General features: G+C 37.6%; 1 long non-coding RNA gene across 1 annotated transcript; it reads left to right on the top strand.

Annotated features, from left to right (window-relative positions):
• The first annotated feature begins 67,392 nt into the window (after positions 1–67,392).
• LOC119534876 lies at positions 67,393–258,202 on the top strand. The gene is made up of 4 exons (XR_005217125.1): positions 67,393–67,480; positions 72,828–72,963; positions 256,756–256,801; positions 257,907–258,202. It is a non-coding gene; the product is annotated as an uncharacterized LOC119534876 (long non-coding RNA).
• The last annotated feature ends 30,156 nt before the right edge of the window (positions 258,203–288,358 follow it).

Here is a 288,358-nt window from a genome sequence, read left to right as displayed (position 1 = left end):
ATCAAGCATTTGATTTCAGTATTTTTTTCTCTGTTTCATTTTAAATAGTTTTTATTGCCCTCTCTTCAAGTTCACTGATTTTTCTTTTGCAGTGTCTAATCTTCAAATTCCATCCAATATATATTTTATTTCAGATATTGTGTTTTTCATCTCCAGAAATTTCTTTTGGTCTTTTTTGGTATCTTTAATTTATACCCTTGTCGTATTTATGTTTTTCAATACATCATTGATATATTTACAAGGTCTACAATATTTTAAAGTCTTTTTGTTTTGTTTTGTTTTCCTACTTCCATCTTCTGTGTATTTCTGGGCCTATTTCTATTGATTGGCTTCCCCCCTAAATTTAGATAATAATTTCTTACTTTTTTGCTGCCTGGCAATTTTGAGTAGATGCTCTATATTGTGAATTTTACATTATTGGGTTGAAGATTTTGTTGTATTTCTTTAAAGAGCGTTGAATTTCATTCTGGTGTGCAGTTAAGTGATTCACAGATTGTGCCTTTCGAGGCTTGCTTTTTAAGCTTTGTTAAGGAAGGTTCAGAGCAACTTTTATTCTGTGATTAATTTAGCCCACCTACTAAGACATAATCTTTCCTAGACCTCTACCCAGTGCCCCATATATTAACATTTTTTTTGGTGGATTACAAATCATTCTCATTTCTCTACCTATCTATCTATCTATCTATCTATCTATCTATCTATCTATCTATCTATCATCTCCCTCCTGTGTGATTCTCTGTCCTGCAAATTTTAGCCACCTTGGTCTCCCTAGGTTCTATCACATAAGTACATAAGATAATCTCATCCTGGGATCAATTCTATGATGGAAATAATAATATGATAGAGAATGACTGTCATATCACAGTGACTATTTTTGATTGGGTGGTCTAGGAATAATAAAAACAGAGTAAGAGATACTTTGAATAAGTATGACTCATGAAATAATTGAAATGCAAATTTTCTTTTTTCATTTGCTATCCTTAAAAAATTGTATTTTGTGAGTAGTCTTTCCTTGACTTTGTATAAAATCTTGGGCAGATTGTGTGGCTTTTCTCTCTCTCTGAGGTAATGTGACAAACAGTTTCAATTCAGTAACTGCAATGTCCATTTCTAAATATTAATATCTTTAAATCTTTTAAAGCTAACTCTTTTTTTTCCCTCTTCTGCATGCCAAGGCCTTTGCAGAAGCAGAATAGTGATGGTGATTGGCTTTTTCTCTTCTTTTCCACTTATGTACTTCACCATTTGTAGCTATTGTTTTGTTCTCAGTATGGGTCAAAGGAGGTGGGGGTTGGGATGAAGTTTTGAGAAGAGATATTAAGATGGGACAATTCTTACTTGGCTTTCTGGCTTTTTGTCTGTTGGTGCAGGTAGATGATTAAAGCTGACTCTCTGCTGTTACTTTCATGATTCTCAAGAAGTTTCTTACTGGGTGCCTCTGACACAGTTTCTTGCTGGGTACCTCCGGTGACATGAGTGATGCTTATTTGCCTTTGACTAAAGCTCTCCATCTCTAATATGCTGGTTCTGTCTTCTCAACTGGAGTCAGTAACACCTCCTTAAATGAGCAACCAGAAATATTAAGGGACATTTAGGTTATCACTATGCCTGGGAAAAGTACTAGTATTTTGTTGCTGGAGTCAAGGATGATAAATGTTCTGAAATGCTACCATCCAACACAATGAGAAATTGTCCTACCTCATTACTCCTATGAAATGCTCCTACTGAGAAACACCATCATAGAGGCAGCTGACAACAGTGAAGTCAATGTGCTGAGGTCATCTTCTTTCACCTGCACAGAAGTAATCTTTTATTTCCTTACCTCATCAGTAATAGAAATGTCACTCATCCATCTATTTGGAAACAATTAGTGTGTTGGCAGCTGGAGTAAATAAATGATTTGCCTTTAAAAATAATTGACTCACCTTTTCCATTTCAATCAGAAGTGAATTGTGCAAATTCACATTCAATCATGATTTTGTCAAAAGAGATGCTGGTCAGGGTTGTAGGTGAAGGGCGCTATTCCTAATACCATGGATCTGGGACCAGATAAACAGGATAAGGAACTTAAGCCACAGTTTCCCAGACCTTTTTCCAAGGTCTCCCTCTGATGTGTGCAACAGGTTGCAGAGCTAAGCACAATACCATTTTAGGAAGGTTTTGGACCAGAACTTTCTCAGGTGCCCATGGGGACAGTACATTTCTTGGAAGTAAGCAAGAACTAGCTTCTTATTTTAAATGTGTGCTGTCTCAAGTGAGTGAATAGTTAAGTTAAATTTCTTGACATGGGTTTGCAAGGAAGGAAGCTTATTTTTCTGCTTGTCTCTGACATCAAATGATGTGCTAAAGAAAAAATCACATTAGTTTGAGACTTAGGGTTTGTTTATCATGCAATCTTATATAGATTGGCAGCAACTTAATAACTATATTTAATCTGTCCTACTAATACTCTTCCCTTCCTCTCTCCTCCAAAATGGCCCTGGAATTTATATGCAATAGATAATGGCTTGTCACTTTTGATTTCCCCTTTAATTTTAGAAAAAGCCTCTCTGATAATATCTGGAAGGCCAGGGTGATATAACTTCAGTCAACACTTTATCACTGAAAGTCATTATAAGCTAACATTTACCCACTTTTATAAACATGTAAGAAACAGCATCTCCTCACCTTCATAGTTCCAAGTATATTTCTATCCATTTTCCATTCCTCTTAGAATACTTTTACGCTCTCTGTCTCTGTTTTTTGCCATGTTCAGTAACCACTGAATAGGACCTTTAGTTTCACCAGTGAATCATAATTTTTATGTCCTAAAACTCCCCCCTGGCTTGAGTTGCTCATAGGGACTAATAAAGGGTAATCTGAATTCTCTGAATAACTCACAGTGCCTTGATTCTCTTAGAGACCTGCTGACTTGACATTAGGCTTAAGTCTGGTGCATTTGATGTGCTTTAGGTGAATGAAAATCACTTGGTCTATCTTATTGTTGTCTTGTGAAAAGAATAGCATGGAGGATCTGTGATGAAGAGACAGATGAAATATTGTGGTTCTTGCTCGTATGGCTCTGCCTGTTCAGCTCTTGAACTGGTGTCATAACAGGAGTGAGCACTGGCTGGAAGCATTTGGGAAGCTTAATGGAGGGGGTTAGTGAGGAAGGTAGGCTGTGGAGAGAACTAACCACAAAGGGTGGGCCTGGAAAGGGAAGCCATTCTGTCCTGTTCTGTGGGCAAAAGGACGCAAGCTAAGGCTGGTTGAGGCAGTCATGGCTTTTAGGAGGACTAAACCAGGAAGTCCAGGAATAATAGAGAGGAGAACCAGGAGGTGGTCAGTGTCAGGTGATGACTCATTTACTGTCATCTGTGGGGGTGGTGGGTGGGAGATAGCGAGTGCAGGAGCATTTTTTAAAAGGGAAGAAAGGCTTATAGGAGCCAAGCAGGGTAGCAGGGTTTAGGTTCTCGGACAGGGATGTCACAACTGGCATATTAGGTAGCAAACTGGAGAGATTATGGAATGGGGAATGAAGATGGAAGCCTAGCTTTTAAATCCAGATAAACAGTATGGGAGAAAGGATTATGGCAAATCTAGGGATACACACATACCAAGGAATCCTACGCACGGTGATAAACGAGAATCAGATCCAAGCCCTACATACCAGCTCTCAAGGTTTTTAAAACACTTTTATTCGTTTTTTCTTTCTGATTTTACAAATAATATAAAGATTTCTTAGATAACTTAGAAAACCCCAAAATTATGATGGGAACCCAAAACAACCCATAACCTCACACCAAGGAATAGCTGCTCTGAGCAATTTATACTGCTTGCCCATTTATTAGTCTATGAGTCTTTTCACATATCATTAATCAGATTTAGACAGGACTTTTTAAGCTATTTTAAGTTGGGCGTTTCTCTTGTCATTATATATTCTCTAAACACAGACTTCAAGAGTTTGCTAATATTTCATTATAGAGCTACAAATTGGTTTATCTCCTTAATGTTGCACACTTAATCATTTATTCAAAAATATTTATTGAATGTCTACTTTTGCCAGGCACGGTTCTTGGCAAACTGTTCCTGTCCTCATGGAGCTCACATTCAAGTTACTTTACGTTCCAATTGTATCCATTTTATTGTTGCTGTTATAAATAATGTCATACCCAGATAATCCTTGTACATCAATCTTTGATCCCATCTCTGATTATTTCTTTAGGAAATAATTTTTCAACCACATTTTCAAATTTTTCCCAACTTTTTGTATTATGAACACCTAACCATACAAAAATATAAAGTGAGTAATATATATATATATATTTGTATGAACATATATGTATGCACACACATAAACATACACACAAGGAAATTGCAGTGTTACGCCACTTCATCTCAAAATACTTCAGCATGTATTTTCTAAGAATAGAGACTTTCTCCTACATAACCACAACACCATCATTACCTAGAATAATTAATAGTAATTTCTCACTATCATTTAACATCTGTCTATAATTCAAATTTTCCAATTGTTCCAAAGCTTCTTTTATAGCATAAAAAAAGGAATACAAACAAGGTTATGTGTTGTAATTTGTTGTTGCATCTCTTTAGTCTCCCTGTCTCTCAGACTCTGTCTCTCACTGTCTCTTATTGAAGTGGTGATAGATTAACATGCAGTTATGATATTGTACAGAGAGACACTTTATATGCTTTACCCAGTTTCTGTCAGTGGTAACATTTTGCAAAACCATAATTTAATATCAAAACCAGAGGGCTGACATTGATATAAGCCATCAATCTTAATCGGATTTCCCCAGTCTTACTTGTACTCATCTGTATGTGTATGTGTAGGTTCTACATAATTTTTGTCACCTGGGTAGGTTTGTGTATCCACTACTGTAGTCAAGATACTGAATGAGGATCTCTTTTGTTGTTCTTTGATAACCACACCCACCTCCTTTCTTCTCTTTGCTCTCCTACCCACCCCCATCCCTAACTCTTGGAAATCACTAGCCCATCCACAATTCCTAAAATTTCATCATTTCAAAAGTGTTTTATAAATGGGCCCAGACAGCATATCATCTTTTGCAATTGCCCTTTTTTCACTCAGAATTACCTGGAGGTTCATCCAAGTTTTTGCATTTATCAATAGTTTGTTCCTTTTCCTTGCTGAGTAGTATTCCATGGTCTGTACATACCATAATTGCTTAAGCATGGAACTTTTGAGGAACATCAGAGCTGATTCCAATTTTGAGCTATTAGAAATAAAGCTGCTATGAATATTTGGTACTGGTTTTTGTGCGAACATAAGTTTTTCTTATGTTTCTTTTTCATTCTGGGATAAATGCCCAGGGTTGCAGTTGCTGGTCATATGGCAGGTGTGTATTTAGTTTTGTGAAAAATTGCCAAAATGTTTTCCAAAGTGACCATTCTATTTGAAATTTTCATGAACAATGTATGAATGATCCAATTTCTCTACATCATCACCAGGATTTGGTATTGTCATTATTTGTTTTATTTTGGCTATTTTGGTAGGGGCTTAGTGATAACTCATTGTGGTTTTAATTCTGCATTTCCCTGATTGCTAATGATGTTGAACATCCATGTGCTTATTTGCCATCTGGTATATCTTCTTTGGTGAAATGTCTGTTCTTGTCCTTTGCCCATTTTCTAATTGGGTTGTTCTTTATGAGTTTTTGAGAGTTCTTTGTACATTCTAGATGCTTTTCCTTTGTTGGATATGTGGTTTGCAAATATTTTTTCCCAGCTCTGGCTTTTCTTTTCATCCTCTCCACATGGGCTTTTGCAGAGCAAAAGTTTTAATTTTGATGAAGTCAATTTTATCAATTTTTCCTTTCATGGATTATCCTTTAGGTGTCAAGTCTAAGAACTCTTTGCTTAATTTTAGATCCCTAAAATTTTCTCCTATTTTTTTAAAAGCTTTATAGCCTTATTCTTTACATTTAAGTCCATGATCCATTTGGAATTACTTTTTATATAAAGTGTGAGATTTAGTATGAGGTTCCTTTTTTTTTTTTTTGGCTATATATGTACTTTTGCCCCAGCACCATTTGTTGAAGAAAGCTCTCCTTCCTCCATTGAAATGGTTTGTATCTTTGTCAAAAATCAATGGAGCATATTTGCGTGGATCTTTTTCTGGGTCTTCTGTTTTGTTCCTTTAACCCATGTCTCTATCCCATTGCCAGGACCTCACAGTCTGGATTTCTGTGGCCGTATAATGTCTTGAAATTGGTTAGATTCATTCCTTCCAATTTATTCTTCTTTTCAAAATTGTTTTAACTGTTATAGGGCTTTTGCTTTTCCATATAAATTTAGAAAAGCTTGTTTGTGTTTATAAAATCTTTGTTAGGATATTGAAGGTATTACATGAAACCTACTGATCAGCTGGGGAGAAAAGATATCTTTACTATTTTGAGTCTTCCAACCTGTGAACACAGTATGTCTTTCCATTTATTTAGGTTCTCCTTGATTTCTTTTATCAACATTTGGTGATTTTCAACGTAAAGATCCTTTAGTTGCTTTATTCAGTGTATACCTAAATATTTCATTTTCTTGGGATCAATTGTAAATTTATATTCTTTTCAATTTCTCCATGTTCATTGTTATTATAAAGAACTGTGATTTATTTTTATCTGTTGGTTTTGTAGCTTGCAAACTTGCTGAACTCACTATTAGAGGATTTTTGGGGTATATTCCTTGGAATTTTCTATGTAGACAATCATGCCATTTACAAATAGAGATAATTTTATTTCTTCCTTTTCAATCTGCATACCTTCCTTGGTATCTTTTAATCTAGACAAGTTTATCACATGGTTTTTTTAATATTGATTTTTTGAAGATACCATTGCAATTATCTTGGAGAAATACTACAGTCAGGCTTTGTTCATAGTTTCCTATGGTGTCATTTTAGTTGTTTTTCCAATCTGCATTTCCGGCACACTAGATGTTAAGTCTAGAGGTTTGATTATATTTAGATTAAAATGTATTTGGCAAGAATATTTTTTATATGATACTATGTCCCTCATGCTGAATAACATTAGGAAACATATAAATTCAGGTTATCCCACTGTTAGTGATGCTAAGTTTGACCATTTGTTTAAGGTGTTGACTGCCAGATCTCTGCTTTGTAAAATGCATTATTCTTTTAGTTAGGCAAGATCCTTTGGTGCTGTGAGAGTAGCCTATTCCTCAATAACTGACCCTTTACATAATGGTTGGCCTTCTTTTATGATCTTTGTCTGATTCAAATATTTTAATAAGGTTTGTAAAATGGTTGCTTTAAATTCTTTCACTCCTTTTTCATTTGTTAGGTGGCATCATTTGGAGGAAAACATTTCCCTTATTAATTAGAAATGAAATGTAGTTGTTCCTAAAAAGTTAGGGGTAAATGCTTAATTTATTCTTTTTTATCGTGAATTTTCAGTAGCAGTATATAATTGTCACCTCCATAGTTTTAGTTTCATCTGTTTCTTTCTCATATCTCATTTTCTTGCCCTTCCTCCCTCCCTCCCTCTTTCCCTCCCTCCCTCCCTTCCTTCCATTCTTAATGACTTGTAAAATCTTACTATTTCAATGCTTCTTGATTAGTTATGGTCCATATTCTTTCCAGTGCTCAAATCTCCGAAATCTGACCAGTGGAAGCCCCTTTAAATTGGCTCTGGTGTTCTTTTAACATGAATTCATTATTCTCTGAGCACTTGCTTGCTTTCCGGCACAAGATGTCCCAGGTTCTCCATGTACACTCTGCCAAACCTGAAACTAGTTCCTGTATTTTTGCTATTGATTTCTGTTCCTGCTATCTTTGATTTTGCTGTCATAATCTCTAAAGAAGACAACCTCCTCAGAACACTATGCAATGTTTCCAGGGACCCTATTATCTTCTCTCTTCCTGTAAAATAGAAACATTATAATTAATGGCGAGGTCACCATTTCTAATCTTTGGTTTCTGGTCTAGGCCTAAACCATATATTTTGTAGAAATTCAGACATGTTCAGGAATATCTACAGCCTTGACAGTGGACACTTTCTGTGTTTCTATTTGCTTAAACTTAAGACTATGATGGGAATAAAGAATAACAAGCCCAATAGAGGTTGTCTCTGGCCTCTGACCTAGATTTGCTGGGAAAAAGAATTATGCCTCACACCCCAAGGATGACTGCTGATTTAAGCCATAGCTCACTCGAATGAGAGGTCAGGATGTGCAAGCTTGCTGTCAGAAGGACACTGGGGGATGTGAAAAAGAGAATATTTTATTCACCTGACATTTGACTGTCCTTTTTCCATCTCTCAGGAAATTTCATTGACCCAATAAACATTTATTGAGAGTCAATCATATACATCTGACAGGGTCCTAGAGATATGAAATCAAAAGCATATTTTCTGTTCTCTATTGGCTCACCATCTATGGGAGAGACAGACAGGTAACCCCTGGTAACTAGAGGTGTTGACGGGAGACTCTGGGCCATGGAAGGGGCATCTGGTTTAGACTGTGTGAGTAGAGGAGTATACGTGAGTGTGTGCATGTGCTGACATATTTATGTACTTGTCAGAGAAGATATTCCAGAGGCTTTTAGCCATGCCCGTTGAATTTTTAAGGGTAATAGAGGGTTTTTGTGAGGCAGAACATCCTTGGTTTAGTCTGTGAGTCCTTTGGATGCATGTTGGGAGGAGGGTCACACTCACTGGACCGGTCTTTCCATGTCCTCAGAGAGGAATATGAGGGCCCCCTCCTTCCTCCGCATCAGGGAGCAGGTCCCAATATTTCATTTTGTTAGTAGAAAGCTGAGCAAGACGATACCAGCATCAGCCCAGCAGAGATCTGCCCACTTAGTTTATGGTTCTTTATAAAGCAACGCCTGTCTCGCTCACCTCTGCACTTCTGTCTATAGCCTGGCCTGTCGGCTGCAGTGACTTCTAGCTGACAGGGCCCCTTGCTTTTCATGGAAGTTACACTATCCTCAGTTCTTCCCATCTACCCCCACTTCAGTCCTATTTGAGGTCAACTTTTACAGGCTGGTGATAAATCCCATTGACATTCAGCATCACATCTCCTGGTACTTGGTTATTGCTTGAAGTTCCATCACTAAATGGTGATTTCCCAAACCCACTCTGTTCTCTCTCTTTAATGTGCCCAGGCCCAGCATGCTTCAGGAACATCTTTCCCACAGTGATTCTCACAAGTGGCAGGGAGGAGACATGGAATGTGAGGGAGGCATGGGATTGATAAACTTCCTTCCCCTTCCCCACCTTGGCTTATACACACAGTGGAATCTGTGCACTAAATCACCTAATTTTTTTTTTTTTTTTACAACATAAACCTGCAATGTTTGTTTCAATTAAATTCAACCAAAATTTCTAGAGTACTTACTACAAGAATGACACTTACAGGTAAGGATGGCTGAAAAGAAAATAAGATATGGTATCTGGCCTCAGGAAGCTTCTGATTTGGAGGGCCCCAGATAAATGCATAATTTTACTGCATGGCAAGAAATTGTAATCATTTTAGTTAAAGGTTAACTTTGGACATGGAGGCAGGCAAGTCCACAGAGCACAGGAAATGTGGTGCTAATTATCCAGGAGGGAGGGAGGGATTCTGTACATTGTTCTGGGATCCTAGCAGAGGCGAGTAGCAGAGGCCTAGACCAGGAAAGACAAGAAGTCACTACAGGGATGCTGAGGCCACAGGAGCTGTGATCAAGTAAGCAAGAAGGATCTTATGACACTAAAAGCAAGGATCAATGCAAGGAAATGCTCCCTGCATGGTTATTAGAGGTCAATAGAAAACAGTGGGTCAGGACTCCGGCAGAGACTGACAGACAGACTGCCAGGAGAGGCTGTATGATGACAGGGAAGATAGCTTTGAGGTGGAGCCAATGTTCAGATTCAGCCAGGAGATTTCTATTTGCTTCAATTTTTGTACGATTGCAAGGAATGGAAAGCTTAATGCTACAGGCAAGATAGTGGCATGACTATATTTTACCAACAAGGTTTAGAATAAGGCAGCAGGAGCTGTCAGTGGATTCTAGTCTCTCTGTGCTCTTCTGTATAGCACAGAGAACAGGGCAACCAATGGATAAGGGCTTAGTTCAGTAGTAGCCTGAGAAAAATGGCCTCGTAGGCATCATCTTTATTCTATTAGGGGAGGAAACAAATCCACCTGTCATGGCTGGCTGCTGTGAATCTTTGTTAAGGTCTGGGAGGGGAGGCTCAGTGTCATTGAATGTCAATACAATTATTTTAAAGTATTGGCTAGAGTTTACCACAAATTACATTTTCTTTAGATTATATAGGCTTAGAGAACTGAGGTAATAGATACTGAACACTGGAAAGATCCTTGTCCTGGTGAAGATGTGCTGATGTAGGTTGTATTTTTCTAAAAGCTCACAGAGCCTTTTTTCCTCCTTGGAATCGTATGAGTGTTAACAATTCATTTGTTTTGTCCTTTGTTTCTTATTTCTCTGAGACTTGTATAGTCCTAGTAAGGGATATGCACAGAGCATAATCCAGAGCCCCTGCCTCTTTGGGCTGTTGAGAAGGACATTCCAGCAATCGGGCAAGCATTGCAGTGGTACAGAATGGCCAAGTTGAGCATGTCTACACTGAGCTCTTCCTTTCACCATACCTGGGCAAACTTATGTCCAGGAAAAGGAGAGACAAAGGTTTAGCTAAAGCTACTGATGCATTTATTATGGGAGAGAGGAATGTTAATGCTTGGAGTGCAAATAAGTATGAGCATGTCATTTTTTCTTATTCAATTTTATTGGGATATATTCACATACCATACAGTCATCCAAAGTGTACAGTCAGTTGTTCACAGTACCATCATATAGCTGTGCATTCATCACCCCAATCTATTTTTTGAACATTTTCCTTGTACCAGAAAAAGTGAAAATAAGAACAAAAAATAAGAATAAAAAAGAACACCCAAATCATCCCTCCCCATCCCACCCTATTTTTCATTTCATTTCTGTCCCCATTTTTCTACTCATCCATTCATACACTGGATAAAGGGAATGTGATCCACAAGATTTTCACAATCACGCTGTCACCCCTTGTAAGCTGCATTACTGTACAATCCTCTTCAAGAGTCAAGGCTACTGGGTTGTAGTTTGATAGTTTCAGGTATTTATTTCTAGCTATTCCAATGCATTAAAACTGAAAAGGGGTTATCTATACTGTGCATAAGAATGCCCATCAGAGTGACCTCTCTATTCCATTTGTAATCTCTCAGCCACTGAAACTTGGTTTAGTTTCATTTTACACCCCCCTTTTGGTCAAGAATATGTTCTCAGTCCCATGTTGTCAGGTCCAGATTCATCTCCAGGAGTCATATTCCGTGTTGCCAGGGAGATTTATACCCCTGGGAGTCAGACCCCATATAGGGGAGCGGGCAGTGAGTTCACCCACCAAATTGGTTTAGCTAGAGAGAGATGGCCACATCTGAGAATCAAAGAGGTACTCAGGGGGACATGCTTAGGCACAGTTATAAGCAGGTTTACCCTCTCCTTTGCAGTAATGAGCCTCATAAGGGCAAGTCCCATGATAGAGGGCTGGGCACATCAAACTGTCAGTCCTCAATGTTTGTGAGGACATTAGCAACAATCCAGGTGAGGAAGCCCAACACCTCTGCATTTTCCCTCAGCTCCTGCATGTATATTTTTATTCTCTGCCCAAATTACTTTGGGATGTGTCACTGTTTCACACTAACCTATGCAAACCTACTAGGTCTCACTTCCTATTAAAAGTTCCATGTAATTATGGTATTTGAACAAACTGTATTTATTAAATTGTTTAGGAAATATAGATCTTGCACCAACCAAATGCAGTCAGTATTGTCCTTTACCCTTTGGCCTGATTTGCCCTAGTCCTAACCACATCTGCCTCATTCATATCTCTAGTTGAAGTCTGGACTCTTTTTCAGCTTTTTTAACAGTTGCTATATGTTCTAATTCTGACATTCATATTTGCTGAGATCTAGCATTGAGTTTCAGGTGTCACACAGATACCCAAAGTTCCAGGGTTTGATCAGGTTATACACCAAGGAATCAGCATTTTGGAATCTGGAGATAGCCATTATAGTTCAGGAATAGATGTGGCTGCTGTAAGAGCTTACAATCTAGGGACTGTTACAATAAGCGTTCCCCTGATAAGCTGTGCTACAAGGTTCAATTCTGAGTTTACACATTGTGGTTAGTCCATAATGGTGAGGCATTATAGTGTTTGCCTTTGTTGCTGGTGTAGTTCACTCAAAATGCTGTCTACAAGTTCCATTCACCTCATTGTGTGTCTCACAGCTTCACTCCTTCTCGCAGTTGCTCAATATTCCATTGTATGCACACACAACAGTTCACCATTCTGTTCCTCAGTTGATGTACCCTTAGGCCACCTCCACGTATTGCAAATCATGCATACCCTCTCCATAAACATCAGTGTGCAAATGTCCATTCCTGTCCTTGCTCTCAGATCTTCCAAGGATATGCCTCCTAATAAGGTTGCAGGACCTTATGGCACACACATACTTAGCTTCGTGTGGAACCACCCCACTGTCCTCCAGAAAGGCTAGACCATTCTACCTCTTAACTGACAGTAAATATGTACATCCTTCTTTCCATGTTTTCACCATCACTTTTATCCCTGTTTGTATTTTTCCATACAATTTTATAGAGCTATATTCACAAACCATATAATTATCCATAGTGTACAATCAGTTGTTCATGGTATCATCATAAAATTGTGCATTTATCACCACAGTCAGCACTTGCACATATTGATTAAAAAAATAATAAAAAAAGATAATAAAAAGAAAATTAAATATCATACAGTACAATATAATAGTAGGGTCAGACAATAACACCACTACCAAGAATCCCATACCCCTCTCTTATATCCCCTTCTCATACACATTTAGCTTTGGTATATTGCCTTTGTTACATTTAATGGAAGCATATTACAATGTTACTGTTGACCACAGATTCCAGTTTGCTTTGATTATATTTTTCCCCAGTACCGTCCCCTTTCCAACACTCTGCATGGTTGACATTCATTTGTTCTCCCACATACAAGAACAGTTTTATATTTGTACATTTAGTCACAAGTGTTGACCATTCCAGCTTTTGCTAAGTTAAACAGCCCAGTCTTTATATTCTATCTTTACTTCAGGTGTCATTTATGCCCCTAGCCCACCTCTTTCAGCTTTAATCATGGGCGTCTTTGTTCAGTATAGTTACAATGTTTTGTTACCATCACAGAATATTATGCTATTTATTTCTGGATCTATACAATCAATCATGCTGAACATTCTGTAGTTCTTCAGCATCAAATGCCTGATCTCTACCTTCTTTCTATCTCCTGGTATTCTGTGTTATCAGCCTTTTACTCTCAAAGTTTGCTTATTAATGTTAGTTCATATTAGTGAGACCATACAGTAGGTGTCTTTTTGTTTCTGACTAACTTTGCTCAACATAATGTCCTCAAGTTTCATCCATGTTATCATATGTTCCGTGTCTTTGTTCTGTCTTACAGCTGCATAATATTTCATCATGTGTATGTACCATAGTTTGTTTATCCACTCGTCCATTAATGGACATTTGGGCTATTTCCATCACTTGGCTATTGTGAATAATGCTGTGATAAGCATTGGTTTGCAAATGTCTGTTTGTGTCTTAACTTTCAGTTCCTTTTAGCATATACCTAGTTATGGAATAGCTGGGGCATATGGCAAATCTCTACTTCGTTTCATGAGGAACTGCCACAGTGTGTTTGAGTGGTTGCACCATTCTACATTCCTACCAACAGTGAATAAGTGTGCCTCTTTCTCCACATCCTTTCCAGCACTTGTAATTTTCTGTTTTTTGGATAACGGTCATTCTGGTAGGTGTGAGATGATATCTCATTGCAGTTTTGGTTTGCATTTCCTTAATAACCAGTGAAGTTGAGCATTTTTTCATATACTTTTGAGCCATTCATATTTCCTCTTCAGAAAAGTGTCTGTCCATGTCTTTTGCCCATTTTTTAATTGGGTTGTTTGTCTTTCTGTTGTTGAGTTGTAGGATTGGTTTATATATTCGAGATATTAAACCCTTATCTGATATGTGGTTTCCAAATATTGTCTCCCATTGTGTAGGCTGCTTTTTTACATCTCTAACAAAGTCCTTTGAAGTACAAAAGTATTTGATTTTGAGGAGATCCCATTTGTCTACTTGTTCTTTGCTTGCTCACGCCTTGGGTGTGAGGTCTAGGAAACCTCTCCTATCACAAGATCTTTAAGAAATTGCCCTACATTTTCTTCTAAGAGTCTTATGGTCTTAGCACTAATGTTTAGGTCTTTCATCCATTACAAGTTAATTTTTGTGTAAAGTGTGAGATAGGAGTCTTCTTTCATTCTTTCGGAAATGGATATCCAGTTCTCCAAACACCATTTATTGAAGAGGCTGCTGTGTCCCAGTTGCTTTGGCTTGACTGCCTCATCAAAGATCAATTATCTGTAGATCTGAGAGTCTATTTCTGAACACAGTTTTATCCCATTGGTTGGTATGTCTATCCTTATGCCAGAACCATGCTGTTTTGAGCATTGTAATATTGAGCTTTGTAATATGCTTTAAAGTCAAGTAGTGTTAGAACTTCCACTTTGTTCCTCTTTCTCAAGAAATTTTTGGCTCTTTGGGGCACCTTGCCCTTCCAAATAAATTTGGTTATTGGTTTTTTTATTTCTGCAAAATAAGTTGTTGGGATTTTAATTGGTATTGCATGAGTCTATAAATCAGTTTAGGCAGAATTGACATCTTAATTATATTTAGTCTTCCAATCCCTGAACATGGTATGTTCTTCCATTTTTTTAGGTCCTGTTCAATTTCTTTTAGCAGTTTCTTGTTTTCTTTGTGTAGGTCTTTTTTGGCCTTTGTTAAGTTTATTCCTAAATACTTGATTCTTTGATTGCTATTGGAAATGGAATTGTTTATTTTTATTTCCTCCTCTTTTTGCACATTACTTGTGTATAAGAACACTACAGATTTTTGTGTGTTGAGCTTGTAGCCTGCCACTTTGCTGTATTCATTGATTAGTTCTAATAGCTTTGTAGTAGATTTTTATGGATTTTCTACATATTAGACTTCAGAAGTAAAACAACTGAAAGAGACAAAGAAGGCCACTATGTATTAATAAAAGGGACAATTCATCAAGAAAACATAACAATTATAAATGACTTTTGCAGATGTTGTCTGCAGAGTGCAAGTTTTACTTCTTCCTCTTCAATTTGGATGCTTTTATTTCTTTTTCTTGCCTAATTGCTCTAGCTAGAACTTCCAGCACAATGTTGAATGACAATGGTGACAGTGGACATCCCTGTCTCGTTCCTGATCTTAGAGGGAAAGCATTCAGTGTTTCCCCGTTGAGTATGATGTTAGCTGTGGGGTTTTTTTTGTATATTACCTTTATCATATTGAGAAAATTCCCTTCTGTTCCTAACCTTTGAAGTGTTTTCATCAAGAAAGGATGTTGAATTATGTCAAATGCCTTTTCTGCATCAATTGAGATGATCGTGTGGTTCTTCTGCTTTGATTACTGATGTGGTGTATTACATTATTTGATTTTCTTGTGTTGAACCAGCCTTGCATACTTGGAATAAACCCCCCTGTTCATGGTGTATAATTCTTTTAATATGCTGCTGGATTTGGTTTGTGAGTATTTTGTTGAGGATTTTTGCATCTATATTCATGAAAGAGATTGGTCTATAATTTTCTTTCTTTGTGGTATCTTTGTCTGATTTTGTATTAGGGTGATGTTGGCTTCATAGAATGAGTTGGGTAGTTTCCCTCCTATTCAATTTTTTTGAAGAGTTTGAACAGGATTGGTACTAATTCTTTCCTGAATGCTTGGTAGAATTCATATGTGAAGCCATCTATTTCTGAGCTTTTCTGATGACTGACTCAATCTCTTTACTTGTGATTGGTTTGTTGAGGTCGTCTAATTCTTCCTGAGTCAATGTTGGTTTTTTATGCTTTACTAGGAAGTTGTTCATTTCGTCTAAGTTGTCAAGTTTATTAGCATATAGTTGCTCATAGTATCTTCTCAGTATCTCCTTTGTTTCTGCAGCACCAGTAGTTATGTTCCCTTTTCTGTTTCTGATTGCTTTTATTTGTGAATTTTACAGTCTTCTGCCTGTTATTTATTTCCAACTTCATTCCATTATGATCTGAGAAAGTGTTTTTTATAATATCAGTATTTTAAAATTTGTTGAGACTTGCTTTGTGACCCAACATGTGGTCTATCCTAGAGAATGTTCCATGAGCACTTGTGAAAAATGTGTATCTTGCTGTTGTGGGGTGTAGTGGTCTATAAATGTCTGTCAAGTCTAGTTATTTATTGTACAATTTAACATCTCCATTTCCTTATTGATCCTCTGTCTAGATGTTCTATCCATTGATGATAACCATGTATTGAAGTCTCCAACTATTATTTTAGAGGTATCTACTTCTCCTTTCAGTGTTCTCAGTGTTTGCCTCATGAATTTTGGGGCACTCTGGCTTGGTGCATAAATATTTATGATTGTTATGTTTTCTTGATGAATTGACCCTTTTATTAATATATAGTGTCCTTCTTTTCTCTTTTGTTTTACTTTTGAAGTCTAATTTGTCATTATTAATATATCTACTTCCACTTTTTTCTGGTTGCTGTTTGCATGAAATATCTTTTCCCCACCTATCACTTTCAGCCAATTTTTGTCCCTGTGTCTAAAGTGCATTTCTTGTAGACAGCATATAGATGGATCCTGTTTTATAATCCATTCTGTCAGTCTGTGTCTTTTTATTGGGGAGTTTAATCCATTAACATTTAGTGTTATTACTGTAAGGGTGGTACTTTCTTCTACCATTTTGACTTTTGGATTTTATATGTCATGTCTTATTTTTTCCTTTCTCTCCTTTTACCCTTCCTGATAATCTTCATTTCTACACTCTTCTCCAAACCTCTCTCTCCTGTCTTTTCCTATTATCCTGTAGCACTCCCTTTAGTATTTCTTGTAGTGCTGGTCTCTTAGTCACAAACTCCCTCAATGTCTGTTTGTCTTAAAATATTTTAATCTCTCCCTCATTTTTGAAGGACAGTTTTGCTGGATATAGAATTCTTGGTGGGCAGTTCTTCTCTTTCAGTATCTTAAATATATTATACCACTGTCTTCTCACTGCCATGGTTTCTGTGGAGAAATCTGTACATAGTCTTATTGAGCTTCCCTTGTATGTGATGTGTTGCTTTTCTCTTGTTGCTTTCAGAACTCTCTCTTTATCTTTGACATTGGACAATCTGATCAGTAAGTGTCTTGGAGTAAGTCTATTGGGATCTATTGTGTTTGGGGTATGCTGTACATCTTGAACCTGTAATTTTCTGTCTTTCATAAGAGTTGGGAAATTTTCAGTATTTCCTCTATTATTCTTTCTGCCCCCTTTCCCCTGTCTTCTACAACATGTATATTCATGCTCTTCATGTTGTCACTCAGCTTCCTAAGACCCTGCTCATATTTTTCCATTCTTTTCACCATCTGTTCTTTTGTGTGTGTGAATTCAAATTTCATTTTTCAATTCACTGATCCTTTCTTCTGCATGTTCAAATCTACTGTTGTGTCCCTCCATTGTCTTTTTCATCTTCTCCATTATGCCCTTCACTCCCATCAGTTCTGCCATTTGTTTTTTCAAGTTTATGAATTCTTTTTTATGGTCATCCAGTGTTCTCCTCATATCCTTCATCTCTTTTGCTATGTCTTCCCTCAGTTCATTGCCTTGATTTTTGAATTGATTTAGATTTGTTTGACCATCTTTAATTAGCTCTTCCTTCAGTTAATTGGATTGATTTAGCATTAGTTGCCTCAACTCCTGTATCTCGGTTGAACTATTAGTTTGTTCCTTTGACTGGTCCATATTTTTGTGTTTCCTAGTATGGCTCATTATCTTAAGCTGTCTAGGCATCTGAATTTCTTGATTAGTTTATTCTGGAGCTTGTTTTCACTCTTTTACCTAGGATTTTCTTGTTGGTTGGCTTTTTTTTCTAATCTTTGGTGTTTAGTTCAGCTTATTCTAGAACTTTAACTTAGATTCTGTTTAGTTGAATTTTCCACCTCTTGTTTTTCTGTTTCTTGCCCTGCCTCTATGTAGCCTTTTTGTGTAGGTCTCCTCAGATATGGTCAACAACAGTCAGGTTTTCCCAGTCCAGAGATGCCTAGTTTTCAGGAGGAGGGTATGGAGTTTCCTTGAGAATGAGACCCTCCTGTGAGACCTTTAGATTCCATACTTTTCCTGTCCTGTCCAGCAGGTGGCACTTGCCAGCCTGCAGCTCCCCCACCAGTGTAAGGAGGTATGGAGACTTTAGTTCTCCTTGTGACTCTGACCCTGTTGGGGGCATGGCTGACTGAAGTTGGTTTCTGAATTCCAGCCCCTGGGGTCTGAGTTCCCTGAAGGAAGGCTGCCACTGGAGCTGGGCCACACTCCCCTTTTCTTGGGGAAGTTATGGTCTTTAGCAAATTTTCTCCCCCGCTAGGGCTTATTGCTTTATGTCTCAGAGCTACCTTAGCTCTGCTCTTGCTGGGGCCCAAATTGCAAGTCTTTGAGGTTTTCTGTAGTGGGCTGCTTAGAATAGTTATTTAAAAAAGAGAGACAGAGAAAGATAAAATAAGAAAAAAAGGCCCAGTATAGATTATTTAAAGAAAAGCCCCTTAATTCCATTCTTGCAGTTCTGATGGACTACTGAAATGCAAAAAGACAAGGCAATTGAGTAGCAAACATGAACCAAGAAAAACCAGCTTTTCAGAGAATGGCCCTGGCCCCCTGGGTTTGCATATTTGCCTGATTCTGTTTGAGCCCAGCCCTTTGCCATATTATGTTCACCCCAACTCCAAAGGTCTCTGTTTTTGTTTTTGTTTTTTCTTCTGTTTTTGCTTGCTCTATCTCTTCTCCACTGGGCTAACCACTCTCAGATTCTACAGTGTCCGGTCTCAGTTTATCTATGGTTGGAGCTTTGGTTCAGCAGTCTGAGTTTGTTAATCAGTGCTGCAACTGCAGTTCTCCCTCCTGGTACCCAGCACTGATGGCCCCCCTCCCTCAGGAGATTAGCCAGAAAACAGTCTGTTGTGCCTGGCAGGAAGGGGCATGGGCCTCCTGGCCACGAGAGCTTACAGATTTCACTGATCTCAGCTGGTCCACACACTGGAAACTGTTGTATGATGTGTGTCCAAACTCATATTCCTCTGCAGCATTCATTCCACACAGTTCCCGGCTATCTACCAGCTGCCTCAGAGGAGTAACTAAAACACACACCTCACCACTCCACCATCTTGCCCCAGTTAGGGCATGTCTTTTTAAATCCTTTTCACTTAATGTGGCAAATAGGATTCTCTCTAATCCTGGTTAAGGAGTGAGGCAATTCTGGGAGTGGTTTTCAGACAGTGAATATATTGGATGCCACTCCAATGTAGCCAATCAATATTGTCTCCACTGTATTTTTATTGTAAACAACAGTATTTTGAAGAAAGTACCATAGACAGGCTAATTCATTCATTGTTTTGTGTGTGTGTTTTTTTAGTACAGTTTTTGGAATTTATAGGAGGTCAGTGGGATTGTATTTCCCTACTCTCCATTTTCTTGATGACTTTCTCAGACTGTGAATAGACAACCCAGGAAAACCAATTGAAATATATAGGATTCAAGTAATTAGCTGTTTTGCTTATTAATGTTCCCTTCTCTTGCCCCCAATTAAAGAGGCAAATGGAAGGAAAAAAATCCTTAAGCTAACCATATTATTCTCAGAAGCAACTGTTTCCTCCCACTGAGTGATCAAGGCTTACTGACCTACACTGCTTGGGCATTCTTGACAAAGCTACCTTCCTGCAAGCCTGGTTCAAAAATGTGAGTACAGGTGAGGATAGTTCACAGGTAATTGCATATTGGGGTCAAGCTAAGGATGTTACCAGGCTAGAAACCCAAGTGAATGCCTCATCACCACCTTGGGAAACAAAAAGCAGGTCATAAAATGAGGAATGAAGTAGACGAGCCACTAATGGCTTTATGGGTCATTATATTTCATTGATATGGCAGAATTCAGCCCTAGAAAAGAGAGAAATGTGGTGGGCTGAAGGAACTGAGAAGGGGAAGAGAGCCCTGGAACTCTGTCTTCAAATACGTAGTCCACAGGATGGCAGTGAGGATCTACGTGCTGTTTCTGATGTTTTGAAAAATCTGTAGAGAAATTATACATTTATCCATGTAGCATTGAGCAGACTAATTAAAATGTCAAGTCTCTTTGCTTTTGACTGGAATTATATAAATTCATTATTGTAATGCATTTGTGTGAATCTATCCAGAATTCTGATCGGCAGCTCTATTTGTTAGATTAGTGAAAAGAGAATATAAATTATTACTTTATATGTGCATCTTTGAGACAAAAATATTTCAAATCAAGGGGTCTCTGGGAGGGAATTGTAGTGAAACATTTGAGAATTACCTCCCTAGAGAAGAGAGGCCCAACCTGGTGGATCTGATATGCTTCTGCTATAGATGGGACTCATTGATTGTATAATCTTTATTCTAGTTACCAGACAAGTATCTTAGGCTTTCTGTGTGGAGAGACACAGCTGAACTAAGCAAATATGAAAAAAAGTTGGCTTAATAGTGAGTCAGGGTAAGTGATATTTGCCATCTTCAATAAAATTAATTTTACAAGAGGAACTCTTCTTATGTCTTTAGTTACTTCTTACTATTGGGGATACAAGATGAATGATTAGACAACTGCCTCTACTCTTAGGGAATGCATTGGTTGGGAAACAGGACTTTAGGAGTCCCAGTTGGGCTATTAGCCAGTTTCATCTTTCCAGGAGAGCAAGGTGTCACTTGGAGAAGTGTCCATTCTATCTTCTTACTCAGGATAAAATTCAGTATTAGAAAATAACAATATGATTTTAAGGAAAACCCACCCAAGGCTTGCAATGTATATGTATGTATATACTTAACATATAAACAACTTGTTAAAATATAAATGCATAGAAGAGTTCACCCAGTATGTTAATTTCATACTATAATAAGATCACTCAAGAGTTATAGCTGTCCAGTTCTTTCTAAATTTGATTGTAGAGAAGATGAGCAGGACTTTCATTGGATAGTCCAAAAAACTTAAGAAGGGAAGGGAAGGAACCCAAAAGAGGAAACCTGAAAACTGATGATCTCATGATTTGCTGAGATTGCCCTGTGTGTTTTTCACTGTTTGATGGAATGAATGGAAGCTTGTGAGAAAGCAACTGCCACCATGGGGAGAGGGGTGTGTGTGCAGGGCGTGAGGGTGCAGCTTAGAAAATCATGTTCCTTATAAGGCCAACATATGAAGCTTTATTTTTTTCTTAGTGAAAAAGCAAACAACAAACAAACAAACAACAGTCAACTTTCTCCAAAGTCACATTTGTCTCTTAACAACTCTAACTTCCACTCAGGAAAATATTTGATGTATCAAAGCAGTTCTCAGTCTGTCTTCTCCTCAGAAGCTCTGAGCATTTGTGGGTCTTCTTTGCATGACACAGCCGCAGAGCACCTAATTTCTAAATGTTGCAATTTGAGAGCCCGCTTTATTAATTGTTTCTAGTAGTTTCTTTTTCTTTTAAGGGCCAAATGCTTATTTTTTTTTAAGTTCAGAAGTATTCAAATATTGCAGAGAAATCTTTAAAAACAGTTGTGAGGTGTTTTCTTCACTAGGACAGTTTTATCTTCCTAAGATAAGGGAAACCTGCCACATATGAGATAATTCTGACATCCCTTGACTGCATTAAAGAGATGCAGGAAAACATGATTTACTGTATCACTGAAGGGTGTATTAGATGCAATGACATTCAGTTACAAGGAAAAAAATATATAGATTAGGCATTATGTAGAAGCCATGGATTAAAAGAAAAGGTTTTGGAAGAAACAAATATTTAATGAGAAATATGTGTGCTAGAAGCACAGAGGAGAATATATAAGAAGAGTTTTTTGTTTGTTTATTTATTTATATTTATTTATTTATTTGTTTATTTATTTGTTTATTTTATTTTGGCCCTAGGTAAAAGATTGAGACAAGAAACAGATTTCAGATTTTATAAAAACTCTACTCTTCATTCTCCCTCCACCTCCCATCCCTCCAAATGAGATCAGCCTTTGAGAGAAAACTTTAAGCTTGTTCTGAGAAACATCCGAGTTTCTTTGTTCCATTTTCTTTTAGTGGGTATTTTGGGAGCAGAGTTATTGAGTACTTTCTATTCCTTTTGTCATCTAACTATACCTGAAGGAGAAATGTCTCAGAGTGGATTCATCTACTCAGAGTCCCCCTTTAGCTGATGGCTGTTCACCCTTGCCCGGGGATCCTGACCTCAGAGATGAGGTAACAATGCTAAGTGCCACTGCCCACATGGCTTACCCTGGATAACTCTCACCTCCAAAGGTAGTTACTGTCAACCAGCATTCAATATTTTTAGCTCCAATTCTTTTACTCTGTAAACAACTCAGTGTTTATTTTTAAGGAACAGTAAAAATGCGGGGTTATTACAAAGATCCCAGATTTAAAACAAGAATTTAATTTTAGCACTTAATCTTATGGACTTGTACTATCTTAAGCATGTGAAGAATCTGAGGGAAGAATTAAAAAAGACATTCTTAAGCATTTTCTATCTTTCTGTACATAGGTAATTTAGTAGACAATTAGTCAAAATTCAAGCTTCATGTGGAGTAAAACCTCAGGGTTAAATAATTGTTTTGCTATGTTTAGATGGGGAAGAGGAAGAATTCAGGTTGAATGATACGTAAGTTGATTTTACAAGGTAATAAAATAATTTCCATCATTATCATCTCTTCTAAAAAAGATGTAACAAAACAGGAGGTCCAGGAAAGAATGAAAACAATGAACCATGAGGTAGACAATGACACTGGGGGAAAAAAATGGAAATAATAGCTTTAGGAAGATATGGTTAAAAATAACTCCTGATTAGAAAGGGTTTTAGTTAGAGAAAACTGAATGACTTTTCCCTCAGTCAAAGACAGAAGAAGATGGAATATGCTTACACTAAAGGCAGGAGAGGAGAAATTCCAGTTGGGTGCAATGAAGATCTTCAGGACTGTAAAGGCATCAATACTGTAATGGAATGTTCAGGGAAGCTGCTTATTTTCCTTCTCCAGTGACTTTAAAGAAGAAAAGAGACAGTTATTTGTATAGAATTGTATATCTACATAAGGGCAGAGACACGGACAGATGATTTCTGGAAGTCTTTTGTATTTTTCCTTTGAGTTACACTGTTACAGAAATTAGCATTTGCTATATTGACCAGTAAGATTCCCATCCTCAAAGTCCTCTGTCTTATAAATCTCAAAGTTAATCTTTCACACCTCCTTCTCCCTTACACTCCTACATCCAGTACTCTAGTGATACACTACAATTGGCGACACACCTGGGCTATGTACTACGCCAGGTGCTGCTTTTCACAGTTAAAATATAATCCTCACACCAAGCATCTGAGAGAGTCATTATCAATCCTACCCTTGATTATGGTACAAATGAAGAAACGAGGACAAAGAAACTTGCTTAAATTAAAGAGGAAAAGCAAAACTTTAAACTCTTGTCTTCCTAATCTAAATTCTGTATTCTTTGAACAAGTCGCCCAGTGAGAAACAATTAGAAGCCATGGTTTATCTTAACTCCTCCTAAAGTGTGCAACTTTGGGAAAGTTACTTAGCCTTTCTGATCTCAATGCCCTTTTCACTCTGGGACCCAGTTCCTTTTTTAATAGCCTATGCAGGAGGTGCATATAGAACTAGAGTGATAGTTTAGCTTTATATCATATGGTATCTAGCCTGTTCTTAAGTTAACACTCCTTTCTGTGTGTACCTCACACTCTTTATTTCCCAGGGAGAAGATCCAATTCCCAGGAAGAAGTCTCAGAGGTGGCAGGCTTTTCTTGCGCCCAGCCTGTCCATAAGTACTTTTTTTTTTCTGTTAATTCAAAAACTCTTTGGCTGCATTCTACTCATGTATTTTTTAAATTTAATTTTATTGAGATTGTTCACATACCATGCAATTATCCAAAGATCCAAAGTGCACAATCATTTACCCATGGTACCATCATACAGCTGTGCATACATCACCACAATTAGTTTTTTTTTCAATTTTTAGAAAATTTTCATTACTTCAGAAAAGAAATAAAGATAAAAAAGGAAACTCAAATCCTCCCATACCCCTAACCACCCCCTCTCCATTATTGACTAAGTATTGGTGTAGTACATTTGTTAACATTGACGAAAGAATATTAAAATACTAACTGTAGTATATAGTTTGCAATAGATATTTTTTCCTATATGCCCATCTGTTCTGATTTGTAATGCTGCCAGAATGCAAAACACCAGAAATTGATTGGCTTTTAGAAAAGGGGGTTTATTTGGTTACACAGTTACAGTTTTAAAGCTATAAAGTTTCCAAGGTAACGCATCGTCAATCGGGTACCTTCACTGGAGGATGGCTGATGACATCTGGAAAACCTCTGTTAGATGTGGCTGGTGTCTGCTTGCTCCCAGGTTGCGTTTCAAAATGGCATTCTCCAAAATGTCTGCATCAGCTTCCAATGGCTATCTTCAAAATATCTGTCTCAGCTACAGCTAGCTATGAGCTCCTTCTGTCTGAGCTTTTATAAGGCCCATGCTGAATGGGCAGGGCCACACCTCCATGGAAATTATCCAATCAGAGCTAACACCACAGTTGGATGGGTCACATCTCCATGGTAACAATCCAATCCAAAGTTTCCAACCTAATCAACACCAATACGCTTGCCCCCACAAGATTGCATCCATGAACATGGCTTTTTCTGAGGGACACAATATACACAAAGCAGCAGATTCCACCCCCTGGGCCCAAGAAAAACATATTCTTTCCAAATAAAAAATAGATTCATCCCATCACAATATCACAAAAACTTAAATCATTTCACTAACAATAGGTAAGTACAAGATCCCATCAAAAACAGTTATAGGTGTGGTCTGTCCAAAAGCAAAACTCTCCTCTATCTCTGTACACGTGAAACTTAGAACAAGTTATCTGCTTCCAATATGCAAAGGAGGGACAGTCATAGGAAAAACATTCCCATTGCCATAAGGAGAAACAGTAAGGAAAACAGAGTGTAAGGAACCAAAACAATTCCTATAACCCACAGGGCAAACTCCATTAGATTTCAAAGTCTGAGATTCATTAACAGAATAATGTTGTATCCTCGGGGCTTGAGACAGTGGGAGTCCAACACTTTCCAAAGGCTTTTGTGGCAGCCCTTTTCTCTCCAAACACTGGGGTGAGTGCTCCAACATTTCCACACATTGAAGAGACCGCCTTTTCAGCTCCACCCTCCTCAAACATTGGGGTGCCACCCAGACTCTGCTGCTCTGGGGAAAGGCTCTACACTCTCTGAATAGTGGGATGGTGGCCAGGCTTTCCCCAATCCCCTGGGAATGTGCTCCATCCTCTCTGAGGCCTGGGTTGGCAACACTTTTCCTAAGCATGGAGTTGGAATGCCTGCCCTCGACCTCTGGGGCAAACTCACCCTTTCCATGTGTGTGGGCTGCTCCTCTCTCCCTGCCTGAGACTTCTTCACTCCAGACCTTAATCTCCATGGCTCTGTCTTTGAAGAAATATTTCCTTCAATTTGTCCCTTGTCCAGTCCAGACTGGCAGTGTCTCCATCTAAATAGATCTCACAAAAATCTTGTTGGTTTGGCATAAAGTACATAGGGGTCAAAACCATCAGACAACAGGAGTTGCCACAAATCCTTTCTGGATAACTCCAACTTCAATCTTGGCTTGTACTGAAATGGCAGCCAAGTTCCATGTTTGGTTAAATCCTCATGTGGAACTATAACTTCTGGGGTTCCATCCCCTGGAAGCCTGGAATTTTTCAAACCATCAGTTTCTGGTTTCTTTGAACCCAAGGGTTCAGTTCTAAGTTTGACTCCCTCCATTTGCATTCTACTATAAGCTGCAAGGAGAAACCATTCTATATCCACAACTTTTAGATTCAAAATCTCATCCACCAAGTATCCCAGTTTGTTGCTCTCAAATTCTTCCTTCCATCCAACACCAGGACTCAGTTTTACCAAATTCTCTACCACTTTAAAACAAAGATTGCCTTTCTTCCAGTTCACAGCAACACATTCATCATTTCTGCTCAAGGCCTCAACAAAAGTATCTTTAAAGTCCATATTTCCACAAACAGTCTCTTCAGAGCAGTTTAGGCCTTTTCTATCAAGCTCCTAACAATTCTTCCAGAATCTTCCCCTTATCCATTTAAAAAGCCATTCCAGGACTACTGGAAGATGGTAGTTAGGAGAGACAGGGCAAAAAAAAACCTCCAGGAAAAATACTAGATAAAAGCCAGAAAGTGACCCAGAATACCAGTTCTAGCAATGAACCAGCTGGACAAGGTCTGCTAAATCCATAGGGACTGTGCGCTTGGTGAAACCAGGAGTTACATTCTGAAATGAGTGAGTAAGCCTGCTGAATATCCAGAAGCCACACTGCGGTGGGGGGAAACCATGGGTTGGCATTTGGAGGTGGACTATTTCTTTTTTAAAAAACCCCACAAGCAGCTGCAGATACAGCAGTGAGAACTGCTCACTGAAGTGTGGCAGGAATGGGTGGTGGGTACGCATCAATATCTGGCATGGACAATAGCCTTTTGCACACCCGCTGCTGATTGTCTCAGAGTGAGGCAGGCAGAGGTTAGCCAAAAGGGGAAAATAACCATGCCCCTTGCAGTCAACCTCCTGACGGGCTGGAAATGCTTCTTCCGGGCACTGACACCACAGCCTAGAGCTGCGCCAAAAAACCCAGTGTGATGGGAAGTGTTTCCAGCATCATGCACACATGCCACAATATCAGCTGTGGACAATAGCCTTTTGCACACCCACAGCTAATTGTCCCAGAGCTAGGAAGGCAGAGTGGTGTGAAAAGGTGGAAATTAACATGTCCCATACAGCCATCCTTTCAGCAGACTGGGAACGCCCCTACATAGCCCAGTGGCCCAGAACTTCCCTTGAGGGATGGTGTGCACTTGTGACGTAGCACAGCCATCCCTCAGCAGAGGCCCTGGGAAGGCATGGCTTGAAAGAGGGACCCACTTGGAAATCCCAGGGACCATATGCCGATACCAAGAACTTGTGGGTCAGCAGCAGAGACAATCTGTGACAAGACTGAACTGAAGGTTTAGACTCTTGTAACAGCCTTAAATCTTCAGGAACACCTGGGAGTTTTGATTTCTAAGGCCATCCTCCCTCCCTAACTGCTCAGACACATGACCCACATTCAGGGTGGACAGCACCAACACCACACCCAAACTTGGTGCACCAATTGGACCCCACAAGTGTCAGACCCCCACACACCACAAAGACAAAGTTGGGGAGAACTGGCTTGAGGGGAATAGGTGATTCGCAGATACCACATGCCGGTTAGTTAGAATGTATGCCACCAAGCTGTAGATCTGACAATTTAGAGATTAGACTTTGAATTAGCCTACATATCCTAAAAGAATGCTATCAAGTTAAGCAAATGCCAAGAGGCCAAAAACAACAGAAAATTTTAAAGCATATGAAAAAACCAGATGATATGGGATAACCCAAACCCAAATGCCAAAATCAAAACATCAGAGGAGACACAGTACTTGGAGCAATTAATCAAAGAACTAAAGACAAACAATGAGAGGATGGCACAGGATATAAAGGACATGAAGAAGACCCTAGAAGAGCATAGAGAAGAAATTGCAAGAGTAAATAAAAAAATAGATGATCTTATGGAAATAAAAGAACTGTTGACCAAATTAAAAAGATTCTGGATACTCACAGTACAAGACAAGAGGAAGCTTGTATTAGTTAGGGTTCTCCTTGGAAACAGAATCAATGAGAGATGTCTCTTATTATCAAATTGTAAAAGTGACTCATGCAACTGCGGGAGCGCACGAGTCCAAATTCTGCAGAGACGTCAACAAGCTGTCAACTCCAAGGAAGACGTCCGATGAACTCCTCGGGAAACGAACTGACAACTTTGACGAACTCCTCAGGAAACGAACTGGCAACTTCGACGAGCTCCCCAGGAAAAGCTTCACTGAGCAGCTGAAGAAGAAGTGAAGGTTCTCCAACCGTCCGGCTTATAAGCCTCCAACTGATCACCCGGACCAAATCCAGCCAATTGCATTCTCTCACTGTGGAAGCACGCCCCTTGATGAGTCATCAGTCAGCTGCAGTCAATTGACTGATGATCCGACAAACCAACCAGCCTCAAATAGCCTCACAGCAATCGTCAGGCCAGTGCCCGCTTGACCAGACAGCTAGGCCACCTAGCCAAGTTGACACATGAACCCAACCATCACAGTCCACCCCTTGTCAACTTGGCAGTCATACACATCACCTAAAATCATATCTTCAAAATGAACGTTACAGCTTATGCCATATGATAAGGGGATAAGACAGAGAAGAAAGCAAAAATATTTTCTTCACAGACAAATACAAACATAATCATCACAAAATGAGGAGGAAATATTCATATCATCATAGTCCTCGTTTCTGTAACTGGTCACGTGGCCGTAGTTCATATTTATCACGACCTTCTTCCACTACCCATTCCATGTTCCCTTTACCCTCAGCAAGCACTTCAGCTGGCCGTGGTTCTTTGCCTGGTGGGGTGACCCAAACCTTCATTCCTGAAGTTTCTTGGCCATTGGTAGTCCTGCCTGGATTGGGTTGTTGCAGTTTTCCATTGACTTGAATCACGGGGCATGGTAGTACTAAGAGACGCCCCAGGGGATCTCCTGTATGCCAGGAAAACTCTTCTTTACTTCCATTGTGTAGTTGCAGTGCTATTTCCCCTTGATAGTCAGGATCAATCACCCCAGCCAGTACAGTAATCCCCTTACTTGACTGTTGATTCAGAGGCATAAGAAGCCCAAAGTGGCCAGGTGGCAGCCTTAACTTCCAGTTCAATGGGATTACTGTTGTGTTTCCTGGTGGAAGCACTCCTCCTTTTGGAACCAAGACTTGTAGACCAGCAGAGCTTAAACCTGCAGGGACAGGAAGCAAAAATTTCCCTAGTGGATCACTAGGAGTGATAGTGAGTGGTGCTACTCCTGTTTCCACCCATTGATTCCTGGACCCATGAATCCTGACTATGGGAGAAACAGCACCATAGAGTGGACGCTGATTCAGAGCATACACAGCCTCCTGGAGAACACTGTCCCAGCCCTGCAAGGTATTGCCACCTAGTTGGCGCCGTAATTGAGTCTTCAATAGGCCATTCCACCGTTCTATCAACCCAGCTGCTTCTGGATGATGGGGAACATGGTAAGACCACAGAATTCCATGAGCATGTGCCCATCCCCTCACTTCATTTGCTGTGAAGTGGGTTCCTTGGTCCGAAGCAATGCTGTGTGGAATACCATGACGGTGGATGAGGCATTCTGTAAGTCCACGTATCGTAGTTTTGGCAGAAGCATGTCGTGCAGGGAAAGCGAACCCATATCCAGAGTATGTGTCTATTCCAGTAAGAACAAATCGCTGCCCTTTCCATGATGGAAGTGGTCTGATGTAATCAACCTACCACCAGGTAGCAGGCTGATCATCCCGAGGAATGGTGCCATATCGGGGACTGAGTGTGGGTCTCTGCTGCTGGCAAATTGGACACTCAGCAGTGGCTGTGGCCAGGTCAGCCTTGGTGAGTGGAAGTCCATGTTGCTGAGTCCATGCATAACCTCCATCCCTACCACCATGACCACTTTGTTCATGAGCCCATTGGGCAATGACAGGAGTTGCTGGGGAAAGAGGCTGATTGGTATCCACCAAACGGGTCATTTTATCCACTTGGTTATTAAAACCTTCTTCTGCTGAAGTCACCCTCTGGTGAGCATTCACATGGGACACAAATATCTTCATGTTGTTTGCCCACTCAGAAAGGTCTATCCACATACCCCTTCCCCAGACTTCTTTGTCACCAATCTTCCAATCATGTTCCTTCCAAGTCCCTGACCATCCAGCCAAACCATTACCAACAGCCCAGGAATCAGTATACAGACGCACCTCTGGCCAGTTCTCCTTCCAAGCAAAGTGAACAACCAGGTGCACTGCTCGAAGTTCTGCCCACTGGGAGGATTTCCCCTCACCACTGTCCTTCAGGGATATCCCAGAAAGGGGCTGCAGTGCTGCTGCTGTCCACTTTCGGGTGGTTCCTGCATATCGTGCAGAACCATCTGTAAACCAGGCCCGAGTCTTCTCTTCCTCAGTCAACTGACTGTAAGGAACTCCCCAAGATGCCATAGCTGTGGGCTGGGAAAGAGAAGGTAAGGTGGAAGGAGTGGGAGCCATGGGCATTTGGGCCACTTCCTCATGTAACTTACTTGTACCTTCAGGACCTGCTCGAGCTCTATCTCGTATATACCATTTCCATTTTATGATGGAGTGCTGCTGTGCACACCCAACTTTATGGCTTGGTGGGTCAGATAACACCCAGCTCATGATAGGTAACTCAGGTCTCATGGTAACTTGGTGGCCCATGATTAAGCGTTCTGTCTCTACTAAGGCCCAGTAGCAGGCCAACAGTTGTTTCTCAGATGGAGAGTAGTTAACTGCAGAAGATAGTAAAGCTTTACTCCAAAATCCTAAGGGCCTGCATTGTGATTCTCCTATAGGAGCCTGCCAAAGGCTCCAAACAGCATCTCTATTTGCCACTGACACTTCCAGCACCATTGGATCAGCTGGATCATATGGTCCAAGTGGCAGAGCAGCTTGCACAGCAGCCTGGACCTGTTGCAGAGCCTCATCTTGCTCCGGTCCCCACTCAAAACTAGAAGCTTTTCTAGTCACTCGGTAAATGGGCCGGAGTAGCACAGCTAAATGAGGAATATGTTGTCTCCAAAACCCAAAGAGGCCAACTAAGCGTTGTGCCTCTTTTTTGGTTGTAGGAGGGGCCAGATGCAGCAGCTTATCCTTCACCTTAGAAGGAATATCTCAACAGGCCCCACACCACTGAACACCTAGAAATTTTACTGAGGTGGAAGGCCCCTGTATTTTTGTTGGATTTATCTCCCATCCTCTGCCACGCAAATACCTTACCAACAAATCTAGAGTAGTTGCTACTTCTTGCTCACTAGGTCCAATCAACATGATATCATCAATATAATGGACCAGTGTGATGTCTTGTGGGAGGGAGAAATGATCAATATCCCTGTGGACAATATTATGACATAGGGCTGGAGAGTTGATATAACCCTGAGGTAGCATGGTGAATGTAAACTGCTGGCCTTGCCAGCTAAATGCAAACTGTTTCTGGTGGTCCTTGCTGACAGCAATTGAGAAAAAAGCATTTGCCAGATCAATAGCTGCATACCAGGTACCAGGGGATGTGTTGATTTGCTCAAGCAATGATACCACATCTGGGACAGCAGCTGCAATTGGAGTCACCACCTGATTAAGCTTACGATAATCCACAGTCATCCTCCAAGACCCATCTGTTTTCTGCACAGGCCAAATAGGAGAGTTGAATGGGGATGTGGTGGGAATCACCACCCCTGCATCCTTCAAGTCCTTAAGAGTGTCATTAATCTCTGCAATCCCTCCAGGAATCCGGTATTGCTTCTGGTTCACTACTTTGCTAGGCAGAGGCAGCTCTAGTGGCTTCCACTTGGCCTTTCCCACCATAATAGCCCTCACTCCAGGAGTCAGGGAACCAATGTGAGGATTCTGCCAGTTGCTGAGTATGTCTATTCCAATTATGCATTCCGGCACTGGGGAAATAACCACAGAATGGGTCCGGGGACCCACTGGACCCACTGTGAGATGGACCTGGGCTAAAACTCCATCAATCATTTGACCTCCATAAGCCCCAACTCTGACTGGTGGACCAGAGTGACGTTTTGGGTCTCCGGGAATTAATGTCACTTCTGACCCAGTGTCTAATAATCCATGAAATATCTGATCATTTCCTTTTCCCCAATGCACAGTCACCCTGGTAAAAGGCTGTAGGTCCTGCTGGGGAAGGCTGGGAGGAAGATTAACAGTGTAAATTTTTGGCAGTGTGACAGGGTCCTTCTCCAAGGGTACCCGGCCTTCCCTTCATTCAAGAGGCTCTGGATCTGTAAACTGTCTCAAGTCTGGGAATTGATTAAGGGGCCGTGACTCTCTGTTTTTGAAATTCAAGGGAGATTTTTGTTCACATGGCCTAGAATTCTTCTGCATATATAGTTCAAACAAGAATTTAGTCGATTGCCCATCTGTTTTACTACTTGGTACTCCATGATCCACTAGCCAACGCCATAAGTCTCTGTGAGTCATATTATTTTGATTGCTGCTTTGAGCCTGTTTTCCATTATGGTAGCCCTGTCCACCTTGTCTGTGGCGATTAACTGCAGCCACTTGGCTTCTGCTGACTCGGGACCCGATTATCCCCATTGTGTTTAAGGATTCCAGTTCAGTGACAGCAGTTCCTACAGTAATATCTGACCTACAGAGAAGGGCGACCCAGAGCTCTTCAGGGATGATGGAGCTAGTTTCACAAATTTATTCCTTACAGTCCTGGTAAAAGGTGTGTCCTCTGGACATTCCATGGCTGTGTGAGCAGGTTTTCCATGATAAATCCACTCTAACATTCCAATCTCTCTAAGCCTTTGAATCCCCTCCTCCACATTATACCAGGGCAGTTCTGGCATTTCAACTTCTGGTAATGCCGGCCACCTTTTGATCCATGTTTCAGCCAGCCACCCAAACAAACTGTTAACACCCTTTCTAACCCCTCAAGCTACAACATTGAATGCAGAATCTCTGCTTAGTGGGCCCATATCAGTAAATTCAGCCTGATCCAACCTTATATTCCTTCCACCATTATCCCAAACTCTCAATATCCATTCCCACACATATTCCCCTGGTTTCTGTCTGTATAAGTTGGAAAACTCATACAGTTCTTTTGGAGTATAGCATACTTCCTCATGGGTCACACTTTGTACCTCACCCTTTGGGGCTTGTTGGGACTTGAGCCTAGTAATAGGTCTTGAAGCAAAAACTGGTGGTGGGGGTGGGTCATGAAAAGAGTTAGAATCATCTCTCAAGCCATTCACCTCAGGGCACTCTGTTGCATTTTCATCTCTTAAAACAGGATTAATCTCTCCAGACAAAAGAGTGAGGGCTGCTTCCTCAGGGGAGGTGATTACAAGATTAGCAGGCATTGAAGGGTTAATCTCCTTAGGTGGGAGTTGCGTGGCAGGCTCCTTAGGGCAGACTGGAGGCAGAGAAGCTGTTTCCCCAGGACAGCCCTCTACAGGTAAATCTAACAATGACCCAGCAGAATCCAGGGTTCCAATGTCCTCACTGTCATTATCAATCCATATGTCCCCATCCCAAGTTTCCGGGTCCCATTCTTTTCCAATCAATGCCTTTACTTTAACAGCAGACACACTGAGAGGTTGAGATTTTAGTTTATGCTGTAAATGTGCTACTCGCACAATAAGAGACTGCGTCTGATTTTCAGAAACCTCCAGTCTGCGGGCACAGGAAATAAGATTTTCTTTCATGGCACAGATGGAACCCTTTACATCTGTCATACGGCATTCAAGTTTTGAATTTGAAGCCTTTAGCTCATCCCTTTCTCTTACAACTGTATCCAAAGTATCTAAGAGCAGCCAGCCAACATCATTATACCTCTTAATACCACAAAACTCCGTGAAAGTGTCGAAAACGCTGTCACCCAGAGCCTCGCTTCGTACTAGAGCACAATTAGGAGAATCAAATGGTGCTATTTTGCGTATTTCCTTTGCCAACTCCTGCCATGGACTATTAGTACCCTCTTGATTATTGGAAATAGAGTCATTAGTGCCTCTGAATCTAATCAGAGTAGAAAACAAGTTGTAAAAGCCAATTTTAAGATTCCGTTTCTCAAGAACCATTCTCGGTACCAAGTTGTATTAGTTAGGGTTCTCCTTGGAAACAGAATCAATGAGAGATGTCTCTTATTATCATATTGTAAAAGTGACTCATGCAACTGCGGGAGTGCACGAGTCCAAATTCTGCAGAGCCGTCAACAAGCTGTCAACTCCAAGGAAGACGTCCAACGAACTCCTCGGGAAATGAACCGACAACTTTGACGAACTCCTCAGGAAATGAACCGGCAACTTTGAAGAACTCCTCAGAAAATGAACCGACAACTTTGATGAACTCCTCAGGAAACGAACTGGCAACTTCGACGAGCTCCCCAGGAAAAGCTTCACTGAGCAGCTGAAGAAGAAGTGAAGGTTCTCTAACCGTCCAGCTTATAAGCCTCCAACTGATCACCTGGACCAAATCCAGCCAACTGCATTCTCTCATTGTGGAAGCACGCCCCTTGATGAGTCATCAGTCAGCTGCAGTCAATTGACTGATGATCCGACAAACCAACCAGCCTCAAATAGCCTCACAGCAATCGTCAGGCCAGTGCCCACTTGACCAGACAGCTAGGCCACCTAGGCAAGTTGACACATGAACCCAACCATCACAAAGCTGAACAGCGAATCAGTGACATGTAGGATGACAAAATGGAAAATGAAAGAACAAAAGAAAGAAAGGGGGAAAAATTGAAAAAATCAGAATGGACCTTAGGGATATGATAGATAAAATAAAACAACCAAATATAAGACTCATTGGTGTCCAAGAAGGGGAAGAGAAGGGTAAAGGTCTAGAAAGAGTATTCAAAGAAATTGTTGGGGAAAACTTCCCAAACCTTCTACACAACAAAAAGGCACAGAGCATAAATGCACTGTGAGCTCCAAGTAGAACAAATCCAAATAAACACACTCCAAGATATATTCTGATCAGTCTGTCAAATAATGAGGAGAAGGAGCAAGTTCTGAAAGGAGCAAGAGAGAAGCAATTCACCATATACAAAGGAAACAATTTAAGACTAAGTAGTGACTACTCAGCAGCCACCATGGAGGTGAGAAGGCAGTGGCATGACATATTTAAAATTCTGAGAGAGAAAAATTTCCAACCAAGAATACTTTATCCAGCAAAACTCTCCTTCAAATTTGAGGGAGAGCTTAAATTTTTCACAGACAAACAAATGCTGAGAGATTTTGCTAAAAAAAGATCTGCCCAACTTCAGATACTAAAGGAAGCCCTACTGACAGAGAAACAAAGAATGGAGAGAGAGAGATGGAGAAAGGTTCAGTACTAAAGAGATTCCATATTGGTTCATTAAAGGACAATAAGAGAGAGAGGGAAAAAATATATCTGACAAACATAAACCTAATGATAGGATGGCTGATTCAAGAAATGCCTTCACAGTAATAACGTTGAATGTAAATGGATTAAACTCCCCAATTAAAACATATAGATTTGCAGAATGGATCAAAAAAAAAAAAATGAACCATCAATATGTTGCATACAAGAGACTCATCTTAGACATAGGGACACAAAGAAATTGAAAGTGAAAGGATGGAAAAAATATTTCATGCAAGCTACAGCCAAAAGAAAGCAGGAGTAGCAATATTGATCTCAGATAAAATAGACTTTAAATGCAAGGATGTTATGCAAGACAAAGAAGGCCACTACATGCTAATAAAAGGGGAAATTCAACAAGAAGAAATAACAGTTATAAATGTTTATGCACCCAATCGTGGTGCCACGAAATACATGAGACAGACACTGGCAAAACTAACAGAAGCAATGGATGTTTCCACAATAATTGTGGGAGATTTCAAAACATCACTAAAAATAGATCAACCAGACAGAAGACCAATAAGGAAATTGGAAACCTAAACAATTGGATAAATGAATTTGATTTAACAGATATTTATAAAGCATTAAATCCCAAATCACCAGGGTACACATTCTTCTCTAGTGATCATGGAACTTTCTCCAGAATAGACCATATGCTGGGACATAAAACAAGCCTCAATAAATTTAGAAAACATGAAAATATTCAAAGCACATTCTCCAACCACAATGGAATACAATTAGAAGTCAATAACCATCAGCGACTTAGAAAATTCACAAATACCCGGAGGTTAAACAACACACTCCTAAACAATCAGTGGGTTAAAGAAGACATAGCAAGAGAAATTGCTGAATATAGAGAAATGAATGAAAATGAGAACACAACATATCGAAACCTATGGGATGCCACAAAAGCAATACAGAGGGGGAAGTTTATAGCACTAAACACATACATCAAAAGGAAGAAAGAGCTAAAATCACAGAACTAATGGAGCAACTGAAGAAGCTAGAAAATGAACAGCAAACTAATCCTAAGCCAAGTAGAAGAAAAGAAATGATAAGGATTAAAGCAGAAATAAATGACATAGAGAACAAACAAACAAAAAACACACAAAAAAAACAAACAATAGAATAAATAACACCAAGAGTTGGTTCTTTGAGAAGATCAACAAGATTGACAAGCCCCCAGCTAGACTGACACCAGCAAAAAGAAAGAAGACCCATATAAACAAAATAATGAGTGAGAAAGGTGACATTACTGTGGATCCCAAAGAAATTAAAGAAATTATAAGTGGATACTATGAACAACTGTATGCCAACAAACTGGATAATGCAGAAGAAATGGGCAATTTCTTGGAAACGTGAACAATCTAGATTGACCAGAGAAGAAATAGAAGACCTCAACCAACCAATCACAAGCAAAGAGATCCAATCAGTCATCAAAAAGCTTCCCACAAATAAATGCCCAAGGCCTGATGGCTTCACAGGGAAATTCTACTGAACTTTCCAAAAAGAACAGACACCAATCTTACTTAAACTCTTTCAAAACATTGAAGAAAATGGAACACTACCTAACTCATTTTATGAAGCTAACAGCAATCTAATACCAAATCCACATAAAGATGCCAGATAAAAGGAAAACTACAGGCCAATCTCCCTAATGAATATAGATGCAAAAATTAGCATCAAAATACTTGCAAATTGAATCCAAAGACACATTAAAAAAATCATACACCATGACCAAGTGGGGTTCATTCCAGGCATGCAAGGATGGTTCAACATAAGGAAATCAATCAATGTAATACAACACATTAACAAATCAAAAGAGAAAAATCAAATGATCATCTCAATAGATGCTGAAAAAGCATTCAACAAAATCCAACATCCTTTTTTGATAAAAACACTTCAAAAGGTAGGAATTGAAGGAAACTTTCTAAATACAATAAAGAGCATACATGAAAAACCCACAGCCAACATAGTACTCAATGGTGAGAGACTGAAAGCCTTCCCTCTAAGAACAGGTATGAGACAAGAATGCCCACTGTCACCACTGTTATTCAACATTGTGCTGGAAGTGCTAGTGAGGGCAATCTGGCAAGGCAAAGAAATAAAAGGCATCCAAATTGGAAAGGAAGAAGTAAAACTGTCATTATTTGCAGATGATATTATCTTATATCTGGAAAACCCTGAGAAACTGATGATACAGTTACTGGAGCTAATAAACAAATTTAGCAAAGTAGCAGGATACAAGATTAATGCACATAAGTCAGTAATGTTTCTATACACTAGAAATGAAAGAAGTGAAGAGACACTCAAGAAAAAGATACCATTTTCAATAGCAACTAAAAAAAATCAAGTACCTAGGAATAAACTTAACCAAAGATGTAAAAAACCTATACAAAGAAAACTACATTACTCTACTGAGAAATAGAAACATCTGAAAAGATGGAAAAAGATTCCATGTTCAAGGATAGGAAGACTAAATGTCATTAAGATGTCAATGCTACCCAAACTCATCTGTAGATTCAATGCAATCCCAATCAAAATTCCAACAACCTACTTTGCAGACTTGGGAAAACTATTTATCAAATTTATTTGGAAAGAGAAGATGCCTCAAATTGCTAAAAAACACTCTAAAAAAGAAAAACAAAGTGAGAGGACTTACACTCCATAACTTTGAAGCTTACTGTAAAGCCACAGTAGTCAAATCAGCATGGTACTGGCACAAAGACAGATATATTGATCAATGGAATCAAATTGAGAATTTGGAGATAGACCCCCATATCTACAGCCAACTGATCTTTGATAAGTCCCCCAAAGCCACTGAACTGGGACATAACAGTCTTTTCAACAAATGGGGCTGGGAGAGTTGGATATCCATATCCAAAAGAATGAAAGAGGACCCCTACCTCACCCCCTACACAAAAATTAACTCAAAGTGGATCAAAGACCTCAATATAAAAGACAGTACCATAAAACTCCTAGAAGATAATGTAGGGAGACATCTTCAAGACCTTGTATTAGGAGGTCACTTCCTAGACCTTACACCAAAAGCACAAGCAACAAAGGAAAAAAATAGATAAATGGGAACTCCTCAAGCTTAGAAGTTTCTCTACCTCAAAGCAATTTGTCAAAAAGGTGAAGAGGCAGCCAACTCAATGGGAAAAAATTTTTGGAAACCATGTATCTGACCAAAGACTGATATCTTGCATATAAAAAGAAATCCTACAACTCAATGACAATAGTACAGACAGCCCAATTATAAAATGGGCAAAAGATATGAAGAGACAGTTCTCTGAGGGGGAAATACAAATGGCCAAAAAACCACATGAAAAAATGTTCAGCTTCACTAGCTATTGGAGAGATGCAAATTAAGACCACAACGAGTTACCATCTCACACCAATTAGAATTGCTGCCTTTAAGCAAACAGGAAACTGCAAATGCTGGAGAGGGTGTGGAGAAATTGGAGATTTTATTCATTCTTGGTGGGACTATATAATGGTTCAGCCACTCTGGAAGACAGTCTGGCAGTTCCTTAGGAAACTAGATACAGAGTTACCCTTTGATGCAGCAATTGCACTTCTTGGTATATACCTGGAAGATCTGAAAGCAGTGACATCAATAGATTTCTGCACACCAATATTCATAGCAGCTTTATTCACAATTGCCAAGAGATGGAAACAACCCAAATGTCCTTCAACAGATGAATGGATAAATAAAATGTGGTATATACACACAATGGAATACTATGCAGCAGTAAGAGGGAACAATGTCGTGAAACATATGACAATGTGGATGAACCTTTAAGACATAATGCCAAGCAAAATAAGCCAGGCACAAAAAGAGAAATATTATATGCTACCACAAATGTGAACATTGCTGGGGGAGAATGCATGGGGTTTTGGGCTTCCCCACCTCGATGGTTGCTGATGTGCTCACAGATATTGGGGACTGGTGGTTTGATGTGCTAAGCCCTCAATCATGGGACTTGCCCTTGGGAAGACAGTTACTGCAAAGGAGAGGCTTGGTCTGCTTATAACTGTGCCTAAGTGTCTCTTCCTGAATGCCTCTTTGTTGCTCAGATGTGGCCCTCTCTCTAGCTATGCCAACTTGGCAGATGAAATCACTGCCCTCCCCTCTACATGGGATCTGACACCCAGGGTTCTAAATACCCCTGGCAACATGGAATATGACTCCCAGGGAGGAATCTGGACCCAGAATCTTGGGATGGATAACATCTTCTTGACTAAAAGGGGGATGTGAAATGAAATGAAATAAGCTTCAGTGGCAGAGAGATTCCAAAAGGAGCCAAGAGGTCACTCTGGTGGGCACTCTTACACACAATATAGACAACACATTATATGTTCTAATGAATTGGAATAGCTAGCAGTAAATACCTGAAACTATCAAACTACAACCGAGAACCCCTGAATCTTGAAGACAATTGTATAAAAATGTAGCTTATGAGAATTGACAATGTGATTGGGAAAGCCATGTGGATCACAATCCCCTTTGTCCAGTGTATGGATGGATGAGTAGAAAAATGGGGACAGGAAAAACAAGCAAACAAAAAAAGCACCCAGTGATCTTTTTTACTTAAATTGTTCTTTTTCACTTTATTTTTTATTCTTATTACTTTTGTGTGTGTGGTAATGAAAATGTTCAAAAATTAAAAAAAAAAAAAAAAAAAAGCCATTCCAACATGTTTGGTATTTGCAATCTCAGCAGCATCCCACTTCTCTGGTACCAAAATCTGTTCTGGTTTGCTAATGCTGCCAGAATTCAAAACACCAGAAATGGATTGGCTTTTATGAAAGGGGGGTTATTTGGTTACAAAGTTAGTCTTAAGGCTATAAAATGTCTGGGTACCTTATAAAGTGTCTGGGTACCTTCACTGGAGGATGGCCAATGGTGTCTGAAAAACCTCTGTTAGCTGGGAAGGTACATAGCTGGTGTCTGCTTGCTTCTAGGTTGCATTTCAAAAGGGCATTCTCCAAAGTGTCTGCATCAGCTTCTAACAGCCGTCTTCAAAATGTCTGTCTCAGCTACAGCTAGCTATGAGCTCCTTCTGTCTGAGCTTTTGTAAGACCCATGCTGAATGGGCAGGGCCACACCTCCTTGGAAATTATCCAATCAGAGCTATCACCCACAGTTGGGCAGGTCACATCTCCATGGTAATAACCCAACCCAAGGTTTCCAACTTAATCATCACCAATACATTCGCCCCCACAAGATTGTGTCCATGAACATGGCTTTTCCTGGGGGACACAAAATACAAAAACCAGCACATCCTCTATTACTGACTTCTGGTTATAGTGTCATGTATTTGTTCTAGTTCATGAAAAAGATTTCTAATATTTGTGCAGTTTATCATGGACATTGCCCACCACAAGATTCACTGTTTTATACATTCCCATCTTTTAACCTCCAGCTTTCCTTCTGGTGACATACATGACTCCGAGCTTACCCTTTCCACCCCATTCACACACCATTCAGCACTGTTAGTTATTCTCATGATGTGCTACCATCACCTCTGTCCATTTCCAAACATTTAACCTAGTTGAACATTCTGCTCATAATAAACAACCACTCCCTATTCCTTAGCCTCATTCTATATCCTGGTAACTTATATTTCATGTCTATAAGTTTACATATTATAATTAGTTCATATCAGTGAGACCCTGCAATATTTGTCCTTATGTGTCTGACTTATTTCGCTCAATGTAGTGCCTTAAGGTTTCTTCATCAACCCTTTTTTTAAGATGATTTTGTTTACACACCATACATTCCATCCTAAGTAAACAATCAATGGTTCCCTGTATAGTCATGTATTTATGTATTCACCACCATCACCACTATCTATATAAGGACAACTCCATTTCTCCCACAAAGAAGGAAGAAGAGTCAAAGAAGGTAGAGAGACGAAAGAAAAAGAAAAAAGAAAATAAAACACAAAAAAACCACACATGACAGCTAGGAAGCAACAAAAGGAAAGATAGAATTAAACCAAAGTAGAATAAAGAGTCAGGCAACTTCACCAATGCCAAGAGTCCCATATCCCTCCCTTACATCCCCCTCTTATATATTTTTAGCTTTGGTATATTGCCTTTATTACATTAAAGGAAGCATAATACAATGTTTCTGTTAACTATAGTCTCTAGTTTGAATTGTTTGTATTTTTCACCCACTACCACCCTATTTTTAACACTTTTCAGTGTAGACATTTATTTGTTCTCCCACATATAAAAACATATTTGTAAATTTTATCACAATTGTTGAGCACTGTAGGTTTCACTGAGCTACACAGTTCCAGTCTTTATCTTTCCTCTTTCCTTCTGGTGTCCCACATGCTCCTAACCTTCCTCTTTCAACCATGCTCACAGTCGTCTTTGTTCAGTGTACTTACATTGCTGTGTTACCATCACCCAAAATTGTGTGTCAAGCCTCTCACTCCTGTCTTTTCCTATCTGTCGGTAGTGCTCCCTTTAGTATTTCCTGTAGAGTAGGTATCTTGTTCACAAACACTGTCATTGTCTGTTGTCAGAGAATATTTTAAACTCTCCCTCATATCTGAAGGACAGTTTTGCCGGATATAAGATTCTTGGTTGGCAGTGTTTCTCTTCTAGTATCTTAAATATATCACACCACTTCCTTCTTGCCTCCGTGGTTTCTACTGAGAAATCTGCACATTGTCTTATCACGTTTCCTTTGTATGGGATGGATTGCTTTTCTCTTGCTGCTTTCAGGATTCTCTCTTTGTCTCTGACATTTGATAATCTGATTATTAAGTGTCTTGGCGTAGGCCTATTTAGATCTATTCTGTTTGGGGTATGTTGTGCTTCTTTGATCTATAATTTTATGTCTTCCATAAGAGATGGGAAAGTTTCGTTGATTTTTTCCTCTATTATTGCTTCTGCCCCTTTTCCCTTCTGGGACACCCATAACATGAACATTCATGTATTTCATTTTGTCATTCAATTCCCTGGGACATTGCTCATATTTTTTTCATTCTTTCCCCTATTTGTTCTTTTGTGTGTAGGATTTCAGGTGTTTTGTTCTCCAGCTCTTGAGTATTTTCTTCTTCCTCTTGAGATCTGCTGTTGTATGTTTACATTGTGTCTTTTGTCTCTTGTGTTGTGCCTTTCGTTTCCATAGATTCTAGCAGTTGTTTTTTCAAACTTTTGATTTCTACCTTATGTTCACCCTTAGTTTCATTATGCCCTTCATCCCTTTTGCCATATCTTCCAGTCAGAAGCCAATGTTTATTAGTTGTTCCAGGGGAGTAACTAACTTCCACTTCTCTTATACCACCATCTTGCCCTGGCAATAAGTAGTTTTGATTTATGCAGTCCATCCTGACTCTCAACTGTGGCCAGCTGACAGATTGGCTTCACTCCCTGCACATGTCATGAACTACAGAAAGTCTGTGTAAAGAATATAGCTTGAATTGGCTTTTTTTAGAAGAGGTGTGTATTTGTGACTCCTGTCCAGTAGAGCACCTGTAAAACTTAAAGCTTGCAGAACATATGGAGATCATTTAGTCCAGGAATGGCAAATGTAACATATTCTGACCCCAGCTGAATGGATTTGGTTTCTTGGAAAACAGTTTGGAGAAGGGTTTTGACACTAAGTCTAGGCTCACATCTGCCATGGTCGTAGGGGTTGGGGGAGCATTTACATCTCATAATTGTCATTCCTAATGTACTCAAGTTTTCACTGTATAGAAGAGAACTACAATCTAGATAGGTTACTGTCTTGGCCAAAATAGGGTCCAGGGAGATCAACCACAGTAAACTCTGCCAAAATGTTACAAACAAGTTGCAAAAATTTTCAATTGCATAAAATGCAGAGCCCCATTATTGTAAAGTGAATGGGAAACAATGCTTTCCAGTCATTCTTCTAGTTGCTATGCAGACATAGAATGATTATTGCAAAGTATATATTGAATATTTGTTTCTTCTTCTCTCCTTACTGCAGAAGATAAGAATATTCCCCTGCCTTTTAAGAGAATGGGTTGGGAGCCAATTGTCAATCATTTTATATTCTGATTAGCATCATCATGGGGCATGTTATCATCAGGTTTTACTGTAATTTAGTGCTTTTCAATGAAAAGGACCCCAAATGGTGGTGAAGAGCACATGTGTACCTTTGGGATCATGCAAGTATTGGCCATAGTGGCCCTCTACAGGTATAAAATCCCTGTAAAGCCTAATATTTTATCTTAAAATTTACTGTAACTTTAGATTAATGCAATAACTTATCCAATTTTGTTTTAATATAAAAATGTTTAAAACTAGCACTAAATGAAATTGATGCTCCAGAAATAGTAATAGTATTATTAGCTAACATTTATTTATCCTGTGGCTTTATGTACACACTGGCACATGACTGTATACCCAGTTATGTGTATCTCAGATTGAGTACTGGAAATAATACATAAACTCACCTAGTAAATATTTAAAACATTTAAGCTAATGAAGGTCTGAAAGAGATTGGATATTGTATAATACTTGCCCTGGTTCCCTCTGTGTCTTCTATAGGCTCATGTATTTTTTTTTTTTTTTTTTTTTTTTTAATTTTTGTGTAGGGGGTGAGGTAGGGGTCCTCTTTCATTCTTTTGGATATGGATATCCAACTCTCCCAGCCCCATTTGTTGAAAAGACCATTATGACTCAGTTCAGTGACTTTGGGGGCCTTATCAAAGATCAGTCGGCCATAGATCTGAGGGTCTATCTCTGAATTCTCAATTCGATTCCATTGATCTATATGTCTATCTTTGTGCCAGTACCATGCTGTTTTGGCAACTGTGGCTTTATAATAAGCTTCAAAGTCAGGGAGTGTAAGTCCTCCCACTTCGTTTTTCTTTTTTAGAGTGTCTTTAGCAATTCGAGGCATCTTCCCTTTCCAAATAAATTTGATAACTAGCTTTTCCAAGTCTGCAAAGTAGGTTGTTGGAATTTTGATTGGGATTGCATTGAATCTGTAGATGAGTTTGGGTAGAATTGACATCTTAATGACATTTAGTCTTCCTATCCATGAACAGGGAATATTTTTCCATCTTTTAAGGTCCCCTTCTATTTCTTTTAGTAGAGTTATGTAGTTTTCTTTGTATAGGTCTTTTACATCTTTGGTTAAGTTTATTCCTAGGTACTTGATTTTTTTAGTTGCTATTGAAAATGGTATCTTTTTCTTGAGTGTCTCTTCAGTTTGTTCATTTCTAGCATATAGAAACATTACTGACTTATGTGCATTAATCTTGTATCCCGCTACTTTGCTAAATTTGTTTATTAGCTCTAGTAGCTGTATCGTTGATTTCTCAGGGTTTTCTAGATATAAGATCATATCTTCTGCAAACAATGACAGTTTTACTTCTTCTTTTCCAATTTGGATGCCTTTTATTTCTTTGTCTTGCCGGATTGCCCTGGCTAGCACTTCCAGCACAATGTTGAATAACAGTGGTGATAGCGGGCATCCTTGTCTTGTTCCTGATCTTAGAGGGAAGGCTTTCAGTCTCTCACCATTGAGTACTATGCTGGCTGTGGGTTTTTCATATATGCTCTTTATCATGTTGAGGAAGTTTCCTTCAATTCCTACCTTTTGAAGTGTTTTTATCAAAAAGGGATGTTGGATTTTGTCAAATGCTTTTTCAGCATCTATTGAGATGATCAATTGATTTTTCCCTTTCGAGTTTTTAATGTGTTGTAATACATTGATTGTTTTTCTTATGTTGAACGATCCTTGCATGCCTGGAATGAACCCCACTTGGTCATGGTGTATGATTTTTTTAATGTGTCTTTGGATTCGATTTGCAAGTATTTTGTTGAGGATTTTTGCATCTATATTCATTAGGGAGATTGGCCGGTAGTTTTCCTTTTCGGTAGCATCTTTGCCTGGTTTTGGTATTAGATTGATGTTAGCTTCATAAAATGAGTTAGGCAGTGTTCCATTTTCTTCAATGTTTTGAAAGAGTTTGAGTAAGATTGGTGTCAGTTCTTTCTGGAAAGTTTGGTAGAATTCCCCTGTGAAGCCATCTGGCCCTGGGCATTTATTTGTGGGAAGATTTTTGATGACTGATTGGGTCTCTTTGCTTGTGATGGGTTGGTTGAGGTCTTCTATTTCTTCTCTGGTCAGTCTAGGTTGTTCATATGTTTCCAGGAAATTGTCCATTTCTTCTACATTGTCCAGTTTGTTGCCATACAGTTGTTCATAATATCCTCTTATAATTTTTTTAATTTCTTCAGGATCTGCAGTTATGTCACCTTTTTCATTCATTATTTTGTTTATATGGGTCTTCTCTCTTTTTGATTTTGTCAGTCTAGCTAGGGGCTTGTCAATCTTGTTGATCTTCTCAAAGAACCAACTTTTGGTGATATTTATCCTCTCTATTGTTTTTTTGTTCTCTATGTCATTTATTTCTGCTTTAATCCTTGTTATTTCTTTTCTTCTACTTGGTTTAGGATTGGTTTGCTGTTCATTTTCTAGCTTCTTCAGTTGATCCATTAGTTCTTTGATTTTGGCTCTTTCTTCCTTTTTAATATATGCGTTTAGTGCTATAAATTTCCCCCTTAGCACTGCTTTTGCTGCATCCCATAGGTTTTGGTATGTTGTGTTCTCATTTTCATTCGTCTCTATATATTTAGCAATTTCTCTTGCTATTTCTTCTTTAACCCACTGATTGTTTAGGAGTGTGTTGTTTAGCCTCCAGGTATTTGTGAATTTTCTAAGTCTCTGATGGTTATTGACTTCTAATTGTATTCCATTGTGGTCAGAGAATGTGCTTTGAATAATTTCAATCTTTTTAAATTTATTGAGGCTTGTTTTATGTCCCAGCATATGATCTATTCTGGAGAAAGTTCCGTGAGCACTAGAAAAGTATGTGTATCCTGGTGATTTGGGATGTAATGTCCTGTATATGTCTGTTAAATCTAATTCATTTATCAGATTGTTTAGGTTTTCAATTTCCTTATTGGTCTTCTGTCTGGTTGATCTATCTATAGGAGAGAGTGATGTGTTGAAGTCTCCCACAATTATTGTGGGAACATCAATTGCTTCCTTTAGTTTTGTCAGTGTTTCTCTCATGTATTTTGTGGCACCTTGATTGGGTGCATAGACATTTACAATTGTTACTTCTTCTTGCTGAATTGCCCCTTTTATTAGTATGTAGTGGCCTTCTTTGTCTCTCAAAACATCCCTGCATTTGAAGTCTATTTTATCTGAGATTAATATTGCTACACCTGCTTTCTTTTGGCTGTAGCTTGCATGAAATATTTTTTTCCATCCTTTCACTTTCAGTTTCTTAGTGTCCCTGTGTCTAAGATGAGTCTCTTGTATGCAACATCTTGATGGTTCATTTTTTTTGATCCATTCTGCGAATCTATATCTTTTAATTGGGGAGTTTAATCCATTTACATTCAACGTTATAACCGTGAAGGCATTTCTTGAATCGGCCATCTTATCCTTTGGTTTATGTTTGCCATATTTTTCCCCTCTGTCTATTAATATCCTTTATTGTACCCATACCGAACCTCTTTAGTACTGAACCTTTCTCCAAGTCTCTCTGTCCTGTCTTTGTTTCTCTGTCTGTAGGGCTCCCTTTAGTATCTCCAGTAGGGCAGGTCTCTTGTTAGCAAATTCTCTCAGCATTTGTTTGTCTGTGAAAAATTTAAGCTCTCCCTCAAATTTGAAGGAGAGCTTTGCTGGATAAAGTATTCTTGGCTGGAAATTTTTCTCACTCAGAATTTTAAATATATCGTGCCACTGCCTTCTTGCCTCCATGGTGGCTGCTGCGTAGTCACTACTTAGTCTTATGCTGTTTCCTTTGTATGTGGTGAATTGCTTTTCTCTTGCTGCTTTCAGAACTTGCTCCTTCTCTTCTGTGTTTGACAGTGTGATCAGTATATGTCTCGGAGTGGGTTTATTTGGATTTATTCTATTTGGAGTTCGCTGAGCATTTATGATTTGTGTATTTATGTTGTTTAGAAGATTTGGGAAGTTTTCCCCAACAATTTCTTTGAATACTCTTCCTAGACCTTTACCCTTTTCTTCCCCTTCTTGGACACCAATGAGTCTTATATTGGGACGTTTCATATTATCTATCATATCCCTGAGGTCCATTTCAAGTTTTTCAATTTTTTTCCCCATTCTTTCTTTTATGCTTTCATTTTCCATTCTGTCATCTTCCAGGTCACTGATTCGTTGTTCAACTTCCTCTAGTCTTGTACTATGAGTGTCCAGAACCTTTTTAATTTGGTCAACAGTTTCTTTAATTTCCATAAGATCATCCATTTTTTTATTTAGTCTTGCTATGTCTTCTTTATGCTCTTCTAGAGTCTTCTTGATTTCCTTCATATCCCGTACTATGGTCTCATTGTTCATCTTTAGTTCTTTGAGTAGCTGCTCTAGGTGCTGTGTCTCTTCTGGTCTTTTGATTTGGGTGCTTGGGCTTGGGTTATCCATATCGTCTGTTTTTTTCATATGCTTTATAATTTTCTGTTGTTTTTGGCCTCGTGGCATTTGCTGAACTTGATAGGGTTCTTTTAGGGTTTGTAGACCTATTGAAGTCCTTATCTCTAATTTATCAGATCTACAGCTTCGTGGAGTACACTTTCTCTAACTAACCAGCAGGTGGCGTCCACGAGCCACCTGTTCTCCAGAAGCCAGTTCTCCCCTGCTTAGCCTTTTTTTTGAGTGGGGGAGTGAGTCTTGTGGGGCCCAATTGGTGTACCAAGCTTGCGTGTGTAGTTGGTGTTGCCTGCCCTGTATGTGGGGCGTGTTTCTGGGCAGTCGGGGAGAGGGGGTGGTGCTAACAATCAAATCTCCCTGGTGATCCTAGAGTTTTAAAGCTGCTGCAATAGTCTAATCCTTCAGTTCAGTCCTGCCACAGTTTGTCTCTGCCACTGACCCACAAGTCCTTGGTATTGGCGTATGGCTCCTGAGACTTGCAAGTGGGCCCCTCTTCCAGGTTGTGCACCCCGGGTCCTCTGTTGAGGGATGACTGTGCTATGTCACAGGTGAGTGCCGTCCCCCCAGCGCAGTTCTGGGCTGCTGGGCTGTGTAGGGAGGCTCCCAGTCTGCTGAACTGATGGCTGAATGGGGCTTTGTTAATTCACACTGCTCCACCTTCCCAACTCTGGGACAATCAGCTGAGGTTGCAGGGAAGGCTAATGTCCACGCCCAGTTTTGTGGTGTGTGCCTGTTATTTGAAGCCCTTCCGTCACACTGGGTTGTCTGGGGCAGCTCTGGGCTATGGGGCTGGCGATGGGCAGGAGTGTTTCCTGTCCACCAGGATGGTGGCTGTGAGCGGACACCCCCCTTTTCTTGGGAAGTTGTGGTGTTTAGTGAATTTTCTCAGCCACTGGATTATTGCCTTTTGTCTCAGAGCTCTCTTAGTTCTGCTCTTGACTTGACGTGCCCAAATTGAAAGTCTCTGAAGCTTTCTGTATTGGGCTTCTTAGAGTAATTGTTTTAGAAAAAGAAAAAAGGATTAAAAAAAAAAAAAAAAAAAAAAAAGGGCCCTCCTCAGAGATCTAATGGGTTATTGAAATGCTAAGAGACAAAGCAACCAGGGCCATTAAGGAAAGGTCCACAGGGCAGAGAGATCGGCTTTTCTTCGGGATTTGCATATGCGCCTTAGGGCCTGAGCTCCGCCCTTCCCCTTTCTGTGTTCACCAGAACTCCAAAAATCCTCTGCTTTTATTTCGGAGTTTTTCGTGTTGTTTTTTTTTTTCTATGCCTGTCTCCTCTCTGCTGGGCTGGCTGCTCTCAGATTCTCTGGTCTGGTCTCAGTCTATCTATGGTTGGAGTCTGGATCAGTAGAATGACTTTCCGATAAGAGCAGCCACTGCAGTTCTCCCTTCTTCTTCCCGGAGCTGACAGCCCCTCCTCCCACGGGACTGAGCCTGGCAGGGAGGGGCGCGGGTCCCCTGGCCGCAACAACTTACAGATTTCGCTGATCTCAGCAGTTTGACGTTTTCATGAGTGTTGTATGAAGTATGCCCAAAGTCAGATTGCTCTGTGGTGTCCAGTCCACGCAGTTCCTGGCTTTCTACCTACTTTCCTGGAGGAGTAACTAAAACATACAGCTCACCAGTCTGCCATCTTTCCCCGCCTCCTGGGAACTCCTCATGTATTTTTGCTGAACCTTTCCACTTCTCTATTTCTCCTATCATCATTTATTAAATTCCCTCCCATCCTAGGAAATTGTCACCTGACCATCTAAGACTTGAATGCTATTCCCTTAAAACCTGCCTTGGTTCAAAGAAGAAATCCATTTTCAAGCAAAATATTATGTTGAATTCCAATGCATAAAACTGAAATGTGGGATGAAGTGAAGGAAGCAGAGGGAGCCCTAACCACTCAGCCTCTCTACCTCCCTTACCTGCAGTGGTCTCTTCCTTACTTCCTCAGAAATCAATGACTCTAATCCTCACAGTTTGAAAACTGCTTTCTTAAGGAATCTAGTTAGTTATTAAAACATATGCTTCATTTTATTTATTATCTACAGAAAGATAAAACTCAACACTTCCAACCTTCAAAAATTTGGAGATATAGATTATCTTTAGTGTGATTTGGAGTTATGCAACCCAGAAATCCTGTTCTTAAACTTAATAAATTCCTGTGGGTGTAAAATCATTGTAAATAAGATCTCTTCAAGATGTTACTTCAGTTAAGGTGTGACCCAAATGAATCAGGTTAGGCTTTAATCCAGATTACTGGAGTCCTTAATAAGCAGAGTGAAAGTCAGACACAAAAGTCACAGAAGGAGCAGTCAGAAGCCAAAGGAACCTAGAAGAGAAGAGAGAAGCCAGAAAAGGCTGCTATGTGCTTTGCCATGTGACAGAAAAGCTAAGTACCGGGGATCACTGGATAGCCAGCCCCTGAACCCCAGTCTTCGGGAAGAAAACATCATCTTGATGATGCCTTGATTTGGACTTCTGGCCTGAAAATCATTAGCCAATAAATTTCCATTGGTAAGCAATTGCATGATATTTGCTTTAGCAACTGAAACAGATTTTGGTACCAGGAGAGTAGGGTGCTGCTATTGCAAATACCCAAAATGTGGAAATGGCTTTGGAATTGAGAAATAGGTAGATGCTGAAAGAATTGTATGATGCTTCAAAGAAAAAGCCTAAATTGCTTTGAAGAGACTGTTGGCAGAAATATGGATGCTAAAGCTATTTCTGATGTGACCTTAGAAGGAAATGATGAATGTGTTATTAGGAATTGGAGGAAAGGCAATCCTTGTTTTAAAGTGGCAGAGATTTTTGTGAAATTGATTTCTGATGTCAGGTGGAAAGCAGCATTTGAAAGTGATGATCTTGGATATTTAGCTGAGAAGATTTCCAAGCTAAGTTTGGAAGTGCAGCCTGTTTTCTCCTTGCAGCTTATAGCAAAATACACGGGGTAAGGGATAAACTGAAAACTGGATTCCTAAGCACAAAGAAACCAGAAATTGATGGTTTGGAAAATTCTGAGCCTATCCAGATAGTGAACTCTGAGAGAAGGGCCAGAAGCTGCTGTATCAGGCAATTCCCTCAGCTTCTGGAAAGTGGGTCTTCAGAGAATAGGGCTCCAGAGGGTTTAACTGAACATGGATCAGTCAGCCATTTCAATGGAAGTCAGGCTTGGATATACAGTTATGCAGGAAGGATCTGTGGAAGGTTCTGTTGTCTGATGGTTTGGACCACTGTGAACTGCATGAAAAGCTGACAAGGTTTTTGCCAAATTTGTATGAAGAAAACCACTGCCATCTTGGACTGAAATGGACAGAGAAGGAATGAATAGCAGAAAGAATGACTTCAAGGGCTGAACACGGAAGATGAGATCTGGGCAGAAGAGATCTCCTCAAGCTGAGAAAGTGCACTCCTGACCCACATGTGTGGAAAGTGTGGGTCTACCTCTGTGCTTGAAAGGAGCGGATCATCTGCCCCCCATGCTTGGAGAGGGTGAGGACTGTGCCCCAGGCATTTCTGGAGAGCTTGGCCACCAATCTGATGCTTGGAGAGGGTGGAGCCTTCACCCCAGTGTTCTGGAAGAACCTGGCGTCTCTCTGTGCAGGCTTCTGGAAGGGGAGAGGCTGCTGCTCCATCAGGCCCAGAGGACAAAACATCTATCTGTAGATGACTCTCAGAACTTGATATCTGATGGAGTTTACCTTGCTGGGTTTTGGAATTGTTTGGGACCATGACTTCTGTTTTCCTGCCAATTTAACCCCTCTGCAATGGGAATGGCTATCCTATGGCTGTCCCTTCATTGTATATTGGGAGCAGAGAACTTACTCAGTATTCCACAGGTTCACAAAGGGAAACTGTGTCCCAGGGCAGACCACACCCTTAACCAATTGTGGTGAGACTTTGTATTTAGCATTGTTACTGAAAGGACTTAAGGCTTTTGGGAGGTAGTGATGGAACAACTGTATCTGGGTATGGGAACAACATGTCTTTTGGGGGTCCAGAGGACAGACTGAGGAGAGGCCGCCATGAACATTGCAATGTGACAGAAAAGCAAAAGATCAAGGATCTCAGCAGCTAGGCTTTTGGGAGGTAGTGATGGAACAACTGTATCTGGGTATGGGAACAACATGTCTTTTGGGGGTCCAGAGGACAGACTGAGGAGAGGCCGCCATGAACATTGCAATGTGACAGAAAAGCAAAAGATCAAGGATCTCAGCAGCTGGCCCTGGAATGCCAGTCTTCAGAAACAAAGCATCTCATTGTTAATGCCTTGATTTGGACTTCTCGCTGCAAAACCATGAGCCAATAAATTCCCATTGTATGCCAGCCCATTGTACATAGTTGCTTTAGCAACTAGGAAATGAAAACCTTAAGGTATTTAAGATTCTTTAAAAGGTGCCCTAGTCATATGCCATCATCTAAATAATGAATAGAAATGTCGATTAATAAGTATGCCTATTTTAAAGCATAGTGCTGTATTATATTTTTAAAACACACTTTGTGGAGAGTAAAATAACACCCAGCTAACCACGCCAGGAGGAGGTCTAGCAGTTTAGACAACGAGGCTGTCATTGGGGCACAGCCATCCTCTTGGAAACAGCTTCTTTTAATTTTTTTTCAAATAGTGAAGAATATGTAATGGACTTTCTGAGAATTGATCTCAAAAACTTAAAATGCTATTGGAAATAGCACAAAAACTGCTTTAGAGCGTTTCTAAGATATTTACTTAATTTTCTTTTTCACTTCAAAACATCTCTGCCTTTCCATTTCTGCTATTTTGTTTCTTAATTATTATTTTTACTATCTGCTTAGCAGGTTAAGCACCTTATAAGTAACTGTAGTAAGAATATGTTAATTGATTTAGGGCTTCTCAAAAATATTTCTTAAATATCTCTTTATTGTTTGTTTCTCTTAAACAGAAATTCAGCCTATGAAGCAAATTGCGTCTGAGGTGGCGAAATGTATATATGTAACATATCTATATATTTAGATTGAATCACTATCAAAATACATTAAATGCTTTAAAAAAATACAGAAATCAGATGTTTTCAGAATGAAGTATCATATTGAATATTTCTTTTTCTGTCTGTTATAGAATAGAAAAACAAAACTATTACTTATAAAGTTGCTTTAAATATTTTTCTTTAGCTTCAAAAAATTTATATTTCTTACCATCTTTTAAAAAATTTATTCTGGTAATATATAACAACCTAAAATTTCCCTTTTTAACCACAGTTGAATTTATAATTCAGTGCTATTAATTATATTCACCATGTGTGCTTTAGGGTTCTTTTTACAAACTATATACCTTTTCCTTTGACACTAAGATTAAATATTTATATTTATGGCTTAATTTCTACTGCTCTAGGGTAGAATTTTAAGGTGCTCAAGCCAGATACTGGGTAGAGTTCCTTATCTTTGCCAGCACATAGTTAATTACTTGGTTCTTTCCATATGGCAGTGTGGGCTACCCTCCTAGATGAATGGAATCTGCTGAGGGGGTATGGAAATGTTTATAACTCTCTGAGTCGACTAATAGCCCTCCTGCAACAGGCTACGGGGATGTTAGGATTTCGTGAGAGAAAGGAAAGCCACTAGGCTGTGCATGCAGCTACAGAAAAGGCCTTATCGGCTGATGCAGCAGTCTGCCGCTTAGAAGAAGAACTGAAGTTAGAAAGGGATATGCAATTGGCCCAAGCAGAATTGAAAGACACTCTGAATGAAAGTTTAGAAATACTGGCATGCCAGTATACTAGAGGAAGAGGGCATAAACTGCCCAAAGGGTAAGTTAGGCATATTCTAGCGTCCCCTAACTGGGACCCTAAAGTGTGGGACACTGTTGATTCTGCTTCAAAAGATGATAAGCCCCAGTCTGACTGGGAAATTAAACCTGAAGAAAGTAAGCATGTCCATCCTCTGGTCCAACAAAGGGTTAAGACAGAACAAATCCAACATCCTGATCCCCCAAGGAGGGAAAATGGCACAGCAGCTAGCAGCAGCTCCTGATCAAAAGGTGCCTTCCCCAGACCTACTGTGGCAATATATCAGTATAAACTGCCAGGGGCCATCAAGCAACAACTGTCACCATCCAAGAATTAGAATGGGCATTATAATCCCCACTCACAGTCCATTTAGTAGCCCTATCTGGCCAGTGAAAAAACCTAATGGTACCTGGCAAATTACTACAAATTATAAAGAACATAGTAACTCCACCTTTGTTTGCAGCTGTGCCAAATATAGCTACCTCATTGCAAGATATATGTACTCCATTAAGCTAGTCTCACTTTGTATTAAACCCTGATAAGACTCTATTTAGTATTTCTTTAGAACCCTCCAGCCAGTCTGCATCCACCTTTACATGGGAAAAACAATGGACATTTGCTATGCTTCCACAAGGATACCTTCATAGTCCCATTATTTGCCATGGCTTAGTAGCTCAAGATTTTAAAATGTGGGTACTTCCAGCAGGGCCTGAATACTCTATCAAGTTCTTGGGTATTGTCTGGATGAGTAAAACTAAAGCTATTCCTTTAGCTGTTGTTGATAAAATACGAAGTTATCCCATACTGCATACTCCTAAACAATTAATAGCTTTTCTTGGTTTATTTGGTTATTGGAAACTGTTTATACTCTATTCAGCACAAATTCTAAAACCTTTGTACACCTAATTAAAAAAGGAAAAAGCATGGAAATGGGATTTTCCATGGCAAGCTGTGTTTAAAAAACTAAGTGAACTATCGTGCAAGCACAGGCTTAAGGGGGGTGGTGGTGGACCCCGATATACCCTGTGAATTGGATGTGGCCAGTGATGATATTGGCTTTGGGTGGGGTTTGTGGCAAAGGCAACAGGCTAAATGTGTCCCTATTGGATTCTGGTCCCAACTATGGAATGGCACAGAACTCAGATATAGCCTTTTGGAAAAGCAATTGTGTGCAGCTTATAATGCTCTGTTACAAGTCAAAGGGCTAACTCAAAGGTGCCCAGTGACCTTGCAGACAGCCATACCCATACAGAGGTGGATATGTGACACTTTAAACAAGCCACATTTGGGGAGTTCTCAGCTGAGTACGCTGACAAAGTGGAAAGCCTACCTCCTATAACACAGCATTTTTAATAACAGCCCTTTAAGTGCAGAAATGCCTGAAATTTTAGGACCAGTCTCCTATGTGAAAGAGCAGCATATGCCACTTCCTGTTGATCCTCTAAAGGTTGGCTCCTCCCATGCTCACCGTTGACAGGCAAGGAAGTATACCTGACTCTGCATGGTATACTGACAGATTGGTACACAACCAACCTGCTACCTGGATGGCTGTGGCTGTCCAGACTAGTACTGACACCATCTTGTGGAAGACTGAACTTTGCAAAGCAGCCAGAGGGCTGAGCTATGGGCTGTATGGATGGTCATTGTTCATGAGCCAGGGGATGCTTTGACTGTACAGACAGCTGGGCCATGTACCAGGGCTTAACCATATGGATGGCCACCTGGAAGCAAGAACAATGGACAGTAGTCAACCGTCCCCTGTGGGGAAAAGAAATGTAAGAAAACATCTGGACTGCCTGCCACAAATGGAAGGTAACTGCTGGCCCATGCAAGCTTTGCAAATTCAAGTAAAGGGACCAGCAACCTTACAACTACAGCAAGGTAGTGATAACAATTTACTCTTGCCTGTGCCATAAGCACTAGAAATTGGGAAAAACAAGGTCAACTGGCTTTGGTTCTGGCCCATGCAGCCATGCTGGTTGAAAATCCTAAGCTCATGGGTTATTAGTTACATAAAATGCCAAAAGTTATTTGTATTACCAATCTGAGACCCCTATCCTTCAAGGAACTGTATGCATAACTTTTTAAACACTCATTTTGCCCCAAACTGACTGTAAATCTAACCCCAAAGGACTCCCTGCAACTGCAGGAGGAGAAAATATAATATTTAAAACCCCTTCACCTGGAACTCTTCTTTATACTAATGCAACTTAGCTTATAAATTGTTAAACTACCCAGCCATCCAGTTTGATGCCTACATGTGCAATTAATTCTTGTTAAAAATTTGTATATTGCTATTTTAATAATTCATTAACTAAAGTGTTTTAAGTATTTAGCATTATTCTAACAAGTTTTAATTTTAATGATAATTGTATGTTATAGAATTTTTGCTTAAATAGTTTCCAAAATTATTTTGGTAACTTAAGTATAAAAGGTATAAAGGATGTTTTTACTAAAAAAATTCTTTATTAAAAGGATAAAAGGATGTTTTGTCATAAATGACTGTTGTTTAAGAATGAAAAAAAAGTAGGACAAAACCTGAATGGATACAGAAAGTTGCAGAAAGTTTGCAGAAAAGGAAATTTATTTCTGTGGTCAAAGTTGGGAAATAGTAAAAACTAGCTTTATCACTGCTTAATAATAAAACTACACAGCTTAAAAAAGTAGTCTTACAAAATAGAATGGCTCTGAATATTTTAACTGCTGCCCAAGGCAATACCTGTGCTTTAATTAATATTCAATATTCTGTATATATACTTGATAATTCACAAAATATAACACAAACTCTTAATCACATGAAAAGTCATATACAAAATATTGAACATTTATCTGATGATCTTTTGTCTTTAACTTGGCCATGGAACCACTTATTAATAGGATTACTATCCATATGTACTGGCTTACTTGTACTCTGCTGTATTACTTGTACTGTGTTGTATTGTTGTTGATTATGAATACAATATCTCTCCTATGGGCAATGCAAATTACAGTGTGGGGTGAATTGTGGGAGCTCTGGGCCTAGGGCCTTCATTAAGGGCCTTGGAGACTGTGTATATAACAGCTTGTGTGACCTAGGTCAGTTAAGGGTTAACCTACCTTCCTTGTAAAACCAGGCCTCCTGCATCAAATGTTAACCTATAGCTTACCTCCTTCCTGAGTGTCTATAATTCTCTTCTCTTTCCTGTACGATGTAATTGATTACCCTTATGTCACAAGACCCCCATTTCCATCCTTATCCTCTCATAGCCATTGGAATGTCTTTGTCTCAAGCCCCTATAACTGGCTTGACCAGTGTCCCCGGAAGTGCAGAGTATTCTCACACTAAGCCCTGAATCAGCCGCCATTCAGAGCAGCTCCTGACTTCATTCAGAGCAGCATGGCTGACTTCCATTACCCCTGTAAGTAAGCCCCAAATAAAAGCTCATGCCTCAGAATGTGTCTAGTGCTTTCTTTAGTCCTTCAGCTACAAATGCCCCCTTGGGTCATGATAGGCAATGAGCTTTATAAGATGTGTGTTTCAGGCAAAAGTGTTTTTCAATAAATTTTTTTTTATTTTGAACTTAAAACTATATTAAATACTAATCAGATACTACCTCTACTGGTTTCTCAACCTTCTGCTGGTGAGATTTCTTTCAATGTTTGAACAGGGGCAAATCCTCTGCTCTTTGCCCACATAGCAAGGAAGTCTCTCATGATCCAGCCATTCGCATTTGTCTTAACCACATTTTCCTATGGCCAGGGGTCACCTTTTGCTCTTTTTCAAAACAGAGATGACTGGCCATTATAATATTTACAATTTTTCCTTTCTCCTTCAGTGTACTGAAAGGCAAGCTTTCTGTATCTTGTAATGGAAATATTCCAAATTAGTGGCATTCATAGTTGATCAGGACAAGAGCAATAATTAAGAATATTATAGAACATTTCATGAGTTTATTCCCTCCCCTTGTGATAACTTGTATGTATTATATTAAGTTTTGCAATGAAGTGGCCAAGGCCTTATGTTAACGTGGAATAGGATGACTTTTGACAGTTTATCAAGCCCATTTTTTCCTAGATGCAGGAAGTTTTGTCACATGGTCAATGGCCAAGAGAAAGCCTTCAGGATTTTTAAGGTTCTTTTTGTATAACTGACCTGGCAGATAGTAAATTGTTGTAAATTTCATGAGACAAATTAGAGGATTGGAGAGAATACATACCAAATGAGATTCCCACAACATTTTTGCAAGGATAATGTCAACAAGGATAAACAAATTAAGTTCCTTAAGTAAAACCATACAAGGAAACAGGAAGTAGCTTCAGATTGGCACCCAGGAGCTCACACCCAGATATGTTGCCTTGTGTAAAAGTCACAATATAGTGTAAATGTGGGTATAATTATTACTACTATTTTAAGGGAATTGCTGTTAGAAATCATTATAGAGGGGCAGGAAGTTTCTTCTAGAAACAATACAAAGCTTGGGAAAATGCAATGTGATTAAATAGATATTCAAAAGCCTGTTGATACTTTTCTAATAAAAGAATTTAAAAAAATTGAAATCACCAAGCTTAAAAAAAAGCCCATTGCTTATCAATGAAAATGCAGTTGGCTAGTGGAGGATGTGAGTAACTGAAAAGAACAACTTAAACATACGTAATTAATCATCCTAATGATAGGAAGAAAAACATGCTATTTATTGTTTTCTTATAAAGATGTTGCAAGTAGCCCATAGCATGAGAAGTTGTGTGAGAGAAGGAGGTAAGGTCCAGCAGTTAAAACAAAAAGTCATGGGAAGGAAATTTTACAGAGCGTGTTATGTTAGGAGTAGGTTGCTTTTTAGGAATGAAAAAAGAGGTAAATTATGTACTCAGGTGCTGAAAATTTTACTCTTGTTCTGGTGGGAAAATATGGCATAACACTCTGGCACTACACAGAGAAATTGTGTGATGGCACAACTTTCTGGAATGAGGTTGAAGCGGGAATCTTGTAAAGTAAATATTCCAAATTAGTGGCATTCATAGTTGATCAGGACAAGAGCAATAATTGAGAATATTATAGAGCATTTCATGAGTTTATTCCCTCCCCTTGTGGTAACTTGTATGTATTGTATTAAGTTTTGCAATGAAGTGGCCAAGGGTTCACCTGGGGAGACTTCAATCTAAAAAATAAATCATTGTAAAATAAATGTTTTATGTAAAATTGTGTTAAGATCTTTTTCTTAAAACTGCAAAAAATTATATAGCGCTATAGTATTTTACTACTTGGTTGGTATCATTTTCATCATGTGGTAATGTACGGAAGACTTGACTCATGTTAGGAGTTAAAGAAAATGAGTCCTTTCATTTTGATTATAAAATATTTTTTACACCAAATCTGTTTAAGTAGATAATGTTAAAAAAATTCAATATAGCTTATTCTTTAGTCTCTCTCATCAAACCAAATTGTTTCTTGTACAATGTTCTTGCCAATGGAAATACAAAGCCAATGTACTTGAAGAAGGATATTGATTGTGTGGGTCCATACCGAAAATGTGAAAATGATGTTGGATTGTATGATTCTTTTTTTTTTTTCAATTTTGTGAGAGTAAGTTTCAATTTGTAAAGAATAAAACTTTTACTAACTGTGCCAGTTTGAAACTCTAATGTATCCCAGGAAAGACTATGTTCTTTAATGCAGTCTTCTGGGGGCAGGCTTATTATGGGTGAGATCTTTTGATTAGGTTGTTTCCATGGAGATGTGACCCATCCAACTATGGGTGAGACCATATGATTAGATTATTTTCATGGAGATATGACCCCACCCATTCAAGGTGGGTCTTGATAAGTTTATTGGAGTCCTTAAGAGAGCTCAGGGGCCGACCCAGAGCCAGACACTTGGAGATGCAGACCAAAAGATGTTTGGACATGCTAAGCTAAGAAATGAAGCCCAAATTCTCAGGAGCTGAGAGAGAAAAGCTAAGAGAGACAGAAACCAAAAAGACATTTTGGAGAAAGCAATTTTGAAACCAGAACCCAGGAGCTATTCCAGCAGACACCAGCTACGCGCCTTCCCAGGTGACAAAGGTGTTCTGGATGCCATTGGCCTTTCTTCAGTGATGGTATCCTCTTTTTGATGTCTTAGTTTGGACATTTTTATGGCCTTAGAACTATAAATTTGTAACCTAATAAATCCCCTTTATAAAAGCCAATCCATTTCAGGTATTTTGCATAATGGCAGCTTTAGCAAACTGGAACACTAACAGATTTGCCTCATCTGAAAGTTTTATATTATCAAGCAAGAAGATAGCTTGGTGACATAATATGCCACGGAAATGATTCATTCTTGTTTTAGCTTCTAATAGAGGAAGAAAATGGAAGTAGGGCTTTTGTCAAATGACGGCATCCAACAGATGATGATAGGTCTCTTATCTACTTATTGGCTGCCTATTGCACATAGAAAAAAATCCAAACTTACATTACTTACATGGGTCTATTGTTAGATGTATTTATTATATTTTCCATAGCTCTTCATGTTTGATTTTGGGGGGAGAGAGTAGAGACAGCAGCCCATGGCTGTTGTCAGTAAATGGAAGCCCAGCTAAAGATTGTTTACTCAAATATATGAAGAAAAAAATTTTGAATATATTATAAGGAAAAGTTTGTAAGATTTTTTTGTATATGGTATGTGCACTTTTGTGGTGACAATCCCATAACTTTCATTAGATTTTCAAAGAGAGCCAGAGCTTCAAACAGCTGATTTCTTATGATTGAAGGAGATACAAGGTGATGCCATCCCATTTCCTATACAAGGATTACTTGAAAGCTGTAAAAGATTTGACTAAAATTAAGAACAATCAGGGCATTTTCTATGCATTAGAAAATTCCTTATAAAAAACTTAAGTGGTTCATGTTATTAGGATAAAATCAAATGTTAATCTGTAAATGACTTCTTTTCAGTATTAAAATAAATCCTTTCATCCAGAAAAAGCAGAATCTGTTAAAAAAAAGTAATTACTGTTGAAGCCTCTCTGTCCCATGAGATAGCTGGAGTCAATAACAGAGTTGCTGAGCTCTGATACAACAAACGTTTATTTTACTGCCTAAGGAAGGGAAATCTGGTAATATAAATAAAAACATATTATTGTTAAAAGGGAGACTAATTACATTTGTAAACAGTACTACCTTAATACTTTTCTGTTTAACTTGAAAATTTGGTAAATATCTTATGCATCAGACCTCAACAGCGTTAGATTCACACTGGAGAAAGAGTTATGGGGCAGAAGTATCTGGTCATAACATAATTGAATTGAAGTGATTTAAATTTTAAGAGTTTTAAATGTTTTGGTCATCTGCAGCTTTTCTCAATTTTTTTTGAGAAATGCTTAAGTTTTGTTTTGAAAGAGCAGTTTCAAAACTGAAGGATCTTAGAGCCAGCAGGAATCTGCGGGACAAGAAGTCCTTGCAGCCACTCAGTATAGTGAGAACACCTTGGATTTTGGAGTCTGGGGATCTAGGTTTGCATGCTGGGCTTGCCAATCATTGTTTTCAACTTTCTTTTATGTTTCTAACTATTGGTCCAAAGTCAGTATTTAGCATTATTTAAAATACACTTCCTGCTTTGGTTTATTCCCAACTACCCAATTTTGGGTTAAGACTGCTACAGAAGAACCAGGGCCTGTCACTGTCTGCTACCTCTCAGCTATTTAGTAACCTCTCAAATTTTGCCTTCAGAATTTCTCTTCTGACTTTCCTTATGGTTCTTGTGCCATTATTTATGAGTCATATGACCTTGGCTAGGTTACTTAACTTCTGAATCTCAGTTTTCTACCTGAGAAGTGGAAATAATATCTGCCTTCAAAGATCTTCTTTCCAAATATGATCACATTCACGAGACCAGGGTTTAGGACTTGAACATATCTTTTGGGGGAACATGAACTATTCATTGTAAGTGATTGGAATATCACTTTCTCTTTTCAGTGAGGTATCTAAAACAGGGTACAGCATTCTTAAAGTAATATGAATGGAACAGATATTCTGTCATTGGCAAACTCAGCTTTCTTATTTATAAAAGGAGGGAATTTAGGATTCCTTCTTGCTCTGAAATCATATGTCAACAATTCTCCATAGGCATAGATTTTATATTTCTTAGATATTAGGGTTAATAATGTTTATTTTTAATTGGGCATTTGTTTTGCACTAGATATAGTGAGCTATACAAAAAAAGCACAAAAATAGCCCTCCTCAAGGAGCTTACTATCCTAGTGATAAGACATGAAACAATTTTTTAAGCGGGAGGATGAAATAAGTGTCTTGTCTTTCGTTATCCTGCTTCCACTCAGAGCATAATTTATATCCTTAACAAAAGTTTGTCAATAGCAATACTTTATCCATTTACTGACATTGGAAACTGAAATGTTTTATAAAAATATATTTGAGGCTGTTATCTCTAGAGATAGTGGAAAAGCCCTGACTATTCATTAGTATGTATTTCAGAGCACTAGTTAGCAGAGTTAGAATTAAGCATCACATTGCACAGTCTTTATATTATTTACTTGAGTCTGAGAACCAGTCTCCTTTCTGAGACAGTATCAATACCAGTTCAAGGAAACAGAGTTCTCTGAAATCTGTAGGATTTAACACATAGGTATTATCTGATAAACCTATCTCTGTGGCTGGGGTGAATGGGAAATGTTTGTAAACTGAGGCTCTGCACTGCTGTGCTTGTTTCCTCTTTCCCACCTCCTATTGTTTTAGCTCTAATGCTGTCATAGCTATTAATAGGCAGAGATGGTAGAGGGGAAATCATGTTTCGACAGCAAATCTGACCAATAAAAAATATTTTTGAACAACAGAAAGAAACCAGTGGCCCTTAGTGTTTTCTTTTAAAGAAATGAAAGCTGTCTTTGCTTTGACATGAAACGTATTCAAAGATGTTTCTCTTCCTTAGGCTATTCCTTCCCTCCAGGACCTTAGCAGATTCCTGCTTGGAGGTAAAGAACCAAAGAGAATGCAAGGAGAGCAGAGCTGTCTTTTGTAAAGAGACCACAAGGCTGCTCTGTGCCTGAGTAGATTCTTAAACACCCCCTGCCTGAGGCTGTTGCTTGAACAAGAGGGGCTGTAAATATTTGTCCCCCACAAAGGGGACCAGGGCAGGGTCCGGGCAATTTTGATGATGAACACATTCTGTAGTCAGGAAATTTCTTTTTCCTAGGCTTGTTTCATCTTGAGCTCGTCATGTTCTAATTTATTCTGGGCTGTATGATTCTGCATCTGTCCAGTCAGATAAGAGGGGTGTGTGTGTGTGTATGTGTGTGTGTGTGTGTGTGTGTGTGTGTGTGTGTGTGTGTTGTTTGTCTTTTTCTCATTTGTGTGGCTGATTAAAACCTACAGATAAATAGGCTATTCCACATCAATGGAGGATAATCACAGATAACATATGGTGACCTCAGAAGGTTTAATTCTGCCTTTTGTTTGAAAGGCAGACAGCTTGAAAGGGTAAGTGTTTCTCAGCACAGACTGAGAGGATCACAGTTCACACTGGGAACAGTTCTTTCTCTGCAGGGAGATTTATGAGCCTTACAGTGCTTGCTGTTTTGAGGATGAGCCTTCAAAGTTGTCCCTCTCTTTTCTATCAGTTTATTTGAGGCTGTTGTCCTCCCAATGGCATCCTCACACAAGCAGTTACACCTGCTTAAACTCACTTCACTGTGCCTGCAGACATTTTACTGGTCTATAATTAAGAAGCTTGATTTTGGATGGGTCCTATAAGAACTATTTGTCAACTCGGCAAATAAACACTGCTACCCTGGAGGTATCCCAGTGACAGGAACTGTATGTCATCACCTCCAGATAAATGGCTAAAATCACTTGGTTTTAGTTTTCTGCCTGCTTTACTACCCAGCTTTACCATTATCATCACTTATGATTCATGGTGTATCAACTATGTGCGAGGCTTGAACAAAATTGAAATTGGCCACATTCCCATCTGGTTTAAAATAATGAACCCTAAGTTGAAGCCAAAAGGAAGTTTTGCTTTAGAAAAGTAGTCTCACTTGTGTATTGTTTGCTCTGAATGACACAGATTAGCTTTGTGAAATAAATTTACTGGATAGTTGATCAATGCCTCAATTTGCTTGGCACAGAGAGTTAGGCTAGATATTACGGAAGAGCTTATAGTTTCATGCTGAGACATAGGAGTTATGTGGCATATACTAAAACAAGCTATGAAATCCAGAGCTCGCAGTCCAGATAAGTGGGGGGCATCTTGGCTGTGACAAAATGTCAAGTTGAAGGAAGGGATCTCATGTAGGGAGGAACGATCAGTTCTAGGCAGGTGGGTTCCTCGGTCTGGGAAGTTTGGCTCTACGGAGGAGGCAGGTGAGTGACCAAGTTTGAATTGGGATCCAGAGGCAAAGACTGCTTATCTCTTGTTCGGTCTGAAAAGTAGCCTGTGGGTACAAGTATGTTATTGTCAGAAGAAAAATCGGAGGTAATTTGTCCCTAAACAGTAAGTGAAAGGAATACTTTAATATGAGGATGACTTCATAATTGGGAACCCAAAGTAGAAAGTCTTCAGTGACTATGATCACTAAGTTTTCCATCCACTGGAGACCCTGGCTCTTGTCTATTTTGGGGCTAAACCCTCTACTTATGATCTTAATCCTACTCCTGCCTGCTTCCTCCAGCAGTTTGCACCTTTACATATCCAACATTCTATCTCGTCTCTGAAATATCCGCTTCACTATAGACAAGTTTAGAACTCCCCTATTTCATAAATAAAACTTTCCCTTGATTATACTTTCACATAAAGAAATCATTCGAAATCTCTTTCACTCTGGCTATATAGCATCAGACTTCCCCCAAAGTTTGGTTTATGCTAATTGCTTACTGTTCATTACTAAGCATATACTCAGTTCTGGGCAGTCAAACTTCCGATAACACCCTCCTCTGCTAGAACTTTCCCCGTGGTCACCAATCCCTCATAATCACCAAATCCAAATATTGTTTCCTTGTTCCCAATTTGTCCTACCCTTCCTGATTTTCTTTTGACACTGTTAGGTGATGCATTCCTATTTAAAACTGCGTTCCCCCAGCAGCTTCAGTGACTCTGGACAATGTCCTCATCTTCCCTCTCTGGCTGTATCTTTTCTGCCCCCTTCCTTGTATTCTTTTCTAGCCCAATAGTGGGTCATTCTAAGACTCAACCTGTGGCTTTCTTTCAGCACTTGGTGACTTCTCTTGTCTTTATGTCATGAACTCTCAAACTTCTCAATCCCTATTTCAAATCTTTCTTGTTAGCTCTAGTTCTCATATCTCACTGCCTACAAAACAAATTTGTATAAATGTTCTGCTTGCTGCTCAAACTTAGTATGTTTAAAACAAATACCTCTTCCTCCCCTCTCTGTCGCCCCAGTTATCCTTTCTGATGTTTATATTGTGTTCAAGGTGAGAATGGTTCCCTAGGTACCAAGGGTCCAAGCCTTGGAATCATCTTTTATTTATTCTTCTTTCCTGCTCCCCACATCTAATCATTCAGCATATTCTGTCACCTCTTCTTTCACAGCTCACCTCATATCCTTTGCTTTATATTTCTTCTGCTATGAAACCCAGTTCAGTGACTATCAGTTATGCAGTATTTTTCTGACTAATCTGCTGCCACTCTCCCTACCTGTAGTAGCCCCCAAAGCTGTCCCAAGGCCTGGAACCATGAATGTTACCTGCTACAGCAACAAGTACTTAGCAGGGTTGATTTAATTAAGAATCTTGAAATGGGAAGCTACCCTGGATTATCTGGGTGAGCTCTAAATGTCATCACAAGGGTCTTTATAAGTGGAAGGCGGAGGGAGATGTTACTACATGCAGAAGAGAGAAAGCCAGATGATGACGTTAGCAGAGAGGGAGGTTTGAAGATGCTTCCCTGTGGACTCTGAAGATAGAGGAAAGGGGCCAGGAACCATGGAACGTAACGAATGCAGCTCTAGAAGCCGGAAAAGGCAAGGAAACAGAATATTCCTAGAACTTACTCCGGAGGCAATATGGCCTTGCTGACAACCTAGATTCAGCTGGGTGAAGCTGATTTTTGGTATTCTGGCCTCCAGAATTGTAAGAGATAAGTTTGTGTTGTTTTAAGCCCCCTAGTTTGTGGTAATTTGTTGTAGTGGCAATAGGAATCTAATATACCATCTCTGATTCATCCTACACATTTGGGTCAAATTAATTTTCCTATAACACAGCTTTGTTAACACCCCTTTATTACTAAGTTTAACAGTTCAAGTTTGCTCAATACATATTATTGAATATCTCCTAAGTGTAAAGTTCTGTGTTAGTTCTGAGTATACAGCCATCACGAAGACTTAGATCCTGTCTTCAAGTGGCTTATATTCTGTTGAAGATACAAAAACTAGCAACAATTTAAATAAAAATCAGTCAGGGCCATTTTATAAGCATGCCCAGAACCTTTTTGGAGCACAGGGCAGAACTGAAGCAACTAGTTTGGTATTCTGGAATACAACGTCTAAGGATTGGACTGTGTGCTAGCGATGAGAGAGAAATTGGAGGAAAAGGTTTGCTTCTCGTTAGAAGGAAATATGGTCAGAAATATGACTTCACCCTTTAAGAATGGAAATTAGCTTTTTATCAGTAAAGTACTTTTTTGCTAGATTGAAGACTTCTGTCAAGCTTTTGATAGGCAAGGAGAAGATAAGAATCCTCCTGGTGCTAATAAACTTTTTAATTACTTTCTTGTTACACACATTAAGATGCTTTCTAAGATTGCCTAGGCCCAAATGCATGTGAAGCATTGTTTTAATAAATTACATAAGTCATAAAACAATGGTTATTGTGAAAATTAGTGATGGTTCAAAAATTGCTTCAGTTGATGTAAACAGTAATTTTACTAAGTGTTTCTTAAAGGAGCATTGTATTCAAAGATTATAAAAACCCCAGTCTGTGATTTTCTTATTGCAAGAGTTATCTGAATTTTTATTTCCCCACTGCAGAATACATTTAAACATAAAATGATTCTTGATGGTTTTTTCCCTGGAATTCAAACATAACCTAATGCTTTCAGTTATGCTTCCTTTTTCTTCCACAATAGGAAGGAGTCAGACCATGGAGAGCTTTGTATGTCCTGCTACAGGTTTTAAAATTCACCCTGTGGGTGCCAACTTGTGAAAGAGATTTTAAACAAGCGCATGATGTGGTCAGATTTAGGTTTTGGAGAGGTCACAGTGATAGCTAATGGAAGATGGATCATAGAGGGGCTGGACCAATTGCAGGGCAACCAGTTAGGGGCCAATGTGACTTCTTTATTGATGCTCCATTACTTTCAAAAAAAAGCCCCTGCACTGACACTCAATACCATTCACTTGCTGGTCACAGTCTTCTTTCCAAATTTCAATCTTTTTATGTCTTTCATGAATTCTATGCCCACTTTGAGCTGGGGCTGGAATATATATCTGATTAGCATTTCTATCTCACCGCTTTGTGCATTTTTTTTTAATTGGAAATGTACTTTTTTCTCCTTTTTCCCACTGAGTATGTCTTTCCTTTAAGACACCTCTTAGTTTCTCTCCTCCTCAAATATTAATCTGATTGTCTTGGTTTGGTGGGTTGTCTGTCTGCCTTTCTCTCTCTCTTTCTCTTGTGGATATTTGTGACATTCATTTGTCATTAATCATGTGTTATCTGTATTACTATGAGTTATGTGTGTGAATGGAATGATAAAGTCCTTGATGGCATACATTTTTCTTGCATCTGTATATGTCTTATGTCAATATGCTTTTTTGTGTGTGTGCAAAGTAATGATCAACAAGTGTTTGTGGCTAATGACAAAAATGAATTTGGGAATACTTTGAATTAGTTCACATTTTTACAGCTGAAAGTATATGCATAAATTGACTTTTTATGCATATAAAATGATGCTACATTAATTCAGTATCAAAATATAATTGCTTTCTCTTGAAATATTCAGATTTGTGAGGCAGTAGACTGTCAAGCAATGGATTGGGAAGGAAAACTAACATCATTTTTGAACATCTCCTAAGGAGCAGACACTATACCAGGTACTTCATACACGCCATTTAATCCTAATAGTAATTCTTTGAAGTAGGGATTAATATTCTCATTTTAAATAGGACGTGGTTCAGGGAGGTTCAGGGAGATTAGAAAAGGAAATGCGGAAATCAGAGAGACTGAATTGGTGGCTCTTGTAATCAACCTGAACAGAAATATCAAGTGCTGAATTAGCCCAGGGTAGTGAGAATGGGGAAATGGAGAATTAATTCTAGAAATGTGTGGGAGTTAGAATGAACAGATTTTGTGCCTGGTTGGGTGGTGGAGGAATGAGGAGACAGGAATTTCCAGTTTCCAGCTTGAGCTACTCAGCAGATTTTGATGCCACTCACTAAAGCAGGACAGAAAAATAAGCAGATTTTAGGGCCACAGATTTGAGGTTCCTGTGGGACCCTCAGGTGAGGATACACAGAGAAATACATGCCTAGAATTTAGGGGAGAAGTCTGGCTGAAGGGTTGTCTTGGAGTCATTCTATATATGCACTCATTCTTTCAGCAACTGTCTTCTGTCAATACTAAGGGTGGGGTGGTGGGAACAGTCAGCCTTGGGTGCAGGCAATAAGATGGTGCATTGTCTGCCTAGAATAAAACTAAATGAAAGTTGTTCTTTTTGTTATCATCATGCGCCAGTAATACTAAACAATGCCAGTGATAAAATTCTCTTACCCTGAAAAATTATTTTTAAGACTGCAGTCTGAACAATTGCTGAAGATACAACTGAATTTTAATAAGTAATCTGTAAACTTTGAATAAGCACATTTTTATTCCTTCACAAATATTGTCTTCTACATGGAGATGTTAACTCCTGGCACATGTGAACTCAGCTCCATGCTTTTGTTTTGAGAGTATGTTTGTAAGTTTTTGAAATCATTTGAGCTCATTAGAGTGCAGTTTTTGTCTCCATCCCCTTTAGTACCACATATTTCAACAATTAAGCAGATTAGAAACAAATAATGCTAGCACAGTGATTGGTAAGACAAAGAAACAGGACTCGGGCTATGTACATTATATCATACCATTTGACACTTGGAGTCTTTAATTTTTGTTTCAATTTAAAACAGTGAAACAGCATGGAACTGTTTGGTAAGTCTGAATTTTAGTTCATTAATGAAATAATTTACAGAATTTGAATAATGCTTTAAAAGTATTGACAGAATAAATTCATTATTATGATTTGTTTTTAGAAGAAAAGCATCATGAAAATAATGATTACTACTAATTATTTTGTGTTGATTATTGCAAATAATTTTGTAGCATAGAGGAGAGGGGCTGTTAAAAAATGATCTGCTCCAGGTGTCAAATGTGCTGGCGAGCTACTGCCCGTGTCTGAGGAACCATTCTAGGCTCTGTAGACTTAGTAAATGAAGCCATGAGGGTTTCAAAGTTGGTGTAGATGAGATGGCTGAAGGAGAATGTGTAAGAGAAGCAAAGAGGACCCAGTACAGAGCTCTGGAAAACACCACCTTTTAAGAGGGAGACTTCAGAAGAGACCCTGAAAGACTGACAAGGAGCAGTTGGAGTGGATGGAGGCCATGTAAGAGAGGACAGTCTCCCACATGAGAGGAGAAAATATTTCAGGAAGGATGGGTGGTTAACAGCTCAAGCATGAGTAAGAAGACAAAAAAGAAAATGACTGGAAAGTGCCTGTTGGGTTTGACAATTCAAAAGTGATGGGTGACCTTACTAAGAACACTATAGCATGGAGAGGCCTCTAAGGAGGGAGTGAGGTCTTTTAGAAAGTCTTTGCTCACAATGGGAGAAGTAAGACAGGGCTGCTCAGGGCAAGAAAAGATTACAGACTAGAGGGAGAATTAAATTAGTTTTCCTCTTTCTAAAAGAAGTACACATCCATTGTAGAAACTTTGGATGAAATTGAAAAATAAAAGAACTGTAAACTCAGGTCCCTTGGCCTTATTGGCCTATGACCAGAAAATATTCACATCTTAATCCCAAAGCCTCAACCCTCTCTTTGTGTGATTACAAAGCCTCAGGCCCATCTCACAGTGCCCTCAGCCATTCTTTCAGGATAGACACCAAATACTGTCACCTCTCTTCTACTTTTCCTACTTCAGGTCCCATGTGTTCATGCCAGTTAGCCTCAAGGCTACTTGAAAGTAGCCATTGCTATGAGAACACTAGGATCTGTACTGAGGACACAGTCCAGAAATTTCCAGGCTCCATCCAGGGGTGGGTAGAAAGGCCCTGCTCCAACTCTGGTCTTTGTACATAATGTCATTTGGGTCTCCAGGGCTCAGCCCAGCCCAGAATCCCAGTCTTTGTGAAGGCCTCTGTCTTCCTTCTACACTATGCTCCCTCTCCCCAACCAGGGGTATAATATAGCTCAAGTAACAATAAAGACCCCACCATTGTTCTGCATTCCCTCAGTTTCAACCTTGTCTCTCAAAAGCAATTTCCCCTTTTCCAGATGCAGTCCTCTCCTCTCTTCTCTGTTTAGTCATTTTTAGGTCCTTGGAACTATATATTTTCCAAACTTCTGCACTTCAGCAGAGTCTTCTCTTTACCCATGCATAATTTAAAAGATTCATTTTACTTTTTATGCAAAGGACCTGTCTGTCCTCAAAGGTGGATTCAAATTCAAATTTCTGCTCCTTGTTAAACAGAAACTACCTGAAACTGAATTTTTTTTTTTTTCCTCTCGACTTCTATTCTTCCATTGAGGTAGCAGGTATCTTAAGATAAATTTTTATTCATAACTAACGCACAAAGTATTCTTCTATGTGTCACCCTGTTCTTCAGCAAAATGTAGAAAAATAATAGAAAAAATATAAGTTGAGCTTTCTTTCCATAAGCATTATCACACAATTGATGCTAAATGATATATTTACCTGGATGTATAAATAAATACAGAAATTGGGATCATAGTGTAAATGAAGATTTTTTTACCCTTTTGTTTATAAAATTATACTAGTAGAATTTTCCTAGACCTTAACTAGTGTTAAATTTTCTTTCATCATCACATATCATTTTAAATATAGAGGTAGCATAAATTATTTAATCACTCCTCTATCACTGGCCATTTAGGCTGTTTCTAGATTGTAATAGTTTCCCTATACATAGAATTTAGTTGCTTTTCTAATAATTTTCTTTGGGTAAATTTCCAAAAGTGGAATTACTATATTAGAAGGCTTGAAACAGTGCTCAGCGCATAGTAAAAATTAAATAAATATTTGTTGCATGATTCGAATGAAGGTTTTTGATGCTTTCTGAATTGTCCTTCAGGAAGATTGTATATCTGGGCACTTCCCTCAAACACTTCCACTCCATTGCCTTTCTCAGAGGCCCAATTTCATTGCATCCTCTTTGGTATTTAGAATTATCTTTTAATCTTTGTTAATTTTAATAGGTGAAAATAGTGTATTGTTTTTCAAAACTTGCGTTTCTTTGATTAAGAGTGAGACTGCACGTACTTCCATATGCTTCTTTGACCCAATTCCCTTGTGAATTGTCTACTCATGCCTACAACTTTGCATGTCTGCTTACTGGTTGGCGAGAAGAGACCAACACCCACCTTTTCTCTAAGTTCCTAGTCTGTTGGGGTGAGAATTTAGAGTTTAGTATCATCTAGGTGCCTCCAAGGAGAAGGGACCCACAGAGCATATCTTTGCATTATTTCTCTTGGTGCTCATTCTTTAAAGGCATATCACTGCTGGTGACACTCTCTGGGCTTGTAATATTTTGTATTGGAGCCAAATCCTTACTGGGGTTTGGTGTGTTGGAAAAATAGAGTCATCGTCCAAGTGTTCCTAAATAATCTCTCCCACCATCCCTCTGGTAGCGTGGAAAGCTTTTCTCCCTATAATGCCCTTTGCCCACTTATTCCTACTGAGGTATTTGTCTTTTACTTACTGACCTGTAATATTTCTCTATATATTAAGGCAATCAACTTTTCATTTGTTTCCTGTTGCAAATGTTTTTGCTGTTCGTTTTTGCCTTTTTGTTTTTGTTTGTGCAATTCAGGTTTTGAAATATGTCATAAAATTAAGTAGCTTTTACTATTTTTGCCCTGGAAAAGTTTACATAGTAAGGGGATTATCTGTGCTTTAGAACTTTGGAAGTTTATTTCAGTGAAACCATTTAGCTTTTCTGAGGGAACAGTTCTCTGATATTTTTCTCTAGTACAGTTTATTTTTTGATTGTTGGACAATCATTAAACTGAGTTGATCTGTCTGATATATTGTAGTATGTTCTTGTCAATTTCAGTATTTTTCAACTTAGCATCATATAACTCCAAAATACATTTTCATGAATGATCTTTATGATTTTCATATATATTCAACTTAGTATCATATAACTCCAAAATACATTTTCATGAATGATCTTTATGATTGTCGTATATATATATTACATATATATAACACATCTAGCAGTCAATCTAAAATACATGTGACAAAATGGAACAAATGGGATCATAATTTTTGTAATCTGAAATTTTACACATAAAATATATATTAAGAAATTAGAACTAAATAGTCCTTTAGCTCAGCAATTTTCAAACTATGGACCAATAAAAATACCTTAATTTCTTTAAAGGTTTATTATTTTTGAATATTTATTTTTGCTTTCAAATTTCTACTATTATTTAAAATGCAATGAATGTACTTGCTACTAAATCCCTAATGATTTTCTTAGGATAAGGGGTTTGTTTGGTCAAAGCGTATAAAGTATTGACAAATTCTCTCTCTATTTATCTATATAATCTTGTCCCCATATTGTCCTCCATACGGTTTTCACTGATTATTCTTTCAGTTGCAATTTATGGGATTGTCCAGTTTGTTGACTAATCTCCAAACTGGATACCATCGCTTAAAAATTAATTTTCCAATTAGATAGGCAAAATATGGAATTTGTTTTTATTGCTAGAGAAATTGCATGGTTCTGTATGTTTATTTGACATTTCCTTTAATCTTGGATTTTGATTACAATTTTTGTAAATCCCAATTTTAACTATAATACTATTATCTTTCCATTTTTCCAAAATATTATTTCACCTATATAAATGACATTTATTGTACAAGGAATTGGCTCCTAGAAGGTTGGCCTGAGTAAAGTACTTAGAGAAAAATGACTAAATCAATATGAAAACAGCCATTAATATACTGTTAGAAGCTTATGTAATAGTTCAGAGTGATATTTTTCTACTTACTTTTAGTTGATTGAATACTCTTGTAAATTCAGTCAATGTTAAAACTCCAATTAAACAATTTAATTGTTCTTAAATTGTTGATGCTTAGTCTTTTAATTTCACATGTAACAAACTGGATCTTTGTGGCCTCTGAAAATTCTTACCACAGCTATTATCCTCTCTTTGTCTCTCAGATTCAGTTTCTGGCCTGCCCTGTGTCCTTGGAAGTAGACCTCTGCAAAACGAACCTTCCCTTGCTCTGTGGCTAATAATTACGGTCAGCCAATGGGAGAAACTGTGGAAGATATGTGTGGGAACAGAAAAGTTGGGGTATGCATTCCCTAAACTTTCTCCTAACTTAACAGCAGTTATGTCAATGTCCATGGTTGTGTTTCACTAGAGCAGTTGTTCCTCACATACTCTGTACATTAGAATCACTTGGGGGGGGGGGATTTAAAATATACTTTTGCCTATAAATGAAAACACTGGGATAAAGGGCATAACTTTTTAGGGTTCCTGATAGATATGACTTTACCAAAAACTATACCAATTATACTCTTATTAACAGTGATTGAGAGCTTACCTCACCTCATCTTTATCACTCAGCCCTGAGTATTTTTATTTAAAATTTTTCAATTTGGTAGGTATAATCAACTATTTCATTATAGTTTTAATTTGCATTTCTTAGATTACTAGTGAGGTTGAGCTTTTAAAATTATTTCTTCTGTGGATTATCTTATTCAGGTTTCTTTTTTTTAGAATACTGGGAATATTATTATTGATTTGTATGTGTTTTATCTATTCAGAAGATTAATTTTTACCTGTCATCGGTTTTATATTTTTTTCCAAGTTTTGCATGTGTCTTTGAGTTTTAATAATGCTTTCTTGAGTTAATGTTTTGAAAATATATATATTCAGATGGAACATAATAAAGATGTCAATTCCCCCTAAATAGATCAGTAGGTTTAACACAATTTCAATCACAATCTCAGCAAAGGTTTGTTACAGACAAACAAGCTTATTCTAAACATTTATATTGAAAGGCAAAGGCCTTAGAATAGCTAAAACAATTTTAAAAAAGAAGAAAAATGTAAGAGAAATCTCTTTTCCTGATGTTAAGGCCTACTATATAGCTACAGGAATTGAGACAGTGTGGGATTGGTGGTGGAATGTACCCATAGATCAACAGAGCGGAACAGAGAAACCAGAAATAGATCCATGCATATATTCCCAATTAATTTTTGACAGAGGTGCAAAAGCAATTCAATTGGGGGAGAGGCAGTCTTTTCTCAAATGGTACTGAAGCAATTGGCCATCCATCTGTAAAAATATGAGCTTCAACCTAAACCTCACATCTTACAAAGTAAACAACTCAAAATGGGTCATAGACTGATATGTAAAGCCTAAAACTTTAAAACTTCAAGAAAGGAACACAGGAAACAAATTTTAGGGCCTAAGACTAGTTCTTATACTTGATCCCAAAAGGATGATCCATGAAAGAAAAAATCAATAAATTGGACCTCATAAAAATTCAGAACTTTGCTCTATGAAAGATGAAAAGACAAGATACAGCCTGGGAGAAAAGATTTGCAAACCACATATCTGACAAAGGACTAGTATTTAGATATAAAGAACTCTCAAAACTCAACAGTAAAAAAATCAAACAATCAAATTAGAAAATGGGCAAAGACATGAACAGCCTTATCACCAAAGAGGATATACAGATGACAAATAAGCATATGAAAAAATGCCCATTAACCCTTAGGGAAATGCAAATTAAAATCAAAATGAGCCATCACTACACATCTATCAAAATAGCCAAAATAAAAAAAAGTGCCAAGACCAAATGTGTAAGGATGTGGAGAAACTAGATCATTCACACATTGCTGGTGGGAATGGAAAATGGTGAAGCCACTTTGGAAAACAGTTTAGTAGTTTTTGTAAAAACTAAGCATGAAACTATCGTATTATACAATAATTGCAATCTTGGGCATTTATCTCAGATAAATTAAAATTTATTTTCACAAGAAGGTTGCTCACAAAAGCCAGCTTTACTTGGTTTACTCCATAACTGAAAACTGGGAACTACCCACTGTTTTTTAATGGGTAATTGGCTAAACAAACTGCGGTACATCCCTACCATGGAATATTACTCAGTAATACAAATGAATGAACTACTGATTTGTGCAATAATTTGAGTAAACCTCAAGGAAATTATACTGAGTGAAAAATGCCAATATCAAAAAGATACATATTGCATGATTCCAGTTTAAAGCATTTGTGAAATAACATCATTACAGATGTGAAGAACAGATTAGTGGTTGCCAGGATTTAGGGATGAGGAGAGGAGAGTGTGGATGTGGCTATAAAGGGGTAGCAGGAGGGAGCTTTGTTGAGATGGAATATTTAAGGCTCTTGATTGTTGTGGTTTTTACACAAACGTGCATGTGATAAAATGGTATAGAACTATATATGCACATGGACACACACACATGACTGGGTGCATATACACTGCTGAAATCTGAATAAACTCTGTGCTTTGTACCATTGTCAGTTTCCTGATTTTGATGGAATGTTGTATTTAAGCATGCTGTACTATTGGGAGAGGCTGAGGGAAGGGTACACAGTCACATTTCTTTGTAACTTCCTGTGAATCTATAATTATTTCAATAAAATAAAAGAAATATAAAAGTTCATTGCTTATTTGTACTTAAAAAGTGGTGTAGATATACAAAAAAATTCTGTAAAAGTATATACCTAAGTAATAATAGTTGTTATTTCTGGGAAGTGTGAAGCATGTCCTAAGGGGTATGGGGAGATAAGAATACTTTCTAGATATAAAATTGTGCAAAGTTTTAAAATGTGTTATGTGTATGTGCCACTTTTGCAATTTACGTACAAAAAAAAAATCATCAAAAATATGTATTCAAACCTTTAATCACTTCCTAGTGAACTTTTTCCAGCACTAAGTTTTTTTAAATGTAATTTTATTGAGATAAAATTGCATTTTAAAAAATTAAAAGTAAAAACTAAAATCAAATTAAAAATTAAAATTAAAAACTAAAATTACATTAAAAATAAATTTAAAAATTTTATTGAGATAAAAATAGTTTAACCAATTTATCACCTAGAATATTTTAAGATGTCTTTGTTATATTACAAAAGTGAATTTTGATTAGAAATAAATTCAAATTATAAATTAAATTGTAGAGAATTTACCTCTTTCTTATCTAGGAACTTAGAATATCTGTCCATTTTTTTAAGACTACTTTTATATCTTTCATTTACATTTAGTAATTTCCTTTATAAAGCTCCCACACTGTATTTTGTTATTCAGTATTTTATATTTTGGGCTATAATTATCAACAATGAGTGGGATCTTTCTTTTTAACTGATTATTACTAACATACTGCAATTGACTTTTACATATTTATTTTGCATCCAATCATTTTGAAAGCTATAGTAGTTTTACTTTTATTTGATTCATTTGTATTGCTTTATTTTGTTGCTCACTCCAACATCTTCTCTATGGCTGGCCACAGTTGATAGCCATTTTGTAGGCACATGTCTAAGGAGACTATCTCCTTCCATTTCTATAAAAAAATCTCATTTTTGAAAGGTATTTTTACCAGATGAAGAAATTCTTGGCTGTCAGTTTTTCTCTTTCAGTACCTTAAATACATCATAACCATGACCTCTCATCCCCATGGTTTCTGATGAGAAATCATCACTTAATTTTATTGTGGTTCCCTTGAATGTGATGAATCACTTTTCTCTTACTGCTTTTAGGATTCTCTCTTTATCTTTGGCATTTGACTTCCTGTTTGCATGTGTCTTGTAATAGGTCTTTAGGATTTATTCTGTTTGATGTGTATGTCTTGTGCTAGAATTGGGAAATCTTTGGATGGTATTTCCTCAAATATTCTTTTTGCCCCTTTTCCCTTCGCTCCTCCTGAGACACCCATGATGCATACGTTCGTGTACTTCATGCTGTCATTCAATTCCTGGAGACTCTGTTCATTTGTTTATTTTCTTTTCTATATCTGTGCTTCTGTCTGTATGATTTTGATTGACTTGTGTTCTAGTTCACCATTTCTTTCATCTGCCTGTTGAAATCTGCTATTGTATGCCTCTAGTGTATTTTAATCTCTTCTATTGTTCCTTTCATTCACTTAAGTTTTGTTTTGTTTCTTTTCATACTTTTAAATACTTCTTCATTCTCACCCAGTGTCTTCTTAACATCAGCATATTGTCCTTCAATTCATTGAATTTATTTAGAAGATTTGTTTTAACATCTTAGAGTAGTCATTCCAAATTCTGCATCTCCTCTGAAGATTTAATTTGTTCCTTTAACTTGGTCATATCTTCCTGTTTATTAATACTGCTTGTAATTTTTTCTGATGTCTAGGCATCTGAATATCTTGAGGAGTTTACTCTGAAGGTCAGTTTCTGTCTCTTTCTTGGGATTTATTGTTGATAGGCTTTGTGTTATGGCTCTTATTTGACACTTTGTTCAACTTATTCTAGACCTTGGGGATTTCCCATGTTTAACTGATTAGATTTTTTCAGCTCTTCTTCATCTGATTTTTGACCTACATATGCAGTTCAAGTACTATTTTAATGCAATTTTATTGAGATATATTCACTACCATACAATCATCCAAAGTGTACAATCAGCTGTTCACAGTATCATCATATAGTTGTGCATTTATCACCACAACCAATTTTTGAACATTTTCATTATCCAAAATATAAAAATAAAAGTAACAAACAAGACACAAAACATCTTATACCCCTTCTTTCCTCCTATTATTCATTTACTTTTTGTTCCCATTTTTCTACTCATTTGTCCATACACTGGATAAATGGAGTGTGAACCACAAGGTTTTCACAATCACATGGTCACACCATGTATGCTATGTAGTTATATGATCATCTTCAAGAATCAAGGATACTGAGTTGCAGTACAACAGTTTCAGCTATTTCCTTATAGCTAATCTAATACACTAAAAACTAAAAAGGGATATCTATATAATGCATAAGAATAACCTCCAGAATGACCTCTCAATTCCTTTTTATATCTTTCAGCCACTGAAACTTAATTTTGTTTCATTTCTTATCCTCTTTTTAGTCTAGAAACCTTTTTGAATCATATGATGCTGGGTCCAGGCTCATCGTCAGGAGCCATGTCCCATGTTGTCAGGGAGATTTACACTCTTGGGAGTCATGTTCCATGTGTGGGGGGAGGCAGTGAGTTTACCTGAAGAGTTGGCTTGGAGAGAGAGGCCACATCTAAGCAACAAAAGATGTTGTCTGGGGTTGATTCTTAGGCACAATTACAAATAGGCTTAACCTCTCCTTTGCAGTACAAGCTTCATAAGGGCAAGCCCCAAGTTCAAGGGCTCAGCCTACTAAAATTGTAGTCCCCAATGCTTTCAAGAATATCAGGAATTCCCCAGGTAGGGAAGTTTAATATTTCCACATTTCCCCTCAGTCCCTCAAGGATGCTTTGCAAATACTTTTTATTCTCTGCTCAAATTACTCTGGGATGTATTGGGCCTTCACTCTAATCTGTACAAACTAACCTGATCTCACCCCTTATGCAAGGTTCTAAGTAATTATGGTGTTTGAATAAACTGACCATACAGGTTAAATTATATAGTGTGCTACAGAAAATATAGATTTTGCACCAAAGTAACATCTCTTTCTTGGTCTTACATAAAAGTTGAAGTTTTAAAACACAGTCAGTATCATCCTTTACCCTTTAGTCTGATTTACCTTAGTCCCAACCAAATCCATTTTGTTCATATCTTTAATTGAAGTCTGATCTCTTTTTCAGCTTTTTAAACAGTTGCTCTTTGGGGATAATGCTGACATTCATAGCTGCCTAACTCTTGCTCTGAGTCTCAGGTGTCACAGAGACACCCGAAGTCCCAGAGATTGACCAGGTTAAACAAACAGCTCAGCATCTCAGAATTTAGAAATAATCATTGCAACTCATGAATGGATGTGACTGCTGTAAGAGCTTACAATCTAGGAAGCTTTACAATAAGCCTTCCCCTAATAATCTGTGCACTCAGATTCAATTCTCAGGGTTTGCACATTATAGTTAGCCCATATTAGTGAGGCATTATAATACTTGTTTTTTCAATTCTGTCTTATTTCACTCAACATACTGTCCTCAAGGTCCATTCACCTAGTTGCAAACCTCACAACTTCATTCCTTCTTGCTGTTGCTCAGTATTCCATTGTAAGTATACACCACAGTTCACCCTTCTGTTCATCAGTTGATGTATCCTTAGGCCACCTCCATCCATGGAAAACCATGAATACTGCTGCCACAAACACTGGTACAAATGTCCATTTGAGTCCCTGCTCCCAATTCTTCCATGTATATACCCAATAACAGAGTTTCAGGACCATATGGCAACCCCTTACTTAGCTTCATGTGGAACCACAATGCTGCCTTCCAGATGGGCTGAATGATTCTCCTTCCCCACTAACAGGGAATAGGTACATGCCTCTCTCCACATTTTCTCCAGCACTTGTATCCTTCCATTTATTCTTTAAAAAGTTTTATTCACACACCGTACGATCCATCCTAAGTAAACAATGATTCCCAGTATAATCACATAGTTATTCATTCATCACCACAATCTATTGAGGATATTTCCATTTCTTCTGCAAAGAAAGAGGAACAGGAGAGAAAAAAATGAAGAGTAAAAAATAAAAATAAAATACAATAAAATACACAGAAAAGTTCAGACAACAGCAACACCACCAAGATTCCTGTACCACTCCCTTATATTCCCCTCTTATAGACATTTTGCTTTGGTATATTACCTTTGTTACAATTAATGGATGCATCTTACAATGTTATTGTTAGGTATGGATTCTAGTTTGCATTGATTGTATTTTTCCCCCTGTACCATCCAATTTTCAACATCTTACGAATGTTGATATTCATTTGTTCTCCATCAGGTAAAGACATCCTTGTATTTGTACATTTAATCAACATCACTGAGCACTGTAGGTTTCACTAAGTTATACAATCCCTGTCTTTATTTTCTATCTTTCCTTTTGGTGTCCTACATGCCCCTAGCCATCCTCTTCCAACAATACCCATACTCATCTTTGTTCAGAGTACTTACAATATTGTATACCATAACACAGTACTGTGCTGTCCATTTCTGGACCTATATGATCATTACTGTTGCATTTTCTGTACTCCTTCAGCATCAAATGCCCAATCTCTAATCTCTTTCTCTCCCATGATGATCTGTGTTCTCAAATTTAACTCTCAAAGTTAACTCATCAATGTTAGTTCATATCAGTGAGACCAAACAGTATCCATCCTTTTGTTTCTGACTATTTTCACTTAATATAATGTCTACTATTTTCCATTTTGTCTTTTGTTTTTTATTATGTCATATTTATTTTCTTTTTTCCCTCTCTCTTTTTACCATTACTGGTAGTGGCCTTTCTACACTCATCTCCAAACCTCTCTCTCATTACTTTTCCTATGTGTAGTGCTCCCTTTAATATTTCTTGTAGAGCAGGTGTCTTGTTCACAAACTCTCTCAGCATCTGTTTGTCTGAAAATATTTTAAACTCTCCCTCATTTTTGAAGGACAGTTTTGCTGGGCATAAAATTCTTGGTTGGCAGTTTTTCTCTTTCAGTATCTTAAATATATCATACCTCTGTGTTCTTGCCTCCATGGTTTCTACTGAGAACTTTGCATATAATCTTATTGAGTTTCCCTTGTATGTGATGGATTTGTTTTCTCTTGCTGCTTTCAGAATTCTCTTTTTGTCTTTGACATTTGATAATCTTAGTGTTAAGTGTCTTTCAGTAGGTCTATTTGGATGTATTCTGTTTGTGCTATGCTGCACTTCTTGGACCTGTATTTTGTCTTTCATAAGAGATGGGAAATTTTCAGTGATTATTTCCTCCATTATTCCCACTGTCACCTTTCTCTTCTCCTTCTGACACATATATTCATGCACTTCATGTTGTCCTTCAGTTTCTGAGAACCTGCTCATATTTTTCTGTTCTTTCCCTGTATGTTCTTTTGTATGTAGGATTTCAGTTGTCCTGTCCTCTCATTCACTAATCCTTTCTTCTGCCTCTTCAAATCTGATATGTTTCCATTTTGTTTTTCATATCTTCTATTTTGTCTTTCATTCCTATAATTCTGTCAATTGTTTTTTTAAACTTTTGAGTTCTTCCTTATGTTTGCTCAATGTCTTTTTATATCCTTCATCTCTTTTGCAATATCTTTCCTCAACTCATTGAAATGATTTTTGAATTTATTTCACATATTAGTATGAACATCTTTAATTAGTTGTTTCGACTCCTGCATCTCACTTAAGGTACAAATTTATTCTTTTGTGGGCCGTATCTTTGTTTTTTCCTGTTGTGACTCATCATTTTTTATTGTCGAGGCTTCTGGTTTCCTTGATTACCCAAATCAAATTTTCCCAGACCAGATGGGCCCAAGTCTCAGGAGGAGGATATATTCAGTATCAAGTTTCTTTGAGGATGAGGCCCAGAAAGTTGTCAGACTCTCCTGTGAGGCCTCTAGACTGTGCTTCTATCCTGCCCAGCAGGTGGTGCTTGTCAGCCCACAGTTCCCCATTGGTGTAAAGAAGTGTGGTGCCTTTATTTCTCAGCAGACCCTATACATGCCAGGGGCTGAGGGTGGTCAGAAGTCAAGCTTAAGCTGTTTCTGTTTTTTTCTGCCCCCCAGGTCCTGGGATCTGAATTCTCTGAGGGAGATCTGCCACCCATGCTGAGTCTCTTCCCCCTTTCCTTAGGGAAGATATGCCCTTTAGGGAATTTTCTCCTTTACTTGACTTCTTCTTTTGTCTCTCTAACTATCTTAACTCCACCATTGCTTGGGCCAGCTGCCAATTGAAAATGCCTGAGGCTTTCTCTAACAAGCTACTTACATTGAGAGAAAAAAAAAAAAGGAAAAAAAAGAAAAGGAATCCCCTTTTCAGAGCCAGTTCCCAGCCTGTCAGTTTCACTGGCCTACCTGTGATGGTACCTGGTTCTGTGTTTTCCTTTTCTTGGGACACACTCCTTTTCCAGCATTTTGAGCTCAACTAACTTCAAAAGCCTCTGTTTTTATTTATTTATTTATTTATTATTATTATTAGTTTTTTCCATCAGTCCCACTCCTCTCTGCCAGGAGAGACCTCAGTGTTCCTTTCCTGACTGTTCTGGATTTATCTGTGCTTATAACTTATATTCAGAAGTCCAAATTTGTTGATTAAAACCACAATTGGAGCTTGGTTGAGCTACCTTCCCTTGCTCCCGGCAGAGTTCACTATTTTTTTCCCACAGGGACGTGTTACAATTCAGCCTACTGTGCCAGTGGTGGAGGAGCACTAGCTCCTCAGTTTTGGGGGCTTTACTTACAGTTCTATGCAATTCCGGACTGGTGTACAATGTGTATCTGGTCAAAGATGTTCCCCAAAACAATTGTTCCAGACTATTTACTAGTTGTCCCTGGCTATTTACTAGTTGCTCTAGGGAGCTGACTGAATCCCACGCCTCCCTATGCTGCCATCTTGCCCTGCCTCTGCAGTTCAACTTTTAAGATTGCACTATTTGTGCAGTTGTTTCACCCCCAGGAGAAAGCTTCCTTTCCTCTTTTCCTTCTCTGGGAATCTTGATCTGTCTTGTTTTATCCTCTAGCTGTTTTTGCCTGGAATGCAAATTCTGGAAAGAGGGTCAGCCCAGAGAGGACTTTCCCAAATTAGTATTTTCCAGCCCAAACAGAACCAGGGACCCAGGAAAGGGTGCTGAACAGATATAGAGAACCTTGAAGAGAGGGTCAGGAAAGATGCCCCAAATCCTTTCTCAGAGCTCCCTGGATCTGTGCTTTCTGGCTTGTCCTGCTGCTGGCACTCTTTATCAAACTGTTGCCCACAGCCTTAAGGATGCCCTGCATCTTTACACCACCACTGCTTTTGTCCTTCTTGAGGGCATGGTTGAAACAATGGCTGTGGTAGCTGCTGTCCTAAGTGGGCTAAAACAGCCATTCAGAGCTGGGACCAATGATCTAAATTCACTTATCAAAAGCCTTGATCAGCACTTGGATGTGCCTCTCCCACCACATTCTTGGGGAGGAGGGCTTCCATGTCCCTTATCCATAGCAGCCAGACAGGGACCGGACCCAAGACCACAAAGAGAGTTACTCACATTTTTTTAACCTCAGTTTCTCAGTCTCTTCATCCCTCTCTCCCCTGGGTGCTGTGCAATGCTCCCCTAGCCTGTGGAGCCTGAGAACAGTTGTATCAGACAGTTTCTGCCAGTCCAACTACCTGTTTTTGGAGGAGGAGTGAGTCCTGAATCTCCCTTCTTCACCATCTTCCCCTCCCCAACTCACATGTATGATCTTCTAATTTTCTTTGCAAGAAGTTTTCAGACTGAATGGAATTTACCAAAATTTATATATTCTTTATCTGCTGAATGTACAGACAGATGAGCAAAGTCTACTTCATGCTTGAATAAGACACCAACAATCTTTTGTTTTATGTCTTTTACAGTTTCATTAAAATCTTCATAGAAATCAAGAAAATGATCTGAAACTCCATTTTTCAAATCTAAGCACCTAACATCCTAGGGGGAACTTTTTTATTGCCACAATATATTAATTGATCACTGTGGCAGGTATGATACTTGGTAAGGTCTGAAATGATCATATCTACACTGTAATAGGCAACGCATCTGTAATTAAAATTTCCCCATTTGTTCACCTGCAGGATATTTTAGTTACAACCTCTGAATTAGGAAATGCAACTTTACTTGATTTTATAGAGCAATCAAGGGAATGATAAGATAATGCATGTTTGTTATGTGGTATGCCAAAGCTAATTCAACAAGACTGCTATTTTTAAATGAGCAGTGTTGTCTTCTGGAGAGGCAAAGCTTTTTATTAATTTATAAATACTTGCCAATCTCATCCCAGACTTGCATGATTCAAGTCTTTCACTTCCCCTTTTCCATGATGCACAATCTCAAATTCTTTTCTGCATAGTATGCAGTGTGCTCTTTTTGATTAATTGAATCTCTAATCCAGTTGTATGTGTCTGTCATTAAATAACACACTGTCATTTTACCATTTTTTTGGTCATGTCTTGGTCGGGCTGTCATTGGTATTGCAGTGGTTCTCATTTTTATTATCTGAACTCATAGAACACATGATTATAATATTTATAATGTTAAAAATTAAACTAGCATTAGGTACAAATTAACAAGAGTTAATCCACAGGTAAAAATCAAAGATGCTGTGTTAATGCTCCTTGTTGCAGTGTCCTTAAGTTGCTAATTTAGGTTGTGTTACTCAGAGTTACACACCAATGGAGGATCCATCACATAAACTGCAGCTCATGTTTGTCAACCTCTGTAGTCAGGGGAGAAACCAGTGACAGTGACTGCAAGAGGCTAATAACCTATGCCATACTCATCTGACACCAAAAACAGTGTTGCTTTGAGCCCCTTTAATTTGGGCTTGCACTTACCCCCAGAACTTCGGTATTTATTGCTGAAAACAAGGATTTTGTGTGTCTTGAGGAGGGGTTTCCCACGATATAGGACTTTGATTGCTACTACCAGGATGAATGCAGTTTATTGTTGAATTGGTTTTTATTGTTTTACCTGCACTTTTATATTGGGATTTATAAGTGAGATTAAACTATAAGCTTTGTTTTATTTATCTATTTATTTTTGGTCATGTTTTGATTTCAGGATCATATTTACTCCAGAAAGCATGAGCTCTGGAATAATATATGGCATAGAGATTATGGATTTCCTGAAAGATTGAAAGGGCCGCCAAATATAACTCATTGTAGAGTTGCTTTTGTGAGCATAGTTTTTGTAACATTGCTATTTTTGAATGATTATGTGCATTCAAGTGTTCTATTTTTTTCTTATTCCTTGATTAGATTTTGACAGTTTCTGTTTTGTCTTTCTTTCTGGAAAATCACCCCTTTTCCTGAAATTGTAATATATATTAGCATAGAATTTTATATAATATTTATTTATAATTAACATTTTTACTAAATATATATTATAGAAGTAGTCCTTATAAAAATTTGATCTGTTATCTTTTGGATAAATAAAATTATTTTTTACAAATAGTCAGAGCTTGTGTTTATGAACTTAAATATTTTCCATCTATTAATTAATTTTGTTATATTTTTATTTCTTTTCCCCTAATTTCTTTAGGGACTTTTAATATTTTTTTCATATTTCAGCTTAATGCTTCACTCTTTTTTTTTCTCTCTTTTAACCAATGGAGGTGTTTAATGCCATAAAATTTTACTTTTTGAACAACTTTGGCCATATACCATAAATTTTGACAAGTTTTAAGTCTCATTCTAATTTTTTACTAAGTAATCTTTTGTTATAATTTTGAGTTCCTTTTTATTAAATAATTATTTAAGAGCATTTTTATGGAGTTTACTTTTCATTTTTTGATACTTTGTTATTAAGTTGCTTTATTTTCTTATTATCTTTGGTCAAACAATATGCTCTTTAAAATCTTAGCTCTTTATCATTATATAATATTTTACTTTTGTCTTAATATCTAACTGCTTTTTGTAAAGTTAACATTGACACTTGAAAATGAAGTATATCCTATGTTGTGAGAAACAAAGTTCGATTGTAGGATATAATTTGCCTGGAATATCTGGCCATTTCCTATTTTCATTTTATGATATTTCTGTAAAGTATCAATCATTTTTTTCTTGAAAAAACTGCAATGATTTTAAAAAGAAAAAGGAAACAACAATAAAAAACTTGATTCAACCCTCACATGTCCACATCTTCTACTAGTCGATATCTTTTACTTATTTCCTCCACCCATTTCATGGAATGAAGGATAAGCCCCACCCCCTCTCCCTCCCTCTCTCTCTCTTTCTCTCTTTCTCTCTCAATACATGTATATATATTGCATTTATTTATATTATATATAGACACATTTGCCATTAGCCATTAAAATACTTTAAAATATTTGTAAATCTGCAGAATATACAAATAGTGAAGAGCCATCATACAACTTGGCACCTGGCTACTCAGTTATGATCCATATCCCTAGGTTTGCTTGGTGTGGAATGAGCTCCATAGAAACCCACGGCACTCACTGCCCTAGAGATCACCACCTGCCACCTACTGCTTCACTCACTGGAATAAACAGTGTCTTCATTATTAGCACTGCAGGATTAAAAATGGGCAAGAGTTGAAAAATGATTTTAAAACAATTCTGTTTGGATGCATTCGTTATTTAGATTATCTAATAAATGATATTCTAAGGCAATAATTCAGTTTCATTCTGTTTCTGTCTTTTTATTTTCAAATCCACTTTATATGTCTTAGACTGAAAATTGTGTGTGAAGTCTGCTAGTATAATTATACCTTTGGTAATATCTCTGTGTATTTCTATGTTTACATATTCTGATGCTCTGTTATAAGCTCTTAAAGGTCAGTAAATAAAAAGACTCAATACATAATCATCTTTTTATCAATTAAATGGTAAGTTTCTTTGTAATGATTTTTAACCTACAGTTCTATATTGACTGATAATCATATTGCCATTCCTAACTTCTTTTGTGTTTGACTATAATTTTTTGCCAGTCTTTTTTTCTTTTTCTTTTTTTATTCAATTTTATTGAAATATGATCACATACCATACAATCATCCAAAATGTACAATCAGTTGTTCAGTACCATCATATAGTTGTATATTCATCACCACAAACAATTTTTGAACATTTCCATTTACTTAAAAATACATAAAAATAAGAATAAAAATAAAAGTAAAAAAGAACACTGAAAACATCCCAACCCTCCATTATTCACCGAATTTTTGCCCACATTTATCTACTCATCTGTCCATACACTGGATAAAGAGAGTGTGAGCCACAGTATTTTCATAATCGTACAGTCACACCATGTAAGCTGTATAGTTATATGATCATCTTCAAGAATCAAGGGCTGCAGTTCAACAGTTTCAGGTATTTCCTTCTAGCTAATCCAATACACTAAAACCTAGAAGAGATACCTATATAATGCATAAGAATAACCTCCAGAAGAATGACCTCCTCTCGACTCCATTTTGAAATCTCTCAGTCACTGAAACATTTTTTTTTTCATTCTCTCTTCCCCTTTTGGTCAAGAAAGGCTTTCTCAATCCCACGATGCTGGGTCCAGGCTCATCTCTGGGAGTCATGTCCCATGTTGCCAGGGAGATTTACACCCCTGGGAGTCATGTCCCAAGTAGGGGAGAGTTGCCAGTCTTTTAAATTTAATGATTCTGTGAAATCTTATTGTAAATATGTTCACAAGAATTGTTTTTCAACTGATTGATTTAAGCCCAATTAAGAAGAGTTTAGCTCCTAATTAGTAAAAATAACTTACACTTATTTTCATAAATCTTTCATCTACTTATTTATACCAAAGTAAAAGCTCTTGTGATGTATTGTTTTAAATGTTACTAATGGATTGTCTTTAATGTTTTTATAAACCTCAAAAAATATTTCTTTTCATAAAATGTAAAAGAATGAAATTAATTTTGACTTTTCCTTATCTGTGTAAGATGCAGAATTTATTATTCTCTTACTTTCCCCTAATTGCTAAAGTGAGATTTTTAGTTCATTTCTCATGTTATTTTAATATTATATAGCTTCTCTTTTAACAATCATTTTTATATTGTTGTGCCCTAATTAAATTAACAACTAATTCTATATGTTCATTACCTGTTCTTTCATACCACAATTTCATCTTTTAAAAAGATTTCTCTGAATCTCTCCATGTTCATGTTTAGGCCTTCTTTTTGCCTAGACAAATGAAAACAGCTTACCTTGATTCATAATTATTGTCATCTAAAACCTAAACACTATTATGGCTCATTTGGGGTAGGGAGAAGCCTGAGTTCAGCTTGGAATTTTTTTCCCTGTGTTTTTCTTGCCTGGATGCTTATATTATTATTTTCTTTAACTTTTAAAAAGTTAAAGTGTCTGTATGTTTCTTTCATAGTTTGCCCCCGGTGTAGAGTAGGCTCTTTGAATCTGTCAACTTAGCCCATCTTTAAGTTTGGGACATTTATCTTCTCATATAACTTGATGTTGTAATTCTGTTTTTTGGTTTTATTTTCCTTCTGGGCTTATATACATATTTTACTCTCATATATTCAATTTTGAAATAGTGTTCATCTCTCTTATTTTTTTTTTTTAAATATATTGCTTTGTATTACTGAAATCCTTCTCAAGTTTGTCCTCCATAGTGCTGATTTTTATTTTCAATAGTATTTGTTCTGTCTTTAATGCTCCCTTTTAAAATTCTATTTCTATGATTGTCTTTGAAATGCCCTTATAGGCTTTCCTTATTTGAGCTTAGTGCCCTTTCAGCTCATTCTTCTTTTCTGCAACTTGCTTTGTATTTTGTCTTCCTTCTCTTTTATCATAGAATGGATAATTTAAAAAATTATATTTTCTGAAATAAGTGCTTTCTATGTACCAAGTCCGTCTCCAAATTTGATGCCCTTTCTAAATTATTAATATTTAAACGAAGGGAAATTAAGTCAATCTTGACAAAAAATAGTGTTTCTGGAATAGCTTGGGCCCTCCCATTGTCCATGTTGCTTCTTGACTATGTCCTTTCCACATATTGACATAAAATGGATCCCAGTTGCCAGAGTTCAGTAGTCATTTATGTGACACTAATCTACTGTACTTACCTGGGTTTTTGCAGTATCTGCTAAGTTCTCTGAGAGTGCCAGCAAGTCAAATAGAATACTTTTTTCCATACATTCTGTAACAAACCTCCTCCTTCCCCCTCCCACCATTTTCTCTTCTTTTCTTCTATTCTTTTCCTTTTGTTCTATTAGACTCAAGGCTACAATTCCTTAACACTCATCCTCTGTCAGTATTTTAGAGTCTGTGCAATAGGCCAGGCATCTAAAGAAAGAAAAGCTAAATCCTGAACTTTTGGAATTATTTTTTTTTAATTATTAAACTTCATCAAAATTGAATTAGTTGACATTACCCTAGTTTGGATATTGTTTGTGTGATTCATGCCAGATGTTGTCTGTTTCTGCATCTTTATAGGCATGCCCATTGGAAGTTTGGTTGGGATGAAACAGGGTCTCTACTATTGTTTCCATAATAAAAATGAGTGCTTGGTGCTAGTAGTCATTGTATGCAGTGCTCTGAACAGGGAAATTAACACCAGGCAATCCAGGTTTTAAATGAAAAATAATTAAGAAAAAGAAAGTGAAAGAATTTAAAATCACAAAGCAAGGAATTTTCGAAGTTAGAATTAAAGATCTCCATTAGAATTGTAATTTGCAGTTGGAATATGAGCTCATAATAGTTTACGTTGTTAGGCTGATACAAATCTTGCTGCTCATGCTTCTCTGAGCTTGATAAAGGCAGTTATCTATTCCTTCCAGTATTCCCAGAGCCTGACACCAACACTGGCGCTTAGCTGATGTTTCATATATACTTCTTGATTGATTGATGGTGTAGAGGAAGTAGGAAGATGTTCTCTATTGTAATTGTAGGGAAACTTCTGAGCCACTGGCTTTTTAGGTTATTCAGATGATTTTTGATCATGAGAGAGGTAGTAGGAAAGTTTCCTGAATTTGTAGTAACATACTTTGAGAAAGGCTACAAGAAAACTCAAGGTGGCAATGGAGAACAGGGTGAGGTACAGCAGAAATGGAGAATTGGAAATTGAGGTTGAATTCCTTTAAGTGTTTGGGTTTGCATCAGAAGGGATATATAAGAATGTTCTTAATATCCTGTACTATGCCTACAGATCATTCGTTCAACAAATACTTATGAATATCTACTACATGCCAGGCAGTGTTTCAGGTGCTACAAATATAACAGTGAACAAAGTAGGCAAAATCCTGCCCTCACGAAATTAACAACTGGTGAGGGGTGGCAGGAGGGAGGGAGACATGATAAATAAGTATAGCATATGTTGAGAATAATTGCAGGTAAGAAGATAAAGAAGGAAAGTGGGGATCACCTGCAGTTCCGTGAATTGTCACCAGACAAACTGCATTGTCTCCCTTATTTGAATGGCAAATTGAGCATTTGAGCTCCTAGAGGGCATGGTTAACTGGATTTGTACCCCATAATTTCAAATTAAAATATTAATCTGTGTACATGAATATGATATGGCTTTAAAAGAATTTTTAAAGAAACTCATACACTGTCACAAAGTTAGTGCTTATTTACTAACCCTTTACTATTGACAAAATCTACCTGATGGAGCCCTAGTTCTGTATCTGAGTTTAATAATGTGTTCTCAATATTTCCTTACCTGCTTGTGAGGTTTAGCCATGGCTCTGAGACCCCTAGCAACTCCTCGTAGTTTGAAAGCTCCTATGGTTTTCCTTTAACTGAAAGTCTTTACAGGCTGTCTAATACTGCTATCCTCTATTCAGCATGCCTGCACCATATTCACCTGAATCATGGAAAGATTGCTTTATGCTCCATTTAGCAACTCAAACATTAGAAAGGAGAGATTACTGGCGCAGTAGGATGCAGGTCAGTATCCTGAATCCCATCTTAATTGTTCTTTTCTAATTACCAGGGAAACCTCCTTCCTTCCATCAGTATTTGTTTTTGCTGATTAATTACTTCCATCTACTTAAAACTAATTTCCTTAGAAACTTCTCTAGCTGACTTCATAATTATGTTTTCCCCAAGCCTGGCCATTGTCAGAGAACTTAGTTGATGTTGAAGAGATTATACTTCTTTTCCCATGATTATTTTAATACTCTAAGACTGATCTTAATGGTCTTTAAAGCAGAGATGATAGTTTGGGGAATGAAAAACATATTGTAGGGTGTTGGGAAAGGCAGAAAAGAAAATTTAAAAAAGAGTGGGGAAAATGAACAGCAGTGGAGAATTTGGGAACAAATGAAGGAGAAGGATGCAAAAAGATCAAAGTTAAGTAACACATTGGGATAAATCAAAAAAGTTTCACGTAGTTGAGTCAGTTTTTCTTAAGTGCTCTGTGCACTTGCACTTGACTGTTTAGAGCCAAAAACAAATGAGTATAGTGGACAGATAGCTTTGGTGGTCAAAATTATATTTGAACATTATATACATAAACATACACACACACATAATCATACACATATACACACACAGTAGCATTGCCAGGAATAATTTTCTTGTTCATAAGGTAGTTTATAAAGGGCTAAAATCTTTAAGCAAGCTAAGCTCCTTTAATTATGAAAGAAATTAAGAAGTTGGTAATCCTTTGATTCTAAACATTTTATTTATTTCTTTGTTGCATATTTATTTAAAACAGCTACATACAAATCACTGTAGTTTCAACACTACTCTTTTACTTTAAGCAAAATTTATTTGAGATAGCTGTTACCTTGGTAAATAGTATCAAACTGCCAGCAACTGAAAGTGGCATCTAAAACGTTATTTTAAGATTCAAATAGTTTTGCTTTTGTATAGTCAAATATATAAATGATCCCAGAGAAGCAAATATTGTGATTATTAAGTGTGTATGCCTTGGGCTAGATGGCTCGAGTTTTAATTCCAGCTGTTCACCTAGCTTTGTGATAGGGTGCTGGGCACCTAGTGAGTAAACACTCAGTAAATATTAGCCATCATAATAAGGAAATAGTGGAGGGTCCAAAGTTGAAAAACATGACATACCCTCTCTGGCAATTCAAAATTTTGTGACAGAATTTGACACATTCACAAGTGACCATAATATGAGATAAATAATTGCTTAGTTAGACCATAGAACAAGGGAAGGAAGAGATCAGTTTCACCAGGGAGCTCCTTTGTCATGGGGGAGGTAGAATGTGAAGAGGGTTTTGGTGCATGAGGGGAACTTTGAAAGATAGACATAGGACAAAATGCCTTACAGGCATGGGCAACTTATGAGCAAAGGAACAGAAGTGAGTGAGCTTGGGTCTGTCCAGACAATGTGCAATGGTCATATGTTAAGAGTGGATTGTAGGATTTTAGGAGGCAGGGGGTGGTTAGTAGGAGACCATATCCAAGAGGTGCTTGACTATAGGGAGCATTGACTACAAAGCTGGAGAGTCTTTTTTATTTTGTAATATTTAACTAGTGAATAAATTGGAACAAACATATACAAGTAAGACCTTTAGGCTAATTTGGTACAAGTAAGGATTGTTTTGTACCTGAATAAAAGGGGTTTAATTGCTTAAGCACCCAAAAGTCCTGAATTCCTCAGTGAAGTGCTCTCTATCTTCACAGACTAAAAGCCTTTACCTGCCAGCCTATCCAGGCAACAAAGAAACTTGTTGAATATTCAAAGTTTTTCCATCTGCTGATTATTGTCAAAAAATGCATCTTTGAAAATAAAGCAAAGCTAGTGCAAGTGAGGAATTCTGAAGTAAGAACAACTTATTTTATCCAGATGATAAACTCATGGCAAAACTCATTGTCATAGTCTTCTAACTTTCTCTCTCTCTCTTTCTCTAATCCTGTATCTAACACTTATCTATCTCTGAATCCATTGATCTATCTATCCATGGTAGAATTCAGAGGTGAGATGGTGTGCTGGTTTGGAGCTATTACAGACCCCAGAAGGCCATGTTCTTTTATTCCAATCTTGTGGGGTAGGACCTTTGATTAGATTATTTCCTTGGAGATGTGGCCCTGCCCATTTAGGGTGGGTCTTAATTAGATCACTAGAGTCCTTAAGAGAGCTGAGAGCCCATATGGACCCAGATACTTGGAGACTCTTGGAGATGCAGACAGAAGGATAGTTGGGGATGCTAAGCTAAGAGATGAAGCCCAGGGTTTGCCCTGGAGATGCTAAGAGAGGACTCCAGATGCTTAGAGAGAAATGCCCTGGGAGAAATGGAGAAACAAGCAAGGATGCACAGGAGCTGAGAGAGAGCAGCTAAGACAAAAGCCCAGAGACATTTTGGAGAAAGCATTGGAGACTAGAAGCTGACACTGGGAGAGGCCTAGCAGACGCCAGCCATGTGCCTGCCCACCTGACAGAGGACCCCCAGATGCCAACAGTCTTTCTTCAGTGAAGGTATCTGTGCTGATTTGTATGTATTTTGTCCCCAAAAACTCCATGTTCTTCAATGCAATCTTGTGTGGACAGAAGTATTAGTGTTGATTAGGTTGGAACCTCTTTGATTGAATGTTTCCATGGAGATGTGACTCAATCAACTGTGAGTGAAATGTTTTATTGGATAATTTCCATGAAGGTGTTACCTCACCCATTCAGGGTGGGTGTTAATTGGATCACTGGCATCATATAAAGGAGTTCAAAGACAGAAGGACCTCAGAGCAACTAAAAGTGACATTTTGAAGAGGAGCTGCAACTAAGAGAGAACAAAACACCCCAAGAGCAACATTTTGGAGAGTGCCATTTTGAAATGCAACCTAGCAGAGGTTTTCTGGATACCAATAGCCACCCTTCAGTGAAAGTACCCTATTGTTGATGCCTTCCATTGGATACTTTATGGCTTTAAGACTGTAACTTTGTAATCAAATAAACCCCCTTTATAAAAGCCAATCCATTTCTGGTATTTTGCATAATGGCAGCATTAGCAAACCAGAGCAGTGTCCTCTTGTTGATGCCTTAGTTTGGACCCTTTTGTTGTCTTAGAACTGTTAATTTGTAACCTAATAAACCCCCTTTATAAAAGCCAATCTATTTCTGGTTATTTTGCAAAATGGCAGCTTTAGCAAACTGGAACAGATGGTTTTCATGACAGTATGTATATTTTTTTTAATTTTAATTGAAAAAATGACAGCCATTTTCTTACAGAAAGTTAAGTTTGATTTGGCCAAGTCTTTGAGGCAAGGTGAGGACTAGTGTGAAGCAAGAGAGGTGTCTAGGGAACAAAATTTACAGAAGCATGACCCTGAGAGTGAGTCTTTTTGAATATTTTGCTCTCTAAGCCCTTCACCTGCTTCACCTTCCTCCTATCTCTTCAAAGATAAAATTAGGTTACATAGTGGAAAATTTCCAGAAATCACATGAGATAAATACGTAGGTCCAAAATATTGAAGAAAATATATTTAAAACGTATGATAATAGCTAAATTTTATGACAAATATTTTATTGGCAAAGGTTATTGTAATTAACAACATTAATTACAATGTTAGTTAACAATGTTTCAATTTTTCCCATGTATTCTGATTATCATTGCATTAAACAGAGTGCTCCAAAACGAAGTGCTTAAAATGCATAGTCATTTCAAAAGCCTTGGTAAAAACCTTTGGACTTTCCTGAAACAGAAAATAAATAGCTCAACTGACTAGGCGACCAATCCTTTTGTGAGCCAGGTGTTTTCTAATTTTCATACAAATTTGAAGGATAGGCTAATTAAGTTTAATACATCATTAAAATGATGTTTGGTCATAGGCCACTATGGATTGTTTTTTTTTTTTTGGTATATAAATGTAGAAGAATTGGATAACATTAAAAAAATTTCTTTTATTCTTATCTTCTTATTTATATGAACAATTTTTCTTGGGCTTAACATATGAAAATTAGTTGTAACTCAATAGTAATTCAACCTAAAAGAAAATGTCAATAGCTAGAGTATTTTGGTCACAGGAAATAATTAGTATTTTATTTATCTGTTTTAATTTATTTTTATTCTAATGTGTTTATCTTTTTTATTTGCACAGAATTATGGTAACATAATCCACAAGATCTTTCAAGATTAAAAACATATTACATGGGGTAACATATTGAGGAATAATTGGAATGAAAATTGGAGCTCAAGAAGAAAAAGGAATGATGGAACATTTGACTATTAAAAATGATATTTCCAATTATTTTTAAATGGATGATAGTGAGTATCATTTAGCTATAGTATTTAGATTACATTTAAAAAGGTGATGGAAGCTATATTTATTTAGATATAATGTTTACTATTTTTGTAAAGTTTTATATTAAAGTATACATAGAATTCTTGGAAAAATATTATGTATAGAGCTCGGTGAATTTAACTAAGTTAACACTCTCCCATGTAATCATTTCCCACATCAAAATCAGCCCCTCAGAAAACTTCCTTCGGCTTCCTCTCCAAAGGAAACACTGTTCAACTTTTCTAACTTCTATCACCATATATTAATTTTAATTGTATTACAGTTTTATTTTATGTAATATTTTTAAGACATTGATGTAGAAATAATTGAAGAACACCCAGATGAAAACAAACAACAGCTGTTTATTTAGATCCTATAGCAAGGGAATCAGCCACTAACACTTGCATTTGGTAGATACTCAAAGGCAGGCAGAGAAGTGGCAAAGCTTTTTAGTGGGAAAAAGGGAAAATTTCAGGAATGCCCTGTGTGTTGGTTAATTTTATGTGTCAACTTGGCTAGGTTATGGTGTCTAGGTGTTTGGTCAAACACTGTCCTAGATGTTACCATAGAGGTATTTCATAAATGGAATTCTTATCAGTTAACCTTAAGTAAAGTTAACTTTAAGTAAAGCAGTTTACATGGGTAGGCATTATCCAATCATTTGGAGGTCATAACTGCAAGAACTGAGGGTTCCAGAGGTCAGAAGAATTTCTGCTCCAAGACTTCAACCTGAACCTTAACTGGAATTTCCAGCTTGCCAGTTTGCTCTAAGGAATTCAGACTCATTATTTCCACATCGCCTTTACTGTAATTTTCATCCTGAAGCCTGCACTATGGAATTCAGATCTGCCAGTCCCCACAAACACACTTATAATGAATCTCTTAATGTATCGTATTTCCTGTTGGTTCTGTTTGTCTGCAGACCCTGACTGATACGCCCTGATTGGAAACTGTTAGCATGAGAAAGCTGGAGGTGGGCTTTCCGGAAGCGGGATATCCTATATGATTCGTCAGAGGAGCATATTTGGCTTTCTGTTGTTGGTCCTAAATTGGAAATGGGGCAAAAATTAGGGAAGCGGTCAGTTATTGATAAAGTATTCACTGTTTTGGTCAATTGTTACAGGACTGTGGTTTGATTTTCTGGGCCATTTGCTGTAGATAGTGGCCAGCTTCCTGGACTGATTGTTGCAGGTAGCAGGCCAGATTTCCTTGTCTGGTTGCTGCTGATAGAGGGTCAGAGTTTCCAGGTCATTTTGCATTTGTATATTAAGTCTTTCATTGGAAATCACTACTTTTGCAGCAGTCTTAAATTATGATAAAAAAAACAGATATTAACTTAAAAGTGTCTGAAGACATATATTTCTAAAAATTATTTTAGGAGCTATTTGGGCAAAAGTATAAAAACCATGATTTAAAATACCTTTATAGTCAGGAAAACCACAAGCTGGAAACATGAAGATTGAACAAAACAACACAAGGGAGATAGGAAGAAGAGCTAAGTAGAACTTGTAGATATATACATACACATACCTGCATCTATATTTAAATATCTGTGATCTACATTTATATGTACATGTATACATAACAAGTGATACCTTAAAAAAAGACAATTCATGTTTAAAATGGATTTATCCCCCAAATGCATGATTTGCTTAACATTAGAAAATATATAACATAATTCAATATATTAACAGATTAAAGGAAAAGGACTATATGATCATTTCAATAGATACTTAAAATCATTTGCCTTTATTCAATATTTATTCATGAATAATAGAAAAGCAGAGTAGAAGCAAATGGGTAGTTTTAAACTTGATAAAGCCATTTTACAAAATCTACAGTAATCTACAGTAAACATCTAAATTTTTAATGTAATATTTCCTTTAAGTTAGGAAAAAATTAAAGATGCTATCACTATGGTTAGAAACACTATAAAAGATGACCTAGTCAGTATAATATGACAAAAAAAAAAAAAAAAAAGGAATGAAGTATGAGGATTCAAAAGAAGAAAGGAAGGAGTAAGAAATAGAAAGATGATGAATGTAGATAGTATGATTGTCTATGCTTTAAATCCAAAAAAATCTTGAAAGTATTTTAACTAGTGAGAAATCTGATGGATATAAGATATATATAAATAGCATGTATAAATATCAATAGCAGTTTTACACACCAGGAGTAAACAAAAAACCCATAATAATCAGAACAATAATAAAAGATCTTTACAATAGAAGCACAAATTATAAGATTCTGAGTAATTAAGAAAACCATGTAATGCCTATATGAATAAAATTATGCATGAAATTAAGGACCTAAAGAAAATTTTTAAAAACATATTCTAAAGATAAGAAAATATGTCAATTCTCCTCAAATTAATGTATAAATTAATACCTTTTGTAATCAAATCCCAGTTATATTTTTCATATGTGACAAGTGTCTCTGTTTGAAACATAAGAAGCCCTGACTTAACCAGATAATTTTATGTGGGATCATGAACCCCAGCAGATAATAAGACATATTATAAAATTAAACTAATTAAAACAGATTGGTATTTGTCAAAGAAATAAAATAAAGAATTCAGAAGTATACCTCTCTCTCCCCACCACATCCCCTGTCTCTTTATATATCAGAAGTGATGTTACAAACAATTGGTGAAAAGAAGGTCTATGCAATAAATTGCCTTAGAATAATGGCTATCCATATGGAAAAAGATAAATTTACTTATTTCACAAGATACATAAAGTAAATTTCATATTGGTTAATCAACTAAATATGAAAGCAAACCTTAAAAGTTTAGAAGAAAATATGGGTGAAAAACTTATTAGCTAAAGAGTAGAGAATACATTTTTTAAAAGAACCTAAATCATAAACCATAAACAAAAGTTGCGTTAAATTACATCAAAATTTAAAACTTTATAATCACAAAGTATAACTTGAAGGAAGTTTAAAAACAAATGATAATTGGAAAGACAGCATTTGCAAACATGGGCAAAAGATACTAACAGGAAATTAGCAGAAGACAAAAATGAAAGTCTAATAAACATATGAAAAGATGCTTAATATCATTATTAATCAGGGAATGAAAATTAACAATGAGATATATACTTCCACTCAAATGAGTGACAGAAATTTAAAAAAGCTGAAAATACCAGTTGATGGTGGGGATGTAGAAATAGAAATTGTAGAAATAGAAATTGATAAATTTTGGTTCTACCAATTTGGATAGCAATTCAAAATACTTAATATATGTATGTAATATATATATAAACACACATATATATTATACCATGTATGTTATACATAATATGTAAGCACATGAATATCAACACAATTATCAACTGTAAATGAAGTAATTACCAGATTCAGAAAAGTCATACTCCTAGGGAGGGAAAGGAGTGAAATGATTTTCAAAAGGATGTAAAGATGCCAAACGGTGCCTGTAATGTTTGAGTTTTAGTAAAAGTTTCTGAAATAGAACGTTCAAGATGTTGACATTTATTATTCTGAGTAGTGGTTATGTGAGTATTAGTTATTTTATTCTCTACACTTTTCTATATGCTGGAAGTATCTTATTAAAGAGAAATATTAATGTTTATTTTGGTCTTTATTTTTATTAAAGAAAAAAATCAAGATTGGTCTTCCATTGATAGACATAAAAATAGAAACTATGGAAATTATCTCAATTTCAGCCTACAATTTACTTCTTATTTTGTTTGTGTTGTCTACTACCAGCAAAATCATGATTCACATACATATGTAATTTTGAATGGAAAAATTATACCAATTTGATGGCTTTTTAAAATGATTCAGAAACTTGAATGATGAGTAAGAGGAAAAATTTTGTTCTTTATTGAGCTGGGATTAATGTATAATCATGGTTCTTATTCATTAATGTAAATATTAAAGTTAGATAAGAGAAACAACTCAAACTTACAGTGAGCGTAATATCTATAATGTAGCATGGAAATGGCATGGCACATTTGCTAAAGCAGTACACTTTGCATAATTTTTATGTAAGCAGAAATAAACTGGCCTGAGGTTTTTAAAGAACACTTTTTACAATAAACATTCATTTAGCTCCTGATTTGTGGTGTTTGCTGATTTGGGCTGGGACAGGCTGTGCCTTGTTGGGCTTGCTCATAGATTGATGATCAGCTGAGATGGTTCTGCTCAATGTAGCTGGAATTTCTCACCCATGTGGAGGTGGGCTGAATAGCATAGCCCTGGTGGGGACATTGGGGTGATTCTGCTCCCTTCCATGAGTTTCATCCTCTGGTAGACGAGCCTACCCATTTTCCCTTGGTGATGGTCAAGGCTTGAGAGCTGGCCTGAGTTTTAAATTAAAACAAAACCAGAACAGTGTAGATATAATCATGCTAATCAAAGATGCATATAAGTTTAAATACCTATCTAGATATGGCAGAAGAAGTTTTATTCTAAGGTCTATCAAAAAATAAGTTAAACTGACAACACAATTAATGAGTTGGTGGTCTCTAATATATTAATATTTGATTTCTTGAGTGTGAAAGTCTTTTTATTACAGTTTCAAAGCATTTACAATTTATTTAAAGAATGGTATTTAAGGCAATAATGTTCAGACCCCTTGGGAAAAAAATCCGTAATCCTCTAAAGGTCTGGGGAACATGATTCAAAAACGTCAGTGATTCATTTCACTGATGAAAAGCTTGAGGTCCAGAAAAACTAAGTGACTTTCTAAATGCTAGACATAGTAAGCTGCAGATTCACAAACAGAACCCCAATCTGCTACCCCCAGTTGGTCTTTTTCTATTACACTACAAAATGTGTCTACTGATAATCCCTCAGCTTTTCTGTTTAGATAAAATATAAAGTAAACAACACCTAAAAATAACTTGTCACATTAAATAGAAGAGTTGAGGATAAATACAAAAGACTTTTTGGAAATAGTGCAAACGTCTATAAACATAAACTTTTGAAAAGAAAAAATATGTCTGGTGCATTATGAGTTACTTAGATCAGTGTGTTTGCAGTATGTTTTTTGCAAAGTATTCAAGTTCTATGTTTATTTTACATTTATTTTCACATGAATTTTACCATGTTTATTTGAACAATGGAATATACCAGTGATGTGCTAGACTCTCTAAAAACAAAAAAGTAACCCTGATTTGTGATGTTTATCAATTTCCATGGTGTAAATATCCCTATCAAGGTTGATTTGAAACTACCAATATGATGTCACTGTCCTCAGAATTGGGAAGAGATGTGCACAATAGACTCTGGTGCGCCAGTGTGAGTCAGCTCCAGCATGCCACTTCATCTCTTTCTAAGTGGTTTGTTTTAATGCATGGCTGTTTTTATGATTTTTGTCAACAATTCAGATTTGTTTATATGCATAGGAAATCCGACTGTCATTTAGAGCTCTGCTTCTAACATTTTTGGTTCTGTTAGCTTCATTTCCCTCTTAACAAGGCAGTATGGTGTGGTTTGGTAATATAACTTCTGAAACTATTTCCATATGTAAATATAGGAATAATAATACCTACCGTTTCTATCTGATGTTGTATGGGCTATAAAATGTTTTACAAATAAAGATTAATTTTCTCTTCTTCATTATTCTCTTTTTTTCCCCTGGACACAGTACTTCTAATCCATAGCCTTAGGTCTTCAAAGTTAGTGAAGCACTATTCTGAGATAATTTGTGTTTAATGAGATTTACCAGATTAAAACAACTCACCTTGTATTAGCTGATCAAACCTCTTGTCTGTCTTTAAAATTGTCAGGGTTGCTGCTGTGAGCCATGCCTTAACCTTCAGCTTTGTGGTTGAATGCTTTTCTTTCCAAATTGATGGATCCAATTGGTCCATGAACTTTATGAAAATGAAAACAACAGAAAGCAGATCTGCATTTTGCTGTCTTTTTCTCTCGCCTACTTGAACATTTCTGCAAACTGACCCCAGTTCTTTTTTACTGAGGCATCAGCAGTTGCGTGTGTGTGTGTTTCCTTTTATGTGTTTGGGGTGAGGATAAACTTTGCTGAAGAAGATTCTAACATTTGTAGGAGCTAATTCTTACTTTTGTGTTGTAGTCATTGGAAATATTTGAGGTCTTATCTCACTTACTTTTTTTTCTTTTTTTTCTTTCTTTTGCAACATTTGGTGCTATTGTTGCCTGGCTCCTTGAGACACTCTTCTTCTCTGGTTTCCTTTACATTGTTCTCTTTCCACTTCTTCAGCTTATGCTTATCAATTGCTTTAATGGACTCCTCTTTCTTTGCCTGCCCTTAAAATACCGGGGTTTCTTGGACACCATTCTTGCATTGCTTTTTTTTTTTTCTTTACACTTTTCTCACCCACACATAGCTTTACCACTTAGATGTTCATGGAACCCCAGCCTGCTGTGCCTACACTTTCCTGGCTCCCCTGTTCACTCACTCTTCCTAGTTGGCTGTTGCTCTGACATGGCCTGACAAATAGGAGGAAACTGGAGACCTACTAATTCTCTGCTGTAACTTCCTTGGCCCATAAATGGGAAATCAGAAATAAAGTTACCTCTAACAACAAGTAAAAAACCAACCTTTACTGAGAAAGATCAGTCTTGCCAAAGAATGGTATAAGTCTTTATCAGGCATGAGTTTTAGGTTTATTTAATTAACTTGTTTTTCCTCTTTTTTAGTGTCTAGTACACATAGAATTGAATAATCATGTACCTAAAGGGTATGGAGGAAGAAGGATTTTGGTGAAGGATGATGTGAGGAAAGCAACTTTGAAAACTTTCATTTTGCTACAATTGATCTCCCTTTCTTTACTGGACCTGTGTCAGGATTTTAGTTTCTCTTTTCTCCCAAATTCAACTTAGAATTCATGAAACTTCAAAATCAATCTTGTATTTCCAGGGAGGAGGAAAGCAGTTCTGAAATTTGCTCTTCTCTCCGAAGTAGCTACTGTTAAAGTTTTTCATAACATATTACAGAAAAAAATGTGTCCGCTGAAAATTTTTCTACATATAATGCCAGTTGGTTGAAAGTTGTGACTGCTTAAAAATTATATAGTATCCTACTAAGTTTCCTAGAACTATGATGATTTTTTTGTGGCAAATTCATTTGTATGCTAAAGATGGTACAGAATATATAAAGTCATAGCAGGTAAACTTTCTTGTCTGAGTTTTGACCTTGTTTTTTTTAATCTGCAGTCTATCAAAGGAAAACTTTCTTCATTTCTTAGTTCCAATCAGTTTCCTGTCTCTATCTTTCAAGTTTATTCCCAGGACTTAGAGATTTAATGTACTTTATTCTCATTTTTAAAGCTGCTACCGCTTAGTTTCATTTGCAAAATACCACCCTCTCACTTTGCCCCCAAGAAGAGGTAGTTCAGAATCCTCTTAACTCACCCCACAGGTTCTTATTCAAAAAAACATGTTGAATATCTTCCTTATGCTTGCCACTGTGGCAGATGCTGGGAATACAAAGATGTGTAAGTCATGGTCCCTGTCCTCAAAAGGACCTCATCATCCAGTAGGGAAGACTGGCACAAGAACAGGAAATTACATTACAGAATGATAAGTACTGTCAGAAAGGCAAGCACAATGATTCAAGGAAGAGAAACTAATTCTGCCTCGGGGGTAAGGAGAGCTTCATGAGAAGGCAATGCTTGATTATTCCTTTAATAACAAGTGGATTTAGTAATTTCTGTTCAAAATTTTTGCTTCAATTAATATGGAGATACAGGAAAGGCCAACAAGTTCTTTCCTTTCCTTATTGGAGGACATTATAAATGCTGCTTAATTAAACATAATGTGTGATCTGATATAGTTCCTCTGTGGAGTGGGTCCCTAAAATCATTTGAATTTGTAATTCCTAATTTAAGATGACTCTTTAGCCACACTCGTGGGTTCCCATTTCCTGACTCTCCGTACATGAGTTTTCTTTACCAACTCAATTATCATTCTCTTAATGTTTTTTTTAAGGGCTGTGATAGGAGTTAGAAAAATGGCTCCCCAATTACTTCTATGTCCTAATCCCCAGAATCTGTGAATGTGTTACCTTACATGGCAAAGATGAATTAAAGTAGCAGCTGGAATTAAGTCCACTAATATGATTTTAAGATAGGGAGATTATCCTGGATTATCTGGATGGGTCCAATATGATCACAAATCCATAGAAGTGGGAGGAGGCAGAAGAGTATAAGAGTGATGTGATATGAGAGTTGGCTGGCTATTGTTGACTTTGAAGATACAGGTGGGGACCTCAAGTCAAAGAATGCAGGCAGCTTCTAGAAGCTGGAAAGGGGAAGGAAACAGATCTCCCCTAGATCATCCAGAGAGAGCACAGTCCTACCAACACCTTGATTTCAGCCTGGTGAGATGCATTTCAGACATCTGTCCTCCAGAAATGCAAGATAATAGATTGGTGTTATTTTGCATCATCTATCTTATGATTGTTACAACAGCAATAGGAAGCTAATGAACTTAAAGTTTATCCTCAATTATTCACTTTCATTTTATACATTGTTCACACTCCTCTCTGTCCCATGAGTTCAAAGAACTTTCCTCCTTCTTCATAGTGCTGATCATCCCGTCAGCAACCCAGGAGCATTCTTCTATCATTGTAGTTCTCCAGATGCATTTGCTTGTTAAGGAAACTTTAACAGTTTCTACTTATTACTGTTCTAATACAATGCAATATTCAATGTCCACATTTATATTTTCTCATGTTTATTTCCAAGTTTGACGTCAGGATTTAAACCAAGATTTTATATACCTGGCTCTTGCCAATCTCCTTTCTCCTTGAAGTACATGAACATTCCTTACTACCCACCCATATCTTATTCTTCTTCCAAAGTTTAGCTCAGTGTCACCATGAAAATGAAGAATCACCAGAGAATGGGTGATTCCACTTTCTCAGATTCCCTCTAAAAGCTGTCACTGGCAATATTTATTTAGCACATAAATATTCTCTTTTGCGGTTATTCATCATTTTATGCATACCCCCTAGCTCCTCAATTGGAATATGAGCTCCTTGAGAGGATTGTCTGCATGGTACTCTTTTTTTTTTTTCTAAGTTGACAAAGTTAGTTCTTTATTTTTTTTAAATTTTTTATTATTTTTCTAACATGCAATCTTTTCCTTACTGTACTTATCTTGCAGTATCCTTTTCAGTTTCTTTAAATATTTAATTTCACCTAAATTTTATCTTCTTAAGTCTAATTTTGAAAAATATCCCATGTCCTAAAAAGTGATTTTAAATGTAGGAACTACTAGGAGTCTTCTGTTAGAATGTAAATATGTCCAACCAAGAATTGTTTCAAGTACAGTAAGGATGGTTTTTTAAAATGCAGTTCATTACTTTAAAAGCATTAATAGAACATTATAAAAAGAAATAATATTCTTGCTGTGAGAGGGGTTGAAAACAGGTTTTCCAGCCTGTTACCTATTCCAGCCATGGGCACATTATAGCTGAAGAAAGAAAGTAATGAAAAAATAGCTGAAGCAAAGAGGATGAATGAGAAATCTTAAAATAGAGACCGAAGTAAAAAGTTTCCACAGCCCCAGGTCTGCAAGAGGACATTTTTAAGTACAGAAAGAAAAAATAAGGCTAAGGAATAATCTCAGTTTCAAGTAAATTTAATCAACAGGGGTAAAGCCAACAAGAAAGGCATTCTCTAGAATAATATATATTGTAGTAAAGGTTAAAAAAAAGACAAGGAAGGACTTTACCCATCTTGGGAACTAAAACGTGGTGAATAGATGATAGCTTGTGCTTGGGCTGTAATTCTGTTCAAGTCAATCTCACCCTAAAACTCCACCTGGGGATAATATTGAAATGTGCATTTTAGGCACTTATATATGGTATATATTTAACCCTATTTAACCCTCATAACAACCATTTGGGGCAGATACTCTTTCTGTCATTTATATCTTATAGGTGAGACTATGAAGTATAGCTACTTGTCAAAGGCGTCAATGCTTAGAAGCAATGAATCTGAGATTAGAACCTGGACCATCCAGATCCAAGGTCATTGTGCCAGTTTGAAGGTATTATGTCCCCCAAAACGCCATTATCTTTTATGCAATCTTAGGTGGGCAGACATTAGGGTTGATTAGATTGTAATTCTTTGAGTGTTTCCCTGGAGATGTGACCCACCCAACTGTAGGTGATAACTCTAATTAGATCATTTCCATGGAGATGTGGCCCTGCCCACTCAGCATGGGCCTTGATTAGTTTACTGGGGCACTGTAAAAGCTCAGACAGGAGAGAGCTTGCTACAGCCAAGAGGGACACTTTGAAGAATGCACAGGAGTGGAGAGAGAAGATTCAGTTTACAGAGACATTTTGGAGACAGCCTTTGAAAGCAGACTTTTGCTCTGGAGAAGCTAAGAGAGGACAAAAGTCCCAAGAGCAACTAAGAGTGACATTTTTTAGGAGCTAGGGAGGAATGTTCTGGGAGAAAGCCATTTTGAAACCAGAACTCTGGAGGAGATGCCAGTCACGTGCCTTCCCAATTAACAGAGGTTTTCCGGACACCAATGGCCATCCTTCAATGAAGGTACCCAATTGTTGATGCGTTACCTTGGATACTTTACGGCCTTAAGACTGTAGCTGTGTAACCAAATAAGCCTCCTTTTATAAAAGCCAATCCATTTCTGGTGTTTTGCGTTCCAGCAGCATTAGCAAACCAGAACAGTCAGTAACCTTCACCACTATAACATACCGCCTTGGGAGGAGTTTTCAGACTACTGGGGAAATGATGATAGTTTGTTCTAATGGACTGATACATTAAAAACTAAGCCATCCTCTATCATGACAGTGATAGGATGAGCATAGAATATCAAACCTTGTTTCATCACAGCAAGGTAACAACAAAAAGAATAAATGTAGTAGATTGATATTTGTAATGTAGCACTCCACTGTAATTTTCTAGTGGTTTTAACAATTTCCATGAGGCTAGGTCAGTGGGTAGAGAGAGACTGGGCATGCAAGGAGAGGAAAACTTGGAGCAGGACTTCAGAACCAGAGGTTCTCAGGATTGGGTGATATGATTTGAATGGAAGGCTAAGGTCTGAGAGTGAGAGCCAGGATGATAGTGTGAAAAGTAATAAGAATTACCATAAGTTAAGTTTATTTTTTGAAGCTTATTAAAAATGAAAGTAACCTTGCGTTCTGTGTGCTGTCAATCTTCCCACCTTAGGCAGTTTTTGGGCTGCTGAGTCACAAGACTCCAGTGGGGGACCATCGCCATGGATTATTACTCCCCCTGGGTAGTGCCCTAAGTGGCTCTGCTGACTTGTTTGTGTCAGTGGAGAGAAGGTTGATCTATAGATTTGCAGCAACAGCAGTTTTACTTCTTGACTTTGGAAGATAGGTCTGTGTGTAGTCTTTATGCTCTATATATCTCAGATCCTTTTCAGTTGATAAGGACTTTCCAATCAGCCTTTTTCATTATCTTCTGCCTGCTTTAACTTCAGACATATTCACATTCATCAGTCTTGTCTTATCTGAACAACAAGCGGGGACCAGCGCCAAGCACAATGGAAGAGGTAACATTCAGAGGCTTTAATTATATTCACACTCGAGGAGCTTCCGGAAAGAACACTTTGTGAGTTATAAACTATCACTGCCACAGCTGCCACACTCCTGGCTTTGCCTTATTGATGAGGGACAGGTTCAGTCAGGGGAATGCCTTTCCAGGCGTCCTTCAAGAGTTCTCTTTGTAGCATCATAGTCTTGGCTCTCTGGAAATAGCAGCTCTAGCCTGGTCACTTTGGTTGGGGAGTTAGAAGGAATAGATACCAACAGTTTGATACAACAAACATTCATTGAACACCTATATACAGCCTCTGGTTGATAGGCTCAGCATAAAAGAAAAATGATTCTTGCTTTCAGGAGCTCACAGTGAAAGAACTGAGGAATAGCATGTAAGCAAAGCTATAAAGGAGGTACTGTATGGGAAAAGAGGAATATGTTCATCATGACTTTGGGGAGTGGATGCTTGAGCTGGGCTCCTCTACTTCCAACCTTCTAAGTCTGCATTCACGTGAGATTGCTTTATTAGAGGTTCTTAACCTTGGCTGCACATTAGAATCATCTGCAGAGCTTTGAAACATCCCAATGCTTAGGCTGCAGCCTGGACTGATTAAATTAAACTCACCAGGTATGGGACCCAGCCAGGCATCAATGTTTTTTTTTTTTTAAAGTTCTTCCTGTGATTCCAATATGCAGTTAAGACTGAAAACCACTGTACCCAAATAAGAAACTGGTAATTCAAAAATAAGAATTAAGTAGAAGGGACTATATTGTGATTTAGAGACTGTTACTGTGTTCTGAGAGGGCTATTTGGAAAAGGGGAAGAAGAATATTGTTGTTTATTAGAGATTAGTGGCTATATATGACCGGGTTAAAATACAGAAGCATTATAGAAACTAATACAATAAAATCTAGGAAAATAACACAAGAAGCCAGGCATGGAACAGGAGTTGAGAGGCAACCTCCAAGTAGTGATCCTTACTTATTTAAGTTATGGGCCTGCTTACCCCTGAAAAGTCTTCGGGAAGCTTGCATCTTAAAAAACCAGAAAAGTTCATCTGAAAAGCAGAGGAAGTATGTGCCTTCAGGCATCAATCTTAAAATTGCTTGCATGTTGTAACACTACAATCCCACTGAAAATTTTTTAATTGTTTATATTTTACCTACAAATTCAGTGCAAATAGGCCATCTAGGACTCTCACATGTCTGATTACTTCAATTAAACAGTAATAATGATAATATTGGTTATATCATATTTATAGCATGCCTACATAACATATTTTATTTAATCCTTACAACAGTCCTATAAAGTAGATAACCATGGGATAACCCAGTCTGTCTGATTCTTAACTGTTCCCTATCCTACCTCTTTCCATTGTGTAAGGGTTAGGGAATAAGAAGATAAGGACCTATGACTAATTGAGTTGCTGTGTGATTTTTGAGCTAATCATTCAAACTGTCTGGACCTTAGTTTCTTCCTTCCTTCCTTCCTTCTTTCCCTCCTTCTTTCCCTCCTTCCTTTCTTCCCTCCCTCCCTCCCTCCCTCCTTCCTTCCTTCCTTCCTTCTTTCCTTCCTTCCTTCCTTCCCTCCTTTTTGTGAAAGTGTTACATAAAGGATACTTTTTCTTCTTTGATTAGAAAATATCACGCCTCTTCCTATTCTCCTAGTAGTTGTTGAAAACTTGTACTATGGCAGAGTACAGCCAGATGTGTTAAACATTTTTTTTTTTTTTGACATTAACCTTGTCCTATAGAAGATGCCTGCCTCCCCGAACTTTTGTGATCTAGGTGCATCTTTTTAGCTTTTGATCTGAAGTAGGATCATTCTGAAGGAAGCACCTTAGTCTCCTTGGGAAATTAATCAGCAGAGAAGGCAGTTCTGAGTCTCTAACAGGTACATTAAGGGGAGTCATGAAGCTTGTCTAGTTTGACAGGAAATTGCCTGGGGGGGAGGTGGGGGAGGGAGTCTGTGATGGAGAAAGAAATCCAAACAGGCTGGTCTGAGGCAGACATTGAGGTTTGGAGTTACTGAAATTATTTTTTATTGTTAGGATTTTAAAAACTTCAATCCCAGAAGATGTAATTCCTTTGATATTGACATGCTATTGATCATACTGCAGATAACAAATTAGCTGGATGCTGAAAGATCACCAGTTTGGCCATACCCTCTTCTAGAGTCCTTCATGTTCTTTGAAGAGGAACTTGTTAGATAGGTGTAGGTATACAGCTGGACTAGAAGAGTGGCCCTTGATGACTTGATTATTTGATTATCTTGGGAAGGGGGTAGGAGAGTGATAAAAGAGTGCTTTTCTGGAGGATGCTAGAGCTAGAGACAGAGGACAGTGTTTTCTCCCTCCTTCCTTCCTCTTAGCCCCAGGTCCCATGTTCTTCATACTCACAGTCTTCGTCCTATTTCAGTGCCTCACTATCTCTGACCTGCACCAGTGCCACCGACTCTTGACTCTTCTGTGGCTCTCCATGAGCCCTCCTGTGCCAGTCCAACCTCCTCACCTTGACCAAAGCTGTCTACCAAAATCCAGCTTGGTCACCATCAACCTCTGAGGGCCATAGGATAGTCCAAACTCCTTAGTATAGCATCTCAACCCATTAGAGTGTGATTTTAATCTTCCTCACTCCCAAGGAGGGGCTGGGTCCTGGGAAAGAATGAATGCCACATCAGGATTTGCAGGCTGATCTGCCTGTAAGGAACTGGGGAAGACAAAAGCAGGGATCTTGATCCATAACAGAGACTACACACACTCTTCTCTCTCTTCACTCCATGTTCCTAGTCTGCTGAGACACACAAATGTTTGCAGTGGCTCCCAGTTGCTTTGATTTTTAAATGAGTGTACTTATTTAAAATCTGTGACTTCTATAATGCATTTTCACTTTATAGTCTTATGAACTCTTATAGTCTATTCCCCAAAATGTGACATTTTGTCACATCTTACCTTCTTAACTTCTGTTGTTTGTATTTGAAAAAAAACCAATAGGAATACTGAATATGACTTGTCAAGCTATGGCATACGCTTCCTACTTCCAAAAGACAACCTGAAACAACCCTTATCTCCCCTTCCCTTAAGAGTCACTACTGCAGGGTAACCTCAAATGGGTTTTAATGATGTTAACTTTAAGCAAAAATATTTACTGAATTTCGAAATGGAGGTGGAATTAAGCTCAGTGTCCATACTCTCTGCCTTACACACCCTGCTCGTGTTTGCTTCTGACTTTAGTCTGATGACCACTGTCCCTCCCACCCCAACCAGAGGTAGATTTATGGAGAAGCTGATGGAGCCTTAATTTCAGGGCCTCTCACTTGACTGGGATCCTTCCAGGGCTCTGTGAGGAGCACTAGCCATGTGCTTACAGGATCATACCTGCTCGTAAACTGGGCAAAAGTAAGATATTTTAACTGCAGTCAGGATGATTGTCTCTTCCCATTCTGACTTCCTTCTCTTACCCTTTTTTTGGTGTCAGTTAGTGCCTGGAAGGGATATTCTGGGGCTCCACCTGAGAGGTAGTTGAATTGGGGATACATTTAGTGAGTTCAGTGGGATATATGCATGTACTTCACAGTCACGCCTCTGTAGAGTCAACATTTTGCATACGGACTCATAAGTTTCTTAAAGAGTGCCCATGAAATTTGTATAAACTTCAGGCCCCGGTTGCCCCACTCCTCAATCTAGTCTTTCTTAGAGTGTGCTCCTTGGATCATCTGTATCGGGTTCATGTGGGCTGCTTCCTCACATGTAGTTTTCTGGTTTATATCCAAGCTCTACAGATTCAGAATCTCTTGGAACAGGTCTAGAGAATGCAAGCTCTGTTTGGCCAAGCACTTTGGTTTTGCATCATGTGTATTTGTTTCTTTGCTTGTTCACCACCAATTCCCCAGAACCACTGGCACAAAATACATGCTTAGGAAATGCTCTCTAAAGGAATTTTTATGCACACAGAGAAACTTGAGAATCATTGCCTCTGCCTATCTAACGTCCTCTCACAATCAAGACTGCTGATCAGGATTTTCCTGTATGGTGTTGATTTTTCAGAGAAGAACAGAAAATGTGAGAGCTTGGAAAGTCCTTTGAGATCATCTAATTTGGTGGCTCTTAAATGGAGGATGGGGAAGAATTATGTGGAGTGATTTTCAAATGAGTTAGCCCAGCCATTGTCTATATTCTGCTGTGCTTTTGTGTGAAGGTATTGAGTTGAAGGGACTATCGAGGCAGTGTGAGGGGTGGTGGGAGTTTGAAATTTCTTCAGGGAAGCGCTGATATTCCTGCCTCCCCGGGAAGAACACTGATGTAATTCAATTTCTCTTTTAACAAACAGGGCCTCCAAGACACAGAGCAGTTAAGGTATGAGTTCATATCCAATTAAGGAGCAGAGTCAGGGCTAGGACACAGTTCTTAACAAACGCCACTTGCTGTGTTTTTCTACCATACTAGGTCTGCTTACATGGAGCTTCTCTCTCTATCTCTATCTTCTCTATCTCTGTCATCTCTATCTCTATCTCTATCTCTATCTCTATCTCTATCTCTATCTCTATCTCTATCTCTATCTCTATCTCCGTATATCTCTATCTCTATCTTTGTCTATCTCTATCTCTATCATCTCTATCTCTATCTTTATCTCTATCTATCTCTATCTCTCCCCCCTCTCCTTCTCTCTCGCTTTCTTTCCTTCTCTTTCCCTCTCTCTCCCCCTCCCTTCCTCTTTTATTAAACTTTTCCAATATTTGGAGGGCACATTACAATGTTTATACTTGTTCTATAATGGTTTGCATTTCTTCTCATGATTTGTTGCAAGTAAATGTGATATTTTCTTATATTTTCAGTTTATCAAACCAAGTAACATATCTTAAACTTCCTTTCCATTTCTGAAGGTATCCAGCACAATGATAAGCTAATAGTAAGAGGGCAAAAATAGTTGGTGTGGTGAGATGCTATTAGGGACAACAATTCAGGTAAAAATGAAATTCTTGCTAGAAATAAAGTTCACATCATGAAGTCATATTGATTAAAGACTAACATGGGCTGGAGGGTATAAGGAAGGTACAGCAACAATATATCATAGCTCAGAGGAAGAGTTGCCTTTGGGGATCCAAGGTAAAGAGGCAGGTGTTCTAACAGAGGATTCTGGCACTCTAGAGCAGCAGTACTCAGAAGTTCACACGTGTCAGTGGATGACTTCAGGAATTCTGGTGGTTGGTAAGAGAATCTGTCCTAACTTGGAGGTGACATGGCAGTTACCAGAGCAGGCAAACGGCTAAGGCAGAAGAACAGTGACCAAAACTTGGGTTTTAAACATAAGACATATAATTTATCAAGAGCCTGGTTAAATTATTTTAAGTATTAAGTTCTTATATTCCTTCCTCTCTCTTATTTTCATGCAATGATATGACCATAGTTTGTGGTTTTCTTGATTCCTACCATAAAAATACTGGCAATTTAATTAGTAAGGCAAATTAAAATGAAAATTATTTTTTAGGGGCTGTTAAAATTTGAAATATGTGAAATGTTCTTCTAACATGCTTTTATTATTGGTATAAATCGTGTTTAATCATTAGCTCTGTGTTGTTAGTTTGGGGAATGATTTACTATGGGTGAAAATCATTTTGGCTACAGTTAAATCTTTTTGTTTACTTGCTTGTATTTTTTCCCCACACACAGTTTTTCCCTTTTACAACCACACAAATTTTTATTTGCATCTGCAATAATTTAGTATAATGAGGAGAAGCTTTTTTATTTGGCCCAATCTTTATATTACAACCTCTACTTCTCAGTGCTTGGTCAAAGGACAGAGAGAAAAATGGACATTTTTGCTTACTGCTTTGTGATATCACTTGTGTTGTTGCATTCTTATTTGACATGATGCATTAACATTTTATCTACACTTATTCACTTTCTCAACACTTGTATTGTAATTTCCAAACTAGCTGCATCAGAATCACCTGAAATGCCTTTAAACACATAGATTCTAGGGCCCCATCTCTGGAGATTCTGATTTAGTAGTTTTAAGGAGGGACCCAAGAATCTGATTTTTAAAAAATTTACCTAGGTGATTTTCTGGACAGCTAAATTTGGAAATTGCTGCCCTACAGCATGGAACACTGTCTTGCATTTAGTAGGTGCTCAAAATGTTTCTTTTTAAATTCTTATTTTGAAGGCTGCATCACTAAGAAGAGTGACAAAATGGGTCCAGTGTGTTTACTTTTTTCTCTTTGTGCTTTACCATACTTCACCAACTCTACCTGGCAAATCCCAATTTAGATACACTCTTTTTTTGTTTTACTGAGCATAATGATAATCCAGTAACCAAGGCTTTCCATTGCTCTTTCAAAACGTTTTGAAAAGTCTGATAGTGCTTGTTGGGGACTGAGTCACACCTCCCACAGAAGGCATGTTCAGATCCCAACCCCTGGTCCTGTCTGTGCGGATCCGTAGGATTTCTTGAGGATGCTATTTCAGTCAAAATGTGGCCTGACTGAATCAGATTGGGCCTTAATCCAGATTACTGGAGTCCTTTATAAGCAGAATGAAATTCAGAAAGAGAAAGGGCAGGGAAGGGGGAGGGGTCAAGTCAGTCAGTCCATCGGTCATACAGAGCAGCCAGAAGCTGAAAGTCAACAGAATCTGGAAGAGAAAGAAGATGCTGCCATGTGCACTGCCATGTGACAGAAAACCAAGGACCAAGGGTCCATCCCCAGGACACTACAGTCTTGGAAAGAAAGTATTGCCTTGCTGACACTTTGATTTTGCACTTTTCCTAGTCTCAAAACCTTGAGCCAATAAATTCCCATTGTTTAAGCCAATCCATGGCATGGTATTTATGTTGGCAGCTGAGAAACTAAAACAGTGCTTTTTAAAATTTGCTTTTTAATCCTTTGTGGTGGAAGATGACCTTGTTGAATATGATCACCAGCTGGGAGTGTTGGATATGGCTGGAATGAGTGATGTGTGATAAATGTCTTTTCCACATTGTGCATATGAAAATAGAGTCCTTCAGATCCTGGAGGCAACTGCTATTTTCAGTCATCTGCTACTTTAAACATAATCTAAATGATGTATTAGATAAAAAAGCCATCTTATCTCTGATTACTCTCTGCTGCCTGGCCTTCTGATCACTTCTCTTTACAATTGCCTTTTTTCAGATCATCATACAGCATCATCCATTCTTGGTATGTGGCCGATCCGATGAAACTATGACAGAAAGCTTTGAAATTGTTTGTTGAATGAATGACTTGCTTCAGCACTTCATTCCCATATTTTGTTGTGGTGACCCTGTCTTGCAATTTAACATTTAACAAACGTTGCTTGTGACATTGAGGAAACTTCAAGAAGCTTAACTTGTCAGTCGCTTGGTGTGTTGAGGTTCTGTAACTATAGAAATCTGTTCTGGCCTATAGTTCAAAGGATATGATAGAGTCACTTATAGCCATTGGAAAAAAATATCAAAGGATAATAGCAATGGAAAGATAGAGGATGAGAGAGAGAAATAATAGAGAGGAGAGAGAAGTACATAAGAGAGGGTAAGGAAGAGATGGAGAGGTGAGAAAAAAATGTAGTAACACACAGTAACCTAGAGAGATTGATTCTCTTAGAAGATTTTGAAGTAAGGAAGGGCATAATTCACTAAGAACTTTTTTTTTTTCATATTTGGAATGTGGCTCTCAGTACATGGTCTCCACTTCTTAACTGGAAACTTAGAAGTGTTTATTAGTAAAGTATTCCTTTTAGATCCATTTTTTTTTTCCAATTAGTCTAATGCAAGAGTTTTTAATGTATGACTTGCAGATTCATGAGTTAGGTGTTGGCCCACAAATCCTCTAGAGTTGTATACAAAGCTTGTACTTTATCTGCATGTTTTTCCTTCTGGGGAAAAGTCCATAGAATTCATCAGACTTAAAGGGAACACTGATTAGAAAACTTTTCTTAAATCTTTAGAAGGTCAGTTGGGAATGGACCTCAGCCACAGAAACCTAACACTGTGTAACACATTCTCTGGAATAGAGTGAGCCAAGCTCTATGATTTAGCCTGATGGCTGCAGCTAGTCCTCAGGCTGATGCTTCTCTCTTATTACAATTAACATTTGGTTAGGAGCTTGTCACCTGTGTGTCATCCTCCCAAAGGAGTCTTGAACCCTTGGGTGCTATTTTCTACTTTTCTGTTAATGAAAGCACCAGTGACTGTCTTTACACAGGCAATTAACACCAGACACCTTTCAGGACTGAATTACAGTTGTCAGTCTTTTTTTTTTTTTGCTGTGTTTAGGGTTTCTCCTCAGCAAGGTGGCATATATATTTGCATTGCATTCCTTAGTTTTATAAATTTTATTTTTAAAATATTTTTATTCTGTTGCATCAGTTGATTTGCAAAGTATTTTATAACCACTTGAATGTAAATATTTTTCCCAGGTTAGCTTTAATTAAGAACACAACTTTCGGTGTATTCCTAGATGCAGCTCACTTCTACAAGCCCATGGTTATCATGAGGACTTTGATAATGTTTATAGTTTCCCATCTTGAAAGAGTTTTACTGGTGACAGGAAACATATTAGGACACAGCTTTCAGGTCCCTGAGAGCTTCTAGAGCATAGATTCTTAATGTCTCTCTTTCACTAATTTGTCAGTCTGTGACAGAAACCGGATTTCCATTCATCTGGCAAAAACTTCTGAGCTCATAGGTCATTGGCTCTGAGGTTATTCTCAAATAGGTAATAGCTACCTATTCCTCTAAACTCTGCGTTCCTGGTGAAAACCCAGCAGAGACTGAAAATTGGAAGAGAAAGGAGATGTGGTCAGTGATGAGGTACTACAGAATCGAATCTCTTAATCTAGGATGTCTTACTACAGTAGGGGTGGGTGACAAATCAGAGAAGGAACAACCACAGCTTACAATGACTACAACCATGATTGGCCATGCCCACATAGGAAAGTCTTTGTGTATCCTTATATGAATTTTAATCTAGAGGTCATTATTCCAAATGATTTGATCTTGCCTTCATTCATTCATTCATTCATTCATTCAGGCAAAACAACAATGAAACTTCTATTTTGTGGAATATTTAATTGTTTGGAGTAATTTTTTTTTTTAATTACCCCAAGCCCTTGCTTAATACTGATTAACTCCTTGTCCTCAGATTGTTTGCTACCAATTTCCTACCTCATATCTCAACTTACTTACCATTTGCCTAATGGTAACTATTTCCTCCCTAATATGGTAGAGAATATCCTTGTGCATTTGTGTTTGTATCTCTCGCCATCCCTTAGCAAATAACCATAAACCTGTAGTAATAATTAATCCCTGAGACCCTTAAATTCTTTTCTGTATGCTTATCAGTGCAGGGACCAGGGCAGCATTTGAAAAGAGCTGGAAAATTGTCTAGACAAGAGAGCTTCTGACAGATATCCAGGTCTAAAGAAGTCAGGAAGATCATGTGTGAGGGTGGCCCACGAGTTGAGGACCTCATCAAGCACAGGCGGGAGCAAGGAACAAACAAGGGGCCAAATGGGTCAATCAGATCCAGGGCTAGAGGAGCAGATAGCAAGAGCTTTGGAGCTGGGAGGTAGATACATAAGCAGGTTGTGTGAAAAATGTTGGAAAACTGACTCAGAGGTCAGGTAGAAGAAATCAACACCCAGATGCCGTGTCTGGACAGCAGATTCAATTTGAGAATATAGAGTAAAGAAAAAAAAAAAAAATAACTACGCTGAAACATATTATAAGCCTTATAAGGGCTCTCTGTAGTAGGCTCTGTGCACTGGAGCAGGATGAGGTCAGCATGTGGGCAGTGCTCAGCCTACAGATAGAGAAAATAAGAGAACAAGCCGACTGGGGCAGGGAGCCAGGTTGTTCCTGACAACACCTTTGGCAGAATTTCATCTGGACCAGGTCAAATCACTTTTGTTTTTTCTACGCATCTTTGGATGTTTTTATTTATTGGTCATTAGCATATATATTGCACCATGCTGGGGAGGTCATGGATACACCTAGCAGACATCTCCCAGTCTTCGCCTACCAGACCCCCTCCTTTTCTGTTGTATGCAGATGTTTCAGTATGTTTCCATTCCCCAGCCCACAGCCCGGGGGGAGTATGTCTTCTGGAAAGGCCTGACCATATCTTGAACCCCAAACCAGGAACAAGCAGCCTCAGCTGCTAATCAGGGTGGACCACTCAGTGGCAAGACCCCTGCCCCCGGGGTTGTATAAATTCCCAATCTCAGGCAGTGTAGTTGTCTTTCCTTTTTGACGAGAAGTAGAGTGCATGGAGCTGTTGTCTGTTGACCCTGACCCAGCAGTTTTATCTTCTCCAGGAGATCATCCACAATGAGATCTCTTCCCCTGCTTTTTTGGACCCTTTGTGCAGTGTAAGTAATAAAGTGGTCATTTGTTGAAAGTTTCTCTTGTGCCTGAGCCTGTGTTCCCATGACACACCGTATAGCAACTCACTTCACACACCGCATAATTCAAGCCTCCAATTCTTTTGTACATTTTTTATGAAGAAAAAGGTTTAAATCTCTATGGAGATGCTTTTCTTGTCTGCTCTTTTCTGATTCATTTCAACTTTATGCAAGACCAAGTAAAACACAGCACTCTTGTCCTGTGTTTTGTAGATCCTGGGTTGACACTTTGTAGCCATTATCCCATGAATAAAAGGACTAAAAGGCTTTGGAATGAGAGGGTCTATCAGTGTCAGATAAACACATTTAAGTGGGCCAAGTGCAAATCTGGGCATGCTTTAGAGTCTAAAGTTTAGACTGTTACTGTAAGATTGAGGATACACATTATATAGACTAGAGGAGGGCAATAAGCAAATGTTCACATTACTAAGTTCTCTGACATTAGGGTTGTATGAGGAAGGTTTCATCTGTTAGTTTGATTCATCTCCTGAGAAGGTGCAAGTGAGGAACAGTTAATTCCATGGGCTCCATTCCCACAGTGGTTGAAAATAGATTTCAGTTTAAGTCAGAATGAAGGGATGAGAAAATTTCAGGAATGGAAATGGAGCTGGTGAATAGCCTTGCAAGAGTTAACAGTTCATTATTTACATTCTGGCCTAATCCATGGAAAATCTGATTTTCTATTAGGATGATCCAAAAACCAGTTAGATACATAGGCAGTAGGATGCTCCTAGACATAGGCATGGAACGCCAGTGATGGGCAGCCATGGTGGTAAAAGCAGCGTGACGGAGGTGTCTCCCTGATGTGAGATGAAGTTCTCCCCATTTCTTCAGATTTCGGGTTGTTTTGAAGCATTAAACTGTCCCTCCCAGCATCTCCTTTTCATCCTTTCTCTGTCCTTCCACAGGCCTTCTGTTCGTGTGGCTTTGTCCATCTTGCCTCCCATCAGCCTTTAGCCTTCAGTTATTCCCATTGGCTTTTGGTTGGAGGATGTGATGGTCTCACAGGCAGGCCTCACAAACTGGCCATCGTGCTCCTAGGACTCTTTTATTCTACTCCCTAGTTCATCTCCTTGGCTGGGTCCTGAGTCCTGGCTTTTTCCACTAGGTCATTCTGGATATTGGGGGGTGTTCTGCCTGCCCTCACCCATGTCCCTGACTAACTAGTTTTCTATAAAAGTAAATTTTCATTTTCTATAACTCTGCTTCCTTTGCTTTTCTCCTCCTGCCCAGTAGCTATCGACCCAGCTGACTGAAGCCAACCCCTACGGTTTGTAATTTTTCTCTTCAGTGACTCACAATATATGCCCTCACTGATTTGGCAGCAACTTAATTTTAAGAATTCTGCACTTAAAATTTAATATAGCACCATTGGCTCTGAGTCTGGGAGCACATATTATGCAAAAATACATATTATGCCTAGTTGTAGCTAACAAGGCGGGAGTTCTGATACAGGACCATTTTATATAGACTATAGAGGGAGTCTGAATGAACTTTTGAAGTAGTTTGAGAAGGAAGGGTGGGAAAGAACCTTAAATGAAGTCCAGAGAATCTTTTGTTTCCCATGCCAGTTATAATGAGGCTAACAAATTGTTAACCGGTTTGTGCTCCCTCCCCAAAATAACAAATAATAAATAAAAAAAAAAAAATCAAGCATTAGTGGCCCTCTTTGTGGCCTCTCCATCAGTTGGATGGAGGCTTAAGGGATTCTAGCCACCTCATGGAATTGGGAGGTTACAATCCCTCACAGGATTTTGTCAAGTGCTAGGCAGGCGTTTATAATGATTTTGTGAAGGAGAAATTAGATGTGTGGTTATAGGTTTTAGGGTAGAAGGAAGTGCAAAGGCATAATAAGTGTAAATTGTTTTGCTGTGATTCTGTAGTTAAGACCACTTCAGATAGAAAATGCCCTCAAAGAAACGAGAAAAATATAATCAGCTTGAGGGTTCTGAGTATAGCATTATGCCATGCCGATCAAAAGGAAGTCTGAGCTTTTGATCCCTTTTCTCAGGTGGGGAATGGGATTTAGAGGTATGCTGATGTGTACAAATTCAGTTCTAAGAAGCTGGGAAGAAGTTTTGTTGCCTATAAAAAGCGTAAGGCAGGATTTCATTAAAAACAGTTTGAACCATGGTGGTTGTTCCAGGACACAGAGCAATGGTGTGGTATCAGGCCAGTGCTGTAACATGAGATTATGCATGAGATCCTGCTGCACCCAGCCTCCCCATGGGCTCTGAAAGCTCAGGTGCTAGGGGTACTGAGTGATCCCGGGAGCACTAGCACAGTTAGATGCACCAAGGGACTGATGGCCACAGCCCTGACAGTTGGGGCTTTGGTTGTCAGAGATGAATGAGCTCATTTTGCATAAAGCCATCATAAAATCCATGCAGGTGACTATGTAGGCTGGGACATAAAGCTGAGAAATAGTGACAGGGATATCTAGCAAAAGCCTGATCCCTGCTTTTGTTGCATAGAAAAGGCTATAACACTGTCTGTTTGCTCTGTGCCTATTTTTAGCAATAATGTTACTGAGCATTACTAAATATTACATTATTCTAAATTCTTCACATATATTAACTCATTTAAACCTTACAATAATCCTATGAGGTACATGTTATTATTGTTGCCATTTTACAGAAAAGAAACTCCAGGCACAGAGAGGTTAAGTAACTTTCCCAAGGTCACACAGCTATTAATTGACAAAGCTAAGGTTTGAACATGGGCAGTCTGGATCTAGCATCTATACCCTCAATCACTGCCTCTATACAGAAGTGTCCTCTTTCTTGTGACTGGGAACAGGTGGGAGCTTCTGAGAGGAACGGAGGTTTTCTATCATTGTTACCTTAAACACAAGCTGAGTGGCTGGGTGTCATCGTTGTTCTCCCAGCAGGTTAATACAAAAATCCCTGGGAAGACTTGAGTCAAATTTGGTGACCATTTGTTCCTTTATCCAGGACTGCCAGTCATGCACCTAAAATATCACTTATTATTCATTACAGTGATTTCACAAAAAGAACTGCATCATATGTTTATCCCAGGAAGGTGCACGCAAGCTATGGCTTCTAGTGTCTGGAGAATTAACTTTCCATCCAATTGAAGATACGTTAAAGGGGTAGAAAGTAGGATTTCCTGAGACTGAGTAAATCAGTGAAGATGGTTTATGCTGTTACGCTTCAAGAATTTTGCCAAGTTTCCTCTTGGTGTAATATGAACCTGCCTAAAGAAAATCTCAGGCTTTGGTCTGGGAATTGATATTAGTGGTCATGATTATAATAATATTACATTTATGTAGATATTGGACTTGACAAAAAGATTTGAAAAGTGATTAGTAATGTCAACTATCCCTTCCTCAGAGAGAAATCAAGGAGAGAGAGGTTATACCTCACACATGCTTCATGGTCATCATTTCTCCCTGACTTGCTAAAACAGGGAAATAATGGCAATGATAGAGAGCTGTCAGAGCTGTGATTGTCTCTTGCTCTATTGGGGCAGAGCAAGAAGCCCAAGCTGACATTGATAGATATGTGCTGTGACATGAGTTGACACAGTATAATAGCCATCATTGCTATGATTGGGATATATTCTTGTACCATCTTTCCTGTAAGAGGAATATCATCCACTATGGGGGAAATCTTTTTTTTGACTCTTGACGCCTGTCTTGTTAGGTGCTGTGTTTCAGGAGCCTTGAGTTCCCCTGTAGATGGAGGAGAGAAGGAGACAGTCATCTGTGCTGGATGGTTCAGAGGTTCACCTGCTGGGAGGGAGGGAGTCTGGAACCGATGATGACTCCCAGGCCAGGAGTGCAGGATCCCTGCTGAGAATGGCTGATAAGCTCTGCAATACCGGAGGTCATTTCTTCTGCGTATTTGGGATGGCAACTATTGCACTGCTGGGCTATTGGTTGTGAGCAGCCACCTTCCGGATTTGGCCTAGTAGACAAGCTGCAGCCTGCCCTTGAGTTCCCCCCGCCCATCGAGTGGTGCCAAGATGGCGCCCACATCCTGCTTCCGGCTTCTGATGTATGTAACCACCCGCTGTATTCACCAATCATGCTTGTGTGCGTGGCGTTAGCCCATTGGATACACGCAAGGTTTATAAGAAAGTTCCCGGGCAAAGCTCGGGGAGACAGCCCACAAGGAGCCGTACCTGACGGCCGCATCGAGGTTGTTCTCCCCCGAGGTGTCTCGCCCCGGGTGGAACCTGTAAAGATGATGATTGCCTAGTCCCATTAAAAGTTTATCTGCTTTACCACCGCGAGTCCTGAGTGATCACAAGTGCTCCGGGTAAGACGTTGTCCGCACCCTCTCTCCCCTTATCTCTCTGGTCCCCATCGCCGGCCGACCGAGGACTCGAGGCGGGGCGGAGAAGCGCCGGACAAGTGGTGGCCCGTACGGGGAACTTCGAACCCGCAACCTCATTTGCGTTCCCCTCGCCCCGACGGAGACGTGCTCCCGGGATCCGTGGTTTGACCTCCGCGACTGATCACCGCGAGAAGGTAAGCACCCCCTTTCCATACGAGGACTAGGGCCCGTGGGCGTTCAGGTAGCCCCGGGGACTCGGAAGAGCTCTCCGAGTGATTACAAGACAGTGCCGGCTGCAAGCATGGGGCAGTCCGGGAGTTCACCCCTACTAACCCCCTTAAAGACCCTTTTGAAACAGTGGGGTATCTCAGTTAAGAGAAGCTCTCTCCAGCGATTTTTTGATGATGTGGCCACTTTTGCCCCCTGGTTTCCTTGTTCTGGCAGCCTTAATCTGCCCTCTTGGATGAAACTTGGTCGTGATATAGACCGAGCGCGCCAAACGGGTGTCTGTTTGGACCCGATTCTAGTCCTTATATGGGAGACTGTTCGTGCAGTACTTGAGTTAGAATCAGCCACAGGCCTAACTACGCCTACCGCCTTGTTGCAGGCGCGACATGCACTCCAAGAGGCTCAGTCTGTTTCATCTGCGGAGGGCTCCCATAAGGGCAAGCCGCCGGAGTCGAGTGCTAGTTCTGATAATTCTGACTCAGAATCTGAGAGTGAGGCAGATGAAGGGCCGGAAGCGCCTCCACTGATTGACCTAGAGGGGCCTCCTGTCTCACCCACGCGGCCCTCCGCCCCACCAGTAACGGCTGCTGCGCCTCAGAGGATGCACCTGCATCCGGTGGATGGTTTCAGCGGTTCCGTAAAGGGCCCTTATAGAGGGCTCCCTCTGGCGGACATGCCGAGTACATACCCTAACCTTCCCGCGCAATGCCCAGAATCCCCACCCGACTACGCGGACCCTCCGCACCCTTCACCCAATAGGAGGCATTTTTGGAGGTGGAGCCCTTTTACCACATTCAGACCTTTTGGCGTTCTTGGCGGCTACCGACCGCTGCTCAATGAACCCGAACCAGCCTCCGAGATGTTCCCAGTCATTATCAATCAGCAAGCTCGTAATCATGAACTCTATGATTACAAGCTCTTGAAGGAGCTGAGGCAAGCCGTCCATCAGTACGGCCCTAACGCCCCTTACACCCTGAATATGGTTGAAAACCTCTCCGCCCTAAATCATACACCCGCAGATATCCTTCAGCTGGCTCGCTCTTGCTTGCCTCCTGGCAGGTTTATCGATTGGAAGGCGTGGTTTGAGGAGTTAGCTGAGGAACAAGCCGCAAGAAACGCTGTGGCAAGGCACGGCGGGTGGAATGCGGATATGCTTTTAGGGAAAGGTGCTCACGCCCAGAATCAGACAGGATACCCCCAGGAGGTTTATGCCCAAATTTTTCGCTGTTTCATAGGGGCTTGGAAAAAATTGACAGGGGAAGGAGAGGCGCAGGCTTCGCTTAGCGGCATACACCAGGGTCCCACAGAACCTTTTGTAGATTTTGTAGCGAAAATGCAGACTGCGGCTGAGAGGATTTTCTCAGATCCAATGGTTGCAGAAACTGTGGTTAAGCAGATGATTTTTGAGCAATGCAATAAGGAGTGCAAGGTTATCCTGGCACAGAATAAGGGAAAGAGCTTGACAGAGTGGGTTCGGCTTTGCAGGGACGCTGGCAGCCCGTTAACTAATGCGGGGCTGGCTGCTATGTTAGCCAGCTCCTTACAAGTAAACACAAAGGACCCCAGAGCTTTAGAGGTAAAGCCAAAAAGATGCTATGGCTGTGGCCAGTCTGGGCATTTTAAGAGAGACTGCCCCAATAAAGATCAACCGCCTGCCGTTCAGCACCTCCGCGGGCCACGTGCAGTCACTAGGCTGTGTGGCCGCTGCCACAAGGGGCCTCACCGCGCCGAGGACTGTAAGTCAGTCTTCAATGCGCAAGGAGTACGCCTTTCTGGTCGTCCTGAGCAAGATTCAAAAAACGGGCAGGGGGGGTCCACCCTTGCGGTGGGCCCCCAAACACACCAACGGACGATGCGGCCCCCATCCAGACCCGCGCATCTCCCGGATCAGCAGGATTGGACCTCCGTGCCACCTCCGGGCTCGTGCTAACCCCAGCTATGGGAGTCCAATTGGTGGGGACCTCTTTCAGGGGGCCCCTTCCAGTAGGAACCGTGGGGCTTATATTAGGGAGAGCATCCATAGCGTTAAGAGGATTAACAATTGTGCCAGGTGTTGTAGACTCAGATTTCACGGGTAATGTCCAGGTTATGGTGCAGTCTCTGCAGGGCACTCTGGTCATTGCAGAGGGCGATAGGTTGGCACAGCTTCTGCTCTTGCCCAGCCTGCATTCAGTCTTTCCAAGCAAGCCAGGACAGAGGGGGAATAAAAGATTTGGGTCCTCCGGAGAAGTTTTTGAGGGTCTTCAGATGTCCCTAGAGTCTCGACCCATGCTGACTCTTAAAGTACAAGGCCGAGCCTTCCTAGGTCTGTTAGATACTGGAGCCGATAGGTCGATTATAAGACAGCAAGATTGGCCCCCCGCTTGGCCAACGAACCAAGCGGAAGACACCATCAGAGGGATCGGCCAAATCTCAGCCCCCATGGTGAGCGCCATTACTCTCCATTGGGAGGATGAGGAAGGGCATCAAGGCAGTTTTCAGCCTTATGTGCTGGCCCTGCCTGTTTCGTTATGGGGAAGAGATATTCTAGCTCAAATGGACGTGACTTTAACCACTGGTTACTCTCCAACTTCTAAACAGTTGCTGAATAGAATGGGATATGTCCCGGGCAGGGGGCTGGGAGCCTCCTTGCAAGGGCGCGTGAAGCCCATTCAGGCTGACTCTAACCCCGGTAGACAAGGCCTGGGTTTTTCCTAGGGGCCACTGAGGGTGCATACCCGCCTACACCTATAAAGTTAACATGGAAAGTTAAGGCTCCAGTCTGGGTACCTCAGTGGCCCTTACCTCAGGAAAAACTTTCAGCATTGCATGCTTTGGTGTCAGATCAGTTGGAGAGGGGGCACATCGTCCCTTCCACGTCACCCTGGAACACCCCTATCTTCGTCATCAAAAAGAAATCAGGTGCGTGGAGGCTTTTACATGATTTGAGGGCCATAAATAGTTGCATGGAGCCTCTAGGACCTGTCCAGATGGGGTTGCCCCTTCTCTCAACTCTGCCGGAGCGGTGGCCTGTTGTTGTCATAGACATTAGAGATTGCTTCTTTTCTATCCCACTTCACCCTGAGGATGCCTCAAAATTTGCTTTAAGACAGACAACGGCCCGGCTTACGTTAGCAAAGCTTTTCAAAAGTTTTGTGATGTTATGGAAGTTAACCTAAAACACGGCATCCCATACAACCCTCAGGGGCAGGGTGTCATCGAGAGAGCGCATAGGATCATTAAAGAACTATTGCAAAAGCAAAAGGAGGGAATAGGCCATGGTCTGTCCCCCAGGGCCCAATTGTCTGCCGCCCTATTTACATACAATTATTTAAATGAAAACGCATCAACCATGACGCCTGCCCTACAACATACCACCCCAGGTCCTCCGCATAGAGGCCTGGTCCGTTGGAGGGATGTTCTGTCGGGGCAATGGAAAGGTCCTGACCCAGTGCTCAGCTGGGCCAGAGGCTCTGTTTGTGTCTTTCCCCAGGAACCAGGACGCCAACCAGTGTGGGTACCGGAGAGATTGGTGAGAACCGTGCAGTCGCCTGAGAACACCAAAGAACTGCAGCCTGACAGGTCGTTAAACCCCCAACGTGACCTGTTGGATCCAGTCCTCAACTCGCGTGATGAGCGGTCAAATGATGTCGACGGTGTCGACCACTCCCCAGCAGACCGGGAAGAGGGCCAGGAATATTGACCTTTTTTCCCTCCTGGTTCTCTTGGCCTAATCTGACCAACTGGGTTCTTCTTGCTGTGGGGTTATTAGTAGGTTTGATCATTGTTAAGAGCTTGCTGGAGCGTTTGTTTCAAAGACAACAGCAATTACGTGTTACCGCCATGATGGCCATGTCCTCTGCTTGTAACCCTCCTGATAACTATAGTCCCTCTGCCCAGCACCCATCCCAACCACTCGAAGCTGGGCATTCGGGGGTAAGGTTCGCAGCTAAGTATATGAAAAAAATCTCGTATATAAACATTCGGTACCAGTGGCCCTAATTTTTGTCTCAGGTGGACCTCTTACGCAGAGTCCTAGTTGTGGCCAGACGGGACCCTTGGCGTTTGCACAGAGGCTCCTAGTGACGCCCTCGGCACTGGCTACCTTCTCCTAGTCCTCCTGTCCCCCAGTTGCGAGACTGAGTACTGCAAGGAGGGCCACGTGGTTTCCGGCTCACGGGTTCTCCGGTCTCTATATGAAGTGAGCATTCTGGTCGGTGCCAGAGGTCCCACTTTGGTATGGCCGGGACCTAGTCCAGACTCCCCAAAGCACCAAAAAATACGTTGTGGGCCATCTTGGTCCACGGGAGCACATTCATCACTGGAGACACTGGGGCATAAAAAACAAAAAAGGGGGAGATGTGAGCAGCCACCTTCCGGATTTGGCCTAGTAGACAAGCTGCAGCCTGCCCTTGAGTTCCCCCTGCCCATCGAGTGGTGCCAAGATGGCGCCCACATCCTGCTTCCGGCTTCTGATGTATGTAACCACCCGCTGTATTCACCAATCATGCTTGTGTGCGTGGCGTTAGCCCATTGGATACACGCAAGGTTTATAAGAAAGTTCCCGGGCAAAGCTCGGGGAGACAGCCCACAAGGAGCCGTACCTGACGGCCGCATCGAGGTTGTTCTCCCCCGAGGTGTCTCGCCCCGGGTGGAACCTGTAAAGATGATGATTGCCTAGTCCCATTAAAAGTTTATCTGCTTTACCACCGCGAGTCCTGAGTGATCACAAGTGCTCCGGGTAAGACGTTGTCCGCACCCTCTCTCCCCTTATCTCTCTGGTCCCCATCGCCGGCCGACCGAGGACTCGAGGCGGGGCGGAGAAGCGCCGGACAATTGGTTGCTTCTGTTTAATTAGGGGAAGGCAATCACCTTCTCGGTCCCCTCACAGTGGCACCAGTCTCCATATTTTCCATCACCATCACTCTTGAGTTTTAGGGCTCAAAGCCTACACCGTCCTGAGATTCGAATCTGCCGGCTGGCACATGGCTAACCTTATTTTATCACCAAGTCCAGGAGGAGCTCTTGCAGGACTAAAAATATACTTGCCATTTGAGGAATTCAAAGTAGGTCAAAAATATATGGAGTAGGAAATTTAAACAACTTTGTAAATGGGCCATTTTAAATACTTTTCAGTGATTCTTCTATGTGAATAGAGAATGACATCACGAACATCATCTGTTTTCTGTTTATGCTATTTACCAGGCCAGGTTGCTTTTTCCTGCCATCTATTTTTAATTCCAACAGTAAGCAGATCTACTAAAAATAGCATTACAACGCCATGCCATTTTAATTGCAGCCATTTTAGTTACTCGTCAACATAACAATGACAAATGGAGGGGTTATCACAATGTTGCTGAGTCGTCATCTCTTTTAATAGCTTTCTGTGAGTGTAGTATATACTATCAGCTAATTTTGAAGATTAATTCTTGCAGATGGAATCTGTGTACCTATTTTTAATGATCTGTAAGCACTGTCGAAAGAATGCCAGGTGGAAATCATAAGACTCTTAACCTTATTTCACCCTGTTTAATATATTTCACCCTGCCTACCCTTTTATCTTTGCTGAACTGTTGGATATAGAGAGTTTACTTCCTCCTCCCCTATATTTTCTTAATTTTTGCTGGAGGAGAGAGTGAGGATCGCGAAGGAAGCAAACAATTGAGTTTTTGTAAGAGTCAGAGTCAAGACTGTTTAGAAATCAATGAAGTCCCTAGGAAAGATCTTCTGTATATCCCAGACTACACACACCTTGTCTAATGTTGCATGGAAAGCAGGTTATTGGTTTGTGTTTGTGGTAGTTGGCAGAGAGGGGGTGCAATATACTTCAGGGGCTTCTATAGAGTTGCTCTAAGCAGGGAAAGAGCTATGATCACCCACAGTGTCTTCAACTGTCTCTGTTAATCCTTTGGTGGCATCATGGCAACAGGCCACAAGATAAATATGTTTTGTATCCTCTTGCTTATGCACATGAGGAAATACTATAAATTTTCTGTCACAAAACTGACTGCTATAACCAATAGCTTATATTTAGATCCATAACTTTATAAGGATATCACACCTTCAAAAATCTGATGTCCAAATCATGTTGTAGAATCATTCCCAATGTAACAAACTTGAAGCTTCCGGAATAGGAAGCAATATTCACTCCTGCCAGCTGTCTTGGCATTAGGAAATAATTTTAAAGTAAGGATAATATTTGGGTTCAAAGTAGCTTATCTTGGGGTGCCTAGGTGTGGGATACATTTTTATTAAATTCACAAATATCTGAGTTAATATGTATTATCAAATACCCAATTGGCCAATCTGAATGAATCAACTGACAGAAGTCCAACAATGGATCAGTTGTGGATCCAGGCTGTGTGGGTGTGAGTTTCATATGATTTGGGGGGCTTTCTTTAAGAAAAAGAATATAACATTGCAAAATCTAAATTAGCCATGAAAATTAGTATTTATTTAGAATAAGAAGTCACAACAAATTATGACTTTAAAAGTTTACAGAGAGAACAAGAAAAAAAAGTTTACAGATACCAAAATCATCACAAAATCAGAAAAATTATTAAATCCTGATGTACGTCTACAACTGCTATTTCCTACATTTTTTGGTTGCATTCTCTTTGCCACTTAAAGTGACAAAAAATTTTAAATATTTTCTATAGAGACTCTAGAGAGCTAAGTTTTTTGTCTAGCATGGTTGATTCAAAGTTGATTTTTATCATTGATAGTTTAGAAACATTTATTTCAGTTTAACAAACCTCTATTGATAATGCCACATGAAGGTTCAGGATTTTTGTCAAATTAGGAAAAAAACCTCTCTAATTTTGCTTTGTACATAATCTTTAAGACTTCAGGCATTTTAAGTTTCACTGGGCAGAATCTAATTTGAAATGCTACTTGACCTGACAATTCTCATCAGACAGCTTGTGGTCCATATCCTCATGAAAATTGTGTTTTTCTTTACCAGGACATTGATCTGCCTTTTGCTCTTTTTATTTCCAGTTTAGGAGCATCCTGATGTAATTCTTTTCCTTTTGTTCATGTTACTGACCCACAGGTTTCAGTTTCCACTGTGATACAATAAAACGTTGGTGATATTGAAACTTCATTCAGTATTCTTTTGTCAGTTTATTTTTGGCTTCTTCCTTCTTATCGTGTTTGAATCTTCATCCTAACAATAATTCTGAACAAAAGAAAATGAATAAGACATTAAAGCATGAACAAGGGCAGCTCAATGCAGTTTAAATTGCTGCTATACTGTATTGAATTACAAATGTTGCAATCAATCTTTTATCATTGATAGTGAGTTATTAATAAATATTTGCATGTTTCTTCAGTTTATTTCACTGTGTTAATGAAAATATTGTGTGCTAGACAATATGTGTCATACATTCTAAGATACAATCTAATATTTTAGGTACATAAAACATGTACCAAATTGTGACAGGTTTGTACCCTACAAACAGAAATTCTGGTAAATTCCCATTTTAACAAGTATTCTCATCAAAAAAAAAGGGAAAACAGTATAGTGCATTTATATTTCTATATCCTGCATAATCATGTATGTACCTGGCAGGAGAGAACTTCCATTTTGACCATATCTCAATGAAAACAGATTCTTCTGTGTAAATACTACACAAATTAGCTTTTGGCTTCCTACATTTCAAACTGTGTTTCCCCTTCGCAACCCATATAGTTCTGGTGCTGGATACACCATAGGACATGTTAATATCACGGTATGACTTCTGACCTTGCATTACAGATCACAGCACCTGGCAATTGTCACAGTGGGCTGCAGGTATATTTCTGGAAGTCATGTCTACCCCAGGACGGCTGGTAATACCCAACAGAAATGACTGCAAGCTAATACACATGTAAACCTGAACTCAATGTATCCCTAACTCAACTTTAAAATCCAAAATGATTCATGATTACACAAACATTACTCCACACATGGGAAAATATGACAGATGGGAAAACAGGGTGGAAAGAGACAGTAATCTAAGCCATTGCAGTTTAAATAACTCTCATTTGCAAATTTTACAAAAATATATGATGGTGTCACACATGGCTAGGCCTCCTAGGGCTTTGAAAGAGGCCTATAGGTGTGGGCTGCATTAGCTTCACAGTAATCCTTGCTTGGGAACTCCCCTCTCCCCCCCCCCACACACACCTTTTTCCTCTGAAGCTCACTGTACAATGGCCAAGATGATGTGATTCTGACATTTCAATGTGAGAGATGACACTGACTCATTTTGTGTGTGGAAGGCCATAGAACAATGGTCTGAATAAAGTACAAAGTTTATACTTCCCATGCTTTTATGAGGCAGCAAACTTCCATTTGCTAAGTGACTTTTAATTGTTCTCATCAGTGATTTCTATTGTTTTCCACAGGAAAGCCCAATACTTCCACCACAGAGAGTGGTGAAGCACAGTCAGGCTGCAATATTTGGGAAATATTTTGGGAAATGCTCCATTAATAGTTATATTTAATGTAGGACTTCCCAGAGCCTTTGAGATATTAACGTGAACATCAAAGTTGCTTCAAGAAGGGATTAGGGCACGCAACATTTCCTAAACTTATTTGATCAAGAATCTGTTTTTTTTTAAAAATTCAAAGCTCTCCTGTGGAACTGACCTTGCAGAGGAATGCTATGCTTGTATTTCCATTAGCTACCACTGGTCGAGAAATCAGTCAAGCTTGGTATTCCTGCAAGAACAAAATGAGGATAGAAAATAAAGTCTACAGCTGTAGAATGGGACAGGAAAAGAGACTTGATGAAGAAAGGGAGAAAGTTGCATTGAAAATGTCACAATATGCTCTTGTGACAAATTTTAACAGGGCGGTTTTTAGCTAGAATTAACACTGAGGATAGGAATTAATGGAGTCCCAAGTCCAAGGAATAACATCAGGTCAGATTTAATATCAGAAAGTTATGGGTTCAAGTCTCACTCTGCCAATTTCTGGCTTTGTTTATTAATCTATAATGCAGTAAAATGGGGGTCATAATAGTATATACCTCATAGGGTTGTTGTGAGAATTAAATATATCATGTATCTACGGTTTAATCAATGTTAGGTAATATTATTTTTGCTACTGATGATAGCCTGATCAACAGAAGTTAGAATTGAAGATAGAAAAGTTATAACTTAGGGAAAAATGATTGCCTCTTCACTTTACACGCATTGATTGACTTATTAATGAATTGCTTGTGTGAAAGAATAATGGAGTATCTAAACTAAAAGACTTAAATTAGAGTTGGAGATCTGTGCGTACAGAAAGGCCCTTGTGCTACCCCTGAAATCCCTGAAACTGGCTGTAATAAGCAAAACCTAAACAGCTAACAAAACCACTCCTTTTCTGAAAAAAACAAGGCCTATTTCCTATTTCTAAGACCTCTGGCCTAACCAACTTCTTTTTTTTTTCCTTCCTCTTTTTCCCTTTAACTATCACTTGCCTGATAGCCCTAACTTGGGACATGATTTAGGTCACTACCTGGATCTGTGTTTCCCAACTGGCAATTCTAAGGTCAGTCTGCTATTTCTCAGTCAACAAATTGTTACCATTTTTATGAGCCCCCATTAGCTTCTAGGGCAGATATTTGAAATCAAATGCAGCTTTAGAGCAGTGTAAAATCTAGAAGCTTAGATGATGCCGTTACTTTAAATCCTGTTTTCAAGCAAGGCATGATCCTGTAAATATCAATTGAATGATCAGTCAACAGATTAGAATTACAGCATGTTAGAGCTAAACAGAATTCATTGGTCATTTACTCAAACTTTTTCATTTTATAGCTGCCCAAGCTGAGTTGCTTCATTTGTTTGTTCACTCATTCATTCACTCATTTAACAGTGTTTATTGAGTGCCTCCCATTTGTCAGTTACGATTACCTGGCAGGTACAATAGTACCTGGCAAATAGGAAGCATTCAATAAACATTGTTACAGCCTCTAGAAGCATAGCAGTGAACAGAACAGATCAATGTGTGCTTTTTATTTTATTTATTTATTTATTTATTTATTTATTTATTTATATCTGCATAACAGTGATAACTTTCAAAGTACGATCCAACAAGTAGCTAGAGAGCAAATTTCAAAGAATGCCGTGGGTTACAGCACCACAGCTTCAGCCATTTCCCCACTGTGAAATATAACACATATACAGAAAGGTGTCAACTTTCAAAGTACAATCAACAAGAAGTTATGTAAGTAATTTCAAAGAATGTTATGGGTTTCAGTTCCACAATTTCAGCCATTTCCTTATTGTGAAATATAGGATATATACAGAAAGGGGATAACCCTCAAAGTACAATTCAACTAGTAGCCACAGAGCACATTTTGAAGAATGTTATGGGTCACAGCTCCACCATTTCAGCCATTTCCCTCCAGCTGCTCCAGCACCCCAGCATCCAAAACAAAATTTTTATATAAAGATTTGGTATTCGTAATCCTTTGTTAAATCCTATCTTGTCTGTTGCTATCTGTTCCTTTCTTTAAATCTCTTTCTCCATCTTCAGGGGTGTCTAGGCAGTGACCACCCTAACTTGTTCATTTTGATAGAGGTATTGACATTATGGGGAAAGGGACTGTATCTGGCTGATGTTCTTGAAGAGGCTTATTGCATAAGAACACTCTGGTGGATTTAAGTTTCTGAGAGATAAAATTTAGTGATAAAACTTTTACAGAATCTCATATAGGGACCTAGGTATTTCGGGACTATTGTTGGTTAGATCTTGGCATACTGTGGCCATTTGGCATATCTAGCTGGAACTTGCATAAGAGTAACCTCCAGGATAGCCTCTAGTTCTTATCAGCCACTAATTATTCATCCCAATTATTTGTGAAGAGCTGGTAAGGTATTCCTATACAGTCTATAATATGTAATGGGTGGTTTTTCTATATACCACTCTGTTGTTAACTCTTTGTACCAGTGTCATACCTTAGAAGTATATCATGCAAACACTTGTTTATATTTGTAGTGCTGCTCTATGGGTTACATGGCTTTAGACAACTACTTTCAATCATGTGCTCTTTTAGAGCTTATATTCTAGTGGAAGAAGGCCGGCAATAAGCAAACGAATAAAATATCAGGTTGTAACATGCTATGTCAACAAATAAAGCAGGGTAAAGGTAAAGAGGGACAGTGGAGTGTGTGTGTGTGTGTGTGTTAGCATAGGTGGGTGTGTTTGTGTGCTATTTTTATAGCATGTCTGTGGAAGTCCTCTGTGTTAAGGAGACATTTAAGTAGAGAGCTGAAGAATGTGAGTCCTGGATATCCTTCTTAAAGTAGAACTTCAGGGATGACCCCTGTCCAGAGTGCCTGCCCAAGGGCATTTGAAAATGGGTGTTTGAAAATGGGGTGAGGAAGCAGAAGGGATTGGAGGAAAGGTGACACGAGGTACCTTTTGGTCACCTTTGACTTGTTGCTCATGGGTAATGCAGTATTAAGCAAGGAGAAAAAAGATACTTGCTTCTCATTTTTACATTCTCTTCATCTTGCCTTTTTATATGTATGAGTATGAGTTTATATGAAGTATCTGAAACTCCTTTATCTTCTGTAGTAATATCATATTCAGGAAAGTTAAGGAAAACAGGGCTTAGGCTCTAGACTTTATTCTGAGGAAGTAGAGTAGCAAATTAAAAATTCCAGAAAGAAGAGACTATTGTTAGAGGGCATATGTTGGAATGAGGTGCAGGTGCTGGAGGGCCCCCAACCCTCATTCTTTGTCCTCTTAGTGTGGGATTTGAGTTAACCAACTGTCAACAAAAAGGCAACTGTAAAGATAAGCTAAGAAAGAGAGCATGTTGCTTCATGTCCCCAACATCAAAGTGATAAATATAAATCAGGGAATAAGAATTATCAGTGGAATGGGGCACTCTTAGCAGGGAGTGCTCCAAAACAGACTTAACTCTCTCCAGCTTGGTACATCGGTTCTCTGGACAATTCTGTGGGCATTTCTATGGAGAACAACTCTCTGTAGGAAAAATGTTTTCCTACAGAGAGCAACAAATTATTTTCCTTCTTGGTATAATAAAATAAGGTAATAATGCTGTAACCCCTAACTGAGAGAATATCCTGGAGACACAAACAATACCTAGCACCACCAGGAGAGGCTAGAAGACTTGGTTTGTTTGCCTAATTAAACATCAGGTCAGTTTCAAGTAGGATGTGTGTTCAAAAGAATGACAGTAACATCAGGAAATGTCTTAAAGAGTCCAGTGGAAATAGTTAAAGACTGTTTCTAGTTCCAGTCTCTTTCTGTGTAATTGGCCCCTTTTAGGGCCTTGCTGAAAAGTGAAATATTTGGTTGAAATTTATTAATGCCACAATGCTTGCAAAGTCACAGGAGCTAGGCTGCAGATATATCCTGTCTAATTTAAAGGGTTAAAATTTATATGAATTACAGAAACTCTTTCTTCTAAGGCAGCCATTTCATACTCCCTTCTCAGTTTCTGTCTCCTCCTATCATAGTGCCAGGGGCACTGTCGGGATCGCCTGCCATTGTGACCTGTGCCTTTTATCCTCATATGTTTCCTCTTACCTTACTTTAATAATTAATAGTACTGACCCCCAACATGGCCCAGAGTACAGAAAATTCTTAAGGATCTTGGCTTTTCTTGATAGTTTCACACCATAGTTACCACCTGAGTTCACTACCATGGATCAGAAGTATGGCACAGTTGTCTAAATCCTATATATCGACTAGAGGAAAGAAGAATAGTTAAAGAACAGGTCACCAGTGGGTAGCATAGTTAAGTACTGTATTTATTGAATCTATGCCAGCCATTGATTTTTAAATTGTATACTCATTTTATGTAACACTAAAAAAATGCTTCCCAAACCATGGCACTATGTTTTATTACTGCTTAATTTTATTTTATATTATCAAGACTTCCTTTACCATTTATCATCTTTATGCATGTATGATAAGGTACATACAAGTAAAATAGATTGCTTCTTATTGCAGGAAAAGTGGAGTTGTAGTCCTTCTTCCAATGATGAATATTTGCTCAACTGATATTAGATTAATACCCAGTTGCTCAGTTTCCATGCCTCACTGCATTTTTATTTTGATGTTGAGTTACAGTGCAACATTTTAAAAACATTTTAAGCAGCAATGAAACTCAACATTTGTAGTACAAACAATGCAAATAACTAAGGTGACAACCATATGAAAAGCTATGACCAAGTTTGCAAATGTGTAGGTAATTACAGTTTCAACACAACTGTCACCTAGGTGACAGTGATTTTCAAATGCTATCATTCAGAAGATGTATCTCAATTTCAGAGATGTTTAAAATGTAAGCAAAAATGGGCATCCTACATTTAATGAAATATGGTAATTTCAGAAATATATTCCAATCCTATGGAACAAAAGGGAAGAAATATTGGCCAGAGCATATTTGGCTTTAGTTCCCTGATGAATATATCTCCCTGATTCTAACTGAACTCTGGAATATAGAACGTGCTCAGTATTAGCCTCTTTAGGGAATGAATGGATAATTTATGTTGACTTGTATCCTTTGAAGGAGGACAAGTTCTTTGCATTGTTGTTGCTGATTCATAATAACATAAATTAATTTTGAGAAAAGAAAGATCACCAGTGAGGTATCCTATTGTGTGTTGGATTGTATATATCATGTCCCCCAGAAAAAGCTGTATTCTTTAATGCTATCTTGTGGGGGCAGACGTATCAGTGTTGATAAGGTTGGAAACTTTTGATTGTTTCCATGGAGATGTGACCCACCCAACTGTGAGTGACACCTTTGATTAGGGTGTGACCTCTTGATTGAATGTTTCCATGGAAATGTGGCCCCACCCATTCAGGGTGGGTCTTGATTAGTTTACTGGAGCCCTATAAAAAGAGCTCACAAACAGAGGGACCTAAGAGCAACTGAGAGTGACATTTTGAAGAGGACTGCAGCTAAGAGAGGACAAAATGCTCCAAGAGCAACATTTTGGAGAACGCCATTTTGAAACACAACTTGGGAGCAAGCAGACGTCAGCCACATGCCTTCTGAGCTAACAGAGGTTTTCTGGAAGCCAAAGGCCATCCTTCAGTGAAGTTACCCTATTGTTGATGCCTTACCTTGGACATTTTATGGCCTTAAGACTGTAACTTTGTAACCAAATAAACCCCCTTTATAAAAGCCAATCCATTTCTAGTGTTTTGCAAAATGGCAGCATTAGCAAACCGGAACATATTGTTACTTTTACTTTTTTAATATCCCTTCCTAATGTTCATCTATATACAGCCTTAGTTTTAACAGTTATCATCATAATAATATATAGATATTTCCACTGAATATTATATCTAGACTATATAATTATAATTTTTATGGCTGTGTAATATTCAATTGAGTTATGCACAATAATTTCTTTAAACATTCCTTGTTGTTATGCATTTAAATTGCTTCTGATGCTTTGCTATTATATAAGGAGCTGCAAAGAAAATTTTTGTACATTTAGTTTTTCCTTCTGTTGAATTATTTCCTTAAGAAACATTCCCAGGATTAGAATTTTTGGGTCAAAGGGAATGATAAATTTTTATGACACTTGGTATGAACTGCCATAAGAACAAGCTCTCATGAAATTTCAGTGGCAATCTCTCCTTGAAGATTCTGTAGGACAGGGAACTGTTTTAGCCACTCTGCAATATGTGTTTAGTCCATTTTCTGGGATGCATATGTCATTGAGGCATGCCTTGAGAAGAGAGAGAAAAGCAAATGAAATACATTGCCATGGCTTAGTGCTCCTGAACTTTCTCATAGTTTTGCACCTGTAGTTCAGTTCTTGACTGGCTTTCTAGCTTTTTCAGCTCTGGGCAACTGGATATAAGACTCTAATGGGTTCTGAATTAATGGAAATAAGCCATTATTAGATAGGACATGGAGCAAGATTACTTTTGCTTATTCAAAATTAGACAGAAAAAGGTAAAATTTGGTTTAGAAGTATGCACCAGTTACCAGGTAATTTGTGTAATTACTCTATGGAATTACTCTAATTCAGAGGATCATGTGCTGATGAGGTTTTTTTTTTTTTTAATTTGGGATTATGGTAACATGCATAGTCATAGGCTTTGCAAAAACACAATAGCTACAACCACCAAACGTAGACTGAAGCTAAAAGTTAAGGGCATGTGAAGGCTATATGAGAAAGGACTGGGTCAGAATTTAGAATAGAAACATGTACCTCGTTGGGATGTGCGCAATTTTGGAATTGTTTCTCGACACTTTAGGTCTTGTCTGGGTTTCTGCTATAACTTTCTTATCTCACAGAGAAAGTCAGTAATTGAAGTGTGAGAGAGATTTATTTCCTGTGATACTGAAGGAAAAAAGCAATCAGACATTACCATTCACACAGTTCTTACATGGGCTTTTTTCTTCATATAGGAAGGAGACACTGCTGACCTACCCAAAGTAGACCCCATGGCTTTGAAATCTTTGTTTTCCAAGAAATAGTTTAGTTTTATTCATGTTATCTCTGTTTCCTCTTGCACAGGACCTTAAGCTGCTTTTTGGTAAAAGGCTAGCCAGAGCCAGGGATGATATCTATGGTTATGGAAAGGCAAATCGAACAAAACTATCTCTAGAGGATGCCATCATGGTTGTTAGAACACAGAAAATGCTGTTTGCCAACACAGAAAATGCAGCCTGACATACTCTTAAAAGTCAGAGAAATACTGAAGCATCAGACTATGTTTTGATACTAGATCAATAAAATGTAATAAAGTTTGAGTTCAGGTTTCAATCATTGTCTTTTCTATAGAATTTATTAGAGAAACTTATTCAAGTCCAGGTCCTTCTAGCTTTCCAATCTTTAGTCTTTTGAGTAACACTTTACATTGTGCACTCAAAACCATGGAAACTTATTTGGGTTGTATTAGTGATGTCTTGTTCAGGTGCAAGTGACAGACACTCAACACAAACAATTCAAATAAAAAAAGGAGCTATTGTTTCATGCTATCGGAAAGTCTGAACAATTTGGGGATACAACTGGATTTAGGGGCTTGAATAGTCATTCCATTTCTATCTTAATTTCCATTTCATGGTTCTGCTCATTTTGTGAGTGGCTTCTTTTTCATACAAGTGCTAGTCCCATTTAGGAAAGATGAACAATGGTAACCCAACGTATAACATTCATGGCTTGTGTGCCCTGAGAAAGAGGCATCTATCTCTCTTAAATCTCCTCTCAGTGTATATTTTAATTGGCTATGTCGATGTCACTTGTCCAGTCCTGAACAAATTCCTCTAGTTAGGAAAATCATGTCCTCTGATAACTTCACCCATATGGTGGGTGGGGCTGGGCATCAAGATTGACTGTCCCACAGAAAATGTGGAGCGGAAGAGGGGTGGTGCAATAAGGGAAAGAAAGGACTCCTACCCAAAGAGGAGGAAGAGACTCTAGTCCATTAAGCATTCAGTACAGTGGTAGTTCTAAATGGTAAAAGCTCCACTAAGAGGATGGTGACATTTGAGGTGACCTTTCCCAGTACTTTTTTCTTCTTTTGTGTATGCTTCTCATTACGTCCTATATAATCTGGCACTGACAATCGTGTCTAGAAGACTAGGTTGACTGGGTACTCTATCTTTTGAACAAATAAATATGAGGTTTAGATCAAAGGTAATAAAACCCACCATCTCTTTATAGTATTTAGAATGATTTCTTAGTTTTTCTAAGAGCCTTGGTTAGTAAGTTTTTATGTAATGGGATTCTTGTTCATACTAAACTCTATTTTGTAACTTTGTAGTTGGTACTCAGTGGTTCTGACACCTCCAATAATAAGGGTTTTCTTTTCTTGTTCCAGCATCTGTTCTACATAGCAGCTTAAAAATGGAGAGATATACCTAGAGCTCCATCTTCAAGGATTTTTCTCCTGAGAGTGATTGAGTTGCTAGTGAACCCTTAAATACACTCACCCTTAATTGTGGATGCATTAGACCAAGTGACCCCTCTCCAAATTTTCCCAAGGGAGTCTTAATCTTGCAGCTCACCAAGTAGCATGTTTTCCAATTAGAATGAGCTTCCCTGTTCTTTTAGGCGTATGCTTTATATTTCCTTAAAAATTTTGATTTTAGAACTTAATAGTCACTTGTAAGCAGCTATGAGCTTCTTTATACTAGCAACAGGTTGAAAAAATACAGAAAGAAAAAATATGCAACCTACAGAGAGTTCCTCCAGACTTATTCCAGTTTTCCTGTGGTCGTGTTCAGGATTTGGGTGAAAGCATGATTATTCTATGACCTGCGGAAAGACAAAATTGAACTGTTTGGGGATTGAATGTTTGATTGAATGCTCTGTTGTTTCAATATATGTTGCCTGAAGTTAAGCTTGCCCTTTTCTTTCTTCCTTTCTTTCTTCCCTGTTTCCCTCCCTATCTCCCTCTTTCTTTCTCCCCACCCCCCTCTCTTTCTTTTATTCTCTGGAATAAGTTCACAAATTGAACTGGTTGAAATGGTTAATGTTTGAAAGTGTACCTTTATGTTCCATTGCCTAAGGTAACTAATGTCATGTCAGAGAGTAGGAGATCTTTCCTTAGTAAATAAAATTCAGCTTAAATATGAACTACAATTAAAATATACAGATTCTGAGAAAAATCACACATCTGTGGTCATGGAATAGAGATGCTTTATTGATGTTTCTATTAAAATTGAGGTCCCTAGTAGACATTTTCTAAGAGTATAATTTGGAGGATATTTCTATTTCTAAAAACATCATGCATCAGTCAATCCCAAATTCTATGTGAGCTGAAATGAAGAGGGAAAAATGGATACTGACTCACATTCTCTCTTACCCCTTTAATTCCTGCTCTTTTCTAGAGACCAACCAGTCTGTCCTGAGTCAATCAATCTACTTGACGGATGGGGCTGAGAGCTTGTTAATGAAACATTTCATCTGTGTCATCTACATTTTCTTCTTCAAGAGACTGGGTACATCTGGTTTTGTTTATCCTCTCAATTATCACTCACAGCTCAAGGAATACTTGGTAATTCCTTAGATACACACACATCGACAAACACACTTGCCTTAAACTGCTTCCTTCTTAATTTCTTTGCGGAAATATCTCTCCCCTTTTTACTCTGTTATCACTTCTCTATGTTCCATCTATGCTTTAATAAATAACTACTGTCATGGCTGATTAATGTAAGATAACCTAGGCTGTAGACATACATCAAGGAAAAAAGTTAATGTTAAATTCTGAAATGAAGTAAGACATGAATGTAACAGTAACATCAATCCCTAAAGCCCATATGATTTCTAGATGTTCTCTATCTAATGCTATTTGCCCCTGGTATTAAGCCTGCTTTTCATCAAGCAACATTAAAGCTAAATAAAAGCAATCTTGCATCATTGCATTTTTTTCAGTTATGCTTAATTACTAACATTATAAAAGCATTGCATTTTGAATTTTTTTCATTGCAAATGTCCATTTGCACTACTTAGGATTTTGTGGGACCCCCTGCAAACCTAATTATCATAAATATAATCAACATATTTATCATTCGTTACCTCCATCTAGCACAATGCTTGGAGCTCAATAGATATTTGTTGAATGAATTAAAATAAATTCTGAGTCCAAAAAAAATGGATATAGAATTGGATTATTAGACTACATTCCCTTTCTAAGTTGACTCAGATTGTTAGGTCAAAAATAGTATGATGGACCTTAAATAAAAATGTCAATTATTAAATTATCAATGTTATGGTAAAACAAAAGCCAAGTATATTTGTTTACTCTATATAAAGTATCACAAATTATTTATTGTTGTTTTAATATAAAAATTGAAAACTCATATTCATCCACTGTTAATGACACTGTCCATCACCTTAGGTATGTAGAGTAGCAGATCAATTGCTTTGACTATATACAGTTGGAAATATTTATGTACAGAATTAAATATATTAGGACCTGGAAGTGGTCTTACATAACTTAATAATAATAAATAACCAAATGCCTTTGTTATTTTACAAATGATAACTATAACTAAAATAGCTGGATTCTGGCATCTGTGAAATCCCACTCTACCCTTTGTTATAAACCTTGGGCCTAGTACTTAAAATTCTCTTAGTTGAAGCAATGATTTAAGAAATGAGAGAACATAGCTAATTTTTTTTTGAAATAAATAAATAAAATAAAAAGAGTGGACCCCATGGCTGACATGAAGAATGAAGGGGTGATAGGGCCCTTAAGAAACAGGGTCAATGGTCTAAAGGGGGTTAGAGCAAACACTTAGAAGCAGGTGGCTTGAGCAGAGTTTAAAGGGACAGAATTTGTCTCCATATTATGAACATAATTTTCTATTTGTATAAGCCAGCTAAATGTTAGTTAGCTACCAGCAAGGTGAGAGTTTATAGTTTTGATTTAGCACTGGCTGAATGTCCTTTCTCTGCAAACTAAGGCTGTTCTTTTATGATCACTTTGATCTGTGGATTTTTATAGCTCTAAGGACTACTGTTGATATAGGTCCATCCTCACCAAGTTTTTACCATGACGCAGAAGTAAATGATGAAAAGAAATGGAATGGAGTTCTTTAATACATATATGTTTGGTTGATTTAAAATTTAAAGTGCGGATAAAGCAGATTTGCAGGGGAAAATTAGCAAAAGCATTAGTTGACACCTGATTTATAAGAGCAGGCTGTTAAATTAAAAAGTATGTACAGTAAGTCACTTAACTATGTTTATTTAATGAATTATTTTTCACCTCTACTACCATAGTTAATAATTGCATATTGCATATATTTTATTGAGCAAACATGGGATGCTAATTACATTTCTTCTTATTTGAAGAAGTGGAAAATTAAAAATTAAATCCTTTCTGAATTAAAGCCATTTGATGTAAAGAGCTCTGACTGATGCTTGGGAAATTACTTGTGTATTGAGATACAGCTTGCATAAGAAAATGCCACAAATAACACCTTCTTCCTTTTACATTCCCTTCTGTGAAGTAAATAGAAAAAACTGAAAGCAGTTTCCAAACTTAACTTCTTCTCTATCTTATCCTGCTTTTCCTATGTTCATTTACTTGTTAAAAATCTATTGTATTGGTGCTGGTGATGGTGTTGAACAAGAAGGAAAAATTCCCGGCCCTCAGGGAGCTTACAGTTTATAAAGGGACATAAGTAAGGGTGAGTGTTAGACAGGGGTATGATCGAGTGAACAAAGGGAAAACATAACCCGTCTAGTGAGTGAAGGGGATGGAGGGAGGCTGATTTAGCACTGGCTGAATGTCCTTTCGCTGCAAACTAAGGCTGTTCTTTTATGATGACTTTGATCTGTGCATTTTTATAGCTCTAACTAAAGACTACTGTTGATATAGGATACAGGGAGGGGTAGGTACAATATTCCTGAAGAGGATCTGAGCTTCCAGGATTGGAGACTTTTTAGTATTAGGTCTGAACTGGAGTGGGTACTTGTAGTTCTTTTCCCAATTTCTTTGGGCTTTCAATATTCTTGTCCAAATGTGTGCCTTGAGAGCAGCCATATTTATGCATTTGTTTTCCTCAATAACTCCAAATCTGGCTGCCCAGATTAATATCCTTTGGCATTAATATGCTGTGTAGACAGAGACATAAAGAAGCTCATTTTTAATATCCATGCAGGATTCATATAGGAACAGAATATTGAGGCTTTATGACCTCCACTATACAAAATAACTACATACTTGAGTTTCCAGCAGAAAGTACAACTGTCTGAAAAAGTGACCTGGGCACGGAGAACCAACACTTTTATTTAAAACCTTGTCTATCATTGTGCCTTGAATTTTTTTAAAGTGGTTTCTGATAACAACTGTGTCCATACTTTAGAAACCATTCTTTCTTCATTCAACAAACATTTATTATTTATACATAAGTCAAGCAGCTTACATATAACCTTTATTCCCAAACTCTTGAAAATTATATATTTCAGGCATTACTTTATTAGCAAAACTAGGGATCAGAGAGGTAAATTTGCCCAAGGGCACAAAGCTAATAAGTTGTGGAGATGTGATTTAAACTCAGATCTGGCTGCCTCAAGAAAGTATCCTCTTTTCACTCCAAAGGGCTTCTTTAATATTTATTAAGTAACTTACATAGGCTAGGTGTTTCGGGGATCATAAACCTGTGCCCACAGGTCATAAGAAAAATGAGGGGGAATTATAAATTATTAAGACATTTGATTTGAGGAAGTAATTTCTGCTGTCCTGGAGCAGGGTTCATTGTAGCTCAACTGGCTGAGCGAAAGACTGAGTCATGGGGTAGACTCCTTATTTTGTTTAATAAGTAGTTTCTATTAGAAGAGGAAAATACTCGTAGTTATTTATTTGTTTATAATTTGTCTTAAAATAATTATAGCTAAGTAAGGAAGATGAATTAAAGTCCAATCTCCCTCCTAGAGGTTGGTCCAAATATGACTGATGGAAAATATGGAACAGTAATACATGTATACAATTATTCCTGGGTATTTATTTCTTTAAAAAGCAATAATAGCTCTTCTCAAATTGTATTTTGCCTAAGATTTGCATTTTATTAGGTATTACTAGGTGTTCTCTCAAAAATTATTTCCACAGTGAAATAAACTTAGGAAATTCCAAGTTATATGCTGTCAAACTTTAAATATTTATAACTGGATTTTTGTAGACTGTTAATATGCACATTATAATTGCTGATGCCCAGGTAGTACCAGAAATCCATTAAATCAGAATCTCTGGGAGTGGGACCCAGGCATTATTTCAGTATTTTTTAATGTTCTGCAGGAGATTCTGGTATGCAGAAGCACTGCTATAATGAAACTTATTTTTTGTACATCTGCTTAACTAGAGGCCAGTTGTTTTATATTCTCAACTATTGGTTGAAATGAGAAAAAATGATGATAAAATGATACAAACCAGGAAGGCTTTTGTGGTTTTTGACATATCCAGTTCTTTATCCAATCCAAGTCAATTTTGATCAGATAAATATTCTATGAATTAAAGTGATGGGAGGACAGATACAACTAGAAGTGGGAAGGGAACCGTCAGAAAATAGGCCAGATCCCACCCTTGGGTATCTCCTGATTTCTTTCTGGCTATGCTTCCTGGGTTATCTGGAGGCAGCAGTCAGGGCCACCTCCCAAATAGAGTGATCTCTGCTGCCACCGCCTCTGTCACCTAGGGCCCCCTCTGCTGCAGTAACCCTCTTGAGGGCTGAAGTCTGAAATCTGAATTGATTAATTAATTAATTTATTTATTATTTTACTTTAGTCTCTTGATTCTGGCAGAGGCTTCTGGTCCTATTGGGTTCTTTGTCTTCTTTCAGTCAGTTCTATGCATTTGAAATTTTGCAAAATGAGTTTATTAAAAATTGGGACTGACTATACAACTATCCTTTTGAATTCCTTCCATAGATCCCAATGTCTCCAGGGCAGAGAGGAGACCAGCAGAGAAGGCTCCCTCTCTCCTAGCTTGCTCACCTCTCCAGCCATGTGTCTCACTACTCTTGGGCCTTTCTGCCTCACTTACACACCTGTAGTTCCCTAAGCATCACACCTTTTCTTTGCCTAAAGAGCTTTTGCACATTTGCCTCTCTCCTCCTTGTAAGCACTTGTATATTTTCTGACTAATTCCTATTTGTCGTGTCCTTCAAAACTCACCTCAGGCGCTACCATTCGTGACAACTCACCCTTCTTCTCTCCATGCTCATCTGGGTTAAGGGGCCTTCACATATGCTGCGAGTAGTTCCCTCCATATGGTGCTACAATGGTATTTTACATATATTTTTCCCCAGCCTGGTTGAAGGTTCCTTGAAGATGGGGTCTGTGTTTTCTTCCCAGTCCCAGGTGGAATGCCTTGCATATCAAAAATGCTTAACTAATGTTTATGAGCACATTAAAAAGTTCTGCTCTGCTTGCTCTCCCACGAATTGAACACATCTGTTTACACATCCACATCTTTACATCTGTTTAGAACCCTTCCTCTCTTTTCTTTCCTAAAACACATTCTCCATCTATTAATTGTGGCTCCAATTGTACCTCCTCAATATTGATATCATATTAATTTCTAATTACTAATTATTTTTGCTTTGTAATATATACTTTATAAAATATCATACGAGTTTTATATCACTGAATGGAATGAACATTTTTCAAGGTTACCTCTATTCTACCACTTTTGATTCTAAGTAAATATGGAATGGCTGTACAACTTTATGATGTAACTGAGGTCTATATTTTAGCCTTATTGAGTTCATCTAGGTGCATACTTTCTTGCATTTTATTTTCATTTATGGTTCCAGCAATTAACTTTTGCTCACAGATGTCTTCATTTATTCTTTATTTTAGAAAAGTAATTGCTTCACTCAATATAGTTTTACTAGCACCTTTTCTAGGTGTTGGGGATACAGCAGTGAACAAAACAGACAAAAATTTCAGTCCTAGAGGGTGGAAGAAGAAAATAAACAAGATAAACAAAATATATAGTGTTACATAGTGATAAGGATACTAGAGAAAATATATACAATGGGAGGGGGATAGGGAAAGTTGAGGGAGTTACAATTTAAAATAGGGTGGTCAGGGCAGACCTCACTGATAATGTGATCTTTGAGCAGAGTGCTGAGGGAATGAGCCATGTGGATATTGGGGGGAAGAAAGTTCTAGGAAGAGGGAATATCAAGTCCCGAGGTGGGCGCGTACTTGGTGTTGCAGAAACCTCAAGGATATCAGTGTGTCTGGAGCAGGGTAAGGAAGATGCTCTGGGAAAGAAAGGCAATGTGGTGGGCAGATACAATAGGATCTGTGGGCCAGCGTAAGAACTTGTCTTTCAGTCAGAATATTTGTTGGGCATCCACTGAGGAGCGAAAGCCATTTCCAGGGCTTTGGAGGATGCAAAGATAAATTGGTATCAGGCTCTGCCCTCAGGGAATCCAGATTTTAGTGGTGTGGGTAAAGCCCCAATTTGGGATTCCAAAGTGCTGACTCTCATGCACTGTTGATGGGAGTATAACCTGATACAACTTTTTTCTCAGGGTGCAATCTGGAAAAATTGTATAAAAATGTGAAATGTATCTGTTCTTTGACCCAGCAATTTCATATCTAGTATTTTCCCCCTAACTAAATAATTAGACAAGTGTGCAAAGATGTGTAAACAAGTATGTTAATACTGTGTTGTTTATAATAGTGAGAAGTATTCAACAATAAGCTTAGACAAAAGAATTATGGTTCATCCAATAATGAAATGGTTTATCAGTTTTTCAAAATGATGATAAGAGTTATTGATGCACAAAGGTGATTATGATATATGGTTAAATGGAATAAGGTTATAGGAATGCATTTTTGTAATATTTTCAAAATCTGTGATTTGTGAACCATTTGGGCAAATATAAACCAAGGTATTAGTAGTACTAATATATGCATAGTGAAATTTGGAGTGATTTTAACTTTCCTCATCATATCTCTCTGTTTTGTCTGATTAAATAAGCGGGAACACTTATCTGTGATAATCAGAAAATTAATTGTTTTTGGTTTTTAAGAAAAGGAAAGAAAAAGATAAATGCTCAGACCGTGGAAAAACCTGTGGCCACTGTCTTACTGATTTTTACCTAAGACCCTTGATCATATGAGGTGGGTTTCTGGATCCCCACATATAAAAAACCTAATGCCTTTCACCAATTTACTCTTCTGCTTACCCATTTAGCTCCTAAGGACACATCAGGCCAACATGCAGCTCCCTTCTACCCCTGCTAAATTTCTTTTTTTTTAATTCAATTTTATTGAGATATATTCACATACCATACAATCATCCAAAATGTACAATCAATTGTCCACCGTACCATCATATAGTTGTGCATTCATCACCCCAATCTATTTTTTGAACATTTTCCTTGAATCAGAAAAAGTGAAAATACGAATAAGAAATAAAAGTAAAGAACCCTGAAAACACCCCCCCCACACACACACACTCTATTTTTCATTTCATTTTTTGTCCCCATTTTTCTATTCATCCATCCATGCACTGGACAAAGGGAGTGCTATCCACAAGGTTTTCACAATCACACTGGCACCCCTTGTAAGCTACATTGCTATAAAATCGTCTTCAAGAGTCAAGGCTACTGGGTTGCAGTCTGATAGTTTCAACTATTTACTTCTAGCTATTCCAGTGCATTAAAACCTAAAAAGGGTTATCTATATAGTGCATAAGAATGCCCACCAGAGTGACCTCTCAACTCCATTTGGAATCTCTCAGCCATTGAAACTTTATCTTGTTTCATTACATATTCCCCTTTTGGTCAAGAAGATGTTCTCAATCCCCTGATGTTGGGTCCAGATTCATCCCTGGGAGTCATATCCTGCATTGCCAGGGAGATTTACATCCCTGGGAGTCAGATCCCACACAGTGGGGAGGGCAGTGAGTTCACCTGCCAAGTTGGCTTAGCTAGAGAGAGAAAGGGCCTCATCTGAGCAACAAAGAGGTACTCAGGGGGAGACTCTGAGGCACAATTATAAGCAGGTTTAGCCTCTCCTTTGCAGTGACAAGCTTCATAAGAGCAAGTCCTGTGATAGAGGGTGCGGCACATCAAACCGCCAGTCCTCAATGTTTGTGAGAACATCACCTGCTAAATTTCTTTTGACATCAGTTATTCCAAAATGAAAATGTTAACTGAAAATACCATAAAATGGAAACCATATATATCATCAGACCCTGTAATACAGATTAAAGTTTGGGACTCTTTGGCCCTCAATGAGAAAATGCTTCTGTGTGTCCAAGGACACTTATCACTCATGGTTGTTACTTCTTGAATATTACTGGTGCCTATTCAGGTTTTGATTGAAGAGTTTTAAAAATGGATTTGTCCTGTACCTTGTCTGCCCCCAATATAGTACTGATGCAGTCAAGCAGAAAAAAAATTAATAGAGTTCTGAAAGGACTAAATGAAAGCTATAGTTTCCAAACCTTGGGGAGCTGTAGATACCTCGGCTGTGGTTCAGAGGCATTAATTCAACTTGCTTTGACGTTGCCAACCATGTTTTATTTCTTTTTTTCCTCTCTCACTGGGCACTCCATAGTAGAATTTTGTGTATAAAGGAAATGTTCAGCATGTATTGCTGTTTCCTGCGGGTGCTTAGGTAGCGAATGCTGTCAAAGGCACTCAGTATAATACCAGAATGGCTCTCATCAATGACATTTTTTTATTATGGATTTCCTAGCCCACTGATAGGCTGCACCTTTGATTTAGGATTTCAAAAAGAATTTAATCATGAAAGAAAGCTCTGTGTGCTGGGTGAATCCTCTTGATAGCAATTGCCTTTTATATCTCCAGGTTCTTAATCGCTCCTTCAGTCTGCTCTGCTGTTTTATTCTCTTTTGTGTCTGGATCAACATGTAAATAACCGAGGATGATGGCTGACTTTACTTAAGGCAAATGTAATAAAAGGGTAGAAATGAAATCCAGGCTCAATAGAGAAGGAGAGAATATGCCATTTGGGGAACTAAAGAGATAAGGTGCTGATTCACTCCATCAGAAGTTGGCTTTTCACGCCCAAGTTTCTTCATCAGAAATATGGGAATGTTCCATGTTAGCTGTTCCCACAGTGAGTTCCAGCAAACAGTAGTCCCATAGAGGTGTTCTAGGATAAGTGTTCCAAGGTTAGATATGTTTGGGAAGTTGTCCACCATGTTCTAGCTCTGAGAAGACCTGCAATAAAGTTTGATTTTGTTGAATATTTCCAAACTTACGACTCTTTAGTATAAAAACATACATAAAGCAAATATGACAAAATATTGTTAATTTTTAAAGAACCATAATGGATTATGCTTCTTTTTACTATGTGTTCAATTTCTGAGAAAATCAGTTAAGGTACAGGGAAATTTAAACTTTAATTGAAGGTAAGGCTTTACAATAATAACCATTCCTTCCTTAATTTATTTGAGAAATGCCTGATTCTAGCACTGTGCAAAAATGCACAAGATGATTCTGGAGCATCTTGTATTATTATAAAGTAAGGAAGTGCTCAATTAAAAAGCCCATAGTCATGGGGGTAGGTCAAAAGGACACAGGAATGATCTGAAAGAGCTTCTCATGGCCAAAGTTAAAACAATTTGAGTAAACAAAATGAGTTAAATAATATCTGATTGGAACTCAAGGTATAAAAAATAAATATTTATGATTCCAAATTGATATAAATAAACATTTGAATAAATAAATAAATGGAGGAGAATAGACAAATCTCCAGTGCAGAAGAATTCCAAAGAATTTATGGAGATATTCTTCCCTTAAGGAAGTGGAGCATAATTTCTCACTCTTTTAGAGGGGACAGTGCAGTTGTTTTTTCCAAAGAATACAGTTTGGAAAGGGAGTAAAAAGAGTAACATTAGAGCAGAGAAACCTGACAAATGCTACTTCAGCCAGGTGATCAAAGTTCACATCCATGCCTGCAAGTCCTGCTGATAGTACGTACCCTTGATGTGATGTGATGAGAAAGGCACTTTGCCCCTGTGGGCTTGCTCCCCAAAACTCATAACCCAAGTCTAGTCATGAGAAAATTATGAATCAAATCCCAACTGAAGGGCATTCAACAAAACAACTGATCAGAACTTCTCAACAATGTCAAGGTCATCAAAAGACATGGACAATTAGGTAAAACTTAGGATATTTGAATAAAATGTGGACTTCAATTGATAACAATTTATTAATATTGATTCCTTAATTGTGACAAATAAACCATACTAATGTAAAATATTAATAATAAAGGAAACTGGGCTTGAAGTATATGGGAACTTTCTGTACCATTTTGATAACTTTTTTGTAAATCTAAAGCTACTCTAAAACAAACAAAAAAAGTTTAAGCCAATAGATAAATTTACATTGAATCATTAAAAAACTTTAATTAATCAAAACAAGACAGGAATGGAAGAACAGAGGGAGAAAACCAATAACAGAGGGGACAAATAAAATGGTATACCTAAATACCACCATACCAAAAAAATCATTAAATTTGATTGGGCGAAACATTTTAATTAAAGGTAGAGATTGCTATAATGTAAAAAAAAAAAAAACAATAAATAAATATAGCAATAACAACAAAACAACAAAGTTTCTTAGAAGAGACATACTTTAAATATAGATACATAGATCAGTTAAAATTAAATGGAAGGAAAATGATAAGTCCTGCAACCAGTAAGCAGAAGAAGTTTGTAGTGGATCTATTACTATCAAATAGAGTATGCTTTAAAGCAAAAAAAAAAAAAAAAAAAAAAAATATATATATATATATATATATATATATATATATATATATAAATTACAAGGGATAAAAGCCTGCATTGCATAATGATAAATGTATCAGTTACTCAGGATGGCATAACAGTCATTAATGTATATGTGCTTAATAACAGCTTCAAAATAAGTGAAGCAAAAATTAACAGAACTAAAGAGAAAATTAGACAATTGCACAGTCATAATTGGATATTTTAATATCCTCTATAAGGAATAATTAGAAAATCTATCAAGTCAATAAAGGCATAGATGGTCTGAATAATACTTCACCTAATTGATATTTATAGAATACTATATTGTACCATTGTAAAATACAAATTATTTTTCAATGCACATGGTATGTTCCATAAGACAGAACATATTCTGGGCCAGAAAACAAGTCTCAATAAATTTAAAGTGATGAAATGATAAAAATCAGAACATAACTAAATTTAACTGCAGTGGAATTAAATTAAGAAATTGATAAAAATATGATCCCAAGTGGAAAAAACTCAAATACAGGGAAATTAAAACACGTATTTCTAAATAATTCATGGGTCAAGGAAGAAAACACATCAAAAATCAAATAAATGAACAAATATATGTTTGAAAATACAACTTGCCATTCTTACAGGAGCTGAAAGAGAAAATAGCCCTATTAAAGTAATTAAAATTGTTATCATAAACTTTCCTTGACCAAAAACTCAGGCATAGATGGTTTCACTATGACTTCTATGAAACATGTAACAAGAAATTACACCAATTTTACATACTTTTAGAGAATAGAGTAGAGAATATTTTGCAACACATTTGATGAGGCCAGTAAACCATAAACCAAACATGACCAAGACAAAAAAAAAAAAAACAACAAAAAATTACAGACCAATGTCCTCAAAATATAGTTGCAAAAATCCTTAACAAAATTTAAATAAATTTAATTCCACAATATATGAATAGTACATCATGTACTAAGTAGATCATGTACTTCATGACCATGCAGTTTATCCCATCAGTCAAGGGATTAAAAAATCGCTTAATAACATGATATTAATATAAGGAAAAAAAATCATGATCATCTAAATAGACCCAGAAATAGAATTTGCTAAAATTCAATGCCCAGTAAAATGTGACCTTCTTCCTCATAACAGAGGACATTTATGGAAAACCTGTAGTTAATAACATACTTAATGGTGAAATATCAAATGCTTTCCCCATAAGACTGGAAAAAGCACAGGGATTCCTACCTACCAAAGCCAATGTAACCTTCCTAACCCTTTTAATTAGGCAAGAAATAGAAATGAAAGCATAAAGGTTTTTTTTTTTTTAAAAGAAGTACTACTGTGTTTATTTGCAAGAAACAAAACTGTTCATTAGAAAATCCTAAGGAATCTGCAAAACAACTACTAGAACTAATAAATAAAAATAAATGAATAAGTATCTATCACAGGATACAAGTTCATGTATAAAAATCCACTGTATTTTCATATTCTAATAGCAATTAGATAATGACATTAACAAACAATTCAGTTTACAATAGCATCAAAAACTATAAAATACTTAAGAATACTTTTTTCAAAGGATGTGCAATTACTGTACATTAAATACCACAAAATATTGCTGAAAGTAATCTAAGTAAACCTAAGTAAATGAGCAGGTATATCATCTTTGTGGGCTGCAAGACCCAATATTGTTAAAATGACAATTCTCTCTTAATAGTTTTATAGAATTAATTAGATCAAATCAATCAAATGAAAATTTCAGCAAGATTTTTGGGTAGAATTTGACAAGTTGATTGCAAAATGTATGTGGAAGCGCAAAGGACCTAGAATATAAAAAGGAAGCTTGAAAAAGAAAACAAAGTTGTAAGAAATACACCTTACTTTAAGACTTATTATAAAGTTATAGTAATCAGGATACAAGGCACTGGCATAAGGATTGAAAATTAGATCAGTGGAAGAAAATAAAGAGCTCCCCAAATAGACAGACATTTATGTAGAGGCACCAAAGCAATTCCATAGGGAAAGGAAAATCTTTCCAACAAATAGTGTTAGGATAACTGGATATCCATGTTGAGAAAAGTGAACTTTAAATTCTGTTTTACACCATTCACAAAAATTAATCATAGACCAAAATCTAAGATAAAACTATAAGCTATAAGAAGAACACTGTGGAGTGAGTTGCTGTACAGTGCATTGTGGGAACACAGGTTCAGGCACAATAAACTTTCAGCAAATGACTACTTTATCACTCAAACAGGACAAAGGGTCTAAAAGAGCAGGGGGAGGGATCTCATCATAGCAGGTCTCCCAGTGAAGCCAACTGCTTGGATCATGGTTGGTGGAGGGCAGCTCCGCATGCCCCACTTCATGTCAGAGAGGAGAGACCCTGTGCTATTTGAGTGTTCAGTATTTCTATAACAGCAGGGGGAGGGAGCCTTGTCACTGAGTGTTCCTTTCCTGATAAGTAGCTGGGACTGCTTGTTCCTCATCTTGGGTTTAAGGTACAGTTGGTCAGCCCTTTCATTAGATGTTACATTCCCTAGGGGCTGCAGAATGGAAACATAATGAAATATCTAAACACAATAGAAAAGTAAGGGGTGAGGTAGGGCTAGGGATGGGGTGGTGTAGGCAAAGGCTAGGAGATGGTCTCCAAAAGCATGTCTCTGACTTCCCCAGCAAATACACAGGAGAACATCTTCTTAACTTGGGGGTGACAATGGTATCTTAGACAGGACACATAAAGAAATGACCATTAAAAATCTATAAATTGACTTTATCAAAAGTAAAAACTTTGACTAATCAGAAGATATAGTAGGAAATGAATGGAGAAGCCATAAACTGGGATAAAATGTTTGCAAAGCATATAACTGGCAAAGGGCTTGTATCCAGAATATATAAAGAGTCCCTACAACTCAATAATAAAAGGGCAACCCCCACAAATGGGCAAGGATTTGATTAGACACTTCACAAAAGTATATAGGTGATTGGTCAATTATCATATAAAATGTTTAACATGATTACTTTTCAGGGAAATTCAATATACAACCGTATACTTACTAGAATTGCTAAGTTTAAAAAGACTAGTAAAACCAAATGTTGATGAAGGGGTGAAGCAATTGGAATGTTCATGTGTGGTAATGGGAATTTAAAATGGTATAACCACAATGAATTGAAACTACACATACTTGCACCCTATGACCCAGTAGTTCCACTCCTTGGTAATTACTCAAGAGAAATGAAAACATGAATTCTCATAGCTACTGTATTCATAATGGCCCAAATGCTTCCTGGGGTGATGGCAATGTTCTATTATTTTAATAGATATTCAGGTTCCCTAGTATATGCATTTGTTAAAACTCCATAAATATATACCTGAGATTCGTACATTTCACTGTACATAAACCTTATCTCAAAAGGAAAAAAGAAGTATAAACAACTGAAAAACTTAGAAGGAAACATAAAAATGTCTCCAATCTATTTTGAAATGCCTTAACAATAAGGTGGATTGATGGATAGAGGAATGGATAGATATGTGATAAAACATTATAGTAAAATGCTAATGATAGAATGCAAGTGGTGGCTATGCAAATGATCTCTGTATATTTGAAATATTTTATGGTAAATATAAAAATATTTATTGACTGCCCACTATGAATTGGTATCGTGTTAGGGTTATGGTGCCCTAGATGAAGAAAAGTCGTTCTTTGTCTCAAGGACCTCCTTAGTCTACTGAGAGAAACAAACAAGTAAACCATAAAAAAAACTGTACTATAAATGCAATAGAGATGAATACAAATTATTAAAGCAACATGGAGAAAGGTCCTGCAATCCAACCCAGGAATGGTTGGGGTGGTGAGCCAAGTCTTTGGGTAGTAGATGGTACTTGTGCTGAGTCCTAAGGGATGAGCAATGGTTAGCCAATTAAGTTGGGGAGAGAGGGCAATGAGAGTAGGCTCATTCCAGGTAAAGGAGACAACATGGTCAAAGACAGGAGGAAAGGCAGCATGAGGTGTACAAACACTTCCATTTTGGTGTGACTAAAGCTTGATTTATATTTAAGGAGTTGGTGGGATATTAGATCTAATCAGAGGTCATACTTTGCAGTTTGGGCTTATCTATAGGGAGCTGTAAAATAATTTTAAATAAGGAAATAATATGTGTCCGGCGCTGCCCCGCTCGGTCCCCGGTTCCCGGCCGGCGAGGGGAAACAGGGAAGGAGAGAGAGAGATGCAGACTGCGCGAACTAACCTGGTCATGAATCACGACTCGAACCACATGGCAGTTGTGAAAGCAAGCCCTTTACTACAGCTAGATGAACATTCTGTGTTACTGGTTCCCACACGGGGCACGGCGCCTCGTGGGAGAGCAGCCTCGATGTGGCCGTCAGGCACGGCTCCTTGTGGGCTGTCTCACCCTACCCCGTCCGGGTAAGACCTTTTATACACAATTAACAACCAATAAGCTTCTAGGCTAGTATCGCGTATACAGGATTTCGATTGGTAGGAGCGGGTGGCGGATACATGCGTCACTATGCGGAAACAGGATGCAGGCGCCATCTTGGCTCACTCGATGGGCGGGGGGTAACTCTAGAGCAGGCTGCAGCGCATACGCTAGGCCCGATTCGGGAGGCGGCTTTCCACATCTCCCCCTTTCTTATTTATTTTTGACCCAGTGTCTCCAGTGATGAGCGTGCTCCCGTGAACCCAAATGGTTCACAACCTCTTTGGTGCTTTGGGGAGTCTGGACTAGGCCTCAGCCATCCAGCGGCGGAGCCTCTAGCACCAACCAGAATGCTCACGTCATATGGAGACCGGAGAGTCCGTAAGCTGGAAGCAACGTGACTCTCCCTGCAGTGCTTTGCCTGGCAACTGGGGAACAACAACGGGGGCAGGAACAGCAGTAACCAGAGTCGGGGGTGTCACTAGGTGTCTCTGTGCAATGGCTAGGGTCCAGTCTGGCCACAACTAGGACTCTGCCCTAGAGACCCACCTGAGACAAAATTATGACTACTGGTGTCGCCTTTTACACCCGAGAAACAGCCATGCGATTCGCTACAAATTTTGCTCCAAAGCGCCCCACCTGAGGCGACCAGGAAGGGGTATGGTTAATAAATCGGTCACTATCGGGGGTAACAGAGGTGGGAGTCATAGCCATCATAGTGGTAACACGCAATTGCTGCTGCGCTTGAAACAGGCGTTCTAGCAAACATTTAACAACGACTAATCCCACCAATAATCCCACTACAATGAGGATCCAATTAGTTAAATTGGGCCAAGAGAACCAGGAAGAAACACTGTGCAATAGTTTCTGTAGAACCTCGCCTAACCCGGAGAGATCGACTTTAACGGGTTTTAACTTGATCCCCCCAATTGTGTCTAAACTAGATTCCACCTGTTGGGAGAGATTAACAAATTCAGGAAAATATGACCTTTTCAGCCAATCAGAGACTCTGGAAATGCTTCCGGTCACGTTGGCCCTGACAGGAGTGACACAGAGTTTAACCGTAAGCCACCGGGTGTCACATGTTTGCTGAAGCACTCTCCAGAGTCCATCTATTTCCAGTCCAAGTTCATCTATCTCCGCTTGGAGTTTCTGAATGGCCTGGAAATTTAAGTTCAGCATCTGATTGTGGCGGCGTAGCACGTCTCGGGTAAGGTTGACCAAGCCATTTACCGTTTCCATCGTTATGGCGAGCTGCCGATCTGTCCATGCTTGTAGCACAGCCTGCCCGATCGTTGGGACAAATAAAGAGGAAGCTACACTGGCAGCATTCGATAGCCATTCTTTTATGCCTCTTGGACGCCTAGACTTAGAGAAGGGGATATTGTTAAGTGAAACAACTTGAGAAACAGGGCCAACCCAGTCGGTTGCCTTGACGGGGAGCCAGACATAACTTGGGCGATACACTAGGATAGCGGGGCGGCGAGGCATCCGGGTCTTTGGAACGGTTGCAGACTGTAGGAGCAAGCCCTGGAAGGAAAAGGCACCTTTGAGTCTCCTTTTTACTCAAGATCCCTTCACAAGACTGGCGGCTCTTCCCTGTAACGTTAAGAAATTCAAGCAAGACTCCCTTACTTAACTCGCCATTACCAGTTTCACAAGTAGCATTCGCCGCAACTGTGGTGTTGACAACCTTGACAGAGAGGTTAGCAAAAGAGAGGATCAGTGTGTCATTGGTGAGGGGGAAGGACTCGTTGAAGCTTGTGGAGGAAATATAGTTCCACTAAAAAGAAAAAGGCAGATTAGAAGGATTGCTATAGGAGAGCAAAGAACAGAGTTACCGATCCTCTTTTTGGGCAACCGCGGGGTGGTCAGTCCTACTATTATCGTCTTGTCGGTCGTCGCCATCATCAGCAGGGTCGGAGGCTTGGTCTAATGGTTCAGGTTGTATATTCGTTGGCGTTTCTGACAGCTGTTCCTTGGCTTCTTCAGGTGATGTCACGGTTCTCACCAGTCTTTCCGGAACCCACACTGGTTGACGTCCTGGTTCCTGGGGAAAAACACAAACAGAGCCTCTGGCCCAGCTGAGCACCGGGTCAGGGCCTTTCCACTGCCCCGACAGGACATCCTTCCAACGGACTAGACCTCTATGCGGAGGACTCGGGGTGGTGTGTTGCAGGGCAGGTGTCATTCCTTGTTGCACTGCTCAAAAATCATTTGCTTAACCACAGTCTCTGCTACTCCTGGATCTGAGAAGATTCTCTCAGCTGCGGTTTGCATCCTGGCTACAAGCATGGACAGATCGGCAGCTCGCCATAAGTTCGCGCAGTCTGCATCTCTCTCTCTCCTTCCCTGTTTCCCCTCCCCGTACGGGCCACCACTTGTCCGGCGCTGCCCCGCTCGGTCCCCGGTTCCCGGCCGGCGAGGGGAAACAGGGAAGGAGAGAGAGAGATGCAGACTGCGCGAACTAACCTGGTCATGAATCACGACTCGAACCACACGGCAGTTGTGAAAGCAAGCCCTTTACTACAGCTAGATGAACATTCTGTGTTACTGGTTCCCACACGGGGCACGGCGCCTCGTGGGAGAGCAGCCTCGATGTGGCCGTCAGGCACGGCTCCTTGTGGGCTGTCTCACCCTACCCCGTCCGGGTAAGACCTTTTATACACAATTAACAACCAATAAGCTTCTAGGCTAGTATCGCGTATACAGGATTTCGATTGGTAGGAGCGGGTGGCGGATACATGTGTCACTATGCGGAAACAGGATGCAGGCGCCATCTTGGCTCACTTGATGGGCGGGGGTAACTCTAGAGCAGGCTGCAGCGCATACGCTAGGCCCGATTCGGGAGGCGGCTTTCCACAAATATGAACACATTTGAGTTTGAGATAGTTGACTCTGTCAACTGCAGAAGATATAAATGAAGTCTCAAGTCTGGAAGAGTCATTTGAAGGCTGTTACAATAATGAGATTTGATGAGAGCCTTAATTAGGATTTATATTTTAAGGATGGGGAAAAGGGGAGAATCAATTTTAGAACCAGGAAGAAGGCAAGATTAGATATGGGTTTATTTTCTAAAAAGCATTCTTCTGACAGTGAAAGATGACATTTTTATAATTATACCTGGGCAACAGGCATTAGCTGGAGAAGTCTTGGGCAAATGTAGCAAATGATCCTTCCAGAAATGAGAGAGCATGAATCAGAGGTAGTTGCCTAGAATGATTCTGAGAAGGCTAGCTTGGCTGACACAGACAGCAACAAGTTTAAAAGTGAAGATGTTGATGTACAAAACAGTTTAAGATTCTTGTTCTATGCCCTAAGGAATTTACAATCTAAAGAAAACTCAACTTATTGTTGGCTAAAGTAGTCAAGGATAGAAGTGGCGTCTGAACTGGGTCATAAAAAATGTAGAATGTAGATCTCCAGAAATAAAGTAAGAGACTAGGACCAAGGTTGAGCTAATGCTGTGTGACTTGAGTTCTGAAAATAACTTTATTTATTTTTTTTTTTAGAAATAGAGCTGTGTTTTGGATTATCTAAAGATCTCTAAATTGAAATAATTCAAGTCCCCATTATTACCATTTTAGCAGACCAACTGAGAAATACACACATAAGCAGGCAGTTGAAGGTTAATGCAGATACTTTAATAATATATTTATGTATTATTATATCTAGATCTACCAGATTGGAGCAGGCGGTTTGCACCTGCAACCACATTGTGCTTCCTAAAATCTGCTCCATGAGTTTGGTTCTTGAGGCCTCTCATGGAGGGGAAGTCTCAAAGACAGATAATTATCCAGAAAGCTGCAAGAGGAATTACCATTTCATCCCTATCAATCCTCGAGAGAGCAATTAAAGAGATCAGGGCAACATCTGCCACCTGACTTAGTTCATTATCTTGTTCCAATCAAGAAATGAAAATCAGTTGTCAGATTCTTCCTATTACACCACTTAGCTCATTCGTCTTTCCATGGAGAAGAAAGAGCAAGGAGTGGAGAAAAGAGATAGAAGTTTTACTGACATATGGTCCGTTTCTCAAGTAAAAGTTATTTCATGGAAACATGTGGGCAGGAGAGTAGAGTCCCCTCTAGAACCCTTTATTTCTCTATCATATCTCAAGCCCAGTCTTATGGTCCATTTCAGAAATAGATTAAATATATTGTCATTGTGGCTAGGCCCTTTATAGAACATTCCCTCCATGGCAATCTGCCTGCAATTCTTGTCATCTCCACGTCGCATTTGTAAATTTCCATTCAGCTACCTGTTCTTTAAACTGTAATTCTATTTTGCATCCACTTCTATCTGATTGATTTCTTTTGAACAAGATGCACCTTTGGATCACTGGCTTCATCAAGAATTCTACACCATCAAGTCTTAGTGATATTTATGAGATGAAATCGATTTTCTTTGCTAAGCCTCAAGTACACCTGGACTTTTTTCCTAATCTATGTCGTATGCATTAGTATTGTGTAGTATATGTAGATTTTTATACTTCTTTTAGCTATTTGCCTTTGAATTACTAAATACTTCATTCACTATTAATCTATTTTTTTAATGTCAGAAGTGATATTGTTTCTCCTGAGTCATTATGACATGCTTCCTGTCAGACGCATTCTATAACCTCTAGGGGGAACTCTAGGAGACATCCCTAGTCCCATTTTCCAAAGTCCAAGAAGAAGTGTACTAATATACATCTACAACATAGAATGAGTGGCTTTCGGTGAAAAGAGAAAAATCTCTATCATGACAGAATATCATTGGAGCCTTTTTTTTCTCCTTATCTTTTCTTCCCTGCAAAATGGTCTGGGGAAGGCTTCTATTTGGAAAGAGTCCTTTATCACAGAAGTCCTTGCAGAGTTAGGTGGAAGACAGAAGAAGCTTGGCATGAACAGCTTAGGTAGACTTGGGTCTGTGCCTCTGGAGGAAGGGCTTTTTCCCCCATGTTGTCACTATGAGGGTAAGTAGGATCTAGAAATCCGAAGAGAATTATTCATCCTCATTTTAGTTAAAACCCAAAGCTAAATGGTGAGAGTAATGCCTGCAGCTCATCTAGCCCAGTGCTAGGGAAACTTTTAGAGACCTATCCTTACATTTAAATACAAGGATTTCTGTTCCATTCTTCAGGAAGAAACAGTATTGGGAAAAAACACTTCTTGACCTTCTATCCACCTTCTACTTCCTCCAACAAGAAGCATGACTAATCTGATTGGCGCACCTGGGAAGATCTTGCAAGCCTTTGAGCCCTATTAACTGGGGGTACGGTCAGTGCACTGTGACAGGTGGCGTGGGGCATCTTTCTCATACATATGTGCTTCTAGGTTTGACAGGTGCTTGCAGTCCTCAGCTTTCTTAATTTCAACTTCTCTAAGGCTGTGACTACATGTACATCAGGGCTGCATACTTACCTAATGCTAGCTTTGGTAAGTGGTAAAGGAGACCTTGGCATGGCCTATGACCCACATTTGGTGGCAATAAAGCTAATAGTTTGATTTCACTTTCACTAGTTATTTATATCCCCCCGGAGGGGACCAGGGAAAAGTAGTGATTTAGAAACTTCACCTCATCAAGAACCTCCAGCATTTAGCTCATCAGGAAAGCACCAAAGATTTAGCCAGTAATAGAACTTTGCATTTTCTTGGAGTATATTCTGTGCATTTGCTCCCTCCCCACACAAAGCTACCTGTTACAGTGTCAGCTAGTCAAGAATTCAGGGATTTAGGACCACAGTTAAATATCCTTTTCCATCAGCTATAACCAACATTCCTAACCAAAACTCTATTGTTTTTGCAGCTTAAGGTTTGGTCTAGAAAACCAAAACTCTTTATATATGCATACATACACACACCATATACATACCACCCATAATTCACTATTTCCTTTTCATATTCTCTCCTTTTAAAGATTCAGTACAATGGGGCTTGAATGAAATGGCTCGATCATTACATGTCACAGGATAAAGGAATTGTAGGCATAGACCCCTATGGTTTGAAAAGTAAAATATAAAATAGAATTTATTGAGGGAAAGCACATAAGCAGAGAAGTAGCAGGGCACACATGATCCCTCGAGCTTTTCTTTTACTAAAGAGTTGTTGACTGTGGCTTGGCATAGGTAGACTGGCTGCACCATGACCAATGACAGTGCAGAGAACGCTGCCCATGTAATGCTCTCTATGTTTATTAGGACTGCATATTTACAGGAACTGTATATTTAGAGGGACTTGTTTTCTAGATCAGGGGTTGGAAAACCTTTTCTGGAAAGGGCCAGATAGTAAATATTTTTGGCTCTGTGGGCCACACAATCTTTGTTCCAACTACTCACTGTAGTGAGCAAACAGCAGTAGCTGATAGGTAAATGAACGGGTATAGTTGTGTGACAATAAAGCTTTATTTACAGAAACAGATGGTGAGCCTGATTTGGCCCATAGGGCCATAGTTTGACAACTCTTGAGATAAATAGCAATGTCAGAGTAAGAGATTTCTATTTACAAGGTGACCTTGATGGAAAGGGGAAGCAGCTGAAGCTCAGCAAATAGAGTTAGCTATTCTATTGAGCTAACTCAAAACCTACTGAATGCGCCCTCTGCTAAGCTACCAAAGAAACAAAAATGAATCTCTAGAGTCACTACCTGTGCCCCCGAGGTTTGTAGTTCATTGCCCAGAAGGCATCACATTTCTTGGAAATATTTTCCAAGGCTCTATGAGAACATGAAACTATAAGAGTAGACAGGAGTCACAGCAAAATTTCTGCAAAGATTGTCCTAAGTCATAGTCTTCACTTCTTCATCTTCTCAGCCCACTCTAGTCAAACATCTGTCACCACCATGCTGTCTAAATTGTTCTTGTATTGAAACTCTTCAGTGTAGCCTTAAATGTCACTGTGCCACACAGTTGGGTTCTGGGCCCATGCTCTTATCTGATTGTCATAGGTAATATCTGTTAAGGTAGTTTGGTTCGAAAGACTGCCACAAAGCCAAATGGGCAGGTAACAAAGGAAAGTTTTATTTGAGAAAAGCCTCAGGGCAGCCCCCACTGGCAGAAAGGCTGCTCGGAGGGGAAAGCATGCAGGTGGGTGGTGGGATTCCTTTTTATAGTGCTTTTTGCCAATCAGGAGGTTACATGGAGTAAGGTACGTGAACTTTGGCCAATAGGGGGTTACGCATAGTTTATCTCGTAACTGGCAATGCCTGGTTTGTGCATTCTAACAGGAGAGGTGAGGGAGGGAATAAATTTGTGAGGGAAAGGGAGGGGCGGCGGTGATGGGCGAGAACAAAGAAAGGGGCGTGAAAATGGGGAAAGGGAGGGGGCAGCAAGGTGAGGCATGGTCTGATCTGCAGCCTGGTTTTGCAAAACAGGGAGATGGGGGAGAGGCCCAGGGCCCAGACCTAACCATATCATTTACTCTTCTGGTTTAAATTACATTTATATTCAATATGCCAAAATTCTTAACTCCAGTTCTGATCTTTCCCTTGAGATTCATAGCCACATATATAAGCTAAGTTTTTGATGCCTCTATTTAGATGCTAATAGTTACCTCAAGTTTAATATTCACAAGGCAGAAGTAACCCAACTTTGCTCCTAGTTTTTACCATCTCAGTATATGGTACCTTCCTCTCAGTTGGCCAAATAAAAGCCCATCTCATTCTTTATTTCTTTTTCTTACAAGCTCCATATTCAAACCATCAGCGAAAACAGACCAAATCAAGCAACTTCTCTCCATCTAATCCACATCATCCAAATCATCTCTCTACTGGGACCACTGCTACAATGCACTGACTGTCCTCCAGATTCTGCTCTCTTTCAACCACAGCATGTTCTCTACAGAGCAACCAGAGTGCTGCATTCAAAAGGGCAAATTTGATCATGTTTTTCCTCTATAGGGAACCTGTAATTACTTCTGGCACACTCAGATAAAATCCGAAGTTCTTTCATTATCTGGCCTCTCCCAGACTCCATCTCATCTTCTAGTCTCTGCCACACTGACTTTGCTCCAGCTACACTGGCTTGTTCTTGTAGGACTTATCGTACTAGGCTGTTTTCTCTATCTGAAATGTTCTACTCCCAACATCTTTGCATGGATATTTCCATTTCTGAGCCTCAGCTCAGAAGACATCTTCTCAGGCCTTTCTTTATTAACCATTTAATCAAGTCACTCATAGAATCTATCACAACTTTGTTCTTATCTTCCTAATGCCCTGTTTTAAGCATTTTTTTTTTGGTGTGGATTTTGTGTCTTTCCCACTGATAGGACAGTCCTTGTCTGTCTGTCTGTCTAGTTATCCTCTATATCACCAGTGCCTAGAACAGTGCTTGGCAGAGTTGGCTCCCAGTAAATACTTGTTGAGAGTAAATGAATAATACATTATGACAGGCTTTCTGACTTTTCATAAATATCTGTGCCATGGACAATGTTCACTATTTACTCAATCTTGTTCGTTTCACAAGCAGTTGTATCTCTCAGCAGCAAATGACCAAGTACCACAATGCATCTCTTACTGAGGCAGTAGTTAGGTTTTCTGGATCCTACTAGGCTGTAGATCCTCCTTGATGCAGAGTATGGGCTGTTTGTTCCCCAGAAGGTGACTCTGAGTTTCTTTTCTTTTCTTCCTAAGTCACATTGTTCTACCAACTTCCTCCTGACACTGACTGCGGTTCCCTGTATTTCTTTAGCCTATTTCCCTTTCTAATTTTCTTTGATTATGATACATGTTTATAGAGGAAAAAGAGTTGGTGAACTTTTGAGTCCACCTGGGCAGTTCTGTTTCACACTGTGGTCCCAGCATCATTATTAAAGGCATCCCTTTTGGTCCTCAAAATTGTCTCAGTTCGGACAATAAATTATATGATTACCCTTAGCGATAAGCCTATTTTTAGTAATTCCTGCTTTTTTTTGCCATCAACTTCTGTACCCCAGTTCTGTCCCCTTGAGGAGGGGTCTTAGGTTGCAATACAGTCTGTGGATCCACAAGGAGCCCTCATGATGAGCTCAAAATCTGGCCGTTATACTCCCATTGGGGCTTTCAGCCACTCCCTTCTCATACTAGGGAAGACAGACTAATTTATCTAGGTGAGGCAAATTAGGAATTAACAATTAGCCTCCTCTTGGAGCTGCTGAGCTGGGCTTTGCACAGGGAATTGCCTGCCATCAGAAAGCTGAGTCATCAGCAAAGAACCCACAGTCTTCAATATTTGAAAATCTCTCTTTCTCTGCCTCTTCCTCTTAGAAATGAATAACCTGCTGTTAAGACTGAGATGAAATTTTTTTATTTCTCTTTTGCTTCCTTGCTTTCCTTTTTTTCTTTTGTTTAACATTTATGTGATTCACTGGCATACTCTTCATGAATCAATAGTAAACCCTCTTACTTATTGATTGTATCTGGTTTAGCAGTTCTTTTATCATAGCCACACTTGTTAGCCATTGATTTGCATGATTTAAAATGCTTATGGTGTACTCCTTTAAAATAGCCTATAATTCAGATTTCTGTCACTGAATTATATTAGCTTTCACCCAAATTAGTTTTAATTTACATTTCACAAGGGAATTTTACAACATGGAGTGATGTTTCCTGTAGCAGCTGTGATTTTAGCTTCATCTGCCTTCATACCCTTTTTCAGTTATTCTGACATCGTTTTGCCAACACTTTCCAAATGTGCCATACATTAATATATCTTTGCTATCAGGTAGCTGATTGAATATGGCATCAGTTGACTTTTGGAGGCTTTTCTTTAATCTCTGAAGATTTTTACCAACTCTGTTGTTGGTGCTTAAATATGCAAATATTAATTCCATTCATTTGTATTCAAAGAAGTAATCCTAAGGTTCTTAGCTGAAGATTTTCATTGTATTACTGAGCTTTGCTTTTTAACAAAGCCTCTCAAAATTTAATGGCTTAAAACAATAACTGATTTAGCTCATGATTCAGGGGTTGGCAGTTTGGGCTGAGTTCAGCTGGGAGGTTCTTGAGCTGACTTTAGCTGGGTTCACTCATTTAAATACAGTTGTCAGCTGGCTCTGCTTCTGGGGGTTCGTTGGCAGTTGGCTGGGGCGATGGAAGTTACTAGGTCATGTGTTTCTCATCATCTAGCTGACTATCCTGGGCTTATTCACGTGGTTAATGGACAAAAGGACAAGCCCCAAAGCACAAGTGCTTTTCAACATTCTGTTTATGTCACATTTACTAATGTCTGACTGACTGAAGAAAACATATGGCCCAGACCAGTCAGTGTGGGAGAGAGAGCACTACAGAAGGGCTTGGATGCAGGCAGGAGAATCATTGTGGCCTTTTTCTCAATCAGTTCATCAAAAGATAATACACTGAAGCACTGCATAATTATACTTTATGTATAGAATTCAGTAAAATTATATACATAAAACCTGAGGAAACTTAGTTATAAAAGTGTCAAAAAAGTCCATTGTAAAGTTTCACCTATTTAGCTCACAAAATAACCCTAGAAAACAATGCATTTTAGTAAATATATTTAAATTATAAGTGAATTAAATTATATCTTAATTCATATATTAAATTATATAACTACTAATATCTATTCCTTTAAATTATTATTTGTTTCAATTTTCCAAAGTCTGTGCTCCCATAGGATAAACACTGTTTCTTTTATCTCTGCTCTCCAGTCCTTAACATTCATCATTTAGTTTTGAGTAAATGATGCACCTGGTATGAGCTAGAACAGAGTTCAAAGGGTGTAAAGCTTATACTGTGAAAGGGAGACAGCATTAGGGGTACTGGGTAACTGGGACTATTAACAGCTCATGAAAAATTGGTATGAGTTATTCTACTGGAGCACTGGATTCTGGGATTCCAGGCATGAGGTTCCATCCAGCCATTCCAAAAAACAGACAGTTACAGTAGATAGAGGTAGGTTCCATCTCAGAGCCATTCATCCCATTTCTTAGTTTATTTTGAAATGATAAACTATTTTGGGGTTCATTCAATTTATTTTGGGGTGGATGGGGGAATCTATCTTTACTAGCTCTAGTTTTCATCCTCTATTATCTCAAGGGTTATGGATTCCTTAAAAAAAATGTTTTATGCATGCATGTGCTGTTCTCATACAGATGGTATCCAAAAATCCAAAGAAAATTACCAGGGAGGGAATAGTTACTTTAGAATGAATAGATTTAGCTGTAGGCATTAGGGGAAAGGGGAGACATAATTATCTCAGCTGTAAACATAAGTTTGATTCCATATCCAGCACACTGGGAACTTAGGTAAAATTTGCACACAGAGGCAATTATCACTCAAAATTTGTGCAAGGAAAGGAGATTGCTTCTAAACTTTGTGCAGGAACAGATGAGCATTATGGTTATCACTCTGCTATTCCACTCCTCAGGGTGTCTACTGTTATTAATCTAGTGGTGGCTATAATTCCAATAGGAATTAAAGATAGGTTGGAACTAAGGGTAATGATCTCTCCTGAAGCTGACAGAAATCTCAGGTGTGCAGAGAATATGAAATGAAAATGAAAGATGATTCCCTTGCTTCTAAACCTTTAAAAGTGTGAATAGAAGAATTACGCAGAAAGACTTAAAACTCAAACTAGGAAATACTGTTTTTTATACATCTCTATATCACTGACTTTGTTTTTGTCTTTTAGTAGACTCAGTTTTTAGTCAACTTAAAGGGTTATGTATACATGCCTACAAAATTATTTAACATGGACATAGATTGTTAATGCATTACTTTTGTGACCATTAAATAATTCAATAGAATCAAAGAATGGGTGACTTTGAGCAATACTATAGAAAACTCTACAAAATAATTTAGAAAATATTTAAAAGCATCTGAATGGAAAATTCTCAGTTCACATGAGGAACAGTCAACTCCTCTGAAAACTCTGTTAATCCCATTTTACTGGAGAACACTCTTTAATAAGTAAATCATATTGATTTTAAATGAAAATAGTGTAGGTGGCAATCAAAAGAAAAAAGAGTGACTGAAAGTTCTAAACATAGAAGTTTACCTATTCAGGAAAGTGAGGTTATTAGTGAAAACAGTGTCAGTGCCAATTACATGTCCTGTAATTCCAGCAATTACATACCTATTTGTAGTTGAGTAGACACCTTCTTGCTGGAAGGTAGGGAGGGACAGACAGCCTCAGTGTCAGGAAGGGTGGGCTGAAGAGTGACAGAAGGGGGCAGCTGGTGGCCAGGAAGAAATGTTTCTATCTTCAAAGAGAATTAAAAAATGAGCTGTTAAGAAAAGCTGTTCTGTTCACTTTTATTTAAAATTAACTTATTTGAATTAAGAATACATTCTCATGGCAAAAAAAGAAGAGGAAAAACTATTTGAAAGAAACAAAGTGTAAAAAGTAAGTCATCCTTCTATTCCTGATCTTCAATTCCCAAGTTTCCTTGTCCAATTCCTAAGTTTCCGTTTAGAGATGTTCTAGGTATAAGCACTGATTTCAACCACAAATAGAAGAAGAACAAAAAAAAGGTTTGCATATTAGATTAGTGATTCTTCGACTTTTGGAGATGTGCCCTTTCAGTGAATAGCAAACTGCCTCTTTAAACACAGTGCTCCAAAGTATTCTATTACACGGATATACCTTGGGCTGTTACATATAACTTTTGTTAATTACAGTTAATTCCACATCTGTGTTATTGTTGTGTCACAATGAAATGGTATGATTGACCAAAAGATCATAGTAACACAATTAGAAGATGGAAAACTACTTTAATAGAAAAGGATATGGAAATACACCAGAATAGTTTTATAAAGCAGGATAAAACAAAACATGCTTCCAGGTAGTGGCGTATCCCGGCAGCACCTTGGGGACGTGCAGTAGGTCCTACTTCTGTGGGTGATACCTTGTGCATGGAGTGGCAGGGCTGCCTTTGCAATTTTCATGAGAGTTTCATTGCCTCCTATTCTGGACCCTGCTCTATCTGACTGTGTTTTTGAGACTCTGACTGTGAGCCTGCTTGCTCTCTAGGCTAAAGTAACTGGTTTTAAAGAATCCCACCATAGTTCCTTGAGATTAGGTGAAACAAAGCCACTTTCTGAGAAGTCCTCAGCTGACTTAGGTTTCCTGTTGTTCAAGATACAATTTGTTCCGTCACCACAAGGCTCCCTTGGGTTACCCCTTTAGTGTCACACCCGCTCCTCTCTCCCACCATCCCTGTTATATAAACAGAATCACACACTGTGTAACTTTTTGGGGTGAGCTTTTTTTTTTTCCTTTGCACTCAGCATAATGTTCTTGAAGGTGTTGTGTGTATCAATAGTTTGTTCACTTTTACACAATAGTTTGTTACTTTTTACTCCCATGGTATGGGTATGCCACAGTTTGTTTAACTCTTCACCTATTGGAAGATATGTAATTGTTCTTGTTTTGGGGCTATTAAAAATAATGCCGCCATGAACACTCATGTATAGGTTTTTGAGTGGATGTAAATTTTCATTCTCTAGCATAAATGCTCTGGAATGTGATTTCTGAGTTATATGGTAGGTCCATATTTAGTTTTTTTTTAAGAAACCATCCTTTTTTTTGGAGTGGCTGTGTCATTTTACATTCCTACCAGCAAAATATGAGAGATCCAGTTTTTCCATGTAATTATTTTTAAAGAATAGTGGGGGTCCAAAATGATCCCTGCTCTGATAACATGTATTTTGATTTGCAGGACCAATTAAGGTATGTTGAAACCTAGATCTATCTTTTGACATATGGAATCTACTTAGATGAGTGAAAAATTAAATAGTGGCAAATAGTATCAAGTTAAATTTAAGAGTATATATAGGTCCTAGGGTCAATATTTCTTTAAATATTATATACATATATATACACATACATATATAATTTTCAAAATGGAAAGAGAGGTAAATTAAACTCATGTCTGACTTGGGCAATTATTTTTAATATCTTGGAATATATTTTATTATACTATATTGACACATGTACACACATACTAACAATTCATTCCCTTATTTAATGAATTATCAATTTTGAAATTATGCTTTAGAGTATTGCAATTAATAAATACTTTTTCCCTGATAACTAAAAAGAAATAAAAGTCAAAATTTAAATATATGGCACAATGTTCGTCACTGATCTCATAGCTCATCTTCAGGAAATGCCCACAAAAATAATGTTAGCAGTCTGTTTCACCTTATATAATGCTCCTTGAGTACGATGTAGTCTTTAAGAGGGAAATGATTTTTGCATACTATATTAGCCATATTACTCAATGTAGTCTGAATTTACACTCTTTCTGTCTGAATATTTTAAGGTGAGAAGATTGCGTGACTGCCAGTCAAAGCTATTAAAGAGAGCAAAATAAGAAGTTTAAATTTGGAAAAGAAAAAATAGAGTATCTTATTTGCAAATGACAACTAGAAAATGCTAAAAACAAAATTAACAGAGGAAATGTGAGACCTAGTTACTGCATTTACTTACATGGTTAGCTATGTAGTAAAAAGTAATAGATTTCTAATGCATTAATAATTTCCATTTAGACTACGAGCATTTTAAAAATTTGGAAAATATAGAAAACCAAAGAAGAAATTAAAATTACCCCAAATCCCACAGTATAGACATTTTTATTGTTAACATTTGTGTGTGTGTGTGTTTGTAGAAAGGGACAAAGCATACACACACTGTAATGTAATATACTTCATTTAAAAATTTATCAAGAGATTTCTAGAATAGCAGAGTAAGGAGACTGGTTAACACTCTGTCTACCAAAACAACAATTCAGCTGATGAAAATCGTAAACAAACAAACAAAAACAAACACTTAAAGTCTCTGGAAATTGTACGAGGTTATACGGCAAATGGAGAAACATTCATTTAAGAAAATGTAGTAAATCTCAGTAAGAAACCTGACAGTCTAGGGCATTTGAGCTGCGACCCACTCTCTAAAGCTCGTCTGCCCAGCCCCTTTCCTGCCAGCCCCAGCTCCCTGTAGCAGAAGCTCTACCCCTGGCATATGCTGCCAAAATGATGGGGCTTCCACTCCTGGCTGTACCCAGTTTGGACCTATGAAGGGGCCAGCTGCCATTCCCATCCCCCAGCCTCACATTGCAGAAGCTTTATTCAGGGAAGGAATAACCACTGACCAACCAAGAGGGCCGAGTCTCCCTCCTTCACTCAGCCCCCACTAGTAGGGTGGAAGCTCTACTGCAAGTGCAGCAAGCTGAGAATTCTGGGGTCCTGAAAACTCTTCTCAGCAGAGATTTCCAGGTGGGAGGGTCCAAGCTGGGAGAGTCACATTCAGAGGCTACCAATCCTCCTGCCCCAGCACCTACAAATAGAATATAGATGTCACTCTGAGAAAAGTGAGACCTGCCCCCAACTTCAGGCAAGTGGTGTACAGAGACTGCCCAGGAGAAAAGGCACCCCAAGGACCAAGAGCTCTGCAGCTCTGCCTGAGGGAACCACTTTATTTGGAACAGAGTGTGGAGAACTCCATGCCTAGAGGCATTGTTGAAAACCAATGGAGATCTTGAATGGAGAGCCATTAAGAGGAGGCTGGTAGCTAGCTCCTTGGTAAATTCGAAAGGCAGACCAACCAGAAGTTTAATAGAACCTGGTAAAGAGACAGCTCAAAAGAGTACTTCAGCAACACAGTCAAATCTGGGATTGGAAAGACTATAAGCAAGCACTGGGCTACACATAATCAGAAACAATCAGCAGGATGTGGGCCAGATTTAAAAGCATTCCTCAAGTTGTACATACAAGTTGAAGCCCCTCTGGATTAAGGAGCTTAAACACAACCTCTGACCAAACATGACTAAACAAAGAGCTGTTTTGATAAGCAGTAACTCCTAGGAAGCCAGACTTAAAAATAAAATCACGCTCATCCTTGGCAATGTGCAAGATAGTGGACATGCCACGTTTGTGCTCTATTGGGATTGATCAGAGAGAGACTATCCAAGCTACTAGTTTCTCTCTAAATGTGAAGCCAAAAGAAAAAAAAAAAAAAAACCCACATAAACTTCCTAAATTGTGATAGCAGCCTCAAAGCCATATGCAAATTCAATTGTAAAGGGTAAAATCTAAGGCCTAAGGAACCTTAAGCATAACCTTTGACTAACAAGTGCTTCATGCCAATTCGGGTAATTCTCCAGGTAGCCAAGCTAAAAGAAGCCAAGGGAGGAAAAGTGGAGCAAGGACATCAGAGGCTGCACATTGTGGGGAGAAATAGACTTAGCATAGTTAGTCCAGCCAAGTCAATAGAGAAATAAATGACGAAGAAAACAATATCAACAATCCCTGTGCAGAAGATGAGTATGTAGAGTTGTTACAATGTATTATCTAAAATGCCTGGTTTTCAATCAAATACGAAAAATGTAAAGAAACAGGTAAGTGTGACTATATATACAAGTAGCAAAGCAGGCGATAGAAATTGCCTTTGAAGCCCAGAGGGTGGGCTTAGCAGACAGACTTCAAAACAGCTATTGTAAATACATTCAAAGCACTAATGGACATTATGCTTAAAGTATTAAGAGAAAATATGATGACAATGTCTTACCAAATAGAGAATATCAGTGAAGAGATAGAAACTGTTAAAAGAAACAAGGAGAAATTTTGGAGTTGGAAAGTACAAAAAGCAAAATTAAAAATTAGATAGAGTGGCTCAACCATAGATTTGAACTGCTAGAGGAGAAGAATCAGCAAACTTAAAGATAGAGCACTAGAGATTATGCAACCTGAAGAACAGAGAGAAAAAGAAAGAAGAAAAATGAACGGAGCATCAGAGAAATGTGGGACACCATTAAGCATACCAACATATTTGTAATGGAAATATCAGAAGGGAATGAGAGAGAAAATGGAGAAGAAAAAATATTTGAAGATGTAAGAGCTGAAAACTTTCCAAATGTGGTAAAAAACATTAATTTACACATCCAAGAAACTCAATGAATTCCAAGTAGTACAAATACAAAGAGAGCCACACCTCTAACACATCATAGTCAAAATGTTGAAAGCCAAAGAGAAAGAGAAAATTTTGAAAGCAGTAAAAGAAAAATGACTCATCATGTAGAATTGAATCCCAATAAGATTTAACTACTGATGTCTCATCAGAAATTATATTGGCCAGATGGCAATGGCGCAAGATATTCCAAGTGGTGAGAATAAAAATACATCAACCCAAAATCTTATATCCAGCAAAACTCTTTCAAAATGAAGGAGAAATATAAACATTACCAAATAAACAAAAACTGAGAAAATTTGTTGCTAGATCTGCCTTATAAGAAATATTAAAGAAATCTTCAGGCTGAAAGCAGTGACACTACAATGTAATTCAAATCCACCTGAGAAAACAAGGAGTACCAGAATAAGTACAGGTAATTATATAATTATTCCAGAAAATATGAATGCATATTTCTTTTTCCTTCTTACTTTAACTGATTAAAAAAACAATTGTATAAAACAGTATGTATATAATTGTATTGTTGGGACTATAACATAAATGTGTAATGTATATGATCTTAACACAAAGGAGTCAGGTGTGAGCAAGGCTATATTAAAGTAAGGAGATGACAATAGATGGTAACTTTAATCTAAGGAACAAATGAAGAGAGAAAAAAATCGTTAAATGAGGAAGTTAATATAACAAACTATGAATATAATATATATACATTCTCTTTTTTCTTCTCTCAGTTTCCTCAAAGACATAATTATATAAAGTAATAATTATAACAATGCATCATTGGGTTTGTAACATATATAAGTGTAAAATGTATAATAGTAATAACACAATAAGGAGGGCGGATAGAGCTATAGAGAACAGACATTTCTACATCCTACTGGAATGAATTTACAATATCTGAAGTTGATTCTAATAAGTTAAGGGTATGTGGAAAGCCCTGGAACAAACACTAAGAAAATAATTCAGTATAGTGGGAAAATCATTAGGAATTGAAATGTTATGCTAGAAAATATTTACTTAAAGTAAAAGAAAGCTTAAAGATGGTACAGAGGAACAAAAAGGCATGGAACATAGAAAGCAAGAGGTAAAATAACAGGTAAATCCAATTATATAAAAGTGATATTAAAGTGAATGAATTAAACAATCAAACCAAATTAGACTGGATTAAAAAAACAAACATATCCAACTATATGTTGTCTACCAGAGTCTTTAGAGACAAAGATACAAATATTTTGATATAAAAGGATGGAAAATGTTTTAGCATGTAAACAGTAATGTTAAAGAAGTTGGAATTTCCATACTAATATCAGACAAGTAGATTTTAAAACAAAACAAAACAAAGTGTTACTAGAGATAAAGAGGCAGCTCTTCTATTAATCTGAATTTATTTATTAAGTTTCCTGTTTTTAATTTATAATCTATGACATCTTTAATATTTTAATCGCTCCATTTTAATGTTTTGGCTTGTTTTGCTCTGCTAACTTCTTGAGTTAAATGCTTTTCTTGTTTAATTCTTTCTTGTTTAATAAAAGGATTTGTGGCTATGAATTTGCCTCTGATCTCTTCCACATAAATGTTTACAGTAGCTTAATTGTCAGTAATTTCTAAATTGTCTGAAATTTCAGTTTTGATTTCTCCTTTGACTCAATAACTATTGAAAAAATTGTTTTTCCTCTTAGGAGATAAAATATTTTTATAGTGTTTTGGCTATTAAAATGTATTTTGAGTTCTTATTTATAGGATAATTCTCATTATTTAAACAGTGGATTTTTTTAAAGGTGTATTCCTGTGGAAGTAGCTCTTTCCATTGAGTATCACTTGACAATGCCTGAGGAACTCATTCACTGCTGCACTATAACCCAGCACCATTATTCCCATTTACCAAATTACACAACCTCACAAGAAAATTCCTTAGATTTAGGAAATGTGTGTTGCAATCCAATCAGTAACAGTCATGATACCATATAGCTAAATGGCACATTCCATGACATAAAAAACTGAATGTGATTCTATTTATCACAATGTTACTAATTGATGGTTTCTGCCATATTTGAAAGCTTCATAAATCAAACTTTTATCATCTATAACTAGAGAAAAATTTTCTTCTTCTTGAAGAGAATCATCACATTTGGAGGGTTTCTAGGGCTTTCTCTATACTCTTTCTTAATGAGGTATATACTTTGTTAAAGACTTAAGGTAACTGCTGTCACCCTGTAACTCAAGAGTTCCACTCCCCTCCTTCGCAGTCTGTCAAGTGCAAGTGCTTTGTTTAAGCCAAGTTACAGAAGCGGCTGCAATGATTTGGTTACTGGAGTATATCAGACTTCTTAGAGGTCTGTTAGATCAATTATGATGCAGCATCCTCTTCATCCCACATCAAACACACACACACACACACACACACACACACACACACATTAATTTGCCATAGTAACCCTGGATGCAGGTACTGTATAAATGAATGCAAAACCTCCAATTATGAGGAAAGTGTTTGGTCCATTTTCAGGCACTGGGTGGGCCCTTCTCGGAGAAATATCATTCTGTATTTCTCAAGAAGTTGTGTGATTGTTTATACCCTAGAAGGTGGAGGAGAAGCAAAAGTATCCTTTCCTATTTATAAAGAAATAGTGATTTATGGGATTCACAAGGGAAGGCAATACTTTTATTGTGCTGAACACACATTTAATAAATGAATAATTTTATAACTACCAAGAAACAGGTCAGTGAGAAAACAACTGGTACAGAAGAATAAGGTGTAATGGTTTGTGTGACCATTACTTTAGTTTTTCAATATTTTCTCCCCAATCTTGAAGTGATTTTGGGTCAACAGCAGTTTATAGACTCTATGTCATAAGGTTTTCTAGGTTCAGGAATGATATTAGCTTGCATGGTATGGTAATTCTGGTAATAAAATGTAATTAAGTGATGAACTCTATTTGTGAGTACCTTCTGAGCACAGCATCAGAACCATGGCTTGCAGTCATTTATAGTCTTAGAGGGCATAGATCTGCTTAACTGCTGAGTGAGCGAGTGAAGGTTTTTATCATATGGAAATGTCCTGGGCTTGGAGTAGTTACGAAAAGGACAGGTTTTAAAATGTTTCAAAGGAAGTTGGAAAGCTTCTTCTAAAGTAAATAAGTCTTAGCCAAGTAACTTCTATTTTCCAGTTTGTCCTTAGTGCAGTGCAGTTGTTGAGATCATGTTTTGGGAAGGAAAGCTATAAATCTGGAAGAAGGCCAGAGAAAATCAGACACTGGAGAAAGCGCCAATATAAACAACAACCAGAATGAAGATGTGGTTTATCAACAGCTTCTTACCCTTCATATGTGTGTGAACTTGGGATTCACCTTCTTGTCTTAAAAAATAATTTTACCTAAGACTTTGCAGTTTATCTGACATAAACAGTCATCAAGTTATATTGAAATTTGAGTGTCTGGGGGGTAACATTTTTTTTTAAAGAAACTTTCTGCATTGTTTATATTCTGACATTAGGTGGAAGTAGAGACTCATAGACATAAAGTCCAACTATCTAAGTTTAGAAGGCCTAAAGAGATAAAAGATCCCTTCCATAAGTCAGAAAATGGGATGAATTTATATTTGCATGGTCAGTCTGACTAGTGATTTATAGGATTTATTACTCTTTTCAAATAATCAGTTTTTGGTTTCATTAATTTTCTCTATTGTTTTTCTGTTTTCAATTTCATTGATTTCTGCTTGTTTTGGTTTTATTTTGCTTTCCATTTTCTAGTTACTTAAGATGGAAGCTTCTATTATTGGTTTACGAACTTCTGTATTTAATTATAAATAGCCCTCTAAGCACCACTTTAGCTGTTCCTCACACATTTTGTTATGTTTTATCTTTATTTTCACTAAGTTCAAAATATTTTCTAACTTCTCTTGAGACTTCTTCTTTGACCCCTGGGTTATTAGAAGATTAATGTTTCATTTCCAGGCATTTAAAGATTTTCCTGTCATCTTTCTGCATTTGATTTCTGGTTTAATTCCATTGTGGTCAGAGACATACTTTGTTTGATTTCAATTCTTTTAAATTTGTTGAAGTTTGTTTTATGACACAGGATATGGTCTGTCTTTGTGACTAGTCCATGTGCACTTGGAAAGAATTTGTATTCTGCTTTTGATGGGAGGAGCGTTCTATAAATGCCATATAGTTCAAATTGTTTTGGTATTGTTTGCATTTTATTTATCCTTGCTCATTTTTCTCTACTTGTTCTACTGATTATTGAGAGAGTAGGGCTGAAATTTTCTGCCATAATCTTATATTTATTATTGTCTCCTTTTAGTTCTAACAGGTTTTGCTTTACGGATTTGAAAGTTCTTTTGTTAGGTTCATTGAAACTTAAATTGTTATGCATTTTTGATGAGTTTATCCTTTGATCATTTTTGTAATATTCGTCTTTAATCCTGGTAATTTTCCCCATTTTGAAGTCCTGCTTGTCTCGTAGTAATTAATTAACATTTAGCTTTCTTTTGCCTTGTATTTGAATGGCATGTCTTTTAAAATCTTCTTACTTTTAACCTATCTGTATCATTATATTTAAAGTGTTTTTTTTTTTTTTTTTGTAGACATGACATATTTGGGTTTTGTTTTGTCCATCCATTCTCATAATCTTTGTCTTTTAGTTGGCATATTTACACCAGAGATTGGTAAACTATGACCTTGACCTGCTTTCATTCTGCTTGTGAGCAAAGAATTTTTAAATGTTTGTAAAACAACAAAAAACATGCAGAACAGATAATATGTGTCCTCTAAAGCTGCCTAAAATACATACTATTGAGACCTTTACAGAACATTTTTTATGATCTCAGGTTTAGAGTGTTTATACTTAATGTAATAATTACTCTGTTGGATTTAGATATTCCATTTTCCTATTTGTGCTTTGTTTGATACCTCTGTTTTTTGTTCCTGTTTCCTTGTTCTTGCTTTATTTTGTATTATTAAAAAAAACTCTTAAAATTCCTCTTTAATTTCTCAATTGGCTTTTAAAAGTCTTCAACTATTATTGTTAAATTGTCTATTTTACTTATCATTTCTGTCATTTTGCTTTGTATTTGGGAGGCTCTGGTTTTAGGTGCATATATGTTTATCATTATTATATATTCCTGAAGGAATGACCCTTCTATCATTATGAAATGTCCCTCTTTATCTCTAGTAGCATTTTTTTTTTTTGCTTTAAAGTCTATTCTGTCTAAAGTTACTATTGCCACTCCAGCTTTCTCATGGTGGTTGTTGATATGATATATATTTTTTTCATTTTATTTTCAAACTATTTGTCTCCTTGAATCTAAAGTGTGTCTGCTATAAATAACGTACACTTGGATATTGTGTGTTTGAAATTCAGTTCTATAATTTCTGCCTTTTCATTTGATTGTTTAATCTGTTCACATTTAACATTATTATTGATGTAGTTGGATTTGTCTGATTTTACCTTTTGTTTTCCTATGTATTATATATCATTTCTTTCCTATATTTCTCATTTACTGCTTTTTTTTTGCATTAAGTTAATATTTCCTAGTGTAATACTTAATTCCTATAATATTTTTCTTAGTATTTTATCTAGGGCTCACCATATGCATCTTAACTTATCAGAATCCACATCAGGTTTATAATAACTTAAGTCTATTACTTCCAGATAGATTTATTCACTCTTTCCCTTACTGTGCTATTAATGCTATACATTTAATGTCTTTATATTTTGCAATTTTTACCCCATAATATACCACTATAATTATTAATTTATATAATTTTACATTTTTTAAATAAGCAGAGAAAAGAAAGGAGAGCAAGTATATATGTATGAAGTTTATTATATTAACCTTTTATTTACCATTTTTGTCTATCTTCATTTGTTCCTGATATGAGTTACCATTTGGTGTCATTTCCTTACTGTAATAAAGCTTTACTTTTATCTATGACCTTTGTGCTCTTATTGTCAAATATGTAAATATAATTTATCTAAGCTATAGGCCCAAAGAAACAACTCAATATGTATTATTTTATAGAATTGCTATTAAAATCAGTTAAGGAAGAAAGAAGAAATATGCATTTGCATTGTTTTTAATAATTACATAGTTCTCTTTGTTGGTGATTTTTATTTTTCATGGGATTTGAATTATCATGTGGGGTTACTTGCTTTCAGCCTGAAGAGCTTCATGTAGTATTTCTTGTAAGGCATTCTGCTAGCAAAATATTTCCGTAAGTTTTTCCTTGTCATTCAATATCCAGCTTTCAACTAGGATGTGTTGCATCTGTGTTGTCTGTCTCTTGTCAATCTGCTTGAAGTTTGTTGAACTTTTTTTGATATGTAGATTAATGTGTTTCATCAAATTTGAGAATTTATCAGCTATTCCTTTTTTGAATATTTTTTCTCTTCTTGTTTTCTCTCTCCTCTCTTTCTGTCACTCCCATTATGTGTATTTTTATATGCTTAATGGTGTCCCACATTTCTCTGTGGTTCTGTTGATTTTTCTTCATTCTTTTTACTGTTATTTTCTTTTCTTTTCTTTTTTCTTTTACTAATTTTCTACTATTTTCTTTGGATTGCATGATTTCTATCCATCTATCTTGAAATTCACTGATTCTTTCTTGTGCCAGGTCAAATCTACTGTTGAGTCCATATAGGGATTTTTTATTTCATTTGTTCTACTTTTCAATCCAGAATTTCTATATGATTCTTTGTTATAATTTCTACATCTGTTTTTTTTTTTAAGTTATTTGAACATATTTATATGGTTCACTTTGAATTCTTTGTCAGTTAAGTAAAACATCTGGGCCCTCCCACAGAAGGACTCTATTGACTATTTTCTTGTGACTGGGACACACTTTCTTGGTTCTTTGCCCATTTTATTATTTTTTCTTGAAAACTAGACTTTCAGGTAACATATTCCAGCAACTCTGGGCACTGACTCCTTCCTCTCCTCCTTTGAGGCTTGCTTGTGTTGTTGTTTGCTTGTTTATTTGCTTAATGACTTGGCTGAACAAGTTTTTTGAAGTCTTACTTCCCCGGCTGAAACTTCAGATGTCACTCCTCAGAGGACAAAACAGTAGACATGTACACAGTCTCCAGTTACCCTAAGAGGGCAGTAGTTTTAGCAGGGATCTCTTTGTCTCTATGCATGATCTCTCTGTTATGTGCTGTCCCTCTTAACATCACACCCAGCTGTTAGACTGCACTTATTGTCTATTGGATTTTTGACTATACCTCTTTGGATAATTTTTTATTTCTTTTGGTTGCTCTACAAATTAAAATATATATACTCTACTATAGGAGAGGTTGTGTCGATCTTTGGGTTTTTATTTCTCTCCCCAATTCACCTGCTCTTAGCAATTTTTCTCAAGTCCACAAATAGTTGCTTCATACATTCTGTCCAAGTCCAAGGATTTTGGTGTTATTCAGTGGGAGAGAATGGGTGGAATGTGATTATTCTACTTAACAAGATTAGAATTTCATGCAAATGGAATAATTAGAATTTCATACAAATAAAATCCTTTGATTCTGTCTTCCTTTTATTAACAAAATGCTTTGGTTATTCATTAATGTTCTCATGTGTTATCAGACATTTCCTTTTTATTGCAGGCTAATATATCATTGTATAGTATTACTGCATTTTATTTTTGACTTTCCAGCTGATAGATATTTGGATTTTTCCTGGTTTCTGCTATTAGGAATAAAGCTGCTATATATATTTACATACAAGTCATTATATGGACATATGTTATTTTTTTTTTAAATTGAGATTGTTCACATTCCACACAATTATCCAAAGATCCAAAGTGTACAATCAATTGTCCCTGGTACCATCATACAGCTATGCATCTATCACCACAATTAATGTTTTTTTTTTTTTTCAAGTTTTTGGAACACTTTCATTACTCCAGAAAAAGGGTAAAAACAAAAGAAAGGAAACTCAGATCCTCCCATAGCCCTAACCACCCCCCACAATTGTTGACTCATAAGTATTGGTATAATACATTTGTTACTGTTGATGAAAGAACATTACAATACTACTAGCTGTAGTATATAGTTTGCAATAGGTATATTTCTTTCCCTATGTGCTCCTCTATTATTAACTTCTAATTATAGTGTCATAAATTTGTTCTGGTTCATGAAAGAGATTGATATGTAGATTAATGTGTTTCATCAAACTTGAGAATTTATCAGCTATTACTTTTTTGTATATTTTTTCTTTTCTTGTTTTCTCTCTCTCTTTCTGTCAGTCACATTATGTGTATTTTGATATGCTTAATGGTGTTTCACATTTCTCTGTGGCTCTGTTGATTTTTCTTCATTCTTTTTGCTATTTTCTATTGCCTCTGGTATCATCATACAGCTATGCATCTGTCAACACAATTAATGTTTTTTTTTTTTAAATGGACATTGCCCACCACAAAGTTCACTGTTTTATACATTCCCATCTTTTAACCTCCAATTTTCCTTCTGGTGACATACATGACTCTGAGCTTCCCCTTTCCACCACATTCATGCACCATTCAGCACTGTTAGTTGTTTTCACAATGTGCTACCATCACTGCTGTTCATTTCCAAACATATAAGTTCAACCTAGTTGAACATTCTGCTCATAATAAGCAACCTCTCCCCATTCTTTAGCCTCATTCTATATCCTGGTAACTTATATTTCATGTCTATGAATTTACATATTATAATTAGTTCATATCAGTGAGACCATACAATATTTTTCCTTTTGTGTCTGACTTATTTCACTCAATAAAGTGCCCTGAATGTTTCTTCATCAACCCATTTTTTAAGATGGTTTTGTTCACACACCATACATTCCATCCTAAGTAAACAATTGATGGTTCCCTTTATAGTCATGTATTTATGTATTCACCACCATCATCACTATCTATATAAGAACATCTCCATTTCTTCCACAAAGCAGGAGGAAGAGTCAAAGAAGGTAGAGAGACAAAAGAAAAAGAAAAAAAAAAGAGAAAAAAAAGCACACAAAAAACCAAGCATGGCAGCTAGGAAGCAACAAAAGGAAAGATAGCATTAAACTAAAGTAGAATAAAGAGTCTGACAACATTACCAATGCCAAGAGTCCCCACCCCTCCCTTATGTCCCCCTCTTATATGCATTTAGCTTTGGTATATTGCCTTTGCCACATTAAAGGAAGCATAATACAAAGTTTCTGTTAATTATAGTCTCTAGTTCGCATTGATTGTATTTTTCTCCCTATACCTCCCTAATTTGAACACCTTGTAAGGGTGATGTTCATTAGTTCTCCCTCATGAGAAAACGTGTTTGTACATTTTACCACAATTGCTGAGCACCCTAGGTTTCCCTGAGTTATACAGTCCCAGTCTTAATCTTTCCTCTTTCCTTCTGGTATCCCACATGCTCCTAACCTTCCTCTTTCAACTATACTCACAGTCATCTTTGTTCAGTGTACTTACATTGATGTGCTACCATCACCCAATATTGTGTTCCAATCCTCTCAATTCTGTCTTTTCCTATCTGTCTGTAGTGTTTCCTTTAGTATCTCCTGTAGCGCAGGTATCTTGTTCACAAACAATCTGATTGTCTGTTTGTCAGAGAATATTTTAAACTCTCCCTCATATTTGAAGCACAGTTTTGCCAGACATAAGATTCTTGGTTGGCAGTTTTTCTTTCAGTATCTTAAATATATCACACCACTTCCTTCTTGCCTCCATGGTTTCTGCTGAGAAATCCGCACATAGTCTTATCAAGCTTCCTTTGTATGTGATGGATCGCTTTTCTCTTGCTCCTTTCAGGATTCTCTCTTTGTCTTTGATGTTTGATAATCTGATTATTAGGTGTCTTTGCATAGGCCTATTCAGATCTATTCTGTTTGGGGTACGCTGTGCTTCTTGGATCTGTAATTTTATATCTTTCATAAGAGATGGGAGATTTTCATTGATTATTTCCTCTATTATTGCTTCTGCCCCCTTTTCCTTCTCTTCTCCTTCTGGGACACCCATGACATGTACATTCCTGTATTTCATATTGTCTTTCAGTTCCCTAAGACATTGCTCATATTTTCCCATTCTTTTCTTTTGTGTGTAGGCTTTCAAGTGCCTTGTTCTCCAGTTCCTGAGTGTTTTCTTCTGTCTCTTGAGATCTGCTGTTGTATGTCTCCATTGTGTCTTTCATCTCTTGTGTTGTGCCTTTCATTCACATAGATTCTGTCAGTTTTTTTTTTTTTTTGAGCTTTCGATTTCTACCTTATGTACATTCATTATATGCTTTGTCTCTTTTGCAATATCTTCCCTAACCTTTTTGAATTGATTTGGCATTAATTGTTTCATTCCTGTATCTTAGTTGAAGTATAAGCTTGTTACTTTGTCTGGGCCATAACTTCATTTTTCTTAGTGTAGGTTGTAGTTTTCTGTTGTCTAGGCATCTGGTTTCCTTGGTTACCCCAATCAGGTTTTCCCAGACCAGAAGGGACTCAGATCTCAGAATAAGGCAATAGTATCAGGCTTCCCTGAGGATGTGTCTTAGAAGCTTGATATATCCTGTGATGTCTCAAGCCACTGTGCTTTTCTGCCCAGCAGGTGGCACCTGTCAACCTATCCCTCCTGACTATTGGTGTAAGGATGTGTGGCTGGTGGCTGTTTTCCCCCAGGCTCTGGGGTCTGGTTCTGAATGGAAGGTGGGTAGTAGGCTGGGCACCACCTCTTTCCTAGGGAGTTTTCATTTGCATTTAAATAGGCTCTTTGTCTCTCTGACTCAGCTATCTCCACCCTTGTCTGGGTCAGAGTGCTGCAAATTGAAAATGGCTGAGGCTTTCTCCACTGCAGAGTGCTGTGAACTGAAAATGTCTGAGGTTTTCTCCACAGAGCCACTTGGGTTGAGAGAGAGAAAAAGGGACAGAAAGCCCCCTTTCAGGGTCAGTCCACAGCCCTCAGTTTCACCCATTGGCCAGAGATAGCACCCAGTCATCTGGGCTCCCCCTCCCAACACAGAGAAGTCCACCAGCTTTTTAAGGTCAGTTGTCACCAAAAGCCTCTGTCTGCTGGTTGGGGATTCACAACTTACATTGAGCAGTCCACATTTGCCAATTAAAACCCCATTGGGGCTGGACTGAGGTATATTCACTTGTTCAGAGAGTGCTGCTCTCTATCTCAGCGAGGTTTTGCAGTTCGGGCTGTTGTGGGGGGCAGGGGGCTCCTGGCTCGGGTCTGCAGTTTCTACTCACAGATTCCACACTGTGACCTCAGGCATTCCTTCCAATTCAGGCTGGTGCATGATGTGTGAACAGTCACAATTGTCCCCCAGCAGTTATTCCAGATCATTTACCAGTTGTTCTTGGTTGTTTATTAGTTGCTCCAGGGGGACTACTTAACTTCCACTCCTCTCTATGCTGCCATCTTCCTCCACCTGGACATATGTTTTTATTTCACTTGGCTAGATAACTAGGAGTAGCACTGCATGGTCTTGTAGTAAGTATACTTTTTCACTTCATGAGAAACTGGCAAACTCTTTTCCAGTTTTGATTCCCACTAGTAATTATGATCTTTCTGATTGCTTTGTGTCTTAACCAACACTTTGTATTATCAGTCTTGTAGTAAGTATACTTTTTCACTTTATGAGAAACTGGCAAACTCTTTTCCAGTTTTGATTCCCACTAGTAATTATGATCTTTCTGATTGCTTTGAGTCTTAACCAACACTTTGTATTATCAGTCTTTCGATTTTTGAGTTGGAAGTTTAATTCATTTATTTTTATTCTTTCAGTTTTATTGATACATGTTAATGATGCTACAAATTTCATTATGCTCACCGCTTAAAATATCTCCCATGCATTTTGAGAAATAGCAATTCCATTTTTTTTTTGAATTCCATAATTTTGGTTTGTATTTCTTCTTTTACCCATGTTAATAGAAGGCATTACAACATCTTTGTGGAAGGACCTTTGTTGATTTCTATTAATTTTGTTTTGTGATCAGAGATTTTTGTTCTGAATATTTCTTTTTGGAAGTTACTGATTTTTTTTTTAAGACCTAATTTTTGAACTTTTTGTGACTGTTTCATTAGTGTTTTGTGAATGTTTCATTAGTACATCTTTTATTATCAGGGTGAAGGCTTGACATGTTAATCCAGAAGATTTATCTTTTTAATTATGCTCTTTAGTTCTTCTATATGCTTACTTATTTTTTTCCACCTAATTTGTCTTATAGTGAGAGTGGCATGTAAAATCCCCTACTCTCTTCCTCCCTTACCTTCTCCTCCTCCTCTTCTTCTTTTACTTACATTTTTTTTATATATCATTGCATCTTTCATAGTTTTTGTTTAGTAGAGATGGTTGCCAAAATTTTGGTCCTTAGATATTCTTAACTGATATGTCTTCATTGTGAATTTTGGGTTCTACATTAAAAATGTCCTTCTTTTTCATGTATAATGCTTTCTGTTTTTAATTTCACTTTGTCTGATATAATTTTCTTTGCCTCAACTTCCTTATTGGTTCTATTTGCCTGGTATACATTTCCCCTTCCCTTTATTTTTAGTCTTTCTGAATTATTATTTATTTAATGTGCTCTGTATTTGGCATATAGTTTGGGTCTTATTTTGTGAGTCTTATTTTAAAACTTTTATTTTTACTGGAGGAGTTAAGATCATTCATATTTATTGATAGGACTACTATGTTATGATCATTTTGTGTATTATATTGATTGTCTCTTTACATGGTATGTTTTTCTTACTCTTATATTTTAAAAATTTCTATTGGTATTGAGCAATATTTTTATTTTTGGTATTATTTTTAACTTTGTACTTACACATTTTTTTAATGCTCTTATTTCCCTGTTTTCTTGTCTGAGAAAACAAGAAAATTATATATATCAGATTATCCGATTTATCAGGGTTTTAAACAATTTTTAAATTAGAGCAGCTGAATTTTAGGTTTATAGAAAAATCATGCAGAAAGTACAGAGTTCTCATGAATTCCTATGTACCTCCTCACACACAGTTTTCCCTATTATTAACATTTGGCATTAGTGTGGGGCCCTTGTTATAATTGATGAAACAATGTTATTATAATTATAGTATTAACTATAGTCCATAGTTTACATTAGGGTTCACTTTTTGTGTTGGGTTTTAAAATTTTTTTATTCTGGTAACATTTATACTACCTAAAATTTCCCACTTTAAACACTTTCAAGTGTATAATTCAGTGGTGTTTAGTACATTCACAATGTTGTATTACCATCACCATCCATTATGACAATTTTTCCATTATCCTAAAGAGAAACTCTGTACCAATTAGGCATTAACTCTCTTATTCCCCACTCCTACTTCTGCCCCTGGTAACCTGTTTTTGAATTTCTGACTTTATGAATTTGCATATTCTAATCATTTCTATAAGTGAGATCATATAATATTTGTCCTTTTGTGTCTGGCTTATTTAGTTTCCATCTACTGCTCATAAAACAATCAATGATCTTATTCTATTTTCTTTTACTTTCTCTCTTCCTTCTCCCAGTTTTAGTTGCATTATTTATACTTTGTCAGAACTTGTATCACATATAGCATGCATCATATAAACTATTATTCTTCCACTTGTACCCAACTTTGCTTTAGTCTTAAAACTATAATCTAACATATTAGAATAATTTAGCATATTAAATAAATCAAATTCTTTAACATGTTGAATAAAAAATATAATTTAACATATTAAATGCCTTGTCATCTCTTGGTTGAATGAAGTTTATCTTCTGGTAGAGGAGTAAGCCCACCCTCTGAGGGCCAAACCCTCAGAGTCTATGGCAGTTTTCAGACTACAGTAGCAGAGTTGAATAGTTGCAATAGACACTATTTGGCCTGCAAAGTTGAAAATACTTCTTATCTAGCCTTTTACTGAAAAAAGTTTGCTAACCCATGTCCTAGTAGATTTCTCAAGATAAGTTCATGGTTACAGAATTCCCTAACCTAATAGAATGTTTTAAACTGTTTTCTATGACCTTTATAATTAATGTTAGTTTGCCTGTATAAACTCTTTGTTACACTCTTTCTTTTCTTTAAAAATTTCTCATGCTGCTCTATTGTTGTGTATTGTTTTGAGCATTCTGGTACCAGTCTAATTCTCTTACAATATGTTTGTATTGCAATGTATTTGATGTTGTTACCCTGAGGATCTGATGTTTTAAAATCTTTAATGTCTATTAGTTTTACCAGATTATGTTTCCAAGTTGATTACTGTGGATCAGTTTGCCACAGTAATATGTAAACTGAGGTCCTCTTGTATTTCCAGAACAATTTTTTTAATTATGGTTATGATTTTAGGCATTAGTTCTCTTACATAATTGTGTTTAACTTTTGCAGAAATCCAGTTTTGTGTCAATTAGATCTTTATGGTGTGTCTTAAATTTTTACCTTTTTCTTTGTGATACCTTTAGTTTTGTCTTGTTTTCATTCACTTGATTGTTTTTATGCATTTCTTAAATTCTCTTACTATGTTTTTATTTAGTTGTTCTTCCTTGGATGCTATATAATATAATTTTTGTTTCTGATATAATTTTGTCTTTTTCTTTTACTTGTTTTCTGCATTCAATCAATTCTCATTCATTTCTTCTTATTTTGTCCATTTAAGTTTTTTTTTTAATTTCTGACTTTTCATATTCCTATAATGTTTGTTTGATAGTATTTAATCCAGATTATAGTGTTGTGTCACCATAATTTGGAACAGTGTTGTTCTGCTTCATCATTTATTTTGGGGGAGAGGGGAGGATATTTCATGAATTGTTGGTGTTCTCATTATCTGCTTTCTTTTCATATCAATTTTATATAGATGAAGACTGCACCTCTGTACTTCAGTGCATAGGGCTAAAGATTTGTGTTGCTATGTTTATACTTCATACTTCAAGAGTATCCGACACTGTCAGTGTACTGAAATATAGATTCTCTACTCAGACGGCTTTTTTTTTTTTAAGGAAAGCAGTAGGAAGAGGATTTGCCTGTTTTTTTTTAATTTTTACCAGATCCCAAATTTCTCTGTCTTGCTTTTTTTCACCATACTGCAGGCTTTTCAAAGAAAACTCTCCCTTCCTTTTAGCCTTCTTCTTTCTTTGAAATGTTACCTTTCTATGACTGCCTCCTCATGTCCTGATTACACTTTTTAGTCTCTTTCCTGAAGTTGGTGTTTGTATGTACCAGTATACATATTTAGTGTTTTCATTCTAATGGTTGGCTTTCTCTTTCTGGTTGTGGTTTTACCTCTTTGCAGCACAATATTTCCCAGACTGTCCTTGCTCTCTGGAAAGGTTTATGGAAGCACTTTGGAGATAGCTCATTGGGATTTGCTGTTTCTGTTTCTACTTACATGCATTTTGAAGTTTAGGATGTTCTCTGTCTTGTTAGGTTGAAGTCATGGATTTTGTATAGGTTTATTTGTTCTTCTTGTTATTAATTGTTGTTATTTTGATAATATGTTTCAATTTTTGGATTTATATTGCTGCCATTACCTTGGTATAATTCCCATAGAGGATTTAAAAAAAAATGCAATTATAGGTTCCAGAAATAATTCTGGTTCATAGAGTCTGGGGTGGGAGGAGAAGAATTTATAAATTCTGGAAGCTCTGGAGCTCTTTCTGAGAATAATCCATGTTCTGGTCTCATTGGTATGTGTGTGTGTCATTAATCTCTATGGCCAGTTAAACCATTGGCTTCCTAGAATTAAGGAAGAAAATTCAGGACTTCTTTTCCTTATAGTATCACTGAAAAGTAAAGGACCACTGTTAAGGAGAAATGCTAGATTTCAGTGGGAGAGAGGGAGTGAAAACATAATCTTTTCTATAAGGGCTAGATTACATCTTAAAACTCAGAATCTTAGAGAGCCTCAATTTTGGTGAAGTAAATAAAACCTGGAAATAGGGAGTCATTTACTCAAAGTCACATTTGTTAGCAAAGAAGGATCGTGTCTGAAAACCTCTTTATTGAATTTCATCAAAAAATGACTTAATTTTTTTTTAAAAAATGGGTACAGAGAACATTTATGATGTCCCATGGTATAGAAGCTGGATAATGGACTTTTATACATGTGTATTTTCATAGTATTTTAAATGCATTTTTGTTTATTCATTTATATTCTATCAGTCAGTCCCCTCTTTAGTCATTGTGTATTGTTTACAACTACAGATTGGTGCTAGCAGTGCAGGTATGATCACAAAACAAAGTGAATTCAGAGGTCCCACTCAGGAATGCAATCCATGACCTCAGATTCAAAATACAACTGTATAAAGTAAACATAGGGCCTCATTTCTAGGTTAAAAACTATTTAAGCTCATTTTTAGCTTATCTTTCTATCTAGTGGTGGCTGTAATAACGGCACTTTGTACATATTAAGTGTGTGCTCAATAAATAGGTGTTGACTTGAAAGCCTCAAAAATTATTTTAGATAAAAGAAAATTACTGGTCAGAATTTCATCTAGATTATTGGTTTCTTCATGCTTTCCATCTTTTGAGAGCTGTTATACCCAAGACAAATGAACAACTGATCAGAGTATCTGCCTAGATATAAAGAGATGTTTAGCAGATAAAGACTCTCAAGGCTGTTAGAGCTAGCTCATGTGTTCCACTTAGAATTTGTGCTAATAAGACATTTGCAATCTCTGTCTTCACTAATTTACAGTATTCCCCAAATATAACTTCTGTTCCTTTCTCCTGTTTTCTTCCCCGACTCCTGCCACAGCTCCCTTGTCTAAACTTGTCCTTTCCCACCAGGGAGGAATCCAGGATGGTGCTACAGCAGGCCTTGGGAGGAGGTAATGGGGAGCATCCGGAAGCAGTGAAATCTTGAGTTCACCTGAATTTATAGTTAGCACATATGTGGCTACCTTTATTGATTACAAAGAAGGATGTCCTTAGACCCTCCTTTGAATTAAAATATATTTTTGAGTCAAGTTCTTTTTGAGCTGATGAGAAAGTCTCATTGAAATCCCTGTCACTGACCTTGCATAAACAAAATCTATGCTATCTTAGTTTCCCAAGCTGCTCGAAGCAAATAGCATGAAATGGTTTGGCTTAAACAATAGTAATGTATTAGCTTATGGTTTTAAGGCCGGGAAAATGTCCAAATCAAGGCAGCATCTAGTGGATGCTTTCTTCCCAAAGACTCACTGCCAGTGATCCTTGGCTCCTCTGCTACATTGCAAGGCACATGATGGCATCTGCTGGTCTGTCCTTTCTCTTTCGGGTTTCATTGATTTCAGTTTCTGGCTCCCTGGTTTTCTCTCTCTCTCTCTCTGTATTCATTCTGCTTATAAAGGACTTCAGTAAGAGGGGTAAGACCCATCCTAAATGAGGTGGGTCTCACCTTAACTGAAGTAGCTTCATCAAAAGGTTCTACTTACAATGGGTTCACACCCACAGGGATGGATTAAATTTAAGGACATGTTTTTCTGTGGTATGTACAGCTTCAAACCATCACATTCCACCCTCTGGACCCCAAAATGACATGTTCTTTCTATATGCAAAATACATTCATTTCATTACAGTATCCCCAAGGCCTTAAAGCATTTCAGTAACAATACTAAGTGCAAAGTCTCATTAAAATCAATTATGGGTGTGACCTGTCCTGGAGCACAATTTCCCTCAGTCTGTGGACCTGTGAAACTTAAAGCAAGTTCTCTGCTTCTGATATACAAAGGAGGGACAGGCATAGGATAAATATTTCTTTTCCTTAGGGAGAAATTGGAAGGAAAAGAAGGGTCATGGGTCCCAAACAATTCCAAAACCCTGTGGGACATACTCCCTTGGATTTCAAGGTCTGAGAATCATCTATGGAACAATGTTTTGTCCTCTGGGCCTAAAGAAGCTGTAGCCCAAACCCTTCCAAGTGCTTGTGCAGTGGCCGTGTTCTCCCCAAACAAGGCAGTGAAGGCTGCACCCATTTCAATCATTGGGGTAGCCACGAGACTCTCTGCAATCCCTAAGGAATAGGCTCCACCTTCTGAGAAAACTAGGTGGTGGCTAGAATCTGAATTCCCAGGCTCCAACTTCTCAGAACGCTGGGGGGTAGCACTCTTCCTGAGCAATGGGGTGGAAGGCCCACCCTCTTCAAGTGCTGGGGCAGACTCATTCCTTTTGCTTTCTAGGCCCATGAAGATAGCTTCAGTCCAGACCTCAGTTTCTATGGTCCTGCCCTTGAAGTGATTTTTTTACTGCAATCTTTTCCTTTTCTGTCCCTTTTAGTCCAGGTTGGAAGAGGTTCTGTTCATACAAATCTCTCTAAAAAAAAAATTATCAATTTTTTCCTGTAGTACAGGGTCCAAACTGTCACACAAAAGAACTTCCAACAAGATCCTTCCTGCATAACTGAATTTCCAATCCTAACTTGCACCGAAATGGCTGACTGGATCCATGTTTAGTTAAACCCTCACATGGAGCACTATTCTCTGCGGACTTGCTTTCCAGAAGCTCAGAATTTTCCAAAACATCAATTTCTGGTTTCTTTGTGCCCAGGAGTTGAGTTCTCAGCTTAATCCTTTCTTCTCACAGTTTACTGTAAGCTGCACTTTACACAGTTAGCTTTGAAATCTCTTCAGTTAAATATCAAAGTTCATCACTCTGAAATTCTGCCTTCCATCCAACAACAGATCTCAATTTCACCACGTTCTCTGCCATTTTAAAACAAAAAGATCACCTTTCCTCCAGTTTTCAATAAAACATTCATCATTTCCTTCTAAGGCCCCATCAGAAGTACCTTTAGCACCCATATTTCTATGAACAGTCTCTTCAGAGCAATCTAGGCCTTTTCTATCAAGCACCTCACAATTCTTCCAGCCTCTACTCATTGCCCAATTCCAGTACTATTTTAACATTTCTGGTATTTGCAATAGCAGCACCCCACTCTCTAGTAGCCAGCCAGCTTCTCCTGGGGAACCCATCGAAAACCTTCATTGGAGTTCCCAGCTTGTGATCTGGCCTATGGAATTTGGGCTTGCCCATCCCCACAATCACATGAGACAATTTTTAAAAAATTGGCATAATACATACAGCTATCTCCTGTCAGTTGTGTTTCCCTAGAGAACCTAATACACTATCCACTTGTGGAGTGAGTTTCTATATGGTGGGTCATGGGACCACAAGTTCAGGCCCAACAGAAACTTTCAGCAAATGACCACTTTATAACTTACACAGCACAAAGGGTCCAAGAGAGCAGGAGAAGTGATCCCATCATGGCTCGTCTCCCGGGGAGGCCAATTGCTTAGGTTGGTGGATGGTAGCTCTGCATTCCCTCCTTCACGTCAGAGAGCAGAGAAAATTCTGTGCTGCCTGAGGGTGGGGTATTAATACAACCCAGGGAAAGGGGCCCCTGCCACTGAGAGTTCTTGCCATAACAAGCAGCTGGGTTGCTACTCGAGTCCAGTTTCTACATTTAAGATATACAGTCAAGCTACTCCATTAGACCTAACATCTTCCCCAAGCTGAGAAATGGATACATAGTGAGACACAGTAGAAAATGATGGGGTGGGGGGGAGGAGAGTGCTGGGAAATGGCTGCCAAGTGTCCCTGACTTCCCCAGCATGACACAGTTGTCTATGAACTAAGTGCAGTAAGATCATCAGTGAGATGAATTAGACATGTAGAAGAGCCCATTCCACTGATTAGTTTCCTTAATGGATTTTTTGGAAGCCGCAAATGTAATTTATCTGCACAATAATACATTTCTGGCCTGTAGGTATTTTTTTTTTTTTTCAATAACTGTTTGTCTGGCTAACTCTAGTTTCTACCACATCACATTTTGTCCATATAGTAGTGCACTATCTTGCACCTCACACAACAATAGCAATACATTGCAAAGGGGACTGCAGTTGAAATAGGATTTTCCCTGTTTGCTTTAAAGTATTGCCAGATAAGTGAGATGACTACGGGCTTTTCAATGACATATGAAGTCATCTATCTGCTCTAGTTTCTTCAGGCTTCCTAAATTATGACTTGAGGCTGAAAGATGCCAACTGAATCCAAGCAAATTCTTTCACTGTTGAATCCCATAAGAGGGAGATGAGAGACTTGGGCCCTATTCTGATGCCATGACTCAAGATTTCAATCTATTCTTGAATGGATTTTCAGGTGTCCCCTCTTTTTCAGAGTATGCAAATCCTCCAGACTTACAGCAACTCCTGGTTAGGATCACGGAACTCATTCCTCTTTCCCTCCTTGTTAGAATCATTTGGGCCATTAGATCAGGGTCTTTGATCCTGATTACTTGAGTAATCACTCAAGTGCAGGTGGCTATTGGCAATAGCCCAGAAGTGGATGATAACAAATAAGTGCCTTGTTTGTCCTGATCACTAAGATAGTATTCCAGAAAAAAAGGAGTGATGAGAAAAATCAGAAGTAATTGTCATCCCTTTATTCCTCTGTTTTAAACAAGGCAAGGTGAAACAAACTTGAGGATATTCAATTGGAGAAATAGGATGGTTAGTGATGGCAGAGTTCAGCCAAGAGAAGCAGTCAGACGCTTGTCAGCTTAATTCTAGCCGTGGCTTATGCTCTTGTTCAGAATAGGGTTTTGTAAGACAGCCAGCAAAATTGAGGATAAGAATTGCTCAGGTGTTTATGGTTAATGGGCAGGGAGGATTTTACACCTTCCAGGTAGGAGTCTAGGCATAATTAGGAGACTTTCAGTGTGTGAGTTGTTCCACCAAATGATGCATTCTTCAAAGGCATCATTTCTACCTTATTTCCTTTCTACCTTATTTATTTTTAATTAAATATTATTATAATTTTTAATATTTTTTAAAGTATTGCATGAACATATTTTAAAAATTGAAGCATACAAAAGTGTTTAAAATGAAAAGTATAAGTTTTCACATCCTACCCCTATCCTATAGTGTTACTTCCTGACTCATTCTGTTCTGATTTTTCTGTGTACTTCTTCTGTTAATTACATTCATAAATTACTTTTAATATTTTGCATACATAATTACTAAATCTTAGAATTTGAATAAAGTCCTCTTCAACAAAATACGGGCTGGAAGTCATCCAGCCTAATCTGAGGCAATTCTCTTGATGAGGGATTAACCATTTTCTAAGGTAGGTAACTCCCTCTTTAGACTTTTCTGTAAAAGAGACTGTCCAGCCTTTCTAAACATGAACTAAATGCAGAACACATTAAAAAAAAAAAAAAAAAAAAAAAAAAAGGCAAGAAAAAGAAAATAAAGTTTGGTGGCAAAGAAACAAACAGAAAGCTTTGGTAAAATCATTGCATATAAAATTAAAAGGAAAGTGATCATAAATATCCCAGAAGCTTAAAAGCTTTATATCTCCAACACATACAAATCACTGAAAAATAGATAAAGGTTCTACTAGAAAACTAGGTAAGGGCCTTGAATGGGTAATTCAGAAAAAAAGAAATTCAAATGTCTGATACCAAAAGAGATGCAATTAAAACATTGAGATACTATTTTTGTTTATAAAATTGGCAAAAAAAAAAGAATATCAATATCTTAAAAAATATTAGTAATTATGTGGAAAAGGGAGCAGTTTCATGGTAGAAGATTGGTGATATATTTCTGGTCAGCAATTTAGCTATGTGACAAGTTTCAATAATATGCACCGCCCCCCGCCCCCAGTCAAGCAGAAATGGGGTTTCTAGAAATTCATTCTGATGAAAGAAGTGTATAGAAGGACAAAAATGCATGTATAAGAATTTTTATTGCATCTTTTAATAAAAAACTGGAAAAAAGGAAACCACTGAGATGTCCAGCAATATTGGTAAATAAACCACAGTAGATCCATGCAAATAATTCTCTGTAGCCATTAAAGATGATTTAATAGATGTAGAAAATACTTATTTACAAGTACAGCTGGTAATTTTGGTTCTAAGTAAAAGTTCTGGTTCTGAATCAATGTGTTCAGTGTGATGCTTGAAAGAAGATGAATTACAGGGTTAACAATGGTTCTCTGCATAGTGGGATTATGGGTGATCTTTTATTCTACTGCTTAATTCAATATTCCTTTTATAAATTAAGAAAAGGAAACTTTAAAACATTTTTTTCTTTATTATAACAAATGACCCTCATTGTCAACTTTTCCTAGTGTGTTAGTTTCCTTGGTTGCTCAAGGAAATACCATGTAATGGGTTGGCTTAAACAATGGGAATTTATTGGTTCATGGTTTTGAGGCTAGAACAATTCAAATCAAGACATCATCAAGGTACCCCAGAGTATTTTGGGCAGAAAATTAAAAATATTTGCAAAGTCCCCTTGAGGGACTGAGAAAAAATGTGGAAATATTAAACTTCCCCTACCTGGGGAATTCCTGATATTCTCACAAGTATCAGGGACTCCCAATTTAATAAGTCCAATCCTCAATCTTGGGGCTTGCCTTATGAAACTTAGTCCTACAGAGAAGAAGCTAAGCCCACTTATAATTATGCCTAAGAGTCACCCCAGAGAACTTCTTTTGTTGCTCAGATGTGGCTCCCAGCGATTGTTTCAAGTATCTAGAGGACAAGCACATGCATAAGCAATTATAATTGTTTGGGGGAACTAAAAGAATTTAACTGCAAATAAACTCACTATCCTTTCCCATATGTGGGACTTGACTCCCAGGGGTGTAAGTCTCCCTGTAAATGTGGGACATGACTCCCAGGGATGAGCCTGACCCTGGCATCAAAGGATTGAGAATGCCTTCTTGACCAAACTGGGGAAAAGAAATGAAACAAAATAAAGTTTCAGTGGCTAAGAGATTTCAAATAGAGTTGAGACGTCATTCTGGAGGTTATTCTTATGCATTATGTAGATATTCCTTTAATACACTAGCTTTTAGTGTATTAAAATAGCTAGAAGGAAATACCTGAATCTGTTAAACTGTAATCCAGTAGACTTGATACTTGATGATGTTTGTATAACTATATAGCTTTTATTGTGTGACCATGTGATTGTGAAAACCTCATGACTGACACTCCAGTGTATGGGCAGATGAATAATGAAATAATAAAGATGAATAATAAAGACAAAAATATATAAATAATAGTGAGGCGGATAAGGGGCATGGGATGTTTTGCGTGTTCTTTTGTATGTTTATTATTTTTTTCTTTATTTTGGAGCAATGCAAAATGTTCTAAAATTGATTTGTGGTAATGAGTGCACAACTGTATGATGATACTATGAGCCACTTTGGATGGATTATATGGTGTGTGAATATATCTCAATAAAATCGCATTTAAAAAAAGAAAGATGTCATCAAGGCTATGCTTTCTTCCTGAAGACTGGTGCTCTGAGTTGACTGCTGGTGATCCTTGGTTTTTGGCTTTTCTGTCACATGGGCAATACACATGGTAGCCTCTCCTGGCTTCTTCCTTCTCTTCTGGGTTCTGTTGACATTCAGCTTCTTGCTGCTCCTTCTGGTTTTCTTTCCATGTGTCTGAATTTTATTCTGCTTTTATCGCACTCCAATAACCTCATCAAAAGATCCTATTTACTATGGGTTCACACCTGCAGGAATGCTTTAAGTTTAATAACATGTTTTTCCAGGGCACATAGTTCCAAACCATCACACCTAGTATACACTTAGCTTAACCTCTTTTAGTTTCCCCAAACAATTATAATTGCTTATGCATGTGCTTGTCCTCTAGATACCTGACACAATCATTATGAACATGTAGACACCAATGGGTGCCTATCCCAAATATTCCCTCCCTTTTCATGCTGAGAGTACCTTATTTTGTTTAGCTATCCAATTTTGGGGGGTGCTTTGTAGATTGTCACATTGTTACCAGTAAAGTTCACTAACTCATTTTTTCATATAGGGTCTCTTCCTTCATTCTTCACTTTAAATCTTTTTGAGAAATGGTAATGTAAGGAGGACCCAAAATTACAGGACCTAATATGTCATTTACTTTAATGGAAAGATCTTTCTCCTATAGGTCTTTTACCAAATTAGTGATTAGATTAGATTTAAAGTGTTTAAAATTTGTCACAGGAATATTTTTCATGCTAAACTCATTCTCTTTATTCCCAGAGATGTATTCAGATTGGAATTTGCGTAATCACTCTGGGCGAAATTTGAAGTTGCAGGTGATTTGAAAACTCAGATGAACAAAGGAATATAGGAGGTTGCCTATTTTTATTTCCCAAATTTTAGATTGATTGAGATTTATAAGAAAGATCTATACCTCCAAAAGACAATGATCTTAGTGAACTCTTCTATGAAATCCTTGCTTCTTTGTTACCATTTTTTATTATTGTTTTTCTTTTAAATTCATACCATCTGTGGTGGCTTGGGGTCCTGCAGCTTGAACAAAAACATGTTTTAAACCTAACACATTTCTGTGGGTGTGAACGTGTTGTATAGGACCTTTTGATGAGACTACTCCAGTTAAAGTGTGGCCCAGCTGAATCTGGATGGGTCTTAATCCCATCATTGGAGTCCTTTATAAGCAGAATGAAATTCAGGCACATGGAGAGGAAGGCAGAGGGAGCAGCCAGAAGCTGAATGTCAACAGAACCTGGAAAAGAAGAGAGAAGCCCAGAAAGGCTGCCATGTGCATTGCCATGTGACAGAAGAGCCAGGGACCAAGGATCACTGTTAGCCAGACCCTGAGTGCCACAGTCTTCTGGGAAGAAGTATTGCCTTGAAGGCACCTTGATTTTGGACTTCTCCTACTCTCAATACCATGAGTCAATAAATTCTGTCATTTAAGTCTACCCCTTGCATGGCATTTGATTTCACAGCCAGCAAACTTAAACAGCATTTAAATAATGGAGAATGGCTAGGTCTTATATGTAATCATCACGTGCTACTAAAGACTAAATACTCTAAATAGGAAATTAAATGGCTAGGTCTTATACATAATTATCACATGCTACTAAAGACTAAATACTCTAAATAGGAAAATCAGAATTATACTTCTGTTAGAAACTAAAATAATTGACTAAATTGAAGCCTTCTTAGTTGTTTACAACCTTAATTTGTTTCAATTAGTAATAGATATTGGTACTTGAATTTCATAAATTAGAGTCTTTAAGGTGTGATATATTTCAAAGAATCATTATTTTCTTAATTAAGGCTTGAGGAGTTACTTACCTTTATATATTGCTATCTTTGACAAGCAGGGCTCATCTTTTATTTGGTAATAGTTATTAACTCTATAATCATGATGTACAGAGTCATGCCTTCTTTTTGAACAACCAAATACTGGTTGTATAATTTATCTGGATAAGCACCCCCCAAAAAGTGGAAAGGAGATGGCTGTTAGAAAAGCCATCATGAAATACATTTGGTATAACTATTTCCTTGCAAAGATCATTCTTCATGGACTCCTTCTGGGGACACAAAGGGGATTTGAGTTCTCTATCTTGAAAAATGATCTGTTCTCTCTCTTTTTAGATCTTGAAATACATGTGTTATTTCAGAAAGTCAAACCTTCAAAAAAGAATTGGTAGCAAGAAAAGGGGCAATTCAAAATGTGATTAATTAATGGAATCTATGTGTATGTTTATAATTGATAGAAAGATAAAAATGGATCATATTTTAGGATACATGTCTGCATTCTAAGATCTAGAAACACATGATGATATATTTACATTTATGTATATGGAATTTAAATCAGTTGAGGGTAGTTAAGTAGCTATTTTGGTGGGTTTGGGAGACTGAATGGGTTGAAGAAGACAGAATTAGGGAGAGAGAAATGAGAGGTGGGACAGGATAGACAACATGATATACAGCCCTATTTTCTATTTTGGGTATGTGAGAAGGATGCCTGTTGTAAGTGACTGGCGAAGAGCCTGATAGAGCCCAGGGAGAGAGCAATGGAAAGATCCTGTGTTCATGGGGGCTAGAACATTCCTTTTAGTACTGTGAACATCACTCTTCACCTCGGAGAAAAAAAAAAAGCAACAAGCCAATAAAAAATGCATGCTACTTCCCCTTTGCTCATTAGTGTCTGGAAGTGCGACTCTGCTGTTTCCTTGATGCAGCCAGGGTCTTCACCTCAATGAATAATCCATGGTCCAGTTTGGAAAGTAAGCAGTTCTCATAAGAGAGAGAGGAAAAGATAGAGTAAAAGTACAAATAAAGGATTAGATGCATATGATTGCCCATAATTTAGCAATGCCTCTCATTTTATTCTATTTGTGTTTAACTAAATATATTTTTTAAAGAGACTTATCATTTACCACATATGGTATATGCACAAGTTCTGTACCAATTTTCTAGTCCTACCTCCTAAGCATGTAGATATCACAGAAATTACAAAAATGGAATAGGGCAAAAGAACAAATAATGAATGAACAAATAAGTATAATTTATTACGTATCAGGCAGCAGTGCTAGCTTTTATTTATATAATATCTTATTCCACAACAGCTTATGAGGTTAGTGCGAATTTTCACATTCTTTTACATTTTCTTGATGAATAAACATGATGAATAACCCAGAGAGTTTAAGAAATTTCCCTAAGATTACATAAAAGGGGAAGCTAGATTTCAAACAAACTTTCAAATGCTCGTTCTTTCTAACAACCAGAAGATCTATAACCACTGTTACCTCATCTTTATTATCTTGGAATCTTGTGTAAGTCTTCATTCTTCCATCTCTTTCAGCCACCACATTTACGAACCAGGTTTAGCTAATTCATCTTCAAGATCTCAAATATTTTCCTTCTTCATTTTCACTAACCTGTTTTAGACCTCTAATATTTCTTGGGTATACTACTTTCATTAGTCCTTTTGTTCGTTTTCCTTCTGGTTTATCCTTTTCCGATAGACAAGCAAAACTCCTCATTGAAAAATCTGAAGTGGTTCCTATTTCCCTACTCAATTTATTTTACAATTCAAATCTTTTATCCAACAGTGCCCATTTGACATACAGCTATGTAACATTTATCAACAAATATTTAGCATTTACCAACAAATACTCGTCATATTATTATTTGCCACACCTTGGGACAGGTTGGCACATTGTAGGATACAAAATAAATGAAGGCACAGTCTCTGGCTTCAAAGGAATTAGAGTGTAGAAGGAAGAATAAGCAAACAAATCAATGATTAGGGTAAAAATTGTCCTTTGATTTTGAAAGAAGCACACACAAGTTACTTGAAGTCTCTGAATGGGAGTGCTAGTGACTGATCTAAGTCAAACTGGAGATCTGTGGATGACATCTGAGAAAAGATGATGAAGTGATTGGAATAGGAGCAGAGGTATAATTAAGTCAAAGAATTTGATTAGGGGTTCATGAATTGAAAGAGGCCTGTGAAGTTATCATTGTGATGGGAGGACCTTGATACAAACCTGTGTGCTTTTGAAAGAAGTCTGTTGGGCTTCCAGCTGTGTATATGACCCTACAATAAAAAGAGTCCCTACTCTAAAACCCCACGGGAGGGTTCAGGGATTAAAGAGCTCAGTTCTGGTAGAGCTGGACCCAGGGGCATCCTTCCTGCTTCTTGTAAGGACACTAACTCCTAACCCTGCTCTCCCCTCGAACTTGCTTTCTCTAAAGCACCCAGACTCCTCCCTCACCTTCTTTATTTTTATCTCCGTATAAGAACATGACCCTTGCTTAGCTAAACCAGGAATAAGAAAATGTTTTTATTTTTGGCCAGGAAAGCAGAGTTTGGTAGGCATTTTATTGGTAATTATTGTAATTTATTTTGTATGGAAAGGTTACTGAATTGTGCAGGAATTAAAATTGAGATAACTCCTTTCTAAGAACAAAGTTATTAAATTCTCAAAAGTCAGGTTCAACGAGTATAGTTTTCTTCATCTGCAGAAGGAGCTGACATGCAAAGGAGGACCATGGGAGAAAAGGTAGGATGGGAAGCGTAGAAGGGAGGTTTTATCTAACTGGCCCCCACCCCCACCATGGGGTGGGAAATGTATGGCAGATACATGTGCTGGCTTGAATCTATTACATTCTCCACAAAACTCATGTTCTTTAATGCAACCTTGTCAGGGGAATATTGTTAGCCTTTTGATTAGGGTGGAACCTTTTGATTAGACTGTTTCCATGGAGATATGACCCACCCAACTCTAGGTGAGACCTTTTGATTAGATCATTTCCATGGAGGTGTGACCCTGCCCATCCAGTGATAAGTTCACTAGAGTACTTTAAGAAAGCTAATGGAGAGAAGGCAGTTTGGGATTATACTTGGACATGGAGTTAAGTTTTTGATGTTTTAGATGAAGGTTTATTTAGGAGAAAAGCTCTTGTGGTATGGAGGGGCTTTAACACAGAGTGTTTAGGAAGAAGGGTACTGATTGTCTCTGTGATACTTCCCTATGACTTATGATAAAGTCTGGCATGTGGTATGGGCTTTGTGTTGATGAATATTAGGACATCAGCTAAAGCAGTGATTGTCAAATTGTGATTCCAGAGCTCTGGGGAACTTTGAAGCCCTTTCAGGATATCTGTAGGTCAAAATTATTTTTTCATAATAATTCTAAAATATTATTTGCTTTTTTCATTGGGTTGACCTTTGCACTGATGGTACAAAGCAATAATAGGAAAATGGCTCCAAATTGTAGTAGTAGTAATTGTTTTCTTTACCATCACACCCTCACAGTAAAAAAATACAACAAAAAATTCCACTTAAGAAGGTGCTTGATGAAGCACATACAATTATTAAATTGTATTAAATTTCAACCAAGAACACATTTTGTGTGTGTGTGTGTGTGAGACTGGCTTCTTTCACTTAGCATAATGTTTTTTTAAAATGCAATTTTAATGAGATATATTCATACGCCATATAATCCATCCAAAGCAGACAATCATTGGCTAACAGTATCATCACATAGCTGTGCATTCATCACCACAATCAATTTTAGAATATTTTCATTATTCCAAAATAAAGAAAACAAAATAAAAATAACACCAAAAACATCCCATACCTCCATCCCCCTCTTTTATTTATATATACTCTTTGTTTTTATTTTGTTACCCATCTGCCCATACACTGGGTAAAGGGAATATGAATCATAGTGTTTTCACAGTCACACAGTCACTTGATAAAAACTATATAGTTATACAATCATCAACAAGAATCAAGTCTACTGGATTACAGTTCAACAGATCCAGGTATTTCCTTCTAGCTATTCTAATACTCTAGAAGCTAGAAAGGAATATCAATATAATACATAAGAATAATTTCCAGAATGACCTCTTGACTCTACTTGAAATCTCTTTGTCACTGAAACTTTATTTTGTTTCATTTCTTTTCTCCCTTTTGATCAAGAACGCATTCTCAATTCCACAATGCCAGGGCCAGACCCATCCCTGGGAGTCATGTCCCACATAGCGGGGAGGGTAGTGAGTTTATTTGCAGAGTTGGTTGGGAGAGAGAGCATTTGAACAACAAAAGAGGTTCTCTGGGAGTGACTCTTAGGCATAATTATAAGTGGGCTTAGCTTCTCCTTTACAGAAATAAGTTTCATAAGGGTAAGCCCCAAGATTGAGGATTGGACTTATTAAATTGGGAGTCCCTAATACTTGAGAGAGTATCAGGAATTCCCCAGGTGGGGAAGTTTAATATTTCCACATTTTTTTTCCCAGTCCCTCAAGGGTATGTTGCAAATACTTTTTTATTTTCTGCCCAAGATACTCTGGGGTGTTTTGGGGTATTACATTAACATGTACTGAAGAAAATCTCATTCCCTATTCTAGTTTCCATGTAATTATGTTGAAGAATACATTTTTAGAAAATATTTTGTGTGATAAAATAAGTATGTTAGATACTGAAATATCATGGTTGTCTTGAGAAAATGTATAGTGCAATTGAGCTACAAGCTGAGCTAGCCACTTTTTTTTCATAGAACACTATTTTTATTTGAAAGAGTGACTATTTATCAAAGTTGTGTATTTTGCTAATATTTTGTCAAAAATGAATGGAGTAAGCCAATCACTTCAAGGAAAACAATTGACAGTGTTTGTTACCAAAGATAAAATGTGAGCTTTCGAATGAAATTGAGAATGTTGGAAACTTTGCCTCTGTTCCATGAAATTGACAACTTCCCAGTATTTAAGGACTCTTTTGATGAGATTAGTGTGATACCAACAAATATGATTCTTGATATTATATAATAATTTGTCAATATTTGGAAGAGTTGCATAACTCTGTGAACCAATATTTTTTAAATGAAGAATACATGATATTACAAGTTATGAATGAGTAAAAGATATACTCAAAATGCAAGGTAGACCAATGAATTTTAATGAAACAGTATGAAAATCTTATTGATAGATATTTAAATTCTATTTTGCAATTAACCTTTAAGAAAATGCCACTTGTCAAGTTTTGATATTGCATCAAAGAATAATATCCATATTTATTAAATGAGAATCTATTAAATAATTAAAATATTGCTCCTTTTACAAATACCTATCTATAAAAGGTTGGATTTTTTTTTCATATATATAGAACAAAACAATGTATTGCCAACAGATTGAATGCAGGCATGAAAATTCAGTTGCTTCAACTGACCTTAAAGGAATTTGCCAAATGCCTAAAATAATGCCATTCTTCTCATTAACATTTTTTGGTATGGAAAATATGGTTATTTTTCATAAAAATACATCATTTACATTAACATGTAATAGGATTATTATATTTGTTTTAGAAAAATAAATACAAATTTTAAACTTTTTTCTCAGTCTTAAGTTCAAATACAGTAACTACAGTGATTGAACACACATACTCCAAAGTTCTTTGGAGTCCTGAATAACTTTTTAGAGTATAAGAAGTCCTGAGACAAAAAAGTTTTAGAACTGCTGAGAAGGAAAGGAAATTAAGGTCAAAAATCAATGGTCAGTCACATAAAGCTAAGGAGTTTTGATTTCATCTTAATTGATGTGGGAGATATTTAAAGATCTTAAGTACGGGAGTGACAAATCAGATTTATTTTTCTGAAATATCAGCCTGCCTATAACCTGGAGGATAGATCAGTGGGTGGTTTGAGGAGAGGCACTGAGACGAGGTAAGAGCCTGTTCCAGTAGTTCAAGCTAGAAGTGATGAGGGTTCAAAGTATGGCAAAGAAGTGGTTGAAATCAAATCAAGAGAAATTCTGGATCTCTAAAGGACTTAGTAACAGACTCTGTGGGACTTAGTGATAGATATGATACACAAGATGAATGAGAGGAAGTTCCCAGGGCGTGACTCATACACTTCTAGTTTGGGAATTTTAAACACTGATGGAGTAACCATACCTAGGGCCCCTAAGATCTTTGAGCTCCTCCCCCATCTTCTGTATTATTTTGCTTCTAATGTGGTATCTGAGATACTCTTTGGGGGACTGCCCAATAGCCCCTGGAGCCACTTTGCCCATAGGAGCAAAAGGCTGGAAGTGCCTAAGGGTTTATGTTTCCACACCTCAAAACTGAGGTAGTTTTTAGCCAATGGTCAATTGCACAGGAATGCTCAGTCCCCTTAATCATAAACTGAGAGATATAATATACACTCCAGAGCTCCCCTGTGGGATCAGGCTGTGGCCAGAACATTGGGCTCTTGCTTGGTATCTTCTTTTTCCCTTTCATCTTTCCCCTATTCCCTTATAGCTGTATCCTGGGAGCATTTTTTTAATAAATCCCTGCACATGAAAACTTGTCTCAGGGTCTGCTTTTGGGAAGCCTGACCTAAGACAGGTGTCATATTGATATTGCATTTCTTTTATATGGTTTGGACCATGTATGGAGCAGATTTTAGAGGAAAGATGGTGACTTCAGTTTTGGAAATGTTCAGTTTAAGGGCATTTGATCATTATGCGGCAATATCTAATAAATAGTTATATCCAAGTTAGACATATTGATTTAAGAACCATCAGGATATAGGTGATCGTTGAAACTACAGGATGTGAATGAGGCTTAATTGGGAGAACACTGTAAAGTCAGAAGAGCCTAGAGCTATGGACCAGGATGTAGGGAAATTTTGGCAGGTGCGTATTAACAAGTTCTTCATAAAAACCCTTTGCACACAAGTAGCACTTTATGTATTCATATTTAGAAACATTATATCACTTGGCCTTTATGATAGCAAAGGAAGGTAGGAGGCTATATATAATTATTGTTATCATTTTTGGGATGAGGAAATTGAGATCCTGAGAATTCATTTGAATTATCCAAAGTCACAGAGATGACAGGAGTAGCAAGAAAAATCAGATCATTTAATTCCTAGCACAAACTTTTTCCTGCCATTCCACAACTGCTCTTGAAAACAATGTCATTTTTCCCTATGTACTCTTGCATAGGAAATTGTCTTCTGTCTTGCAGACTCAGCATTCTCACAATCTCATCTTACATTTCCTCCAGTTTTTCTGGTATCCTCATAAATTTATTGTGCTCTGTTGTGGGATAATTTTGTTCTGCATAGCCTAGAAAATCACTTCCTTCAGGAAGCCATCTTGAATCAACTTTGATCATTACCTACTCAACAGTTTCGTCTTTATTTTATAGAATGTTCTTTGGCACATGATGTGCTATTTTTGAATATTTTTCTTGACTCAGTTTGAGTATTTTTGTTTCTTTCCCCCAACTATATTGCAAGACAATCTTTAAAATATTATCTTTTATAGAAAATCAATTAATTATCATTATAGAATTTTTTGAAGAATAAAAAAGGTAATCTATAATTTTAGGTTATAACAGCTATTATTTTTTGATTACTTGATTTTAGTCTTTTTTTTTCACATGCTTTTACAATTTTTAAAAAAATTTTTAAACATTGACATTCCTGATATTTCCAGTTGTTCACCCAACTTGCTACTTGGTGTACAGTGTGCCTTGCAATTAATTTCATTTCTTCCTTAGTTTATACCACAGTACATTGTATGCAATAGAGATTCGGTAACTGCTTGAGCACTCATTAAGTAGGAGATAGACTTGCAAGAGAAGACTCAGAAATTTGTGAGATTATAGAAGCAAGGCGGTCAGAGAAGAAATGTGTTGCAGGGAGATGACATTTTGCTTATGGAGAGATTCTGTCTTCAGCATAATAAAATGGTTAACAGATATATTTGGTCTAGCTATCTCCATTTTGTTAGGTTGACCTTGTTAGTGAGAATGCACTTTTACTTTCTGTCCCCATTGGGACTATTTAGACAGCTGGGGGTGTATTAGAGCTAGAAAACAATTTGGTTCTATCTGTTGTTTATTCAGCTGTCAAATTCAGCTGATTGTGACCTTCTTACAGACTTTTGTGACCTTCTTTCTGGACTTCTTTCAGACTTTTGTGATCTTCTTTCTGGACTTTTAATTTTTTTAACTTAAGAGAGTCCTAGTAGGTTATATGTTCCATTTTTAACTACAAACTCTCCAATCAAGGTTTCTATGTTATTCTGTAAGTTCATTTGGTTAGCATCCTCTCTTGGCATAATAACGTCATTGCATATAACTACAGCTTGTCATTAATCTGGGGGTATTAGACTTTTAAATATTTGTTCTTCCACACTGTACACTGGATTTGCACTTTGCTGAAGGACGTTTAAGGAGATATCCTGCACATTACATATTTCCAGCACAGCATGAAAATGCATTTATTAAGGGCTTTGTGTCTGTGGTTTTAGATGAAAACTGAGTAAACTTTCCTGTCTCTTGAGATGTTTAGATTAAGTTTAATTGATTTTTAAAACACATTAGCATATTCACAATACTTTAAAACAGAGAAACTTTTTTTTTTTAATAAGACAAGTTGCATTGGGAGTTTGAGTTTAAAAGCTTTATAAGTTTTGTAATACCAAGGTGCTTTTTTTAAAGAATTAGAGGAGGAGCAGAAAACCTGAAAAATATTTATAGTTTATTCTATGCTTCCAAATTTTGAATTGACATCAATTTGCTTCTGGAAATAAGGCTTTTAATTTTGGTAAACTTGAAGTTACAAGCTTTTCACAAGATAGGGTTGGGAACATGTACTTGTTGTCAAACTAATGTGACTTCATTGACTGAAAGCTTAGAAAGAAATCAGTATACTTCTGGGAGACATGTCAGAAATGGTAGAATTTCCATTTATGAATGTGGTGGGCTCTTACTGCCTAGACCATTATCTATTGGAGCATGGATCTTGTGCCACCTGCATCAGCATCCCTGCCCACCTGTGTGGTATTGAACTATTAGCTGTTCCCCTACACTTGCTGGAGCGCTTGACCTCAAATCATCTGTCATTCAACTCCTACTTAAAGCTCTAACTGAGATTAGTACCACTTAAGTACAATAGTCTAAATAACATATTATCCACTTGCTTCTCTGGGTAATCTACACTTGTGTCCTTGAGTTAACACAGAGAATTAGAAGGCTACATAACTATTCCACATTAACTTACCCTTGAAGAGTCATCTTCACAGAATTAAATTTAAATATTATGTCTTTGGATTTGGTTATTTGGTAGATGCCTGTGGTCAAAAATACGTTTTCTACTATTCTTTGTATAAAGTCTCATTTGGTGAATCTATTTAGAATTTATGACCAGGGAAGAAACTTATATGCCTATTTTCTCTCTATCTCTCTGTGAGTCTCTATTTCTTTTTCTCTTTCTCTCTCAAAATTTGTTTTCTTTTTTTCTATCAAAAACTTGAAGTATACAACATACTGGTGTTCTTGCCTCTGATGAAACTCAGAGCAAAATTGAATAGGCAATCACAATAATTATATCAAACCACATGCTTAGCATTTTTGCTTTGTCCTATTGCTTCTTGTATCTTTCATTTGTTTTTTATCTTTTTCAGAACTTTGTTATATACATGCATTTTATTTTAAGGTGCCTTAAATCTCTCTCTTTTTTTAAAAATTCATTTTTATTGAGATATATTCACCTACCATGCAGTCATATAAAACAAAGCGTACATTCAGTTGTTTACAGTACCATTATATAGTTGTGCGTTCATCACCAAAATTAATTTTTGAAATTTTCATTACCACACACACAAAAATAATAAGAATAAAAATTAGAGTGAAAAAGAACAATTGAAGTAAAAATTAGAGTGAAAAAGAACAATTAAAGTAAAAAAGAACACTGGGTGCCTTTTTCCCCCCATTTTTCTACTCCTCCATCCATAAACTGGATAAAGGTGAGTGTGGTCCATATGGCTTTCCCAATCACATTGTCACCCTCATAAGCTACATTTTTATACAGTTGTCTGCAAGACTCATGGGTTCTGGATTGTAGTTTGATAGCTTCAGGTATTTACTGCTAGCTATTCCGATTCATTAGAACCTAAAAAGGGTTGTCTATATTGTGCGTGAGAGTGCCCACCAGAGTGACCTCTTGGCTCCTTTTGGAATGTCTCTGTCACTGAAGCTTATTTTATTTCCTTTCACATCCCCCTTTTGGTCAAGAAGATGTTCTTTATCCCATGATTCCAGGTCTAGATTCCTCCCCGGAAATCATATTCCATGTTGCCAGGGAGATTCACTCCCCTGGGTGTCAGATCTCACGTAGGGGAGAAGGCAGTGATTTCACCTGCCAAGTTGGCTTAGCTAGAGAGAGAGGGCCACATCTGAGCAACAAAGAGACATTCGAGAGGAGGCTCTTAGGCACAATTATAGGGAGGCCTAGCCTCTCCTTTACAGCAATAGTCTTGCTAAGGGCAAGTCCCATAGTAGAGGGCTCAGCCCATCAAACCACCAGTCCCCCATGTCTGTGAGCACATCAGCAACCATCGAGGTGGGGAAGCCCAACACCCCTGCATTCTTCACCAGCTCCTCAAGGGGGCTTTGCATATTTTTTTCATTTTTTTTAATTAACTATTTTTTTTAATTAACTATATCAAAAAAGTTTTTTGAAAAAAGATATGCAGTAAAAAACCTTTCAAACAAACCATAACAAGGGAGTAAGAAAAAGACAACTAACCTAAGATAACTACTTTACTTCCAACATGTTCCTACTCTACCCCAAGAAAATAACCTAATATAGCAACATTTCTGTGAACTTGTTCCTACCACACCCATCAGAAATTAACAAACCATAGTCATTCCTGGGCATTCCCAAAACGTTAAATTTACCCATGATAGCTTATCTGTTCTTATTGCGTTATTGTTCTCCCTCCATTAATTGCTTTCTATAGCTAGTTCCCCTACATTCTACATGATAAACCATTTACTTTAGGAGTGTGTTGTTTAACCTCCAGGTGTTTGTGAATTTTCTAAGTCTCTGATGGTTATTGACTTCTAATTGTATTCCATTGTGGTCAGAGAATGTGCTTTGAATAATTTCAATTTTTTAAAATTTATTTGAGGCTTGTTTTATGTCCCAGCATGTGGTTTATTCTGGAGAAAGAATGGTCACTAGAGAAGAATGGGCATCCTGGTGATTTGGGATGTAATGTTCTATATGTGTCTGTTAAATCAAATTCATTTATCAGATTGTTTAGGTTTTCAATTTCCTTATTAGTCTTCTGTCTGGTTGATCTATGTATAGGAGAGAGTGATGTGTTGAAGTCTCCCACAATTATTGTGGAGACATTCATTGCTTCCTTTAGTTTTACCAGTGTTTGTCTCATGTATTTTGTGGCACCATGATTGGGTGCATAAACATTCATGATTGTTATTTCTTCTTGTTGAATTGCCCCTTTTATTAGTGTGTAGTGGCCTTCATTGTCTCTCATAACAACCTTGCATTTAAAGTCTATTTTATCTGAGATCAGTATTGCTACTCCTGCTATCTCTTGGCTACAGCTTGCATGAAATATTTTTTCCGTCCTTTCACTTTCACTTTTTTCGTGTCCCTGTGTCTAAGATGAGTCTCTTGCATGCAACATATTGTTGGTTCATATTTTTTGATCCATTCTGCTAATCTATATTTTTTAATTGGGGAGTTTAATCCATTTATATTCAGTGTTATTACTGTGAAGGCATTTCTTGAATCAGCCATCCTGTCCTTTGGTTTATGTTTGTCAGATATATTTTTTTCCCTCTCTGTCTTATTGTCCTTTAATGAACGAATATTGAATCTCTTTAGTACTGAACCTTTCTCTATATCTCTCTCTTCTTTCTTTGTTTCTCTGTTGGTAGGGCTCCCTTTAGTATCTGAAGTAGGGCAGGTCTTTTATTAGCAAAATCTCTCAGCATTTGTTTGTCTGTGAAAAATTTAAGCTCCCTCTCAAATTTGAAGGAGAGCTTTGCTGGATAAAGTATTCTTGGTTGGAAATTTTTCTCTCTCAGAATTTTAAATATGTCATGCCACTGCCTTCTCGCCTCCATGGTGGCTGCTGAGTAGTCACTACTTAGTCTTATGTTGTTTCCTTTGTATGTGGTGACTTGCTTTTCTCTTGCTGCTTTCAGAACTTGCTCCTTCTCTTCAGTATTTGACAGTCTGATCAGAATATGTCTCGGAGTGGGTTTATTTGGATTTATTCTATTTGGAGTTCACTGGGCATTTATGCTTTGCGTATTTATATTGTGTAGAAGGTTTGAGAAGTTTCCCCAACAATTTCTTTGAATACTCTTTCTAGACCTCTACCCTTCTCTTCCCCTTCTTGGTCACCAATGAGTCTTATATTTGGATGTTTTATTTTATCTATCATATCCCTGAGGTCCATTTTGATTTTTTCAATTTTTTCCCCCATTCTTTCTTCTCTTCTTTCATTTTCCATTCTGTTTGTACTCAAAGTGACTGATTCATTTTTCAGCTTCCTTTAGTCTTGTACTATGAGTGTCCAGAATCTTTTTAATTTGGTCAACAGTTTCTTTTATTTCCATAAGATCACTTATTTTTTATTTACTCTTGCAATTTCTTCTCTGTGCTCTTCTAGGGTCTTCTTCATGTCCTTTATATCCTTTGCCATGCTATCATTGTTTGTCTTTAGGTCTTTGATTAATTGCTCCAAGTACTGCATCTCCTCTGATCTTTTGATTTGGGTATTTGAGTTTGGGTTATCGATATCATCTGTTTTTTTCATATGCTTTAAAATTCTCCGTGGTTTTTGGCCTCTTGGCATTTGCTTTACTTGATAAAGTTCTTTTTGGGTATGTGGGATTATGCAAAAACTAATCTCTGATTTGTCAGATCTACAGCTTGGTGGTGTACACTTTAACTAACCAGCAGATGGCATCTGTGAGTCACTTCTTCCCCTCAAGTCAGTTCTCCCCAACTTTGTCATTGTGGTGTGTGAGGGTCTGATTCTTGTGGGGTCCAATTGGTGCACCAAGTTTGGGTATGTTGTTGGTGCTGTGTGCTGCTAATGTGGGGTGTGTGTCTGAGCAGTTTGGGAGGGAGGGCAGCTTTAATAATCAAACCTCCCAGGTGTTCCTGGAGATTTAAGGCTGTTGCAAGAGTCTAAACCTTCATTTCAGTCTCACCACAGATGGTTTCTGCTGCTGACCCACAAGTCCTTGGTATTGGCATATGGTTCCCAGGGTTTCCAAATGGGTCCCTCTTCCAAGCTGTGCCCTTCTAGGGCCTCTGCTGAGGGGAAGTTGTGTTATGTCAGAAGTGTGCACCATCCCTCAAGGGCAGTTCTGGGTCACCAGGCCGTGGAGATGTGTTCCCAGCCTGCTGTAAGGATGGCTGTATGGGGCATGTTAATTTCCCTCTTTCACACAGCTCTGCCTTCCCAGCTCTGGGACAATTAGCTGTGGATGTGTGAAAGGCTATTGTCCATGCCCGATATTGTGGTGTGTGTGTGTGTTGCTGTAAACAGTTCCTGTCACACTGGGTTTTGTGGCATGGCTCTGGGCTGTGTTGCCAGTGCCAGGCAGGAGCATTCCCAGTCCACTGGGAAAATAGCTGCAAGGGGTGTGGTTATTTTCCCCTTTTGGTTACCTTCTGCCTGCCTTGCTCCGAGACAGTTAGCAGCGTGTGTGTGAAAGGTTATCTTCCATGCCAGATATTAAGGTGTTCACACAGCCTGTTCCTGCCGCGCTTCACTGTGTGGTTCTTGCTGCTATATCCACAGCCGCTTTTAGGTCTTTAAGAAAAGAACTAGTCTACCTCAAAATGCCAACCCACAGTTTCCCCACACCACAGCGTGGCTGCTGGATATTCAGCAGGCTTACTCACTCGTTTCAGAACGCAGACTCCTGGTTTCACCAAGTGCATGGTCCCTGTGGATTTGGCAGACCTTGTCCAGCTGGTGCATTGCTGGAACTGGTGTTCTGGTTTTTATTTAGTATTTAGTATTTTTCACAGAGGTGTTTTTTTGCTCTGTCTCTCCTAGCTGCCATCTTAGGTTCTCCCCCTTAAATCTCTTTTGAAAAACACAAATTATAAGCAAACATATAAACTTTTATGGTTAAGAAAGGAAAGTGTTGCTGGGATGGCCAGAGGAGAATGATTCCATAAATTGTAGAAAGATAAAAGAAAAATGATATTTTTGATTACTGTTTTACTGCCAGGTGACTACCTGTATTCCACCCAATAAATGGTCATTTATTTGCTGGTGACAGTGAGTTTTGGTCACACCACTTTGATGTGCTTTCTTGTAGGCTCTATTGAAAGAAACAATGGAATGGACAAATAAATGTTTATTTAAAGGTCTTTTAAAGTCTCAAGGTTATTCTGAGAGAGAATAAGAGAGAAGGGTATTTTCTGATGCAAAGGGGGTGAAAAAAGGATTATGTAACCTATACGAATACAGATCAATTCATCCTTCTCCGAGATCTACAGATGTGTGGTATCCAGTAATCAATCTACTTCTGTGAAAGATGGAATGCTTATTCATCTGAAAATATTAGAAGTGAAGATAAAGTAATTTTAATTTAATCTAAAGAAGAAATTATGACCCAATTTAAATATATTTGCATGAAACTTTTCAGAATTATACTTATTTCTTATACATAGTCCTTACATATATTCTCTTGAAATAATGCAGATACCCAAACAGAATAATTTTAAAAATTAGAAACATAGAGTAGTAGGGTTGAAATTTGCTTGAAAAGTCATTTCTTCCTACCACCCATCTGAATCTTAAAGCACACGTTGCTTTAAATCAGCATAACTTGCAGGATGTTATCTAAAGCAGCTTTTTATGCCTCTCCCTTTCCATTGAAATTGCTATTTAGGGTTCTTATATTGCCTGGGGTGAAAAGTTTGGCATTTTGTGGTCAACTTTATATAATGCAGACAGTTCATATTGTGCTTCACTTCATAAAAAAACGGACTCAGTATTTAAAAGTCCACTCTCATATAATAATCAAAATTTTACTTTTACTCTAATATTAAGGCTTCTTCTGTTTTTTTCCTCAAAATCTAGTCCTTATCCCCTATCTTGTTGACTGTTTTCTTACCACTTACCTTAGTTTGCTGGGCAGTTTGTATGACAAATGCCATACAATGAGTTGGTTAAAGAAGTATTTATTAGTGCACAGTTTGGAAGGCCAAAGTCCAACATCACTGCCATGCTTTCTCCCAGAGGCTGTAGCATTCTGGAACTGGCTTTCTGCAATCTTTGGGGTTTGTTGGCTTGCATCTCTGCCTCCTGTCACAAGATGATCTCTCTCTCTCCTTGTTTCTGCTCTTCTGGTTTCCACTGATTCCAGCTCCTAGTTTTTCTCCCTGTGGCTTTCTCTCTGTAAGGCCTTCAGTAATAATAATTTAGGCCCTCCCTAATTCAGTCAGGCCATAGTTAAATCTGGTCTTAGAAGAACTTCTTCACAAGTGAGTCTACTCCCTGATTCACTTTAACATATCCAAAGATACTATTTACATACGATTTCATACCCACAGGAACTGGATTAAGATTAAGAACATGTCCTTTCTTGGAGTACATAATTCATTCTACCATACCACTCAAAGATCAGAATAGGGGAGGGAGAAGAAGAAAGAAGTAGGAAAGTTCCTTCTGGTACTGTTGTGATCTAGCTCCCGTGTTCTTTGAGCATGCTAAACATCTTCATTTCTGTCAGTGCATTTTTAAACATGGTTTCAGGAGTTTTTAGCATCTTGATTACTTTCTTCTGGCCATCTTTCTCAGTGGTTTGCCCAGGAATTTTCTATATGCAGCATAGAATAGGGGTACATTCAGACTTAAATAACTCAAAAATTTTTCTTCCACATATCTTTCTGAAAATTATTACAGGATGCCCTTCAGCAAAAGAAAGATGAAATTGTGTAATTCAAGAAATATTGGATCAACCCAGGATTTCAGTGAAACCCAAATCCCAAGATGCCAGATATATCTGATGCTCAGAGAATGGATAGGTCAGTCTAGAACAGAAGGGCTGAGGATTTCAAGAGAAAGGTGTAAAGAGAAATACAAGATTCCAGATATTTGCGACCGCCTTGAAAATGTAATGTAGCTTACAGGAATTCAAAGGCAAAATTCACAAGGGAAAGCTCAGTTAGAGACTCTATGAACTGATTCAAAACAAAATAAGGAAAATGTAAGTGTGGCCTATACCTTGGCTGTGCTGTCAATAATAGTAAGTCATAATGACGGAGTCGTTTGGAATCACCTCATAAGTTAGCAAATATCTATGCAACTATGGTTGCAGAACAAGAATACGAATGTCATCAAACTAGGCAATATAACATAAATGTGTAGATGAAAGAAATCAGGAGTTGAAGGATGGAAGTTAAGTGATGAAATAGAATTGCAAAATTCTTCATTGTGAAAAGTAAGAAATCCAGAAAAAACAAAAATCTTTAGTTTTTTGAACAAGAACTAAACATTAAAATATATGATTTAAAGTTTCAAAAATAACAGTTACATGAATTGTGATCATGATTTAACTCCAATAGAAGGAAAAGGGGAGGGATTTACCATGCTATGTAGTTGAATCCTATCTTGCTTAGCTGGAAGTAAGTAGACAAAGTTTGAATTGGATAAATTTAAAATTATATTAGTATATGAATATTATTTAGTTTTGGAGGTATTTACAGATGAATAAAAACATAAACTGTTAGAAGAGTGATACCCAGTTCTCTGTGGGGACTGGGAATAGGGGTAGAAGACTGGATTTCATTATGCATATTCCTTGTTTTTTCATTTAAAAAAATATGTGCATGAAATACTCTAATAAAATTTTAACATTTATTATTAAAGTACATTTAAAAACAATTATATGGAAAAATATATAGATAATATACAGATAATATAAAAATGATGAGGTAAACTATTGCTGCCAGATATTAAAACTTACTATAAAGCTACAATATACTATACAATGTGATATAAGCATTTTCAGAAAGATCAAAGAAACAGAACAAAACTAACAGATTCAGAAACTTTAGAGTTTAAACTGTGCACTTTAAATTAAAAGATGAAAAAGAAAAATTATTATAACAAAGATGAAGATGTTTTATAATATTTATGTATAAAGAAGAAATTTAATACAATTTCATTTTGTCACATACTGTGCTGAGGTTTCTGCACTAAACATAAAAGAGGTGGTCTTAAAAATCAGTGAGAAAAACCCTGAGACTCCAACAAATAGATGAGCAAAGGACACACATACTTACTTCACCAAAGGGAAAATATGAATAATTAGTAAACAATGGAAAAATATTTGGCTTAACAGATGAGCAAAAGAGTTACACCTCAAAGTGGTCTATATTTGAGATACAAATTGTCCTAATATATGAAGATATTTTTAAGGATAATACCTGTGCTGGTTTGAATCTGTTATGTACCCCAGAAAAAGACTCTGTTCTTTTAATCCAGTCTTGTGGGTGCTGATTTATTGTGGGTTCGATCTTTTGATTAGACTGTTTCCATGGAGATGTGACCCACTCAATTGTGGGTGGGAACTTTTGATTAGATTGTTCCCACGGAGATGTGACCCCGCCCATTCAAGGTGGGTCTTAATTAGTTTACTGGCATCCTCTGTGAGAGGGTAAAAGGCAGAGACATTTTGAAGAGAGCTCAGAGACACTTAGAGAGAAAACGCCCGGAGACATTTGGAGAAATCCATTTTGAAACTGGAGTCAGGAGAGAAGGACCAGCAGACATCAGCATGTGACTTCTCACGTGACAAAGGAAACCCAGATGTCATTGGCCTTTCTTCAGTGAAGGTATCCTCCTGTTGATGCCTTAGTTTGGGCACTTTTATGGCCTTAGAACTGTGAATTTGTAACCTAATAGATCTCTTTTATAAAAGCCAATCCATTTCTGGTATTTTGCATTCTGGCAACTTTAGCAAACTGGAACGGTACCCAATGTTGGCAAGTATCATGAGGTGGGCACTCTAGACCACTGCTGGGAATGCAAAGTGCTTCAACCTTATAAGAAAATAATTCAGGAATATGGGAAAATTTTTTACATGTTCATTCTTTAGGACTAGAAATTCAAATTTTTATGTTTTTGTAAGGTAATTTAAAGAACTGAAAAAGCTGAGACTTTCTAAATGCTCAACCATAAGGGAATGCCTAGGTAAAGTAAGGCATTGCATATTTGAAATGCTGTACAGACATTAAATGCAGTAGTCACATGTATTTTTTAATGGTGTAGAAATGCTTATTTATGATAAAATTTTAAAGCAAAATATGTATTAAATGTGCAAGAAATATGTAGAACAACTTGAGAAATGATAAAAAAATTTTAACAATCTCTGTGGGAGTTGAGGATTTGATTTTTAAATATTCTGAATATTTTTATACCTTCCATTTTCCGCAACATCAATATGTATTATTTTTATATCCAGAACAAAATACAAATACTCAGCAGCTAGTCTAAGTTCCAAAGTTTGTTATTGTGGGTAACTTAGGCAAGCAACCTCTTTGAGCCTCCCTTTCCTAACGTACAAAATAGGAGTAACATCACCAGCCCCATGGTTTTATTGGCACTGTGTGTTAAACTTTAATGGGATTTGCAAAAATAAACAGTTATGAAAATAATGATGCTGGTTTTGGTAACTTTTGGTTACACAATCCAGAACTCCTCTCCTATTTTTTTAAATTTTTGTCTCAATTATTGAAGTGCATCAACTGCATTTTCTTTTTATTTCTTTCATTTTAAGAAAAAACACACTTGTCTTACAAGTGAAAAGTTGATTATGTCCATTTGTATTTGTGTCTCCAGAACTAGAGTTATTAATTGAGTGTACAATTTGGAAACTTGTTTTTTGTAGCCTTTAACCTCGGATTGATCCACATTCCTCATGCTTTTCTAAATGTGACCTTTTGAACTTCACCTTGCACCAATAACTTGAATTAGAGAGAAAGGGATCCAATACCCCTTTATAAGAAACCAAATCTTTCTGTATTTGAAAAATACATCAATTGTTTTCTCCACCTGATTCCATCTGTCTTTGGATCATGTTCGGCCTGCCTCTCTTGAACGGATTGGTATTTGTTCAAGGTGAGCTCTGTGTTCTGCCTTTCTTAGATACAGCACTCTCCATGAATATGAGGCCAAAGAGAAAAGAATGGAGAAGTAAGATTAAGGCTTGGTGCTGGAGAGTTTGTTAGCAAAAATGATATTGTTTTTCAAGTATGTAGAGTTTGTTCTCGAGAGAATCCAATTTAAACAGCTTTCTGATCCTCAGGTGCCCAACAAGTTTTTGACTCTTTCCAGTTGGAAACATGGTGTAATAATTTGCCAGTCCATTAAGTCAGATCTCTATATGGTGCACAATTCATATTTTAAACTTTAAAGAGGCTCACGATTGAGCTTTTACCAACTGTAGCTGTTTACTTTCTTGCCACTAAAATAATCATCGCGAATACCCCTCTGAGAATGTATATTTTCAGATGCCAGGTAATCAAAGCTTAGTTGTACTCAGAGGCTTTTTTAGAACCAAATGGAAAATAATTGCTTTAAAGTACCCACTTGTGAGGATTTCTGCTCATCAGTATAATTGCCAGCAGCCACTGTCATTCTACCACAATAAATTCACAGTGATTCATTAGATTCTATGGGGGGGGGGGGAGGGAGGGATAAAATAGATCATCCTGTTAACATTAAGATTGATTTTTAAATGGCTTGACTTGATTTCATATTAGAATTACTGTGTTCACTTAAACTAAAATAATAAATACCCCCCTCCTACTTTAAAGAGTAGTATAGGTAGTAGAAGGAGATAAGATTAGAACTCAGCCAACCTTGTGGGATTTAAATATGAGTTCTCTGTATTTACTCTAGGAGCATTTTTATTTCCCTCTTTTGTCAGAGGAATCTTATTTCTTTACTGTAAGCCTCTGCGCATAGAACCTAGTGGTTGGTAAATAATCCTTAGGATGTGTTCTCAAGTACCTTTATCCACACACCTCTCTGGTATCTAATGAATGGGATGATTGATATATAAAAGTAAAAGAAAAAAAGCTGTTGGGGAAGAATGCTTGTCAAGGATTTGATAATCTTATTTAAAATAGTCCCTAGATCAGATCATAATTACTGTACCTCAAGACTAATTTGCATATTTGGATATTTGTCAAAGATTAGCGTACCTTTGCTTATTTGCTAGTTTTAAATAGATGTATCTTATCTTTATGTTTGCAATAAAAATAGCTTGGAATAGTTGACTACTGTATTAATTGCCATGGTGGGATTCAGCCAATTCATTGAGGGGTCAACCCTAGCTTTGACAAGGTCACTGCACATTGACATTAAGTTCCCCTCGAGAGAGACCATCTCTTGATGATACCATTGGGATACCTATCCCAATCTCAGCCTTCTGAGTCATCAGGATCTCCATCTGTAAGTCCCTGTGTGTACTACAGCTGAAATGCAAAAGACGTACATGAAACCTCTTGACTCTTCATAGAGCATGATAAATTTTAAAATAGAAAATGCAGATAATAGGGTTTTTTAGCGATTACTTTAAAGACAAATAAACAGACCAAGAGTAGATTTAAGTATTTTTGTCTGCTTCTACATTAACAAAACAAAATATAAAGGGAAAATAATTCTGTGAGAGGAGGTGACATCAAGGAGAAAACCAGGGCGAGGAAGGCCTATTTGTCAACCACTGGTGAGCCGAGCAAGCAGGCAGCAAGCAGGAGAGCCAGTTAGGGCCCAAAACAATGAAATGGCAGGAACACAGGCCTTAACAAGTTAGCACAAAGTGGCCAGAGTGCAGGAATCAAAACAGACAAACCGCAGGCTCTTAACTCACATAGTGAGCAGGGGGCTCACTTCACAGCAAACCTAACCCACCCTATACTGTGTCTAATCATTTGTTCAGCAGGCTATAGAGGTGGCCTATATCCAGCACAGCACCAGTGATTTGTAAAACTACAGCAAACGGAAGCAAGAAGCATTTCTTGGAGAAAAAAAAAAAAAATCAGTGGATATTTCTGATTTAGAGTTTGGAAAACAGTACCCTAGTTTCTAGGCTGGCTAAGGAAAAATAACAAAGTGCCTAATTTTTCATTGCTGGGTCATTTCTAGAAGAAATAACTAAATAAAAGGACACCCATCAAAGTCTTTCAGAGTTAAACCATGACAATTTTCAGCTGTTTGGATGAATAACCTTAATTCCCATTAATATAAACTGCATGTGTCCTGTAGTGGAGAATCTGAAATGTATTGTGATGCAAATTTAATTTGGTGGGAAGTTTGCAGTGTCACTGGGAAGTTTAATACCCTGATTTTAAAGAATTTCAAAGCTAGGGCCCAGTAAACATAGATATACTGCATATTGGTATAATTACATGCTCTAGGAAATGTTTTGTTAATGCAGGTAAGGGATGGGGAAAATATTTGATCCCATGCTAACTCTTCCAGCGTTTTAGCCCTTAAAACATCAAAGAGTAAGATTAGGAAGTAGGAATAATTATAACAAAGTTATGGGACAGCCAACATGTCTTTGATGCAAGATGACTCAAAATTGGAAGAAGCACCAAAGTTTATATTCTGTATTTATTAGAGGTTCTATAAATATTTGTTGTCTGATTGACTGAAGGGATATAATGTAGATTTTGCTTTGAGCTGTCAAATTTCACCCATGGCTCACTCATTTATGCCCAACACTGCATTGTTTGTTTACCTTACTCTGTATGGCACCTCATGCAAGCCTGATCTCTTGGGGTGCTGAGGGGTTTATGTTCCAAACTTTTCTTGCCATCCACTCTCCATATCAAATTTATTTCTCCTACACCTTACTCACACCTACATGGTCTGGGAAGATATATCATTAAATTACTTCCCACTAAGCTATAAATTATCCACAGATACCTTAAAACTTACACAAGTGAATGGCTCTTTCCAAATTTCAGAAGACAAATTCTGGAGTAGAATTTCCTTGAGACCCAGAAACATGCCAGGATGGTTGCCCAGCAGCCAATATGGAAAAACCCTGGATTTCAATTGTCAGTGGGGATGAAAATTGAGGGGGCAGAGTCTTTTCAATTCAGGACATAAATTTCCAGCTTAGATAGTTCAAAGACCACATATGTATTTTATTGATTCTAAGATGCAAATTTTAATGTTTCTGGATTAGACTGTGTTTTATAATGAATAGCACTGAATAATTGTTGATAGCTGTGCAGCAGTTGTGATAGACTTGTCATTGCTTGAGCTGTGAAAACAGCAAAGGCATCCTCATCACAAGTTGCAGAATGACTGACAGCTGTTTGGACAAAAATCCCAAAGAAAGTAGTGCAGTATACTTTTAGCCTTAGGAACCAAATGATGGTGGGTAAAGGGAGTGCTGAATCTCTTCATGATTGCTTATGGTTTGGCACCAGAGGATCTTAGTTCTTTTGTAGATTCTTTTAAGAAATGTTGCATCAGCAACACTGGGGGAAAACACAGAAGTTAACAACTCTGAGTTGAAAAATGGTTCAAAAGGGTCAGACTCTGAACATGAAAAAGTTTTAGGAACATATATTAACCAATATGCTTCATGCATATTTTTGTTTATATGGATGTACAACAGTAATATAAAAATTTGGACCTAAATTCATTGAAAAGAGTTCCCTTAATTTTCATAAAATAAAATTCAATGTGCTGGGAAAACATTGTACCTTGCTTTAATTGGCAGTGTCTTTTATTTCTGGTTGATATATAAAATAATGGTGCTTCCTGCAATCTATATTGTCAGGTTTAAGGAAGTGTATTATATTCTTTTAGAAGTTCTGTCAGAAATGCTTTTCATTTTCAGTTTTACAAATTATTCAAAGTAGAATAATTAATAACTTCAGCACACCAAGTCTATAATATAATCCATTAATAAGGAAAAAAAAAAGTCCCATTAAAACCAGTAATGCAATATTAGCAGCTATGGAAAGAAGGACTGACAAGTGCATTGGGTGACAGGATGGTGTTGGAATTTTAGTTAATACGCCTTTATTGCCTGCACTCTGCACCCAACGTATTGCACTTGCTTGTTACATTTTCCCTGAGACTAACTCAAGATTTCCTCAGGTTCTGACAACCTGATGAGGAAAATAGGCCATTCCTCTGATTGTTCACTAACCACACAATCTTTCTCTCTCTTTTTAAAGGAAGGACAAAGTTATTTATAGACCCTATTAATTTAGCTTAAATGATTCTAGCTACTGGCTATGTGTAATCAGCTTTTTCCTCCTTTCTACTTAGGGTTGACTAGAAACACATTTGATGAAGGAATTAAGAAAACGTTACCACTTAATACATCCATAACTCCTCTAATGTCATAATACAAGTGTGGTTACCAGGCCACATAAAAATAAGGCAGATTCAACCTTCTGTGGTAGGAGGCCAGATTGTTTGCAGCTGCTTACAGCTGTGTGGACAGGGACTCTACTTGGGAAGTACCTCCTTTATGTCACACTGAATGGAATTTCAGTATACCCTTCTGTAGTTTCAAGCTCTCATAGCTAATTCATGGTGGGAAATTTTGAAGAAGATTTTGAGGAAGATTCCTGCTGAAAGATTAGGAAAGGGATTATTTGGTGGGGCTCCCTGGAGGATTTTGTTTTCCCTGGATAACCAGCCTTCTGGTTAAGAAAGTGTCCATCCTTCAACTTAATGGGCCCAGCCTGTGTTCTTACAATAGAAATGGCAGCCTGTTGACTGTTCTGGAGATGGGTGGAGAGAGAGAATTTGGGGCACTGTCACCCAGGCAATACACTAAGTGAGATGTTTGGGGTGAGCTCAGTGTGGCTGAAAACTTACAAAGGATACAACCTTTAAATTAGTACAGGGACAGTCTACCCCAGTGGGAGGAGGTAAGAAAGTACTGACTACTTCACTTTTTATTTTGAAGTAGTTTCAGATTTTGATAAGTTACCCAAATAACAGAAAAATTTTCCATTACATTTGGGGAAATGTTAGCATTTTCCTACATTTAATTTACTTTTTTTCCTTCTGTATCTCTCAGTCCCACTCTTTCTCTCCCTCTTTCTTCATAATTTTCTAACATATATATATATATATGTGTGTGTGTGTGTGTGTGTGTATTTTTTTTTTTTTTTCCTGAATTGTTTGATGACTCAGACTTTGAGCACAAGATTGATCCCACTACTTCCAGTTGACAGGTAAGATCTCTTCAGCCCTGGACTGGTTCCAGGCTTTACTGCCCTCCATTTGTGCATAGCTAGCATCCCCTGTAGGCTTGATACTGCTCCCCATTCCCATTTCCTGGCCTCACCTCAGTTCAGTGTGCTTTAATACCACATTCTTCAGCTTTATCACCAGGTTTTGGCTGGAACTCTCCCATCCTAACATAACACTCCAAAATTAACACCAGGTTCCCCACTGTTTCTCAGCCTCAGTTTCTGCACGGCCCTCCTGTTGTCCATTCCTTGGCTCATGTAATTAAGTCTGCGGTTGGGTTTATATTGGTAAGTGGAATGTGTTGCTGACCCCTGTTGGTTCAGACCCTCTCCCAGAGCCTGTTTCTGAATCACAGACCGTGGACAGAATTCCCAGCCCTAGAAATTAAGATCTTATACCTTCCTGTGCCTTAGACTGAACATGCCCCCACCCTTCTAACCCCACAAATCCCCACCTCCAACACACATGCATGGCCTGCTGTGGAGGAGGTAGTCCAGTTATCTAGAGAAGCAGTGACGGTTGAACTGGGCCTTGAAGAATCCATGAGTTTGCCAGAAAGACAAGGGAAGAGAAAAACAACTCTGGAGCCTCAATCTCAGTTGAGAACTTGAGATTTTAAACCCCTAGGATTGCTCTCAATCGCTTCCCTGTTTTCAGTACAGGTCTTGTCAGCTGCCACTTTTGAGAGAATGAGACCTCAGTCAGGTATCTCAGCTTTAAGTGACCTTATTTCTCATAAGTCATCCAAATGATCACATACTCATCCTGCTAGTAAATACTTCAAATGGTGAAAATTGGGTAATTTGTATGTGTCAGCTACTATGTCAAGCACAGAGAACACAAAATCTTTCCTCAATCATGGTTTATAATGTTAGGTCAGAGTCGTTCAGGAATCCACACAATGCAGCGAATCATGGTTTAAGTAGAGAGTTTAAGGTTTATTAAAGGAAGAAAGCAGGTGGGAGCCAGCAAAAAGAAAAAAGAAAGAAAAATAATGGCTCCAGCTCTCTATCTGAGAGCAGCATTTTTTAAAGGAAAACCCACATGGGGAGGGAAGGGTGTTGGAGGAGGAAGGGTGCCTGCTGAGTGTGTTCTATGCCTTGATTGGGTGAATACCTATTAATTTCTGGGCTGATTGGTTGCTAGGTTACTGAGCATTATTCTTCTTTGAAATGTAGCTGTGCTATCTATCTAGGGAGAGCAGGCCTTTCTGGTTGCTCATCTTATGGACATCTCTGACCTTGTCTTACCCGCCTTTGAGGTGCCACTGTGGCTGGAACAGCCTTGAACAGCCTTCATCCTTTAGTTTATGGGACACCTATTTTCTGTGAGATAAGCAGCAGGGCCCCTGGATTAGACATTCCTTCTATATGTTAGACTCTTTTTTCTGGGGTCTGACATTCCTGCCTTTTATTTTTAATAAAAAATTGGTACAGGTTTGGGTTGAGTTTTGGGTTAACGCTTTAACTTAGCTCGAAGCAACCTTTGTAGGGAATCAGGATGTCACACTCGTCTCTTAGCTACTTCTGGCTGGGCCGGAATAAGTTCTAGCATTATTAGATTGATGTTTGGATATCTTCTGCTGGAACTGGCTTGTAGTGAGGCTTTTGCTGTGGCAGGAGCAGATTTTCAATTTTTCGTTGTAGCAGTAGTATGTTTTCAGAGTTTTGCTGGTTGGTTACAGCTGCTATTGACCTACTGACAAATTTAATCAAACATTGTAAGAGGCAAGGAGCAAAAAGGAAAATTAATATAAAGATAATTACTGGCCCCATAAGGGGGAGTAAAATACCTTGTAGAGGTGTAGAGAAGAATGAAAGAAAATTTGAGAGAAAGTTTTATTGAATATTGCATAGAAAAGAATGAAAGAAAATTTGACAGAAAGTTTTGCTGAATATTTCTTACTTACTCGTACTTACTCAGCAATTAAGTTCTCTTTTTTTATGAGACATTTTCTTATTTTTAAGAAATGGTATTTTGTGAGCATCTTTTATAAAACTATGGTAATAAGGGCTGTTTTCTATTTCATAGTAAATTCATTAACCACTTAGAAAATGCATTTAGTTTATTGTAATTTTAACATGATTATTATTATCTTGCATATGATTTAATAGTGAAGAGACATTGTTATATTTATTTGGTATATATGTGTAGCACTTAATGCTAATGAATGCTCAAGTTTTTCCTGAGCTGCATTGGGTGTTACGTTTACAATACCATACATGCTGTCCCCTCATAGGAGCAGGCCTTAGTGTTAATTATGTTTTTAAGTTTCAACCACATCACACTGGCAATTACAGCTCCAGGAGGTATCTTTGTACAGTTGTAGTGCAGCATCGTCGGTCCTCTGGGAAACAGGACGGTGGGCTTCAGGGTTCCATTGGGCTGTTTTACAGTGTCCTTTGATGCTATGCAGCAGAGCCAGTCTGGAGGCAGTGTCCACTGAAAAGCTAAAGTGATTGAATCTTTTCTGGTAGGCAGAGGCAAAGGTGTTTGTAGTAAAAGGTGTTTGCAGTAACAGCATGTGTCCATTTACTTCTGGAGCACATTTATGTGATGTGGTTGACACCCTTATAGTTTTAGGGACCACAGAAATGGGTCTTACCAATAACTCTGATGGGGAGAGAGCATGCAGGCACAGTACTAGGAGCTTGGTTTAAATATGCAAGCACTTCAATTAAAATAGAGGTCTAATTTTTCTTTACATTTTTACTAGGGTTATGTTAGATAATGGGTAGAACATAATTTATATACTTGCCTTGCTTCTTTTTAAAAGTGTTTCTTTGTTGATGGTGAAGATGAAGCTTTGACTTGTAGCTAACTGCAAGCACTTTTAGAAAAGTTTTAGAGTAAAACAATGTAACTTACAAGAAAATGTGGCTGTTTTGTGACAGATAACATTTTAAAAATAACTGAAATTATAACTAGCAGTGCTGCATTGTTGTTTGATGTTATGCACATCAGTAACCAAAAGGTTAGAAGTTTTTAATTTTTATAACATTGTCTAAACATTTCTTTTGCAACTTATATTACATGAATTTAGTCATTTTTTGGTAGTTTATTTATTTTTTCTTCCAAGGTGTAAGAACAAATTCTTTGTAAATGTTGGGAATAAAAAGATATTTTTTAGGGTTTGACCTTGAGAAAGTAAAAGGTTAAAAATTATTAGGTTTGAAGTAGTATTTATTTATTATATTTTAATTAAAGTTAAGGAAAAGACTTAACTTTTTTAAAAGTGAGAAGACAATATTTTTAAACAACCAAGGACATGATAAAGTTAACATGGAGTGCAATAAGTTATTTTAATAGAACAGATTTTTTGCCTTTTACATTGATTATTCAGGAAAACATTTTATAACATTTTACTAAAAAAATATAGGTTTTTTTAGAATTTTTTAGAATTTTTTTTTTAGAATATTGCTAAATAATTAAAACACTTTAGTTAATGCATCTTGAAATAGTAATAAACAATTTTTGTCAAGGATTAATGGAATGAATAGGTGTTACATTGTTTCTCTGAAAAAATATGCGCAATGATTTAATTTTGCATGAATTTTGAAATTCATGAAAGTATTTTGTTTTCTTAGTTTTGTTAAAATTTTATAGCATATTTGCTCTATGAATATGTTGATTACTGTATTACTGAACAAGGGTGCAGTTATGAATAAGCTTTATAATCTTGTATAAGAATTATTAAATTAGAGTATTTGAGAGGGTTTTGCTATTTGTTGTTTTATGGCTGCCTTTTATGCCCACCTTTTTTATGTGCTTTAAGGCAGCTTCCTTGGTAGGTTTGGGACATATTAGGAGGATATGGGTTAAAGCTTTTGCTTTGTGATTACAAGGAGAAGTTTTTTAATTTAATTAATTACTTGGCAAAGTATTCCCTTATTTTTATTTTTTTAATGTAGTGTGCTAACTTAATACTGTTAAATAGTTGAGGTTTGATGACAAGTTGAAGTGAAGATATTAAGTTTTTTTTAAATATTCCAGGTTTATTACAGTGATTACTAAGTAATTGATGGATATATTTATTTGAGGCATGGATTGCTTAGAAAACAAATAATATTTTTATACATTTACAAAGTTTTATTTAATATAAAATGAGTAAACATAGTTTTATTTACTGGCTAAACAAGGCTGTTAAAGGGGCTTTGCGCTAGTATTATGGGTTTGTTTGTTACACTTTAAACCTGTGGTTTCTATTAGAAAAGGCCTGAGCCTTATCAGGTCATTGTTCAGCTGGTTTGGGTTTCATTAAGTAACCTCTCATTCAAATAAGAGTATAGGGACAGACAATAATTTAAAAGTAAAGAGTGCTTAATACAAGAATTTAAATAAACAATCAAGGACATAGTGATGTTAACATAAAGTGCAAGAAGTTATTTTCATAAAAGAGGCTTTTTGCATTCTACACTGAGTACTTAGAAAAACACTTTTACAACCTTTTATTAAGAAATAACACCTCAATAATTTAAGGAAACTTTGTTAATAAAAACAGCAGGAGACCTGTGAGGGGCTTGCAGTATGATGGGGAATGTTTTATATTTTATGAATTATTAGGCACATACCCACGACACTGAATATTAATTATTGCTTTGGGTGGTGGTTAAAATAGTTAATGCTATTTTGTTTTATAAAACCACTTTTTTTCTTTAAGTTTTGAGGTTCTATTGTTAAGCAGTATTACTACTAGTTTTTACCATTTTTTAACTTTGACCACAGAAATAATTGTTTTCACAAACTTTTTACAGCTTTCTGTACCTATCTTTCAACCTTGACTACAGAAATAAATTTTCCACTCTACAAATCTTCTGCAACTTGTTAGAATGATGCTAAATATTTTTAAACATCTTAGTTAATGCATTTTGAAACAGTAATAAACAATCTTTTGTTTTTTTAACTATTTATGGCTTCTAACTGCTTAGCTTGTGAAGTACAGACTTCTAATATAGGACTTGGAGGATATGAATCATTTGTTTTAGTTATTATATTAAGACTTTTTACATATTGTTATTTAGAAATTGTATTTTAGTGTTTTAGGGTGAAATTCTGTTAAATATGCTTTTATATTAGAAGGAATAACTAGTTTTTTACCATCAGAACACAAATCATTAGTTGGCATATGAGAACAAGTGTCCATAGCTGTCTGATCTTTATATAGAGAGTGAGTTAAAGTTTTCATTATCAGATTCCTTAGTAGAGATATTATTTTATGACACTGGTTTGACAATTTGCACTTTTGCTGATTTTTAATTTGTATTAGTTACTTTTGATGTCCTTCTAGCAATTTTAGGTTTTTGCAAGGACCCTTTTGACTAGGTCTTTTTGACTTCTTAATTTTAAAAACTGATAGGCTAGCACATTTACATTATTATTTCTGTTATTTAATTGCTTTGGAAGTTCTGATATTAAAGCAGGGGTGGAAGTTCCACATATATATTTTTTTAAACTGTAACTTTTCTTTTAACTTACAGATTTGTTTGTCTTTCTTCAGACAGTTTGTATAGCTAGCCATACCATACATAAAGGCTAGCTGACTGCAGCTATAGCTCATTAATAATGTTAATGACACTTTCGAAATTTAGACCAATTGTTAAGAATAGTTTTTAAGGGAGATGTAGTTGGCACATTTTGAGAGTTTCCCATGGCTGAGCAATAGCAAAAGAAATTATAAAGACAGAACATAGGAGTAAGAGCTGTTTAAATGTAACTGGTTTTTCACCCAAATACAAACTGTGCAAACTGCACAAAATTTAAAAGGAGAGCTATAAATCTGGAGTTATGGTTAGTGGGGCTCTAACCCGAGTTTGCATGCATGACTCTTGAATCAATTTAATTAGCATTACTATACAATAGACTAATTGAAACAAAAGAAAGCAAAGTGAACACAATAAACAAAAAATTACACACTTACCCAGCACAGGGAAAGTCTCAATTGCAAAGCTACCTTAACTCAGATGTGTTTGGTGTTTGTCTGTGGTGGGTGCTTCCATCTGGACTTCCCAGTCCCAGTACTCTAGGAAAAATTTCTGGACAGCTGAGGGGAGCTCTATAGCCCCACGAGACATGGATCAGGGCATTTGAAAACAGGGTTTTAAATCATTAGGCTCACTTGATCTTGCATTAAATAGAGAAATGTTTTCTTTTTGTTAGGGGAGAGGGAAATTTTTAACTAAGTGACTTGTGGCTTAGAAAATTGTTTTTTATTTTTTGGAAACTTTATATCCTTTTTGTTGGAGGTAGTTAAGGAGAGTGTTTTTGCCATAAGGCTTTGGAGGGATTGCATACAGGAGTTTATTTATATACTGAGGCAGCTTACTAGGATGTAAATTTAGTGTTTGTAAATTAGAGGCTAAGGCTTGTTAGGGGTAGGGGTAGGTTTGGGAAGGGAAGGGGTTAAGGATGAGGTATGGGGAGTGGAAGGGGTTGGAGATGAATTGGGAGGGGGGGTATAGTTATGAGGGGATGGTTTGCAGGGTTAAAGAAGCAGAAGTTGTTTAAAGGCTTTTCAGGGTTAACTTTTGTAGCAAGGAAAGCAGAAGACTTAGAAGGTTTTTTTGTGAAGGAGGAGGATTTGGTAGGAGGCGACAGAGTGGCACAAAGATAGCCGGGACCAAACAGTTTAGAAAGGTTGGGATTAGCAGCTTCAGACCACTTGTCATTGCACCGAATAGAATTATTAAATTCAGTGAGAATTTGTCAATTGAAAGTGCCATTTTCTGGCTAATGTTTTTGTTGTTCTAAAGGATACTGTGGCCAAATTGTATTGGTTCTACTTCACTTTTAATTGAAGTTTAAACATCCAAGGGGATAGATTTAGGAGGAAATTCAGTTTTGGAGCTACTGAAAAGTGACTGTGTATTACCCATGATTACTTAAGAAATTTGAGAGGCTTGAGGTTTGTTAGGAAACTTTGCTCGTCAGAGGCTTACAGAGATCACCTGTGGGAGACTCATGCCCCCCCTCCCCCCCCCTCCCCCCCGCTCCTTTAGAGGCTTATGGTCTCCCTGTAGGGATCTTTGCTCATCAGAGGCTTACAGATCTTGCCTGTGAGACCCCCATGGTCTCCCTGCTCCTTTAGAGGCTTACGGTCTCCTTGGATGAAACTGACACAAATTGGGGCTATGCTCATCAGAGGCTTACGGAGATTTCCTGTGGGGAGACCCATGGTTCCCTGCTCCTTTAGAGGCTTACAGAGGCCACCCAAAACATTGCTCAAGTGAGACTAATGGCCCAGACCCATATGACCCTCACAACAACAAAGCAAGCATCCCTGGTTTGCCATTGGGGGTCAGGAAATGCCTGCAGCCTTTCACCCAAGGCATCCCTCAGGTTACTTTGACTGCTGCAATGGGGAAAGATGCTCACAGAGCATCAGAGAGTTTTGACTGAGCTCTCAGGTTTTCCTAGGCTTATGAAGCCAGGTGCTACATTAAAGCTGGCCACGGCGCCACACAGGTGGGCCGGGGTGCCCACGAGACACTGAACAAAACTCCCGAGGGGGGATCTGGGCAGAAAGACACCATTTACCTACCTAGGGCCAAATTAGTTGTAGATATTTGAGAGCCATGAGGGTAAGCTGGCATCACATCAAAGTGGTCTGAGTTGATGGACTCAAGCCACTGAATGCATGGAAACCTGAACGGCTGTGTAGTTCAGGGAATGGAGTTGACTGGAAGGCTGCCCCATTGCCCCAAGGGGCTGGAGACTCAATCTTCAGTCAAACCTCCATCCTGGGCTTTTGGCACCAAATGTTAGGTCAGAATCATTCAGGAATCCACACAACACAGTGAGTCATGGTTTAAGTAGAGAGTTTAAGATTTATTAGAGGAAGAAAGCAGAAGGAAGCAGGTGGGAGCCAGCAAAAAGAAAAAAGAAAGAAAGATAATGGCTCCAGCTCTCTATCTGAGAGCAGCATTTTTTAAAGGAAAAATCCACACGGGGAGGGAAGGGTGTTGGCGGGGAAGGGTGCCTGCTGAGTGTGTTCTGTGCCTTGATTGGGTGAGTACCTATTAATTTCTGGGCTGATTGGTTGCTAGGTTTCTGAGCAGTATTCTTCTTTGAAATGTAGCTGTGTTACCTATCTAGGGAGAGCAGGCCTTTCTGATTGTTCATCTTATGGACATCTCTGACCTTGTCTTACCCACCTTTGAGGTGCCACTGTGGCTGGAACAGCCTTGAGCTGCCTTCATTCTTTAGTTTATGGGGCACCTATTTTCTGTGAGATAAGCAGCAAGGCCCCTGGATTAGACATTCCTTCTATATGTTAGACTCATTTTTCTGGGGTCTGACATATAGTTGAGGCTCAGAGCTTGAAATTTACATATTTTTATTTTTTTAAAGTTTTAATTTTTATTCTTTTTATTTTTATATACACCAGTTATTCTTTCAGAATTCAGTTTCAATTTTGTATGATTTTCCACTGTAAATCATTCTTTAACTTGTTACTATTAATCATTAACTCATAAAGATTATAATTGCTAGTATAATTATTAAACATAAAATATTAATAGCATCTCCTTCCATTGATTCAGTAATTATTGTTAACTTTATTCCTTCTAGTATTGGCTGCTTTAGGCTCCCTGATTCACATTCTGACTCCCCGAACACCACTGCTCTGTGGGTCTGAGACAGGCTGTGTGAACTGCAGTCCCGGGATCATGCACCAAATTCTAATTAACCAACACCCTGTCTAGTTTCTTTGCTCACACCCACATCATATTCTTTCTGTGCTGATTCATCTGTTTTCTTTGGTTAAAGCCTGACTCTTTATAGCATTAACATTCATGAATCTGTCTTTCATAAACATGGATGGTATTATTGTTTGTAGTCACAAGAAAGGTAAAATACAAAGAGGCACTGATGCTTAAACAGAGGGGTGGGGCCAGTCGTGACAAAGCAGTGTCTGAAATGTGGGCTCAGGTACATTGTGTACATGGGCATTCAACACAATTCTTGTAAATTGTTCAAGAACTATTCTATACTCTTAATATCAATTGAGAACTAGTGAATGCCACCCACTCTGAACAGTGTGTACTTAAAAAAAGGTAGGGAATGCTTAGTGCTTTACAATTTCATAATGTTGGGAAGCCTAGATCTTGTGTGTGTGTGAATGTATGTGCACACACAGGTATGCATATATACTTTGCTCAGTGTGTGATTTGTCAGATGTCTGTAAGAAGGTCATGTATATAAATCTTCACCTCACATCAACTTAGTGATGGGACCTTTGGCACTGATGATAATGGTTATATTAAAGGGCACCTCAGGTGAGGGTTGAAGGTCACTTTTGGAAACCTCTATGGCCAAGTAAGTTATGCTCACAGCATAAGAAGCAAATGGGTGCTTGTGGTAAAACAATAGCTGCTACGTTTATGAGCAAAAATTTTAATTTAAATTCTTTACTGTAATTTTAGAAAATTTACTTCATATCTAGATGACAAAATGTAATTTATTTATAATTGTTCTTTTTACTTACTTTCCTTTTATTATACCTTTGCTGTTTTTTCCATGCTGGAAATTGATATGGAACATAAAAATGTTTAGAATTGCCTGACAACTCCCCAGGAAACTTTTAAACAGCTATTAATTTAGAAACGATTCTGCTTCCATATTTCTTTTCTCAGTTGGTTGTGATAGAGGTAATTGTCATGCCCCAAAGGGAGAATCATGACTTCAGGCAATATATAAACAGTGAAATTCTATGGAAACCAAGACTTATTTTCACATAAATGCCCCTAGTTATAAAGGAAAAATGGAATGAAATCTAGGAAACATAACACCATGACAGAATTCTTTGTCAGTAACAGTCAAAGTTTTTAGGCCTGTGGATCATACACTTTATTAATGGAGAAGAACTTAATTTATACTTTTGGCCTTTATCACCTAAAATGTTGGATTAGTTAAGGCTGTGCCTACGCACTAGTCACACACCAATTAAACACTCAACAAAAACATTCTTGACATAAGTTTCTTCTTTCAAGAAGAAAGATGAAGTTACCTACCTTGTAGAATTGTTGGGATGCATAGAAAATAATATACACACACTGGCTAGTATATACATTGTGATTTCTTAATAAATGACAACAATTTCTGCCTACTTATTGTCTGTGTACATTTATGCTGCAGATCAGAAGAAAAGACATGTGGGTTCTTCTGCCTTTTTTTTTTTTTTAATTTAACCTTCAAAAGGTGGCTCAATGGATAATATTACAACATCCTTTTCTCAACTTGTAGCATATTATTAAAAATTCTATATGCAGAATACTCATTAAAACTCTGCCGTGGTACCCAAATGTAACTAATTCAACTGGTTGCTTATGTGAGTAATCCTCAAGAAATAATATAACTATTGTATTGATATATTAAACTAAATGATGAATTATTTCAAAAGTGTGAGCCTGTTCTGGTCTATACCCCTCGCCTCCAGTTGTTTCTGCTGCTGTCACTTTTTCTGCTTAGAAAACAATTCACAAATATATATTGAACATCTTCAATGAGCAAGCAAATGTGAGAGATAAAATATTGAATGTCACATATCTGTATACGCTGTGTAGAAACTAGTTGCACTCAGTTCTCCTTAGGAAAGTCTCCTCTGAATTGCTTTAAAAGATGAAATCAGTCAAATAGCCTGAGGTTTAGCTAAGCACATGAACTCCCAGCTGGAAATTGTATTTTGCAGCTTTCTTTACCAAAAGTTTGACTGAATGTAGGATAATGGGAAATGAAAAGTAATATGTGCAACTTCTAGGTCATATCCTTAAATATGAACTACTCTCTCTGGAATTCCTCTTTCATCTTTCTGTGGAACATAGTGCAAATCTAGAAGTAAGTCACCCTCAACCAGGTCAAAGAGGACAGCGTTTAAATAAACTGGGGAACAAAAAGATGGAAGAAAACTTGGAACAGCGCTTCCCCACGTGTCCTAAACTGCTCACCTCTGAACTGTCTTTGGGAGATGAATAAATTTGACCCCTTATGTTTTGGGATCTTTTTGCTGAAACAACTTACCCTGCATCCACACAAATACAGTAAATTACTGCCAAATTTGCACCTGCAGAAAATGAGGCTGCAAAATTTGTGCAACACTCATGGGTAGTTGAGTCTCCAACTGCCATTTCAGATGTGGCCATGGAGGTCACTGCACAAAATGGATCATCCAGAGAGCAAATCAGGGGCTGAGGAGGAAAATAGACATGAGCAGGCTCAGATGGGGACCCAGGAACTTGACTCCATCGACAGGGCAGGGAGGCTTTCAGTACCTACATTGACGATTTCATCATTGCTGGGTTTCCCACTATTCTGCATCCTCTATTTATGAACAGGAAATTTTGTTGCGGATATCTTGTTTCTACTTCACAATTTTATATGGGGTGTGTCTGTGGAGGGGAGAGCAATATTGCCTGTTAGTTTACGGGTCACCTAATCTCAAAGAGCCATATTAGTGGAAAGAGTTGTACACCATCCAGAGATCCTAGTCTTTGGGCTGTGTTCTTGTTTACTAAAGCTGCCAGAATGCAATATACCAGAAACAGATTGGCTTTTACAATGGAAGTTTATTAGTTCACAAATTGACAGTTCTAAGGCCATGAAAATGTTCCAATTAAGGTATCAACAGGATGCTACCTGGACTCTGAAGACAAAGTGCTGGCATCTGGGACACCTCTGTCCCATGGGAAGGCACATGGCCGGAGTCTGCTGGTCTTTCTCTCCTGAGTTTAGCTTCCAGTTTCCATAGCTTTCTCCCAAATGTCTCTGGGTTTCTGTCTCTAAGCATCCCTGAGCTCTCTCAGTTTCATCTGTCTTTCATAGAGGACTCCAGCAAGGGGATTAAGACTCACCTTGAATGGGCAAAGGCACATCTCCATGGAACAAACTAATCTAATCAAAAGGTCCCACCCACAATAGGTCTGCCCCCACAAGATTGGATTAAAAGTACATAGGCTTTTCTGGGGTACATAACAGATTCAAACCAGCACAGTCTGGAAGTAGGACAGGCTGGATCTTTTGGAGTTTGAATTTTTGAGTGGCGTGGTTGAAAGTGTTCTATGTGTGGGAAGAAGGTTTACCAAGTTACTTGGTTGTCAGAAAGTATCTACCATGGCAGATACTTTATTTGTACCCCAGGATGTGTTTTCCCTTTTATCTTTTTTTTAAAATTCATTTTATTGAGATATATTCCCATACCATGCAGTCATACAAAACAAATCGTACATTCGATTGTTCACAGTACCATTACATAGTTGTGCATTCATCACCAAAATCAATCCCTGACACCTTCATTACCACACACACACAAATAACAAGAATAATAATTAAAGTGAAAAACAGCAATTAAAGTAAAAAAGAACACTTGGTGCCTTTGTTTGTTTGTTTTTTTCCTTCCCCCATTTTTCTACTCCTCCATCCATAAACTGGACAAAGGGGAGTGTGGTCCATATGGCTTTCCCAATCACATTGTCACCCCTCATAAGCTACATTTTTATACGGTCGTCTACAAGACTCATGGGTTCTGGATTGTAGTTTGATAGCTTCAGGTATTTACTGCTAACTATTCCGATTCATTAGAACCTAAAAAGGGTTGTCTGTATTGTGCATGAGAGTGCCCACCAGAGTGACCTCTCGGCTTCTTTCGGAATGTCTCTGCCACTGAAGCTTATTTCATTTCCTTTCACATCCCCCTTTTGGTCAAGAAGATGTTCTTTATCCCATGATGCCAGGTCTAGATTCCTCCCCGGAAATCATATTCCATGTTGCCAGGGAGATTCACTCCCCTGGGTGTCAGATCTCACGTAGGGGAGAAGGCAGTGATTTCACCTGCCAAGTTGGCTTGGCTAGAGAGAGAGGGCCACATCTGAACAACAAAGAGGCATTCAGGAGGAGGTCATAGGCACAATTATAGGGAGGCCTAGCCTCTCCTTTGCAGCAACAGTCTTCCCAAGGGCAAGTCCTGTGGTAGAGGGCTCAGCCCATCAAACCACCAGTCCCCTATGTCTGTGAGCACATCAGCAACCATCGAGGTGGGGCAGCCCAATACCCTGCATTCTCCACCAGCTCCTCAAGGGGGTGCTGCGTATTTTTTCCTTGTTTTTTTTTTTTTTAATTTATTTTTTATAAAAAATAAAAAAATAAAAAAATTTAAAAAACATACAGTAAAAGAACATTGCAAACAGACCATAATGAGGGAGTAAGAAAAAGGCAACTAACCTAAGATAACTATTTTACTTCCAACATGTTCCTATTCTACCCCAAGAAAATAATCTAATATAGCAACAATTCTATGAACTTATTCCTACTATACCCCATCAGAAATTAACAGACCATAGTCATTCCTGTGCATTCCCAGAATGTTAAATTTACCCACAATAGCTTATCTGTTCTTATTGGATTATTGGTTCCCCTTCCTTTATTGTTCTCTATCACTAGTTCCCCTACATTCTACATTATAAACCATTTGTTTTACATTTTTCAGTGTTCACATTAGTGGCAGCATATAATATTTCTCTTTTTGTGCCTGGATTATTTCACTCAGTATTCTGTCTTCAAGGTTCATCTATGTTGTCATATGTTTCATGACATCGTTCTTTCTTACTGCCGCGTAGTATTCCATCGTGTGTATATACCACATTTTATTTATCTACTCATCTGTTGAAGGACATTTGGGTTGTTTCCATCTCTTGGCAATTGTAAATAATGCTGCTATGAACATTGGCATGCAGATATCTGTTTGTGTCACAGCTTTCAGATCTTCCGGGTATATACCGAGAAGTGTAATCACTGGATCAAACGGTAACTCTATATCTAGTTTTCTGAGGAAGTGCCAGACTGACTTCCAGAGTGGCTGAAGCATTATACAGTCCCACCAACAATGAATGAGTTCCAATTTCTCCACATCCTCTCCAGCATTTGTAGTTCCCTGTTTGTTTAATGGCAGCCATTCTAATTGGTGTGAGATGGTACCACATTGTGATCTTAATTTGCATCTCTCTAATAGCTAGTGAAGCTGAACATTTTTTCACGTGTTTCTTGGCCATTTGTATTTCCTCTTCAGAGAACTGTCTTTTCATATCTTTTGCCCATTTTATAATTGGGCTCTCTGTACTATCGTCATTGAGTTGTAGGATTTCTTTATATATGCGAGATATCAGTCTTTTGTCAGATATGTGGTTTCCAAAAATTTTTTCCCTTTCAGTTGGCTGCCTCTTTACCTTTTTGAGAAATTTCTTTGAGGTACAGAAACTTCTAAGCTTGCAGAGTTCCCATTTTTCTATTTTTTCTTTTGTTGCTTGTGCTTTGGGTGTAAAGTCTAGGAAGTGGCTGCCTAATAAAAGGTCTTGAAGATGTTTCCATACATTATCTTCTAGGAGTTTTATGGTACTGTCTTTTATATTGAGATCTTTGATCCATTTTGAGTTAATTTTTGTGTAGGGTGTGAGGTAGGGTTCCTCTTTCATTCTTTTGGATATGGATATTCAACTCTCCCAGCCCCATTTGTTGAAAAGACTATTGTGACCCAGTTCAGTGACTTTGGGGGCCTTATGAAAGATCAGTTGGCCATAGATCTGGGGGTCTATCTCTGAATTCTCAATTCAATTCCATTGATCAATATGTCTATCTTTGTGCCAGTACCATGCTGTTTTGACAACTGGGGCTTTATAATAAGCTTCAAAGTCAGGGAGTGTCAGTCCTCCCACTTCATTTTTCTTTTTTAGAGTGTTTTTAGCAATTCGAGGCATCTTCCCTTTCCAAATAAATTTGATTACTAGCTTTTATAAGTCTGCAAAGTAGGTTACTGGAATTTTGATTGGGATTGCATTGAATCTGTAGATGAGTTTGGGTAGAATTGACATCTTAATGACATTTAGCCTTTCTATCCATGAACATGGAATATTTTTCTATCTTTTAAGGTCCCCTTCTATTTCTTATAGTAGAGTTATGTAGTTTTCTTTGTATAGGTCTTTTACATCTTTGGTTGAGTTTATTCCTAGGTACTCGATTTTTTTATTTGCTTTTGAAAATGGTATCTTTTTTCCAAGTGTCCCTTCAGTTTGTTCATTTCTAGCATATAGAAACATTACTGACTTATGTGCATTAATCTTGTATCCTGCTACTTTGCTAAATTTGTTTATTAGCTCTAGTAGCTGTATCATCGATTTCTCAGGGTTTTCCAGATATAAGATCATATCATCTGCAAACAACGATAGTTTTACTTCTTCCTTTCCAATTTGGATGCCTTTTATTTCTTTGTCTTGCTGGATTGTCCTGGCTAGCACTTCCAGCACAATGTTGAATAACAGTGGTGACAGTGGGCATCCTTGTCTTGTTCCTGATCTTAGAGGGAAGGCTTTCAGTCTCTCACCATTGAGTACTATGCTGGCTGTGGGTTTTTCATATACGCTATTTATCATATTGAGGAAGTTTCCTTCAATTCCTACCTTTTGAAGTGTTTTTATCAAAAAGGGATGTTGGATTTTGTTGAATGCTTTTTCAGCATCTGTTGAGATGATCATTTGATTTTTCTCTTTTGATTTATTAATGTGTTGTAATACATTGATTGATTTTCTTATGTTGAGCCATCCTTGCATGCCTGGAATGAACCCCACTTGGTCATGGTGTATGATTATTTTAATGTGTCTTTGGATTTGATTTGCAAGTATTTTGTTGAGAATTTTTGCATTTATATTCATTAGGGAGATTTGCCAGTAGTTTTCCTTTTTTGTAGCATCTTTGCCTGGTTTTGGTATTAGATTGATGTTAGCTTCATAAAATGAGTTAGGTAGTGTTCCATTTTCTTTGATGTTTTGAAAGAGTTTAAGTAAGATTGGTGTCAGTTCTTTTTGCAAAGTTTGGTAGAATTCCTCTGTGAAGCCATCTGGCCCTGGGCATTTATTTGTGGGAAGCTTTTTGGTGACTGGATCTCTTTGCTTGTGATTGGTTGGTTGAGGTCTTCTATTTCTTCTCTGGTCAGTCTAGGTTGTTCATATGTTTCCAGGAAATTGTCCATTTCCTCTACATTATCCAGTTTGTTGGCATACAGTTGTTCATAGTATCCTCTTATATCTTTTTTAAACTTCTTTGGGATCCACAGTAATGTCACCTTTCTCATTCATTATTTTGTTCACATGGGTCTTCTCTCTTTTTGATCTTGTCAGTCTAGCTAGTGGCTTGTCAATCTTGTTGAACTTCTCAAAGAACCAACTTTTGGTGTTATTTATCCTCTCTATTGTGTTTTTTGTTCTCTATGTCATTTATTTCTGCTTTAATCCTTGTTATTTCTTTTCTTCTACTTGGTTTAGGATTGGTTTGCTGTTCATTTTCTAGCTTCTTCAGTTGATCCATTAGTTCTTTGATTTTGGCTCTTTCTTCCTTTTTAATATATGTGCTTAGTGCTATAAATTTCCCCCTCAGTACCGCTTTTGCTGCATCCCATAGGTTTTGGTATTTTGTGTTCTCATTTTCATTCATCTCTACATATTTAGCAATGTCTCTTGCTATTTCTTCTTTAACCCACTGTTTGTTTAGGACCGTGTTGTTTAACCTCCAGGTATTTGTGAATTTTCTAAGTCTCTTAGGGTTATTAACTTCTAATTGCATTCCATTGTGGTCAGAGAATGTGCTTTGAGTAATTTCAATTTTGTTAAATTTATTGAGGCTTGTTTTATGTCCCAGCATATGATCTATTCTGGAGAAAGTTCCATGAGCACTAGAGAAGAATGTGTATCCTGGTGATTTGGGATGTGATGTTCTATATATGTCTGTTAAATCAAATTCATTTATCAGATTGTTTAGGTTTTCAATTTCCTTATTGGTCTTCTGTCTGGTTGATCTATCTATAGGAGAGAGTGATGTGTTGAAGTCTCCCACAATTATTGTGGAAACATCCATTGCTTCCTTAATTTTGCCAGTGTTTCTCTCATATATTTTGTGGCACCATGATTGGGTGCATAAACATTTATGATTGTTATTTCTTCTTGTTGAATTGCCCCTTTGATTAGTATGCAGAGGCCTTCTTTGTCTCTCATAACATCCTTGCATTTAAAGTCGATTTTATGTGAGATTAATATTGCTACTCCTGCTTTCTTTTGGCTGTAGCTTGCATGAATTACTTTTTTCCCATCCTTTCACTTTCAATTTCTTTGTATCCCTGTGTCTAAGGTGAGTCTCTTGTATGCAATATATTGATGATTCATTTTTTTTATCCATTCTGTGAATGGATATCTTTCAATTGGGGAGTTTAATCCATTTACATTCAACGTTATAACTGTGAAGGCATTTCTCGAATCAGCCACCTTATCCTTTGGTTTATGTTTGTCATATATATTTTTTCCCTCTCTCTATTAATATCCTGTAATGTACCCATACTGAATCTCTTTAGTACTGAACCTTTCTCCATGTCTCTCTCTCCTTTCATTGTTTCTCTGTCAGTAGGGCTCCCTTTAGTATCTCAAGTAGGGCAGGTCTCCTGTTAGCAAATTCCCTCAGCATTTGTCTGTGAAAAATTTAAGCTCTCCCTCAAATTTAGAGGGGAATTTTGCTGGATAAAGAATTCTTGGTTGGCAATTTTTCTCTCTCAGAATTTTAAATATGTCATGCCACTACTTTCTCACCTCCATAGTGGCTGCTGAGTAGTCACTACTTAGTCTTATGCTGTTTCCTTTGTATGTGGTGAATTGCTTCTTTCTTGTTGCTTTCAGAACTTGCTCCTTCTCTTCTTTATTTGACAGTGTGATCAGAATATGTCTCAGAGTGGGTTTATTTGTTTTATTCTATTTGGAGTTCACTGGGCATTTATGCTTTGTGTGTTTATGGTGTTTAGAACATTTGGGAAGTTCTCCCCAACAATTTCTTTGAATTCTCTTCCTAAACCTTTACCCTTCTCTTCCCCTTCTGGGACACCAATGAGTCTTATATTTGGATGTTTTATTTTATCTATCATATCCCTGAAGTCCATTTTGATCTTTTCAATTCTTTCCCCATTCTTTCTTTTATTCTTTCATTTTCTATTCTGTCATCTTCTAGGTCACTGATTCATTGTTTAGCTTCCTCTAGTCTTGTACTATGAATATCCAGAATCTTTTTAATTTGGTCAACAGTTTCTTTAATTTCCATAAGATCATCTACTTTTTTATTTACTCTTGCAATTTCTTCTTTATGCTCCTCTAGGGTCTTCTTGATGTCCTTTATGTCCTGTTCCATGCTCTTCTTCATGTCCTTTATATCCTGTGCCATAGTCTTGTTGTTCATTTTTAGTTCTTTGATTAATTGCTCCAAGTACTGTGTCTCCTCTGATCCTTTGATTTGGGTGCTTGGGGTTGGGTTATCCATATCATCTGTTTTTTTCATATGCTTTAAAATTTTCTGTTGTTTTTGGCCTCTTGGCATTTGCTTAATTTGATAGGTTTCTTTTAGGATTTGTAGACTGATTGCAAGCCTTATCTCTAATTTGTGAGATATACAGCTTTTGGAATATACTTTCTCTAACTAACCAGCAGGTGCCGTCCATGAGCCACCTATTTCACTCAAGCTATTTCTCCCCTGCTTTGTCTTTGTGGTGAGTGGGGGTGTGAGTCTTGTGGGGTCCAATTGGTGTACCAAGCTTGCATGTGTAATTGGTGTTGCCCGCTCTGTATATGGGAATGTGTCTGGGCAGTCGGTGGTGGTGGTGGGGGGGACTCTAACAATCAAATCTCCCTGGTGTTCCTAGAGATTTAAAGCTGCTGCAATAGTCTAATCCTTCAGTTCAGTCCTGCCACAGTTTGTCTCTGCCACTGACCCACAAGTCCTTGGTTTTGGCATATGGCTCCTGAGACTTGTGAGTGGGTCCCCCTTCCAGGCCGTGCACCCCCTGGTCCTCCGTTGAGGGATGACTGTGCTATGTCACAGGTGAGTGCTTCCCCCCCCAGGTGGTTCTGGGCTGCAGGGCTGTGTAGGGAGGCTCCCAGTCTGCTGAAAGGATGGCTGAATGGGGTGTGTTAATTCACACTTCTCTACCTTCCCAACTCTGGGACAACAAGTTGAAGGTGCAGGGAAGGCTAATGTCCATGCCTGATTTTGTGGCATGTGCATGTGTTATTGGAAGCACTTCCCATCACACTGGGTTTTCTGGAGCAGCTCTGGGCTCTGGGACCGGTGATGGGCAGTTTTCCCTGTCCACCAAGATGAAGGCTGTGAGAGGATGCCCCCCTTTTCTTGGGAAGTTGTGGTGTTTAGTGAATTTTCTCAGCTACTGTACTTATTGCCTTGTGTCTCAGAGCTCTCTTAGTTCTGCTCTTGTCTTCACTTGCCCAAATTGCAAGTCTTTGAGGCTTTCTGTATTGGGCTTCTTGGAGTAATTGTTTCAGAAAAAGAGAAAAAGATTAAAAAAAAAAAAAGGGAAGGCCCTCCTTACAGATCTAATGGGTTGTTGAAATGCTAAGAGATAAGGCAAATAGGGCCATTAAGGAAGGGTCCAGGGGACAGAGAAACTGGTTTTTCTTCTGGATTTGCATGTGAGCCTGACTGCCTGAGCTCTTCCCTTCCCCTTTCTATGTTCACCAGAACTCCAAAAAGTCTCCACTTTTATTTTTGGGTTTTTCTTGCTATTTTTGCTATCCCTATCTCCTCTCCGCTGGGCTTGCTGCTCCTGGATTCTCTAGTATCTGGTGTCAGTCTATCTATGATTGGAGTTTGCATCAGTAGAAGGAGTTTCCGATAAGAGCCACAACTGCAGTTCTCCCTCCTCATTCCCAGCGCTGATGGCCCCTCCTCCCCTGGGACTGAGCCTGGCAGGGAGGGTCATGGGCCCCCTGGCTACAAAAACTTACAGATTTTGCTGAACTCAGGAGTTCCACATGTTCATGGGTGCTGTATGAAGTATGCCCAAAGTCAAATTGCTCTGCAGTGTCCGGTCCACGCAGTTGTTGGCTTTCTACCTACTTCCTTGGAGGGGTAACTAAAATGTACACCTCACCAGTCCATCATCTTGCCCCACCTCCTCTCCCTTTTATCTTTTAATAAAAGAATCCTTAAATTTAGTTGGATACATGGACACCCAGATGGAGACTATGTTTCCCAGCCTCCCTGTAGCTATATGTGTTTATGTATCAAAGTACAAGCCAAAGGATGGCAGGAGTGATGTGTCCTCTCTTGGGCTATCTCCCTTGTCTTGTATTTCCTCTTTCCCCATCAAGGAGGCTGGAATATGATTGTGGATTTGACCTGTTTTTTTTTATGGCTATGCTGGCGATCTGTTTATAACTGAAGACGAGGACAATACCCTAGAAGCTGATGGAGCAACATGTTGAAGAAACTTGGGTTCTTCTTTTTTTTTTCTTTATGGATTAAATATGCTTTTGTTTGACCCAAATTGAGCAATAACATTTAAATTGCACATTTTCAAGCAGTGCAGTTATCCCTCAAAACAGGCAATGACGGTTCAATTAAAAGAGGTTGACAAAGTATATGTGAAAAAATCAGGACATCCAGGTAAGTACTAAGGTGGAAATATATCTCAATATGAGGAGAAAACTATTGGCCATATGATTTGGGACTCTGATTCAATGAGTTGTATTAGTAGACCAAAAATAATTGGAGAAATAGGCACCAAGTTGTTGACAGTTTATGTCTGGGGATCGCAGGGAAACATGCTTTTTAATACATATTTAGTAACTGAATTTTGAAGAATAAGTATGTATTGCTCTTATAATTTACAAACAGCTAAAATGAGATCTAGTGATCAAAGTCAGGGTAAAGATGCACAAATGTGCAATGCAAAAGCATGCTATGTGAATTGGCTTTACAGAGATCAAACTAAAATTCTAGTATTTTCAGTCCTACCTAGCAAACATGTTCAAAAATATTAAAACGAACTACATAAGCAAATGATTACATGTGGACATTTTTCATTCAAGACTATGGAAGCTCTCTGGGCTCAAAACCAAGTCTTTATCAAGAAACTTGGATTCTTGAACGATCTCATGGAGCACAGTTGCACCACTAGCCCTAGATGGCCCATTCTATTCTTTGAGTATCTTTGTTATGTGCTAAATTTATTCTATGACTAATACGTCCCTCATGTGTACATGTTTTACAGTTTCAAAGCACTTATAATGTTACTTCATGTCATTGATTTTTTTTCATTGAATGCCTAATAAGGCCCCTGTTCTAGGCTCTTATAGTATAGTGATGAATCATATATTCATCATAGACGTGGGGTAACTGGGAAGGGGACAATTGTTTTTTAAAGTAATAGAAACTTGGGAAGAAAGGGAAAGTGGAACTTGAAGCACACATGCTGGAGTTTGCCATGGACAGAGAGAGGTCCATCTATTTTTCTTCTATTGAGTTGTTCTCAGCCTGTGGTATCCAGACCAGAAGCATCAGTATCACCTGAGAACTTGTTGGAAATGTAAATTCTAGGGTTCCCTCAAGACCTGAGGAATCACAGACTCTTGGGAATGGGTTCAGGCAATCAATTTTAACAAGCCCTCCAAGTGATTCTGACATATGCTAATACTTGAGATCTACTGCTCTAATCCACAAAGCAGCTCTGGAAGCTAGTCAAGGGAATCCTTAATATACCCATTTTACGTATGAAAAAACTGAAACCTAGAGAGTTAATCAATTTACCCAAGGCAATGCAGATGGTTAGTGGCAGACTCTGGGTTAGAATTCATGTTCTTATCTAAATCCAATGTACCAAGCCAACTTGACTCTCCCAATGATCTATTTAGAGTATTGTGATTGATTTCTTATAAAATATCTCTATGAAGTAGCAACAGGGAGGTGAATTTTAGACTTTGGATGGAAGGTACAGTTGCTGTTGTTTCCTGCATATGAGAGAAAAGATGAGATTTTGCTGCAATAATTTCTCCTTAGGGAAGGTAATCTTCTCCTGCTTTTTTCTCCACTGCTTAGGTTTTCTATTCAGAAAACTTGTTGGGAAAGCTATCAAAATAATTATTGGTGTCTTACAGACAAACAACCTAATCAATGGAATTTTTTACTTCCATAATTGTCTTAGAACTCAGAAAATATTCATTCAACAAATCTTTGAGTATTTAGTAAGCACCAGAATAGGATTTGTGATTGCAAAGATGACTAAGAAATGGTTCACAAAATTGAAAAACTTTCTCACATTTGAGACACATGACATCAGAAGAAGATATCAAACCAGGTGACTGGTTGATCAAAATTATAGAAGAGAGAATGCCACATCTGCCTTAACTGCAGGATGGGCATTCTAATTTCCTCGGGAAACTGCACTTAAGAACCTCAAGCTTCACTTTCTGAAAGAATGCATTGAATAAACTTCCTCTTTGAGTGCCTCCAAGATGCCTGATGCTTTTTTGCCTTTGTTCTTTGTTTTCCAGAGCTGACCTTTCCTTAATGATATTTTACTGTAACCCAAGTTCATGTTGCATCAAATAGTATGTTTAAAAAAAAAAATCCCCCAGGACTTCCCTGGTAATTTTGCAGTGGCTTATTAGAATTTTAAATACTTCAGAAAATGGGCCTTAAAAAACCACTTGAAAGAATTTGAAAGAGAAAAAATATTGACCTTTATAATAAATTGATACTATTATAAAAATATACTTTAGAGAACACTGGAAATGGTCCATTTAGAGTTGAATCCCAGCAAAATAAGTCCTTTAATGTATCTCATAAATATATTTTATATGCCTCTCAAATGGTGAGAAAGTACTGCAGGAATTTTTTCATTCATAATTATTTCTTCTTATCACAGCTATCTGTCCAGTTTAATTTGTACATGACATTTAGCTGTAAGTAGGAACATTTCTATTTTCTGTTTCTAAACCCAGAGGCTTAATAGTGTCAGCCAGTTCCTATCTATTGTAATATTGTTGATTCTAGTGGAAGTTACATAGAGAAAAGAATTGTATGCTGCTCTTCTGAGGTTATACCTCTAGAAAAGTAATCCAAATTAGCTCAGCAAATACTTGGTCATTGTGAATGCAGTTGCGACCCAGAAATAATCTGTTATATTTTTGAATATATAATGAAAGTACTTATTTGAAATTGGAGACTTGACTCCAGTAATGTTTGAGTAGAAGAGGTAATAAGCTCCCTTAAAATGCACGCAATGCCTCTCTCCTGGTCCTCCTCTTTTTTAACTTTCTGAGTCCCTTAGCTTCATTTTGTTAAGTTGGTACTGGCCAAGGGGAGTAGAATTCATATTCTGGGTACAGGTGGCCCCCACTTAGTCACTTGACTACCCGGACACAAGGAAGCAACAACATCTCAATGTTGGTTATTGCCTTGACTTTAGCTGCAGAATTGTTACTTTTGATGAGGTTTAGCCTATGCTTATACCCTTGATTCTTGGAGTGTCTTCCTTGGCTTCCAGTTCCCAGAAAGCTACTGCCTTTGCTTGTCACAGCTAACATGGGTCAGTCTCACCTCACCTATACTCAACTCTGGTGTGTAGAACCTCACAGATTGGTGGGAAGGGACCACACATTGACAACGTGTAAATTCCTGATTTATTTGGTCAGAGATACTGACTGGAGCATGAGTACAGGCAGCATATTTGTGTGTGACATTTCCTTTGAACACAGATTCCTGTGGGTACACAACTGCATGTTATTTTTAGTACATAAAGGTACACCAGAGTTCAGAAAGAAGCCAGATTCTTCTACACCCTACCCTTTTGCGTTCTAGCTCATCCTATGTTACTATTCAAAAAATTTACATTAAGCACCTGCATACCTTCTTTAAAGGAGAACTTATAATAATTTGACCCTACTAATTCAATATGTACAAGAGTACATCCTCACTGTGGGAGGAGAGACTCAATTCCAGGTAACCCTGAATGATATGTCTGTGTCCAGCCCTTCAGTATCCCAGAAATCCCAGCAAATCCCCATTCTCAAGCCAGATCAGAATATTGAGCCTCTCTTTACATAGGCTGGCAAACTTATACCAGATGGCAATTATAACAGGCTCAGTGGTTGTATTGAGTAAGTCTGCAGACAACATGGTTTCTACCACTTAAACACCTTCTGGACAAGCCTTGTGGTTCATGTCACAGAACTACAGGGAGAGGGCAGCATTGGAAGACCAAGTAAATATTAAAAGGGTTGGAACACTGAGAAGGTAAGGCATCAGCAGCATTCATGCCAGAAAATTCCATAGCAACAAAAGACAGTGCCAGCAGCTTTTGTTAGGACAAGGGACAGAGAATTCACCACAGATAACAGGACTCATGACATCAGGCACAGATGCCCTCTGCACAGATGTCAATCTCCTTGACATGGGTCACCGACTACCTCGGGCAGAACTTGGCAGGCACTGGCACTCTTGGCAGTGCCTTTGGCAGGTATGAAGGGCTGTACTTTGGAGGCACCAGCAGAATTCCTGCCTTTAGTCTTGGCACAGATGGGAGACTGGATCCATAGACAGCAGGGATGGGAGAGGGAAAAAATGGCCTATACATGTGGCAGGCAAGAGGGCTGATTCAAAGAGCACATTGAAGTCCCTGCTCACAATTTCCAGAATCATTTTGTAGAAATATGAGGAGTATTGGAGTTTCTACAGAGGAGCTAAGTAATGCAAAAGTATTTTTTTGAGCTTATGAATGTGATCTAAGACACTACAGAAACATGGGCAGCCAGGTGGTTCTTGTTCAAACTTGTTTGCTCAGTACTTGGTGGAGACAGTCTGAAACTAAATTTCCATTAATAAAAGCTATAAACTTTCTTTACATCAAAATAAGTATTTTATATATTATTTTATTTAGAATTTAGAATTATCGTTTCATTTATAATATGCTTCATTATATGCAGTTGTTTTGAACCTAACAACTTCTTGGAAGGCATGTTGGCTACATAAATTTGGAGAATTAAATGAAGCATTTGTTCCTGTAGGCAGCCCTACACTGTGGTCAGACCTGGTCTTAGGATTCCAGGTTGTTCCAAGAGTGGCTGCTCTTGGTTGGGGGATGGTACATTGTTGAAATGTTCAACAGAAGGAGTTGGCCTCAGTGGCATACATGATGGGGGGTTTTCTTTTTACATTTGTTTAGAGGGTGCTCTCTATTTTCAAAGGAGTAGGAGCAATTTACATTTTGCCAAGGATGAAGACTGTAAATGGAGCCCAGAAGAGATGCCAACATGATTCTGTTACAGTTCAGTGATATTTTATCTTATGGATTGGTACCTCTGGTAGCCATCTGGTTGGCCCATGTGTTATCCTGGCTCTGGTGTGATTCTGTTCTTATTCCTAGCCTTCTGTTTGGGAAAGTAGGAACATATATGAAGATAATGCCATTGAACCACCATGGATAGATCAAGTCCTTCAAATCTATTTTTAGGATTATGGTTAGAGACTGTTCTTTCTGGCTTCTACTGCAAATTTTCTCAACTGGTTTTCTTGCTAAGTCCCAAAACAATAATATTACTTTAGATCTGTTTTCAAATGCTGGTTGGGGAGCTCCCAAATCCTCATGAACAGGTTCATATCCCTGTGGACTTAGACTCTGAGCCTATAATGTTCATTCATGCCTCCTCTGTCAAACTTGGTGCTTGGCCTCTCCATTGGGAAATATCCCTGAGCAATGGTAATTCAGTGCTCTAATGAAAAACAAGGGGCAGATTTATAAACTAATACTAAATCTTGCTCCAGATTTGCCTCAAGCTTCATTCCTTGGGGAAAGCCAGGAGAGCTACCCACAAAGCCTTTACTATGCTTCCATAACCCTCTTAATTATGGCAAGTAAAGAACACAGTCTTAGAAAGGGCGATTAGATAATCACTCAATTTGACCAGTGCAGTAGATTGCATTGTTTTCAAGTATTCACTCTTAATTCCTGTAAAGATGATTACGTATTTCAGTTATGTGTCTTGTGGTGTCTTCTGGGGTGGAGTCACACTTTGCTTTTGACTTATTTTAGCTAATAGCATGAGTGGATGTAACACTGCCTGTATCCAAGAAGAACTTTTAAGGGCCACTGTGTGTCTCAGCCAGTCCCTTTGCTCTTCCCCTCTGCCACAAGAACAGCCCATTCCAAATAAGGGCTGTTTTTTCAGCCTGGATGATCTGATGTGAAGACACAGTGCAACAAAGATACAATCTACCTGCAGCTGGAGCAGAGCCTCAGTACACCTATGGCCTACACAAAACACAATCTAAGCATAAAGTTTGTTTCATAAGCCACTAAGATTTGTGGGGTCTGTTGTTATGCAGCATGGTCTAGCAAAAACTGACTGATGTGACTACGATGTTTCTGGAGCAGAATCTAACCCACACAATGAAAATGGTAGTTTTGTAGTATGGTAGATTGGATTAGGTACCCCAGAAGAAAATATATTCTTCATTTTAATCCCATTCCTATGGGTGTGAATTCATTATAAATAGGATCTTTTGAAGATGTTATTTTTAGTTAAGGTGTGGCCATCTGAGATAGGATGGGCCTTAATCCTGTTTTTAGAGGCCACAGGGGGAAGCTGGAGACCAACAGAACCTGAAAGAGAAAGGAGAGGATATTGCCATGTGACAGGAAAGCCAAGGAACCCAAGAATTGCTGGCCAGTCAGAATCCCACCAACCTTGGGAGAAAACAAGGCTTTTAGCCTCTGAAACCTAAAACCAATAAATTCCTGTTGATAAGCCAACTCAGACAGATATATCCAGGGAAATAAATGGTGGCAGAATATGCAGATTGTTTGTTTTCTTATTTTAAACAACAGTTGGAATAAAGATGTGGCATTGATTACAGTATTTCCAAGTTTGAATAACTATAACAACTAATTCTCATTCTTACCTCCTATTATTTATTTGTTGAGTGTTTTCTCACATGCTATGTTGTAGATGCAAAGAGGTAAAGTATGTAGTCTGTGACCTGAAAACTCTTAGGGGGAGTTTGGGAGAAATGGGCTAGTTATACTCATTTGAGAAATGATACTCATATGAGAAATACCATGTGCTCTATAGAGACAATACATGTCATTGTCAATCCAAAGTCAAGGACTGCACTTTACCTTAACTTTTTTCCCCAAAACTGATGTGTTGGGGTCATCGCATATTGACTTGTGAGAGTTGATTATGCACATCACTTCCCAGCTCCAGGCTCCAAGAGAATATGTGGTAGTTTGAAGCCTACCATGGTGGGAGTATTATTAGCACAGAAAGTTGCAAGCACTAAAAATTATGGATCTTTTTTCAGGGGGTGGGGGTACAGTTTACCAGCATACTACTGTTCCCAAATAATATTGGGTATAAATACGAGGTAAAAACCATTGAATTGAGTGGACTTTTTCCCATAGACAAGTCAGAATCAATGAATGCTTTTGAAATGAAGAGTAATGTCTTCAAAGGAAGACTTAAAAATATTAATCTGTCTTTGATAACGTAGGAAATGTGAGAGTGGGGAGAACTATGTAGCCAGAAAATGGTTATGGCCACCTAAAATAATCCAGAAATAAAGAATTAAGGACCTAAACTTGGATGGTGCCAGTGCAAATAAAAAGAAGAATGAGTCAAAGAACCTTTTAGTGAAGATCTTGGTTTTTGGTCCTTAGCAGATGCTTTCTAAATATTTGTTGAATTAAATCAAATTTAAATGGAATTCTCTGTTCTTTTTCATTACTCCTGTTCTCTTCAAGACCTTTCTTCATTCTCTTGGATCTTTCTTTGCTTATATCTATTCCTCTTTTTTTATGTTGCTCTTTTTTTTTTCATCATTCTGTTTTTTCCCCTACCTCAGACCTAGAGTAATTAATAACCAATCTTACTAGCTGTCTAGAAATTTCTATAATAAAATTTCTTGGCAACAATATATGTAGAAGTAGCAGCAGGCAGGGTGTGGGGAGTGATAGATCTATTCCTCCAAGAGAGAACATATCTGATGGCCCAACCAGGTATTGCAAACTTGAAGGCTATTTCTAGGTGAAAAATACTTCACACTCTCAGCATGCTTACATACCTCATTTCAGTAACATTTTATAAACGGAAACAACAAAATGAATGAAACATGAGTCACCTTTGAAATTTCAGCATGCCTATCAAATTGCACAATCTAAACACTGAATTCATTCCTTTAATTGAAAGTCTTAAAGGTGCCACCCTTCAACACACGTAACGATCAACTTTTGCCATAACTGATTTAACATTTGTGTACACATGAGATGACATGCCATAATTCATGGAAATATCAATGCATTGAAATAACCACAAACAGTGATAAATGTGTTGTCAATTTCTATATAATTACTCCAGATCTATCATCCTACTTTGGTATGTTGAAATGCATTCATGCATAACAACTGTGCATCATCCCAGTGATCAATATCCAATTTCAAATGAAATGGTGTTACTGTGTAATTATCATGCTATTCTTTCTGATGATTTTTCTGTTCAGCTATGCTCTATTTACATTTACAAAGTAAAACCACAGAGTATCTACCTCGATGAGAATTACTACACTTGTCAAAATTAGCACATGGCTAATATGTGCAATTTTAATTTAGGCATTAATTATGCCTTGTCACTCAGTTTACATATTAGGCAATTTAATTTGTCCACTTGAAATAGTCTCTTCTGGCTAGTTATATTGTTACCACAATTAATTATGCTCTGTGAGCCTTTTTCTGAAAACATGTTCTCTTGGTGTATTGCTTTGGTCTTTTCTTCTTTCCCTTCTCTTTTGCTTTGCTTTCTCTTTCCTGATTCTGTTTATTTGATTTTACTGAGGTGGCATTTTGTTGTAGGTTAAAGATTAAGGTCAGTTAGGACCACTAATAGTGCAATTTAAAGCTACCTCTCTGAAGATAAAAACAAACAGATTTCTGTATATTTAAATACTTTTAGAATTTTTCTGATAGTTTCTAGAAAGAATAGATGCCCTAAATTTTGTAGGCATCTCCGGCCTAATCACATCCCTTAAAGGGGCAGCAGAATATACCCTCGGCCTTGCTGAGCACCCAGAATGGTCTGCAGCAGGGAGTTGTGAGAATTTGGCTGAAGATGGGTCTGACTTGTGTTGAGAGGCTGACCTCCCTCAGCGGGGCACTCGGCTGATCTTTCAGCAGCAGCTACATCTCAGGACTGCTTCAGTGTTCCTTGTACTCTCATTCTCCCAAGCAGTTACTTTTAGAAATTATTTAATCTTAGTTTCTGTTGGAAAAAAAAAATGTTCATTAACTGAAAGACAATGTTTTAGGAAAGGTTTAAAAAAGTATCTTAACTTCTGGCTTGAACACTTAAACAGGAAATATGAAACACATTACCCTTCAGGAGGAAGTGAGAAGCCTGCAGGACTTATTCCAAACCAGGATTTGGGGGTTAGGGAAGTGTGTCTGCTTACAGCATGTGTTCTTGTTCAAGGTCTAGGACAAAGTAGTTGTAGCAGCATTTCTCTGCAGTTCTCTGATCTCTCTGTGGCTTGCACACTTCTGGGTCAAGAGAATCTTATATACATTTGACAACAGAACTAAGAGAAAACACATGGGCTCCCTTCTAGCATAAGAGCTCTGTACCTCTCTTCTTCAGCAGAAGGTAAGAAACTTCAAGGACTTCCTGACCTCCAGGGCTCTGGCTCCAGTCGGCCCTTCCACACATGCAAACCAACTGATTGTCTTTGTCATGTGATTTCTCTGGGCATAACCCCATGTTTACCTGGTAATTTTCAAACCCTTCATGATAATTGAATTCATGATCTGAGTTCTTCTTTCCTTTTCCTGTCACTTCCAAATAAGAATTTAAAAAACACAACCTGTATTAGTTTCCTAGGGCTGCTATAACAAATTAAAAAAAAATGGATTAAACCAGAAATTTATTGTCTCCTAGCTCTGTAGGCTAGTGATGGATGAGTGAATGAATAAATGAATGAGTGGAGAGAGGAAAATGTACTAAAGGGTCTTGCATTTCTATGTGGAATTATGTAATCTGTATATGGAAGGAAGGCAACAAATGACAAGCATGGATATTAGTAACACAAGTAATAACTTTGCAAAATAATTTAAAAACTTCTCCTCTAAAATAAAATATGATACATAAAGTCAAAATAAGATATTTTTAACATAGAATGTACAAAAGTCTTCCCTATACATTCTCTCATTTAATTCTCAGAACAACCCTAAAGAGGTATTTATTATCTCCATTCCAGAGATAAAGAAGGTGAGATCAGATAAGGGAAGGTGTATTAGTCAGTGTTCTCCAGAGAAACAGAACCAACAGGATATATATAAGTAAACATGAAAAGATTTATTACTCATGTGACCGTGGGGATTGGCAAGTCCTAATTCCATAGGGAAGGTTGTAAATTGGAAACTGATGAAGGTGAAGTTGATTCTCCAGGAGAAGCTGGCTGGCTAAAATAGAGACAAAAATTCTTCTTTCTGACTTTTTATATCCTCAGTCTGGTTTTAAGACCTCCAGCTGATTGGGTGAGGAGACTCCCATCATTGCTGAGGGCAATGCCCTTTATTGATTGTAGATGCAATCAGCTGTAGAGGCAATCAACTGACACTAGATACAAATTCATCTCTGAAATACCCTCACAGTAACAATTAAGCCAGAGCTTGCTTGACCAAACAACTGGACACCACAACCTAGCCAAGTTGGCATGGGAAATTAACCATCACAGTAAAGAACTTCTTCAAGGGCAAAATTTGACTCCTAGGCCAGAACACTTTGTATAATACAAAGCCGCCACTTTTTTCTGGTTAAGAACCATATGATACTTTCAGTATAATATTTTATTTAATGAATGTTGTCCATAATATTTTATATTAAATGCAGTTTTTGATTCTATGAAATGTGAAAATTTAGATTTTAATGATTTTTTGTAATTGAGCTTTTTGTGGGAAGATAAAGATAGAAGCCAATTAAAAAGATGAATATGTTTACCTGAAATACCAATTTATGTAAAATTATACTATAACACTGTTATAAACTAACAAACTACAGCTGTTTATCCATGACATAAAATTGAAACATTTTGCTTTATAGCTAGAGGTTTCCAAATAGCCATATGTTTAGCATCTTAGCCCTGGCAGGCTGATTATTCTATTCAAGGCAGAAGGCCTGAGACAGTGCCAGACATTTCCAAGATGAATTTGTTTAAAAACATACAAAGCTGTGGGTAATATTTGTCTCTATTCACCCTTTTGGGCCAAAGGAAATTCACAGACCCAGAAGAAATTTAATCATTATTTCACAAACACTGAAACACCTAAGATCCCTTTCAAACTCATCTGATTGTACTCAAACCAGCCATGTTCTCCTCCTACCCCTCCTTCCTCCAACCCTGCTGCAGAAATTGAAGGAATGAAAACACTGCATAGGAAAAACCTATCGTTCTACTTTTCTGTGTTTTGCTGAAGGTGGACACCTTCGCTATTACTGCTTGTCTATCCTCTGCCCCACTGGGTGTTTGCATGCATTCTATTGTAACAGGATGCTGTTTTTTTTTGTTTTTTTGTTTTTAACTTTTTATTGTGGTAATATATTTACAACTTTTAACTTCTAAGCAAAGAACCTTTCGTTTCTGGAGCAGCTTCCTTAACAGTGAGTGAAAGTGAGGATCAAGTGTTCTAATGTTAAGAAGAAAAAAATCCAGTGGAATTTTACATCTTTCAAATACTTTGTGTTTTCATCTTCTGGCTTTCTACCACTTACTCTTTAAAAAAGAAAATGGTCAGGATATTTGGAACTGTTTTTGTTCAAGCTGTGTGAAGTTAATTATGTACTCTAGAAATACTTTATCAAAACTTTTTCATAGAGGTGATAAAAGGTAAAAGACAAAAATAAGTAAACATTAAATTGTTCTTTTATTAATTTTTTATTAATAATTAATTTTATTGACTTTTTCATATGAGATGTTACAAAAGTATTAAGGTGCGAAATAGCTTAGCTTATAAGGGCCATAGTCAATTCCTCACAATAATACTTCAGAGGTAATTTAAAATGAAAAAAGGGAGAGCCATAGCAATCTAAAAATTCTCTTTTGTGTTAGAACTAAGCAGACATTGAGCAATGAATGCCAGATTTTAAAAATGATATAGGAATTGCTTCCTGGGGGAAATACCAGTGTTCTTGGAAATGTGCCTGTTTACATACGTATAAAAGTAAAACCCAATTTTAAAAAGTCTTAGTGAAAGTTTGCTCTTAAAACAAAACAAAACTAAACAAATAAGCCACTTGAAGAATTCTCATTAAAGTCAGGAACATGACAATGATGCTCACTGGGACCATTTATATGTGATGTTTCTTGGAAGCTCCAAAGAAAGAGGAGAGACTGAAAAGAAAGATATAAACATGCAATGGGAGAGGCAATTTTCTAATTGGCAGATAATATGATATTAATAGGGAAACTTAAGGAGATTATACTGTAAACTACTTATACAACAAGAGAATCTACTAAGGTAAATGGCAAAAATATTAAAAATATATTTTAGTATACAAATAGCAACCAATTGGAAAACATTGGGCTTAAAGATCTCATTGAGAGACCTTTGCTGCAGCTGCTTGAATTAAGGGTCACTTGACCAATCAGAAATTTCCCCTCTGGGATTTGGAGCTAGTACCTTGCCTAGACACTTACCAGTTGTTTGGTGTCACTTCAGCTCAGATACAGTTCCAAGACTGTGGTAATGGTTTTGAACATGTGCAGAAAGAAAAAAGTGGTAGAGAAAACTGGCTTGCCCAGAGGGAGGAAAATGTCACAGATGCACCCAGAAGCAGAGGCACCAACCATGGACTTGAGAGCAGCAGAGGGAATTGCTTACTTGAACCTGGTTGACTCCTCCATTTAGTTTTTAATTTTTAATTTTCAAGTGAAATCCACTTGCATTTCTTAACCTTGGATTTATGAATCTCCCTCTAGGTTGCATTGTTTTTTGCTTTAGCCAGTCTGAGTGGGATTGTATTATTTGAATCTGAAATAGCTTGGACTGGATGACCAAAAAGACACAATCCCACAACAGCACTGGAGATCATCTATATGCTACTTGGGAGAAATTTCTGTGTACTGCAACAAGAATGAGGAACTGAGAAAGAGACACATTCCTTGCAATGCTCCATCCTTGGGTGAATTTGAAAACAGGAGGAATGAGATATGACGTGCTGGAACTATCTATCTGAGTTTAGAGACACAAAAGCAACACCCCCTGTAAAACTAGTCAGATACACGGGACTGTCACCTCCGCGGTATCCCCACATGAATGCAGTCTATTCAGAAACTGCAGTTAAAATATATAATTAATTGGGGTGAGGGGAGGGAATGGGTGTAGTAGGGTGGGGCACTGCATCCTAAAAGGAGTAAAAGCTGTCATGGGGCAAAGAATGGAAGTGCCATGTACCAATGAATGTTGTTTTACTCCTATAGTTGAAGACATTTAGCTTTGAACTGGTTTCAATTCTTGAGGACTGTGGTGGTTTGGAACTGTATGTTCTTAAATTTAATCCATTCCTCTTGGTGTGAACCCATTGTAAATAGGACCTTTTGATGAAGTTACTTCAGCTAAGGTGTGACCTACCTCATCAAATGGGTTTTAATCCTATTACCGCAGTCCTTTATAAATGAAATGAATATTGAGAGAGAGAGGGAGAAAGCCAGGAAGCAAGAAGCTGTAATCAATGAAACCCAGAAGAGAAGGGAGAGACCAGCAGATGCTACCGTGTGCCTTGCCATGAGACAGAGGAGCCAATGATTGCCAGCAGACAGTCTTTGGGAAGAAAGCATCGTCTTGATGATGCCTTGATTTGGACATTTTCAAAATTGTAAGTGAATAAATTGTCGTTGTTTAAGCTGAACCATTTCATGGCTTTGCTGGAGCAGTTTTGGAAACTGAAACAAGGACAAAGATTCTCTTCCAGTTAGAAAATTATTTGTCCTGGACTAATTTCTACTGTGTCCTGGTATTGAACTCAGAGGTATGCACAGCAACCCCACCCTCCATGTTTATATTGGAAACCAGCAGTCAATTAACACCTTAATACCTTTTTGGAAAGGGGGTAAGTTCTTCTGAACAGTTTTGTGAAACCCACAGATCTTTCCCCATTTAAGGATGAGTAAACAAGGGGAAACATCAGTTAGGCACTGCAAAACATTTTTCAGTTAAACAGAAGAGGAACAGCCTAAAACTAAAACTGATTTATCACCACAAAGAGGAAAAAAAATGAAAATAGATGCTTTATATTCTCAAAGAGATCAAAGAATACATTGTTTTTAAAACAAAGGAATAGGTCCTATTAGTATCAAGGGGGAAAAGCTGAGATGCAGAAAATGGAAAGAGATATGGTGAGACTGCAAGGAAGCAAAACGCGACAGCAAATTACAAGCCTCACTGCATAGGACTCTTCTATTTTGAAAAGCAATGAAAGAAATTACCTTGGCAATGATGTTACATTTGACTACAATTAAGTGTTTTAAAAAGTCTTTTGCTGAAAATTAAAAGACCAATTTATTAAGCAGCCTACAAAGTTGGAAAATATTTGCAATTCATATTTAAGAGGAATGGTTAAAATGTTTACTATGCAGAACTTATACAAATCCTTAAGACAGATTAAAATTCCAATTAATAAGTGGTTCAACAAACATTTTACATAAGTGGAAATACAAATGGATAAAATGCTAAAAATTTATGGGAGAAAAGTTCTGCCTCACAAATAAAATGTCAAAACATCATCAAAATAATGTATTTCACTGTGAACTTATTTAAAATTTTAAAATGTGAATAACTCTGTACTGGCAAGAGTATTCTCTCATATACTGCTTGTGGGAATGTAAATCAGGCAACTCCTTGAAAAGCAATTTTCTCATGTGTATCCAGAACCTAAAAAATATTACTACTTTGCATCCACTGCTATCAATCTATGTAAGGAAATAAGGAAAAATGACAGAGAACCTCATGCATAAAAAAGTTCCTGAAAACATACATAAACATGCATATGGAAATTGATTAAATGATCAACTGTGAGGAGATGGTTGAATGAATTAAGATGAATGGATATGGAGACATTTAAAATGGTATTTGCAAAGAACATGTGTTATAATTTAAATGATTAAAAAACAGATGGATAAAACAGAAAATAACAAGTGTTGGAGAGGATTTGGAAAAATTGGAACTCTAGTGCATTGTTGGTGGGAAAATAAAATAGTGCATCCACTGTGGAAAGCCATATAGCATTTCCTCAGAAAGTTAAATAAAAAATTTCCATAACCCTGGCAATTTCACTATGGTATATGCCCAAAGAAAATGAAAAGCCAAGTCTCAAACAGATACATATACACCAAAGCTTGTAACAGCAATATATACAGTAGCTAAAAGGAGGAAACAATCTGGGTGTCCATCAGCAGAGGAATTGATAAACAAAATGTGATAAATACACACAATGGAATATTATTCAGCCATAAGAAAGAATGAAGTTATAAGGCATGCTATAACATGGAAGAAACTTGAAAACATGCCCACTGAAATAAGCAAGGCACATAAGGACAAATATCATATGATATCACTTATAAGAGATGACTGGACATAGCAAATTGCAAAAAGAAGTAAATTAGATGCTACCAGGGCTGGCAGAAGGGAGTATTTTATTTGGAAAAATAAACAGATGGATAAAAATATGTCTGTATAATTTGATCTGTGTTCCCATTTGATAAAGATACCAGAAGGCAAAATATCAAAAATAGATCAGCATTTATAAAGGGGGTTTATTAGGTTACAAATTTATAGTTCTAAGGCCATAAAAGTGTCCAAACTAAAGTGTGTACAAGAGGATACCTTCACTGAAGAAAGGCCAGTGGCATCTGGAACACCTGTCAGCTGGGAAGGCATGTGGTTGGCATCTGTAGGTCCTTTGTTCCCAGGTTTCATTGCTTTCAGCTTCTGATTCCAGTGGCTTTCTCTTTAAGCATCTGAAGGTTCTCACTTAGCTTTTTTGAGGCAAACTCTGGGCTTCATCTCTTAGCTTAGCATCTCCAAGCGTCTTCTCTCTAAGTGTGTTTTCTCTCTAAGTGTCTCTCTCAGCTCTCTTCAAAATGTCTCTGCCTTTTATCCTTTCATAGAGGACGCCAGTGAACTAATTAAGACCCACCATGAATGGGCGGGGGTCACACCTCCATGGAAACAACCCAATCAAAAGCTCCCACCCACAATAACTCTGTACCCACCAGAGTGAATAAAAAGAACATAGTCTTTCCTGAGACATGCAACAGTCTCAAACCGGCACAATCTGAACTCTACAAAGGCAACACAAATACAGAATAGTTGGGAAGAATGCATGTAAAAATGTTAACAGTAGATCAGTTAGTAGCCTTGCTTCTACTTATATAAAATAGCAGATTTGTGTTGCTAAAATTTAATAGATTTACTTTAGGGGAGCAGGAGTTACTGCTTATTCATGTTGATAAGAGTTTGATTGAACAATGATGTCTTTTCTGCCATTCATTAACTGACTTTGGAAATGCCACACCTTCTTTCAACCTCAGACGGTTTAGCTCTTATATGTTATTAGCAGCAATATCTCACTTTCAGGGACTCTGGGAAGGCTAAATGAGGTAAGAATGTGAAAGTATACTGTAAATGGCATACAAATGTTATTAATTATTACTAAATAGCTGATAGTTATCAAGTTTTCTAAATTGCTGCCTGGGCCTATGGTTGAATTTCACTGACACAAACTCTTTCACATGAGTAACTTCATGTTATCTGAGTGATGTTCTTACGTAGAAGAACACTTGAAAATTCACCAGTGGACAGACTTGTCCGTCAACATCAAATCAAAGTTATATTCATGTCAGCAAGATATTACACAGAGAAAGAGCTGTCAGGTTGCTAATATAAAAAGCACTGACTAATTTGCAAAAGTATTCAGTTGAAAGATAATGGAAAGGCAAGCTGCCAATATTAAGAACAATGTGAAAATGAAGTCTGGAGCATGGGACCTAGAAGTTTTCATCAGGGAGAAACTTTGAAGATGTTGGTATAGAGAATCAAAAATGCCAGACATGAAGCTGAAAGGTGACAGATCATTGATCAGGCTAATTTGATTGAATAATTGTTGTTAGTCATCATTAAAAGGAATGATTTTTTTATTTATACAGGTGCAACCTGTTATATAAGGAATGGACTCAAAATGCAACGTAAGAGGTAAGAATTGGCTAAAACTTCATGCCACTCCCTATTTCTGGAACTCTCTAAAGCCAACATACTGTAACTACGGATGGGGCTTGAAGTAACTTCTTTAGGTAAATTTTGAGATAAGTCTTTCCTAGGTCACCATTTCCTTTACTATGATAACTCACATCTCAAAACAAAATGGGACTGGGAAACAGGGCAGAGGTATTAAGTTTTCATTAGACAATTATAAAGTATGTGGGGTGGGAGAGGAAGAAAAATAAGTAGTATAAGTAGAAGTGTGTTTATGCACTTGGGGAAGAGAAGGTGAAGGTTAAGGTTTGACATTTGTCCCCATACAGACAAATGGACAGAACCAGGCACTCAACTGTGGGGCTGCTCTGGTTTGTGGTGTAAAAGAATCACCTCCTCTATTGTAACATTCTCTAGCTATGCTTATGAAAGGCGTAAACATCTGGTTAGTCTACTAATTCCATTGCAGCTTGGGCCAACTAATTGAAAAAGAATCAGTCAAACCAATTAACTGACTCAACTGACTGAAAATGACATTTGTCAAACAATTAGTTGCACTTCTTTTTCTTGGCTCTGAAATCAGCCATAACTTCAGAGTGTTGAAGTAGTGTCCATGGTTGGCCTCCTCATTGATACGAAGTACCTTACTATTCAATAAATTTTACTACTTATAGTTTCTACTATGAAAGCAACTCATGCTTGTTAAAGAAAACTTTTTAAACACAGAAAAGTAGAAAAAGGATTTAGCATCATAGACCTATTGTTTAAAACTACGTGTAATTATTCATACTTTGTGTTTTCCTGTTCATGCTTTTAAAATAGCATGTATTTTGTATGTTTATAATTAACGATATGATCTATATTTTCTTCATTTAATGATGTTATTACAGGTTTTATTTTAATGTATATTTTAGTAATTGGTTCATAGTCCCTCTAGTTGGTGGCATCATCATCTATTGGTGCACTGATTCATATGGCACTAGGCTCTCCTACTGTAATTTCCGTAGTGCTAAAAATCTCTGCATGTGACTCTTTTGTACAGTTGAGATTTTCTTAGAGTTTAATCAATAAGCATATTATTTTCTACTTTGTTTTTGCTAAGTAGCTGTTAACTATGAATCACCCTACAATATAACCCTACACCATGGGAAACGTTGGATAACAAGGTATGAAGATCTTTAGAGATTTTAAGATGATAAGATATATCCCTCTCATTTGCATGCATTTCCATTAAAATCAGCTACAAAATAAGTGTGTCCACTAAATCTCTGTAATTTAACAATGTTCTGAAAGCAGTAGCTTATACAACCAAACAATAGGAATAAATTTGAGATATAAAAGTTGGGAAGGAAAACTTAAAATTAGAATTATTCTCTGGTGATATAGATGTATACTTGGAAAATCTAGGCTGAAAAATCATTCATACAATAAGATAATTTAGTAGTGTGGTTCAGCACAAATATTCAAAAATCAGTGAAAAGATAGAATTCTTAGAAATATATCTTAAAGTAAAAGTGCAGAAGAAAAGTAAAAGGAGACTGTAAAAACACATACCAAAAAAAACAAAATAAATAAATGAATAAATAAACCAACAAACAAACCCCCAAATAAAACAAAACATCATTTTTGGTGAAATAACTCTGACACATTGTTGAGGGAAAGACAAATTGTCACAGATGTTCGGGAAAGCAATTGGGTGAAAGAGTAATGTGATGGATTGATTACAGCAGCAGTCTTAACTGTTCAGCTTGTTCTCTAGCCATGCTCTTTGCAATGGGACTGGGAAGTTCTTTCTATCAGTAGTAAGTTGCTTCCCCACCCTTGGATCTGGACTGGACCCCCGATTTTCTCTGGCCTTCAGAAAGCCCTGAGCCCAGGCTGGAACCCTTGTGTACTAGTCCTTGCCCTCTTGGAACCCTGCCACCTGCTTTTGCTTGTTTGTGTGTTTGTTTAATTTTTGGCATTAGATCTGCAAATACTGGACTATTTCTAATTTTTAATTTTATTGGTTTTCTGTGTGACCTCATCTCTATTCAATTTTTGTGAACTGGGCACTTGAAAATAAGGCCTATTCCCTGTGTTCAAGGTATAGAGTTTTGTCAGTTCTTATAAGGTCTTAACAATCAATTTTATTCACTTTTAGTTATGTTATTTGTTTCTTATTTCTTTATACAGATTAGGCCTTATTAGTTATGTTGAGTTCTCCTGGAATCTTACTTATTTTGTCCAACTGATTTCTTATAGTCTGAAAGAGATAACTTAGAATCACCTATTAGTGTATTTCTGTCTATTTTTCCTTGTAACTCCTGTAATTTTCTAAAAGAATATTCATGCTATATGTTTGCTTTATATATATGTACATATATATGTAATTTTAATTTTCATGATGCACTGCACTATTTATCATCATAAAGTGCCATTTTTGTTTTTTAGTGCCCTTTGCCCTGCATTCATCGACATCTTAAATTGAGGCTGTGATTTACATATGAATTTATTTATTTGGTCTGATGTACATTTGCCAATCCTTTTATTTCCAACTTTTCTGATCACTTTCTTTAAGGATTGTTTCTGTATACAATAGAGAGTTAAGTTTTGCTTTGTGATGTAATATAGACTTTTTTTTCATTTAATACATTAGTTCAGTTCATTTTCATATGACAAATATGATTGGTCTTAATTTTGTCTTATTATGTTATTCTTTCTGTTTTAAAAATGTGTTCACTGTATGGCCTGTTTGTTCAGCCTTGTTTTGTGTATGTGTGTTTCTTTTGATAATTTAGGTTTGTATTTTTGATCATGAGATTATCACTACAAACCTAACTTTATATATGAACCTTAATCCCCTCCTTTAGAAGGTATCATTAACTGGAGGTAATGATGAAATTAAGCTATTTCTTCTTCCTTGTCCCATTCCTCTTCCTCTTCTCTAGCCATAATTTACTTGATTATGTCATTTTTCTTAGTGCTTACATTTGTGCTGCTGAATAAACCTATACTTCCTTTACTTGGTTTATTAATTTTAAATAATATATATTGATACTTAGCTATTAAAGTTAAGAAAATCAGTTATTTACATTGCCTCTTAACTTCTTTCCCCTTACCTGTGTCAAATTTTGTTATATTATATCTATATTTTCTTGGCTTATGACACTTATTCTGCATTCCATAATCAACTCTTTGTTGTTTGCTATTCTGTGACCAATCCTTTGTAAATATTTGTTCAATCTTCAAATACTTCTGTTGTATTATTTCTGTTTATTCTCAGAAGAGTTACATTTTTTTTACAGTGCGTCTCCTTTTCCCATCTTTCATATCTATTATTTTCTCTCAATTGTGTATCCAATTCATAGCATGCTTCTTTATTTATTCCACGAACATTTATTGAATGTGTATTAAGTGCCACATTCTCTGTCGGCTGAGTATGCATAGAACAGTCTTACTCCATTATGTGGTAAAGCTTGGAATTAACTGGTGCCTTCAACCAGGCCCAGAGTATCTCTGGATCATTTTAGAATCTCTGAGTTACAGCACGTCTTTCTTCAACCCCTCTCCCCGTTGTTCCAGACCAGAGGACTCTGCTTCTAACGGTAGACCACTGTTGCCTTCTCCCTCTGGTGGGTCTTGTTTTAGTTGAACTCAAGTCCATTTCATTGGGACCCTGATAACCTGATTGTTGTGAGCAAGTTACATCTCCCGGAATAATTTGTTCTAATTTGAGACGAATATTGTAAAACCCGCAATAGCTTGCATCAGGCCTGAGTTGGCTAAAGCCTTAAGGTCCAATATCCGGGACCAAGCGGCTTTTTACCTTGTTAACATCCAAAACTATATTTTGTTTTCCTAAACGTTTTCTGAGTTCTACTCAGTTGAGGCCATTTCCAACCTCTTTACATCCTCTCAATATTACCTAATATGATGGCTTGGAGTTATGTACCCCAGAAAAAAATGTTCTTAATCTTAGCCCATTGTAAATAGGACCTTTTGGTGAGGTTATTTCAGTTAAAGTGTGGCCCAACCGAATCAGAATGGGTCTTATTCCTATTACTGGAGGCCTTACAGAAAAGGCCACATAGAAAGCCATGGGGAGCAGCTGTAAGGTGGAAGTCAAAGGGAACAAGAAGAGAAAGAAGACGCTGCCATGAGCACTGCTATGTGACAGAAAAACCAAAGACCAAAGATCACTGGCACCAAGCTCCAGAATGCCACAGTCTTTGGGGAGAAAGCATTGCCTTGCTCTTCTGACACCTTGAGTTTGGACTCCTCTTAGCCTCAGTACTGTGATCCAATAAATTCCTGTTGTTTAAACCAACTCATTGTATGATATTTATTTTAATGGCCAGGAAACAAAAACACACAGCATACTTGGTTTTGGCATGCTCAGTTTCCCAGCCTCCTCTCAAGGTCATACGTTCATGTACACAAAAACACACATGTATACCCAACACATAGATGCCACATGTCCAGAACATATTTTCCTTTACATCTGTATATTTCATCAAACCCATTTCCACACACATACATACAGATGACCCTGCACATTCCCATGCCCAGGAACAAAAGAAGGGTCCAGGGAAGAAACTCATGGCAAAAGGGGAATTGAGGACAGTTTAATGAAGGGACGATTTACAGAGATGCAAGCAGGGTTAGGAGTACCAACAAGGGATGAGGAAGCACCCAGGGAATAGCAAAACTTGAAAACCTATTACCTGTCCTAGGCCAGGGGCATTAAGAAAGTATGATTATGAGAACATAATTAGACCTATAGCCAAAGAAGAGAGGCTGCTTGACAGGAGCTGTGGCTAGAGGTAGAGAAATGCAGTCTCATCCAAGTCAGACACAGGCAGAGATTCGGTGAGGAAATAATTATCCTGACTTCTCTCTCTACCTGCTCTGTGATGTGTTGCTGATGCCCCCCAACCAGAAGCCAGAGAGTAAGAGTCTTATGATGCAGAGCACAGAGCAAGGTAGAAAAGAATGGAGGATAGACCAGAAAAGACAGAGAATAAGCAATAAATAAATACAAAATGCATATTTTATTTACAAGCACTAAATATAGATGGAAGTTTTGTACACATATGCACCCAAGCAATATACAAGCAAAAGTAAATGGTTTGACAGGGCACAGGGTTTGGATTCAGAGAGATTCGATTCTTATCCTGATTCCAACATACTGTCTTTTTGGACTTTGGCAAGTTACTTATCCTATGTCTTTTATCGTCACCACTAAATGGGAAGATAAAAAATAAATAAATAAATAAAGTGTGAAATAATACCTACCTCAGAGTGTGGTTGTAATTAATACATGAATATTAGATTTTTAAATATTCCAGCCAAGTAGGAGTTGAATGATAGTTTGCACTGGGTAATTAGATATGCATATTGTGAATGAGGGAAAGTGTATATATATAGGTGTGCATAGTGAAGAAAGAGGGAGAAAGCAAATAGAAGCATCAGCATGCATGACAGGATGGTATTCTTCTTTAAAATAATGAAGTTTAACTTGGTTCTAAGGTGAGGGCCTATGCTTCATGTAGACTTAATTAACTGGAACCAATATTTCCTTTCTGTACTATTGACTCTCTTCATTACTCTAATCCTCCCTTACTGCAAACTTATCTCATTACAAGTCTGTGGATTTGTGTGTTTTTCTGTGCATGTGTGCACATGAGTGAGTACTTTTCACAATTTCCTTAGAATTATGCAAAGTGCAGTTCCACTTGCATCACCTCATAGTGATATTTTAATACTGTGGAAGGATAATACAGAAATCAATGAGAGAAAGCAGATGCAGCACACAAAAAATATTACTTTACATGTCTCTTTCAGGTAAACATCTTTAAATATGTTGGGGAATTCAAACACTAGTCAATGAACTGGAGCATTTCATGTAATGCCACAATGTAAGGGCTGAAAAGATTAAGAACTTTTGTTAATAGGGAACTTTTACATTCAGACACTAAACTATACCAGTACAGATGGAATGATTGCTATTCTGCCAGAGTAAGACAATAGAAAAGACTGTAAATGATCTGGAAAAATTAGAATTGATTGAATGAGTACAAAGTAGAGCAATTCTGGAGATGTAGACTGTGGTATTATAACAAACATCAAATTCTTAAGTCAGACATATAATGGGACCAGAAAATAACATATACCTGTGTGTATGTGTGTGTGAGTGTGTGCATGTGTGAGCAATACAGATAGTGAGACAGCTACCAAGGAAAAGATTAAGATATTGAGAGCAAAGAGGCAAACAGACAGTCATTGGGAAGAAAGAAGGGGAGAAAATAAAAGAAACAGGAAAAGAAGAAGAATGAGATAAGGAGAGTGAATATAATGGCTAAAAAGACATTTAAGAAAAAATGCCTTTGGTTCACTAAGGAAGAAACCAGATTGTGGCCTAACACTGCTTTCTTTATACTCCCCCAGCTATCACTTCCTAACTTTGGAATTAGAAATTCTAAACTTGGGCATCTATGTGCCTTCAGGGAGGCTCATTAATATGCTGAAATTGCATACCACTTTTTTTGTGTGTGTGTATATGCACAAGTGCAGATATCTCATGAAGAAAGGATCCACAGCTTTCATCAGATTCTCAAAGAATGCATGATTTCTAATAGGGTAAACTATGGGCAACATCTGTTCTAGCAACACCATGTCTCTATTTTGATGAATGAAAATCTTGGGAATGTACCCAGATCTAGTCTTATGTGTCCATTCATAACTCCAGCTATGTCATGCTATGTGATAAAGTCAATGTAAATATATATGTGTGTGTATATGCCTCTATATCTATATCTGTATCTGTATCTGTATCTGTACCTGTACCTGTATCTATATCTACATCTGTCTATCTATCTATCTATCTATCTATCTATCTATCTATCTATCTATCTATGTAATTTCTGACTGGAAGGACTTTCTATTTCATAGTTGACTTGTGTGTAGCAGGTAATGCATGGTCAGTTAGCAATACTGATTCCTCTGCAGTACTAGAGTGTGGAAGTGGGCCTGTATGACAAAGGTTTTGGTTATTCAAAGTAATCAAAGTCTGTATGGGGTTTTCAGTAGACAACTCAGCATGACATTTCACTTTTATTTACACATTGAGATTTCCTCAATTTGTGAAGAGTCAAGAAGGCCTGGTCCTGCTGTTTCTGAGGCATGAAATCAGACCAATCCACTTTTGAATTTTGGGACTAATTTGCATACTATTTTTGAGGCCTTGGAAGAGACCAAGAGAAGAGCCTCCAGTGTTGAATAATTGGACCTGTGTGGCAGCAAGTGTCACACTGTGTAAATTCTCCATCATTTAGAGGTGAATTGTCCATTTGTTAGATTATCCATCCTTTGGCTTTTTCTTTTTCTCTATAACCTTATGTCTGGCAATAGTCATGCTCTCCTAATTGAAAGGAAAGGGAAAAGACAAACTTAGTTTTGCTCCTTTTTTTTTTTTTTTTTTTTTTTTTTTAGCAGTTCTGAGAAAATTAGAGAAACTAAGTTGAAGCTGTTACTTCAATTGAGGTTCCTGAATTGTTCATGTATGGATAAAATCCTATTAGTGATATAATCTTGTTCAACATTCCATCCCATGTTGTATTTTGTAGCTATAAAAATCTTTCTCTATGTAAATCCCTACCAGACAAGGCATGTTACATGACTAAAAGAAAAGATGTGATAGGCAGAATCTCAGAAGCTACTGTTTTCTCTTTAAGAGGAAAAGTTCAAGTTTCTTTAAAAATATAGCAAAAGTATGACAACCTCATAAAAGGCATTGACGGTTGTGTAAGGGGAAGACAGAGGCAACCTCAGAGACTTAAAGTTGATTCAAAGTCAATGGACCTGTATTTTGTTTTTGCTTATAAAATACATGTAGAATATTAAAAATGCAGATAATAAAAAGGATTTCTTGTTACACAAGCTGTTTCAAGATTCCATTCAAATTCCTTGTGAACCTCAAGACAGATGGTTGATCTTAAGATAGCTAATCAGAAGGAAAATGAGATAGAATGGGAACTGTCACTAGTGGACTGAGACTAAAAATAATATAAAAATGATAGACACTGTGACCCAGAGAGAGGGCAGTCCCTATAATCCACTCAACTGAGGAAGTAACCCCACTACCAGGGTCTTAATGTAAATTGATCAGTCACCCAGTGAACCTCATTTGCAATCAAGAAAGGAATCAAACAGGAAAAATGAAAAGGAAAAATGAAACTAAATGACTAACTGACCCTCCTCAAATGCCTGACAAGAAAAGAAATGGATGTGGTGACTGGAGTGTTTTGGTCATGTTTTCAATGACCAATAAAATGGCTCCCTGCAATGGGTGTTCCGAGAAGGGATTTTCCAGATGACAAAAACAGTTGAACTGTAGAGGTTTTCTGAGAAAAAGGAACACACCCCAGGTTTGCAGGTAAGCAACACTGTAGATAAACCAGTTTCAGTCCAGTATTGATAGCTTATCAGAATGCACAAAGATGCTGTACTAATCAATATACATCTGCTCCCAACTTTGTAAGACCCTGCTATGCAAATTGGAAATGTAAAGTCAGCCAATCAGAACATTTCCTCATGTGCTTCTGTGTTTGCCTATAAAAGCTTCCTCTTTCCACTCCCTATGTGGAGCTCCCTTCTACTTTCTGAATGGGATGCTGCCTGACTGGTGAATCACTCAACAAAGCTGTGAGAAACTTGGAAAAAAAAAAAAAGTTTAAAAACCCCTGCTAAAGAAAGAGAATTATTCTCTATGCTTTACTGTTTTGCTTGTTATAAGAAGAATCTGGAATTAAAATAACAGAATTACCTTATTCCCAAACAGTTTGTTAATCTCTCAGGATTCTGTGCTGCTACCTTTTATTTCCACCTTCAAGCAACATATGTTTGCTTTACAGCAGCCACTAAAATAAAAATTTAACACAAATTTAATGTAAATGCAAATCAACCATAACAATGATTATGGTTTTAGATTTGGAAGAAACTTAGTGAATTTAGTCCAACCCCTTTATTTGTTATATGAGGAAATGGAACTCCATGGTCCCTATGTGACTAGCTCAGAGCCACAAGGTCAGTAGTAAAGGGAAACATAAATCTCCTGCCTCTGGTCTCCCATTTGAATGCTCTTTTCCCTACACTACACTGAGTTGTTTAAAAATAGACATAGAAAAGACTTGATTATCACAGACATGAATTGATGGAGATTTTCTTTAAAAGTCATTTTTTTCCATCAAATTTAAAGTGCTCAATGCTCATTTCTTTTGAACTAGGTTGGTTTTCATTTTATAAAAGAGTCAACTTATTCTGTTTTTAAATTTGCATTATGGAAATTTTCAAACATGCATAAGAGCAGAGATGATAGCAAAATGAATCCCTATGTACCTGGCATCCAGCTTTAGCAATCATCAACACATGGCCCATCTTGTTTCATCTATTCCCTCACTCAGTCTCCCACCCCTACCTCTTGGATTATTTTGAAGAAAATTCCATAGATTCCATTATTTGTTCTACAAACATTTCAGTATTTATCTCTAAAAGATAAGGACTATTTTAGAATTATTATTATGCTAAGAAACTCACAATAGTTCTCTAATGTCACAAATATCAGTCCGTGGTCAAATATCCCCAATTGTCTCATACTTTTCAAGCTAATATGCAAAATTTCCATTTGTTGTTATTGTTTTTATTGTTAAAGAAACCTGGACATTTGTCCATGGAGTTTCCCATATTTAGGATTGTACCAATTTCATCTCTTTAGTGAAAAGATTTAATTAGTGATACTCTATTTAATTTAAACTGTATTTGATTTCTAAAAATAAAACAGTTGTTTTTTGAGTTACACATTTTTTGTGTGTAAAATGTGCTCTGCAGCATGTGTACACACACACACATAGGCACTCTTTAATCCCTGTTAGGTCAAGATTCTCCTCTACTTGAAACTTTCTGATGGTTCCCCATCTAATTCAAAGAACAAACCAAAGGGAATATGCAGTGGGTACATCTAGGAGATGAACTTTTTAGGAAAAAAAAGCCCCACTGGTGCCAAGCCAATGAGCAAGTAGAGTGACTAGCAATTTAGAGGAACACAAGGATATGAGTCAGTTTCTGGATGAAATAGTAGAAGCTGGCTTTGGAGATAGTTTAAGAATAAATCATTTGGATTATTATAGTCCATTATCAAAACTTTAGGTTCTCTCGGAATTAGATCAATCATTGGAGGGCTTTGAGATACATGACCTGACAGAGTTTTAAGATGTATTTTTTTTTTAATTCATTTTTATTGAAATATATTCACATACCATACAATCATCCATGGTATACAATCAACTGTTCACAGTATGATCATGTAGTTATGCATTCATCACCACAATCTATTTCTGAACATTTGCCTTACATCAGAAAGAATCAGAATAAGAACAAAAAATAAAAGTAAAAAAAGAACACCCAAACCATCCCCCATCCCACCCTATTTGTCATTTAGTTTTTGTCTCCATTTTTCTACTCTTCCATCCATACACTAGATAAAGGGAGTGTGATCTACTAGACAAAGGAAGTATGATCCACAAGGCCTCCACAATCACATTGTCACCCCTTGTAATCTACATTATTATACAATCGTCTTCAGCAGTCCAGACTACTGGGTTGGAGTTTGATAGTTTCAGGTATTTACTTCTAGCTATTCCAACACATTAAAACCTAAGAGGCGTTAACTATATAGTGCATAAGAATGTCCACCAGAGTGACCTCTCGATTCCACTTGAAATCTCTCAGCCACTGAAAGTATTTTGTCTCATTTTGCATCCCCCTTTTGCTCAAGAAGTTATTCTCAATCCCATGATGCCGGGTCCAGATTCATCCCTGGGAGTCATATCCTGCGTTGCCAGGGAGATTTACACCTGTGGGAGTTGGGTCCCATGTAGGGGGGAGGGCAGTGAATTTACCTGCCGAGGTGGCTCAGTTAGAGAGAGAGAGGGCCACATCTGAGCAACAAAGAGGTACTCAGGGGGAGACTTAGTCTCCTTTGTAGTAACGAGCCCCACAAGGGCAAGTCCCATGATAGAGGGCTCGGCACATCAAACCGCCAGTCCCAATGTTTGTGACATCAACACCAGTCCAGGTGAGGAAGTCCAACACTTCTGCACCTTACCCCAGCTCCTCGGGGGGGGGGGGTGTAAATATATTTTTTATTCTCTCCCCAAATTACTTTGGGGTGTGTCACTATTTCACTCTAACCTATACCAACCCACCGTATCTCACTTCCTATTCAAAGCTCTATGCAATTGTGGTGTTTGAACAAACCAATTGTTGAGTTATCCTGTTTAGAAAATATAGATCCTGCACCAAATAGACATCTTTTCCCTTGGTCTCACATGGACGTTGAAGTTGTAAAACACAGTCAGTTTCGGCCTTTACCCTTTGGCCCGGTTTGCCCTAGTCTTAACCAGATCTGCTTCATTCATATCACTAATTGAAGTCTGGGCTCTTTTTCAGCTTTTTTTTAACAGCTGCTGTATGCACTAATACTGACATTCATATCTGCCGAGCTGTAGCTCCAAGTTTCAGGTGTCTCAGAGGTATGCATTGATCCAGAGACCAATCAGGTCATACACTAAGAGATCAGCATCTCAAAGTTTAGAGATAGGCATTACAATTCAGGAATAGAGTTGACTGCTGTAAGAGCTTACAATCTAGGGACCATTACAATAATCAAGTCCACGTTAGGCTATGTTCTAAGACTCAATTCTGAGTTTACACATTGTAGTTAGTCCATATTGGCAAGGCATTATAGTGCCTGCCTTTATTTCTGGTGTACTTCACTCAAATACTGTATACAGGATCCATTCACCTCGTTGTGTGTCTCACAGCTTCACTCCTTCTCGTAGTTGATCAATATTTCATTGTATGCATACGTCACAGTTCACCATTCTGTTCCTCAGTCTATGTACCCTTAGGTCACCTCCACCCATTGCAAGTCATGATTGCTGCCTCCATGAACACCAGTTTGCAAATGTCCATTCATGTCTTTGCTCTCAGATCTTCAAATGACATACCCCATAATGAGGTTGCAGGACCATATGGTCCCCACATACTTAACTTTTTGTGGAACCACCACACTGACCTTCAGAAAGTTTACACCATTCTACCTGCTCATCAACAGTAGATAGGTACATCCCTCTTACCAAGTTTTCTCCAGCACTTTTACTCCTATATATATTTTTTCCTACAATTTTATAGAGTTATATTACATACCATACATTCATCCACAGTGCACAATCAGTTGTTCATGGTATCATCATAAAGTTGTACATTTATCACCACAATCAGCACTTGAACATATTGATTAGTACAAGAAAAATTGTTTTTTTTTTTTAGCAATAATAAAAAAAGATGATAAAAAGAAAAATAGCATGTCATACAATACAATATAATAGTAAGGACAGAAAATAACACCACTACCAAGAATCCCATATTCCTCCCCTATATCCCCCTCTCATATACACTTAGCATTGGCATATTGCCTTTGTTACATTTAATGGAGGTATATTACAATGTTACTGTTGTCCATAGACTCCAGTTTGCTTTGATTATGTTTTTTCCCAAATACCATCCCTTTTTCAACACTCTACATGGTTGACATTCATTTGCTCTCCCACATGCAAAAACATTTTTATATTTGTATATTTAGTAACAGTCATTGGCCACTCCAGTTTTTTCCAAGTTATACAGTCCCAGGCTTTATCATCTATCTTTACCTCTGGTGTCATACATTCTCCTATCCCACCTAAGATGTATGTTTGTATTTAAATGACCATCTCTTCCTAGCACTCCCATTCCTTTTTTCTGCATTACTTTAGAAATTATCTTGTCTGGAACATTCTAAATGTTACTTAGGTGGCTGATTGCCAAGTTCCTCACATGAGAATGTAAACTCTGTGAAGACAGGGCATTTGTATGTTTTGCTCATTTCTGTATCCTCAGTACCTAGAACAGGGTCTGGCTGGTAGTAGGCATTCAATAAATATTTATTGAAGGCATGAATGAATGTATGCATACATACTTATTTAGTAGAATTTTGTTAAAATTAATATTTACTCTAAATAAGACCATCTCCCCTGAATTTTTAGCTATTTTCCTCTTCAAGTGAAATAGGACAACCTAGAAGAAAATCCACAGGTGCTTTTAATTTTATCCTTTGAACCTGGGATGCAGAAGAAATGTGGAGTAAGTTCTAACAAATTGTTACTTGCTTCTTTTCATTTCTTCTGGACTCCAATTTAAACCTTCTAGTTCTTTGGAGACACACATTCTTGATAACCCAAAGACACCTCTGAAAAAGAGGGAAACTGAGCAGTAGAGAGCAACAAACTCCAAAGTCACCTCCTCCATGAATCTTCATAGTCATGTGATAAATTAGTTTCAGAGTGGTAGAGAAAGAAAAGAATGTCCACTAAGCTGTCTGCTTCATTGTGCACAGTGATTCAAACATACCTTTTCCTAGCTATTTTCCTGTTTATAATATACAGTTTGTTAATGTCCTGGGTTCATCAAAGATGTCATTTCTTCCATGGCTCCTTTCACCTGCCTCGCCATACCTTCCTCTCCTGTAGCATCTCCTGTGTGTGCGATGCTTTCCAGGGTGTTCTACTTAGGTCATCAGGGTGAAGTGGGAGGATGTGAAGTCAACAGCAGGCAAGGGGAAATATCTTTTTAATTTCTAGATAAGAAAATTGAGGTTCAGAGGTCATAGATTCAGGCTTTTGGATCTCTTACTCTTAACCTACTTTTGTTGTCTGCTGTTCACCTTTGTAATACTATTTACCTTAATTAGGTTATATTGATAACCCATTTATTTATTCTCTCTTTGATCTCTTTAACAGGAATTTTGCTATTCAAACTTGACAGTGTAGCTGATGATCAGAGAAGATATTAACTGAGAGATAAAAACATCTTTTGTTGGATGGTTTTTCATAGGATGGGAAATCCAAAAACCTTAAAGCATGTAACATGTGGCAGTGAATAAATATTGATTAGATTGATGAAAAGAAATATTTTATGCACATAAAATGTTTAAAAAGAATTAAAACAGTAGCTTCATTTCAGATAGAGAACAGAACATTCAACTTATGATTAGAATTTAAAGGAAACTTTGGGCAGAAAAACATAGAGGGAAAAAGACTCCAAAAATAATTCTAATCATGGGTATTGAACATTCATTCATTTATTTACTCATTTATTTAACAAATACCTTTGAGAGCTTATTATGTCCCAAGCATTGTTTTTAGTGCTAAGCATATAAGATATTCCCTGTTTTTAAGGAATTCTGAGGATGCAGACAATTAAATCAACAAGTACAATCTAGTGTGATAAAGATAAATACTATAATGAAGATACATGCAGGATATTGTTGATATTGTAGTGCATAGACAAGACAACTCAGTTTAAAATAGGGTAGTCAGTGAGGTGATTCTCAAGCTGAATCTCAAAGGCTGAATAGGAGTTAGATGGAATGGTGGGTAGGAGAACAAGAAACAATATGAAATCATCGTTCAGGCAAAGGAAGCAGTAGGTACAAAAGTGAATACCTCTGGGAAGAGTATTTTGGTTGGACCTTAGGGTAGCTTTTGAGCCAAGTTTTGAGATGAGGCTGGCAAAGAAAAGATCATATCATAGAAGTCTTTGTAGACCATTGTAACAGGTTTGGATTTAATCATAAGCATATAGGCAAACTTTAAGGATTTTAATGTTTGAGGTGGATGACAGCAGAGAGATGACATGATCATATGGCTTAGAATGCATGGGAGTAGAAGCTGAGCGGAGGGCCTGAATGAAGATATTGGCATGCATTTGGACTGATACTTTAGAAGTAGAATCGACAGGTTTGGCGATTAAGTAAATGTAGGGGTTTTCAGACAAAGGGAGAAGGACAATGAGAAGAGGCAAGAGATGTATAAAGAGTTCCAGGAGAGTATGGTATTAAGGAAGTCAAAATGTGAGGGTGGTTTTAAGAGGAAGGGGACGGTTAACTGTGACAAAAGTCATAAAGAGGTCAAATAAGACTAAGGATTACTTATGAGCTTATAAACTAGGAATTAAATTGTGATCTTTGCTGGCGTGGTTAGAGAGACGCCACAGTCAGAATGGTAACAAAATTTCAGTGGCCTGAGACAAGGATGGATGCAAATTATGAAGGGCTGCAGCTATATAATTGGAGGGTGTTTTTATAAAAAATAGCACACAATTATGAATACAAAACCATCCATAAGGCCTTCAAAGGTGCTCATGCACAAAGGGGTCGTGACATTTAGCTTCATTTGCTTTCCAGTAAATCCATCCTTTGGTCTGACGAATGAATAGATGGTATTGAAATAGAAAGTGTTGGTTCCTCCTTCAAGAAATTGGGCTTTGAAGAAGAAAAGAAAAATTGAAAAATCTTTGGGGGTGGAGGTAAAGAACAGAGAGCATAGAAAGAGGGTGTGTCTATGTGTGTGCATGTTTCCTTTAAAGAGTAACATGAGAGTGTAAATGACATGATATGATGTGCTGGAGAGGGAGACGTGTCATGGCCTGGAGTTATGTAAACCAGAACAGCATGTTCTTAATCTTGATCCATTCCTATGAGTGTGAATCCACTGTAAATAGTACCTTTGGATGGTTACTTCAGTTAAAGTATAGCCCATTGGAATCAGGATGGGTCTTAATCCAATTACTGCAGGCCTCATAAAGAAGGCCACAGAGAGAAAGCCATAGGGAATAGCCAGAAGCTGGAAGTCAAAGGAACCCAGAAGAGAAAGGAGAGGGCAGAAGAGGCCTCCATGTGCATTGCCATGTGACAGAAAAGCCAAGGACCAAGGATCACCCACAGACAGCCTCAGAACACCATAGTCTTCTGGGAGAAAGCATTGCTTTGCTGATGTCTTGATTTTGGACTTTTATCTTCTAAAACCATGAGCCAGTAAATTCTCATTTTTAAGCCAACTTATTGTATGGTATTTGTTTTAGCAGCAGGAAAGTAAAACAACGTAGAAGATACATAAGAGAGAGTGTGAAAGGTAGAACCAAGTTCCTGAGGGTATGGGAGAGGATGAAATCAGGAGGAAAAGAGGGCAAAAAAGGGTAAGGACATTTAGGGGATGACCTGAATAAGAAGACTGATGGAAGGAGACTCTTAATGTGCTGACACAAATGTGGAGATTTTTTCAAGAGGATGTCACAGAATCTCAGGGAGAAAAGTCATGAAAGCCTTGGAAGGGTGCTGCAAATTGATACATGTAGCCGGGACATCCAAGATGAGGACTAAACATAGTCCACAATATTTGACAATTAGGTCTTTGCCCACTTTTATCAAGGAAGTTTCAGTCAAGTGATGGGGATAGAAACCTGACCACATTGTAATGAAAAGTGAAAAGGAGGTGTGGAAAGAGAAAAGTAAGTGTGGCCTAAAAATAGGAAGTGATTGTAAGGGTGAAGGAGAGAGACAGGGCAGAAGCCAGGGGAACAGGCGAGGTCAAGCAATGATTTTATTATATGTTGGTTTGTTTGCTTGTTTGGTTGTTTATAGTAGGTGGTAAGATAGAGCATGCTTATATGATGAGGGAATCATAACAGAAGAGAGGGAGAGAGGAAATAAGGGAAATGTATCAAGGAAAAGAAAGTCTTGAGCTAAAAAAAAAGTTTTTATTGTACTTTTTCTAATTAGAAAAGCAATATGTACAGGAAAAATTCAAGTAATATAGAATGCAAAAACCTCATAATTACACTTTCCAAAAGTAAATACTATTAAAGAATTTGCTTGATATCATACTTCCAAAAATTTTCTATCATAAATACAAATATACACATGCACATACAAACATACAGATGCATACAGTAAATTAACTTAAATTTTTCACTTAAAGTTGTAAAATAATGTTCACGTTAGTACTTAGAGTACTTTTTGGTGATACCTTATAGTCCATTTTTGACATATTACTTGTTTTATCAGTCACCTATTGATTAGTATAATTGTTCTCATTTGGCCATGATTATAAGCAAGGCTGCTATCAACGTCTTTGCATAACGGTGTGACTATTTCTATAGAATTAATTGTTTAAAGCAGATTGTCAGATCAAAAGGTATGCAGATTTATATTATTATCAGATTTTCCAAATTTCCTTCCCAAGAGTTATTCTAATTTTTACTCCTGCCAACAATGTATTAAGTGTTTGGAAAACCATGTTTTAATATTAAACTTAATTCAATAAGTTTTATTAATATTAAACTGTGTTTTAATATTAAACTTAGTTCAATAAAAACTAGAGTGATCAAGTTCTAAAATCCTCTGCATTAGACAGAAATCCTTTGGGGAAGTGGCTCAAATATCAAACTACTGACTTTCCTTCAAATTGAAACTTTTGTTGAAGAAATGAATTCAAGAGTAAATAATGAACTAACGCTGAATTTTATCACTTGTTTTGCTGGTTGTTATTTTTGTTACATAGATGCAAGTATTTTAGCCACATTATACATTAAATATATGGATTGCTAGAATGTGCGAGATGGAAGAATTTTAGAGAACATTTAGGTCAACCTTCTCATTTGTTTAGATGAAGAAAGGAAATTCATGGCTGGAGAGGCTATGTCTCCCCGGCATTGCCAATAATCTGCTCACCTGCTTTTTTTTTTTAATGTTTACTTTTCTTGGAATTCTTCTTTTGCTGCTTAGCCTAAGTCCTCTTTGTTCTATAATATTTAGCCCCACAGCCTGTATTTACCTGGTATTTACCAGTCTGCCTTGCATTATAATAGCTTGTTTCTGTGCCTGTTCCTTGTTTCCCACACCTCAAATGATGAGATTTTTGTGAGCAAGACCATGTCTTATTTATCTTTGATTACCAGTTCCTATTACAAGTATATATATATTATGACTCACCTAAAACTTTTTTGAATTCTCCTAATTAATTAAGCAACTAGGCAATTAACATAATGTGTTCTAATATCACACATTAGAGACAATCAGTCAGTAAGCGCCTTCTAATAAAGGTACACAGTATTACTTCTAAGGTATTCTTGTAAAACACAACCAACCAAAAAGCAACCTGGAGCTGATCAAACCTCTAGATAGAACTGTTAATATAGACAGGCAGAGGAGCATGCTAAATTCTAAGGATGAAAATGGCGAAATCAGAACTGAGCCAAATCCATAGGAGAAATGATCTCTTTTCTTCACCAAATAAATTACAAGGAAAAAAAAAGGTGAAGGTGGAACCCTTAGATTCAAGAAGAATTAAGAGCTATATCAACCAAGTGTAATATATTTTGATACTGAGTTGAATAAATACATTGCAAAATAATAAGGAGACAACTGGGAAAATTTGAAGACTAACGATATATGATAATATTGAGGAATTATTGCTAATTCTTCTGACAATGTTATTGTAGTTATATTTTAAAAAAGAGTCATGATATTTTAGAGATATATACTGAAATATTTATGATTGAAATGTATAACATCTAGGATTTGCTTCCAAACAATTTAAGTTTGATAATTATTGTAGCCAGGCAATGGGTTGATACGAATTAAATATTTTCTCAGCCTTTGTATATGTTTAAAATGATAATAAACATAAACATGTTTTTGGATGTGGATAAATGAATAAATGTAAATAATGATTACTTTTTAACTTATACTAGGATGATTTTCTTCATTCCCACCCCCACCCTTACTCCCTTCTGGAAGTCCAACTCTAATAGAAGAGTGTTATTTAAATGAGTTTTAAGCTGGGAAGGATAGAGACACACTTTTAATATAATAAGATATAGGAATTATGTTGGTAGTAGATTAACATTTGCAGTATGTACAGTCTGATTGATTTTCAGATATTCAACTTGAAGCCCAGGCAACTGAGAAGTTTTCTTTCATCCCTTCCCTATGCTAACTTCAGGATCTAAAACTTCTCCTCCCCCTGTGCTGTGTGGAATCACAAGGCGGCAGCAATGACTGATAACACATGCTGGGGGCTGGACTTCAAAGGACCTAGGACTTTGGCATGGGAGCAAGAATTGGGGAATGAGGACCCATGAGGGTGGAAAAAGAGAGTACTGAGGCTTTGTTACTGGAGCATAATTGCTCATGTAGCTTCATCTTTTTGAGGATGATTTATCTTAGGAAGCATTTAAGCCCTTCAGCATCTAAGCATTACCAGATCCATGGACAATCTCAGGCATTTCTGAATGCTGGCTTACCTGCAAGGAGCAACCACTGCTACACTTTCTTTGCAACCAATTTTTATATGTTGTAGGCATTGTGCATTCTCTGATTGCAAGGACCTTCTGTGGATTCGTGGAATTATTGATTAGAGTTTGCTATGTTACTTAGCTATGCATCAGTAGAAAGAACTGGTTAAAAACAAGTGGAACACTAGGTCTCCAGGGAATACCACTCAAATGCCAAGTATATTTACATGGCATAGTTTCCTTAGTAACTCACGGAATAGGGAGCAGGAAGGGCTTGTGCGCCTACTCCCACAGAGACAGAGGGTGGTGGTGATGGTGATTTATAGCTTCTTCTCCACATGGTTGAAATAAACAAATTGCTTTTGTACCTGTGAGATAGAATGGGAGCCATTATGAAACAAGTCTTTTACAACTGCATATTTCTGTCATAAAAAATTCAGGCAAATAATTTGCAGCACACTAGCCCAGAGATTTGTTAGATTCTGTTTTGAGTTCCACTAGATTAGATGTATTTAGACATTTTAAAGCTTCTCTAAGAGAAAAAGTGGATGCAAATTCTGTAACTGTCCAAAGAAATATTTTGTTGTTTCTAGTTACTTCATAGGATAGAAATGTTACACACATTAAAGTGCTCATGAAGTTAGCTAGGGTCATGTTGTATGTAAACTAAGATGGTGGAGAAGGAATACTGATTTTGAAAAGGCCAAAAGGTGATTCATGGAGACCTAAATAACCACAGATAACTGTTAAAGTTTGGAATAACTAAGAACAATAAGAAAGTCAGAATTGGTACCTTGAAGGCTCTTTTAAATCTCTTGTTTTCTCTATGACCAAAGTGGAGGTCTTTTAGCCTGATCCCCTACTTAATGGAACAAACATCTCAATTCAACTTTACAATGATCTGGCAGAATTTGGATTATGTAAGAGTTCCTCAGTTAAGTCTGTATCATGTGGGAAGAATGATTGAGAACGAATCTTTTGTTCAGGAAATTGACTGGAACTAGCTTGGGGGCCAGTTCTTGCTTGTCAATCAAGTTCTCGTCTTTTCAAGATAAAGCATCTGTTTTTCCTTCTTAGCCCCTGGCTAATAAGTGATTACAAAATTGAAAAACAACAAAAATTATGTTTACTTGCAAGCTTAGTGATATTAAGCATTAAACTGAGGCTAAAATGTTCTAATTTATAAAGTTAGGTATACAGTGTTTAAGTGGCAGTTTGAAGGTACAAGTTACTCTGAAAGAATTCAGGTCAACTATTCAAAAAAATAAATGAATGGTTAAAAAACCATTTCCCAGTATTTTCTTGGTAAAGGGTCCTTTCCTTCTTTTTTCCCCTTTATTAGAGAAGTTATGTGTTTACAGAACAATCATGCATAAAATACAGGATTCCCATACACTACCCCACCACAGACACCTTGCATTGGTGGGCAACATGTGTTACAATTGATGATAGCACATTTTTATAATTGTACTGTTAACTAAAGTCCATGATTTATCTTTAGGTTCACTATGTAGTGTAGTTCATGCATTTTTAAAAAATTTAATTCTGTTACCATCTATACAATGTAACATTTCCCTATTTAATCATATTCAGATATATATTTCAGTGCTATTAATTGCGTTCACAACATTGTGCAACCATCACCTCCATCCATTGCCAAAACATTTCCATCATTCCAAAAAAAAAACATATACATTTTAAGCCTTAAATTCCAATTCTTTATCCCCGCCCCAGCCACTGGTAACATATATTCTTGATTCTTACTCTGTGAGTTCACTTATTTTAATTGTTTCAAATTAGTGAGGTCATACAATATTTGTCCTTTTGTGTCTGGATGATTTCACTGAACATGATGTTTTCAAAGTTCATCCATGTTGTCACATGTATCAGGACTTCATCTCTTTATGGCTAAATTTTTGTGTATATACCACATTTTATTTATCCATTTGTTGGTTGATGGCCACTTGGGTTGCTTCCACCTTTTGGCAATAGTAGTGGGATTGCCGGGTCATAAGGTGTTTCGCACTTAGCTTTCTGAAGAACCACCAAACTGTCTTCCACAGGGGCTGCGCTATTTTACATTCCTACCAGCAATGAATGAGTGTTCCTATGTCTCTGCATCCTCTCCAACACTTGTAATTTCCATTTTTTAATAGTAGCCATTCCAGTGGATGTGAAATGGTGTTTCATAGTGGTTTTGATTTGCGTTTCCCTGATGGCTAATGACGTTGAGCATCTTTTCATGTACTTTCTGGCCATTTGTATATCTTCTTTGGAAGGAAGTCTAGTCAAGTCTTTTGCCCACTTTCCATTTGGGTTGTATGGGTTTTTTGTTTTGTTTTGTTTTTAAGTTAAAGGATTTCTTTATATATTCTGGATATTGAACACTTATCAGATATGTGGTTTTCAAATATTTTATCCCATTCTATAGATTGTCATTTTACTTAAATGATAAATTCCTTTGAGGTACAAGAGTTTTAATTTTGATGAGGTCCCATTTATCTGTTTTTGCTTTTATGGTTTGCCTAACATAAGTTCCTGAAGATGTTTCCCTACATTTTCTTCTTGGAGTTTGATAGTTCTACCTCTTATATTTAGGCCTTTGACCAATTTGAGTTGATTTTTGTATTTAGTGTGAGGTATGAGTCCTCCTTTTTTTTTGCAAGTGGAAATCTAGTTGAAGATATTGTTCTTTCCCAATTGAGTGGTCTTTGCCAAGTTGTGAAAAATCAGTTGGCCATGATTTAAATTGATTTCTGAACTTCCAATTCTATTCTATTGGTCTATATGTTCGTCCTTGTGCCAGTCCCATACTATTTGGATCACTGTGGCTTTGTAAGGTTTAAGATTGGGAAGTATGAATCCTCCAATTTCCTTCTTCTTTTTCAAGATGGCTTTAGCTATTCAGGGTCCCTACCCTTCCATACAGATTTGAAAATTGGCTTTTCCATTTCTGCAAAGAAAGTTGTTGGAATTTTGACTGGTACTGTGTTGAATCTCTAAATTGCTTTGGGTAGTATTGACATCTTAATGATATTTATTCTTCCAATCTATGAACATGGAATGTCATTCCATTTACTTAGCAATGTTTTGTAGTTTTTCTGTGTACAAAACCTTTAAATCCTTGGTTAGATTTATTCCTAGATATTTGATTTTTTTAGTTGCTGTAATGAATTTTTTTCTTGATTTCTTCTTCCAATTGTTCATTACTTGTATATAGAAACACTACTGATTTTTGTGTGTTGATTTGTACTATGCCACTTTGCTGAATTCATTTATTAGCTCTAGGATTTGTTGTGGATTTTGCAGGATTTTCTGTGTATAGAATCGTATCTATGCAAATAGAAAAATTTTCCTTCTTTCTTTCCAACTTGGATGCCTTTTGCTTCTTTTTCTTGCCTAATAGCTCTAGCAAGCACTTAAAATAAAATGTTAAATGTCAGTGGTTACATTGGGCATCTGTGGCTTGTTCCTCATCTTAGAGGGAAAGCTTACAGTCTTTCATTATCATGAAGGATGTTAGCTGTGGGCTTTTCATATATGCCCTTTACTATGTTTATAAATTTCCTTCTATACCAGTGTTCTAAGTGGCTTTATAATGAAAGCATGCTGTATTTTGTCAAATGCCTTTTCCGCATTGAGATGATCATGTGGTTATTTCCTTCATTCTTTTAATGTAGTATATTATATTAATTGATTTTCTTGTATTGAACCAAACTTGCATACCAAGGATAAATCTCATTTTAGCAAGGCATGTAATTCTTTTACTGTGCTTTTGAATTCGGTTTGTTGACGATGTTTGCATCTATATTCATAACAATTATTGATTTGTACTTGTTTCCTTTTCTTGTGTAATCTTTATCTGGCTTTAGTATCAGGTTGATGTTGGACTCATAGAATTACTTAGGGAGTGTTCCCTTCTCTTCAACTTTTTTGGAAGAGTTTGAGCAGAATTGGAGTTAAGTCTTCTTGGAATGTTTGGTAGCATTCCCCTGTGAAGCCATCTGGTTCTGGACTTTTCTTTTTTGGGTGGTTTTGGATTACTGATTCATCTTTTTAGTAGTAATGGTTTATAGAGATCTTTTATTTATTCCTGAGTCAATGTAGGTAGTTTGTGTCTTTCTAAGAATTTGTATATTTCATCTAGGTTATCTAATTTATTGGCATATAGCTGTTCATAGTATCCTCTTATAGTCCTTTTTATTTCAGCAGGGTTGGTTGCAATGTCCCCAGTTTGTGTCTTTCTAAGAATTTGTATATTTCATCTAGGTTATCTAATTTATTGGCATACAGCTGTTCATAGTATCCTCTTATAGTCCTTTTTATTTCAGCAGGGTTGGTTGTAATGTCTCCCTTTTAATTTCTGATTTTGATTATTTGAATCCTCTCTCTTTTTTACTTTATCTACCCAGTTAGAGATTTGTCAATTTTATAGATCTTTCCAAAGAACCAATTTTGGTTTTGTTGATTCTCTCTATTGTATTTTTTCTCTGTTTTATTTATCTCTGCTCTAATCTTTGTTATGTCTTTCTTTCTGCTCAATTTGAGTTTAGTTTGCACTTCTTTTTCTAGTTCTTCCAGTTTCTAGGTTAGGTCTTGGATTTGAAGTATTTTTTCATTTTTAATTTAAGCATTTAGAGTTGAAAATTTCCCTCTCAGCATTGCCTTCACTGCATCCCATAAGTTTTGTTATGTTGTATTTTCATTTTCATTTGCCTCAAGATATTTCCTAATTTCAATTGTGATTTCCTCTTTAAACTACTGGTTGTTTAAGAGTATGTTGCTTAATTTCCACATATTTGTGAATTTTCCATTGTTCCCTCCATTATTGATTTCTAGTTTCATTCCAATGTGGCTGGAGAATGTACATTGCATGATTTCAGTGTTTTTTAATTTATTGAGATTTGTTTTGTGACCCAACAAATGGTCTATTCTGGAGAATGATCCTTGTGCACTTGAGAAAAATGTGTATTCTGCTTTTGTTGGGTATAGTGTTCTATATATGTCTGTTAGGTCTACTTGGTTTAGAGTGCCATTCAAGACTTGTACTTCCTTATTGATCTTCTGACTAGATGTCTATCCATTATTGAGAGTGGTGTATTAAAGTTTCCTACTATTAATGTAGAGTCATCAATTTCTCCCTAGAAATCTGTCAATATTTGCCTGAAATATTTTGGGACTCTGCTTTTAGGTACATACATATTTATAATTGTTACAACTTTCTGTTGAATTCTCCCCTTTGTATATATATAATTACTGTATTTGTCTTCCATAACTGTTTTTGAATTAAGGTTTATTTTATACAATATTAGTATAGACCCTCCAGCTCTCTTTTGGTTACTACTTGAACGGTATATTTTTTCCATCCTTTAACCCTTGACCTACTTGTATCTTTGACTTTAAAGTGAGTCTCTTGCAGACAAAATATAGTTGGGTCATGCTTTTTTATCCATTCTACCAATCTCTGTCTTTTGACTGGTGAGTTTAAACCATTTACATTTAAAGTCACTGTTCTGGTTTACTAATACTGCTGTCATGCAAAATACCAGAAATGGATTGGCTTTTATAAAGGGGGTTTATTTGGTTACAAAGTTACAGTCTTAAGGCCATAAAGTGTCCAAGGCAAGGCATCAACAACAGGATACCTTCACTGAAGGATAGCTGATAGTGTCTGGAAAACCTTTTTTATCTGAGAAGGCTTGTGGCTGGTGTCTTCTTCCCTTGCTCCCAGGTTGTGTTTCAAAATGGTATTCTCCAAAATGTCTCTTTTAGCTGCAGCTCCTCTCCAAAATGTCACTCTCAGTTGTTCTCCAAAATATCACTCTTAACCGCTCTGTCTGGGCCTGTGTGGCTCTTTTTAAAGTAGTCCAGTGATCCAATAAAGAACCATTATGAATGGGTGGGGCAACACCTCCATAGAAATAATCCAATGAAAGGTCTCACCCAGTTGATTGAGTCACATCTCCATGGAAACACTGAACTAATAGGTTCCAACCTAATCAACACCAATACTTCTGCCCCCACAAGACTGCATCAAAGAACATGGAGTTTTGGGGGGCATAATGCATCCAAACTGGCATAGTCACTACTGATAATGCATGACTTTCTCCTGAAATTTTGCTATTTAGCCTTTGTCTTAAAACTTTTTTCTCCGTCTCTTCCTTTATGGCTGTTTTTAAACATTTATTTGATTTTTTTGTGTTGTACTATATTGAGTGCAACAACTCATTTCTGTCTGGATATATTTTTCATCTATTTTCTTTGTGGATACCATGGGGTTAAAATTTAACTTACTAAATCTATACCAATCGTACTCTGTTTGAAAACAACTTTACTTCAGTAGCATGCACATATAAGGTGATATGTATGTCTGCCAAGTTGCCAAGGGGTAGACTGTGATGGTTAGGTTCATGTGTCAACTTGGCCAGGTTTTGGTGCCCAGTTTGATCAAGCAACCATGGGCCTAATTTTTACTGTGAAGACTTAAATCATCGGTAAGTTGACTTCATCTATGGCTGATTATGTCTACAATCAACTGAGGAGATTGCCTTCAACAATGAGATATATATCATCCAATCAGTTGAAAGCTTTAAAAGGAGAAGTGATGATTTCAGCAGTCAGAAGAAAGAATTTCCATCTCTATTTCAGCCAGCCAGCTTCTCCTGGGGAATTCATTGAAAACCTTCATCTGAGTTCCCAGCTTGCACCCTTGCCCTATGGAATTGGAGTTGTCCATCCCCACAGTCACATGAGACAATTTTTATGAAATTCTTGTAATATTTAGATATATCTCCTCAGAGTCCTGTTCTTTACCATAATGTATCAGCATCTTCCTCTTGCACTTCTGTGGATGTTGTGCAATGTTCCTTGGGCCTCTAGAATTTCAAAATAGCTGTTTCAGCTATTTCCTGCCTGTTTATAGTTGTTTTAGTGAGTGTACTGAGTCTTGGAGCTCCCTACTCCACCATCTTCCCAAATCCTCCCCATCTTTTCTTTTTAAGGAGAGGGTCAATGCTATTTTCAATAATTTGAGAATTGAAGAAAAAGAAAACTCTAAACCAGACAATATCATGGGGTGATAGATACATGAGTTTCTTTTCCATGCAACCTCACCTTATGAACCACTCTTCATCCATGACATTTCAGCCTCAATTGAGAGAGTGGCTACAGCACTATCGAACCTAAGAGATATTTCCTATAACTTCTCAACTCAGGTTGAGAATAGCCAGGTAGAGAGTGCCTAGTTGTCATGTTTTGTCTTCTCCTTCTTCTCTCTTCTCCTGAATTTAATCTGTGGGGGCTCTACGGATGTACTTTTCTTCTACAGAGAAGAAGGCTTGAGAACAGTATGACTTCCAATGACATGAAAGCTTCCAGAGATATATTTATAGAGGACTGATGCCTTTCTGTTATGAACAGGTCTTCAATAACAGCATTTATTTATTCAGTACATTTTAAAAATTAACTTATATCCCTCTCTCTGAATCAAATTCCTTCTTTGGATAGCTAGATAGTGATATTAAAGGAGAGAAAAAGGACATTTGAATTATAAGAAAATAATATTTCATGATTACAGTGGTTGACTTAAGAAATTAGTACATGAAAATGATTTTCACAATTGATAGTCATAACACATGATATGAATTCAGAAGCAATTTATTTGGAAGTACTAAAGAAAAGACACTTGTAAGAGATATACATATGTTAATTAACCTACCATAGAACTTAATGGAGCACCTCAAAAACTTTTCTCCCAGCACCAAGAAATTCACTTACTGCAAAATGATTTTGTATATGGATTAAATGGGTGCTATCAAAGACTGATAATCAGGAAAATGAGACTGGAATTTTATATCACAGGTGGTATTGGTACTATGTTCCCCCCAAAAGCACGTTCAGGTCCCACCCTCTGGTCTTGTGAGTGTGAACCCATTGTAAATAGGACCTTTCAAGATGTTATTATTAGTTAAGGTGTGCCCAAACTGATTTAGGGCACACCTTAATCCAATACTGCTGATGTCTCTATAAGCAAAGGAAATTGGACTCAGAAGAGAAAGCCATGGGGAAGGTGGAAGCCTGAAGTCTACAGAAACCTGGAAGAGAAAGGAGAGGATATCATCATGTGTTGAGAGGCAGGATACAAGCCTAGGAATCAAAGGATTGCCAACAGCCAGCAATAGAATTCCACTCTTGCTGATACCTTGATTTTGTACTCCTAGTTTCAAAAACATGAGCCAGTAAATTCTAATTGTTTAAGTCAACCCATTGTGTGGTATTTGTCAAAGCTGCCTGAAAAATGAGGACAATTTTAACAAATAGTAAATATTTCCTTTTTAAATTGTGGATATACCAAGATAATGTAGATCTGCCATCAAATGGTTTCCTGACCTCTCAAAGAAAACACAATCTAAGCCCAAATGGTGAGTTTTTATGCAAAAGCTTCTTCAAAACCTGTGTCCTACTTCCAACCTGATTGCCATTCATAGTCTACTCCTATGTAGAAATTTGGAGCTACTACAGATTCCAACTTTTCAACAAAATCTACAATATACCACAATTCTTTGTGTGGGTTGGGCTTTGGAGTAGAAATTGATATGGGGTCTGAGTTTCTTACTCAATTTGATGCTGTGTGGAACAAAGTCACTCTTTAACTCACCAACTCCAAACAACCACTTTTTTCTTAAAGTGGCACTAAAGATACTAAAGTATCTTTGCTTTTATGACTTCTAATTTAAAATGGTATCTAGTTGTAGTTCCTAATTCAGTGTCTCACACTTAACCACTAAAACACCTATGAAGACAGAAAAAAGTGAAAATTCACAAAATTCACAATAAACCTGAAAACTGTGACTGACTCTTGCCAAAATCTAGGATAAGTGTCGACTATCTGCCGTGTGTTATACTACTGAGATTTAGTATGTGTGTGTTTGTGTGTTGTGAATGTATATATATATATGCTTTTCTCTCAACCTAGGAGATTATCCCAAAGGGAAAGTGATTTGATTTTTGACATGTGGATCCACAGAGAGGAAAATGGTAAGATATTAGAGACAGCTAGCTGCAGTAATTTTGACTGTGTGCTTGTGGGTGGCTTGTGCTATGTATGAGAAGGGAATTGCTAAGCTCTAAGAGCTGTGGCTGCAGGTTTGATAGCAAGTAAATGAATCCAGGATATGGTTCCATAAGTGGAACAAATAAGGAGGGTCAATTCAGGAAGACACGAACGCATATATGAAGGGATTTTAGGTTTAACTACTGTAATCAGTTTAGAACATTAGATGCTTTAGGAGTGGCAGAATTAACCCCAGTCAAGCCACAATGCTGTACGATGATGTATGTGGGACCTTGAGAATTGTTGTCAGCAGCTGGGTATTTCAACTGGTTTTCTGACTATAGAACTGAATAGGTGACTCAAGCTGCAGAAGTGAGAAGTGGGTAGAGCTGAGAGAACATCCTGCCTATTAGAAAACTCCCAGATTAGATAGATTTCTCTTCCTTTAAGGATCAATAAATAGGGGGAAAAATCACAAAGATCTGATGGCAAAGGTAAAGGAATACAGTCCTTAGACTCAAGAGAAAAGTAATTCCCTTACTATGATTTCTTGCAGGAGCCAGAAATTGTTTTAGAAAACTTGTTAGTATCCTACTTAGGATGTAAAAAGTTCTGGTGATCATAATTTATATGTTTACAGAATATTTCATCCTGTGGATGCAAAATTATTTTATTCTAGATCTATTATTAGATATTAAGTATGTTTGCAGTTTGTCACTGTTATAAATAGTACTCCAATGAATCTTCTTGTACATAAATACTTTTTATGCAATTTTATTTCCTAAGGATACATTTTTAGAAGTGGAATTATTAGGATAAAGGTCATGAAAGTTAAAAGCTCATAACACAGATGACCAGTTTGTTTTCAGAAAGGTTGCTTTAATTCGTATTTCTGTAGCTATAGGTGAGCAAGTTTCATCTCATTACACCTTGATGAATATTAGTTATTATTGTTCTATTTAGGGTTTTCCAGTCTGATAAACAAAAATTTCTTGTTTTAACATACATTTCTTTGACTAGTGATGTTGAATATTTTATGTGTTCTTAGATGACTTGACTGAGTTAGTCTAAGATTAACTCATTCCCCTTTTAAAATATAACTTATTACCTGGTGTTGTATAATCTTTTTGTATGTACTTTAGGAAGTGATTATTTCAAAGGTAATCATATCAAATTTTTATTTCCTTATGGCTCAAGTTCATATATCATTTCTAACTCATTGCTTTAATTATCTAGGGATTAAATTAAATTAATTGAATGATTTTAAATACCTGAATACTGGCATTAGCTCATTTTTAGATATAAATACCATCAGAAGATATTTTATAAATGTTCAAACAGTCATTTGATTCAGTCTGAGCTTCAAATATTTATAGATATTTGAAGAAGGAAGGTCCTTAGAGACAGTCAAATACAACACTCGTTTTATAAATCTGGCAACTAAGATCCAGAAAGGAAGGGTGATTTACCAACATTGTAGAGGAGGAAATAGTTGGCAAATCTAGGATTAGAACCCAGGTATCATGACTCCTTTTCTACTGATTTATAACCATTTTTCTACCATACAAATTTTTCCATCTTGGGAAAGGAAAGTATGATAAATGATTTTATATATTCAGATAGACGTTCATCCTGTTATCAGTTTGCTATTCATCTTGACAATGAAGAAGCATGGGTGTTGGTATCCTAATTTAAGATGAAAGGCTTGCTAAGCCCTAAAATTGTGGGCTTGCTTGAAAAGTGAAGGAATTTAGATATAAAAACCAGCCCAGAAGAGAAATGACAGAGCTCTAGGCCTAGCCCTGAATTGGGTAGCAAGCACCCAAGATCCAATGGCCAAAAAGTTTTGGTAAATTTGGACATGGATTTAGGCCAGTATCAAGGGCAAGGAGGTACAACCAGATGGAGGTGGAGTTGGTTTGCTGATGAGAACAACAATGGTAGCATAATCAGAAAGTGATGTTCGGTGAGCTACAGTTCTGGGAGGTCAGTCAACACTCTAGCCAGAAGCTGGGGAGCTGAGGAGAGGTATTGGACAGAATGAGGCAGGGTTCCAGGGCCCTCATAAGAAACTATAGTTGAGAAGAGGGCTTCAGTTCTATTGGGAACCAGGAATTTCTGATCCCACCTGAAGTAGAAACCTAGTTATAGAAACTGATCAAATAGAGTAAAATACGTTATTTAAAATTTAGTACCAAGGAGCATATGACTTAGGATGTTGTTTCCATTGGCTAAAGTTGCTGGAATACAATATACCAGAAATAGTTTGGCTTTTAACAATGGGGATCTAATTGGTTACAAGTCTACAGTTCTAAGGCATGAAAATGTCCAAATTAAGGCATTAAGAGGTAGATACCTTCTCTAAGGAAAGGCCTATGACATCTTGGGTTCTTGTGTCACATGGGAAGGCATGTGGTGACTCATGCTGGTCCTTCTTCTGGGTTCTGGTTTCAAAATGACTTTCTCCAAAAGGTCTCTGGGCTTCCGTTTCTCTTAGCTTCTCTGAGTTCTCCGAGTTTCATCTACCTTTTGTCCTCTCATAGAGGACTCCAGCAAGGGGATTAAGACCCACCTTGCATGGATGGGGTCACATCTCCATGGAAACAATCTATTCAAAAGGTCCCACCCACAATAGGGCTGCCCCCACAAAAATGGATTAAAAGAAGATAGTATTTTCTGGGGTACATAATATCTCTAAACATGCAGAGATGTTAATCCAAAATTTCTAGAAAGAGCTAATGATTTACTCTCTTCTGAGATTTTTAGGTATGGATTTAGGAATACCTGGGGGACTTTTGCAAAACACTTTCTAATCTACAAATCCATTTTAACCCATGTTAAATCTAAATTAAGAATATTATGGGCAAACTTTCACTTTTTCCAGTCTGGCCTTAGATAATTTCTAAAGAGTTCCAAATTTAGAATTATTTGAAAACGAAGCAAAATAAAACTAAATTATGGCACAAATATTGCCATCCTTGTTAACCTTGATAGTACCCAACATGTAGCTTTAATATAAATCAGCAAGAAAAGTGGCACCCCTCATACATACACACCTACCCAAACCCACATATAAAGCGAAAGAGAAAGAGGTGTATGTTGAATGGGTCGAGGGCTGTTATATAGTTTCCAAGGAACAAAAAAGACTTATTCCTTTACCCGTGACATGCTATATTAGTTAGGGTTTTCCAAAGAAACAGAAAGGACAGGATTATCTATCTATCTATCTATCTATCTATCTATCTATCTATCTATCATCTATCAATCATCTATCTACCTATCAATCTTACAGATAA

This window comes from Choloepus didactylus, chromosome 5 (assembly GCF_015220235.1).
Source record: "Choloepus didactylus isolate mChoDid1 chromosome 5, mChoDid1.pri, whole genome shotgun sequence".
Taxonomy (NCBI): Eukaryota; Metazoa; Chordata; class Mammalia; order Pilosa; family Megalonychidae; genus Choloepus; species Choloepus didactylus.
The sequence above is the reverse complement of the archived record's forward strand: the minus strand, read 5'-3'. Positions and strand labels throughout refer to the sequence as shown.